This window comes from Pocillopora damicornis, chromosome 13 (assembly GCF_964200805.1).
Source record: "Pocillopora damicornis chromosome 13, jaPocDami1.2, whole genome shotgun sequence".
Classification (NCBI taxonomy): Eukaryota; Metazoa; Cnidaria; class Anthozoa; order Scleractinia; family Pocilloporidae; genus Pocillopora; species Pocillopora damicornis.
In genome coordinates this window covers 12,133,248-12,363,247 of record NC_142682.1, presented here as the reverse complement: position 1 = coordinate 12,363,247, position 230,000 = coordinate 12,133,248, and the positions used below count along the sequence as shown (strand labels likewise).

At 38.4% G+C, this 230,000-nt stretch overlaps 18 protein-coding genes, 1 long non-coding RNA gene, 1 other non-coding gene and 2 pseudogenes across 42 annotated transcripts in view; 11 read left to right on the top strand and 11 right to left on the bottom strand.

The window, feature by feature from the left end:
- LOC149035525 (uncharacterized) overlaps nt 1-168 on the top strand; it is a 5,660-nt gene extending 5,492 nt beyond the window's left edge. Inside the window, exon 7 of the mRNA XM_089191923.1 lies at nt 1-168. This exon is cut by the window's left edge and continues 88 nt beyond it. Within this exon, the coding sequence (XP_089048049.1) occupies nt 1-24 (24 nt within the window). The 3' untranslated portion in view covers nt 25-168.
- The window catches only part of LOC113685469 (neuronal acetylcholine receptor subunit alpha-7), a 27,661-nt gene extending 16,336 nt beyond the window's left edge, over nt 1-11,325 (bottom strand). Inside the window, exons 1-3 of one of the 2 annotated variants that reach the window (XM_027203016.2) lie at nt 10,966-11,325; nt 8,733-8,872; nt 1,747-1,791 (exon numbers count right to left, since the gene is read on the bottom strand). In XM_027203016.2, coding sequence (XP_027058817.2) covers nt 1,747-1,791; nt 8,733-8,872; nt 10,966-11,026 — 246 coding nt within the window. In that variant the 5' untranslated portion in view covers nt 11,027-11,325. Of the gene's footprint in view, nt 1-1,746; nt 1,792-8,732; nt 8,873-10,302; nt 10,436-10,965 lie in introns of those variants that run through there. The other variant, XM_089191921.1, reaches the window with a different exon arrangement.
- On the bottom strand, nt 3,211-5,994 carry LOC113685088 (kelch-like protein 24). The gene has a single exon (XM_027202587.2). It carries the CDS (start codon nt 5,873-5,875, stop codon nt 4,046-4,048), a length of 1,830 nt encoding a protein of 609 aa, XP_027058388.2. The 5' UTR covers nt 5,876-5,994; the 3' UTR covers nt 3,211-4,045.
- Nucleotides 11,326-13,851: 2,526 nt separating the features above from the next.
- Nucleotides 13,852-48,152, top strand: LOC113684397 (voltage-gated inwardly rectifying potassium channel KCNH6). Of its 15 annotated transcripts, XM_089191911.1 has the most exons (10): nt 16,651-16,761; nt 16,853-16,942; nt 25,597-25,732; nt 39,696-39,903; nt 42,039-42,307; nt 43,317-43,713; nt 43,898-44,097; nt 44,632-44,884; nt 45,430-45,632; nt 45,986-48,152. In XM_089191911.1, the coding sequence occupies exons 3-10, from the start codon at nt 25,715-25,717 to the stop codon at nt 46,616-46,618; spliced, it is 2,181 nt and encodes a 726-aa protein (XP_089048037.1). In that variant the 5' UTR covers nt 16,651-16,761; nt 16,853-16,942; nt 25,597-25,714; the 3' UTR covers nt 46,619-48,152. The 15 variants fall into 15 exon arrangements, with proteins under 15 accessions (XP_089048034.1, XP_089048032.1, XP_089048037.1 ...); XM_089191908.1 differs by lacking the exons at nt 16,651-16,761; nt 25,597-25,732 and adding an exon at nt 13,852-14,119; XM_089191906.1 differs by lacking the exon at nt 25,597-25,732 and having other exon boundaries at nt 16,624-16,761.
- A 2,721-nt stretch (nt 48,153-50,873) lies between these two features.
- On the top strand, nt 50,874-72,289 carry LOC113684206 (uncharacterized). The gene is made up of 20 exons (XM_089191884.1): nt 50,874-51,087; nt 53,312-53,525; nt 53,736-53,929; nt 54,783-54,938; nt 55,368-55,514; nt 56,213-56,335; nt 56,879-57,001; nt 57,429-57,569; nt 64,824-64,907; nt 65,304-65,387; nt 65,990-66,061; nt 66,284-66,415; nt 66,955-67,035; nt 67,643-67,771; nt 68,791-68,913; nt 69,011-69,133; nt 69,422-69,535; nt 70,167-70,293; nt 70,466-70,605; nt 71,381-72,289. Exons 1-20 carry the CDS (start codon nt 51,021-51,023, stop codon nt 71,623-71,625), a joined length of 2,619 nt encoding a protein of 872 aa, XP_089048010.1. The 5' UTR covers nt 50,874-51,020; the 3' UTR covers nt 71,626-72,289.
- On the bottom strand, nt 59,174-63,312 carry LOC113684303 (LIM domain only protein 3). Of its 2 annotated transcripts, XM_089191937.1 has the most exons (4): nt 62,975-63,102; nt 61,893-62,072; nt 61,340-61,556; nt 59,174-60,031 (listed from the first exon to the last, which is right to left on the bottom strand). In XM_089191937.1, exons 2-4 carry the CDS (start codon nt 61,960-61,962, stop codon nt 59,800-59,802), a joined length of 519 nt encoding a protein of 172 aa, XP_089048063.1. In that variant the 5' UTR covers nt 61,963-62,072; nt 62,975-63,102; the 3' UTR covers nt 59,174-59,799. The 2 variants fall into 2 exon arrangements, with proteins under 2 accessions (XP_089048063.1, XP_027057489.2); XM_027201688.2 differs by having other exon boundaries at nt 61,893-63,312.
- A 1,144-nt stretch (nt 72,290-73,433) lies between the features above and the next one.
- LOC113684909 (uncharacterized) lies at nt 73,434-89,571 on the bottom strand. The gene is made up of 15 exons (XM_027202363.2): nt 89,315-89,571; nt 86,224-86,300; nt 85,408-85,861; nt 84,282-84,538; nt 83,266-83,430; nt 82,595-82,865; nt 81,006-81,277; nt 79,840-80,288; nt 78,609-78,774; nt 77,340-77,532; nt 76,678-76,716; nt 76,394-76,466; nt 75,742-75,791; nt 74,864-75,103; nt 73,434-73,912 (listed from the first exon to the last, which is right to left on the bottom strand). Exons 1-15 carry the CDS (start codon nt 89,400-89,402, stop codon nt 73,836-73,838), a joined length of 2,871 nt encoding a protein of 956 aa, XP_027058164.2. The 5' UTR covers nt 89,403-89,571; the 3' UTR covers nt 73,434-73,835.
- A 1,931-nt stretch (nt 89,572-91,502) lies between these two features.
- Nucleotides 91,503-96,049, top strand: LOC113684021 (RIB43A-like with coiled-coils protein 2). The gene is made up of 6 exons (XM_027201356.2): nt 91,503-91,756; nt 92,082-92,163; nt 93,064-93,346; nt 93,584-93,992; nt 94,337-94,503; nt 95,042-96,049. Exons 1-6 carry the CDS (start codon nt 91,640-91,642, stop codon nt 95,121-95,123), a joined length of 1,140 nt encoding a protein of 379 aa, XP_027057157.2. The 5' UTR covers nt 91,503-91,639; the 3' UTR covers nt 95,124-96,049.
- On the bottom strand, nt 95,681-104,538 carry LOC113684110 (histone deacetylase 11). The gene is made up of 14 exons (XM_027201476.2): nt 104,353-104,538; nt 102,984-103,132; nt 102,397-102,497; nt 101,989-102,105; nt 101,286-101,328; nt 100,882-100,958; nt 100,335-100,397; nt 99,929-100,025; nt 99,255-99,324; nt 98,761-98,816; nt 98,275-98,327; nt 97,791-97,877; nt 97,531-97,612; nt 95,681-96,728 (listed from the first exon to the last, which is right to left on the bottom strand). Exons 1-14 carry the CDS (start codon nt 104,397-104,399, stop codon nt 96,661-96,663), a joined length of 1,110 nt encoding a protein of 369 aa, XP_027057277.2. The 5' UTR covers nt 104,400-104,538; the 3' UTR covers nt 95,681-96,660.
- A 1,109-nt stretch (nt 104,539-105,647) lies between these two features.
- LOC113683932 (techylectin-5B) lies at nt 105,648-107,062 on the bottom strand. Its single transcript, XM_089191299.1, has 4 exons — nt 107,042-107,062; nt 106,402-106,473; nt 106,093-106,366; nt 105,648-105,991 (listed from the first exon to the last, which is right to left on the bottom strand). The coding sequence occupies exons 1-4, from the start codon at nt 107,060-107,062 to the stop codon at nt 105,732-105,734; spliced, it is 627 nt and encodes a 208-aa protein (XP_089047425.1). The 3' UTR covers nt 105,648-105,731.
- A 65-nt stretch (nt 107,063-107,127) lies between these two features.
- LOC149035524 (uncharacterized) lies at nt 107,128-108,428 on the top strand. The gene is made up of 2 exons (XM_089191298.1): nt 107,128-107,598; nt 107,872-108,428. Exons 1-2 carry the CDS (start codon nt 107,268-107,270, stop codon nt 108,426-108,428), a joined length of 888 nt encoding a protein of 295 aa, XP_089047424.1. The 5' UTR covers nt 107,128-107,267.
- Nucleotides 108,429-110,012: 1,584 nt separating this feature from the next.
- LOC113684816 (ubiquitin-like modifier-activating enzyme 1) lies at nt 110,013-128,221 on the bottom strand. The gene is made up of 35 exons (XM_089191883.1): nt 127,900-128,221; nt 127,702-127,769; nt 126,291-126,376; nt 125,776-125,858; nt 125,077-125,211; nt 124,452-124,558; nt 123,837-123,927; nt 123,208-123,291; nt 122,909-122,957; nt 122,360-122,457; nt 121,789-121,881; nt 120,956-121,009; nt 120,732-120,794; nt 120,185-120,295; nt 119,699-119,800; nt 119,502-119,582; nt 118,920-119,075; nt 118,484-118,580; nt 118,019-118,087; nt 117,690-117,772; nt 117,485-117,598; nt 116,647-116,711; nt 115,940-115,988; nt 115,323-115,469; nt 114,838-114,912; nt 114,357-114,420; nt 113,938-114,009; nt 113,785-113,841; nt 113,144-113,235; nt 112,842-112,934; nt 112,400-112,486; nt 112,205-112,309; nt 111,806-111,907; nt 110,627-110,727; nt 110,013-110,352 (listed from the first exon to the last, which is right to left on the bottom strand). Exons 1-35 carry the CDS (start codon nt 128,017-128,019, stop codon nt 110,217-110,219), a joined length of 3,189 nt encoding a protein of 1,062 aa, XP_089048009.1. The 5' UTR covers nt 128,020-128,221; the 3' UTR covers nt 110,013-110,216.
- Nucleotides 128,222-128,250: 29 nt separating this feature from the next.
- Nucleotides 128,251-137,510, top strand: LOC113685001 (IQ motif and ubiquitin-like domain-containing protein). The gene is made up of 13 exons (XM_027202475.2): nt 128,251-129,237; nt 129,884-130,018; nt 130,106-130,273; nt 131,060-131,289; nt 131,474-131,572; nt 132,147-132,357; nt 132,865-133,040; nt 133,284-133,548; nt 134,008-134,090; nt 134,573-134,673; nt 135,542-135,689; nt 136,377-136,562; nt 137,133-137,510. The coding sequence occupies exons 1-13, from the start codon at nt 128,610-128,612 to the stop codon at nt 137,292-137,294; spliced, it is 2,592 nt and encodes an 863-aa protein (XP_027058276.2). The 5' UTR covers nt 128,251-128,609; the 3' UTR covers nt 137,295-137,510.
- A 10,440-nt stretch (nt 137,511-147,950) lies between these two features.
- Nucleotides 147,951-158,409, top strand: LOC113665755 (protein phosphatase 1J). Its single transcript, XM_027181477.2, has 11 exons — nt 147,951-148,342; nt 149,694-149,820; nt 150,071-150,313; nt 150,768-150,880; nt 152,216-152,300; nt 152,424-152,542; nt 153,353-153,419; nt 154,290-154,397; nt 154,855-154,950; nt 155,727-155,782; nt 156,261-158,409. Exons 1-11 carry the CDS (start codon nt 148,092-148,094, stop codon nt 156,475-156,477), a joined length of 1,482 nt encoding a protein of 493 aa, XP_027037278.2. The 5' UTR covers nt 147,951-148,091; the 3' UTR covers nt 156,478-158,409.
- A 124-nt stretch (nt 158,410-158,533) lies between these two features.
- On the bottom strand, nt 158,534-165,909 carry LOC113665756 (uncharacterized). The gene is made up of 8 exons (XM_027181478.2): nt 165,674-165,909; nt 163,832-164,746; nt 163,098-163,241; nt 162,272-162,459; nt 161,105-161,156; nt 160,646-160,782; nt 160,133-160,222; nt 158,534-159,359 (listed from the first exon to the last, which is right to left on the bottom strand). Exons 1-8 carry the CDS (start codon nt 165,779-165,781, stop codon nt 159,167-159,169), a joined length of 1,827 nt encoding a protein of 608 aa, XP_027037279.2. The 5' UTR covers nt 165,782-165,909; the 3' UTR covers nt 158,534-159,166.
- Trnat-agu (transfer RNA threonine (anticodon AGU)) lies at nt 161,565-161,637 on the top strand. The gene has a single exon. It is a non-coding gene; the product is annotated as a tRNA-Thr (tRNA).
- A 44-nt stretch (nt 165,910-165,953) lies between the features above and the next one.
- On the top strand, nt 165,954-173,610 carry LOC113665762 (traB domain-containing protein). The gene is made up of 10 exons (XM_027181485.2): nt 165,954-166,066; nt 167,687-167,914; nt 168,754-168,950; nt 169,268-169,408; nt 169,931-170,041; nt 170,139-170,189; nt 170,543-170,631; nt 171,414-171,586; nt 172,361-172,469; nt 173,022-173,610. The coding sequence occupies exons 1-10, from the start codon at nt 166,018-166,020 to the stop codon at nt 173,155-173,157; spliced, it is 1,284 nt and encodes a 427-aa protein (XP_027037286.2). The 5' UTR covers nt 165,954-166,017; the 3' UTR covers nt 173,158-173,610.
- Nucleotides 173,611-176,239: 2,629 nt separating this feature from the next.
- Nucleotides 176,240-204,163, top strand: LOC113665763 (fibroblast growth factor receptor). 7 transcript variants are annotated; one of them, XM_089191899.1, is made up of 15 exons: nt 176,240-176,548; nt 191,202-191,579; nt 195,614-195,994; nt 196,375-196,470; nt 196,969-197,112; nt 197,753-197,886; nt 198,023-198,335; nt 198,723-198,833; nt 199,217-199,404; nt 199,828-199,950; nt 200,516-200,583; nt 201,197-201,237; nt 201,701-201,800; nt 202,270-202,369; nt 202,980-204,163. In XM_089191899.1, exons 1-15 carry the CDS (start codon nt 176,473-176,475, stop codon nt 203,058-203,060), a joined length of 2,334 nt encoding a protein of 777 aa, XP_089048025.1. In that variant the 5' UTR covers nt 176,240-176,472; the 3' UTR covers nt 203,061-204,163. The 7 variants fall into 7 exon arrangements, with proteins under 7 accessions (XP_089048025.1, XP_089048026.1, XP_027037288.2 ...); XM_089191900.1 differs by having other exon boundaries at nt 176,349-176,548; nt 197,756-197,886; XM_027181487.2 differs by lacking the exon at nt 176,240-176,548 and having other exon boundaries at nt 190,979-191,579; nt 197,756-197,886.
- LOC149035523 (uncharacterized) lies at nt 180,037-180,803 on the bottom strand. Its single transcript, XR_016182413.1, has 2 exons — nt 180,376-180,803; nt 180,037-180,242 (listed from the first exon to the last, which is right to left on the bottom strand). It is a non-coding gene; the product is annotated as an uncharacterized LOC149035523 (long non-coding RNA).
- Nucleotides 184,665-185,752, bottom strand: LOC149035522 (uncharacterized; annotated as a pseudogene).
- Nucleotides 186,917-190,109, bottom strand: LOC149035521 (uncharacterized; annotated as a pseudogene).
- A 1,657-nt stretch (nt 204,164-205,820) lies between the features above and the next one.
- On the top strand, nt 205,821-217,887 carry LOC113665761 (bone morphogenetic protein 1-like). The gene is made up of 8 exons (XM_089191897.1): nt 205,821-205,952; nt 209,672-209,725; nt 210,871-211,293; nt 211,919-212,308; nt 212,729-213,112; nt 214,874-215,272; nt 216,309-216,716; nt 216,871-217,887. Exons 1-8 carry the CDS (start codon nt 205,931-205,933, stop codon nt 217,233-217,235), a joined length of 2,445 nt encoding a protein of 814 aa, XP_089048023.1. The 5' UTR covers nt 205,821-205,930; the 3' UTR covers nt 217,236-217,887.
- Nucleotides 217,888-230,000: the final 12,113 nt, after the last annotated feature.

The following is a 230,000-nucleotide window of genomic DNA, read 5'->3' as shown; positions in this document are numbered from 1 at the left end:
GATTGTGATTTTGAGAACGAATAGTTTGTTTTTCTGTGTGTTAAAGGAATAGTGTGATTGTACATAAATCACAACTTTTAATCATTGGATTATACCTTTTCGTAAATTAGATTTTCAACTTTCATTCTTCTCATTATTATTAACAATACTATTTTTGAGAAACACAAATGTTAGGTTTTTTAGTTTTTTTTTAATGTATATGTACTACGAAAAAAATAACACGTGACTGAGGAATACTGAAATAAATTAAAAGCTATTTGTAATTGAAGCATGAGATGATTCACGATTTTATGATTCCACCTAGATCACACCTAAGCAATGCAAAAATCTTTAACGCTGAACGTACCCCGTAAGAATACTCGAGAATGGTGAATTTTCCCATTAAGATTGCTCAAAAAAGGCTCGTTAAAGCCCCACAATACGCACCTTCTACTATCAGTACCTTTCCTGCTTCATGCAGTATACATCATATATACGGACTTGTGTAATAATGAATAAGAAATCCTGCAACGACTGTATACGTGCCTTCCACACAAAATCAGTATACCTCATAATTCCTTCCGTATACAACATGTATACTGAAACGAGTACTGGCGTATAAGAAATCCTGCTACAAGTGTATAAGATCCTGCTATTTTCTTGGCATAGCCTGACGTATACTGATCCTTAAACAGTACCTTGTACATCATGACACCTCCTTATAGATCCCGTACACGACTTTGTGTACTGACTGTATAAGACCTACATAAGGGACCGTATTCGGATTATTTCACGCAGATCTCTCCAGGTTGAATCAGAATACTTCTTAGTAAGAGAGTGAAATTGCTCTTTAGAAGCGTACACTGCTAAAATTTTCCATGCAATCATTGGAAAACTCTCCTATTTTATTGCAAACGTTCACTGAGCTTAGCTTCGACAGGCAATTACTGTTCATTTCAGTGATACCACACAAAAGCAATTTTCGAGCCACCCTTCAGTCTTACATAAATGCAAATTAACTCCAAATTAGAAGGGAACAGCTGAAAATACCATTTTATAACATAACTGTTGGGGGAGGTTCTCCCCGCGCTGATTATTGTACCGGTAAACCCACAGAAATCTTAGAATGGCAATATACCGCACACGAAAAATTTGTAACGTACGCGCCTTCGGCTCATGATTTTAAAGCTTTTCTCGTATGCTCCCAAAATCCCCCTTAGGCATTTTTTCAGTAAGCAGAGTGTGGTCTAATACTTTGATAAAAATAATATGAGCTAAAAACTGTAAATAGTTAAAATAAAACATACGATGTACATGAAAAACTTCGAGTAGTTTGCCGCTAGATCGCTTTTCTTTCTTCCGGTCAGATTGGGTTATCTAAATTTATATGATAACAGGAAATATACACGCTTTTTGATTGGCTCTAACCTGTGATCTATTGGACGACAAACACATGGATGACGTCACCATTAAAAACATTTTCTTTTTTTATCCCATAAAACAAATAGATTCCATGTTGCTACAGGTCTGTACAGTAATAAATCAGAGAAGACGTGAAAATGTGGTTAAAACATTAGACACACTCAGCTGTGTCTAGTGCGTTACGTTTTGTTCTTAATACATTTTGACGTCATCTGTGATGTATTACTAAACAGACGCACGGCAACATGGAATCTGTTTGTGAAACAGATCATGATAACTGAATAATTCCATCATTTGTTATTTTTTGAAGGTCTCTTTTAGTGGGATGGCCCTTATTTCTCTTACCTGCCTCACCCATACGTTCGTGGTAATGACTTCGCCTTTTTCATCCTGTAGAAAAAAAAGATAGACACTAGTTCAACAATTTTGGCACGAAATGACCAATTATGAGTGGGACCAAGACTGCTGGATATAAGAAAACTATTACGAATGCCACAGCCAATCCACTATTTCCCAATTTTAACCCCTACGATATCCTTGTACACAACCTCCCATGCCAGCCAACCCAGTGAGAAGACTGGTTTTAAAAGTTGAAAACCCCCCCTCTTGATAATCCAGAGGAAGATTGTTTTAACTGAGTCCTCTATGAGCTCAAGGTAGGAAGTGAGGACTTTCTCTTCTTTAGGATTCCCTTTTCCATAAAGAAAAGGAGAAAAGTTGCTCCTTAAGTAGCTGTTAATCCTTCACACCCTAAAAATGTATGGATATTTCCCATGCTGTTCTCTACTAACTAACATGGAGAGTTTGATAATAAAAGGCTCCTTAATTTGGTGAAACTGGTAAAACCGTAGGGAGAAATTAGGTGCTAGTCATTCTTAGGGGTAACAGGTTAACGGTAACCTCCTTTCCCATCAATCTTTCAGATTTGTAATTTTCTTTGCCCTTAGGTAGGTGCAGATCAGTTCACAGCATACATTTTACAGCCCTTTCCCTCTGATCTGTCCAGGCTGTTGATCTTCATTGAGTCATGGCTTGGTTACACAAGTATCAAAGGAATACCTACAATGTAGTCATAAATGGGTGTATGTTGATGGACCTGTTGCCCCCATAATGTGTTACTATAATAATGACATATACCACTAGTTTTAGTACCATGTGATTACTTAGGGTGGACCACTAGAAACCTAATCAGGTTTGGCTAAGGGGGGGGAAGGTATTTTATTTGATACCAAATTTTGGTATTTTCACTGAGTTAGAACTATTTTTCCTCCATCTTTTGGTAGCTTCTCTTTTGCAATAATGTATAAAAATAGTTTTCCTAATAATTATGAGGAAAAAAAAAGCTTTCTTTAAAAAACATTTTTCCCATCCCCCTTCCCCCCACACACACCCTCACATCATTTTGTTTGTAGTCTGTCTATCCCTGGATGTCAATAAGCTCAACTCATAGCAAATTTTCAAATTACTAATAATTAACTAACAAGGTTTTCTTTTCAGTTTTCAAAACTTAGTAAAAATTGTATCATGTTGAGTAGATATTACTTTTGTTAAGAACTGAGGTCATTGAGCTCATGTTTCTCATAACTGTTCCTTCATCTTTTTTACAAAAAAAAACAACAACAACAATCAAGAGTAGTTGCCATGACCCACCAAAATCCAAGGTTGGGGAAATGGAGAACACCTGACCCAGGTTTGACTGCATAACATGGTGGGTTGGGGTTAGTGTTCCCTTGCTGCCTCTGATTTAACCCCTCTACAAATACCAATACTCAAAGTTCTAAGAAAACTGGACTCAGAGGAAGAATTGTTAGGGAATATGCAACTGCTAACCCCCCGTTATTTTATCCTAAATCACAAAAATAGATATGCTTGATAACAGTTATAAAAATAATGACAATAATAATGATAATGATGACGACAATAGAAATAATTGAGAGTAATCAGTGATAAAGGACTGTGGACAGTCGTGAGCCACACTCGGTAAATAAGTCATACTCATCTGCTCTATGAATGGTAAACTGGATACATTTTAAAGTTTTTAAAGTTACATGTTTATCAGAAATTCATAGTAGTTCAGGCAAGGTTTGTTAAAACATTTACTACTCTAATTTAAGACTATCCATGCTGGCTTATTATCATGTCATTAGAGCCCTTTATTTTGCTTTTTCTAGTAAATTGAAATATAACATAAAAAACATTTCTAAATGAAAGTTTAACCTTTTCACTCACAAGATCAAGTTATTAATTGTCCTTAATGTCTGCCATACCATTCTTTTTTTAATTTGGAGAATTTGGGATGTGATCAACTAATTATCCCTAATTAATATTTTCCTTTATTCTTGTCACTGTCTGCTTGATACCCTTTTAATATTGTAAGGAAAAATTTTTTCTTGATCAACTTATTATACCTAAATGATGTTTTCCTTTATTCTCCTTGATATTCTGTTGATATTGTAATGAGAAATTTTGTCTAGGTCACTCATAGTAGTTAAGGGTTAATGGTTTACAAGCTCAGCCATGGATTTCAATGCTCTAAGAGAGATTTCATATCTCTACTTGGCCATGTAATATCCTCTATGAAACTCTTCCAGAGAGAGACCAACACACTACACTGAATAAAATCTAATTTCTCTCTTTTTCAATTTCAATCTTCTGTCATATGTTTCACAGGAAATTGAATGAGTGAAGCCTGAAGGCAAGAGAGACTTTCAGGCATGGTGCTAACATGGATCCACTTATCTTCTTGGACAATATAACACTCTACACTGTCAAGTTTATATACAGAGTCGTTAGTATCTTCTCCTCCAAACAGATAAACAGCACTTTTCACACTGACTATGCCACATGCAGCACGTGGTACTGTGGGGCTTGAAACCAAGCTCCACTGATTCAAACTTTTGTCAAAGATTTCACAAGTTTCTTCAATTCTTGTAAAGCCCATGTCACTATAACCACCTACAATAATGATTTTTCCATTAGTGATGGCTGCTGCAGCAGAAAATTTTCTTGCATTGTTCATATCTAAAATCTGAGTCCACTGATCATTAGTAGGATTGTAGCACTCAACACTCCTTAAACACACATTATCATCATGACCACCCATTACATAGATGAGCTCCTCAAGGACAACTGCACAGTGTGCAGCTCGAGAAAATGCCATTGGTGACAGAAATTCCCATTGATCAAGGTTACATTTGTACTTCCTAACTTGACGCTTATTATCAGAATCTCCACCAATCAGGTACAGTTCTTCATTAAGGGCAACCAGTGCACTATGTGGATGGAATGGCAGGTTCTTTTCAGTAGAAAACCACTCATTTTGAACAGGATTGAAGCAACATAATGGGATCTCTGAGAAACCTCCAACCACATACAACTGACCACCACATACTGCAGCAGCATGTCGTGTTCGGGGACATGGCATCATAGGTAATTGTAACCACTTCTTTGTAGCAAGAACAAAGCCAAGGGTGGTAGAGGTTGATACTGACCTGTGACCACCAGTAAGAACTACCACTGTCTCCTTAAATTTAAGGCATAATCGAGGCCCTTGTAACAATACATAATCTTGAAAAAGGAAAGCCCTGAGCCACTGAATCAAGATTTTCATACAAGCTGGGTCCTTTATAACCAAGTCCTCTCGATCAATGATCCTTTTAAGACTGTACTTTGACATCGAGGAAGCTCTCACGCATTTCAGGAGCTCTGGTAGTAAGCACTCTCGCGATGCGACTTCGTGCTTAACCCAGATAATCACTGCTTCGTAAACTTCTTCCTCTTTAGAGACAACTATTTCGTCTCGTGAGATCAAGTCCTGTACCCTCTCGAAGTCCAGTGATTTAAAATCATCTGTTTTCACCACAGAGGGAAAATTTTCCATTTTGTAGGAGACTGAGGCCTGCTTCAATAAATCACAGTTAAACTGCCGAGCGAAAGACTCTAGCGCAAGGCAGTTCGTGACGCTGATTGTTCCTTCCAGGAATTTCGAGGCTTTCAATTTTAAACTTGGCAGCATCAAGAAGTCGGCCGCCATAATCAACTCTTGAGCACTCGATGAGTCAGTTTCCGCTTTCCCAGTGTACACAAACTGAATAATTTCATTCATTATGGCACCTGTTACGTTTTTTAGCTCTACGAAGCCGCTATCGTTTTCCCTGAACTCTGAGGTAAACATCGCCCGGAAGTAGGGACTGGCGGCTGTTAAAACACATCGATGAACTGGGAAGTCTTTTCCTTCGGTTTTGATCGTTGTATCGCACAGAATGTTCGATTTCCTGAGCTCGTTGAGGCTTTGAAGCAATTCGCCTTTATACTCTTTATCTAACAGACGCTCCATGCTCGCTGCGGCTTCGTTAGGACAGTGAAGTCTGCGAAGTACGTGAAGTAGTTTACTGGTCACGCCACCTGAGCTTTCACGAGACCAACCTCGTTCCCAGTGTGCTCTCTCTTCCTCTAGGAGGAATGAGGTTGCCATGATACAACGGAACAAAGTCTAAACGAAAGGAACATTCTTTGCAGGTAAGCCAAAATTTGAACAATTGCAGAAGAGAAGCCTGAAAAACTCAGGCTTTAACGAGATTCGAGCCCGTGCCTCCAAGATACTAATTGGGATCCAAAGTAAACAAACTATCAAAACCCTTCCCGTCAAAACGTTTGTCTAAATTTGTATCAACGAAATTAAGAGATCCTCTCAGCTAAGAACACTACTGAAACGAGTAGTTGAAAAATAGAACCTGAAAAAAATTCAGGCCCCTACGGGATTTGAACCCATGACCTCTGCGACACCGGTGCAGCGCTCTTCTAACTGAGCTAACAAGCCAACTGGGTCCAAATAAATGTGTTGGGTCCAAATAAACCATCCAAGTGATGAATGATGATTTTTAGATATATGAAATTCATATATTCTTAATTGATTCCTATTTTTAATTTGATTAATCCTTAAATTAACTGTCATGGGTTCAAATCTGCACGGGCCTGAATATTTTTCAGGTCCTATTTTCAACTACTCGTTTCAGTAGTGTTATTAGCTGCGAGGATCTTTAAATTTCGTTTCTTCACCGCAGTGCGAATATATGAATTTGTATCAGTTAAAGAATGGTCCTTCGGTTAGATAAATGCGCATGCATGCCTAGAAATGTAGATCACTTTTGAGTAGAATGAAAGGTTCGTCATTTCACTGTGGGAAGTTTAGTTACTTAGGCTTACTGTGGGAAAGCCTACTCGACGACGCGATTGAGGTTAACACTTATTCTTCCAAAAAGCACTTCCGGCGTTTATGCGCAGGTGCTGGTTACCTCTAAGTAATCACTCAATCAGCCAATGACCTCTAACTGCTCCCACGGCTCGTTTTTCACATCAGATCGTAAACAATCGAAACAATTCACAGAAGTTAGGGTTTTGGATTAAACCTGTATTTAGTTTTGGTTCGACGACCCCTTCAATATACTCTAAAAAAAATAAATTTTATGATAAAAACTCGCGTGTTTAAGGTGAGGAGAAATTAAAAGAATTACAATAAATCCCGAGCTGTGTTCGTGAGATTGCTCCGTAAGCTTCCAAAAAGTGACGGAATCACTTACTTACAAGAGCGTACTCGTTACTGCGTTACTCCGTTTAAAAACAACCTCATCATAATGGGAAGCCTAAGTGAAGGCCACCGTGGTTTCTTGCTTAAAAAAAAATGATGGATTTACGGCATTTCACTGACATCAATCGATGCAATTAACAATGCGGACGGCACGCCACTAATTACATATCCTCAAGTACATGCTTCTTGACATGATTGTTATTATTACTCAACACACGCCTACATGGACACTGAAGATGGTTTGGCTGACATTTGAAATGGTTTTCACAAACAGAAAGAGTTTGAATTTGTTACAATGCTTAAATGCTGCCCTCGAGAGTTTCTTGATACATTCATTTGCTGACATTCTTTGAAGCATGTCATGTAACTAAGATATGAGCCATTAATTTTAAAGATATAGGTCATTTTAAGTCATGTAAGTGGTTATTTTCAGAGGCATTTGCAATGCTAAATTTATCAACACGGAACTTTCATTTCCATCTTGGATCTTGCGTGTTGAAGTCCTGGCCAAATGAAGAGTTTGGCTGAAGGTCAATTCGTAAATGAGAACTCCATTCACACTGGTTGTTCGATGAAGCCTTTCTTTTTGAGAGCGGTAAGTTTTTAAAACAATTTACCAAAATATGATCCTTACTCTTGAATCTGTTTAGAAGTGATGCAGTGGCATAAAATTATATTGTGCAGCAAAAAAAAGAAACGTTTTCTCGCCCATGTTATCGATAAGAATAGCCTTTCCGATCGAGAAAGTTTCTTCAATTGTTCTCTTTGTTAGACAATTACCGGTAGCTTTGAAAAATCATGCTAGCCGGCTTTAAACTTCCAGTCAAGTTTGGACAAAGGGCTCATTCATTTAACCTCTCTTTAGTAACAATAATTATTTGAAGAGCTCTGAACGTAGGCGTAACGCTGCGTTAGCAAAAAACGCGGGTAAAGAGCACATAATAACAAAAACTGTACAACAAAACAAATCAAAACAAAAAGTAATCCATTCAAAAACAAAAAAAACCGTTGCTTTGCAATGGGTGGCAAATGATCTTTCCAAAGGGCACTTTAGGTCTCGCAAATTCTCGTCAAGTTCACAAATCCGCTTCTTCTGTATTTTATTGATTGTTATTACACACAATCAAATTTCAATGATCTGCAGAAAACGTTTTACGGCCTCTTGCCTCTAAGCTCATGAGCCTTTAGTAGGAAATCGCAATGGCCCTATTGTGGGAAACCGCAGGGCAAACTCATTCTAAATCGAAAGGCTGTTTAGTTTAATCGATTTCACGAGGAGATTTTGTAATCTCGTGGTTTCAGCTGACGCTATATTGACTTTCACCTGAAGAAGTGCAGCCGAGTGCAACCGGTGACTCACCTGAAAATTATAGTGAAAGTTGAAAGACTAGACTGCTTTTCGATTCAGTTTTGTAAAGCCAAACTAATCATAACAGTCAAGATAACATGCACAGCTCTTGTTGTCTCGTAACAGTTCATCACAACTGAGTGAAGATCACGAGAAGCCGATGACAATCCAAATACGAAGGTAAATCATGTAAACCACCACCACTAGCATGGGAAAGCGGGAGTGAGCAATTTCGAACTGTTTCAAGGTTTATATCTGATTGGTTGAGAGAGTGGCGCAATTTTTCTCAGGGAGCACAACGCTGCAAGACTTATTAACGCAAAATCAGATTACTTTGATGCTCATTAGTAAAATATCTCTAAATAGGGGCAAACCACAATAAAACTTTTCACTCACCACTTTCATCAACTGCAGCAGTGCGATGTCTATGAAAATGTGAACCACATCTGTTTCCTTGATCACAGGGCGAGCTTTCTTGTTATAGTCTTTCATAATATTGTTTCGTAGCTTCTCCTCTACGGCGCTTGCACTGCACACTAATAAGAACATTTTGAACCCGTTGATTCACTGATTAATTTTAACCCTTTGATGTTTCTAAGTCTTAATCTTAGGACTAGAACTGATTCCCTGAGCCTTCCCTAATGGCGCTGTCGATCAGTTGTCAATGTAGTGCAAACCTTTAACAACAACACTGACGACACATGTTTTAAACTCACAACTTCAGACGAGAGTAACTCGTTGATTTTTCCACTCCAGGGTGGACATACGAATTCTCCTTACTATGCGCCATACATTTCTTACAATATCAGCTCTAAGAATTTCGAGTTAAATTTAACTTATATTTTAGTTGTTGTTTCTCTTACGTCTCGCCACTTTCTGTTTAAAAGAGTGATTTTAAATCCTTGTAAAACCTTTCCCATCTCTTAAAAAGACGATGGAAAAATTTCATGGGCCCAATTGGCTCCATGGCCTGAATTAACAACGATATCGTGTCAGCGACTCGGTTTCTTTTAGTAAGTTTGCGGAATAGAGCTTTCTGATTCATGGGATGTCCAAGTTGTAAGGAACCAGCGATTAGTGGCAGAATATCCTATTTGCCTTTGGAAACTTAGTTCATTATTGTGTCGTCCTCCTCAACGCTCTTTAAGCGATTGAGTTAAAAAAATATACGTGTCTGCTATGGGTTACTTTTCCTGTGAAATCTTGATCCATCGTCATTGACGCCAGGAGGTCCCGTTGTCCTACTTGTTTGCGATTTCAGGAGGCGAGATAATCTCCTGGTGTGGCTCTAGTTGTTTGCGAACCTTTATGAGCTAAAATCTAGCATTTGATTTTGGGAGGAATACAACCACTTTGAGTGAATTTATAGGGTATATAGATTTGACCGATTTTCGTCAAATTTCGCCAAAACACTCTAGGAATAATGACAAACGGAAGTGTGTCGAGAATCTTTGATATCTGAAATATTTTTCCCGTGGCGTCCATTTACGCAATACGCCTCTCATGTTTTCAGCTACTTCAACTTAAGATGCCGATATCTAAACAACCAATCAGAATATCGAAAAAGCCCGGTACGTTTTTGTTGATTGATGCCTTGTGAATAAGACTGTGCAGCCATTTTGCTCGCGCTGCGGCATCCGATACCCGATAAATTTAATAGAAGAACCTTCGGTCGTTTCACGCCTTACCGGTTCCTGACACTTCCTCAAAAGAAATGTCGCTTAAATTATATTTTTATCGTAAACTGCAGTTGTTAAGCTTTCTTCTGATAGGACACCAGCGAAGGTGGGAATTAACCTTAAAAGCTTCCAAAGGTGACCAGCTGTCAGAACCAATTCAATGTTCTTCTTTCACACTGTCGCAAGGCTAATGCCTGAAACGTCAGCTTTAGAAACTGTTCACGGTGCCGTAATTTAAATTATCAACTTGGTTGATAAAACTACATCATTTGTAAATATTCTCCTACCGACGCAGCATCACATTTTCTTCAGACATTCGTCTGAGTTTAATCTCCGTCCCGGTAGTGAAACCATTATTATAGCCCTTAGCGCACAAAATCTATGTGCATGATACTATCGTTACTATATCATCATTTTGTCACCATAGTCCTCTCTGAATACTGTATTGGTCGCTATCGTTAAGTAAGCGGTTCGCCTCCGCAATTTTTCAGCACCTACGCTTTTTCATTTGTTTCCACTAACCGGAAGCTTGGGACAGGCTGCATGTATCATCGTTATAGAATTTATTTCTTTCCTCCACCCTTTCCTTCCCGATACGCATAAAACTCTAAAATTAGAATCTTAAATATTTGACTGAACGCCACGTGCTTGATCAGTCTGAAAAATCTGAAATTCAGCTTTTCACTTTTTCCTAGAATAAACACAGAAACACCTTTTTAAATCTATATTTTGACTTTCAAAACGTGTTTTGTGACCGGTTATTCTATTTTTTATTATGAGGGAATTTTAAATGTCATGTTGTAAAAAGTCAAACATGAAAATATAACTGTATATTGGTGTCTTATGGTAGCGACGAAAATGTTTCTGGTCTGCTCGTTATAACAAAATTGAAACATGTAAATCTCGCTCTTCCAAGAATGCATACGTAGTTGATTAAAAATTAAACTCACCTGGGTTTTTCAAGGCAAAAGCTATGCAGTGGAAAGTAAAGAGGAATGTAATACCGGTCATCTTGAAAACGTTATTTTTAAGTCACCATCCAATCCTAAAATTATACCAATGTTGTTAATATACTCGATAGAGCTTTGGGGCTCTTCGAGAAATACGTCGTTCTAGTGTAAACCGCATAACAGGTGACCGATGCGATACTTTGGAAAATTCATTTGCTATTCAAATGAGTTAACAAAGGAAACATTGTGGAAGTAAAGAGAAACACAACATCATGACTGCGTTTTATCACAAATTCTGTCTGCAAGATACAAGACATGCTTTTATAGTGGCGTTCGCAAAAGTGGTTCGGGTTCGGGCCCGAAGCCCTGGCCAGGTCACCGTGAGTTGTTTTCTTGACCAGAACACTTCACTCCCACAATGCCTCTCTCTCTCTCTCTCTACCCAGAACTAAAGATTGCACCTGAGAAATCGGGGCTGTTACCTGCAATGGAGGAATACCAGTTGCCACATCCGGGTGCAGTTGTAACCCGAAATACGCCATAGTAATAATAAGACATTCGGCTTACCAGATTTAGTATGTTTTGCTTTGTTACATGCCACTTTCCCCAGTTCTATTCGTCCAAGGCAACGAAATTTCACGTTTTGTTTTTTTTTTCTTACGGTAAGTTTCGCTGGCTTAAACACGAGTTCTGACTAAATGCATAGGTCTGCTTACTGGCCAGCTACAAATGTGTGACTTTGCAGAAGCTAAATTTCAACTATGAAAAAATTGGAACAGTGCACATTAAGTGATGAACGTGTTTTTGAAAGGAGATCTGATCTGTATTCATATAGGCTCTTAAATTTACTTGCAAAACATTTTCGAAGCGTAACTGTGTATTATGTTAAGTTTTGAAGCGTGATTCAGACTTAAGTAGCAGGAACCGAAAAAAACTCAGTAAGTATAATCCTCATAAAACTCTCTAATATCCAGCAACGTTAGTGAGAAAAGCAAATCTGAAACATGAGATTACGTGCAATTTATTTCACTAAACAAAGTTTTGAGGACGGATTGATATCGTTGCCGGGAAATGAAAATGGTAAAAGATGGATACATAATGAAATGGTCTGTCTCGAAATTCCTTCCATGTTAAGGTCCTCTGTCCTATGAGGGGATCGATCAGAGTTCAGGTCATGATGGGATGAAACTGAAACAAAGCAGTGTAACAACAATAACAACGACAACAAAAAATCAGTTAGGTAAAAGCTATTGAAGCATTTGAACAAATTTAAAGAACGTGCCTGAAATAAATACTCATTGATCATCGTAGTCCGCGAGATTCAAAGGAAGGCCAATTCCCTTTCAGGCTGGAGAAGTAAAGATCGCTAAAGAGCTGAATCTTCTCTTACTTTTGTTGAACACAATGTACCACCCCCCTCCCCAACTGTGTGACAACTTGCTCAATTCAAGCAGTTGACCCCTTCTGGCGCTATTTTGCTTCAAAGATGTGAAGTTATCTTCTATCAGGAATGCGAGAACTAATTATGCAAATTGATACATTGACGACACCTTTGTTTGGGTGAAAATTTACTTCTAGACATAATTGCTGGTTTTCCATCATTGTTATATTTTGATTGTATTACGTAAATATATGTTGGAGGCTAATATTATTACAAATAGCAGGTGTACTTCTGTGACCGTCCCCGTATCCCCTTTAAAGGGCACTTCTCATTGATCCCTTCGTGGGGTGGTCGTTGTGGAGAAGTTCGACTGTAATACAACTTGAATTTACTTCGATATCAATTCCGCAAGTGGTTTATTGTTTCGGTTCCAATCACCTGTCCAATGTCAGAGACTACAGAAGATGAAGTAAAACATCATTTACAGAGATGTTTGTCTGCCTTATCTTTATAAGATTCATTTCCCATCATTTATTGCTCTTAACTACTGTGCCTTTTTTTTTAATGACAAACATTGTTTACTACGAGAAAGCAATGTTTAATCATTCTTTTTTAAAAAAGTTCGTTTTGTTGGGGAGTCAGTCATATTTCATCGTAAACACGACATTTGCTGTAATCTATTTTTTATAACTAATTTAAATATCTTTATTATATCTTAGTGTTCTATTTTTAAAATGGCATAACACCTAAAAGTATGCAATAAATCGAGACTAACCTTTGAAACAAAACTTGCTTGTGTTTAGCAGAGACCAGCGACCACTGCGAATACCAAATCTAACAATAAAGGGCATTAACCAGTTAAAATTTAATGTTCTTAAACAATCAGAACTGTCTCCTTTACCATTTGGATACGCTATTTACATGTTCGTGCCTCCATTCTCTGACATTTTATCTCAGTTCTACATGAGTGACGGAAAGAAGACACGATCACAGCATTCCTTTCTTAGTTTATTCGTAGTTAGCGCTCCTTTAAATTCTGAATGAAGGAAAGGCACAAGAAGCAGGACCCCCAGCTATGTATTGGCTTACCATTGTTCGTGTACTTGGACTCAAACAGTAAACTCTTTAGGCAAGCAAAGCCATGATTGTTTTGGGAACATCAACCGCTGTTCAACGCCTGGTTGTTTTAATTTTCTCGCGCAGCAATGAACAAAGGAAATAAAACGCGTAGCCTGTGTCACTCCCACGCTGGGTACCTTGCAATTATAAATTTGGATACGATATTTTACGAATTTCAAATGGTGAAAATTTTACAAAATACTAAACAGAATGTGTGTAAAGCTCATTATGAATTTTTTAATTTATCAATTAGTTAGAATGGAATGCTCGTGGCGCAGCAAAAAACATCTGCTTTGCTCGAGATATTTACCCTTTTGAAAACCAAGCCCGTACGTTGTGGTTAGATAGGATTTAGTAGAAACAAAAATATTTTCATATTTCGAGTTGATAGCTAAAGCGACACCGCCAGTATTTACTCCACTTGGTTCGCAAAATGCTTGCTCCTTCATGGCCTCTTAGTTAAAGATAAGTGATAGACTCGCCAATCGAATGACAAGGATTTGACCGGGTTCAATGTCATTCACATCTAACCACTGAGCATTTCTGAAACACTTTTAAACGAGACTTACATTGGCTTTTTCTGGTCCAAAGTGAGAAGTGAAGCTGTTTTAAGCAGTAATTTGGAAACAGAATTTGTTTGAGATATTGTTCAAGGTGAGTGCCAAATTCAATATTTCCCTGGAATTAGTCGTCTCACCGTTTCAACCGTGCAGCTTCTGTGTTATGACTTATTGGATTTGTTAATAGTGATGTTGGAGTAACTGCGCGCTGAAATGCCGCGGCACTCTTTACCGTTATTCATATCATCACTGATTATGGTGCTTAGAAGATAATACCGAATTCCCACTTAACAAGGATACAAAAACCGCATGTCCATGCCCGGCTGAGTTCTCTTTAACTGTGCGCTTTTTTACGATGAGCCAATGTGAAGTGCCTAAAATGCTGGGGAGATCATGATAGAAAATGAACGTGTTTTTACGGCTCACGTTTCGTCAATCAAAACATTCTATAGTGGATATATTTTAGGCAGGGTCAAACTGAAAGGAACAAATTATCTCAGTTCTATCTTCTACATGGCGAACCCGGTGCCTCTGATACAGCAGTCATTTGGTATTCTTAGACTGATTTTGTGGGCAAAGCTATCATGTCCCTGTTTTCATACAGTTGCAAATTGTACTTGGCTAGCGCGAATTCGAACAAGAGGTAGGAACACCTCTCTAAAGCAGACTATATACATGGCATAAATAATAACGATGAGAGATTTTTTGCATCGCTGCTGCTTCTTTGAACAATGTACTTTGTCACTTGAATTAAATATCATTTTCCTCCGCCTCTGGTCTCCAATCCCCAAATTCTTTCTCCCCTCTCGGCCTCTTTTTACACTGCTTGTGATCCATAAAGTTGGAATTAGTCGCACAATAGCAGCAGAAAAAATTAAGGGGGCACCGTCCTGATCCTTTAACTGACAGTGGTCGGTGAAAATTACAGAAATCCATTTTTACGTTATACCTGACTGAGCGAAATGATAATTCCTTTGGAAGAAGCTGTGTACCCTCACTGCATTCTGTTTCGCTTCTGCTCGATTTTTTAGGGCTGTCGGTGTCTTTTTAATTGCCTCCTAAACATTTCCCAAGTTTTCAGAGTGAGTTACATACAAAATGCTCTACAAAATGCTAGTGAAAGTAATGAATGTTGTGCCAGATAGTTTTATTGATCGCATTTAGTTGCAAGATGTTTCGGGAACTTTCCTCTTTATTGAGGACCTTCTTGATAAAGAACTTAACCCTTTCAGAGCTGAACAAATACCAGATTAGTGCTTCGATTACATATTTTTTTAAGCTTTGCTTGTATCATTCACAGTCTCTCGTGTTTTAATTAACGGATCATTCTATGGAGGATAACACCTGCTGCTGTTAATTTTATTGGTCGAAGCTGTTTCCTTTTTTCTTTCTTTTCTTTTTTTTCCCTTTTATTGGAGTCTTATCTCAGTCTTTTCTAAAAATCGTACAAGGCAAACCACGATCTACGAGAACTCGAAAATTCCATAGCTCCGTCGTCGCAGATCGTTATCAAACAATCCTGGAAGTGTGTTCGCATAGACGTTGGTCCCCAGATAAATTTCTCCCTCTCTTTCACTAAAAGTCTTCCCACTTCTCCAACTTAGCTTGCGTTTTCCGGCCTGGAGAAGGGAGGCAGTAAAAAAGCCTCTTAGTAGGCCAGTTTACGTTATCTTGCATTTCAATCTGCTTCTTATACCAGAGGCCTATTCGAAAGAGGTACATCTCGCTTTAATTTGAGTCGTCTTGGGGTCGTTGAAAATTGACGCAATTTGTTGGGAAATTAAATAGAACAGTTAATCATCAAATCCGAGAGGTTCTGACAGGCAAAGGTTAATAAAAGTAAACACGGTTGGACGAGGATTGAGAAGATTATCTCGCGGATTTCCATACGTAGCAATCTTGAAAACTCAGGCTCAATAATCACGATTTAGCTCCTAATTATTTACAGAACATAGGCTAAGAAACGCTGTATGTGACCGATATGAAAAAATATTGCTTGGAAGAACTCTGCCCAATATTTTTGTTCTTAAGTCTGTAAAGACAACTTATCGAGAAAAATTTGGTTAAAATGTTTCTCAGATGACTCAGCTTGTTGGATTATGTATAGATTTATTCATTCATTATTATTATCAATTCGAAGCAGGTTTTTTTTGTTATTTATTCTCGATATCAACTCAAATCCGGAAATTTTTTAAAAAGAAATAAAAAGAAAAAATTGGTGTTGTCTACAGAACCATTGATAACAATCGGATATGCATTAAATATTTAAAAAATAATGAAGCAGTAAAATCAACAACTCCCGTAATTTAGACGATAAAAACAAATGGTCATCATAATTGAGAGGCGACAAAAACTATCTGGTCGTTAATTGCCAATCTAAATCCAGTCACCGGTGAGACCAAACGCAGAGCTAAGATTTGTGGTTTGTCCTACGACTATTTTGTAAAATTTCGCAAACATCCGGATTTAAATTTATTCTCAAACGTGTTTTCAAAGTTAAAAAAAAAAAAAAAAAAAAAAAAAAAACCTAGATGAATAATCAACAGTAATTTAGAAACTGCTCGACAATTTCCATAGCGAACTCGGTGAAAATAGTTTGTGACGTCAACCGCTGAGCAGATGAGCACAAAGGACACAATTAGAGCACTTAGCTCGTACGGAGTCATTATCCAGCTGCTTTTGTTAAAGAATAATTTATTCAAACGATGCGTAGGGCCATAAATATTGTGGAAACTGGTAATTGAGGCGTAAAGTAACTCGGAAAACTTGTCCTAAACTAACGAAGTTTGCCGATATCTGATAGCTGTCGTTATTTTTTAATACTCAGGGCACTCGTGGATTCGTGTTAGACAGCATGTCACAGAAAAAAGAAGCTTTGGCCGAGTTGTTTAACTGCACGTGGAGACCAGATTTGAAGGTAATGATGATATATTTAGAGTTGAATAATGCAGCTGTGTCCCGTCAAAATCGTAACATGTACACAGAGCACTGCTTTGGTGTTTGGACAGACAATTTTACGCGTAAACAGATCTTGAATGAAAACTTAACAGTCACGCAGGTTGCAAGTCGATCGTAAAATGTAATTTTAAAACTAGCAAACCGTTAATAGTATTCACGTACAGACTACAAACATGTTACTTGTCACAATACTGGCACTCTTTTCTATCAAGTGTTTAGTGTTATTTATGTGATGGAATGCGAAGTTAAAATTCCGCGCTCGTCAGCGCTGCCAACTTGTTGACTGACCTTTCGCGGCTGGTTTGAAATCGTTAAGACTTGAGTCACTAGTTTCTGCGGTGAAAACAAACGTTACGGTGCTTAACGTACTGCTTTAAAGAAGTGATTCGATTTAAGATGGTCTTATTCTCTCATAACACACAGGTAAGCCTTGGAACGCGCTTTTACCGTGTAAAACTAAACCTTGTGCTAATAAGCGCTTTTGTAGTACTGTTTATTTTGGTAAATACTTGTCGCTTCTGATGTCTGTTCTACTTCTCATCTGAGTTTGTATCCTGGCGCTCGTTACTAAATAACACGGCAAATAATTATTCACGCTTCGATGATTTGTTTTCAATTGGATTTTACACATTCGTTTTAAGAACGAACTTTCGCTTCTAAGGGAACTTTCCCTTGACAAGTAGCGTCATAGATTGGCGATCAATTGCCTCGGGAGTTCGAAATATGTTGTTTTTCCTTAGTTTCTGTTTACAAGTATCATCCGATAACCCTCCATGCATAATCGTTAGCGATTGAATTTCTCGTCATCAAAATAACCTAAACAATTTTCAGCTCGATGTTCATTTGCAACCGCGGCCGTCGTTCGCTCTTTGGGAAGAAAGATTGCGAGACCAATGCAGTCACAATTTATCAGAAGTTTGAAAGCTCAAATCCAAGTGAACAGCAAATTGGAACAAATGTGTTCCTGCTTAAACAGGAAATCAATCGTTTATTCTTTTCAAATTGTACTTGCACTTTGTCAGTCTTAAAGTTATGATCTTCTTATCTCTGCAAACCAATGAACCAGTTTGGATTTTGAAACACTGATGATGTCTGCTGTTTCCTTTTATGGAATCTTCGCGATCGTGAATTTTACTGTTTGTACCACATACATGAATGAATAGCGTATTGGGTTAGAAAACTTGAGGTAAAAGGTTTTTGATGTATGTGTGATATAAGAAATCATGTGGCGTGTGAGCGCTACACGACAAGTGAAAAACGAAGTCTTAATTACTTTGCGTGACTCTTCACCTTTTATCTTGTAAGATCTTCGTAATGCGGTGCGGTTAATTTAAGAAAATTACTTATCGGTTGCTGAAGTGAAATGCAATTTCATCATGAGAAGAATATCATAGATGAGCGTCTCCCAAATACATTGTCTTATAAAAATTAGAGAAGAAAATTGAAGGTACAGAGATTTTTTTGGGAGGAGTGCCGGGTGTCGGGGGAAAGGTTTGATAGTCATCTACGATAGCGGGATATGTAAAAGAGAAAGACATTTGTAAGCCGAGCCGGAAGGAAAGTTATTGGATACTGTTTTATAACAGAGAGACAATCAGAAACGGGGTCATCTATTTGATAAGGTCACTTTTGAAACGAGACATGTCGATTTCCTTGGTAGGGTCCTATGTGTATTTAAAAGTGAGGCTGACAAGAAAGACATAAACGGGTGTAATTTATAAGATAGGAAATGTTTATTTTTTAGAGAGAAATTTGATCATTCCTGGCAGATAAATGACGATTTCCAGTGGGAGTCTCCTTTTAAAAGACTTCAGAAAAGAGCCGGTCATTTTGATTAAGTCCAAAGAGTCTTACCCTCAAACTGGAGGGTGCATTATCGATGTTAATTTTAGAGGGAAAGGGTTATTTCAAGGCGATTTCATTATTGAGGAACGCTTATTAGGAAGACATTTATTGCAGTGGCACATTATCAGACATACTTTTTTGTAAATCAATTTGCGTCATGTTTTTCCTTTTAATCCACATAGTCGATAGCCTACAGTAGCAATTTATGAAACCTGATTTATTCCGTAGAAGTATTTTAAGCACCCTATGGTGTTCACAAGCACTACCTATATCTCTCTCTCTCCAAGGAAATAATGATTTTCACTTTGTCTTGATGGTTCTTTATTGAAAAACTACCGTGTATTGTTTAAGTCTCTGTAGGAGACTAAGGAGGCTCTCACGCAATATGAAATGTTTCGTTTTTCTCCCAGATCCTCGCTTTTGAATTGAACTTCATTTAAGAGTCATCTCATCTCAAACTGAAATTTAGGTTTTAAATCTAAAAGTTCAATTGAATTAATTATTTTGAAGAGTACACTTTTGTGGTTAACTTTGCACTTTTTACTCAGTTACAGTTTATCACCTTGGGAGGTGAGGGGGGGGGATTTACCTGATTCCCCCCCCCCTTCCTTCAAAGGATCTGTAACATTCTTGTGATTTCCCGCTCATTGACAATTGATTTTCTATAGTACTCGCTTTTTACCCTATTGGCAACGACTGATAGCTGATTTCAACCTCCGTCCCCACTAAAAATCATATAACCCCTACCCAAAAATCCTGCCTCCCACAGGCGGTGAAAAACGAATAGTCTCCTAGCTCTTTCGATAACTGTATCATTTTGTCTACGGGTCATCACAGAAGTCCTTTAAAAAATTGTTGTTCCAATGCTTATTTCAAAGAATCAACATTATTTGTAAACTTGCTTATAATTGGTGTAGGTTTTTCTATGTTTGTTTCAAGATTATGAAGGAGAGGAATTTTATAGGCGTTCTTTTTGCATGTACCATTCTAGATGGGCAAAAGAAGAGGAGATTTTTTTATTGCTCCTTTTGTTGATCCTCGAAATTCTCTCTAGGAACGCTCTCAGTAGTTTCGTAGCGAGTCTTGTGTGTTTCATGCAGGAGAGAGTGATTTTTGACTCTGTTAAAGGACCTAAGTCTTCAACGAGTACGATGTCCTACTGATAAAATTTGCGTAGACCATTGTCATTTCGGCATGTGATAGCCTTCTCTGTGCCATGGCGACTGTTTGTAAAAACAGCTAATTGGCGAACAGAATTTACCAAAATTTCAACAGCTTATGTCTTCAGTTAGGGCTTACAAATAAACCAAAGATGCCAACCTCTGCTAAAATTTCTGTGAAGCAAATTGCTCTACAGATAGTGGAATTTAGCTTCTTAGGGTGTATATCTGAACAGTTGGATCAAGTACATGAACCTGTTTATGGCTCATATTGCCTGGGCTTATCCCAGATTCGTTTGCACGAAGCGACTAGGAATGTTGCTACTTCTCCAGGTTCCAAGATGGTATACGGGCCATTGAAGGTAACGCGGTCCTAGCAATTCATACATTTCCAAACAGTTTGGTGGTAGTTCATTTTGCATTATGTTACCGGGTAGAGAGGGACATTTCGAAAGTAGTGCATCTTACCCTAAAACAGAACCCATGACACCCTGTGAAGGCCTGATAACACATCTATTAATCTACGAGTCTGTCGTAATAACCATTTCGTCAGCGTCTCCTTCAAATTTTCAAAGTATTGCTTAAGAACTTTCGGTCAAAGCCCATACTGGCAGTCGTGATTAAACGAAAAGTCTTGATTGACTTTAAGTGCACGAAAAGTAATAAAATTGTGAAATATGTAAGACAAAAGAAATATGGACAATGCAGAACACGTTTTTATTGAAACGAAGACACGAAAATAATAAAGATAATCCAAGTTTATTAAAAAGTGGCAGCGTACTCTAAGGGTGTGACATGAAGGCATCATTGAATAATATTCATATATTGTTCCTGTATCACATCGTCAGTATATTAGTAAGTCAATATATCATTTGTAAATAACGAATTAGCATACTTTAAAAGTTCTGCTTGTCATTTGTGAAGTTTATCGCTCCGAAATTTCATTTGATATCGTTTCTATCTCTTTGGATGATTAACTAATTGTGCAGCAAATGAGGTGTTATTGAATCCTATCATGCTCGCTTTTTGTTTAAGGATTGTGTGAGAATAATTGTGGGATTGCATTTAAGGGTTAGCTTGCTCTTTTGTGTCGAGGAATGCGTATTACTTTGCATGTGGTTTGACATCCACAACGACCTTTCGTCCGTTTGGTGGTATGTGCGCCATTTCCGTGGAAGCTGATACGAAGCTGTTTTAAGTTCGTGTTATTTCCTCAGTCTGCCTTTCACTCTTGTGACTTCAAATAACAACTCTTATCTCAGATGAAGCTGTGATTGAATGTGAAAGGCCGATTTGCTTTTGTGCGAATTTACTCACACTTCAAACCTGGTTTATCTCTTAATTGTCAAGAAGAAACAAGACTAGGATTAATGTCAGTGACTTAAATATGAAAAGCCTCAAGATGAAACTGGAACAGATCGATGAATACAAGGTGAGTCAGTGGTCGAGTTAAAGTCGCATTGCAGGAAGAATTGGGAAGTCGCTGTTTGTTGAAAAATTTGGTGATAATAGTTATTGTATTTGCTGACCACTTAAAGGGAGTTTTTACCCTATCGTTTGGTCGCGAAATTTGGAGATCTCGTATTAGATGATTGTAAACTGGGAAATTAGGCCAACTACGACTGTTCTCTCTCGAGCTTGACGAAGTGAGCGAGTGGTTTGTTCATATGGTTATCATCGGTGGCCATACTGTTTAACTCTAAGTGCTTGTTATGTGCAGTGGATCAATCGCCTATCAGTATTAGGTAAGAGTCAACTTCTACCGATATTTTCGAGTTTATAAGAGACTTTTTTTTAATGTTTGCGCCGTTTAAAACCAATGGTATACATGGGCGGTAATCGTTGTTTGGTTTTAGTTGGTTGAATGACATTTAAGCGAAAGAGAATCTGACAGCAGACAGTATAAATTTCTTGACCTCCCATCCATGACAAAATTTTTATCCAAAGATATCAAAAGTGAACTACAACCTTGAAAAATCGCGTTTTCCTCAACAGAATACATTTTTCCTTGAGTGTGTGATCGAATGGTCAGCACTATATCCAAAGATGAAATCAGAATACTCTTTAATGTGGACAATCTGTCTGTATCAGACTCGACAGCGAAGCAATTATTCGATTTGGCAGTCGTGCATGGACAAAAGGTGAAGCGGAAGTTGAATTATCTTAAAATAAGCCTGGTCATAGTAAGAGTGTCACAGAGATCACATGACTATTTCACTGATGTCAGCGGTTTTGGCGAGCTTCGTTTCCGTCGAATATTGTACCTCGCTTCGCTGTCATTTTCAATATCGATGTTGCGAACAGCTGTCGAAAATATTAACTTTCTAAGTATTCGAAAGCTTAGCAGTTGTTTTACGTTTGATTGATGAACTATAGAAAACGGGCTTTATATGGGATCTTTAAAAACCTTAGATCATTGAACTTTACCATCTAATCTTCCAGGCTTGGGATTTGAGTGTTGTCATGTAAGCTCATAGAGAATGACTCAATGTCATCTTTTGTGAGAAAAGCAAAGGGATGTTGCATTTAGCCTTTTTTCTTTTGGATTAAATTAATTCAATTTTGCGCTTTATAATCAAATTTATCATAAGTAGTCAACGCGAAAGTAGCTTGACGCCGAAGGCCAAAGATTTGCCAGATGGGTTTGTGAACCTGGTTGAAGGTCTAGTTCAGTCTTAAGATATCAATAGTACACGTTTCCTAAGGCTTTGATAATTGCTGATTTGTTGTAAAGGGTGGTTTGCTGTGTTATTATTTTGTGGAATTGTTTTAATTCATATTGGGATCTTCGATATTGTTCAGTTTTCATCTTTGATCGAAGTCTACGTGTAGCTGTAGCTCTCAATTATCAGCACATTGGATATTTATTCTTGCGAAAACGTAGGCCTTATTTTTATATCGCGTAATTTGGAGTTGAAAATAATGGGATTGTCAAGGATTTTCCTTTTACCACATGTTACTAAAAACGCTTGCTACTTCCTCCTATGTTGACATAAGCAAAACACAACATAACTTATACGGAAATAATTCTATTACTTAAACCTCTTGGAACAATTTATAGCTCAGATTGTTTTAAAGGATTTTGTTTGTAGCAAAACGCGATACCAAGTTGTTTACGTGTCACGAACGAGCTAGAACGCCTATCAAACTCAGGTGAAAGGGCAGCCCTTTAAGAAATGTGCTTCGCTTCCGAAAAAATTTCTTTCCTCGATTAATGGATGTTTTTTCATTTAGTGCTGGGGTAAGCTTTGTTGATGATACAGTTGATAGAGCCTCACTTTTCAGAGAATATTGGTGTGGGACACCGCTTGTTGCTCCCTCTGTTATAGTTTATGAGGATTGGGAATTACTTTTGATAACAAATCTGTTGGCAACCAAAGACACCTTAATTTGGTGGAAGTATAACACACAACGATAAAATCTTGGTACTTTTGGGCATTCGACCACCTTAAGCTGTAGCCTGACTGATCTGAACCATTAAGTTTAGATAGTAGCCCAAATAAAACGTGTCGTGTATTCAAGTATCTTTATCTTTTAAGGTGCTAATTTATGTGTCACACCGCTGCGATTTCACATTGTTAATGGTGAAATCCAGTTATGCTTCTATCCTTGCCTATTCACTCCAGATGTGAGCTAATGGACGTGTGTTACTTGCCATTGGCGAGAGGAGCCTCATTATGGCTTTGTCTCAATTATTAATGATTTAAATCGCTTTCCAACTACGAGAAGAAGAGGGGAATATTCAATATCATGAAACACTGGTCATTAGTGTTGACGTGTGAATATTGATTCTCCGTGTTTCCTTATGGCTTCACGCGTTCTTCATCAAAGAGAATGTCAGTTAGAATATTCAAGCGGACGTTAACGGAAAATGTACTTCAGGTCAGTGTTGTGTTTCGTCTGTTTACTTGTAACTGAGATATTTTACGTTTGTTACTTTTTGTCTGTGAACAATTTCCTTGGAAGCTACAAACATCTGAATTACCCAGCTTCCTAAGTACCGAATGTACAATTATGAATAGAGCACGCCAAAATAATCTCCCGTGAACACTGAGAAAGCACTTAGGTCAAAGCTTATTAACAACAAATCTCCTTTTATATCAGCAACTTAGATATATTCGCTTTAACTCAATTGAATATTTCTTTATTTTTGGAGACCTTGTCGAAGATGTTGAGCCGCTGCAGCTCAGTTTACGATCCACCTTCAATGATATTTTTTATTTTTAGCGAATCTACACCGGATATGCTGGCAGAATCAAATTACCTAATTTAACTTTGTGACTAGAAAAATTGTTGAATTATTTTAATTTCAATACCAAACGAATGACCAAGGTGAATTCGATCAATATCACTTGTTCTGATAGAGTAAAATTGGTTATACGCTGGGTAAACAATCAGTGTTTTAAAGCCTGAAAAAAAGAAAACATACAAAAGAGTCAAGAAGTGAATTTTGGTTACGCAATCTCAGTCTGTATATAAATCGAAACTTTAGTATGGAAATCCAGTTTAAGTAGATTCGCGTCGTACTGTGTCGATTTGCAGGCTATTGTAACAACGAAGAACTGTTACTGACCAAACCTCAAATCTATTAATGATAAATCGTTAATGATAACTGTGAAGGACTGACGTCACTGTTGTGCACTTTGAATAATTTGTATAGGTAAGCAAATTATTTCGGGTACAACTTTCAGTAAATGAAGACCAAACATATTTTTTTAAACGAGCATCAAAATTGCATGATCCCATAGGGCGAGTGTGAATTTAAGTCTTTGAAAATATTGATAAGTTCACGAGAGGAATCGCGTGATCACCTATTGATACTGCACATGAAAAATAATTGATAAAGATTTTCACAATGCCCCGATGCCTTGACAGAGTGCGGGAATCCCTCACCCAGAAAAAATTAATCAAACCTTGCATAGTATATTGTTCGTTCAAAACAACCATGTTCAATCAAAACTGCAAATTTCTAAATCTTTTTTTTTTTTTTTTTTTCATTTTTTTAAGCTGCGAAGAAGTTCAAAGTGCTACCAAACAGTGTTGTCACTTTATTTGCTTTGATTGTGAATGAACTTTCTTAGGCATTTTGTTGCCTGAAAACTGCATCTCTTCTAGCCAATCAAATTAGGGGATTTGTAGATGTATCATTTTTTTTTGGGGGGGGGGGGGGCAAAATGTTCGAGTTCGTCTTGTGAAATTCGTACCATTGTTTCTAAATTTATTTACGATTCTACTTTTTTATGATGTCAGTCCCATGACGATAGCACTGCATGCAGTTCTCCCTTCACTTTCGTATCACAATATCCCTTTAACTCAACAATTAACAGTGGATTTTATTGCAGAGCTTTATTGATCCCATTCGTTTCGAAAATGAAACTGTTTATAGTGAAGGATCGCAATTGCTGTAATTAATTTTTTAAAGCGTTTTTTTTTTTTTTTTTTTTTTTTTTACTAAGAGACAGGTAACTGAACTTATCACCAACCAATCCACTTTAATGTTCGCTCTCAGTTGAAACGTGTACTGATATGATATCCTGCAACAATTGTCAATAGGTCATGAATAATGAGACTCAGCGGTGTTTTCTTCAACATTTTTGCATGGATGTAGGTCAGGACGAGCTTAACTGCAATATACTTTCCAACGTAAACCCACCGTTATCATCATCATCATCATCATCTTCATCTTCATCAACTTGAGACTATACCAAGGATTTACCACTGTCAACATGTACATCGCCAGAAAGGTAGCCGCTCATTTTGCGACCTTCATTGTATTTGATTCAAAAGTTATTCTAAAGTTATCATTTCTTAGAAACGAGTTCCAAGAGACGCAGAAAGAACAAGCATGAACCATTCTAATATATGCTATTTACGAGTTGAATCGAGGTGTGGTTAAAGAAAGTAACAAATCGATTTATCGGATAAATGATATTGGCTTGGTGAAGCTCCCTGCAACACAAGTGAAAAAACCGAAAAGCTACTTTCAGTGGCTGAACTGTGTTTACCGTTTGTATTAATCTAAATAAGCAAAAGAACTTTTGTTGTTGAATTCTTGTTAACGAGTCACTTTCCACCGCTATTGTCCAACAACAATTTTATGTAATCAGTCATTTTTCTTGGGCTCGTGCTCTTATGCGTCGAAATTCGTTTGTTTTTATTCTTCACACCCACTGGTATAAATATTATCAGTTGGCGAATGTCTCTCGGCAACAACAGTAAGTAGTCTTCGTCAAATGGTGCCATTTACAATTAAGCACCGTGCTTTCAAACACGTTCATGTACAGTATGTTTAGTTAATCGGCGGAAAACATGGTTTTTGGTTGTGTATGGAGACAGCGTTAACTGTTTGCAACATGTACGGTGACTTTATCATGATTTATCCGTTTTCAAGTTAACTCTTTAATTTATTCTAAGCTCTAAAGCGCCAAACGTTGTTTCTCGCCCTCATGCCAAGTCACCTCTGCTTAAAAGTCTCGTTTCTGCGTTGGAGCCATTTTATATAGAAGGAGTAAAATGTAATAAGGTGGCCCTCCTTATAGAAGGATCAGTACGTAAATTCGGAAAAAGCAGTATGAAAGAAAATTGTGATGAAGCATCCAGGTCTCGTCCCTGTTGGAGCTAGAGGGCTCCCGATATAGGAGCTTGGAACTGGGCGAAGAAGCCGAGACACCTGAGCTTCCATATCATTATTACAAAACAATCTTTCTCGGTGTTCTTTGTTGTTAATTAGCAATTGCATATTGTTTATAAAACTCATAAATTAGGAATTTTTAGGAATTACTACGAAATTAATTTGTTGTTTCTTGTTTATATTCCGCCTCGTGTACGGCTCGTTTAGCTACAAAGGAAACTTAAGAAACCGTTTATTTAAGTTTCGGCTGTGAACCGACAAGTGTCATACGGCGTTTAAACAATGAACTGTGATCTGTTTTGCTTTCCCTCTGGGGTCGTTTTGTTCTCGTAACCCTGACATCTTAAAATCGTTGAATGGGAGTGGAGGAGAAAGTTGACAGGTAGAAATGATATATAGTCACTAAAATTGAAGTTCAGTTCTGTGTGCTATTTTTGCATTCGGTATGTTGTTACCATCTTCTCTCAGTGTTTGTTAATCACAATTAACGGACTTCTTCTTTGTATGCTTTGCAATGTTTTTTGGGGTATGAGCAAAGCGTAAAGATGTGCTCGAGGAAAAATTGTTTCTCTGTAATATCGTTGTCTTGGTACTAGTATGACAGGTACGTTTTACAGAGGATATCAATTCGTAAGCCGCCCGGTTTGCTCATCAATCGCTTATCAAGAGTTTTAGCAGTGCAGCCTGCTTGTTTATTCGTGGGCCAACTGGCGTGAATTTTGTGGTTAATTCTTTCGAATTTTCCTTTCCTTATGCACACCCGCGGTGAACGAAAGTTAAAATGTAAATTAGACATTTCATTACTGCTATTTCCTCGGCTTATTGAGTTTTGTTTCTAAAACTGGTAACTTGCTGCCCCAAAGAAAAAGATGTCATAGTCGTCAGCTACCAGATTTACTGTTAAACAAATCACTGTCGTAAAACTCTTAGCGTGGAACACGATGTCGTCTGAATCACTGTTAGTCTACGATACGGATGAAGGCGGAGTTCTTCAGTTGCCACTTCGGGTAGGTTTGTGACCATATTTATCACAAAATTCTTATACTTTGTTATCTCTTGGCTTTTGTATCTCATTGCTGTCAATTGGATAAGGTTTGATATCAGACGCGTTATCAGTATCTTGATCAACAGAAAAATGCATGTCAAAATGAATTCTAATGCGCAAATGATAATGAGGAATTATTTGCATCCAGTCACTAACAACATTTCTGTTTGCCGGTAATTCTGACTAACGTTTGCCTTACGTAACGGGGGAGCTCTTCCACCCTCCAGTTCCTTTTCCTTTTTGTCTTTTTTTTGTTCGCGACCTGCACCATCTTTCAGTGGTAAAGGAACGTTGTAAGACGAAGCGAAAAAGAGACATCGTGTCCACTATTCAAGTTTTTATGTGAATTTTTAACGTAGAAGAATAAAGACGACAGGAAAACAAAGAAAAAAACGGTTCTTTAGCGTCATGAACAAAGATGTAATGATAACGTGAACAGTTTCTGTAACCGTTCCAAGAATGTTTTCATATTGATACGAGCACCTACAATAGTTGGCACGAGTGTCACGCTTGCACGCCTAAAGTTCAGAGGGCCTATTTCTTTACTAACCGGGTACTTCATGTCCTCAGAGTAACATGAAAGGTGAAATTTTTTGAAAGCTCAGTCAACATTCAGTTTAAGCGCTTTCATTGGTAATCAAAATTAAGTCGTGATAGTTACAATCGAGAAAAACCTATGCACAAATTGACTTCTATTGCGTTATAGGATGACCTATTACAACGCTGACTTCAATTTAATACCCAAGAAGTAAAATGTTGTGACATCAGTCTTATCGCTCCGTGACTAAGCGCGAAAGGACAAGGGAAAACTGCTAACCCGTACGGCTTGACATTTGGCCATACTTCGTCACTTCCTCAAGGTTTTTATGACCCTGCTAAACAACAATTTCCGGCTTCCAGTGAAATTAAACTAATTTTGTTCGTGTGCGCAATAAAAAGAATTCCCTCGCCGGTATAGAGTTTTTAAAAGCTTGTTTAAATGTAAATATGCCGACGAGAAGTTTGACTAAACCATATAACGTTGATCATAAGCAATCACCTTCTTCTCTCTGCCCACGCGTTTCACAGCTTTTTTTCGACTTTCTGAGTCGATATTCGTTCAAGAAACACAAATATCAGTTAGTAAAGAATCTTGGGATGAGAGTGATTTTCGGAAAAGTCTTTACTTTCTCCTTGTTTTGAAGGATTTACTTTAATAACTTGAGACACATTTGTTTTCAAGAACTCCTGCAAAGTGCATTTTAGCAAGTTACTTCCTAGCAACGTCTCCCGCGATGTTTTTTATCTTTAACAGCTTGTGTCGGATCGTTACAGGGCGAATAATGCACTGGAGAAACAAAATGCTTTTAATTGTGCGAAAATTTCCCCTCTTTTTTGTTTTTCCCCTTCCCGTATCCGTTTCTAAACGATCAGAATTGTCAGACATTGAGGTTGGGTGCGGAGTTTATCATTACACAGCAAGATGTCCAAACGACACCTTTAGTTATACCAGACCAAAGGATCGACTTGTTTTGATATCAAGGTGATATTTGATGTGTTTCATCAGCCTCAGAAATACCATATGAAGTGTTTTTTTAGTGTCGTTTCTTGTTAAAAAAGAAGTACCAGTATTACAACAACAAAACATAACAACAGCAACGGAAAAAACAACAGCGATTAAAAAAGCAAAATAAACAAAATCATAGCTCAAAGAAGCTCCAGTGTTTTCACCTCGCGAAGTGTATGGGGAGCCATTTGTGCCAATGTTATCAGTCGCAAGCGTTAAAACTCAATCGTTAGTGCTAAAATATCAATCACTAGCGTTAAAACTCAATCGTTAGTGCCAGCAACAAATCGTAATTGTAAATCAATTTAGTGTCCGTTTTAAAATGGTCAATCGTTAGTGCTGAAACTCAATCGGTTGTTTTTTTGCATCAAACGCCATCGTAAGACTCCAATGAAAAGCGCTAATTATAAATCGCTGGTGTTCTGAGGCAGATCGATAGCGCCAAATACCAAGCATAGGCTTTTAGTGGCAAACGATGGTGTAAAACCTTTACGGTTCGTATTATTTTTAAAATACTGCAAGCGTAAAGATGTCAATCGCCAGTGTTGTCACCGATCGTTTGTGATAAGTAAAAAGCGCAACTGCAAAACATCAATCGTTGGTGCTTGTATCGATTTGTTATTGATTCTTACTCGAACTAGTCTCCCGCTTGTCTTGCAAAGATGAATCAAATCTTGGTTTCTTTCTTGCAATCTGATAAGGGACATTGAAGCTCAAAAACATATTTTGAATAGTATTTTTTTAATAAATCCTTGCTAAAAAGTTATTGTAATTCTAAAAACTAATTACAAATTCTGATTAGATGATTTTCTCCACAAAGAACTTATTAAAAACCCAAAAATGATTTGCGATCTAAGATTCATTGTGAAAGCCAGAGATATGTTTGAAATCGCGAAAAATGTGGACAAGTATCCCTGGGATTAATTATTAATCGCTTCAAAATGGGGCAGTGAGCAGAAATATCGCACCTGAATGTTAATTGCACGTTCTCTTTCCCCAAAGGACGTTATTATCTTCTTATGAACAGGATGCATAAATATTTTCAAGAGCGTAATATGGAATTTACGTTCCCCATTCTTTCTTTCTTTCGAATGAGGAATAAATCCTATTAATTTCAAAAATAATATGACGAAAATTAAGCCTGGTTTGTCTGTCATGTAATGATCAAAGGATTAATGACTGAATAAAAAAAGAAAACAAGCACTTTTTTCCAAATCATTCAAAAATGTTTCGGGTATTGTGGACCGAGGACGTACAATAGAGAGTCAGTAAGAGATTTAGTTTAGGAGATATGAAACAAAAATTACATGAAATACTCGTGCGCTTCGCGATTAAGGTAACTTCCCACCTTCAGAGGCCGAAAAATCGATTTTTATTTTATTTGAAAAAACTGAATTCAAACATTCAACCTAACGTTTCCATAAAAAAAATATCTGGAATCTTTAAAAGCACACGGGTTATTTAGAAAAACGTATTTTCAACTAAAAGTTAATATATCAGGAAGGTGTCATAATCTCGGACCTGGTCGAATCCCCTGGGGCTCGATTTTCATGTCATTTTCATCCATCGCGCACTTTACAAAATTTACACGTGGAAGCTCTTTGTTTATGGAAAAATCTGTGCTCGTGGAATAATCAAAAGTGGAAGAAAGTCCTTGGGAAAAAAAAGAAAAAAAAAACATGCCCAAAGAAGAAAAAAAGGGTACCACTCCGTCAAATAAAGAACAAAATTCCTTTGTGAAAGCGACTGGTACCAGGGGAGCTTCACGCTGGCGTTCAGATTTCGAACAATGAAGTCGCCGTCTAACCAAAATTTGCCATACTTGATGTTAAAAATAAGGTTTCCTTTTCTTTATGCAAGTACCAGCCTTGTACAAAGTACAAAGCTGTATGTTGATTCGTCGTCTTGCTCCTCAGCTCGTTTTACGATTTTTCCCTTTTTGCCGCGGGTTTTTTCTTTGCCTTTGGTAACTTTGCTCATCATTGTGTCGTCCTCCTCAACGCTCCACGGAGCGATTGAGATTAAAAAAAAACGTGTCTGCAAGGGGTTTCTTTTCTCGGGCAATCTTGATCCATCGTCATTGACGTTAGGAGGTCCCGTTGTCCTATTGGTTTGCGGTTTCAGGAGGTGAGATAATCTCCTGGCGTGGCGCGAGTTGTTTGCGAACCTTTATGAGCTAAAATCTCGCGTTTGATTTTGGGATAAATACAGCCACTTTGAGTGAATTTATAAGGTATATAGATTAGACCGATTTTCGTCAAATTTCGCCAAAACATCCTAGGAACAATGACAAACGAAAGTGTGTCGAGAAATTTTGATATTTGAAACATTTGTCCCGTGGCGTCCATTTACGCAACGTGACTCGTATATTTTTAGCTACTCCAACTTTAGTTGCCGATATCTACACAACCAATCAGAATACCGAAAAAGCCCGACACATTTTTGTTGATTGATGTCTTGTGAATGAGATTGTGCAGCCATTTTGCTCGCAGCCTGCGATACCCGATAAATTCAATGGAAGAAGCCTCGATCGTTTTACGCCTTACCAGCTCCTGACAATTCCTTAAAAGAGAAGTCGCTAAGTTATATTTTTATCGTAATCGGTATGTATTAAGCTTTCTTCTGATATATAGTTTGCCAGAATTTTAGTGAAACTAGCGCGCGTACGAATTTTTCCCAAAGGACACCCGCGAAGGGAAGTAACCTTAACTAGTGCTTGAAATATTTTGACGGATTTTCAAATTTCACCCGCCTTCTGCTCGTATTCTTGCGAAAACGTAAAAACAGCAGCCTTCCATTAAAAAAAAAAGAAATGCCCCCGCTTTCATGCGATATTTTAACGCTTGTTATTGTGATCATATTCAACCCTAAATTATCATCATTATCATAACTGTTTTGGTATATACCACACGGATAGCAAAAAATTAGTGTAGTTTTCTCGTTATACCGGAAAATGGTCGGAAGTTACATTCTTAACGCGGAATTGTGTCTCTTCGGCTTCTCTGAGGTGAATAGTACTTGCTATTCACCTCAGAACTTGCCAATCAGCGCGCGCGAAAACTAATGTTCACTTGTATGGTATATAGAGGATATCACATGATGGCGATAAGATGCGACTTTTATGTTCGAGTGGCAAGAACAAAAACGTCCACAGGTCTTAAATGAAAAGTATACAGATAGATAAGAGCCATTTTGTTCCCACGGCAAAATTTATTCCGTTAATTTAAGTACATATGATCAAAATAAATATGGCTGATTTAAGCGATCTGCATAAATTCTAGACGTCTGTCACAATGGATCTCTTGTGGGTCGGGTCGTGCAACTGTCTACTTACCACAATATTTTCAGCTGTTCTTGTATTTTTCCCATTTGCCTCGAAAAGCGCACAGTTTGGTCGATGGTAACTACTTTCCACAATCTACAGTCTACAACTAATGAAATCTTGGCCGAGCTTCTTTTAGATTAGGCCCGCTGTATTTGCAACAATTGTCGTTGGCAAAGTGTTTCCTTGATACTAAGTGATTTGTGTTCATTGGCATATACGCAGTTTCAGTAATTTTCCCGTGATGCTTTGTCGTATATTGTTTTTAATATAAATCTTACTGCTTCTTTAACATTATTTAATTATGCTACTTTTAGAGTGTGGTCAGCTTTTCAGCAAAAAATCCATCAATTTAGATAGGCTAATCGACCGCACAAATTTCCCCTGCAATGCGTTTCTAGGTTTTACTTTGTTTTGTTTTAAGTTTACGAAAAGTTCAACATTTGAATCAATCGCATCCAAACAGGAAGTCCGCTTCAAGTTCTCAAAATGAGGCAAGGACATTTGCTTCGAATTATTGGGACTCTCCAGTACTCCCATCTTAATTATATGTGTGGTTTCGTTTATTTGAATAATTCCCAACGTATTAAAGGTTTTTCCTTTTTCAAAGTTTTCTTAAGTGCTGTGGAAAGGAAAAATCCAGTGATAATATTTTGTGTACCCTTGTGGGAGCGAATGAATATTCTACCATGCGTTTTTTTTTTTGTTTTGCAACAAGTTCACATTACGTTTTCAAACGAATGCTTCCCTTAAACCGTTGTGTTGTTGTAATAACATGGTTGTCGTCAATATTTACCAAGGCTAAAATAGTATCGTTGAACGTGTAGGAGAATCGAATAAGTTCTTTTGATCATTTGATATGCAAATTTGTGAACTCTTATAAAGACATGCCTCTAGCATTTTGTTATCGACACCTGTTCGTCCGGAGACATGAATACTTCTATGATAGATCTGGGACTATTAAAAAATAAAATAATACAATTGTTTTGGATTCAGCTTTTGGGCAAGATCGCTTTTGCATCGTCATGTCCACTGAGAGATATCAGTTTCGTCAAGGAATACTCTATTCACAATCAAAGCTTTTTTATACGTGCATATAATGTGAATATCTTGACCAGCAGAGGAGAAAGGGGAAATAAGTGAAAGGTATAATGTAAATCAATTTTTTAATCATGCTTATAATATTGATTCAGTGGAAAACAGAAAAGGGTGTCAATGATTTCCGCTTACCGTCGATTAAATCATTTTATTTTGGTCCAGTACCAAAGCAAAATGTTTTTTCCTCCCTGAAACGCAAAATACACGTTGGAAATACGCGCGACAAGATATTTCAACGTAATAAATTTGTTAGTGCACTAAATATGCATAATGGAAGCGTGTGTAAGAAGTGTAATAAGTTTCATTTTACATCATTACCACGTCTGTAATTTCAGTAGAACCTTTTATTATACACTGGTCAAATGCTATTCATGTATTAGCCCTAGAATGCCAAGATATCTCATGAATCTGCCATCGGTCATGATCAGATTCCGTGTTACCTTAGGTATCAGTTATTTAGAGATGCAGCTTAAAATTAGATGTTTGACGCCGTCTCGTAAACGTGTAGCAACCGCCCTCTTAGTGCGTTGTATAGCACTAATGTCTTCAGGTTAGCCAAGTAATTTTGTATGTACTATTTTCAAGAGGGGAAGTAACTGTATGACGATCACTTCATGCCAAGAATACGAAGAGCGCATTTTTGAGTCTTGTTGATTATTCATTTCATCACTTCAGCACCTCAGTTGAACATATCACGTTTTATTTATCAAAGATTTTTTTAAACATCTTGTGCCCATTAAAGCAGACTATGACAGCGGAATTATTTTTTCTTCATCATACTCGCAAGATGAACGTTGGTTTCAATTTTAAACTCTGTAAAAATATTTTAATCACCCTTCTAAAATTTAATAACTTCATGAGACCAGCTGTTTGTCGAGAGTGTTATGATTGAGTGCGGTTTCATCGCGTTTGTTTTCAAAATTCATCTTCGTTGGGAGTAATGTTTGTCAGCCTTTCGTCCTGAAGACTGGTGCATGTTATTGCAAGAACATTTTTGTGGTTCTAAGTATGGATTTAAAGTTGAGGAGGTGTTTTAGCCTGTACCAAAATTACGATGTTTGTGGAGTAAGAATGACGCTAGATAAGCGCTTAACACTTTTCTCAGAAAAGTTTTTGGAATTAAAAGACGTCTGTCAAAGTAGATGTGACTAAACCGCACAAAAGATTAAGTGGCTCGACCATAAGATTAAAACTCTTAGTGGCTGTGGCGTTTCTTTTTTTAATTTTTTTTTCTTTCTAGGCTTTTTTAGCTCACGTTTTTGGTTGGTTTAATGTGATATCAATATCAAGACAGCACAATAAAAAAGTCGATCGTTGTTAAGGCTTTCAATACTCTGCCCTGATTATAATTTTGAACTTCTCTGCGATGTTCGATTTCCGCTTTTCCGCCGGGTGTTTCTTGCTGTTATTGGCTGCGAGAATAAACCCCTAATTTGATCTTTCCACGCTTTTGTTGTAGGGCACTTAATAAAAAGGAAGCTTTGCGGGGACTGTTTTGATTGGTAGACCCGATTTGCCTAAATATTGTTATTCGTATCCATATGTATTGCGAAAGCTAATAACAGAAAAGAAACCTGTCAAAGGATGAACATAATTGTATTCAATGGCCTTCAGTTCTTCCCTAAGCTTGATAGGGCCTTCTCATTTCTTGCAATAGCCATGATACGTATCTGTTCAAAGATTTTACAGACAATTTATCTCAAATGCGAAAAAAGTTGTAATAATTAAAAACAAAGACCTTTTTGTGAGAAGTTTGTTTTATTTTATTGTGCAAAATTTAGTTAGTTATCATTTCAATCAATTATTTTTTAAGTTTACATTTAGTCAAGATTCAAAATCCGAAGTAATTGGGTAATCTATCTCCTCCATATTTCATAATTGGACGTGCTTAGTTTGTCGTCTGACCTTGCCTTAGATTCACTCTAAAGAACTTGTTTTGGATATGACACTCAAGGGTAAATTGTTTGATTGGAAACATCAAGTTGGTTGATGTTCAATTTCAAGATTCCTTTTGAAAGTCTTTGGATTGTTCATTGTTCTGACAACAAATGCTCGATCCTCCAAGGCTAGTTGGCCAGCATGCCCACTAATGCCTATCAATTAGCTAATATAGAAGCATGTCGTGCTGTATGGTTTATAGTTAGTTGAGCAGAGTTAAAAAAAAAGAGTCGATCAGAGTGAAAGAGAGAGAGAGAGAGAGAGACGGTCGATGAGAATTACGCATAATAAGCAAGAGTGAATCAGAGTCGGTGTTTTGCTTTGAATTCTTATTGGCTACTGATGATATCAACCTTTGTTCTCATTGGTCCTTGTTATAACTGTGGTTTTGGTAATTCGAAGCTCAATTTGAAACCTCACCGCTGTGACGCAGTAATCAGTCTAGGACCGTTTGGAAATGTGTGCAATTTCCATGACGCCAAGGACGTACTGCGGTTAATGAGTTTTTTCTTTTAGTTTCAGTCTAACCAAAAGTTGATAAACCTCATTTAAATTTCGTTCGCTTTTAAGCGTCTTCAGTATGTAATAGCTGAGGTGGGTCAAATGCGTAGTGTCGAATAATCAATTGACAATAGCCAGACAATCAGTTGCGCGAGTAATTGCATTGTATTCAATTTTATCTGTTGATTCTTTCAAACTTCAAGTTATGCGGCTAATATTTAAAAATTAGGGCATGAATTTTACAACTACATCCTCAGAATGGTTATCAAGAAAATTAGACGCCATTCCTGACTAATCAACATTAATATCTGTGATCACGAAAGAGAAGAAATTTATACGAAACTGAATACTTCCTTTGTCCATTTTTTACTCTGGACTAAAACAGTTCTTCTGTGATAAGTATGCACTGCGGTTAGAATTGCACGGCGGCTCCACCCAGCCTCGTAATTAGGTTACATTAGGCTTTGGCATTGACCTTGTCTTCATTAAATTTGAAACAAAAATTATTAATTTTCTTGTAAAGAAAACTATGCCAATTCGTTCATGATAACATGCCAGAGTCCAGAACTGAGCTTCTACCGAGGAGGAAGCTCTCTCTCCGGGGAATTTGCGTCACACTCGAGGAAAGGGGCTCTGTCTGGAAAAAATACATTGAAGTTTATGAGATTTATAACGTAAACTTTAGAAATTTTCTTAGCCTTTTTGTCTCCATTGGGAAACATTTCCTGTCTATCAAAACCGCAATTAGTAAGTTTCTTGTGGAGGGTGACCTCAATGCTTAGAAATTGGCAAAAACACGCACGAAAAGCAATGCTTCCTATCAATAAAGAGAGATACCGTACTTGAATTTTATGAAACTTTCAAAACTTGACGGTTAAACCTTTATAAGTAGACTTCAAAAAGAGTAGAATGTGAGAAAGGGAACGACAAATACGAAACTGTCGTGATAGTTTTTTTATCTTATCAAAATACATTTGAAGAAATCTTTTGTGTTGGTAATCTTCTATTTCGACCACTAAGTATGTGTGTTTGTAGTATTCATAAAGCAGATATCTGTGAGTCATCTCATCTCACTGTGTGGATACTTAAAAAGTTTTTACATCCATTTAATTGACTGGTTTGACAATCGTTAGCATTGTACAAAAAAAAAAAAACTGTAAACTGATAACTTAAACGCCTAAGGCGTTAGGTTTACGATTGAGTATAACCCAAACGTAAGCTTTGCAACTGTAAACATGGTTTCTGGGCTTGTACTGTGGTCAGCATTTCGACTTGCAGGTGTCTAAATTGCTTCTAAAATAGGTTTATTCGTCGACCCAAAGGCTCACAATGTTAGCAATTACTCCCTCGTTCAATTTCTGGCGAGTGAAGGCTGCACGACGTGGAAAAGGAACGGCGGTAGAAGTTTGTCATTTGCTGTGTTAGGCTAAAAAAATAAGCCCAGCTATTTTAAATCTTTACCTTGTGTTGCCCATGCCTTCTTTCCTTCCTTCCAGAAGTTTTATTTCATGTTTGGTAAGAGCTGAAATACTTTTGAAATCTCTTATTATTATCGAAGTCCAAATTTGTTGAGACAAAACTAGGCTATCGAATGCTGTTTTGATGTGTAATTTTAGATACACTTGCTACAATATGATATGGTACACAAGGCAGTAATTCTACTCGCTAGCTCAATGCGTTCATATAATTCATAGCTTTAAGTGCCAAACTTTTATTAAGTTTGTATTTCTTTTGCAGTTCTGTTATGTAGTTGAGCTATATTTTCACTCAGAATGGCTCATGTTTACACGCCACTCAGCCTAAACCAGCCAAACCGTACCTCGTGCACTTCAAGCGCTTTCGATTTCTTATGCACACGAATTGCACTCTACTTGAGAAAATATGGTCTCCAATTTCGTCTTGAAGTTTATTTTATGTTTATCATGGTAATATCACATGCAAATGCTTGGCGCGGGTTGGTTTCTTAATTTCAGAATTGCCCCGAAGTTTAAGTCCAGGCTGTCTAAAGAGATTGCGATAAAAGTTAACGTGATCTTTCGCATAGAAGCTTAACTTATCTTACAAATTGCGCTTCGATAAAAAAAGGATTAAAGGAGAAGAGGAGGTTGATGAAGCACGAACTCGTAGAAACTAGATATTCTTTTGTTTGTTCTCTACAGCACCTGCTACTTTATTCAGTTTATCGCGGTCACATTTAAATAATGGTAAAATATGTCGTCGGTTTTCTCGTTTGTGACAGAATCAAACATCCCCTCCCTTCCCTAAATGAAAGGCTTCAAAATTATGTTACAAATTTTTCATGACCAAATTTTTTGGACTGCGAAATCAGAACGGAAGTCTTCTTCCGCTGTAGATGAATTGCCTATGTATTCTTTGTTTCACTGCCTTGCTGAATCAACTTTACGCAAAAGCGTTGAAAAGATACGAGAAAGAATTAGAATTTTAACTCAGTTTTCTATCAAGTGACATTTTCCTGATCGGTGAAGTAAATTGGTGCTGCAATAGCAAAGTGGAGGTGGCAACAGACGTTAGTACTTCATCAGTTAACTTAACAATGTAAAAAATAAGGCTTTGCGTTGTTAACCTGTCGCTGTTTAAGACATGAGGTTTCCTGATAGTTTATCCTTTTATTCACCTAATCGCGGTCGAAAGTAGACTTTTCTAAGAAAGATGCAAACAGCATTACGTATTAGCGTTGTGTCAGTCAAAATACTCATTTCATGAGTGAAGCACTATATTGTTGAAATTTGACAACTGTCGCTTCAAAAACATGCTAACCTACGTTTTCGCCGGAGGCCCGACCATTTGGTTCGATTCGGCTAGTAGTTAGTTACTTTGGAAAAAAGTGACTTATACTCAGGGGCGTGTATTCTCTTTCCAGTCTCGATTCCAACGCAAAAATATAATTTTACAATCGACTTCGAATGAGAGTTATCAATTATTCAAGCGCTCGCGACAGATGTTGCTTGTTGTCTCACGTCTTGGATACAAAACTTATTATTGCTTCAAACCTTTCCTCCATTGTCTTCATATCTACAGCTCCAACTGTGCCAACATAATATGTGAGATAACATGTTACTTAGTAAGGAAAGCGATGGGTCATCGACAGTTCAATTTTGCCAGGAGATGATGAGGTTAAGCGACCACTGCGTTCAAGGTTTTAGCGACCTGTTTATCACAAACCTCTGAGCCAGTTTGGCGCGTTTGTTGTTAAGATCTTTTTCAGCTCAAAGTGTAAGACTACTTATCACGCGTAGCAACGAGATCGTTTCGTGATGGTAAGCGATAAGGACACTGTAAGAAATGCAAACTTATTTGTTTTGACAAACTTAGAGCTAGATGTACGTGATTAAGAAGCAGGTTATGTGCATATGCTATGTGCATTTATTTCGATAGTTTAGCTTCTATTGTAGCTTACATGCGTGATAATGGTGTCCTCCTCGTGACTAACGCGAATTTTTCGTGGTGTAGCGTGTTTTGCGCCTCTTATCCGGTTTTGCCTCGTCTATACTCTATTTTCATTTCAACAGATTTCTTTGTATTTTTACTGCCACTCCTTATTTCTGTAGATTGGTAACGTTTCACTGGCTCTTTAGTACCTCATTTGATTGTTTTTATTCTTTCAGATCATGGCGGCGTTCAAGAGATGGCGCTCGAAGTACAAACGCTACAAAAACCAAATTCCCGAACAGATGAGGAACAGAATCATCCTACATTATGGACTATTCAAAATAACTTGGGATTGGCTGATTTTGATTTTAGTGCTTTACACTGCTATTGAGGTGCCGTTTGTGTCAGCTTTCATAATAGCGCGGGATGAAGTCGAAAACCATGGTAAGGACGCCCTGACTGGTCAGTCAACACTTTGTTAGTCTATCAACAGTTAATTTGCGTGTGTCTCTATCTTTTCGGAAGTTGTGAAAAACCATTGCAGTGAACTTCATCAAGTGAACTTGCTTCAGGCTGCGACAAGTTTAGCCTGATAAATCTTAAGTAGAGATTTTTTATCTCGCTTCTCAAATTTTAAATTTTGGAATTTTAGTTCTCTGTTATCTTGGCCAAGTTTGTAATTTAGACTTTGGAAGGTTCGAGATTTTGTTTCTGAATCAGCATCAGATAAATTGATGTTTTTTTCCTCCCCATTATTCCCTGAATCCTTCTGGAAGCTCGTTTTATATTTTTAGTGCCCAATTTCGTTCAGCCCACAGGCAAAATGAGCATTACTCAGTAGTTTATATTCTTAGAAACTTTATAGGTGCTGTATTGTGGGTTTTTTTTTTGTTCCAAGCCTAATGGTTCAAGGATGCTTGCATGTTTTCCCAAAAAAAGGGGAAAAAAAAAGGAAAAACGAAAATGCTCGAAGAGGTTTAAAACAAATTTCCTTTCCAAGAGAAGAACTGTTAGAATCATAGTTTTCAATTTGAAATTACATATGATCTGCTAATGATTTGCCAAAAAATGCAAAAGCTTTGCAAATACTTGTAAATATAGTTTCCTAGATCATTAGCCAAAAGGTCTGAGATCACGGGGGATCTCACAGCATGAGAATATGAAATGTTCAGGGCATGATAAAATCTTCATAAAAACTTTCCCGAAGGCCCTTCACATCATATCTGTGTTTTGCATGCTAACACTTAAAACATCTCTTTATGGAGGGCCTTGAGGTTATCTATATTTTTTCAACTGGAGGAAACCTCTTGTGTTTTGTGATAAAACTGCTTTCTCACGTCGAATACACTTTAATCCCGTCACGAATTGGGAGGAGGCGTCAGTTCAATTAGAGATGATCAACGTTTATCACTGTATCAAAAATGCCTGAAATACAATTTTTTATGGACATTTGAAACCGAGTCCATTATACTGTCTTTTTGACGGAAGTATTCTTCAAGCAAACCAGATATTGAAAATGCTCTGCTAAGCTTGTTTTGTATTAAATTTTCAGGACTACCATTTACAAAAGAAGTGAAGATTTTTTTCTTTCGGATTCAATTAACAAGATTATGATCATGCGCGGGAGCAAAATATGCCGCCAACTTCTGCCATATGTAAAGTAAACATAATTTCTCCGAACAATGTGAAAAACTACCGGTAGCCATAAGTTGCCTTGCGATTAGAGTCTAGGGTGTTTTTCATGCTGTTGTGCTAAAGGTAGAGTTTAGAAAAAAGAAGAAATGAAAAAATTAATTTTGGCACGCGCAACATTCTGTATCACACAGAACTTTAGCATTTTAACTACCATAAGACAAATTAGAGTGCAGCTGTTCCCAGCAGTATGTCGATTCTATGGCTAGCTCTCTTTTGTGTCCAAACCTCAATTAGCCAGAACTACCTGAAAGGAAGATCAATAGATAGACTTTTGGCCTTACTTGCATAAACTAGTGTTTATTTAAATTTGCATTTTAAGCGGTCGAAGATAATGAACGTTGTTATAATTATTTCAACTGCTATTTGCAGCCTGAGTGTCTCAGAAAGGGAAATGATACCGAATAGCGCCATAACTCCCTTTACCCTTAACTCTCAAGAGTGATTGGCTGCTAATTTCTCCTCACAGTATCACTCTTGAATCAATTGTAAAGGTCATGAGAATGATAAAAATGGTCACTAAGTTAAGAAATTCCTGATTTTCAAAAAAAACAAAATTCTCTTCTTGTCATTACCGTAAAATATAGAGAGTGGAAAGTGTGAAGAATATAAACGTTAATGTTAGGGTGTAAATGGTTATTACGTTGAGACGCCATGATGATGCTACTTTGACGTTAATTGAGCGACTAATATGTTCATTCCTTCATTCATTTCCTTTGATGTGTTATTTATTTATGTATTAACGTAGGTATTTTTGATACATCAATTGCTATCCAAACTCTTAGGGCAAGGGAGTGTGATAAACTTTGTGCCAAGTAAGACACACTGGTTCAGATCCACACTAACTAAAAACTAATCGCAGTTTTCTTTTTTTTATCGATTCGCAGCTGGTGGATCCTCACTAGATTTTTTCGAGAAGTTAAGACAGAGGTACCCTGAGGCTTATCCACTTCTGTACACTGATCTGATCATAGACTTCCTTTTCATGATCGACATTGTCATGAACTTCCGCACCACATACGTCAAGGAAGGAGAAGTCCTCATCACCAACCCGTGGAAGATCGCGGTTCATTATTTTAAGACTTACTTTGTGGTAGATTTTGTAGCTGCCATCCCTTGGGACTTACTGGCCAGCCTTAACTCTGGGACAGAGGAGGTGAGAACTGACCTGAAACATACCGGTTAACCCCTGTACACCCTTACATCAGTGTGCAGATTCTCCACACCGCTCTCTGTACGTTCCCTATGAAAATTGTGAGGAGAATAGTATATTTGATCATTTAAAACATACTTACCCTGGCGTTTATTCCTTCCTATTCATAACGTTGATATTTGAATCAGTGGCGATTGTGTAAGGAGAAAACGGATGATGGTCACTCTTAGAGGTTAAAGGGTAAAAGTCGCTGTTTTAAGCAATCCACAGACCTCAATATTATTTACAAGTGGATGTTTTAAGTAAAGATATAATTTTCCATTGCTGACTTTACGAGTGTCTTAGACGCTGTTCCTGAAAAGGAAAAATTTAAGATATGGTTAGCACATGGTTTTGCTGATTAGCGGCTGAACGTTGTTTTAATACCGACCCTAACGGCACGTTAATTCACCATTTTAACGAAGGTCGCAGTTTAAGGCGATCAATTGGCCTCACTATCTTTTAACAAGCGAGTTATTTATGTGGTGAGATCATGCACTTCATTGTTAGCATTCATTACACTTTGTTAGGTTGCGGCCAAACCTTTGATTTTTTTAGACGGTTATTAAAATTCTCGTCTTTATTTTAAATCATTTTCGTGCTCCTATAGATTTGGCTTTCCAAATGAAATTCATAAACCCTCACATCCCAACATCAGTATGCATATTCTCCATACTGTACTCTATACGTTTCTTAATATGCTGGCAAGGAGAATTTGTTTAACAATCAAGAGCTTCTTTAGTTGGTGATCATTTCCTTTATTCTCATGACCTCAATGCTTGCTTTAGTAGTGATACTGATGGGGGAAAATTGGTACCAATCCCTTTCAGGGATTAAAGGGTTAACAGTGGACAGTGGTTTTTACTTTAAGAGAGCAAATAGTAGTAGATGCGAACCATTGGTCACAAGCGAATGATATCGTGAAAAGTGTCGACTTTCGATAAAGGTTGATCTGCTCTGTTTTTACTTTCAGAACACTATGTTGTTTAGTCTTCTTAAAACAGCTCGACTATTACGGCTGTTTCGTGCCGCGCGGAAGCTGGATCGAAACTATGAGTACATGACGTCGTTATTGTTCTTGATGATCATGTTTTTTATGCTGGTTGCTCATTGGTTAGCCTGCATTTGGTATGCAATCGGGCAACAAGAGGCAGTGACGTACGACGGCTTGTCCTGGCTAAGTGTTCTGGGTTATCAGTTGGAGAAACCGATCGAGGATGGAGATCCGACCAGCGGTCCCTCTCTTCGATCCAGATATCTGACGTCGCTTTATTACGTCATGACTCTGTGTACAACTGTGGGTTTTGGTAATGTGGCAGCAAATACAGATGGAGAGAGGATTTTCTCGATATGCTGTATGCTTATGGGTGGTAAGTCCGTACGCATTTTAAATTGGTATGGTATTGGCCCCCTCCTAGATGTTCATCGCAATTTGCGATGAGTTTAGTTTCGTGATTTCAACGACATTTGTGTACAGTTATTAGCAAAATCTGCGTCTAAGGATACATGTAATCTTCAGGCAATTTACAGTAATTCGATTTTTTTTGCCCCCAGCTGTGATGCACGCTGCTATATTTGGAAATGTGACGGCCATCATTCACGGCCAGTACTCAAGTAACTTTCGATATCGCAAGGAGTCTCTGCAGATAAACGAATTCATTCGCTATTTTAAGATTAAAAATCCGCTGGCTAGAAGGCTCAGGGATTATTCGCGCCACACTTGGTCTCAAACCAAAGGAACAGACATGGCAAGGGTAAGTATCACGTGTTCATTTTACTTTCATTGCTCTCTTACACGGACACTGTTGTCACCGGTTTCCAGCGCCTGTGAGCGATATCTGTCCGTTGATTCCGGACAATGATAAACTAACGAAAGAAAAACGGCCGAAAGTAGCGTTTTACAGATGAAGATTAGTTTTCAGCACCAAAAGTGATCTAGGATTGCTTTGGTCCAGCTTTGCTTCGGTCTTTGACTGGTTTAGGAAATGCACGCCACTCTCTCTGATCCCAAACTGAGACTAGTTGCAACTCGCAACCCAGTGTCACTCACGATTTCCTGCGCTTCCGTTAGTTGGCCCCTTATCATTGGAACCGTAAGCGAACCAGTTCGTGTTTTCTAATGGGAGGTTGAAGTACTTTGAGTTCATTTTTACGACACTCGATCGAAATGCGACTGATTTAGTTAAGCAGTCTTGTCACACAGGTTACTTTCGTTGAGTGAACCAAATTTAAAAAAAAGCAGTTGGTTTCAAGGGATTTAACGTACTTTTTTTTAACTTATCACGCAGGTCCTTCAAAAGTTTCCGGATGGTCTTCAATACGAAGTTCACCTTCACATGCACCTTACTGTTCTGTCTCACTCATTTCTCTTCCGAGATTTCGAAGATGGCTGCTTGAGAGCGCTTTCGAAGAAGATGCACCGACATCATCACCTTCCTGGCCACCAAATTCTACACGAGGGTGATGATGTCGACTCTGTGCATCTTGTCAGGCGGGGGAAAATCGACATCATGATGTACAGCGAAACACGTGGAAGAATGCGTGAGTCGACAAAAATGTTTCCAGGGAATGGAAGGCTTTATAATCATGTATTGATTTAAGGGGATGAAAATATTTTAGCGTAGGTATCGTTACAGTTGTCTCCTACATTCTTAAGGAGATTGGTGCTGTATTCTATCTTGATAAGATGACAAGATAAGGCGCTAGTGAAGGCAGAAAGCGCTCAGCGGCGCAACATTGATATCCGTGGTAAATAAATATTAAACATTCTTCCTTTTGACTGACTGACTGACTAGATAATTTGATGATTACCAACCGACTAACTACTGTCTGGCCCACTGACTGACTGACTGACCGCCTGACCAACCGATTGATTGATGATTGATTGATTGATTGATTGATTGATTGATTGATTGAGAGATTGCTTTGAAATTTTGATGTTACAAACATAGATATGTTTTTATTGATCTCTTCTGTTGCTGCCCAAAATGAGCAAAAGCGTTTTTGCGGATAAGCATGCAGGTGGCCGTATTAAACAGTTAAGTAACAGTCCTCTAATTCCTTTTTATTTTTTGTCGATGTTAAAGGAGAAGGAGATGCATACGGTGCCAGTTTAAGGCAAATTTCTTCTCGTCCACGGGCTGTAGTGACCTTACGAGCGTCAACATGCGTAGACTGTCATGTGATAAAGCTTAAAGATCTGGCAGACATATTGAGGTCATATCCTAACCTACGCTCTCAGCTACTGAGAATGATGGACGCTGCTGATCAAAATGATCTGTATGATGAGGTGATTTATTTTGTTTTACTCGACTCGGAATTTACTAAATGTATACAACCCGTTCGGCCCCGAGCGTTCCCGGGTGGGGGTGGTTCTGGACCTAATGGACCCTTCCCTTGTATCCGTCACTGGTTATTCCATGAAATTTGCTCTACATATCCCTCACTAGCCAAGCGCGGGGGCCGTACTAACAAAATATCGGCCCGAGGACTTGATGGGAAGTTCGATATCCTCGCAGTAGGTTCTCTACCAAGCGTGGTTAATGGGAAATTTATTACTTAATTGTCGCTAATGATTCGAATAATTTTGAAATATTTCTTAAAACGCAATTTTGATAAGATGACTGGTCTTTTTTCTTACAGGGCGTTGCAAATGAAAATGGTAATGGAGGCGTTTACGAAGCTGGCAAGAATGGGTCAGGGTTGAGGAAATCATCTTGTACGCACAAGAAAAACTCATTGATGGTGGATCACGAATTTGAAATGAAACCAATGCTAGGCGTTCGAAGCAGTAAGTTGCTAGAAAAAAAACCTCCTCACAGTTCGAAAGAGCGGCTCGGCAATGGAGACTTAAACAAGTACAAGAGTATTTCTATAGAAGATAACACCTCCAATGAAACAATTGGGCGTTTTATCAACGTAACGCAGTTAGTTAACATCGAAATGGGATCGCCTGATGATGTAAATGAAAATGTTAGAACTAGTGAAGAAGATGAGGAGGAGGATGAAATTATCAAGAAGGATTTTACAGAGGAAGCTCCACAGCATAAAATAAGTTTAGCGAAGTCGACCTGCTCTGACTGCAAAACTGAGTTTAGGCCTTCGAGAAAAGCGAACTTTGAGGAACGTTTCGAGGAAATGGCTACTAATATGCAGAGACTAGAAAGCAGAGTGGAGGCTCTGATATCTCTTTTAGAGAGAACTGGAAATAGTAATGCACCGCCAGGAGGTTCTAAAGAGGAAACGAAAGGTAATTTTTCTGTGACGTCTGTCTGATTTTGGATTTGTTAGAATCTCGCGACTTCACGAAGTCAAAACGTTTTCCTTCGCCTTTGGAATCGAGTGCTGAATCATTTGTCCAATGGCAAGCTAAGAGAAGAAACTGTTCTTCCCCTACAGAGAATATTGATGGAATTACACAGGCATATCGAAATTACTACGACTACTAAGGGAGCAGTAAATTTCGGCAAACCAAAAAAACTTACACAAAGTACAAGGTAGTTTCTGTACTTTAAGTATGTTCCAAAATAATGCACTTTTTGTGATGCAGGTAAAAGTAACTTCAATAGACAATTGTTTCATGCGAAAAGTCCAGAAGAAAAGTAACACGTAGGCAATATTAGCGTACATGCAAACTTTGAAATTCTGATACGTTTTGTACTGCCTTGAATAGTTTTAGAGATCCTTTCGACTCCAGGACAAACTCGAAAACACGCTCGAGGTCTTAATACAAACTTTTAGGGAAATAATTGAAAAAAAATATTCTATGTCGAGCTTCATTGCGCTCAGTAAGCAGTTTCGGTATCTTGCATTCGCCTCGATGCTATTTTCGCGGAGTTCGTCCAATGATGTTGACGAGCATTCCCGCTAAAACTGTTAACACAAGTTCGTACACACTCACTGTTCCACTTGTGGAAAATCTGTGAACTCACGGTCATTCTCATCTAAGAATCTGATGCTTTCTGTGCCCTTCGATAGTTTTCTATAAAAGGAAAGCAGTAATCAATGTTGAATCAATAATGGCACAGCAACAAATGACCTGCAGGCCTATTGTTTACCAAAGGGTTCTGTCAAGTGCAATGCGGAAAATTTTTACCACAAATTTATCATTTCAAGCAGCAATTTAATTAACTATTTCAAAGAACGCGTTTCTATCCAGAAAATTATCTATCCTCTTCACATTCGTAGAAACTTTCTGAGAATTTTTCAAGTAATTGTCCTTTTTGAAAAAAATGTAACCAAAGGTTTTTGTCCCGTTTGTTTTTATGCTTGAAATAAACAATTAGCGGAACTGAGAACTTAAACAAAAAAACACGTATATGCGAACTTGGTCCAATGAATGGTCAAAATAGCGCAGGTATGTAAAGGATTTGTCTTAATTAAAGAAGTCCTGAGAAAAGAATTACGATGTAATTTGATCACTAACTGTTTCTTTGGCAATTATTAGTTATTGATTATCAGTAATTCATTCAAATTATAACAATAAACTAGTTTTGTAAGCACCCCGTTTTTTCAAAGAATTGTGAAAGAAACTATTCTTTAACCTTTTTCTTCTTGCAAACGATTGCTACCTAACATAACTTCATTGTTTTCTTTTATGATTTCTCACGATCAAAGCTAGTTTTGACGCTCAATTTTAAGCCGTCTTAAAAAACAAAATGCTAATTTGTAGAATGTGTAAATAATAATTTTGTACCATTAGAGCAGTTTTGGAAAACCTGTTGAACAGTAACTATTTATTACCAAAGTCAAGAATTTGTATTACATCAGCTTAATAAAAAAGTAGTCGTTGAATAAAGACTGAGTGGAATAGTCGTGTATTTTTTTTGTGAAATGCCGGGAGTTTTTGAGGGTCCTGTTTCCGGGGCGCTTGAGAGATATTCTCCATTGCAGCCTGGTCTTGTGCCCTCAAAATAGAAGAAGATATCAAAGAATCCACGCAATTTGCGTCCAATTAGGCCAGGTTGAGATGAATTTGTCATTTATTTATTTCTCTTCCTTTCTATCCTTTGGGAATTTACTAAAAAAAAAAAAAGAAAATTGCAGTACAAAACTGTGAGAAACTTGACCAGAGAAAACCATGGTCTTCATCGCCGAGAACGAGGTTCATTTATAAAATTATCGACATTGAAAATGATTTTTAAAACGTCTTGCAGCCCTACCCGCGCTAATTTTAAAAGTAACTCAGTTAGTAAGCTGTCAGACTTCAATTAAAAATTCCCAACAATTGTTTACCAATTGTTTTGGCAATTAATTGAAAGGCACGGGTCTATTGGGATTATTGTCTCTCGATGCTCCGGTTTACATTGAATAGCAGCTACTTGTATCCTTAGGAAGTGATCTACTTGAACAGGAGGATGACAGTAACCATCTATTCATTTTTATCCCCTTCCTTAGAAAGTAAAACCAACGCTTCCCTTTCTCCCCTTTTTTCTACAATCCTGTCGTAGTAAATAAAGACTACATTCTTTTCATTCTGCATTCTACTGGTCCAACCTTTTCTTCACAAGAGAAATAAGATACGTTGATTATTATCATATTTCCTTTGTAAGAAGACGACAGTACATAACGTTCATTTTAATTGCATTCTATTCCATTTAACGCGCTTTGTGTGAAACTAAACAGTTACACATTCTTAATTCTTCATTAGCTGGCTGAACGTGCAAACAACATTCCGTACTGTCTGTGACGTACAGTCGATAATTGGCCGGCTGTATTGTGCATATTCATCATCATTCGCTGTGCTTATATCAATATTTCAGGACGAAATGATGTCCCTATGTTCGTTTTGTCGGCGAAAATGCCAAAAAATTCGGAGGATAAAATGGCATTCGCAAACTTCTATTCACACTTAAAAGATCTTGATCCAAATTCTGGTGCATAAAACCAAATACAGGTGAAGTATATGAAAAACCATTAAAAAAGAAATCTCTTAGCGACTATTGTAAAAGCTGCAAACTATTCCTGATAATATATATCATCAGTAAACGAACACTTGTCAGATAGCTTTGGAAGATTCAAGCTAAAACGTTTTTAGAAGGAAATGAAATCTTTAAAAAAGTGCTCGGCAAGATTTTCGCACAGTCTTACTCTTCATTATGCATATAGTTCTAAGATAAAGAAAACAATGGTGGAAAAGATGATTGGCTTTGAGACCGTGGCTTTATGTTAGAACAGTGTAGGGTTATACGATAATCTTATCGAGTGCTCAATATAAAATCAGGTGAACTATTCCTTTACCAAACTCGTTCCTTAAAAAAAATTTAAATTTAAATCAATTTAATATAAAACATCTTGAGCAAAGAGGAAAAGATGAAAAAAAATTCTTCTATCCTGGTGCGTAAAAATTCACAAATACTTGAATAACAGTGAGACGAAAATATTTTCAAACGTTTTCAACCAGCTAAAGTTCTCTTTGGTAATTGTCCTTACTGTCTGCCATACAATTTCGGAGAATTTGGCATCGGATCAACTAAAACTCTCCTCATCGCGCTTATGAAACCATATCAACGCCCACGCGGTATTTGCTTACATTCATAGTAGATAGTGCCACAGTCATCTCAAAAAGTTGGATCATTTGCCGAAGAATCTCAAGATTTTACAGCTTTCTTTACGAGATAGTTACGCTGCACGTTTGAAGAAAAAGAGATTTCTTTCTCAGTCGAAAGAATCGCTGCAAGAAACAACTAAATTTATTAGCTTCGCAGCACCGTTCGCAAAGAGACCGAAAGTTGTAGTCAGACAGTCCTCTTGGCCCAAGTCTACCTGGTCTTCCAGGAGCGCTTTAACGGGCGGTACGACAAATATTGTGAACAGTTTCTTCTAGAGAAGAGAGGCGATCGGTTTCTGGCGCGGCTTGATATATTGAAGATTTTCCATAGCCAGTTAGTAACAAGGCGGAGACGTCGTTATCTTCCAAAAACATATCTATGGCTTTCTACCGTTCTTCTTCAAATGTCTCTATCCCAAAGGTTGCGCAAACTTGCCTTAAAACCTCGTCGTAAGTCGCTATTGTCCGTAAAGTTGACCATGAAAGCACTTTAGTCAACAGCGTAATCATTAGTATAAAAGAAAACCACCAACTCTAGCAATCAGAATTCACGAAATAAAATAAGGTTAACCAATTAAAGTCATTATATATTTTCTTGCAAAAGAGTTACTTCATAGAACACGCTTCGTGGACGTTCCTTCCCTTCTGTTTCTCCTTGGGAATGGGGGGGGGGGGAGGGGTGAAGGGTACAGCTACACGTAAGCTATGTTCTCGCCATTTGTAACAGTTATCTGCGATCTTTAAGAAGAAAGATTCTGACCTAGAAACGGATTTTTTATATTACACTTTACGAGGTCTATTTCGGCGGGGGTAAGATCATTCTGTTGAATGCGATCACAATAATGATATCTCGGGAGATCAGGGCCGAGAATTTAAAAAAATATTTGGAATTTGGGAGAGGAAGAAGCCTCTGTCATCAATATATCATTTTGACAGAAAAAAGCCTCAAGCTTTTTAACACAACATAATAGCGGCCGTGTTCAATTTCATGACGTCATGATTTTGATGCCTACAAGGCTGAGAAGAGTCACAGGTCAGTAGTTATTTACCTCGAGCCTTGAATTGCTCGATCGCAGTTTGGCAGGCATAGCTGTCTTTACCGACTTGTGTGGAGAGCGAATTTAGAGTATGGCGTTCTCGTCAAAGATTTTACTGCTTGTGGGTATTTCTCTGGCACAGTTTTACATCGTGCAAGGTGAGTTTAGAGGCGTTTTATTTGACAGCAAGTAATGGACGTGATCGAGCTATTTGCGTCTGTTCTAGAAACCAATTATGGATGGTTAATAGACGAAGAGTTAAGTTTATGTTTACGAATGCTAGTCGCTCTTTCTTTGGCAGAAATTCGCGCTTTCTCTTAGACGTAATCAGTAGATTTAAAAGTTGTATGTGTTCAAATACCAGTGCAAAATATAAACCGTACGGAATTTATTTGATACATCAGTTAAATGTCCATGACACCAGTTTGATATAAGGCATATGTAATCCTTCATCTTCCAGTTGTCCAAACTGTGAAGTAAGTTCGATTATTAGCACCTCATAATGAGGACAAAAGCTTCATTCGATCTGCACTCAAACATGTTATCTCCCACTCAAACATGTTATCTCCAACGTCTTGTCCTGCTCTGCTCTATTAAAAGCCATGGGTGTGATAAAAGCCCAGTGTGATAAATAGTCCTATTTCCTGTAAGGCAACTGACAAGATTGTTTGTTTTTTTGGCGATTCCCCAGCTACATCAATCTTCACTGTGCTTATCGTCTAATGACAGCCACTCCTAATTAACCAAAGGTTTCTGTAAAGGTTCCAAAGGCCAGCAGTTCGTGCGTGATGCGAAATTATCTGTACCAAGATCAATTTGTGCGTCAACAGTTCATTTCGTTGTTTTTCAAAGGGAATGTTTCTACCACAGACGGCATGTTGATTCCAGAGCTTCAAGCTTTTAGTGCAAAAGAAATATTATATTAAAAGGGTAGCACCTAACTTTTGAGGTTAAATGCTCAGATTCCTAATCCGACATATATCTTTCCATTTCCACCAATCTTATCAAACTCATTGCAGAGTTAGAACTTGTTAAACATTGCTCCCCGACATCAAAAGGAAAAGGAACTTTAAAACGAATTCAAACTTTGTACTATTGATATTTGAGTACATAGAATAACGCTCAGATGGTCTAGAACAGAGTCCAGTTTGTTTTAAAGCTAGGAAAATATAAAGTTGCGGAAGTCGTAGGGGCTGTTATCAAAAAATCGATTTAATGCGATTTACAAAGTTTTTCCGGTTTGTTTGTATTCTTATTTGTCGTTATTTTTCAATTAGTTTTGAGCAAATCAAATAAACCCTCGTACTTGCAATAGGAGACGTCTGTCACATTGGTAAAATTATTTTGTCGATGTGAGGAGTGTGACAATCATTTCAATCACGCAAACATCAGTTGGAACGCAGATTTATGTCAAGATTTTTCCGCTGACCCCTAAAGTTACCTCAGACATTTTTTTGTGTTTATTTTCCGTCAACTCCCTTCCTCTCCACATTTGTTACTAATCCAATATTTTGCAGCGATTAAGACATCCATCACAGGCCGGCGGTAATCAATAATTTTGTATGAATGATAAGATAAACAATTTGAGAAATGTTTCTAATAGGATTCAAATATTCTTTTTTGTTCAAAACAAGGATGGATAACCATGCGTAGTGGACTCAATTTAATAGAGGTCTCACTAAGTAAACCACAAGGGCAACCAAAGGAGGGCTGTTCTCTCTCTTCCCCTTCGTGTCCGTCACGCATGGTACAACATTTGAGTTTTTTATTCGTTCGCTCTCGTCTGTAATGATCAGCGGTATTTCGTGGATACTAAAGTTTCGTATAACACAGCGGTCAAACGTCTCTGCATAAGCGAACGTTGTAATGACAGGATACCAGTGCTTGAATAGGCTTTGTGTTCGAAAATTCTCTCGAGTCTTCCTCTTCCCTTCTTTTGTTTCCAATAACAGATTTTTATGAACTCGTCAATTTTCTTTCGCACATTTTACGAGACAGCGGTTGTTTGTTATATTTTCCTATGAAATTTCACCGGAACTGATCCCCTCGCGCATGCCTGACGTTCAACCGCTGTTTTTATTCGCATGGGGATCTTGACAGAGCCATATTGAAATTAAATCGACTTCTCTCGGACAGAATATTACATCGTCTTGGTTCCGACGGCTGTCTGTGAGTTCTTTTATTCACCATACCAACTTCCTAAATTCAAATTCGAGATAGGGCTTCTTTGTAATGCCGCGAGGTATGTTCTATTTATTAACGCTTTGCTGGGAGGAATGATAAGTGTAAATGGTTAAATGTATAGTAAAGGAAGAAATTTGAGTTACCAATTTCTTTAGGTGCAACTGACACATAAGCTTTTTCACATTTCCTTTCTGACAGGTCAGAGTTACATGAACTGGGTCGGTCGATGCTGTACTAAAGGTCACCGCAAGGCCTCAAAGAATTATGACCCTTCTTCATGTAATTCGGATGATTTGGACAGGCGACGATTTAATACTAAGTTTGAACGTTGGATTTGTCGGTTGTCTGAAAGGGTATGCTGTATGAAAGAAATACAGAAGAAAAGCTGCCAGAGCGGAATTTTTGAAGCGTTGTAAGTAGTGACAGAAAGGGACGCATTAACTTTAAAAGGAATACAAAGCAGTCAAAGGATAACGATAAAAACGGATTATACGTGAAGACGAGTAACCAAATTATTTAAATATGCAAAAACCATTACCTAGAAGTTTATTAAGAGCTAACAATTTAAGTATTTAAAAGCTTTTTTAAAGCAAAGTCTAGTAATATATCTCATGTTTTTTAGACTCGGGAATTCCTGTGGCAGGTTCATGCCTTTTGTTGGCGGAGATGATTTCCGTGAGTGTTGCGACTGCTGTTCTCTGGGAGTCATGGCCAAAGCGAACAACGATACCACTTGCTCAGCGGAAAGGTTCCCGGCGATGCTGCTATCCAACTCAAGCATTCAATGCATCAAAACATTTAAACAGTGTTGCAAAGGTAAGGTCAATTTCCCGATCATCAGAAGAGCACTTAAGGACGGCAATGTATTTGCCAAAATGTTTGGATGAAATTGCAATTTAGGAAGACCACTGAGACAGGAACGAAACCCCTTATCTATTGATTTGTTCTAACCTACTTCGAAAGGCAATGATGCTGAAATTTGATGCTCAGTTCTACCCGCAGATAATTATGTTCGGACAGAGTAAGGTCCAATTCGACCTGTAATCATCTCTTTCGCGATTATCAGAATCGAACAATGACTAAGCGGGTACTCGATTTGTTACTCACGAGTATAAATATAGAGAGAACTGGACGACATTCAGTCCCGTTACCAATTAAGTCAACTATAACAAACTTTTAGAGATAAAATGCTAACCGCATTAACTTATTCATAAATGAAACGTGACGTTTGAATTTTTTTCCACGAGAAAGTGTGCCCACTGATCTCGATAACAGCGCGCGCAAGTGACGTGTACTGTAAAATTACACGCGCATGAGCCTTGTACTGTCCACTAGTGGCAAAAGTGGGCAGCCCGGCTTCAGGTGTCCTTTCAAGCTCGAGAATTTTGTCATTTTTTATCATTTCCACAGTCTGGATCAGAATACTTAAGACGATTGCATGAACCAGGGATACGCCCTAGAATTCGAAGCCCAGAAAATTTCTATAGCCCCTTTTTCCTCTTCCAACTGAGTCAAGTTACAGATAACTTGGTGAACTCGGTGAGCTAGGCCTTATACTAGGTTCGTATACTGACGCCAATTTCCCTGCGCACTGTTAAGATAAGGATTGGCGATGGTGTCTGTTTATTTATATTAAAGGCTGATGAAAAGGTGAATGTTCCCTCCTCAGGAACGATATCTCTCCCTACGGTCCTTCCAACCGCCAGAAAGCCGAAGTGCTCCGACAATTTCTGTCAACAGGAATGCCAAGATTCACCCACACAAGGGGCACAATGTACCTGTCGAGATGGATACCTCCTGAAACCTGACAAAGTATCTTGTCAAGGCAAGGCCGCAGTCTTATTGAACTTTTATTTGGACTTTGTGTATTCTGTATCCATTCTGCAGGTGAATCTGGCTTTTGTAACTGCTGCAAGCTACACACAGGCTCCAAAAGGAGGGGCGAAAGCTTGTTCAGAACTTGCTTTCGTATTTTCAAAACATACCCATGCCTTATTTGGGCAGTTTACCTGTCATGACCACTTCGCCCCACGTTGACTGATAAACTGGTCAAACTGCGTGACTCATGTTTAGTGCGTGACTCATGTCGGGTGCGTGACTTTTAGTTAGAGAAATAACTTCCAGTGATCGTGTGATCTGAACTTGTGAGTTAGAGTAGTCTTGAGAAAAGAAATTAAATCTTAATGATGCAAGATAAGAACCCCCAAGTTCAAACCACTCACTGAGTATACCAACAACTTTCCTTTTCTTAAAGACATCAACGAGTGTAAGTTAAGAGGTGGTAATACATGCAGTCCTTTAGAACGGTGCATCAACACTCCCGGCAGTTATCGTTGTGAGAAGGGAACAACGGAGGCAGCGTGTAAACTGGGGGAACAACTAGTGGATGGAAGTTGTGTAGGTGAGTGTTATTTTTCTTCTGTGAAACGATAGAAGCTAGTTGTCTCTTCGCAGAGCGTACACTCTCCGAGTAGTATAACGGACTTCGAGCTCACCCTGTCTTGTTTACTTGCTATCTTGTCTATTGTCTAATTTTATGTCAAACGAAACTTGCTGAAGCAGGTTCCTTGGTAGCTGAATTATTTACACAGGTTCTCTGAAGCTCCCCAGAACGGTATTTCAACTCTCTCCAAGATAACACCCTCTAGTTAAAAAGGAACTGTTTCTTTATTCCCATCGAATTTTTTTTCTACATATTATAGATATCTTAGGAGAATTACTATGTTTAACGTGTTTGCCCCCTTCCGCAACTAAAAGATATCAGATATCCCGCAGAGAACAGTGTAATCGTTGGAAAATAACGTGTCGAGCCTCTTTTTTAACTGGGTAATATCGTTTACTTAAGTAACTTGAGAAGCAAACACCGAAGCACGTTCTGCCTTTCGCACCTGTAATGTTAAGAACTTCGTCCAAACTTCTGCCACAATTTTTAGGCGTGCGTGTGAAAAGTTTCGATGTGACGCAGTTTAGACATCATTTTCGACTTCCTGCACATGCGTTTTTGTAAGTCATACACCAATCGTAATACTCACGAGATATCAAACCTACTCAATTGAGATGGAAGTGTTTTTTAACTGTATATTATTCTTTGATGGACAGATATAGACGAATGTGTGCGTGGACTTCATCGCTGTGGAGCACAGCAGACCTGTGTTAACAATGATGGATCTTACGTTTGTACCTGCAGGAATGGTTTCCAAGCTTCTGGGACATCATGCATCGGTCAGTAGTCTTAAATCAAGAAATTATAATTGAAATATGGTGGATGTGCTCAGTAATCCAGGTACTTTTGTTGAACATGGCTATAGGGCGTTCACTGGAAGCCTACTCAATTTGAAGAAGCTTAGTGAAAAACGCAGGGTAGATGAATTTTAACGTGGTATCAGCATTTATTACTATGATTTGTATTTGATGATACGAACTCCCTCAAAACATATCGGTCAGTGATGAAAACTGACCCAATGTAACGCGAACTGAAAGGAGTGACGCGCACGAATAGAAATGAAATAACCACGATGACATGAGGTGACAAACAATTAATGATGTGGCATGTCTGAACATAACCTCATTTGAATTTTTTCTCAAAAAGTGCCTCCATGTTACGCGAAACATTAAACCATATGAAGTGTGACCCAATGAAACTATTACGATTTATGTAAATGACACGGATTAGCCCAAAATGAAAATGGTGATATACTAAAGAAGACTTATCAGCGAGTTCACTCACAGCAATCAGATGTTACATGTTTCTATTAAAATCCATAGACAAGGACGAGTGCAGTACAAGAGAGGCCCGATGCCCTCAGTACTCAAGCTGTGTCAACAATCAAGGGTCTTATCGATGTCAGTGTGAAAAGGGGCGGCAGTTACTCAATAACAAGTGCGAGGGTAAGATGTTCAAGTTGACATTCAGTCCCACGTTTAGCTCCTACTTCCCTTAAATTATTTAATCATTACAAAATCGTCACTTTTACTTGTGTTGTGCCTTACTTCACCCAAAACTATAACTGGGTACCATTAAACAATGAACGAAGCCATTCAAAATGACTAGGGGAGCGGAGCGCGATAACCTTCCATAAAGTCTCGTACCCAGACCTTTCACGGGCAGAGTTAAACGGGAGGTCTGGATACGAAGCTACCTTCCATGGTGCAACATCCTACCAGGGGAAGAAGGTAACCCATGCTATTGGTTTGTTCATCCTCGCTGTTAAGACTGGGATAAGCTTCGTCGGCCATGCATCAGTGCTCGCCTGCGGACTTTAACTCTCCTTTGCACATTTCTATTTCTGACGATAACTTATGTTTATACTTTTAGATATCGATGAATGTTCATCCGGTAAATCTTCCTGTACCCAGGGTACGAGGTGCGAGAACACGGACGGATCTTACAAGTGTACCAGGATCACTGTTGTATGCAGATCAGACCAAGTACTCACTGCTAACGGAACATGCAAACGTAAGCTGTAACTGTTATCATTATTGTAGGTAAACGGTGACCCTTTTGAACAATCAATTAAGAGGCGTTTCATATACCATAACACTCTTACTAGATAATAATATGATGTTGCCAATCTTTGTATACAGGATGTTTTCACATTAATTACATCCTTTTCGAAATCACTGGTGATCTTTGCAAACTGATTGGCTATCATCGGTGCGATTTATTCACGAATCGCACATTTTTTTGCTCCCAATCGCATCCTTTCCCTAACCTTTATTGACAACACATCAACCAATCACATTTCAAGGCTTGTTTGAAGTAACCAATTTAAAAAAATGAAAATGAAAGACAACTTCTGCAACTTTTTACAAACCAGCTTAGCACCGGATTAACATCAAATATTTGATCAGACTTAAACAATGCTTTATTTGAGCGGCTGCATTTTGCGATTCCTAAATAGATGCAATGGAATGGTAATTGAATTTCATTTCGTGCATTTTTCGGTCTGAAATCACACTTGTGATTTCAAATCAAACTCGCCCTGCGCACTCGTTCAATTTTGAAATCACTCGTATGATTTCAGACCTAATAATATACATGGAAAAATTACTCAGTTCTGATTGGTTAAGATAAATGCAGTTTTCAGGTAATTCAGTGCAGAAGAGAGTTAATTCGGTGCAGAAGAGGGTTAATTCAGTGCAAATAAAGAAACAAATCAGACATTCTGATTGGTCAATAATCAAAGAAACTCACAGATAGCCAATCAAATGCGAGCCTTGGATGGCGCAACAAAATTTGAAAATTTGCGAGCGAAACAATGGCCGGCGTTCTAAGTAGGTTTTCTTTCGCCACCGCAGCTTAAAAACAGCTTAAACAACGAAAACACTATAAAAAGCATTGCTTTTTGGTTGTCAGTTTGGGAAAAGTGGTATTTAGAGAAGGGAATTGCCAAGGAAATCGAAAATTACGAGCCGACCCAGCTTAACACTTTGCTCGAGCGATCCAACGCCGAAATTAAAAACAGTCATAGTTAAACCTCGGAAACGACGATTCCATTTCATCGATTTTGATCCTACGCGGCTGTTTTGACCGAACGCACGGTTTAAATAAATTATTTTTTGCACTTGATGCGCGCGCTTTGCTTACATTTAATTATGATAAGCCATCTCGTATTTTTCAATGTATATTATTAACACGTAATCACATGATTTTTCTCGTGCAATTTGGAATAAACAAGCACTTGTTAATTTTTTCAAAGACCACAAATTGCACTCGCCCTACGGGCTCGTGCAATTTTGTTAGTCTTTAAAAAAATTTACTCGTGCTTATTTATTCCAAATTGCACTCGAAATCATGTGATTACCTATACAAATAGCACTCCACTCATATCAATAACCATTAGATATGTCCTGCCAGTCAAGGAGGCATCTGCAGCTTATTTGAGAGCGAATTGGAAAGCGCTATTGAAACTACTTGGAAGGAAGCCTCCTTTCTGTGTTTTTAACCTTTTTTTAAACGCCATATCAGGCGTCGGTGAGAAGAAACAAAACATTTAGCGCCGTAGGAAAACAGGATTAAGAGAGCCAGTCCCCCCAAAAGACATTCTGTACTAATGATCCCAATTTTCATGACATGAATTTATTAAGTTTCCTTTAAAAGTTTTCCAGCATTGTCTCTAATCTGTGGATAAATACTCTTTCTTTGATTATCGTGTTATCATCACTTTTCGTTATTACCCTATTCGGAATTATTTCCATTTGTCTTTCTGAAATATCTATACAAACACCGAAGCGGGTTTTTAGCGCGTAATTTTGAGCTCATTTTCGCGACATTGTCCTCATCAGCTCAAACCTGCAAATACATTTTTTGTGGTTTAACACTTTTTCTTTATGGACTAATAAAAACTTTCTGGTTTAAGCCATCGCGAGAACGCCTATCGAGGCATTGAAACTATTTTTATCATTGTCTTTTAATTTTAAGATTAAAGACGCTACATCATATTTTTTCAATTTCGAAATAATTAGCTTAAATGTTTGAAGTTAATTATTTTCAATCTTCCCCGATCTTCGCAATCATTGTTTATCATCTTTTTGGTATATTCTCACCTCTTAGGTGTTTATTTACAAGGATTATTTTTTAGTCTTCTTCTATGTACACTGAATTTTCTTCATATAACAAAATCGTTCGAAAAACTGTGCTGTAACTGCTTAAAGCAAGGAAAACTCCCTTGCCCAACTCTTGTTTCTTATGCTGTATTTTCTGCAATACTTTCTTCCTCTTTCTCCATTCGGTAGTGATCCCAGCAAAGGACTTTGTTGTTGTAAAAATGGAAGTTTTCTCCAACTCTGAACCTCTGTCTGCAAATCTGACAGGAGAAGCACTCGATGTGATATGCATTTTTCGCGGCCCTCATTACAAATTCGAAGGCTGCTATTGGCTTGTTACATGCAGCGCACACACCGGGGACACCAAACAACCTGTAGGCAGAACAATATCGGTAACTATAATTGTTAATCAGGGCCGAAAGAGTATCCTCTACGTTGTTATTTGACCCACTAGACACAGTATGTTTCAATTTCATGTTAGGGGTGATGAAAACATGTTATGTAGTTGAGAATTCCTGTCACAATATTGAGTTAGTTTAAGGCTGTGCTAAACTGAGTTTTTTTGCAAGGCGACCTTACATTAATACTCAACGGGTATTAAGGGAAAAAAACGAGGAAATGTTGAACCAGCGAAGAACGACTTGAAACACAAGGTTTGAAAACTGTGGCTTCGCGCTCGGTTATGCGACCACAGTTTCTCCGGATGAAGTGACGTGTTTTTTTTGTTTGTTTTGTTTTGTTTTGCTGTTCTTCTCAAAAGAGAACTATATTAATATAAGAACCTTTCTGTTTCAGTTACAAACTGTAGCCCATTCGGCTATCGTTCTCAGTCATCGCTCTTTGTCTCAAAAATTTCACTTAAACACTAACATTTCATATGCTGGTATGAATTCTGATGTCAGAATTTAAGTAGACTTCTTTTCTTCTCTAAAAACGGTTCGGTACCAGCTGAGACAGTTATTGTTTAATTTCTTCTTTTCAATAATCACTCTGTTCCCTAATATGGTAAAGGACATATCTCTAGATCCATATTAAATTTAAGAAGTCCTATCGGTGAGCTGACTCTTGTCTGAACAATGGTTTCAAAACGTGGTCTAAGCCCTTTACATTGCCACACCCCTGTGAGCCAACCGGCTGCGAGTGGAAGCGACCTCATCTTTGATATCTGTTTTAAATAGGAGCAATCAACGTCATTCAATTAAGAACCAGAGTCATCAATGTCCTCGATTCATAGAAGTTAAGTGTTCCGGAATTTTCTCAATCGCTTTGGTTAACCTAGGCTCCATTTAGACTGAGAAAAAATATTTAGGGGAGGCTAATAAAATGCAGTTCGAAAGTTCATCTATTGGCGAGAACAGTCAAAAACAGGTTCAGGAAATAAACCGTTTAGCCACGGTTTGCCAACGCAAAAACTGTATAAAAACTAACCTGATGTTTTAGTGAAAGATTTAGGTGTCTTGGTATTAGAAAATGTTCCTTTTTCTTCATTTCTCTGTTTTTACAGTGCGTGCATCACTAATTTTTATTTGAACTAGTATTCAAGTAACAGTGTTTTGATTAACTTCGTTGGTGGTTGCGAGCGAGACCAAAACATTGCTACCAATTAAATTCATTATAAAACGACGCTGCACTTGGTTACTAGTTAATTTTGAACTTTGAAATGGAATCATCTTTACTGACCTTAAATAGTCTCTCTTGCAGAGAATGAGGTTCGCTTTATTGTAAAGCGTCGATCCAATATCACCAAGTTTGCACTCACAGCAGTTGCATTTTAAACAACCTTCGTGCCAATAAAGTCCCAAAGCTTCCAACAAGTAGCGATCTGTAATTGGCATTTTGCAGCCGCTGCAGAGATGAGCGTTTTGCTCTGTTTTTACAAGGCTCTTGTTCTCCGTGGCTAGGTAGAGATGAAGTGAACAGAATTTTACCAAAATAATTACTCAGGCTACATCAACGTCAAACAGCTAAAAATTTGTATGTTTTTGTATGAGTGAGTGTGGTTTTTTATGCGATTGAGGATTTGTCTTAATTCGTTTTTGTTCATGCCATGCACGGTAAATGATTTTGTGATATGTTCCTCTTCGTCTAATTTGAGACGCCAGTTATTTACGCCGTCGAGCTTAGCATTACCTCGTGTTTTAAACATTTAATTCCTGTTACTCGATTCATTCTGTCATGTGGGATCACGTACAGAACAAACCAGGTAGATATTTGATATAAATTTAGTACATACCCATGATGTCAGGCTGTGTCAAGATTTGTCTTTCCCTTCTCTCGAACGAAAAGTGGTTTTCAACGCGCATACAACGAAGTTAATGTCGACAAGAAGTTTTCAACCAGCGATTTCTTGTAAAACCATTGTCTTCCGGTATGTCATCAACAGTGTTCATTGCTAATGATATCTGGCGGCGACCTAACAAAAACACTGTTATTTCGGCTCGTAATTACCTCTAATGACGCGACTCTTTCTATTGGCCAGAGCAGACCAAATAGAACAGGTATCCATGAGTAGGGAAAAGAAAACCATTGCAATTATCGAACGCGATAAGCAAATTGAAAAATGGAACGGTTAACCAAGCATATATTCCTGTCATTAAAATCGGCCCTGTTTCTTACTTTCAGAGGTTAATCAATATGATGGTAAAAACGAAAAAAATCAGGATATCCACATGGCTTAACGAGACTTTTAAAAGGACGTCTTAGATGCGGTTTTTAAAATCGAAAAAAAAAAAAACAGCACTTGCAGGATTAATCTCTCAAGATAAGAGAATAGACACTAATTGGCCAGCTGTCCGTAGTTTGCATGCAAATTCTTAAAGGTAATTACTATCAAGTTTTGTTTTATATCGCTAATGGCTTCTCTTTTATTTCTACGGAAAACAGTTTCAATTGCAGCAAAAAACTTGTAATTAGCCACTGCTAATTTGCCCAACACCCGGGATTGAAATTTGGCAAACAATTTCTCGATATTTCAGTTTTTGTATACCTTTCTTCCCGGATGAAATTATATCTGGTATTTAATCAAGCATTTTCCCCTTACTCTAGAATTAATATTTGAGAGCTTTAGGGCGGAGAAATTTTTTAGCCTTTACTTGTAATTTAGACAAGAGCGACTTATTAATTGCTCGTTCATTATGAAGAGAATAAAAGGCTTTTTAAGATGAATAAAAGCGAAACTATCCTTCGCCACAAGCTGATTTACACGGGTACCAAAATTAGAACAATGACTTAAAAAAACACCGCAAACAGAAATGGAAAGTTTTACGTTATTTGGCAGAGTTTTTCGTTAATGTTTGCCAAGAAATCAAATATTACCTACTGCACTTTATCTTGATCAATTTCTGATTCCAAAATAGAAGAATATCGAGAAAGAACTTTCCACTTACGAGCTTATCACCCTGTAAAAAGCTTATTTGTATTATAACTGCTTTCCTCTCAGTGTCTCAGTGAATAAATGTAATCATTAATTTATCTACAGCCTCAATCCTTATTTTTTTTTTTCATCCTTGTGGGCAAATATCCTGCTTGAAGTCTGAGATATCTGTGTTCAGTACCCCTCTCGTCAGGTTCAACCTCTTTGCATTAAAACGTGTCCAACTTTATCTGACCCACTAAAAAAATTGTCTTTTGACCAACACGAATTAAGATCGAACAACGTTCGGTCTCTGTTAAATTATGTATTGATACAAGTCTCCGATTTTCATAGCCACTCAAAGATTCATTCAGTTTACGAAAATAAACATCGGCTTTACAAGGAAAGCTGGCGGACTTAAAGCAATATTTTTTTTTATTCAGCCAATTGTGGGTCCTTTTGTACATAAGTCTAACAGAATGAGAGAGAAATTCATTGGTACCTGCAACTCAAATACCAAACCTTTGCGACGTTCACTAGACAGGCGTTACACTGAAATTGAAATGAGTCCTCTAAAAACCGTTACGCCATTTCAAAATCCCTCATAACAACTTGGATCCAAATTTAGCGCAGAAAAAGAATCATGGTTTTTTTAGGGATCTGTGAGCAAAAAATTGACTCAAGAAATGACTGTAAATTGTTTTGACACGCGTGCACAGGACGAAGGATATCAATTTGACCTCGTGACAAAGATTTCAATGTAAGCCATGTAGAAATGACATTAACGCTTTGCTTTCAAGTTACGCCGAACTTGCGCCGCGATGTTCGGTTCACAAAAGCGTTGTAAAATGTTTAAACAGAGCAAAAATAAAAAAGTTTCTAGGCCTAGTTTACTCACGATATAAGCACGTATTTTCAGCTTTGTTGCAATATATTAGGCATCCTGCAGACTCACTTCCTATGTACGGCAAGGAAGAGCAATTTCGACAGAGTTATCTTTATTCTTGATTAACCTCAGTCCTATTACAGATTGTTGCACTGATAACCTCACTGATAACCTCACAGTCTGTAAATGCCTGAATCCAAGGCCGCTTTCCTTATGTTACAATTGAGCTCTCCGTGAAATAAAATATTGCAACAAGAAGAAATGAAATAAAAGACCTGGTTCTGACCGAACTGACTGTAACGCTCCGCAGATGAAGATCCAAGGTGATTTAAATCTTTCTGGCATATGGACATGCGGGAGGGCTCAACTCACACAGCCCTACCTGCAAGGAACGGACTTTTTCACCTCCTGTTTTTATTGCCGGGCAAGAACCAGTCCCTTCAGATCGGCCAGACCTAAAGGACGGTAGCGTCCTGGGATCGGGAAATCACCTTGATATGTACTTAAAGTTCCTTTCTGTCTTTAAATTCTGTTCATTTGAATGAAATAGGAATTCCACTCACAGAATGTGAAGATTAAGTGATGATCATCCATTAGTTTTTATGGCTCAGAGAAAGTCAAAATTAACAGGTGTCCTGAATCATACAATAAGTCAAATGGCATAACTTATGAGATTAATAAACAAAATCAACCCCACTCCCCTCCCCCTTCCTCTCTCCTCTCCATAGAAAATCGGAAAAGGCAAATTCAAACCCTTTTTCGAGGGAGATTCATTCACCGCGATGTTAACCTGCTATTGCATTCTGCCATTTCTATTTGTGTATTGCTTTGTGAAGGGGGGGAAATACCATAATTAACTTCACTATGATCATCAGTCATTTTCCAACGCAACAAGTGTGAGTCTGTATTCCGTTTTTGTCTTTCAGCCAAGGAGCTTTCTTTGTGTGAAAGAGTCCAGTGCGGGAGTGGTTTTGTTTGTAACCCTAATGCCCCAAGGCGGCCTTGTGAAGGTAAGGTCGCGAAAAGGGTCAGACGATTTCAGCCCTTTCCTTGTTGATTAGTCAGGAGAGTTCAGCGTTGTATCAAGATTCCACCCACTGGCTTACAATGATCTTTTTAAATTTTGGTCATCTGTTTGCTGAATAATGGTAGTGTAGAGAAAAATTGAAATTTAGCCTTTTTTGCGTTGAGCCCATTGTCTTTTGAAAACGCTACTCCTCTGCAGTTTTGAGCAACATTCACTGCGAACACAAACGTCGTTATTCATCCCCATTTCCACCTTCCATTTCTCGGCGAAACTCTCCTATTTGCATTTAGAATTTCACGTCACTGCACAATTAGCTGAATGGAAATCAGTCAGAGGTATTTTACCCTGGAAAATGACCTATAATGGCTTTATTTTTTAGATATCGATGAATGTTCACTGTCGCCTCCCAAATGCAAAGCAGGCGAAGTATGTATGAACTATATAGGCTCATACGAGTGTCGAGGTATGGTTAAATAAATTTCTTGTTGGTAAGACTTTCCATTGTGTTTCGCATTTAGCACCCCCTTTTCTTTAAGTGGGAATTACTTGAAAAGCAAATGTGAGTTGAGAACTGAAAGTTTACAAACATTGACGGAGCAGTACGAACGTAGCCACTTTAAAGTCTGCTGTGAAGGTTACTCATCACTCCCTCTGTACTGCATATGGTTTTACGCGCGAGTTTTGCTTTGGCGTTTCACGCGTGAGTTTCACGCGTGAGAAGTGCGCTGATTAGTGATAAATAGAGAAGCAAAGATTTTCTCACTTATGTTGTTTAGCCGAAGACCAAAATAACTTCAGTCATTTTCACATCTAGTGAAACTCCAGCGCTCTACAAAATATAAACTGTTTTCTGTCATTTGTAGTTTGAGTATTTCTCTTACCCAGTGGGAGGAAAATATGTTATTTGCGCATGATCAAAGCCACAAGCCACTCCCTTTCCCTTTTGTCTTCCTTTTTCCCGTGCTCACGCTCAACGATTTTACAGCAGCTCAGTCAATAATCAGAATCCTCTCCGGTTGCTGCAGATTTCGAAGTTTTTAAAAGTTAAATTTTTTTCAATTCCAGATTCCTGCAGAGGTGTCGACTGTGGCAAAGGGTTGAAATGTCAGCCATCTGGGAGGTCGTATAGTTGTACGGGTAAGGAAACATTTGCATCATTAGTTCTGCGCCTTATTACCATGACATAACTCTAAGTGATGGAAAAATAGAAAAATGAGACTTTGTTACGTCTCAGTTAAGCGGCTAGGTTGCTAAGTAAGATCTAATCTGACGGTGGCCGAAGGAAAAAGCATAACCGTCTAACGTTGAGTATTGTATTGGCGAATTCTTAAAAGTTCTCTCTCACTCTCGTTTTATCAGATATTGACGAGTGTGCTACCTTGCCAAGGAGGTGTCCGGGAGATCAGGAAATTTGTGAGAATTACTATGGAGGTTACCGATGCAAATGCCGAGATCGATTTCAGAGAAATTCCCAGACAAGAAGATGCGAGCGTAAGTTTTAATTCTGTTTCATGATGGGGGTTGGTTTGTGACTGCTACTGACTTGCCTCCTGTTATCTTTTTACATATCAACGAGCAAATCACGCGGGAGGTGCGCGCGTTTAGACGGCAGGATATAATGAAAAGGGAATAGGAAGGAGTCAGAAGTCAGTTCCTTGTTTTTCAACCCACTGGTTTTTAAGAGATTTTCACCGCGTCAGCATTGGCTGCGTTTGTTCTTTACTACGCTGATAATATTTGTACATATGACGAAGCTAAATGAATGGCACGACAGCTTGTCTGACTCACGCGCTCAGATATCCTCATTTGAATGAGTCAGGTTGACTCCTGAAGACAAAATTTTCTGATGTAATTTACCTTTCTCCCGGTTTGTTTTTATCGAACTCTGGAGCAAAACCTTTTTCAGCCTTTTAAGAGGATACAAATTTTCCATCTATGATCTAGGGCATGCTGTAACCAGTTTTTTTTTTTTTTACAAGTAGATTTTGAAAATGCATTTTGCTTCTTTGCATCACTATTTTGTCTTACAGGTAGAAATTCTTGTTCGTCGGTTAAGTGTCCTCAGGGATACAAATGTCTGGTGATCGACGATCGCAATTATCGATGTAGAGGTAAAGGGTGATACTGTTAAAATAAATGCCATCTATTTGGTCACATATTACTAAATTTTAGATATTTGCAAATAAAAGACTTATGGCAAAATAAATATGTTCTATTTTATCGCGTTTTACTTGCCTTAATGTAACTGAATGGGAAAGGTTCAACGGGAAACGCGCTTTGGATATCAAAAGATTCCTTTAAAGATGAAAAGTAATCCTCCATTTTGGATTACATCGAAAGGCATTAACAGCGTATTTGATTTCTTAAATTCCAAATGTTTTCATCAACTTGTAAATTTCACGATACTTGAGCTACTGATGAAAAACGTTTCTTAAAAATATTGAAACTCAACGAAAACGGAGTATAGTGGGGCTTATCCTATACAAGATCTTGATATCTTCATGTCTGTCATACTTTTTTATGATTTTTGCTGTAAGAACTGGCAGTTCCATCATACAGTGTTCCCAGAATTATGATTGCCCCTCTACTCATCATCTTTCTACTTGAAATGCACTAATAGTGTATGGAGAAGTTACATAGTTGTCACTTCCGGTGATGGAAAGGGGTTTAACGTCCGAAAGTTAAATTGTTTCGCAGCTGGTGTTTTCAAAATTTCAGACATAAATGAATGCAGTGAGTCACCGCCTGTATGTCTGCCAGGACAAAGATGTGTTAATTACGCTGGTGGCCATTACTGCTCGTGTCGCAATGGATATCGACTGAACAGCATAACCAATAGATGTGAAGGTACGTGCACAGTAGACCCACTCCAGTTATTCCCGAGTTAAGCATATTGTTCATAATCACGCTTTTTACCCTTGATATCGGCCAAACCACCAACTTTTTAGTTTGAGTTTCATCCGTAGTCATTACCTTGCACATTTAGTGGACATTTGCTTTCCTGCTGGTTGCTCTATCGCATGCTGCTGCAAAGAAATGATAAACGTTCAACTACCTGTACTCGCATGTGCACTGCTTACAGAAAATAAAGCGCACACATTTACTACCGAATCTCAGGTTTTCGAGTGACATTTATTAGCTGGAATCAGCCAGCTTCGTTTGTTACGCGACTGCTAAGCTGCTAATTGAAAAGCTGATAGAGCGATTTGCAATCGAGTGTCAAAGTAACCCAGGATGTATTTTTTTTAGCTTATCTATGCTCTGTGAATAAGGAGTTTAAAAATCCACGACGGTGATAGCAACAGGAAAGTCACTAAACAAAAGGTTTAAAGATCAGAACAATGGCTGTGCACGTGCGTTATAAATCTTTGTAAATTTCTTTGCGTTCTTTGCAGTGAAGTTTGAGTTGTCTAGGGTACGTGAACGACGACATCTAATTCTTTAAATTTATATATCTAATTTAACGCGGTGTTCCATATTCAGTTTCGACATAGTTCTGACAGTAAGAAACAAACTAAAAGACTTTAGGGATGGCGAGATTCGTAGGTAAAATATGAGTTCATTTTATAACCGACGTTGTCCACGGCGTCGCCGTCGTCGTTTCCTAAACTCCCTATTGGTGAGAGAGACACGCTCCGCCTTCAGCATTTTCTGACTGTGTCTTGCATCAGTTGTTTCTTGTGAATTATACATTTGTGTTTTCTTTGTTTGTTTGTTGGTTTGTATTGGTAAATAATTTTTTGCGTATGATCAAGCCGTTTAACTAGGCGACACACGCGGTAAGTTTTGACAGATGATGGTAAATTATGGGAATAAGTGGAAAAATACAGTCGTGATTGGTTCTTTCACTTCTCCTCTCCCACCAGATATCGATGAATGCACTGAGAGGAGGTCTGGTTGCACTCAAATCTGTGATAATACACCAGGATCATATGTATGTCGCTGTAGAAGAGGTTTTAGACTGGCGGCCGATAAACGATCGTGCATAGGTAAAGTTAAGTGCAATGACCATAATCAGGAGAGATTCAGAGTAGAAGCTATTCACTGCAAATCCTAAACACGTTTGTTCTCGTTCTCTTTCAATAGATGTGAATGAGTGTCTAAATTCTCCATGTTCCGGTAGAGCTACTTGTAGAAATACATTTGGTTCTTTTGTTTGCCAGTGCAAACGAGGATACGAGCTGCTTGCCGATGGACTGACATGTAGAGGTATTGTTTGAAAATGAATGGAAATTTTTTTATAAAATCGAGCGAAACATCGTGACGCTCAAAACTCACGCTATAACTAACTTCGATCACAATCACTCGACATTCCGCAGAGTACAGTGGGGTGAATTTTTTTGGGCTTTTATCATTTGACAATAACTGCCTTTGATAAGCCTGAGCCAATTCTTATTGGCTCACATACAATTTTTGCGAATCTAATCAGAAGTCTTGAATAAATTACTGAATGAACCATTTGTAATTTCATTTGTTTCACTTTTGATGGTTTACCAGACAGAAACGAATGCAGCAGCGTCACTTGTCCCTACAGATGTGTGAACACCAGAGGAGCATATTACTGTATCTGTCCAAGTGGTTATAGTAACCAGTCCCGCTATTACTGCACAGGTGAGGCGAGCAAAAAGAGAGACTACTGGCTAGATTTTTTTTTAATGAATAAGCATAAATCATAAAATAATTTAAATAGTTCGCGCGCTCTGATTGGCCATAAAACCATTTTACATGAGCGTATGTAAACACGGTTTTCGTTCCTCTTTCATTAGTTATTTTATAAAAGAAATGTAAAATGGTTTCCGTGTTTACATCAAGCTATGTAAACACGGAAACCATTTTACATTTCTTCATTTCAAAACGAGTCGAATACCTCCAGAGCTAATTTAGAGACCAGTCATTTTTCATCGTCGTGAGGGCAAGGGGGGGGGGGGGGGGGCGGGGGGGGCAGAGAAGGAGGGTAGCAATAAAATAACTGAATGTTAATTAAATGCCAGTTGGGATGGTTCATAAAAATATTAAAGAGTTGTATGGGGGGGGGGGGGGAATATCAAGTAAATTTTAAAATGACACAACCGAAATCCTCGAACCCTCCCCAACCCCCCCTCCCCCCTCCACAGGTAGTTTATAATGACCGATCCCTTAGCTAACCCCAAGGTGACTTTCAACGCCGATCGCACGAACTTTAAAAAAAATTGCATCTACAGAATAAAGTCGAATTGCCATTTTCTGCTTTTTTTTTTTAAAGATAATGATGAATGTCAAGCTGGGAAAGACAAGTGTAAAGACGATGAATTTTGTTTCAATACTTACGGCTTTTACCAGTGTATACCAAAATTATCCTGTTCTTCAGATTACGTTCAAGTCTCTGACACGTAAGTACCAAAGGAGATTGCTTTTCACGCTCTGTTAATTACTGTTGACTGGTCGAGATCATACACTTCAAAAAATCGTTTTATAGTTTTCAGCCAATCTTTTTAAGTTTTGAACCTTTTCCATTCGTAAAGCCAATCTCGATCGTCAGATGCTCGTGTTTTCTGTTTTCAGGCGATGTGACAAAAAAAGCTGCAAAAGTGGTGACCGAGCCTGCTTTAATCAAAAGGTTCAGAAGAAGAGCCTATGGACTTTCCGGATGCGTAACAACGAAACTTCGTCAACAATCTTCAACTATCGCATTTTTACTTATGGTAAGGACTCATGGCCCTAAGGAAAACATGGAGCTAGGCCTAGACACTAGTTGCCCAGCAAACTTTTCCGGTATTTTTCACTGAAAAGTCGGATTGTTCCCTAGACCACGAAATTGACAGATGTCTGACATTTTTCTTTTGATAAAGATCGAGTTCAAACAGTTTCCATCTATCTTGGTCCATCTCAGTCTATCTTTATCTGGCAGTATCTGGTCCTAGCAGTCTAAGTGACGCTTATCACATGGTTGCTCAGTTAAGCAAACACCGTCAGTTTTGGGTTTAAAAGCTTGTGCGTACCTACCGAAAAAAAACTGCAAAAACTTTTGTTATTTTCAGAATGTATACTTCAAAAGCTTTACAGTGATAGGTAGTTTTTACGGTTTCTCTTAAAGAAGCGCGCGCGTGGAACGATTTTTCTTAAAAGCACCTTATTCTGTTGACAATAACCTTAAAAAATTTTTCACTTCACCCTTCATTCCTGCCTAGCTTATTTGAGAAAATAAAGTAGGTTTCCTTAGAATTGTATTTGGAACGATTAGAGAGATTGATTGAGTTCAGAGTTTCAATCAACAGGCGTACCTTTTAGTCAGCTAGGCCTCAATGCAGAAATAACTAAAAAGTATGATTGTAATTTTTTTTTTGTGATTACTGCTTCCTATAGGAGGCGTAAAAATTGTACGACATCAGTAGCTACATGAAGTCTTTGACTGTGTATTTTTTCAGGAATATGTTAGCAGTGTCTTTGTTAACGTTTCGATAACTAAATTTTTTACAGGCTACAAAGTTCGACCAATGGTGAAGTTCTATTTTAATCGCGGGAATGAACTGGGGTTTTTCGAAATTCAGACGCAGGATGAAAGCAATGGGGTATCTGCTTCCATCCGAAACAAAGAGGCTATTGAGGGCCGTAGGAGGTTCATCATGGAATTCTATGGAGATGTTATTGATGCTGAGAAGGGCGAACTGGTGTCACGCTTCGAGCACCTGATGTACATTTTCGTGTCACGTTACGATTATTAACCTGCTCCAGTATGTCACGCGAAAAAAAGTCTTGACCGTCTTTTCCCTCAGTTTAAAACTGTGCTAGATAGGTTCGAAGAGATCTGGATACGAATCAATGCGTGCAAGTTGTCATGGGTATGATTGTGTTCGCGTAAAAGTAATAGGCTAAAAAAAACCCTTTCATATGTTTACCTTTGCTAATTTCAAAAGAGTTTTCACGACATAGGAGAATCTGGTACTGAGTATAACTTTGCTGGTTAATTATGTTAAAGGTATGTTTTGTTGTCAAGGTTTCAGGAGTGAAGTTATGTGCGCTTATTTGTCGTTGTTAGATTACATCAATATATATGCGACTTAATTGAACGAAGTTTGTAACTCAGTTATGGGCTTGCAACGTCGTTTTGGCGTAAGATAAGCTCGAAAAGTATCCCTATTACTCGATAACATTTTATTGTATTTCAATAGTTTAGTTTTACCTCAACGTACTCTATATCCTCAAATTTATTGGTCTATGTTGTCAGATTCCGTGTGATTTAGCGAGGGAATCGTAAATGCTTGCGTCAATTTCCCGACCTTAGTTTGAGGATTTCGACAAGACAGGAGTCTGTGGGGAAAAAAGGTCAATCTTTTTCGTCATGCAGTTAAAATAAACTGTGGCTGAAGGTCATGACATTAGATCCAATTGGTCTCACTTTCTCATGTGTACTGAGGTGGGGAGGGGGGGGGGAGCTGGCGTTCTAAAGCCTAAGGCACCGGAAGGTACATGAGTAAAACCGAAGAAACGGTCCTTTCTCAAGACGCGCTTCACTCAAAACCAATTCTCTGGCTAACTACCGATGCTTAACCAAGAGAAACACGACACAACGCGATTTTTGTTGAGTGTTGTGAAACCAAAATAAAAGAAATAACAGCGGCCAGTCAGAGGAAAGGAAAATACCTCTACTGGGGCCGAATATAGAAGCGATCTTCGCAGTAATGAATGCTACTTCTCGTAAGCGAAGCATTGAAATTGTACCCAAAAAATAGGTAAGATATTGTTAATTAGGGAAACGTAAAATGCACTAACTGCAAGGCTATGAAGCTGCAAGTTTAAAACGAAGGCAAGAGATTTACTTAACCAGAAACATCCTGCAGTGTTACTAAATACAAGTAAACGGAGGGCAAGGTTTTCTCTCTCAACAATTTTAAATCACCTGCAAAGCTATGCGATTGTAGCAAAGCAAAACAGAGCTATAACAAACTTTAAAGAACCTGCTAATTCTTGTGCAAAATCCCCAAATTATTCGCATCAGATAGGGGAAGTATGCTCCCGAAACTAGAACATAATTTAATTGTGAGAAATCACAACTTACCGCGTGTCAAGCTGAGATTGTTAAGATACATCCAATCTTTCGAAATTTCTCTGCATAAGATCAAATTATGGACTACACATACCGTTATTTTGAAAGCAAAGGAATAAGACTCGGCCACACACAATTGAAAAAAATGGCATGGTTTCTAGGGGGGAACGGAGTGGGGACAAGACATTTGCTGGTTGGGTCAGCCGTCGTCAACAAAGTATTTAGAGGGGGCTATAGGAAATTGACTGCCAATTAACTGTTCATGAGGGGAGGGGAGGGAAGGGGGTGAAGGGAAACTTAAGAACATTACAGAGCCTCAAGTGGGTATCGAGTAAATTTTATCGTGACGCAATCAAAATCTCCCTACCCCTGTGAAAAATATGTATTTGTCCGACCCTATAAAAAAAATCGTTTTTGAAGATTAAGTAACGCTTAAAATAATTGAACATAGTTCAGACTCTTAAGATATCACTGGAGAGGAGTCAGTTTTGTATAGCTTAAGTAAAAGTTTACTCAACAAGCTGAGCTGACACTGACAATGTATTCTTGCGCAATTTGCTGATGGTTACAAGTGTGATCCTCGTCTACAAAGACTTTTTAAAATACTATTTACATTATAAATTTTCTCACCCGATGCAGTCGAAATCAGGTTTTCTTAAACTTCCATGTGGCACCATTTGCCGTTACTTGAGTGTGAATAAATGAGTCTACCTAAATGGTGTCAAACGTACCGCTAACCGAGTGTGGAAAAGGAAGAGGCGATTTTTCTGTGCAAATACCTCTCAAACAGACAATGATACAGGGCTGGAACGAATATTCTCTACCAAATATTTAATTATCATTTAGATGTCAAGATCTGCAGCTTTTACCAAGAGAAGTAAAGTTGGATTATTTTCCACAGCATTTCCATTGAGCCTTCAACTGCCAGCTGCTACTAACGTTTAACAACACTCCTTTAGCGTTTCCTAAAATATAGAATGAATAAAAGAAAGAGGTTTACTGGAATGAAAAATATAGGGTCCTGTCAATCATCCTGGTGTAGCCCTGGCGGTGTCATTGTGTCATGTTCTTAAAGAAAAAAAAGGGCAAGTTCCTCCTTCCGTCCAAGATGGGCGCTGAAAAGATGTCGGGATGTCAGAACGAAACTATATTGCTATACTGTACCCTACAGTTCACCAGAACCCCATTCTAAAGCAGTGGTAGTTCTCCTGGTCACCTTACCCTTTACACCTTAAGATCAGTACACATCTAACAAGGAGAATTTTGTGATTAAAAATCGAAGAGCTTGTTTAGTTGGTGATAATTTCCTTCATTCTCCTGACCTTAATGTGTGACACAGAGGTGACATTGTAAGGAGAAATCAGATGCTATTCACTCTTTGGGGTCAATGGTTCAATGCTGTAAAAACTCAGATAAACTAAGAAAGGGATGAAAAGTTAATCAACGAATTCATTTAACTAACACGTAAAAGTAAAGGGTTATCCGCATACTGGAGTTTTCCTTGTGGTCAAGTGATGTACTTAAACAACTGAAGATATTGAGACACATAGGCGATTTCTTAGAGGAAATTTTAAGTTCCCTCTTAAGTTAGGAATTGCAGCTGATTAGAATGAGTCCCCTTCTTTAATTAATTCTTCTTGGAACGTCATTTTTTCATAAAGAATATAAATTTGAACAACACGAACACGAAGGTTTCGTCTTCAACATCGACATCGTCATCGTCAACGTGATATGCATCTAATATGCGATATCGTCACATGCTTTGCATGGATGAAGTGCCTTGGGGACACTGCTCATTACTTAGGGGCTTACTGTGCGCAATGGACTCAACTTAAGCTCGGTTTACTCGATCTGGAACCCTTGCCACTGGTGTATTTCAAACTAAAATTTTGCGATTGTGGAAGCACAAATATTACCTCCCCACTTTCCCTTTATGAAGTCAGATTCAGGATCACCAGTGTTGGTATGATTTTCCTCAATGGCCTTCTTCTCCACCAACCCTGAATCTCTCTTAGCGCTCTTCCAAACATCTTCTTCTATTCCGTACCAGGCTCCTTCTTTGCCTCGTTTGCGCATGTACGCTCGGTTGTTGCGCGCAATGCCATACAAGTCGTTTCCAACCTGACCAATGACATATCCCACTTGTTGGTCCATAGCTAGATAGATAAATGGAAAGAAAACAATTTGGACAAAATTAATGAATAGTGCAAGTCAAAAGAACGAGTCAAGGAACCTGGCTTCGCTAAGTTTCTCTTTCAGACAAATAACAAAATATGACATTACCCGTGTAGTAACATTATAAGAAAAAAATAAAAGAGGAAGAAAGAGGAAATAGAGAAAAAGAGAATGGATGCCCCAAGAGGTTTTAATCAAAGCCCCATGCACCACAAAGAGTGGAACCGTATAGTTGCAATTTTAGCGATTCACACACTTCCACTCTAATGGACTAACATCATGATCGAGTAATGCCTACAATCCGGAGTTTCAGTGGTAGCTTAAGAATACCATGACGCCATACTCTCATCCAAGCAGACCCAAAACTAAAACTTGAAGTTGCAACATAGTCTGTCTTGCGTTCTTGCCCTTCAACTTGTCTGCTTGTTTGATCTAAAGTTCCATTGGTTCACTATGATGTTAATTATCCTTTTGATAAGGCTTTTGTTGATCTTGGTCTTTCTTTAATCTTTGGAACAATAAATGGAACAACTCTAAATTCATAACTAAACGACCTCTTAATCTCTCTCTTTCTTTAATAGAACTTTATGTAAAGGAAATTGAAGCGTATCTACTTTACCAGTCCAGGATAAACCTTGGTCGGCTGTTGAGAAGCAACTTGACTGTAACCTAAAGTAGGAAAGGAGATAACTGGAAAGCTCAGACGACTCGTATTGACACGTATGGATTGTATAAAACGGGTTTTTCATGAAGTTTCACCCTGTGAAATAAAAGTTCTCTTCCGGCGAGTAAAACCTGAGAGTCTGTAAGTGTTTTCCTGGTATTTTTTTGTGAAGGGTAGGCACATACAATTTTTGTTTTCATCTGATGGGGTATCAACGGACAAGTGACTTATATTTAGGAATTTTCATAGCGAGAGGATAAATCTTGGAGGAAGAGGCATTTTCACAGGATGTATCGCTTGAGAGGGAAATAATTTAGAGGGCATCATAGCTGTGTTAACGTTTTTTCCACATGCTGACCCAAAAGCTTTCTTAATTGAAAGCTGTGAAATCTGATTTATCTAAAAAAACGGCAATAAAGTAAACGGATTCGGATTAGCTAGTCACAGGATGTCTTTCGATGGCCAGGAGATGTTTAACTAATTAAGTCGATTCTAGTCTGTGGTTGATCAAAAAGAAAAGAAACAGCCTTTTCATCAAGGACAAACTGGAGTTGGACTGAAATCTTAAACTTGTAAAGAAAATGTATTTATAACAGACAACACTGACCTCTCGTTTGATTTCTGGCACACGTATAAGATATCATTAGTTACATCAACAAGAAATCCTCTGGTATAAATCTCTAAAATGGAAAGAGCAAACGATGGTAATTGAACTTACTGGATTGTAATTTAGTCTGAAATCATATGCGTGATTTGAAATCACAAGTATGATCAGACCAAAATCGCACGACACGAAATTCGATAACTACTTAATACATCCGATTTGAAATCGCAAAATTTAGTCGTTCAGATACCGTTTTTTTTATTTTGCGCAAAAGAAAGGAGACGCACCTTCTAGGGCTGGAAGGGTCTGTTCCGGAGAACTTTCACCTGAAAAGAAGAAAACGAAATTTAAACTGACTATCAAATTCGATTGTATCCGTGGAGTGTAAGTGATCACGCAAGCGATAGATTCCATCAGGCGCGGAAATATATATCCTCAGATAATTGATCCTCTGACAAAAGCGAACAGGATTCCGACAGCAAAGGAACTTGTGAGCTTCGTAGAGCAGATATACAGGAAACGTATATGAGCATCTTTTCAAGCTGTATGGAGGCTCTAATGTTTACTATCCGTTGAAGTGCGCAGAAAGCGAAAACAGCCGCTGTCTTTTCAGTGACGACTTTTAGGAAAAATAATTTTGGCCTCGTCTTCTTCAAGAAAAGCGAAACGCACTCTCAAATTTTATCGACTTTTAATGAAAAACTCATTACACTGGACGCAAGCTTTGAATATTAAAAGATATTATTTGGGGAATATTACCCCATATTTCTGTTTCAGTAAGTACATATTCCACGAAGTGAAGTGTTTAAACCATTAAATTTTACATTTTTGACTCGGGTCGCAGGATGTTTTTTAAATCAGAAACACCGAATTGATTAAGAGGAAACCGCGCGTACTAGGTATGGTGAAAATACATGTGAGGTTTTATACCAAGTAGATACTGTCTTACCTGATGATTTGAACTTAAAAGAGACTGGTACGGGTGGAGCACCGTACACCGCCGACAGACTGTAGGGGCTGTATGTCAGCTGTATCGGCGACACAGCGTAATTTTCACCCGGGGGCATTATTCCTTTTGGATCCAGCGTCCCTTGGACTGAGAACGACAGACGGTCCAAGAAATGCAATTTCTTGTCCAGGAACTAGACACAGAGCATGCGAAGCAATCAATGACCTTCAGCATTGGCAGATACTCATTGGGATTACCGGGAAGAAACAGATCGAGGTGCGTTAAAATACGTAGTAATCTATTGGACAGTTTCAAGGCAGAGGGGGGCAGGGATCTGACAGGCGTATATAGATTGTGTTTTATTTGTTTGTCCGTTCGTTCACCTCTAAACTCATTTTCAGGACGAGGCCAAGTCCAAAACCCCTCTTATGAGAACAAGTTTTAACCCGTGGGCAGAATATGAACGTGTAATCTGATCGTCCGGGGGTTGCTTCTGAGAAGCGCCGTTGTCGGTTAAGTGCCTGACACTTTGACAACCTGAGCGAGAGTTATTATAAGAGTCGAGTGAGGAGTTGTCGTTTGTAAAGTATCATAAGTGCGGTTCGTGTAATCTGATTGGTCAGTTTAGCCGTGATACTATTGGCTATAAGACTCAACCTGCGTAAGTCAGTCGTGATTGGTCAGTTTCGATCCCGTCAGTAGTGTCAGGTTATACTGTGGGCTCGCTTGTGGTGCAAATGTCATGAATAAGTCGTTTGTAAAGTGTAACGCAAACGATTTTCCCATAGCATTAACACCACAAGCCTCTCTCGCTCTAGAAGCAGAGGTTTTGCATATCTCGAAAATCTTTTATGTCAGTCCTGTCGATTGTTCGTTCTTTCAGTTAACAAACGACTCCCCTGCTCATTGATTTTTCTTTTCTTTGCAGGCTGGTCGGCTCGCTGTCTCGGTTTTTCAGTGCGCTGGGTTCTTGATTATCTTATTAATTTGGTCCTTCTGTCTGTCTGTTATTCTTTCCATAATTCCGTCCATCTAAGTGTGCGTAGGTCTTTCGTTCGGTTTATCCGTGTATCCGTCGGTCTGCACGTGTGTCTGTTTGTCCGTCCGGCCATCAGTCTGTATATCAGTTCGTTTGTCTGTCTGTCTGTCGGCCGGTCTGTGTCAATCTCTCTGTCTGTTCGTCCGCCTTTCCCTCCACTATTTCGATTTTTTTTCACACTTTTGTGGCATCCTATTTTGTTCAATTATTTTATCTATCTTGCTACTTACGCTAAACTTGGGTCCTTGCTGAGTCTCGATGTAATTAATTCCAGGGTCGTAATTCGCATCGGAATAGGTAACATAAGGTGGCAGCATCCAAAACACATTAACATTTTCTGCATATTGCTGAGAGTCTTCGTGATGAGACACTGTTCCATTGAAATAAACTTTAGAGCTGAAAGGAATTCAGAAATTTTGAATCATATTGTCGATCCATAAGTCTGTTACATTTAAAGTCAGTATGGACTAGGGTTTGATTTTCTCTTCGAAATCACAAAGAGCGTTTGATATAGGTGAAAAGGTAGATTTTCATTTTAGAAGATACAGTATGAGCTAGAAACGAGAACATCTCAAGAATTCATGTGAATAGTCTGAATAGCTTTGACTTTCTTGTTAAGCTAAGTTAGATTTAAAAACTTGCTAACAATAAGAAGCTTGATAAAATTCCCCATAACAATCTTAGAGCTGGGTGGGTCTAAAGATTATGTACACCTTCGTTATCAGATCAACCTGGGCGTAGGTGAACACTTACCTACGAAACAAGTTGAACTTAAATACAGTGTACTTATTGAGTGAGACTGAAGGGCCAGACGAGAAAATATTTTGGTTCGAGGTCATGAGTTACGGCGCCGGACCGAGCGCAGCGATCTGACTCAGTCAAGCAGCATTTCATCTTACAACCACCACTCTTCCTTTCCTCTTTCAGCCCTCATATCGTGGGGCTGCACGAGGGAAGTAGGGCTCTTCTCGGAGGCGTTTGTCCGATTCTTTTCAATAAAAGCGCGCGGGGGACCGTACGGAATATATCTTATCAGACGTTCTGGTATGCAGTATCGCTGAGTATTGTTACGAGTTGTGCCGTTCGGGAACAAAATACAAACAAAGAGTGTAATCACTAAGCAATACTACACACCAAAAATTCTAATAAGTTATTTTATTATCCTCCTGCTTTTTTCTGCCAAGTGATTCCCCTCATTTCTCATAAGGTGGGAAAGCAAAACGGATAGAGAAGTGTAGTGCGCGCAGCCGCCCGGTGAAACAGGTTTTTCTACAGTACAAAATAACCAAATGTATAATATCGCAGTATATGCGTACCTTATGCGCGCATTATTTTTACTCTCCTTTATGCTGTTGGAAAATAAATTTTTAGCGCATTATGCAAGCAACAAGGGACAAAAAGCTACATACTCCATAAAGACGTAAAAAAATTTTTATCTCCGAAATCAGTCATTTTAATTACCTGTTACTCAAAGTGGTCGAATCTTTGCAAGCCAACTTTGAATCTTGCAAAAAGCAAGAAGCTTCAATTTGTAAGATTGGTCTCCTGTCTTGGGGGACGTCAGCAATGAGCGCCACATCACCAATCCACATCATGCGTTTGCCACCCCTCACCCCAACCCCCACCCAGTGCTTGGAGCCATTTGTCACGTTGGCGTGGTCGTTCACAACGATTTCAAACTCAATCTCGATCTTGTTTTCGGGAGCGTCCGAGTCTCCATTAATATTCACGACCTCACCGAAATCAATCGAACCACGATCGTGAAGTTTTGCGTCTCCAACAGTTGATTTGAGGGTTGCCTTTACGCTGCTAAAGTCAATGCCGCTGTTGTTGACGATATTTTTCCCCACACTTTTGACTTCAAGCGAGACCAATGACATGATTGAGGTCCCGTTCACAGGAAGAATGACCTGCAACAGTGAAAGAGATTCGCTTAGCGTTGCAGTAGAGAATTGCGACTGATGAAGTGTGTCTTGGGCCAACAATACCTTGTCATTAGCTTTCCTCAAGCGAAAGAAAATGCTGACTACTTAAGGCTAGAAAGCACGAGCTGGGCTTAATAGGGAGAACCGCTTTTAAACCTAATCTACCCTGTCTCTTACCCGCTCAATAGAGAATTACATATACTTCCTTCCCTTAGTTCCACAAACCAATTTTTTGATACGCTACAGAAACGCGTAAATGTAAGGTAGGTATAACTTTATCCCAGTGGATTTGTGCGTGGTCAAAAATGAATAGTTTATGTGTTTGTTTAATTATGTTTTTGGATGTTCCAGATTCCCTGGTGGATAGAATGCTGTTTAACAGCTATTTTAAAGGTTGTATTTTTTACACCCCATCTGTATCCATTCACGTCGTTAATTAGAAAGAAGGAGAAGCCCGTGTTTCCAAGAAAAAAAAGTAAGAGTGACTTCTGTCAATCACTGAATCCACTCTTGTACAATACAGTCTCCTAATGCTAATATTTAGCACTAACCTGTAACATGAAGAACGTGAATTCTTGTGAGAATCTATTCTTAATCCTCTATTGAATGTGGTCAGAAAGCTGAAGGTCATTGCTTCTTACAAAATTAAGGTGGCAAAGAATTATTCCTCGCATTTACAGCTTTATTTAAGAGTTCATTTACCTCTACTTTCAAAGTGGACTTCATTTTTCGCATCAAGATGCTGAAATTAAATTTGGCGCGGCCACCTATGCGTATCTGATTGGATGAGCCGCTGAGTTTCAATGAGAATCCTGGAACCCCGGCCACGTAAGGCGGGGAAGGCTGGTGACTGGTATTGAGCTTCTCATCTCCTCTCATGTTCTGGTATTTAAGCTGCATGAAAATGTCTAGGGTCTCCAGAGGAGAGATTTTGTCACTGACTTCTAGATCAAGTTTTCCAGTAATCTCCTGGCCTAAAAGATTGGGCGTAATAAGAAAGAACGAAAATCTATCAACACTACAAGTCAAGAACAAATACTATAAGTATGCAAATTCCTTGTTATCATGGGCCGTCATGCGAGGACTGTGTTCACAAGTTGTGGAAAATGGTTGGGTTGAAATATAATTCAAAGACTTGCCAGAAGATAGTCAAATGAAAACTGTTTACAAATCTATAAAATTTATTGTTGAGTTTCATGTTGACGTGTTGCAACAATTCCTCCTTCCAGTAAATTCAATCTTTCGCATACATGAAATAAAACCATCTTAGACTTTTCAACCTCTTTGATATACCCAATGACAACATCAACTCAACTTTCAAACTTAAGAGAAAGCTTGGTTGATATTTGGAATTGATTTCTAGCTTGTCTTCCTCCAAATTAAACTTTCGCAGCGCAAGAGACATGTTAGACAAATATCCTCTTTCAGTAACTAGAGTTACTAAGGTCACGGACAGGTGACTTAAAGACATCTACATTAGATGCAGTTACAACAGAGGTTACCGAATTAAATAAAACAAAAAGATACTCAAAAAGACGCCGTGTCTTTCCAGCCAGAGGTTTAAACACGAGATGGAAAGACTTTTCTTTCTAATTTTCTCCGCCCATCAGAGGGGATTGAAACGTTAATGAAAAACGGTGTAGCAAGCAGTCATACCTAGCAACTTCAAGAGAAGAAACAAGAGAAGCCCACACCATTCTGGCGTATTGTTTTACTGACTGACTGTTCTCAGGTGTGTTCTCTTGAATCGACCGGTGATGTCATACCTCCAACTTGTTTAGCGTCGTTTCTTTAAATTTTCGCTACTTTTCTCAAACCGAAATTATCATTCGCGCTCAATGAAATATAATCATTGTTCAACTGATGCTGACATCATACACTACATCTGAAGAAGAAAACGTTCCCTATCTCTGAAAATTTGCTCAAAATATCGAGAACAATAACAAAGGTCCTCATGATTAGCTGCTTGAAAATATTGTTGACTTGCATGCGTGTTGATCACTTTGCAAGTTTTGAGAACATCGTTCTTCGGTTCCAGACCCCGTCAATTTTCTCCCCTTCCCCCCTCGTCCCCTCAGACTGGTCCTTTAATCCCCTTGAATAAACACTTTCGACAGCCAGTGCTGAATAGTATTATTAAAGTTTTTATCATAGTGAAGGGCTGAAAATTAAACTAACAAGATCTCCGTTTCTAGGCTTGGCTAAATCTGTATATTCTATCAACAAACTGTGGTTCTGAAACATTGTAACAGTCGACTAACCTTAACCTTAGTTTTTTTTTTTTTACATACCTTGTGGAAGATTCGGGACGGAGGATTCATCCGAACGAAAATCATCTTTTATATTCAGGGGTATGTTCGCGTTGCCTGACTCGTTGTAAACACCTTTCAGAATTCTGAGAGTGTTGGAATAGAATGATATTCGCACGTTTTTGGCGTCTTCATAAGACGTGTTTTCCATGTGTTTTACAACCCAGGTAACGGACACTTTGTCTCCGATCAGGTATCGATTGCTGGCAGTGTCGTTGACGGTTGTGAATTCGGCAGTTAACGATGGCTCATGCTGCTCGTTATAAGTTACAAAGGGATAAGAGAAACGCTAGTATTTAAAACTCCTTGAGTTGGTTAGAAAAATATTTATCTTGTATTTTGTCAAAAAAAGTAAAGTAGCCACTCGTCGAGATTAACCCTTCACCGACTAATATCATATATGACAGATAGGGTATATACGGGATATTGTTATATAGCTGGTAGCACCCGTGGGCAAGATGAGGCGAACCCTGTGTTCCGATAGACAAACTGTGCTAATAAGAATCCACTTAAATTTTTGGTCCATAAAAACTCAAAAAAGAGAGAGAGAAAAAAGAACTCTTCCAATACCCAGCCATCTTTACCTCACGCTTGGTCAATAACGCATACATATGACGAACTATTATGAAAAAATGCATTTTGAACTGACACACCTTGTACACAAACAGTGCCTCTTGTCCAACCCACAGCATCTGATATCCACTGCGCATGCCTGCACCTACCCAGTGTTTTGAGTTATTAGCCAGTTTAGGATGATCTTTGATGGTCACATTGAAATCTATGACAATTTTTCTCTCGGACTCATCGTTCCCGGTGACTTTCAGAGAGAAAATAAGTACAGCGAAGTTCAACACAGTTTCAAACGTAATCCTAAGCTACAGTGGTTTTGTTTTAATACGCTTTCCGGCTTGTCGTGAAAAAATATTGTGCTGCCTTCTTAACCAATTAAATGCAAAAGTAGAATCAATTACGACTTTATCATTCAAAATTTCTTCTTCCCCTCCCCGGAGTTCTTATTAGCTCCTTCGGTTTTTTCTCTTGGGTCTGATTAGCCGTTGTGAGTACTTTCATAATGTATATTTCGCCACTCTCGATGACAATTTTCTCTAAACAGAAGTAAGATGTACATAAGCGCTACTTCGAGAAAGATGTTAAAAAAAAAAATACTGTTGGAGCACAAGCTGAAAACGCACGATCGTCACTGGTTTAAAGGTTCAATCGAGGCTTTAGGTAAAAAGTAAGAAAAATTCATCCCTTATTACCTCACTGTTCTCGTGGACCTAATTAGAGTGTGGGAAATCGCGCGTATAGGGAGAGCTTAAACCAATAGTGACATTTAGCACCAGGGTTTTCAGCGGAAACCTCGAACGACAAACCGGTGGAGGTCACGTGATCAAGCCAAGCGGTAGGTTTTCACGTAAGTGATTTAGCTGAACGTTTTTTTATCCTGAATTTGTTTTTATGCCACGCACAAATCAGAAAGTTTTGTAAATTAGTCTTTTTAGAACAAGTTTAGATATATTTTTTAGCGAATGAGTGAAAATAGGACTTCTTGTTGCCATTTGAAAATCAAACACTGCTGTTGTCTGGAAATTCAATATGGCGTAAATTTGCTTGAGGTTGGAGAGGTGTAGCTAAAGCGGTAGAAGCCATAAACGTTTTCACTTACAGTTAAGTTACCAAAATCCAGAACAGCGCGATCGTTGAAAGGTACTTCCTCGCTGGAGTCATACGAAGCTGTAGGGGGCTGAACAATTTGTGCAGGCGCAGTTTTTATGTTGGTTCCCACTCTCTTGACCATCACATTGTGCAGTTCCATGAAAGAGAAGTCGTTGATATTGGTTGTAATCTCAACGAGCAGGGAGAAGTCCAAGTTGGGCATGGTGATGGTCATGCTATAACCTGTCGTGTTGCCCACCCACAAGTCTGCAAGTCATTTCAAAAGAAAATATTACACTTATCTACCTATAGGTCTGTAGGTGATATTGGAGAGATAATTACATTAATTCATGTTCAAGACGAATAAATGGGCAAAACTTTGAGATGTGTTGTGCCACAAATCTGGAGATTCACACCAATGCGGAGTAGTAATTACATTAAATCAATCAGTTAAATGTATCTTATTAAAGATCTGAGGATATGTTTTAAAACAACACCAGAGCAAAATGAAGATCTTTATTTAGGATACACTCGATTGCAAAACTGTTAACAACTATAAAGCATGATCCATGAACAAAGAGACCCTAAGGACTTAGCACAGGTACATAATCAATGCTTTACTTTTTCATTATTCGTGAAAATCTTTTTTCAAGATAATTCTTTTCTTTTTAAAAGTGTGGATGATTTCGATCATTTACCACATGCATCTTGGTTATCATGTACATGTGTACCCATAAAGCGGTTGGGTCCCACTGTTCGTTGCGTATGCTTTTTAGAATCAACGTTTTTATTTGCAACAGAGTTTATGCCTCACAACTTAATGGTGCTCTTTACGTACGCTGATCGGCTGGCTAGGAAGTGATCGGTGATTAACAAGTACTATGCAGTTCCGAACAGCCGTAAAAAAGACAAAATCAAACTTCTTAAGTTTAATTTCTGACTATTTTTCTGTATTTTGACAGAAATAAGCTATTTTTTGGTTTGTTTCTGTGTGGCATGAACCAAAACAATTATTCACCTCAGTGTCGGTGAAAGTTATTCATCTCCACTTCTGTGAATAACTGTTAAATTAAATAGGCCATCTCGCACCGTCAATTCGCGAATCTCTAAGGGAAGTGATAACCAGTGATACTTACACGAATAGTCAATCCTGGACAGCGACACCGTCGGAAAAACAGCATATAGGGTTGGTTGAGAGGAAGCAGGGCCATAGTGGTAATTACTACCACTGCCATCATTACCTGTGACCAACACAGAAAAGTAGAGATTTGCCAAAGGCTGAATCGAGCTTTTAACAGTAGCGTTGAAAGCGACGTACACCGCGGCTGCACTTGCCAGGTCTGCAATCTCGAATGAAATTGCACTTGAATTGTACCCAACTCCGTTGATAGCTCCGACCAGAGAGCCTTGCTCAGGTTCAAGAAACTGGGACCAAAGAACGACTTTAAGTTGCTTTACTAAGTCAGCGGATGCTGATTGGTTGTGAGTCAGATTAAGGGTGAACTGAATCTTGTCGCCAATGTTGTAGTAGGTGATATTATGGACCACCGGGCTTAATTCCACTTTGAGTGACTTGGACACCGTCGAAGGCTGAAAAACAGGAGTGTTGGTAAATGAAAAGTTCATCATTTGTCTCCCGATTTTGATTAATCATTTTTATTTCATAATTTATTTTGAACGTCTTAATTATGGACTATCTCAGTGTAGATCGTTTAACTTGTGCATTTATTGATACTTCCCGATTTTTACTTGATTAATGCCAACTATACTTAGAAGGAACGTTTATTACAAACTTGTATTTGTATCAGTGAACACCTTCTTATTCAAATACATTCCGACGCCATGAGCTAATAGATGTGGCGCAATAGAAATTCTTCGTTATTACTATAGTTACTATCATTATTATTATTATTATTATTGTTATTATTATTGTTAGAATTATTATTATTTACATATGATATGGCCCGTCTGACAATATGATGCATATCTTCATCGCAATCTTCTTCGAAGCCGTTGCTGCAAGCTGCATCTATGAAACAAAAGACTCTGTTGAGTTCATAATTAAAAAATGCTTCTTGACGAAAGAAGAAAAGAGGGGAAAAGAAAAACTAGCTTTTTGATAATGATTTCGTGTGCTGTCCTTGACATCCAATGGAAGCCATAAAGAAAAAAAAGACCTGCACATCTTACAAATGGACATGTCGTTTGCCAAGTATGGACGGATGTCAAACTCTTAGGACTAAATTGTCTGAAGCGCAGATGCGTTTTCACCCTCAATCAGTAGAAAAAACGAAGGTATGGTTTCACTCGCCTGAATTAGCAATTATCAAGGCAGTCCAGTTTTCTACATGGTGAGACATCCACGTGCATGAATATAGAGACCAGTCATTATTCATGTTCTAAGGGGTGGGGGCCGAGAGGGCAGCGGGGCCGGAGGATTTTGAGGGGATCACATTGTTTTCAGAGGGCGAGTAGTCTTCACTAATAAAGTATTTCGGGGGGACCGTAGAAAGTTGACTGCTGATTGACTGCCAGTGAAGAGGATCATGACAATATCAATAAACCTTATGGATGTGATCGGGTAAATTTTATCACAACACAACCAAAATGCTCCTAACACCCCTCCTTGTCCTCCCCCCCCCCCCCCAAGTGAAAAATAATAATGATCGGTCACTAAGTGGGTTCATTCAGAAACGCTTCTTGAATCAAGTTGATTCTTATTTATTAACTCCGTTTCTCCTCTTAATTTGAGATGAAAACCATTATTTGGCAAGCACTACTGAGTCGACGAAAGAAGAATACTTTAACTGAAAGGGTTACTCTTACGTACACTTTGTTTGGCTTACTTCTTACATTTTTATGGCAACCTAAATTGGCAGTCGACCAATAGCCGGGGTAAAGCATCTCTGACACCGTAGAAAAAAATGCAGCGGAAATGTTTTATACTAAAAGTGTTTGTTTGAAATCCTTTTCGGAATTAAAATCAGTTGCCAAACCTTTAAAGATAACTTCTCCTAGGTGAACTGCATCCTCCTTCATCGAGGGACATTTTGTCAAGAGAGCCGATTACGTTTATTCATCTTTGAAACAAAGTTTTGCCAATCGGTGCAGACATTTTCACCTACTGGGTTTATGCTCCCTCAAACGAAGTGAAAATATTTCAAATTTACGCGCGAATTACTGAAAAATCCCCTTTGGAAAAGTTCTCTATAGCAAAAACATATAAGCATGCAAATCTTCGTCCCTGTCTCGTTCATATTGTATTTCAAGCTGAAGCACGGCTGCAACTGGGAAGAATTTCGGTCAGGAATAAATATCCTTTCTTCTTCTTCAAGTTAGAGTCTACAATTTTCATCTGCTAATTAAGAGCAAAGTCTCTCCTTCCCTTTTCACCTTTTAAACAGTTTCTTGTTTCTTCACTTCAGGAAAAAAAGACGCTATTTTCTTTATTCCAAGGTAAAATTAATAATGTCGGCCATCTTCTTGACGAAACGTTGTAGCGGTGCAAGAATAGCCTTTAATCTTGGTCCAAGAATAGTCTTTTTTCAGAGTTTGATTGCACCATGTTCATTGCTCGGCCGACTTCAATTTACTTTTGAATACGGAGGATCCCTAACTACGTCTTTTAGAACTTAACTTGTTTTTATGAAAGCTGCGACAAACCAAATATTTGTGGTGAACAAGTTATATCTGCTAAGCTCAGCTCAGAGAAGATTGGTACAACGTTATATTGAACAAACGTTCTAAACATACTGAACTCTTAACCGTCTTAGTTCATTCAGACGAAGTTCATCACCGATTTTGAAAGAAAACCATTTCAAAGCCTCCCGCTAATACTAACTAAGATAAACGGCACAAAAATATCACACAAAAGATATAGCTTTACAGGAAAAGAAAGTCGCTATGAATCCCGGACATTTTCACGAACGTCTTGAGTGTTGAAGACAGCTTACCAGTTCAAATTATAATAACAATTTTGTAAACTTTACATCGCAAAACCAGTCGCAGTTATGACCTGTCAACAAAGATTTCGGATGATACTGGCTTAGAGAAGAAGAAAATGGCTTTTTCAGTTTATTTCGAGGCCTAACATCATAAAATTATGCAGAGGGAAACTTTTGTGGATATGATATGATTCCGCTTGGAAAAAAACTTAAAATCAACAATTTATTCTTTGTATTATAAAGGAGTTGCAAGGCAGTCCTCTGTTTGTATGAAAATTGCTCCATTATCTTCATAAAGCATGGATGAGATAAAAATCTTAGTATCTTCTGAATCTTTGGATTCAGTTTTAAACTGGCCTTTAGGAACACCGCATAAGCTCAGCGTCTTCGGGCTTCAAATATATTACACATCAGGGGCTCTTCGCCTATCAGTCGTTAATAATGTATAACAACAGAAAATTATACTAAGTCACGGCCGATTATGCAGTATTTTCCCCTCTCTACGGAAATTGAAGCTGTGCGTCGACTAGGAACATCATAAAGTTCGATATAAACTTGTGCTCTTTTAGATGCGGTATTTCATAAGAACAGAAGTAGCGCCTTTCGAAAGCGGGATTCCATGCTGGTCATACATAGAATGTACCCTTTTCTTGTCAGTTAAGAAGTTAAATATTTTTCACACGTAAAACAAAAACATCTGTTGGATTTATAATGGAAATTCAACAAGGTTTCTTCTTGTTTCAGACTTCGGATAACGGAAAATTAAAATTTCATGTTGAATTTAAAAATTTTTCCTGGAGCTCGAGAAACTAGTTAAGATTTGATGCTGAATGTCGACTCCATGAAATATCTTAAACTCGCTTCTGTAATATAACGTTCACCAACGGACCAAGATTTATTACATCGCAATCTTTTTCGCATTTTGTTTGACTATAATTCGTAATTTCTGGATTGTTATAGCAATAAAAACCGGCGTGAAATGGCATCTGCGGCTGTAAAATTTCGATAAATTGCGGTCAAGGATTAATGTAAAATTTCCCTAATGTCCCTCGAGGATTAAGCTTAGATACAAGAACAGAATTATCGCTTTTATACTTACGTGCGATAGGTCTTCCGGCAAAGAATAGAGTTGAAAAACAACAAAAAAGGAGATGAATTCCCCAAAACGAGAAGATACCCGCGTTCATCTTTCAGTTATGCCCTGAGAAAAAGCGCTATCAAACCATGAAGAAATTTTTCTCGAAATGTTCTTTACTTTCACCTGTTCACTGCTCTATCGGACAAATCTTCGCTTGGAGAGATGTCCAAGACTTAGGTTATAAGAAGGCTGTCTTTGGCCTCCTATTGGATGATTCTGACACTTGGCAATTTCTAGAAATTTAAATTTCAAAGGCGAGTCAACAAAAGATATGCAAATCCCTCGGCCGTTCACGCTTGTATAAACAAACTGAAAAAAATTCGGTGATATTTAGCGAATTGTCCGGTTTCATCTCATGGTTTCAAAAGTACAACGGAAAAAATACGGATTATTTTTACAGTAGCTTTGAATGAAACTCGTGAAACGAATTCGAAGTTATACTAATACAGCTGTATAACTAGGCTCGTATCCTAATAAAACCGAAGGTTTTGTTAACAGCTTTAGAGGGTAAATTACACAGCTAAAATTAATTGACCAATGATTGGTTACTAAGGAACGGAATGGTCTGTTTTAAAATGAAACAAAAAAGCTCCCTCCTGTCCTCAAGTTAACTTGGACGCATCGGGTTGCCTCTTAGAGAAAAGTCAAGGATAAATTAATAAATCATTCAATAATCTGACTGTGTAAAGCATTTCGGTTATAAAAAGATCGAAAATCGAATTCTGGTGTTTATCACTTTTTTGGTAAAGAACCATTTAAAGTCCAACTGAGAAAATTCTTTCTTAAAAGTTTTTTTTTTATATTGAATATCGACAAAAGTTTAAGAAAAATTGGCGTCCTACATAGATAATTCATCATGTCAGATTTCTTTTAGGAAAATGAATTGATCGGATGTTTTCATCTGATGAAGAAGAAGAAGAAGCTTGCATATGATGAAATTAACCCACCCTCTCCGGCTAACTAACCTCCCGTATGAAGTTTCCATACAGTTCTTATGCACCTTCCATCTCTCTTTTACCATTGGAAAAATACTCACTACGTAGTGCGACAAAACAAAACAAAAAACTTGCTGTATAAAAAAGCCTCTGTCTGCTAAAAAAACCCGGTTAAAGTTAAGGATCGCAGTTTGGCTTTTAAGTGATGTAGGTTTTCAACCAAAGAAAACTGGGAAACGTTTCAAGGAAAAAATGATAACTCGTAAACTTCTCTTCTCCTTAAGATTTAAATGAAACCCTCTCCCCCAGATTCTCCCTTCGAAAGTCCGCGAAATGTTGATAGCCCCCACACCCCTCCCCCCAACCCTTCCCTATTTGAGAGCATTCCCGTACTCGGACATTAATTTTGTTTCAAAACACCACGAGAGTTATCATGTAGATGAAACAGGGAATGTGGCAAACTTACCGAACTCGAATCTCCTCGGCATCTTGTTCATAAACAGCTGGTGAACACAGATGATTTAGCTCGAAAATGGTTTACTTTGCGGCCTTGTTGACATCTGGAACAAAAAATAAAAAGCTTGAAAATTCGACGACGTAACGTCTTACAATTATTGCTTTTCATGAGTTTACTAGGTCTCAAAAAACCAGCTTCCAAGTATTTCGAATAGACATACTAACACAGACTTTCAAAATAGCAAAATCTCGCTTATCTGGAAAATGTGAGGAGATAGTTTTGCAGCTTGTTTAGCGAGATTCGGCAATCAATAAGAAATACTGCGGGTGGTAATCTTTTAGAGCAGTTTTTAGGCCGTAGGCTAAGGAATGACCGTCACAAGTTGTTTATCTTGAGATCGCAGTAATGGCAAAATACTTCGAGAAACATTTTACAATTCGTCCCGTCTTCGCGACATTTGTTCTCCTTCACCAGTTGATACGTTCAAGCGCTGAAACGGCATCTGAAAGAGACAGTTTTGAGCCCTGATCAAGCGTGCATCTTCTTTCAAGCGTTACTTCCTAAATCTATTCGTGTTTTTTTATACTTTAATTCTTTAAATTTCAAAGTAGGTGCTTTCTGACTTGTTAATTTCTACATTTTCAAAATTTGCCGAATATGTTTCCTACGTGTTGCGGACCTACTTAAAATTTTTTCAAGTTACGGGAGATTAGGGCGAGTATACAGTTTACAATGCATCATGGTATGCAAATGTTTCCTAGCAACCGTGCAAAGCAAAGGAGATGGTTACAAAAGGCAAGCAACAAGGAACTCCCTAATACAGGGAGAAAACATTACGAGAATCGACGTTTTAGCAGGATTGCAGTTTTTTAAAGATCTTAAGAAGGAAGAGAAATGTATAAACTCGACCTTCCCGTAGATATGAAGGAGAGCGCTGCCATAGAGAGGCGACGGAATCGAGAATTGCAGCGCCAAAGTAGGATTTTCAACGCTCGTGTTCGAACCATTGGGGTAAGTGTTTATTTCTTGTAGATGTGGATGGTAACAATGCTGATAATAAGAAAGTGAGGCAAAGAGACAAGTAAAAACGTTGTTTGGATTTTAGTCAAGCAAGAGTAGTGTTTCCTATGACTTTGTTTTCGTATTTGTCTGAATTCTCTTGTTTTTCTGACGGAGAACGCGAAACTGGGTTTAGAAATGAACACCTATTGAAATTGGTCTGATCTGAACCACCTGTAGAACCACATCAGCTAGACTACACACGTATGATTGCTTGTGGGCGTTTTTATACCGTTGAAACATTCTCAAGAATTTTACGTGTTTTTATTACCTTAAGATTGACTTAAATGCACTCAACGAGCAAGTGCAAGATCGTACACGACGCGAAGTTGAAGAGGAGAGGCGACATAATGCGTTCGGTAAGTCTCAATTTCCTGAAATGTCAGACAGTTGTAAACGAAAAACATTCCCTACACATGGCCGCGATCTTTCCTTTTTGTACTGTTAGAGGTAACAATATCAACTATTAGGTTGTCATTATAGCAGGAAGGTTTCTGGCTTAGGTAACTTGGATGGCCGATTACGAATTCGCCAGTAAGCGCGGCAAGTAGACTGGCCCGTTAAATAGCAAAAACTAAATTGGTGCTTCTCAGCCAATCAAACTTTTAATCAGAGTTGATAACTTTTTTCGGACGTTAACGTGGCTATCAGTAAATCAGCGACAGATGAACATACGAAATAGTACCTGTGTTTCTGTAGTTATTTTAGATCATGTGTGCAGTGCAGATAGGCAGGCTAATTTGATAGAAATATCTACCTGTAGTAATGTGCCATCAGGTAGCCTGGGTTTATAAGCATTTCCATCCAAAATCTTTTAACAAGATGACAGGAGATTAAATGGGGTGGGAGCTCAAGGACAGTGACAGCCACTAGTCAAGATGTGTGTTGAAATGTGTTTACCCTTTAACTCACAGTAGTGATTAACATGAAACTTCTCCCAATAATATGCATACTTTATTCAGCAAACAGGTAATGAGAGTATTCAAGCTTATCATGTAGAAACGACTATCTTGATCTAGTACCAAGTTCCCATAACTTATTTACAAGGAAATATGTAGCAGCTACAGGGGAGAGTTAATAGTCAGATCTTGGGAGTTAAAGGGTTAAGGTGTCAACCTACTATCAGGTCATTGAGACATGGGATAACTTCTGGGTGATTGTTGGTTGACTGCTAATTAATATACTGACCAAGGCTACTAATAGTGCACATGATGGATGCTCTACCTTGACTGAAATATTCTTCTTTGTGATGATTACAGCTGCTGACATGACAAGAAATGATAAAATCACTGTCTTGCTTCAGAAGCGTCAGGAACATGACATGCGTGAGTTGAATAAGGCTGTGAATGAATTCCGTCAATCTTACCAGCAGCCATATGATAGACGTGAATTTGACTTGAATGATCCGGATAGTTTGAAGAAAGACAAACCTGCCAGGGTATCTGATGATGACCCTCGTTGTGGGCTGGCATCACTTCAGAAGTTTGTTGGGGAAGATTTGAATGGCAAGGCACGTGAAAAGTTACAGCAAGAACAAGCACGGTAAGGGATAATATTTAAGTAGAGAGGGTTAGTGACTTTTATTTACGTTATATCAAGACTGATGTACATTAAAAGATCAAAACAGACCAGCAAATTTCATAACAGTAAGGCAAGTTGCTCAATGTTACAGAACAATTATGTAGGGTTGTTCAGAAATTTGATGCAATAGTTGTCCTGAATCCTGTGTTTGTGACTCTTTGATAGTTAAAATTTTAATATCCCTTTCTGAATTTATAGGGAATGGATCAAGCAACAAACAAATGAGAAAGATCAAGCTTTGGCAAATCAGAAGTATGCAGACCATCTTTATGATTTAAAGGCAAGAGAAATGGACCAAAGAGCTTGTGAACTTGCCAGTGCTGAAGCAGATTGCAGGCGTGCAATAAATATGGCAACTAAAGATATGAATCAAGCTTTGGCAAGAGAAAGGAAGGCTAAAGAAGATTCAGATAAACAACAGGAACAAGATGACAACTTTACTGAAATATCAAACTCTGTGTTTGGTGACATGTTGACAGAAAATCCTGATGTGGCCCAGAGTGCCTTTGGACCTCACAGGGTGATCACTGATCGCTGGAAGGGTATGAGCCCAGCTCAACTGGCAGAGATAAGACGTATTCAACAAGCGCAGGTGGAGGAGAAGGAGGTTAGTGTGATTTAGTGTACAGGAAACTTTTGATCAACATCCTTGATAAGTTCTTGGAAAATCTTAAAATTTGATTGTCAAACATCAATACTCAAAACTTGAACTTTTAAACTCACTGTGATTGTTGACAATAGCAAATTCAAGTTTTGAGCTGAGATTGTCAATTTACAGTAGGTATTCTTTTGAACAGTAGTTACAAGCATGGTATGGTGTAATTATGGGCTCTCAAAGTCTAAAGATAATTAAAGTAAATTTCAGACTTACAAGGCAACTTTTTTAGACATGTTTGTTCATGACTTATGCTATCATCAGCTTAATGTGTTTATTATTGATGTTGTCTATAGAGACTGAAACAGGAGGAGGAAGAGCAGGCAAAAGAATACAACAGACTGAGGTTGACGCAAGCTAAGGCAGGAATAATAGCAGAACGTGGAATTGAAAGAAAGAAAAAGGAAATCGAAAAGGACCAGGCAGATGAGAACAGAAGACTGGCAGCTGAACAAAGAGCCAAGTAAGTTTTCCAGTAATTCAAAAGTTCAAAGCTATAATACAAATGCAGCCATGGTTACCCCACTTGTACCTTAACTGAGACATTTACTAGTTGTGGGCAAGACTGAAGTTTTTCCACTCGGAGGTTGATCTTGCTATGATTAAACTTTGGTAAAAGGTCCTTATTCTTTAAAACAGAGGTGGTTCTTATGTGTGGATTTGGTGGGAATGGCTGCATGCACATGATGCCTTTGTCCACTTTCCAAAGGCAGGCCACAGCTATTTTTGTTTTTACCTGTTTGGCAAGAACAGTTGCCTGTTTTGGAAAGAAGTATGGGAACTAATATGTGCAGAGCTTACAGCTAATTGCATGTGTTTTGGAGGACCATCTTGGAGAAATAAAGGTCTTTGAAAAGACTAGCTTGCTGCATTTAGTTTTCATCTTAAGTTTACAAGTACAAGTACCAAAAAAAGAAAGATAAAGGCAACAGATGTTGGATAAGAGTTCTCAACAAAGTTGCCTGAAAACTGAGACTTATGTCCTTTGCTTTTCCTTACAGAATGGATTATCTTGACAAAGAAGTTTACACCAATCCCCCTACAGCAGCTTACTTTATGCAGTATAACACAACAAGTAGATGAGGACCTCTCAATACTTTATGAAAAGCTGTAATGATAATGTATAAAAATATTAGGGAAACATGCACTTATTTGTAAACAACTTCTCCAGCTCCACAAAATGGAAATGTTAAGGAGTTTTATGCAGTTGTCAAAATTTTATTGACATTTCAAATGTACTTTATTTCCTTCTAACCTGTCTTGGTTGTACTGTACATTTAGTTTCTAGTAAGTTAAATTCATTTAATAAAGAGAGTCTGTTATGACATATGACACTAATAGAAATGTGATTTGTCCACCACTTATTTAAAGGGTGGTATAAAAAAATTCTTGAGGAACTTCTTAATAGATGTATAGATTCTCCTTGCATATCATCTAGTAATCTTGTGTGAAACAGAGGGAGAAGTAGATAGTGCATCAGAAGCCAGCAGAAGTATTACTCTGCACATTCTTTTACCCCCTTGAGTCCTACGAAACACATATTATTTCTCCTTACAATATCACCCCTTAATCAAACATTAAGGTCATGATCACAAACCAAAGAAGCTCGGAGAGTATTAATGTCTTACCATTAACAACAATTTAAATGAACTTCAGGTCAACTTTATTTTAAACTCAATTTGCATGTCTGAAATTTGAGTTTCATAATCTTGAAACAAATACCTCAAAACAACAACTGAAGCTACTTTGGAAACATTCAATCATGAAACTTCCTCTAACCACAATATCTCCACTAAACTTTTTATGTACACCATTTCATTTAACATATTCACAAAGTGAACAATAATTGGTAATAAATCAACAAAAATAATTTAATAGATTACATTAAGTTAAAAATTTTTGACACCTGAATAGTTTCTAGAAATGACTAGAGGTTAAATCAACACTGTTGATTTGACTAGAATGAGACTTTGAAATATACCTGTAATACAATAAAATTTGTACTCATATTTACATCAAACTTATTATTTAGTCTTAGCACAAAAAGCCCAGTTCAGTGCTACCATGAAAATATCCTGTTTACATCGAAGAGCTTGCTACTGCCTAAACTGTACAGTAACAAATCTCTGCTAAGATTTGTGAACCCAGAACACGGACCTCAAAAATGCGAACGAAAAAAAAAAAAAGGGTCTATTATTTACAGAAGAGACAGAGAAAATGAGTTAGTTAATAGCAAGATATTTATCATTCATATCTCTGGATTCAAATGGAGGGGAAATATTTCATTTCAAATAACCTTTTGAATTTAGCATTGAGGCCATACAATACAATATGGCCTACTAAATTGACTGATCATAGTGCAAATACTAACTGAGATCATGATACAATAATAAATTTAATAAATTTCAATATCAAGTCTAAGGTCTGCCAAAATTTCTCAGGTTTCACAAGTTGATTGTTTCATCTTTAATATCCACCAAAACTTCAGTTGTAAACTTAAAATGTAGGTTAATGTTGAAGTTCCATCATGTTCAATTTTACAAGCTAATACTTCAGCAGAAGTAACATTTCACTATATGTTCACTTAATAATTTGTGGAATGTGAACTTGTAATTCCCAATTACAGATCATTCTGGAAAGTATTGTAGGTTGTTCGACTGTCACTCTTGTTTTTGTTGACCCTTGGCCCTTAGGAGAAATAAAATAAGATCTTTGGTATCAAAACTATTTTATTTTAAGTTTATATCAAGTGCCTCTTTGCCCATGAGATTGTAAGAGCCCAAACTGGAAATAGCTGTTAACCTTTAACCCCTAAGAGTGACCAGCATCTTATTTCTCCTTACAATATCACCCTTGAATCACACATAAAGGTTATGAGAATAAAAGATATGATCACCAACTAGGGAAGCTCTTGATTGTTCGCCAAATTCTCCTAGTCAATGCCTTAAAAAATTTACTGAGAACAGTATGGAGAATATGCACCCTGACCTTATGGTGTAAAGGGTTGAAGGTTGAAATTTCAGATGCTTGCCTGAGCATACAACAAAAATAGAAACCCTTAAGGTAATACACTGTACCTTTGTGATCTTATATCAATACTCTCAACTGAGAATCAAGTCTACCTTTTACACTAACTAAAGGTAACAATTAAAATTTTGAATGAATATCAGAGTTACTGTTCAAAATCTATTTAATAAGTCCAACTTAGAGGCTGAGCTAACTGTGATCTGTGATCCTGCAAGTGCCATTTTTGGGTCAATAACATTTTAATGAATTTCCCTTTACAATATCAATACATTTTCATATAGAAAAGTGGTCACAAATACCAGTAAGGGTTATATCGACTGGGGTCAATTGCTTTATTTAATAACAATTTATGGAAGCTATAATTGTAAGAAGCACATTACACTGTATAGAAAATTAATATTTAAATCTTGGGAGTGAAAGAGATGAAAAATTCATAACTTGCATTTTACTGTGAGAAACATACCCGACTCAGAATAATTGCAGCTTATAAGGCCCTGTTCTTTTAAGTTCAGGATAGAATCTGCAATAATTCTTGCAGTTCTCCTCTGCAATAAAAAAAAGACCACATGATCATTGTTATTAGTCATTTTGCAGTGAATTTCTTTTGACCAACCTTAATCAAACAACAAAATTAAGGACAAATATAATTACAGTTAAATAGTTAGAAAGCTACTTTAACCCTAATAATTTCAATTTCAAGTAGTTATTTATTTCATGACTTGCCTGATATCCTCCAGAGGTCAACATAAAGATTGGAATGTCTCTCTTTCGAGCTTCTTGAAAAACAATTTGATCTCTCTCAATGATTCCCTACAAGGTGAAAATAGTTGTTTTCTAAATTTTTTATATGAAATGTTTACCACTTACAGCGTATCAGCTTTGTATAACTCAGGAGCTAACAGCCAGGGTTTTGCTTCCCACCTCACCCACCCAATAAAGAACAATATAAGAACTGTTTTGGATCATCATATTGAGAAAATGATTTATTGTCCATGCAACTGCACAAAGTTGGATTATAATAAAATGGTTCTTTTGTCCTGTAAAAAAAACCTGTACAACAGGTTGGCTCAATGATAAGAAAAATACACCAAGAGATATTTGTTCCCACTCTGATACATGTAACAATGCACCACATGTATATATTGACCCATTGTTACCATTAATTCTGACTTTCAACAGAACATCTTCAAATTCAACTTTCACATACCTCAGGTGTTATTGCCAAGTTACCAAGAGGATCCCCAATAAGAATATCTGTCCCTGCAAAAGATAGAATCTACATGAACATGTTTTTAAAGAATTTCAAAAAAAGTTTAAAAATGAAATATGCTTTTTTTAACCATTGGTTTTTCTTTTGTGTTCCTAAAAGGCCACCAGCACCCCCCAATTCCCTCACCCCACCCCATTTCCCAGCATGGTCCAGTCCAAAGGTAAAAAGAAATCAACAATAAAGTTAAGTTGGTCTCACACAAAATTCAGAAAAAAATTAACTCCAAATGAGCCCAGAATAATTTTTGCGTAGCTTAGCCTCTTACTGATAACATTAAAAACCAACCCTTCACTTTTTTTCTTGTTAAAATCGGAAGTTCAAAAACTGAATTAACATGAATTAACATATTTTATTATATATTTGCCTGTCTATTCAAGTTGACACTAAACAGTACCTGGTCAGGTATTGCTGCCTTAAGCTCACCTGCATTATATGCTATGACATCAGGATTAAATTCATTTAAAGCTTCTGGTATGTGCCTTGAACAAAGGATTAAAGGTGTGTGATTATTTATGAAGTCATCTATATGTTACAAGAGTGCACTCCACACATATTTAGGCAGACTTTCATACCCCTACAACTGCCACTATTACATGTACTTGAAAAAAGGAATTAAATCTTTTTGATCACAAGGAGGCAAATAAGCCAAAAATTAAGAAGCAGAAGTACAGTCAAGTAGTGTTGGAACCTGTAAGCATGACTAGGTGTGACTAGGCATGATGCACTGATGTAAGCATGCATAGCCTTATGGGCTGTGCAACCTTGTGGTTCTGTTTTTTCTTTGAAAGAAATCCTTGCTTGTGTTGTGTTTTGTAAGTACAGTCCCAAGTTGTAAGATTAAAATGTTCATATTAGAACTTTAAGTGGACCTAAAATACTTTCCAATAAGTTGAATAAATTAAGAATGGTTCCCTTACTTCTTTAACAATGGAATGTATGTCTCATCATCTGTGTGATGTCTTAGCTCCAAATTTTTCTTTATTGCTCCTGTGGAAAAATGATTTGAAATCAACAATTAATACATGCTTCTGCATAGGGTCATCATTTTGAGCAGTTAAAATGATGCACAGAAGTTGCTGAAGGCATAACCCCAGCGCAGCTCTTCCTTCTTGGGTTTTCTTTAAACTTATCATTACCAGTGCTTTCTTCCTCGATAAAAGCATAACTAACCCATAAACAAATTGCTTTAAAGATTATTAGCACATTATTTAACTGTTTTATCAAAAGAAATACCCTCTGCTGCACCTTAACAGGCACACATTATCATTAGACAGAGAAACTATTTAATTAATTGGATTCTCAGAAACATCATTGAATTTGATTACAATGTATGCTAGTTTATTAGCAATGTTGTAATGAAAAATATACCAGTAGTAGCTTTCTCTCTAAACAAACTCTCTATCCCCATCTTCACCTGAATTTTCTATGAGAACAGGACTCCTAACATCCCTACCCCCCAAAGGAATCTTTTTTTTTCAGATACTTGAACATCTAAAGGAATATCCTGTTTTGGAATAATTGTGGTTGTAGACCCAGAGTAATTCCTTTTTTATTTCAGATGTCATCAGTAAATAACTAGACGGTGTCTTACCTTTGACTTTGGTATCCCCAGGGTAAATGTAAGCATTATAGACATCTATGATATACACCTGTTCATCTCCATCAAAATCAGCTTCATGACCATTACCCTGACACAAACAATGATATAAACAATTCAACAACTGGTCATGGGTATTGCCAGAAGCATATAACATACCTCTAATTATAATAAACATAATACCCTGTAACTCTTCCATGACGGCAGCATGATTATTATTCTTTTCTATGCATGCAAGTTAGCCTTCTTGACCTCCCTTGCCAAATTCTTTGAGGAAGTAAATACAAGTTCACTTCTTATCTCTGTTTTCTCAGGCGTCACCATCATAACATATCAAACTTCTTACTTAGAGGAATTCCATTAACTAAGAACTGTTTTTCTCCATAAGATAAAAAAATACCTGATGGGCATCAAGATCAATGATCATGGCTTTATTTATGCTGTCCACATGCTTGAAAAGAAACTAAAACAAACAGAAAAACAACCACTGACAATTAAATCTACATAAATATCAACCATACACATTTATAACCCTTTCACTCCCAGAAGTAATTAACAAATAACATCTCCCTATAGCACCCATGCACTATCCCCAGCAAACAGGTTATAAGAATACTCAAATGTACCAGATAGAAGTTGGTATCTTGATCTAACACCAAATTCTCACAAATTATTTTCAAGGAAATGTGTAGCAGTGAGGAGGGAGAATTAACAATTAGATCTTGAGATTAGTGACCTTAAACGTTCTTAATGATCCTACACAATTTGCACTTGGATGTTATACTCAATCAAGTTTCAGATACATCATGTCATCTCAACACTAAATTTGCATATATATCAAGAAAAAGACAATTACTTAGTTTTAAATAATGGCATATCATAATGGAGCTCCTATACAAGATATTAAATCATAAATTAAATAATTTTTTTTGAGCCAGTTGGATTACCTTGATGGCCAATGTTATATCTGCATAAGCACAAAAGCCTCCTCCACTGGACCCAGAGCAGTGATGGAATCCACCCCCTGAATATATGATAAATAGAAAAAAAACAAATCAAACATACATTTTAACACAAACATCCTCATAACAGATCTAATAATATACATTAAAAAATCATGTGCATCTGATTGGCTGAAAACAAGTACATTTTTCATGTAACACGTGTAAAAATTACAAAGAGCACTTGGTGCCAAAATTTTGTCCATCTTGCCTTTCTGTGATGCGTTTTTCAGGTAAATTATTAACACGTAGTCTTAACACTTGAAATCATGTTGTTAACTATTCAAAAATAAAATGTCACTGCATGTTATTTGGGATTGATGACAAACACAGATAAAAAAGGATCATACCAATATTTATTGCCCAGCCTCTTTCAACAGCGAGTTTGGCTGCCTGGTGGAATAAAAATAGAGATATACATGTGTCTAATCAATTTGAATGACACTAAATGAAAATAAAAAGAATTCAATACTTTGAAATGTTGTGAAATAATAGACCTTGAGAGAATTTAAATGTTAAAATAATATTAATTAAATATGTTTTAGCAGCTATGCAAACAATTTAAAGGTACAGTAAATACTGGTAGTTATAGTCTATCATTTATTTTCGTTCACATGCGATGAGCTTAAAAGCATCATGAGATCCAATATGCCCCAGCTAAAACTAAGGAATATCCTGCAAGTACTGCTATCTAGGATATATTCCCAGTGATATTCCCCTATTTTCAAACCTCTAATCAATAAAAGGGTTTGTTTAAAAATTAATAAGATGAGGGGGCATTTAGCAAGTCAAACTAGAGAGTACAGTAAAGCAAACATCCAACACAGCAAATGGTATGCACATGCATCGCAAAAATACTTAAATTTGATATGATAATATGCTTTTACATTTGTCATTAGACATAACATGTTCTTCAAAGCTCACAGTTTTCCTCGAGCTTTGCTCATAAAAACCATTTGCATCAGATTTGGAACAGACATTGTCTGAGGGCAAATGTCTGTGTGTATTTTTGCACCAAATGGGGGCTATTGTTTATTTATCAACCAAATTTACCAGTATTGATCCTCCCGTCTGAATCCTCATTGGCCTGAGGACTTTACGTTGCACAATAAAGTTTGGCAGAAGAGCAAGGGGAGGCACTTCACATATCATAGCAACACGGGCACTCCACTGTAAGAGATGTATTGACAATTATTTTCTTATCAAAAGTTAACAGCACTAGCAATGTGCTACAGCTTAATATTCCTTAGCCACACACAGAAATTAAAACACTTATTTAGCAAAAATCTAAGCCAGTAGTTGAAAAATAAATCAACTCATACAAGTTACACAAAATGTTTATCAAGTGAATGCTTCCAGGCCACAAGTATTGCACAGATGTCCTTGTGAACTTGTCTATAAATGGGTACATATCATTCATTGTAAGCTCTAAGCCCAAGATGTTTAGATATTCATTCTTACCCTCAGGCTATCTAAATAGCTCTCTGTATGTACAACCAATAGATCATCACTGGTAACTTCCCTAGGTGTCACAACTGTGCTTTCATCAACCATCTTTCCATCTGAAACACAAAATTTACCAACTTGAAATAAGGAGCCTGAGTTTAAATTTACCCACAACCACAACAATTTCAAAAACTTTTCAATAAATCATAGCACAGTCACAAAAAAAAGACATTTGCTAACAAAGTCCAACAATAATGGACAGATGGCTGACAAAATCTTAATTTTTCACCACCCTTTGGTCAACATTTCTTCAATAAGTAAAGAAATTAAGTGAAGGAGAGAGAAAAAAACAGCTTCTTTTTAGCAACAACAAGATTATACTAGTATTTCAAAATCTACAGCAGTAATAAAAATAATAATGGTAAATTTAAAATGTCCAACCTGCATTTCTGTTTTGCCAAATCAAAATGGATCTACTAATAGTTGAATGTATATTATTTGAGGAATTTTGCAGCCTTGCATACAGTAAAACTTGTTAGAAGCAGTTTAATTCAAATCATGGTCGTCTGTGCAAATAAAAAGTACAGGATTCCTCTTCCTACCTTTAAGATATTGAAAAACTTTCCCCCATTTTCCTGAATCAAATGGATGAAGCCTTTCCAGGCCCATAAAACCAATATTATAGTCATCAGAGTACACTATGGGCCATTGATTGGTTTTTGCTTCTACATACAAATGACATTCCTGATCACTATGACAACAAAACAGAAGACAAAAAAAGAGAGTTGACTGTTGATACAGCTCAGTGGGCAATGACATGATCCACAGCTGAATCCAGTTTCTAAAATGGGAAATTCCAACTTTGCCTCTTTAAAATCTTATCAGTCCCTTCTTTGTATCCCTAAAAGTTTTGTTATCCATGTTATTATTTATTTTCTTGCCTTTCAACGTTCTTATCACCTTTTTTTCAGTTTTCATATGGTGTGTTTAACATCACCTAATTGATAATCATGATGTATACAAAATCCTGTTTCCCTGTACATGTAGTAAAACTATTTCTAACTAAATCATAATGCAATGGGTTTCCCTAAAATAAATCCTTAAAAATTTCAGTAACTTGAGGTCACTCATACATGTATCATTTTTTCCTCAGAGCACATGATTGTCCATTCTATCCAAGTAGGTACCCTATCGCCAGGTCAAATCCTTTTCCTTTGGCCACGGTGTCCCCACACCAAAGTTTTGATTGTCTACCACAATAAATTTAACACATTTTATGGGACATGGTATTTTTCTTATAAAGCCCTGAACTTTATTAATAAACAAGGACCCCTACCCCCTTGTAAATAAGATGTTTTGAAACAGTATCAAACAGAGCCAAAGATCCTTGTAGAAAAGAGCTCCCTGGTGTTTCCTAAAATGGCTCCATTTAAATTGAGTCAGGGGAAGAATACAACTCCACTCAAGTTGGCCTACATGAAAGATTCAACTGCATTCAGGAAGAAGTATTAGAAGTCTAAGTAATGTATAACAGACGAAACGACATGAAAGTAGGCTTCTCTGAAATATGTAGTTAGCTTACATCAAAGTCTTCGTTTAATCAAACATATATAAAGCGTTTGGTTTCAACAGCAAAGAAAGTTATGAGCTGATACCTTAGAAAACGAGCGATCTTTTCGATTGATCATCTTACATTGTGAACCTGAAAACAGCTGTCAGTTCGTAGAGAGTTTCATTTACCAGAAGGAACTTGTCTCCACCCATCATGTGATAATGGCACTCGGTACGAGGACTTTTTCGGAAAAAATCTAACTTCAGAGTACGATTTGACTTTCAAGTCAGCTTCACTGCGAGAAGTCGCTTCAACACCCTTCCCGTATATTACAAAATGCTCTCAATTTAAAAACTCATTCATTGGATTCAGAAACTAACTCGATCAAAGCTACCGAAAATGTTCTGTATCATGCTTACCTCGAGCTCTCATGTTCCTCTTTGATGAATTTCTTCAGAACTGACATGTTACTTCTTACTTACCGGTAGAAGTTAAGACTAGAGCATTATGTAAGTAAAAACTCCATGTCGAGGAACTAACTCAAAGCGAAACATTCATATGACTTGGCCCGCCATTTTGGCTTTCCTTGTATCCAGGACCGCGCGACGTACAATTCCGAGTGTTGATTCAAATGGTGCCAGGGCCTTTCCGCACTAGCGGACGAAAGTAGAATTTTGCGACAAAATCAAAGGACAAATTTTATCATGACAAATTTATGTTTCGTCTGCTGCATCGGCATTAAAAATTCGCTTGATCTGTTCATGCGGCCAGCATAGTTGCCAAAGGATTCCACCTCCAATTTACAAGATTTATCCTAAGTCGCTTTAAAATTTTAGAATGCCCGAGTTTTGCAGCAAGAGACAATTTGTGCCTCTCTAGTAAACTGATTTGAGTTAAACTGCACACTTTTCGTAGCTTTTACGACAACTGATCGACAAGGTTATCGCAGTTTTGTTCATTTAATCGATTTTGTCCAGTTTTCACCCAGTGTCGGCGGTTTGTTTGAAGATTTGACCGCTTCGGTCAAAATTTGTCAAGTCGCGACAAAACCATCCGCGCTTGTAAAATTTGATGATGATAGGAAATTTGTCTAAATAACAACTTTTTCGCTAGTGTGGAAAGGCCTTTACTTGTTAGGAGAGCCTGGTGGGGTTTGGGCTTGATAAGGTTAGGTGAGCAGAGGATTTGGGATGTTGGCTGCAGCTCAAGTCTCCCTTTAAAGGTGAGGGGCGAATAAGACCCGATGAAAGCGAGAAAAAAATGCAATGAAAACGGGAAGGGAGGAAGAGACCTGACAAAGACTTTGAAGGGATGTGAAAGGATGTGAAAAACCAGAGAGAAAGAGAGACAGATAAACTTAAAAGAACAAAGTTCAAAGAGAGTAGGAAAGGTCAGAAGGTAATAAACTCATTTGAAGGCGGCGGGGAGAAAAAGAAAGCAACGAGGAACTACGCGAATGAGACCTGAGAAAAGCGAGCGGAAAAAAAGCAAGAAAAACGAGAAGAGAATAAGAGAACTAAGAGAAAAAAAAAACAAAAAAAAAAAGCAGGTGAGAGGATAACGAAAATCAGGGAAAGAAAGAGAAAAAGTTCAAAAATAGAGGGAAAGGTAGAAGGAAATAAGCTTAGCTGAAGGTGGTAGAGATAGAAATAAAGGAAAGAGAGTTTAGATGAAATAAAGAGGAGGAGGATACAAAAACTGCAAGGCAGAGCAGTTTTAATACCATTACATTTTATTAGCATCGTCAGAGTTTACAATGCTTTCAATGTTTTGACAATGTGCTCAGTGTCCTCAGATGTTAAAAAGTTACAGGTCTAATCTTCATTTCAGCTCTCTTGACGGAGTAGTGATCACCCCTCCAGTGATACCACTTCAGAGCTGAAGCAAGTGAGTTTGATCCATGATGATATACACCGTTCAGGTTCGAACGACTACAGTCGTTATACCACCAGGCTCCTTTGAAATGATCTGCGCAGTTTTTGTACCAGTTGTCATTGTCCTGATCTTTGGTTGAAAAGGGGCATCCACGACTCTGATTTAAAGAATCGCCAGCAATTCCTGAGGTAAATTTGACAAACGATGAATATCCTTAAAGAATTCATCCATTCAGTCAAACTACTGTAATCGCGTAGATTCATAAGTTCAATAGATAAGCTTACCTGAGTAAATTCCAAGACTGAGCTTGTACTTTGTTTTCTCACTGGTGACGGCAAAGTAATCGTACGAGGCATACGCTGTCTTTCCTTTAGTGTCTTCCAAATCGACACGAAGCCTAAACTTCGCACTGTTAGTCAAGCGGTTTATCTTGTCCAGTCCCAGCCAAAATTCTCCATTCAGATTACCAAACCCTATCTTGTAGTCGGTCCAGCCAAGGAAGAAATCAACAGAACCGTCTTGTCTCTTCTGGAACACTGTCCACCCCCCACCGGCTGTCTTTTGGTCACAGAACACATCAAAGGCACCTGAGCCATCAGGATCGATTGTATAAACACCGCTGATTCTTTGACCGGATTTGTACAGCTCTGCACAGTTCTTGTAAACTGCGAAAAAAAAATTAAAGAAGGATTATTACAGATTTACAGATTTTTTTCAGGCTTGTTTGCAGATCTTGAAAATAAAATAATGAAAAAGTAAGCCAATTGTCAAAATATGAATTGTATGCAAACACATTGTGCAAATAATCAAGCAATCAAAAATCCTACAAACCGACCGGTCATTGTTTATTGTCTGGGTAGGAGGGTGGAGAGGGGAATTGGAATCACTTAGAGGGAAGGGAGGAGGGCTCAGTGGTTGCTAATAGAGTATAATGAGGGAGGGGGGGGGGGTGACCTAAGATCATTTCGCGTTTCTTTCAGCCCATTCACCTCCTCGTTAAAAAAAAGGAACTTGCTGTTTCTGTAAAGGTCAAACTTTGATCAAATTCTGTTGTATATATTAAGGTGGGACTTAACCTAAAATTTGACTACAAAATGCAATTTTTGTTTTTGGAGAAATCTGAAACTTCAGGCATAGAAGAAAGCCATGACATGAGTTTTTAAGACTAATTTGCTTTATTTTGTTGCCTACGATAAGTTTTCTGCAAGCTAGTAAAAAAATATTTTTGGTTACCATGGCAACGCAACGTAGCATCTTTCAGTCTTGCTCCAATTTGAAGCCCGAAAGTCCATCCAATTCCTAGAATTTCCTCAGTATTTTCAAGAGGAAGCTATATGACCCCTTACATGAAGTATAGCTAGTCGGAGGTGGCGTGGGATTGAAAGCTGGCGTGTTTTCAACTGTGGAGATACTGTGAGAGCGAGATTCGAGTTTTATATCAGCGAAGTTTTTGTCTAAAATGCCAGGAGGGAAGAAGAATACTGTATATAGAAGAAAGCGGAAAGGAAAGCCTTTTACTGGAGTGCAGAGATACGCAAGGAAAGCGAAGAAAATGCCGCGTGCGGATAGAGAAGTCACAAACTCAGCATCGAGTTCCTCGTGTGATGAGGCTCTGTCAGATGCCGAAAGTGCTTCCATCAGTGCTTCGAGACTCAAAATGAGACCAGAAGATTCACCAGATAGTTCATCAAAGATTTCTGATGTAAATGATTTTCAGGGAGAGGGATACAGACTTGTAGACCTCAAGAAATTATATGCCACGTTGTCTGAAGCACATGTGTGCGAGGAAGGTGAGAAAACATAAGTGAACATCTGTTTTACTTTTAACCTTTTCTTTACTGTTCATGTCTCGTAGCATATGCTAGTAACAGTGTGCAGTTTCCATTTTTTTCTCTAAGAATGTTTTTTTACTTCTCTTCAGTACTATCTTTATTGTTTTCATTTATTAAAAATTACAGTTGTAACTGTCTGTTGTGTGGTATGTGGTGAATAAATTTTGTGACTCATATACATGTATGAGAATGCACAAAATAACTTTAGTGTATACTGTTATTATGTTCTAGGGAGTTTAACTCTGAAGGAGAATTCTTCTGGGAGAAATGGGCTAATGGCAGACCTCTCTGTGGAGTGTAGCTCCTGCCTTGAAGCTACACCATTGAAAACATCAGATACAATAACAAAGAAAGGGCAATCTTTTGACGTAAATCGTCGTGCAGTCTATCATTCTCTGGAGACAGGAGGTGGCTATGAAGGGCTAGTAACCTTTTGCAGCATCATGAACATGCCATGTCTATCACTACCTGCTTATTACAGACAAGTAGACACAATACTTGAGGCTTTAGAAGCTGAAGCCAAAGATGAAATGACACAGGCAGGGATAAGAGTTCGCGAGTACATCCTGAAGGAAAGTGGAGATGAAGTCAATGATGATGTAGTCGATGCAGCCGTTTCGTTTGATGGTACATGGGCGAAAAGGGGGTTTACCTCTCTGACTGGAGTTGTTTTTGTTATATCTGTAGACACTGGAGAGGTTCTTGACTATCATGTCCTTTCAAAAGAATGCCGGAAATGTACCATGAAAAGGTCTCAGTGTCAAACTGACGGGGAGTTCGAAGCATGAGCAGATTGAGTTTTTCCACCTTGCAGTCATCGCCATATATATTCTCCACAGTATTGAATGCCTTACTGTCTCCGTCAGAAACCATCCATTTATACCTTATTTTATGCAGTTCCACAGATCTACTCCAAACAACTATGGCACCCTCAGCTTCCATTGCAGGTGAGCTTCCATTAAAATTAATGTCACACTCATTGGAAGCAAGATGCTCAATCTGCCATGCTTCGAACTCCCCGTCAGTTTGACACTGAGACCTTTTCATGGTACATTTCCGGCATTCTTTTGAAAGGACATGATAGTCAAGAACCTCTCCAGTGTCTACAGATATAACAAAAACAACTCCAGTCAGAGAGGTAAACCCCCCTTTTCGCCCATGTACCATCAAACGAAACGGCTGCACCCTCAGCTTCCATTGCAGGTGAGCTTCCATTAATAATTAAAGTTGGCTGGATATAAAAATAAATCCGATCGCGTCTTTGAAGCTTTAGCATGAAATTCCTCTGATCAAAGCACTTGTTTTTATTATTATCACTCTTTTTAGATTGAATTTTAATCTTCCTCCACACGCAGTTAATTTCAGTCAATGAACAATCAGTGCCAAACAAACGTAAAAGCGGACCATAAACTGATAACACAACGTAGTGAAACTCAGAAATCAAAGTTTGTTTTGAGCAAAGAGGGACATCCAAAGGGGAGTATCGAAACCGAATTTTCGCCCATATATACTTATGTTTACAGTCCTTCGAAAACTTGCTGTGTGCACTTGTATTTCTGGACCTCTTCCATGAACAAGACCTCATTAACCTCGAAGAGATCGAAACAAAAAGATTCCCACCCTACAATTTCCCTCAAGTTGAGGGGAAGCCTACCACAGGCTATGCTTCAGCAGTATTTGTAGTATTTCTTTGAGGTGCGTGACACCCTACGGAATGTAACTTAACACCCTCAAAGAGCAGCTGAGAAAGTTATAAGAGGTGACGGCGAACAAAGATAATTCACCCGACCAAGTGGTTGTTAAATTTGCGGTTGACAGTTAGCCCGCAAAAATGTTTTGCAGCAGTTGTTAGTGTTCTGATGTCAGTTCTGCGCACACGGAAGCCTTGAAACGAAAAAAAAAAAAAGGACATCCGACTTGAAAATAATTTTCCTCATCAATACACCATTAGCAACGATCACTCAAACCTGACCGTAGGATTTTACCCATTTTGCTCCCATATTCATCGAACATTCCCAGTTTTATTGCTTAGTTTCCTCGAGTAAAATTCACGCAGCTTTTCTCTGTGGTTGTCTGAATGAGAGAGAGGGAGGCTGAAAAATAAATCCATACAGCTTAGGATTGGCTCTGGACTGGACTAGCTCGAGTCGAGTCTGAATGGATTGAACCCTTTCTTTGACAGATGCGGGAATGCTCCGATGCAGGGTTGGAGGCTACTTGCGTTCATGGCATTTACATTTTTTTTTTAAGTTCACTTCACCGTAGTATTATAATCGAATCCCAGCTCTTCTGTCTGTTATTAACAGAACAAAAACACTCCAGGGTAGGCTCTGACTTCGCCGTTTCGAAGGTATCTTAGGAAACAGCCATCATTACTATTTACGTCGTTTTCTTTATTAAATGAGACTGCTTTCACACATCTGGTGCTAACAAACTCAGCCGGAAAAAGTTTTCAGATCTAGTACAATATTGCTAACGTCGGGCTTCTAGTCTCGTTTGGATACATTTCATCTAATTATCTACTGTTCTTTTTAAGTAGACGACTGGGAACTAGATTTAGGTGTTCAGATGTGAGTCTACCGGAAGCGATAGCGCACATACGGGACTTCGACATCTTCTCCATCTTTATCGTTACAGCACAGCTCGAGCACCAGGGCCTTAACGTGAGGTTTAATTCGCTTCTTGGATACCTTTTCAACCGCTTCAGAAACTCTGTTCACGAGGGAAAACACGCGAGAAAAAATTATGAAAAAGTTTATCAAACTAAACAGTAAAGCGCATATATTGTTTCAGTTACAAAACTGAATTAGGAGATTTCAAAATGTAAATAAAAAACGGAAATGCTGGAATCGTGAAATAGGCTCAGGTGATTACAAGAAAAAAATACTGCGTACTGGTGAGAACCGAATGTTGGCGCACGTCTTAAATGATATTGTAACTTATTTCCACATTAGAAAACAACAAAAGAAAACCAAAGGTGACATACTTAGTTTGTAGTCTTTCCTTCAATTTGGCAGGAGGCATGAAGAACGAGTAAAGCATACAAACGCCTTGTGAAAGCATCGTTACTTCGAGTTGATGCTCGTTCTGTTAAGAGTGAAAAGTAGAAAAACAATTGTTCGTTGATCAATAATGTAAAGATAACACTCATCAACGGACCATCTAGGTGGACAGTCGGTATTCCTATGAATAAAAGCTACCCCATCGACAAACTATTTCAGAATGACAGGGTAATTTAGTGTCATCAACTGAGTTGATAACGTCAATCACTCTGGCGATGGGTTAACGCTCGAAATGTTAGCCTTTAAACTCTTTACGGTGGCCAATTCACGTAATCAATTCAGTTGATCATACCACGTTACCCTGTTATACTCTCCCACCGGCGCAGCACCACAGTTTCTTTAGAAACTTACCCCCTTTATTCACGAATGAACCCTTTTTATTCGAGGGTCTTAAAATTAAAACTAGAGTTATATTGCAAAGGAAAGTACTAGTTATGTCATAATGAACAGAGAGAAAATCAATTTTAACAACATCAAGGGAGGGTAAACTCATGTGACTAAGTTGCAAGTTGGTATCTGATTTGGCGTGGCAGAACTAGCCTGTGGGAAGGCAATTTGACAGCTAGCAAATTGTAGAGGCAGTCACGAAGGCGATGAAACGTACTTTACACTTTACTAGTGCTATTCTCCTTCACAGCCGTTCTATGACATGTCACGTAATACTTCCTTAATAACGCTTCCCAATAAAACGATGAGAACTGGAGACTACATTTGCGCGTGCGCCGTTTCGAACAGTAGTGCCCACTTTTCTGATCTGCGCGCCTACTACGCAAGCAATAGGACAAATGTGTCTCCGATCGGTAAATAAAAACGCGGAACACTTACTGATCAGAGCACGTTGTAAGAGTTTCAGAGCCGAGGGAATATAAAGGTAGAACTAACATAACTACTTTCCACTTATAGTCACATGAATCTGCGCGGAAAATGTTTTTGTTTAAAAGTAAAGTTCACTCTTAACTTTAGCTCAGTAGTTCATAATGAGCCATACACAGCTCTTTGATACCCAAAATACATTGCGAATTTTGAAGGTCGAAAATTGTCCACTGAAAAAAACCAGACAATCAAAACGATGTTTTTGTACAGATGGGTCTTTCAAAATATACCTGGAAGAGGTCAAAAAGTTCCTGCAGGGTCATCTCACTTCCGTCTTCCTTGCGTCCGTTAACCTCAAATCGATCCCAGAGTGTAAACTCGTTTTCGTAATACTGTAAAGATAGAGTGCAAGGCTTAGAACGCTTTTCGAAAAAGCATCGTACCAAAGTAATCACCACGGCCAATAGCAAGAAAGTTAAATAAGAACTCCATGAATCAGTTCACTTGAGAACTTTGACCTCTGTTGGCAGGCGGTAAGGTTTGCTTTCTGTTACGTTTTTGCTCGTTTGTTTGTTTGTTATTTCAGAAGGGTCTTGCGTTAAACTTTCCTAGTTAATTTTTTTTTTAACGTTGAGCCCGCTCAATTTGATGCTGGCGTGCATTGGTCGGAAAAAGTATAGAAGTCTTACCTTGTTTTTCGGTGCAGTGATTGGTTCCGAAAAGCCAAAGAATGGCAAAGCAAGATTGATGAATCCGTTTTTGAAGGTCTCCAGTTTCTTATTTCCCTGAACGATCTAAAATTCCAACAAAAGAAATCAATAAAGTATTTCAATTCTTATCTTGCACCAGGTTAGAGCTCAGGACAGACGAGATCTCTTACTTACCTTGAACAGCTCCAGTGAGACCAGAGCGCTGACCAAGGCAGTTGTAGTAGCAATAGCTGGGATGATCTTACCGGCAATCAACTTACTCTGTGAAGAGGGAACAGAAGGTATGACAATTGACCTTTCCCCGTGAAATGGAGTTTCTGACGCGACGAGACTTTGATACGCCCTGAACCACGATTTTTTATTGTTATCACGGTGAACAATAATTTCCGTAACACTCGTTTTTAACAAATCACATATTAGTGGAAGAAATGTTTACTAAAGATATCATTATTAGAGGTGAAATTCTGTACAAGCGGTATCACGTCTCGGACACGTGTCAAATGGTTAGCGCTAAGGAAAAGAACTTCTAACTCCAAGCAAGTCTGTTGTGATAAAGTTACTTTCTGTGAAACATGATTAGCACCACCCTTTAATCATCGTCACCGTCTGTGTGTACCTTGTGTCTGTCAGCTGGTGGGATTTCGTAGTTAGCTGCTCTCAAGTTGGAGGCTGCCACAATGAAATCCATATGGAAGTTCGTGTCATCATCCTGCAAATGTCAATTTAAAATTGAATCAGGTGACGATTCCAAACACCAATTCGCTTCAAACAGCTTCCTCGTAAACAGCAGAAGAAAGAAGCCGAAGAAGCTTACAGCAACTCTTATTTGGGAGAATAACGGCACTCGTGGAGTTGACAAGTTCTGAATCTCAAGTCGACGAAAGCCGCTTTCAATGATTTCAATAACAAATAACAAACCTTTTCAAAGTCAACAGGATTCATCTTAAAACTTGGCATCTGCTCCTTTACGGCAAGAACTGCAGCTTTTGTCACTTCAAGGATGTCTTGATCTGTGAAGAAGTGATATATGAGCGGATGAATCTTTCAGCCTCCTTTAATTCTTACTTATTGAATTATTTGCGATAGTTGGGCCCAGTTCAGCTTTCAAGCTGGTTTAAATGGGGACCTGAATAGACAATATCAAGACTACACCACAACACCGAGAGCTACGCCCCCCACTCTTTGCGAGAAGTGCTTCGGTTCTTTAACGTCCCCTGTAAACCAAAACGGTGAAAATTCTGGGGATGGGGCCTACGGTTTACCGTCCTTATCCGAGAAGAATAGAATATCTAACCATTTGCGAACATCATAGCAAAGGCAGAATATTCTCCTCAATTATTTTAAGACTATGAGTGTTGATCTAGTGGAGAACTCGACCCTCGACTTTCCACACAACAGTCCGGCGCTCTACAACATGAACTAACCAGGCGTGGTTACCCCATCCCGATCACGACCTATATCGAAAATTCGTCACTTGAAGTAAAAGTTTTCGCAGAAAGAAAGTATATGGTCCCAATAGCAGGGACTCAAAACTTGAAAATAAAACAAAAACAACTCACCAACAGACCCAGAGTTCTCCTGAGCTGCTTCCTCGTCAGTTACCGAAATTTTCACACCTTTCAGAAAGAACACGAGAGGATCACAACAAATCAGGAAAGAAAAATGAACTGACCCAAAAGTTAAAAACAAACCAACCCACCCTGAAAACTAACCTGATTTCGGTTCAAAGGTTGGCACTTTGACCGTCTTAAGAGAATCAAGTACGAGTTTTTGGTCTCGTGAACCTTAAAAAACAAACGAAACGTGTTACTATCAAACGTATAAATTCATAGTTTTGACATACAGTAACTAGACCACCTTGGAGAAGAGAAAAAAAAATGCCACTCAACCTCTAGCCAAACAACGGCAATGACAACAAAATTAAAAATATGAACAACAACAAACAAAAGAACTCTAACTTAAAAAAAGGAACCAAAAACAATGCACGGTAAAGCTAAGCAAGAAACAAATAAAAAGACACACAGGAGACAGAAGAAAGAAGACAATAGGGCGACAGTTTGCAGCGATCGTGTGACTCCCAGAAACGAATTTTCGCGAGCTTCACATGTTTTCGTGAACATAACGAGTTTACCTTTGATTCCAAACATGAATGCTCTCAAGTTCGCCGCAGCCACGACGTAGTCCATGTGTGTTTTCTAAACATTAAAAACAATGGTACGTGTAAACAATTATCGAAGAGCACACAGTTTAGAAGCCTTTTTTCTCTGCCTTTTCGAAGCTCTCTAACTGCAGAGAAAAGAAGTGGTGAAACAAAACGGATATGGAAATCAGTCTTCTCTTCATTCCTCTCTCTCTCTCTCTCTCTCTCTCTCTCTCTCTCTCTCTCTCTCTCTCTCTGTCTCTCTTAGATACTCTCCATTATCCTTGTGAGGATAATTCATTTTTTCTTTTTTCGAGTATTTCAAATCATTTGATCGCCTTACTCCTAAGATTTACTGGGTCTTTATCTATCGCACTCCCAAAAAAAACTTTCCTTAATAAAAATTATTGACTCATTGACACCCTTAAAGACAATATCTTAAAATAAAAAAACAAAATTCCCCTGAACTCACATCACGCGGATCAAATTCCAGTGGATGAGGACATCGCTTGGGACCGGACCAAAATGGTTGTCCTGAACTTGTCAACTGTTATGAAACAAGAACAGGCACATCAAAATGGTTTGGAAACTCAAATGACTGAAACCATTGCTGTGCAACAGTTTGTCTACCCTGACAAACCATCCTTTCGGGTTTTTTTTCCGGGAATGCACTTTAATTTTCATGATGGAAAGAAAAAGACCTGGTCACAGCGATAATATTGGATTATCTGAGGAAGATTCATCGAGTTTTGATCACCAGATTAGATGGGTTTTATCAAACATCCGTTACATCCCTGGATTATTATTATTGGAAAATTCGAGCTTCATAGAATAAATTATTTCAATTGTAATGTTTGATCTTTCCCAGGATTCCAGTTACACAAATATTTAGTCCTACTCAATAAACTTTAAAAGTGCTAAGAGCGAGAAATAAGAAAGATTAAAAACTGTACTTACCTGGTCGGGAGGGAAATTGTACAGGAGTTGTTTGATCGTGTTGACATAATTTTCCTGGAATTGTAACCTGGCCCATCTCACACAGTCTGCAAAGTCAACTGGCCTCTCGCTAACTAAACATTTCTTGATGCTGTCATAGATTTCAGTCTAAGAAATAAATAGGAAACAAAGGGCAAATGAATAACTGAAAACTAAGAAATGGGATTATCGGCCACACACCAACTCTCCGTTCAGGAGGATTAGCAGGTAAGGTGAAGTCAATACTTGAAACACGTGATTCATCCCGGTTGGCAAGGAGTATTACTACTCCCCCCAGATAGGATACCATCCCTCCCCCCACCACCAGAAATTCAGATTTCCCCGACAGCTTACACTCCTGAGTGGAAAAGGGTACTGCAAGCATGAAATGTTTTGCCAAGGAACACAACTCATTAACCCAGCCAAGCCTCGATAGCACGCTGACTGTTAGGACATTGGGATGCGCAGAGGCATACCAGCCGTGTACCATGAAAAGTCAGCGCGTTTACCATCTTTCTCGCTCAATAAATCAAGGTCCTATACTTTTTATTCCTTTTTTTCTTTATCTCAGTGAAGGACAGTGTTCTTTAATAACTCACCGCCTGCATCCCAGGAAGTTTGTCTGTTCTCTCACCAAATTTGGGGTCACTACACATTGAAGATATAAAACAGTAAGTGCCAGGCAGTAGATTGGTGATTATAATAATTCTTATGTAACTATCACACAAATATAAACCCTCTCTCCTCCCTTCCTGGCCATGACCATGAATTGCAGGTGAGATTATAAATTCTCTCTTCTATTTCTCTCTATTTAGTTCTTGTGATTTAAAAAGATCACACATTCGTATAGTTGAAAAGGGATAATGTTTTCACCATACAAAGAGAATAGTTGTATCTGTCGTGGATCGTAAATGTCGATAATTGTGAAAGTGGTTATGTTGAAGAGCAACTTGTTTGAAGAAAGGCCTGAACAACAGCAAAAAGCGAGCAGATTGATCGAGAGTAGTCGAGGGTGGGGCAGGTGTTAGCGAGGGAGGGGAGAGGATAGTCCTAAAAGAGACTGTTGAAGGTGACAATAAATAACGTTTCGAAAACCCGAGCGGAATTTATCAACAGATCGATCAGAAGACTCTGATGATGTTTTCCATTCAAGATTTTTGAGACGTTAGCCACAATAACCAAATTGTTTGAGGGACTTCCCTCTCACGAACGATCAAAATACACAGTCGACACTAATGTTGTCATGTTACAGGATTGCGACCATGAAATTTTCCTGTTCAAGACTTTGGTTGAGTTTGCCTCTCACCTCAAAAACTGGTTGACATTCTCCACTGGAATCGTGAATAGTCCTTCAAACGCATCTCTTGCCCACTGCAAGAAAGAAGTGAAATGAACTTAGACTAAACGAAATGCATCGTACGGCATGAATCACGGGAACTTTATATCAGAACTGTAAAGATGTGAAATAGCCTTAGGCAAAAAAATTGCATCTTTTAAAAGGGATTCAATGAAATGTGGAAATACTTCATTCAACCCTCAAACTCCCAAGGCCGGTTAATTAACAAAGTTTGGCCGCTGTTTAACAAAACCGCGTTCTAAGCCATCTTCAATTTAGTACAATATGAACACTCATTTCTGTGAACAGTGCCAAGAGGGCCGAAACAGTGGAAGAACATCTAATTAAATCAACCCTACTATAGTGAAAGCCTGAAGCCCACTGCTTGCGTAAAACCGCGGTTTGGGTTAGACCTCGCATAAATAACCGGCTCCTACTATCCGCCCTTCATCTCTTTTAATTCTGGCTCAGATATTTAGAATCAAACTAACCGTTACCCCCTCGATGGTATTTTTCTTTCTTCTCGTCTACTTTTTGCTTGAAACCATTTTGACATTTTGAAGGGAAAAATTCATTTCTGGTCCAACTTAGAGTGAAAACGGTAACTCATCGAATAGACCTTATAAAAAAAACTGCTGTCTCAAACATCAATCGTATTACTGTTATTTACTGTAAATTTAAAGAAAGAGTTACAGAGACACTGCTGAAGGAGATCAGTGTTGCTATAACAGTTGAATTAGTGTCAATTTGATATACCAGTAAAATAAGTTTTAGAACATTTGAATCTTTCAAAAGATTCCCAATTTACCTGTAAAGTGTGTTCAATAGCATTTGGAAAATTTTTCAGCGTACAGATAGGAATGGATTTCTCTGGGGGATCTTGAGAAGAGCTGTAAGATTCTGTCACAAATGGCAGCACAACCTAAAAACAAGGACAGGTTGAAGGATTTTCTTGTAAGGGGTAAAAACAATACAAACGAGACCATGAACTCCCTCCGGATCTGATACAGTACCTGAACATTTCCTTTTGTCCCGAGAGTTCCTGATTCCAAGAGTGGTTTGTGGTAGTAAACACATCTCCTGTCCATGTACATTCCTGAACAGAGAATAAAATTTCATCAACCGTACCGTTTATACTTTTTGTTAATAGCTAAAAGTGCTAAGAAAAGCAATTCCATATTTTCTTTATTAAACTGTGGACTTGCATTAAACACCATTACCGGTGTAAGAGAACGAAGTGGAAGATGAATGAGGCAGGCGTTAAAGAAAGCTGCGCTTACCTCTAAGTTGTCAAAATTCACACGAGTTATGTAGAATTAAACGTAAGAGACATGACACTTACTAGCATCAATGTTGTCCAAGGCATTTGCAACACCATCAAGTGCCTCAAAGAAATCGTCATGGTATATTTCTTATACAGTTAAGGAGATAATGTTTTCATAAACGAAATCATCGAAATTCTACAGGCTCACCGTGCAATCATCATAGGAAACTCTGAAAAGCAAATTGTAACCAGTTTTCAGCTGAAAAATTTGGTTCTCGTCTGTTGGCTATACTCTCTTCACTAACTCGTTTCTCTACTTACTTGCATTCCTAGATTGTGCAAGGGTAATTGGAAATGCATATCAGTACTCTTAGTTATCTTCATTGATACCGGGAGATTGTGCCAATTTTGAATTCTTGACTGATACGCAGCCAAGCAGTTGAAGGTAGCTAACAAGGTTTGTATAACATTTTCTGTTGAAAACTGTAGGGACTGACACAAATCCTATAGAATGAAGAATTTACTCAGCAGCATAAAGGATACTTTCTGTTTCGGGTCCAACTCTGTTCTGGTGTGCTGTAATGTTAAGTTCAGGGTTCATCACCTTCACTGCTTTGGCTGCAACTTCTGATTTCATTTTCTGGCCAGAAACAATTTTCAAAAAAATGACAAAATTCGATCTTCAATTAAAACAATACTTTTTTATAAAAAAGTAACATAAAAAAAAATGCGGACATTGGACACTGTTTGAGAAACAGTTGTGACAAAAACTTCCAGCAAATCATGTTTTCCATGTCGACAGTTTGTTGACAATTTTCCATATTCCTGGGCAAGGAAAAGCACTCTAAGAGATACATGCATCACATAATGATTCCTGTCAGGCCTTCATATCTAATCAGATCTAGCGCTCAATACTGATTCACTAGACACAAACTGCCCAAAAGGTAACAAGTTAATGTAACCGAGTGTTAAAGCGTACCTGGACGTCAGCCGGTCTGAACAGGAACTGCCTATTCAGGTTTGATTTCTCAATGGTGTCCATATCTGTGACAAACAAGTGTCCTGAAGCACTGCAAGACAATCCTATCATAGCAAAGTTTTTGAGATGTTCACATCCTATAGCACCAGCTCCAACCTACAAGGAGAAAGGAATGTAAGAAAAGATTTAAAAAGACAAAGATGCATTTTGATTACTGCTAAATTTACATTTAGAGAGATGACAGTTAAGTTTTATCAACACTTCACTGTAACAACCCACTCTCACTTTTAAAGATAATTACCCAATGAATTAAATTACACAAAGATAAATCATTTACTGGGTTTGTGCTCATTTTCAGTATTAAATTTTGAGGACTTTTCAAAGGACTTAGATTGATTTTTCCAGGACTTCAAATTTCACTTGAAACCTTTCCAGGACCTGTAGTCTTTTTCTAGTCTTGGAAAATGTCCAGATAAAATTCCAGGACTTTCCAGGTTTTCCAGGACCCATACAAATTCTGGATTTACTGTACTTAATGAATCACAAATATTTATTTCAGCATAATAATGACTCAACACTTACAATGAAGAACTTCTGATCTGACAACTTCTTTTGGAAGTCACTTCCAAAAACAGCAATCTGACCATCATATCTTGATCCAGTCTAAGGAAAAAATAACATTTACCAAAGCAATAATTAGGTACAATAGTCTCAAGTTAAGGTATTACACCCCTGACCAGTCCATAAATTCTGACTATAATGTATATTGATCAACATACTGGTTGGCATGAAGCTTCAGAAATGTCTCCTTCCTCTGGCAAGCACTCCAGACTGTCAAAGTAGAGTAGCTGAAAGATTGGGTTGAATTTTCCACTGCAAGCCTAAAAAGGGTCAGAGTTCAGAGAGTCACCTCAAGAAGTTGACGAGTTTTACTCAATTTCTATGGCTTATTAATCAATGACAATCAAACTGCACAGAACAAAAAGGGTTGTTCCTTTTTGAAAAGTCCATCACCCTTGTATGACATGTTGGTCTGATCATGAGCATGGCATTATGCTAACGCATCTTCACTGACAATCAGCAGTTCATATGATATTTTCCTGCATTTCAAACTCATCAATAAGTGTTCATATGATCATCACCAAGAAAAAAAAAATGGAAATGAAAGAAAAACTACTTTGCACACTATTCTTGAGTTAAAAAAAATTCAAGAAAAAAAATTCATTTAGACATTTCAAGACAAATATGCCACTGTATTTTTATACCTTCATCACTTCTTGTGCAGTAATTCCTCCAATAACTCCCTGCATAGGACAGATGTCACCTCTGGCATTGTATGCCAACTGTGTCAACAAACCTTCATCAACATCATCCACCTGAATGATACAAAAGAACACAATCCAAGGAGAAAAAAAACAATGAATGAATTGATTGACATAATAATTAAACTTCATGCATATCTAATATAAAATTAGTGAGGTTTAATCACTGAATGATTTCACAACTGATATTATTTAGTAATACAAATACAATTTAGCTAACATTGCTTTCTATTAAGACCGATCATTGGAATCTTACTCTGCAACCCAAAATGAAATTTCCAATTTCCTTTTTCCCACATGCAGTATGATAAAATAAATCAATCCCCTAAGTAATTAATAGTAATAATTTTCACACAATAATTTTGTGCAACTCTGTTTTAAAATAACAGTATTCACAGCTTCATAGCACAGTTATTGATATATGACTTTACTTGATTAATCTAACCTACCAATGGGTAAATCTACCCAAGACGGAAGCAGTATTCCTCACCTGTGAACATATCTTCTCTGAGTTAAGCTTCTTGGCCAGTGCAACAAACTTTTCTGCATCTTCCTTCATTAAAGAAAGGATGGAATTCATGTTTTGGGTTTTACAGCCTTCCAATAACAAAAATAAGTTTTAAAAGATAGAGAGACATTAACAGGGAAATGCAAATGTTGTATACAAATTAGAAAAATTATATACTTACTGCTAATATAGTTATAAATATATACCTTGCTTCTTGGTCTTGGAAGAGTGCCATATTCGTTTCCATATTTGTGCAGGGCCTTGGAAGTAAGATCAAAGTTAAAAAATTCTAGTTAGTTGCATAATCACTTCTTACAAATTAATACTGAGTGTTATAACCTACTACTACACAACCTTTGTTTCAATTCTCTTTCACTGACAAGGATTCTACCTAGCTAAGACTAGGTGTTCATCTGGCATCAGAAAGCCATTTAACCCTTTAGCTCCCATGAGTGACCAAGACAGAATTTCTCCTTACAATATCAATACAATATCAACCAGACAAGTGATGAGAATAAAGAAAACTATCAATTTGAGGATAAATAGTTGATCCAATACTAAATTCTTTGAACTAACATCATAAGAATTGTATGGTTCACAGTAAGGAGAATTACAATTTAGTCTGGGAGTTAAAGGGTTAAATTTAACAGCTACTAGGCAGAATTCTTTGATGGTCAGTGCTATTTTTCACTCAGATATAGGGCTGTTCATCACTACATTCTATTCTAAGATACCTCCATTAAAATAATCCTTTATTCCCTAGGAATGACTGCCATCTAATTTCTCCTAACAGTATTACATGCACATTTACCTCTGAGTCAAGCATTTAGGTCACAAGAATAAATCATTGCTAATCAAAAAAGCTCTTGACTGTTTGACAAAATCTCACTGTAAACACCAAAGGAAATATATAAAGAACAGTGTGGAGAATATACATACTGATGTTAGGGTGGAAAGGGTAAAGTAAATGTAAAGTACTACATCTAACAAAATAAGGAAATGTTAAAAAAAAAAAGGCTACAATCAATAACAAACTCACAACATATCCGAGGTGAAGCTGAGCAGGTCGTTCCATTTTTGCAAAGTCTGTCAGTACAAACTCCGGCTCCATTAGAGACTGTCTAAAGGATTTCTTGTTAAAAAAAAAAGAAAAAAAAAAGAAAAAAAAAGTATCATTCAACACTGAACATGGTCTATTCCCTGCTTTTAAAAATCATTTCAGATCATTTAAAAGATCAAAACAGCTTAAATTTTCTAGGTCTCCAAAGAACCCAATAGAAACACAATAGTAAACAATGAAAAGACAGATAATGACATTACATGTATTGCATACCAGAAATTACACAACACTTTGCAGTTAACAAAGACTGTTAACAATGTCATTAACCCTTTGACTCCCACAAGTGACTCCCACAAGTGACAGAATTTCTCCTTACAATATCAATACCATATCAAGCAGGCAGGTGATTAGAATAGAGAAGAATATCAATCATGGGATTATTAGTTGATCCAATACTAAATTCTCTGAACTAACATCATAAGAATTATATGGCAGATAGTAAGGAGAATTACTAATTAGATCTTGGGAGTGAAAGGGTTAAGATACTCACAAATTTGACTACTTTTGGCATTTTCACTTGGGTGACAATGCCACCACGAACGTAATCTGATAAGCCACTAGTATCACCAATACTAAACGTGTAAGGACCTGAAGGGTAATAAAATGAGTCATCAAATGAATTTTCTTGTGACTTGCAACCACAAGAAATATAAAAATAGAACAGGACTCATTGGTTAACAACTCCATTTGTACACATGAGTGCACAGAGGACTGATACCAATTCAGAGATGCACTCAGATTAGTATAATGAAATAACTATCTACTGTTTGGCATAAGTTTATCATTTTTGCCCCTGTTGTTCGAAGCTTGGATAAGGCTATCCACTGGATAAATCTCTTATCTGGTGGATAATGCAGTATGTTTTGCAATCACTTATCTGCTAAATAGTAATTTATCCATTTGATAGTGTGGGTTATCTGCCCTTTACACAACTGGGATCTGGGGATTATTTGATCAAGTTCCAATTAAATCATCAACTTACTAGGGATTATTTTAGAATTGCACTGAGCTTTCAATTAAAGAAGAAAGAATTTCTCACCTAAAACTTTAATTTTTCTTGGTTCACATTGATTCAATTCAGTCATCCCCTGGAAAAAAAAAAGCACGTGACCATTAAAAAATGTGCACTCTCTACAAGTCCTAGATATGCAGTGTATCTTAAAGATGTTTGTTCAAGGGTAGGTACTGTACAATATGTACCAGAACCCTGACAACTTGACCCTTGTCTTGCATGCTTGTGGTTAGGCTATCGCTTCTCCCTTAAAACTATAAGTAATAAGCCTAACTTGTCAAAGATCTCTTGTAAATTAATGATTCAATGATCTTGTTATCCATTACCTGTACTTCAGAGAATGTGACATAGTCATCAGATTCATATCCATGTCTTTGTTCATCCAAACAAGTCACAACACCATCAGTGTCCTAAAAAATGACATATATATATTAATAAGGGATTTTTTTAATGCATTTACATAATTTAGCTCATGCATTCTGACCCCCCCATGTTATGGTAATCCTGAGGTCTACTGTTGCTAGCCATGAGTAATATTTCCACAACCTCAGCAGAGGCCACCATCAGAGTCAAGTGGAAATTTATTGTCAGTCAAATATACATACACCACTAGCAACAACAGTCCTTCTCAAGACAACTGACCCTCCCTGTCACAATCACACTACAAAATCTCACTGCAAGTTACCCCCAGGTTCAAACCATTTACAGTATTATTCATACCCAACTAAGTTACTTCATCAATGTTCAGTAAATTGACTACTCATGTCTAAGATTTTTATTGTTTGTTAATCAGTTCAACATTGCTCAGATTACTTTTCCAATAGTCTTTAAAAGTGGAAGACCTACATGTAGTAGGGAGAAACTTGATCATGCAATACACTCCTTGAAAGCCAACTCAACAAATCAATGTCCTTGCAGCTCATTTCTTATATTCTTTATGCAGGATTTGTGTTACCTTTGAAACTGAAGAAATCATATTACTAATTGGCTGCTCCCCATTTGTATCCACTACTGTGAAATTCTCACCAAAGTCACAAAAGATTTGACTGAAATAAAAATGGAAAAGAAATTGGCACTTCATCATAACCAAAACAAAATGCAGTTTAAAAATAGTTAAATTATATTTCATATAATTTAAGACTAGGAGCAAATAAATTATGGTCGGTAGAGTTTGTGGGCGTTTGATTCATGTCTCATAGGGGGCTGGATTGCAGGTTGGGCAGGCCAGTTGGGTGGTCTTGCACCTTGGAGTGCAACTGCACTTACAGTCCCCAGGCCCCTCAAGCACCTACACATAGCCTCCATTTGCAACATGGGCATTAATTCTGTTTTACAACCTCCAGTGCTCTATGTTCAATGCATACTTTCTGAAATTTAATTCAGTTATGGTCTATTCCAAATAATCCCACAAAAGTTTATCAGGTTTCCCTGATAGTGTCCTGACACCCCTTTTCTTTCTGAGGCAAAAATAAGTTCTCAGAGCAAAGTACCATGTGTAATGCCTTTAAACATATTATTTACTCTGGGTTAGTTTTCATTGTTACTATTTTGTTAATAACAAGATACTAACCCAAACAATCCTCTTGTGTCAGCAATTATAAACTTAATTCCTCTTGCATGACAAAAGTCTCCAACCCAAAGTTGTTCTTCAAGAGGAGATTGTGTCAGCACTATGACCTAGACAAAAACATCACCTGGTCAGAGCTTTAATTACTGCAGTTAAAAACAGAGTCTTCAAAAGCTAAGAAAACATAATTGTGGCCAAATTGAAGATCTGGACTTGTTTAAAGATTGCAAAATCAAGAGTTCAACTTTATAAAAATTAATAAAAAGCACCATTTGAGAGATTAGTGGTGAGTTCAAGCAGATGTATGAAAATTCAGCAAAGCGCTCATAACAAAAGGGCACAGTGAACCAACTTAAGTGACAATGAACATGTGTTGTCTTACATAATGAAATGATCATTGTAGAATTGTCACACATAATTAATAAGAATAAATTATTTCCTAGAAACAAAACCAACACACAATATGACACTCACAAATGCAACAAATCATGCAAAATCTTAGCAAAGACCTAATTGCATTGGCATACAACAATATCTATGTATCTTAATGCATGCAATTGTATGAAAACCAAATCCTCAATAACTGTATAGGACTGTATATTGGCCTCGCTTTTCATGATGAACAAACCTGAAATTTTCCTAAGAATTCTTCTGTCAGTTGCTCAGTAAAAACAGACATGTTCACGTAGCTGTTGAGTTCTGAAATTCTGCTCAAAGACACTTCCGCTCTATTCTTGCCAATGTCCTCAGCTTGAAGAAAGAACTTCATTGCACCATAGGAAAAACACACACCAATCAATTGAATAATACTTTTAAATCTTTGTCTTCAGAGTGTGTTAAGATTGACAGCTGTTATGCTGTCAAGTAATTTTATTGGATATTACAAAAAAGAATTTTTCCACAAATTCTGCTCACAGTTTTCTATCAGTTTTTTCTCAGTTTTTCATGTTATGTTGTATTGTCTTATGGTTAAGGCTAAGTTAGCACTTGAGTCAAGTAGCCAATCTAGCCAGAGCTTTTTCCAGTTTCCATAGCATGAAGCAACTTGGAACATTACTACTCCCTCCTGGATGGGGAAGCCACTCCATCACAAGGTTAACCCCTGACTTCCCTGCAATTTTTGCTGGTACCCAATTATACTCCTGAGTGGAGGAAAGGCAATGTGAGAATAAAGTATTTTGCCCAAGAAAAAAAAAACACAATGACTTGTTAAGTCTTGAACCCAGGCCTCTGGATGAGCAGTCTAGCACATTAAGCTCTTAGCCACCATGTACCGCAAGGATGATTAATCAGTAAATGTTAGAGGTAAGATAAGAGGGTTTTTTACCTGAGAAGACAAGTCTGACATTTCCACATTCCCTGAATCATGAAGAGTAACTGACTTCACACCACCCAGTACAACATTCTTAGCTGCAGATAACCAAATGGAAAAAATCACTGCTAATAACAATATATCACTTAAATGTACTTATGCTGTCAGTTAAGGTTCATATATTTCCTTGTGATGAAATTTTTCAGACCAGTTTTTTTTTTTTTACTCTGCTATATTTATAAAATCGTAACATGAAACAAAAGAACAAGACACTCACACCTGATTTGAAAAATTCAAACAAAGTTTAAATTTGAACCATAACACTTAACTGTATTTACTTTATTGTACATTTAAATCTATCATAACAGTTAAAACAAAATTCTGCCGCAGTTTGGCTCACTAGACAGTTCACCATTAACCCAATACCATTAAATGAGATTGCAATATTCTGGAATGGCACATCAATGCTAACATCATATATTTGCATAGGGTTTCAACACATCAGGACTGCGACATAATGAAAATCTTACCTATTTCCACTCCAAGACCTTTAAGACCTGAGATAAGAATATTGGAAGTGGCCATCTTTTTCATGGCTTCATGGCCAAGAACATATCTGAAAAAAAGGCCTAGTCAACTGATTGATTCCAAGCCTTGTAAGTGGTAGATATATATCCTCTAGAGTGAGAAAACCATTGTCCCAAGGTCTTGACAATGATGTTACCTCTCTAACTCATGACCAGCCAATATAATCACACCAGCTTCTGTTAATCAGTTCTCTTTAATTTTTCACTGACTTACCTTTATATGCCCATTTTTGCTTAAACCAGACTATGTCTTAAGTATTAAGTATGAGTTAAGTATTAAGCGGGGATAATTTTTTTGAAACCTGTGGTGCTATGTTGGTAGGAGGTATAACAATTTGTACAAGATAATATGGTTTTATCACCTTTGTTGATGATGAAAATTGGCCACCATAAAAAGGTTTTTAAAGCTGAGGTTTTGAGCATTAGCCCTTTATCTCAGTGATTCCCTCTGACAAAAGAAAAACCCTTGAAACGTCAGTTTTAGAAACCTTTTACATGGCCCACACTGAATTTTCAACTAAGTTGACAGAACCAAATCATCTTTTAACCCTTTAACTCCCATGAATGACCAAGACAGAATTTCTCCTTGCATTATCAATACCATATCAACCAGATAAGTGATGAGAGTAAAGAAAATATCAATTTGGGGATAATTAATTGATTCAATACTAAATTCTCTGAACTAACGTTATAAGAAGTGTATGGTTGACAGTAAGGAGAACGACAAATTTGATCTGGGAGTTTAAAGGTTAACCAAGTAAACTGGGAATGAGAAAGGGTTACAAAGACTGGGACATGCTAGATGATGACAAGATGCTTTGTCAAGTTGAGAGGACCAGGAGCAGTGGTCATCTACAAAGATTGTAACAATGAAATGAGTTGAACTGCCTTGTTTGAGAAGCATTGCACAGAACAAAGGAATCAGCTTTGTTGTCTCGTGCGCGATAACCTGGGCTTAATGGTTGTAATTTACACACATCGCTCACACTATGAAGTGAAAGGTTCTAAACTTCCTGATTCTTAGGATACCAGGAGGCAAGGTTACACGCATATCACGCTGATTAACAAATAGTGAACGTGGAAGCACACATGCATCAATTCCAAAAAAATTTAATCAAGTCACATGCTCAAAATTAAGTCTAATTTTTTTAACAATAATTTCAAGGCATCAAGAACTAAAATGACCAACAAAGGCACAGTGGCTGAGAAATTGGGAGAGGTACAGTTAGCACGTACGCGTACAGTTAAAGGAATTAGCAACATCGAGATCTGCTTTTCCTGTGTGGAATTAGCCATATCATCAGAAGGATGGTGTATTCAAACGTGGAAGCACAGACTAGAGGTTCATACTCACAGTTGACGGGAGTAAAGTCCTTCATCGATCTGCATTTGCCCATCCATATTCTCGTCTGACCTTGAGGTCTGCAAGTTAATTGAAACTGAAGTCATTCCGGGCAAAAAACACTCATAGCGCCTTTAAACACTGTGCACGCGGATCTCAGCGAAAACCGAAAAATGCAGATAAAAAAGTTTGGACTAAACTATAAACCACCTGATCTCCTGAGTGATTTTCGTGAGACACAGAGTTTGTTTCACCGTCCGAATTTGAAATTTTCCTTCTTTTCGCTGCTGGAGGCGTTGGGACCGTCTCCTGATCACAATTTGATGACATCTACTGCACTCATCAAACTAAATGGCAGTTCTTTCGTTATTGTTTTCTAGTCTTGTGACGTGTAGCTTTTTATGTTCTATTTTCACTTTAGTACAAGCCGAAAAATACTGGATAAGTTCGCCAAGAAACTGACGTTTTCCAACGTGACTCACCCGAAATTGAAAGAATAGCCCTTACTTTGTAGCCAGGCCTTAAGTAAGCTGTGGGACCACGCCATATTTTGAAGCTAATAACTTATTTGGCGACCATAGCGCTGACAAGGAGCCAAAATGACCCTGGGCTCGAGATTGGAAAATGATGTCACAAGAAAATGGCCTTTCTCGCGTTCTCTAAATATCTTCGTCTCCCTTTTTTTTTTATAAGAAAAATCTTATGCTTTCTGAAAGGGAAAATCTGTATTAAATCGTCTTTGAACGGTACATTTATCAGACCTCAAAATTTGAGCGGACCTTTTATTGAGACCACGATCCTCAAAGCCAGCTGTTTCTATGGAAACAGCACCTAAGAAACAGCAGAGAAGAAACTTCATAGCAAACAGGGAGATTGAATGTTGATACTAACAAACATAATAAGGCCTCTTAAGTCTTGAAATGTCTGCCCAAGAAGAAATTGGAGAGACCCAAGGTACTAATGATGGTAACAATGAAGGACAGAAGCCGCAAGAAGGTGAGCCACCGGGTGAAATCGCAGAAGAACCAACACAGGTCCTCGACCAAGATGGCGCGGGCGATGATATTAGTGTAGATCCTGCACAAGCCACTAACACGGTTAAAGAAGGTGATAATGAGATCGGAAAAGGTGATGAAAAAGAAGAGAAAGTTAAAGCCGTTGATACAAACGATGATCCTACAGATGCAAATCAAACGGAAGGAATGAAGGAAACTCCTGTTGAGGAAAAAACTGAAGAAAATAGTCGCAAAATGGAGGAAACTCCTATGTCTGTCGTTATTTCGGAACCGGATAAAGACGTGCAAACTCAAGAATCGAATGCTCAAACAGAAGGAAGGGAATCGCCTGTGGGTGACGCGGATGTTTCTTCTGCTAGCCCTGGAAAAGTGGAGGACAAAGTTGTCGAAACGAAATCGGAGAGTGAATCACCATTGGTTGCCCCACCGACTTCAAAAGCTGACAGGTCTGTAGACAGTGAAACACCCATGAAAGATACCAGAGACCAATTAGAATCCGGAGGAATAGCCAGGGATGGCTTCAGTGCAAATGGTTAGTGACTGTTTATTTATAATATTTAAACTTTTTACAAGGGGACACGGGACAGTTTGAGTAATTATTGCATATACTGAGCAGTATAGTGCCAGTAGTAAATGTATATGTACTGTAACAGTTTTTGGTGGAAAGGTGGCAGATGTATGGTTGTAACCATTAGTGATTTGTCTTTAAAGATTGGTGAGAGTGCTTTTTCTCTGACAAAGGGATAAGACAGGAAAGGCCAGCTCTAGAAACTTGTAGGGCTTGGCATTTCACAAGACCAACTCAGTTGAAAAAATCAAGTCATCTTGTAATACACTTTTACCCCCCCCCCCCCTCCAACCCTCAAGTGACACATTACCAAAATCTCTTTAGAAACTTAACCCCTGTATTCATTGGTAAGATCGGTGTACTTGTGATTAAATATAATTTGTATTCCTGGGCAGTTTGATAGTAAAAGCTGGTTTTGGGAAGGAGTGGTTTGACTCTTCTGACATCCATCAATATTATTTTACAGTACTATTATTAATTCATTTTTTAGAATAAAAATCATGGGCTTTCTTATGCTACATATTGTAAGTGTATGGATGTGTATCATGCAGCAATATTGAGCATGATTAAATAGCCAGAATTATAATATTTTTCATGTTTATTTTTTCAGTGAAGTTCCTCATTATGCCAGAGGGCCATGTACAGAGCATGACTTGTTCATTAAAGCAGTCCTTCTTAGAGTTACGAAACCATTTTGCATCAGAATTTAGCCAGCCACCACAGGCAATACTGATGATATTTGATGGTAAGTTACATTATTTTGGTTCTAAGTCCATGCAGCAATGGACCTTAATACTCCAACTGATTTACTATCCTACTAATTTACTTCAAGGCAAAATGGTGGAAGATCACACTGTGCTCTCAGATCTGGGTGTCCAAGCTGGGCAGACAGTGGAGGTGGAAATTCAGTCATCAGACCCTATCAATACACCTTTGCAGTACAAACAGTCATCACCAATGTACAAACTACCTGACAAAATTAATGTCAGGGTGGAAGTGGGTAAGTTTGCTAGCATTTTTTGTTCTGTTGATGATGTAAACTAAAGTTGTAATATCTTACTATGTACAGTACATAAAGTACATACTTAGGCTCAGGAAGAATATACCTTATAAAAGTCAAACTCTTTCATGTTGTTCTATGTAAAATGATTGATTTTCCTTTACCCTTGGACCCCATAAGAATGACCAGCATCTAATTCCTCTTTACAATATCACCCCTACATTAAACTTTAAGGTCACAAGAAAATAGGAAAATTTAAGAAAATAAATGACACTTTTTAAAAACATGTTTCAACAGTTCTTCTGTCATCTTCAGTTCAGATTCATAAAAAGTACAAAGTTGAATTTAAATTATTTAACAAAATGCTGATTGGACAAAACAAATGATAGTAACAAAACAATGGATGCATTTACAAGGAAAGTTTTTAATTAAAATCATGATGATAAAGTTGATGATTAAGTGTAGGTTGCTCCATTGAATGTGGATAGCTGCTTTGATTTTGTGTTGGAAAGTCATGGCAGTGTATTCTTAGAAGCTCAAACACTCATCAGAACATAGAGTGATTACCTTTGACAGGGTTTCCATATACTTGAGACTTTATTAACATCTAGGCACTTTCTTATTATTGATATTTTTTACACACCCCCCTATTTATTTAATACAGTACAGTTCTTTTTTTTGTGCAACAGGCAAAAAACATTCAAAGATCTTGTGTGCGCGTTGGCCATCTATCTCTGAGGTGTACTGTATTTCATTGACCTTCTGTGTTTTTTCCTTTTTTTTCAGGTGGAAAGGAGGTTGAGCTTGTGGTTCATATTGTCCAAGAGAACAGGAAAAAACCATTCTTGGGAGGCTACAGACACAGACTGACAGGGACAGAGTTCCACAATGCAGCTGCACAAACTTTACCCAAGATCCGTGTGCCTTCATCTGTTGAGAAGTTTCATCGAGACACACAAACATACAAATTGAGAAACAGACTTCAGCAGACCACAAATACAACATCCACACAAATGGTAACATTCTCGGAAATCTTTACTTTGGAAGTACATCTATCAATTATAATGCTTCAGTCTGTTGTCTTCTGCATGTAGACTCTTCTACAGCTGTGGGTTTAAATGTGTCAGACAACAATTTAGTATCAACTGGGATTCAGGTTTGTGGAATGAGTATTAACACAATTTCTCCTTCTTATCTTAGACCAAGGATGGCTGTTATGTATCAAATGTTACAGATAAAATACTGATTCCTGGGAAATATGAAACAGCTGACCAATACCACGGGAAGATATTAAAGAAAGTATGTAAATGAGCGCACATTACATTAAGAAATGATTCCCCTGTTTGCAGTCATATCTCTTGAGTTAAAGACAAACATACTTTTTTTTCTACTTAATCTTCTGCAGGGACATTTTCATAACTTGATTAAAAAAATAGAGAACTATTAACTCTTTAAAAACTAAGGAATAATTATCACAATCCTCTAAGAGCTTAACAGGATACTTTTTGTTGTTGTTGTTGTTGTTTAGCTTTTGAAAGTTAAAGATAGTTTGGTATTTCACCACTGTCAGAAATGACTTTTCCTTAGTTGGTGATCATACCAACAGAGAGTATTATCTGGGTTTTAGGGATCAGATCTCTGTCTAAATTTCCATGGCCAGAGCTCTTACCTTATTCTGAAGAGCAGAAAATTCTCCTGATACTTTGCACTATTCTATCACTTCTGCATTTCTTTATGCATTTAATTGTGCCATTTATCTAACAAGTTTCAGAATACCCTATTACTCATCATCTTCCCAGTAAATTGCATTATTTTATAACCATGCAACATGAATCTTGATCAAGGTTGACCTAAGTTTGCTTTTGATTTCCAGGTCATTGTCCTTCAAACTTATTGGAGGAGATGGCTGGCCAAGAATTATGTTCAGCGGTTAAGAGAAGATCGCTTGAGACGTATGGAGTGGGAAAGACAAGAGGAGCTCAGAAAACAGAAAGAAAGAGCTGAACGAATTAAGCGAGAGTGGGAAAGGAGAATGAATCCTAAGACTAAAGAAGACTTTGATCTCCTATATGCTCATTTGGAAAGTGAGTATATTTTTACACGTAACTGAGACAAGCTAGGTCATGGTTCTTTTTTAAGAGCATCTCAGTTCAAAATCGTTATGGTGAATAAGTAAAACCAAAATATTTCTTGCTATTCATGAAGGCGAAAAGGGAATGACAGAAAGGGAAAAAATAATAAAGACACGAACAAACCAGAGAAAAAAAGAAAATCGGAAGAAAAGATATGAGGGAATTCTTTAAGATAGTAGAAAACGTATTTCCAAAGTAACCAAGAAACGGAAAAATTAAAAAACTAAATACCTCAGCTCCCTTTTCTTGTATAGGATTATCCTTACCTGTGAGTTTACCTTTATTCTGTCTTGACTTTCTGAGAGAGAAAATTCGAGTCGTGAAAAGAGAAATGAAACTCTGCAATCTTGCACAATTAAAACAGCTTAGAGTGGTGCTTACAGCTGAGTCAGGTAATTCTTGGAAGTTTATGTTACTTTTATTGTGGGGTTGAAACACGGAAATGTTTTATTTGTTTAGAATGGCGTAATGAAGAGATGGCGTTGATAGATGAGTTGTACTCAGGTCCAGAGAGGAAAGCAGCTCTTGTAGGACTTTTGGAACAAGAAGCCTACCTTATTGCCTCCATTGATCGGCATAAACTGGTTGCTGATGAAGAAAACAACGACAAAAGGATCAAGAACTTCTTGAACAAGGTTTGTCGAAGTTTGTGCCTCATTACTGCTTTCAAGTCCAGGGCGATCTGATAGTGTTAATCGATGATTCAACATCGTGGCCCGGTTTTCTGTTGCTTTGGTCCTCTGTTGACTTAATGCCAAACTGAACGAACTAAACTGAGCCAATATGCACTGGAAACATTTGAACACAGGACAACCCACCGTGATTTTTTCTTAAATCAACCATGCCGAAAATAACAGCTTGGTTTTTTGTCGTAACAGGCTGCTGCCCCCAAAAAGTGGAAAGCTTTCGACGGTAAAGTTACTGAAATGGACACACCATACACCATCCGCGCTCAAGAGTTACGGGACATTTACAGCACGCTGAGCATGAAGTACCTCACCCAAGATGAGAGATTGGACGTACTGCTGACCCTCAAACACACTGTAAAGGAGCATGACTGCAAACTGACACAAGAGATAATTGAACTGATCGATAGAGAAGCAGATTTGCTGATGCGAGGAGTCAAGGAATCAAATTTAGAAGGTAGATACATGTAGGCTAAATAATGTTGGTTTTGATTATGAGGTAAGTTAGAATATTGCTAATCCCTTGGATGGAATGGTACTGCATGTACTTGTAGCATATTCCATTGTGGACACCTCAAGCATTTCTTGAAAAGTTCCCGAAAGTTTCCTATAGATAGTAGTTATTAATAATCCAGGGTGGAATAATGCACTGAGAGTACAGTAATTTGTCCTTTCAAGAACACGGTATGGTAACCCTGCCACAATTTGATCGCAGAATTTTCGATGCAGAGACTTTAAAAAAAAGAGAAAACTTCACTCCTAAGTGCCTGTACTTCCGTTAACAACTTTCACCAGTGAAGCGCGAGCAAGGCGTGGCAGTATTGTTAATGTTTTTGAAAATTTCATCAGTTTGTTTCTCACGTTTCTTGTATAATATTTTCTTGATTGTGCGAATTTGAACCTTTATCTTTTACAGGTTTACGCAAGAGAATATTAACCCTTTTTCTTCAGTACTGCAAAACGCCTCTCTTTAACCCAGAAGCGGCCCGACTGATCAAGGTATGTGATTGAAAAGCTTTTTTTTCCCATAAAGCTCAGTACCAGTTTTCTAGGATGATTCACAACGACAATCACAACGAAGACCAAACTAAACGCAAATCTTCTTCGAGTTCATTAAATTGAAAAAAAAGGCCTTAAAATTCTTCGCTCTCAAAATGTGTCAAACAGGAAGCGCAGGGAGGTGCTGGTTGTAGCCAATTCTCGATTTATTTTTGCAAAGCTTTCTGTAATTTCACTAAATGCAGTGTAATTAATTAATTAGTTATCCTTTTAGTTGAAACTGAACTGTTTAACTTTCATAAACTTGGTATTGATTTTTTTCGCTATTAGCCCACAGGACATCGCTTTTGTTCTTGTTTGTTAGCCTGGTTTGTACGGCTGTTTGGAACCAAAATAATGTTATTAGATAGCTTATAGTATCCAAGATACATTTTTTGGCCTTGATTAGTTTATTGACCCGTTGTTGTTCTGTTTGTTCTCAGGTTCCGCAAGATCCTGCTGTGTTACGGAAAAATATCTACTTCTGCCCAAGCTGCAATTCGTATTTACCTTCCACCGAGTTTCAGCTGTCGTCAAATTCCAAGTAAGGCCATTATGTCTCTGTCGCTTATATACAATTTGATTAATTTCTAATTGAGTGTCGAAACATATCTAGAGTTACACAAGTTTTGCCTTTGTAAGGCTTTGGGAATGACTCCAAAAACAAACTTGCTCCAATTTTTAAACCTTAAACCCCTAAGAGTGACCAGCATCTAAGTTCTCCTTACATTTTCACCCCTGAAAAGCTCATCAAGGTCACAGGAATAAATGAAATGATCACCAACTAAAGAAGCTCTTGATTGTTAAACAAATTCTCCCTTCAGCATTTAAGAAAATGTATAGGAAACAGTATGGAGAATATGCACACTGATGTTAGGGTGTAAAGGGTTCAATCGATCAGATAAATACAGAAGTAAAACTAATCGTGTCTTGCTGACTTTTGGGTATTTATTGGAAGGGAAGGGTGGTGAAAAAAAGTTTGATTTTTTTAATTCTCTAGCGTTTATTTACCTCTTGTTCTTCTTCCTTTATTGCTCAACTTCTTTCTGTAAATAACACTTATGGGAAATCTTTTATAATGAATAAACAATAACACCAGGAGGTATATTCTCCTTCTCTTTGCGAGAAGTGCGTGGGTTCTTTAATGTCTCCTGCAAATCAGTGTAGAGAAGATGTAGGAGACATACTGACAGAGCCTACAGTTTATCATCCCTATCCAAAAAGAGTAGAATATCCTTTCATTTGCAGATGTCATTGCAAAAGCAGCACATTATCCTCAGTTATTTTAAGACGCTGAGTGTTGGTCCGGTCTGGGGCTTGAACTCTTGATGCAAGCGAGGTTTACAGATATTGTATCATCACGTCACCATTATGTGAACTAACCGGTAAATCCACCTTTTTTCGGTACATAGGGTTGTCGGAAGGTGTAGAAAGTGCACGAAACTTGATAACGACGCCAGGCTCAGACACGAGTTGTCACAATATCGAATCATGCTGAAGGATCTCAGACGTTCTGAGGAAAACGTTGGAGACGGCTCTAAGATCGCCTACCTGCTGCAGGTATAGAAAACTTTCAACTTACCGCGTATGATAACAGTTTCAACGTGAGAAATTCATAACCACATGTAGGTAACCGCAAACAGCAAGAATTGGACTCGCTTTCTGCCTTTCATCCGTCTTTGCTGCGTTTCTTTTTTAGTTCACATAAAAAACGAAACGAGTTTTGCAGGCTTCGAACGCCTGTTTTCTTAGAGTCTTAATGAGGCTAACCGTTTGGCCCGTTTAAGACGGCAAAAAAAAACAATTTAGCCGTTAGGCATAAAATTGACAAATTTAAGCATTAGTCATAAAAAAACGATAACCGTAAAAAAATTTCTTTTAATCGTAACGGAAGGAAATTAACCGTTAGCCATAAAAGCCATTGCCCCATTAAGACCCACTTTTTCTACCTGGATCCAATTTTTCTTTCTTTCGCATTGCCACATTCCCGCCTAATCTCGCAAAGCTTTTTACAGACTAGGACCTACGTTTTGCTCTATTATCAATTCACTGTCTCTATCATATTATCAAGGGATATGTGGATCCACTTTCTTTGTTAGTCAACTTGAGTTATGTTACGAGACTTGACTCGTGAAGCCGAAAGTTTGAAGAACTTGCCTGTTTATGGTCTTCATAGTGCTAGTTACAGATTTCTCGATGTAATCCCAAAAGAGAATAACGCTTCTTGTCTATATTCTTTTTCCTCAGGAGCCCGACCTTCGCTATTTAGTAGAGAACATTTGGAACAGTCAGAGCGTGTTGAGCGCTCATGAAGATCTGTTTGACTTAGTGCTAGTTCGGTGGAAAAAATACGAGGAATGGTCACCATGGAACTGTATTTTACTCACGAAAGAAGAGGCTTCAGCTCATGCGAAACTTGAAAACGTCACTGAGGTAGTACATGCTATTGTTATTTTACTGCTGTTTTTTTACTGTCGTTCCTGTTATGATTTAGTTAAGCAAAGAAATGGTTCACGCAGGTGGATTGCAAATTTAGCAATTGCAGAAAGGAAGCTTAAAAAAAATGTAAGGCTTTGACCAGATTCGAACCTATGATCGTAGTTTCCATGGACTTTTTAGATCCCCATGCCAGATTCACGCAGATGCGTGCACTCTTATCAGCCAGTCAGATGCAAAACCACTACCAACTGGTATTCAGCGTTTCTCGTGAATGATGCTTCACAGAAAAACTGTCGCGGTCTCTTGTTAGGGAAAACTTGTCGGGGTAGAAATTTCTTTCAACTCTTCTTAATTTCTTTTCCTAACGCCAGCAAATTTTAAGGTAAATTTTTTGTGACAGTTTCCCTTTTTTTTTGAAAACTGATATGTCGATTTTTGGAGAAGGAGATAATCTGAGGTGTCAGCAGTCCTGGGGAGTGGGTGTTGATATTGATTTCTCTTAATAAATTCACTTTTCTGGAAGTTTTAGCTCTCTCATAGTAACTTTGTATTTCTCGTTTACAGGCTTACGGCCGAATGTTTATCGGCAAGATTCTTCACAAGCATGTCCTTGCAAGGAACTACTTTTCACGTCTACCTGGAATGGCTGAACATATGAAGAAAATTTCTGGACAGAACAGAGGAACTGGGAATAATGGATTGAGGGCAGCTTCACTGAAAGCTTGACTGTAGTGGATGAACTTACCTACCCGGATGTTCGTTGCCTTAAAATTTTAATTGCAGAAAAGTTTTAACTCTACTTCCCTTGGATGGGAAATTTTAGGTTTATAAAGGAATGTTTTTCACTGTTGTGAATAGATTATATATTTTTTGTTTTTTTCTCGGGAAATGTAATAAAGTCTTCTCATTGCTGTGTTGTACATAGACAGTTAGAAACATTAACAATGTCAAACTTTACTTGTCAGCACTTTTCCTGCCACTCTTTAGCGGTTCATCGCAGTAGCCTTTGTTGCCTCAGTGTTAGCGTCTGCGGGAAACCAAGGGAAATTTTTTATTTGAATGATTTTCATATTGAGTGGCTAAAGGCGGATCTGGAAGAATTGTAAGGCGACGTTTTTCGCACTGTGACTAAACTTTTGCAAGGAGGCATCACGTGGCTTGCGAGAAAAGAAACTCGTCACACGAGGGCCTGCTTCGATGGACTCATTTCAGACGTCACGGACCAACAACTTAGCTTGGTTCCAACAGAAGTTTATTCTAGTTTGAGTCTAAGTCTGACATCAACTGTGGCGCATTCACCACTGTAAACCCGGATGTAATCTCAACATAGTCATCCATGTATTCACCACACAGTGGTGAATACAATTAAGCTAACTTACGAACGCGATTTCAGCTGCACACTGACTTCCCAGAGAACTGCAATTTCCAGGAAAGGTCGTTACTAAAAATCACTATTTGACGATGATCAACTCGGGGGGCCGATGTACAAGTGTACAAAGTTGGTAATTGAAAGCAACTACTGTTGGCTTTTGTATCTTTAAAATTCTAAAAAGAAAGATTCTCAAGCGAATTGAGAACAGCTAAAATATTGAAAAAACTAACAAATAAATGTGTTTCAGAAACACACGTCAAAATCACTTAGTTTTCCCGTAACAGTCTTTCCATTTCCATAAGGGTCGAAATTTACGGATTATATATTTAACGACCCGTGATATTTATTAAATTTTAAGTAATCGACGATAGGAAAAGTTACCAATATTAGCCGGAAAAAGGTTATACATTGGGTAATACCTAACAACTTCTGTTTCAAAAAGCTAGAAAGTGTATGACGGAGTTTTCCTCCACTAAATCTGCTATAAGAACTCTAATAATGTAAATACATTCAGTTTTTAAAACCCTTGATAAAAACGAACATTGACAGAATTTTTAAAATAGTATAATACCGTGTAAAATAATTGTTGTAAATGATTAATTGTAATCAGTAATCTCTTTTGAGAGCTAATTTTGAAGTCCTTCTAATTCAGTGTCACTGATTAAAGCTTATTAAAACAAGCGTGCTTCACTGCTGTGGTCTAACTTACGTGCAATTTTTTGAAAAAGGCAAAATCATACTGCAAAATTAATCAAAAATCATGTCTAAGTTCGATCAGCCTAAAAATTTACCCTTCATCGATAATGCTATTACAACTGAACCCTACAGATGAGAGTGGTGCATATTCCACGCAACCTCGGCAACCTTTGCTTGCTTTACGTCAAGAACAGATTCTGTGGCGTTAGTGCTCATAATCATCGCTAATGTAAGAAAATTAAAATTAATTTATAACAGAACGTAATTAAGCCTTACTCGTTTTGGCCGATTTACACGGTGCAATTTTTGCTAACACGCAAGTAACTGCTGAAAAATGTTGAATAGAAAGCAGCGAAACCTAGAAAAAATGCATGTTATGACCGCGAACAAAAATTGTGCCATGTAGACCAGCATTTAAATAAATAATTAGGGAAACCCAAGGTCTGGTCAGAGAAGGCCAGCCCTTGGGTTTCCTTGTCTTGTCATTGCTTTTGAGCGTAGCTTCTCCGTTTGGTTCATCCTAATCAGAGCAGTTTTCATCGAGTGTCGAAGAAAAACAAAACCAAAGTAATGCCAGCGACCAATCAGAACAAAGTTTACATCATCATTAGCCAATGAGAACTCAAAACGAAAACAAGCAAACTGCTTGAAGCGCGGGAAAACGCGAATGACCGCGTTGCGAAAGTTTTCAGTTTTGCAACTGATTGGTTAATCCGGTATTTTGGACCAATCACGAAGAAAAATCAAGCAAAACCCTAAGCAATCTCTGCTCACTTTCGATACTAAATTGAAAATTGCTTTATTGACCCCTTGGAAAAAGAGGTAACAACTCCGCATCGGCCAATTAAGATAATAGAGAAAGGAATAACCGACCGTTTTTTCAGCCAATAAATCAATCATAACTGCGCACGATCGAGTAATTGTTTCCTTTTTTCACCTCCTTAAGAAGTAAGAAGCCACATGGCATGGGGAGGCATCAGCTACTTGCTCATTCAACATGGAAATTGTATCGAGACACTCACCCTGTTTGTGCATATCCGTTCATTGCAGTTACAGTAATAGCTGCATTCCTTCCCTGCAGCTTTGCACTCACATAATCCAGCGCCCCTACTATGGACGCACTTTTTTCTTCCGTGACAGGGGCAACCAGCTCCCCGAGCTCCCTAGGAATAGAATAAACGCAGTGAGTCGTGCTAAAGGAGCGCCTTTTTGTCTGACACTACAAACGCTAAGCTCGTGAAACAACAATCACCGTCCAATATTCAGATAACCATTACTCCCAATAGCTCTCCATAAGTAATTCATCGATAAACTAGAGGAGCACACTTTGAATTTTTTCCTAAAAGCTTTGAAGTCTCACTTGCCCCCTTCTTTTTAAACAAAATCCATCTTTATCTGAGAAAGGAAGCGACAGACTCGAAAAAAAGTTCAGAGTCCGAGCGAAAAGCCTTTATCTTTGGGAATGTAAGCTAATGTGTGGGCAGCGCATAATTTTGAATTGGAATAAACATTGCTCGCTGAGCTTGGTGGGTCGATCATGTCAAGACAAGTGTAAAAAAATAGCTTATCATAATTGCTAGTGACTTTGCAGTCCGCGTTTTGGGCACCGCGAGGAGGTATTGATTTTCAATGAGGATACCTGCGAGACCGGTAATCTTTATAATTTTATAACCGCAAAATCTTCTGGTGTTGGTGTTGGTAGGTAACCACCGGGTTCAGATTGGGATGAATAAATTATTACGAGGATATTCTACCACAAAATGAATGGCCTTTAATTCAGGTGATCCTCGGTAGACCATCTGGGCCGAGATTCCAGGTTGTATGAATGAGTAATGAAGTGGTATTACCTTTTCCGGAGTACGGTAATAATCGTAAGAAGAGGCAGTGTGTCCACCATATTCGTCAGCGGTACGATAATAATCTACTGGCGTCTTTTGTCTAATCGGCTCTTCGTGCTTGTATGCTGTAGAGTATCGCATTTCTTCGAGCTGTTCGAGCTGTATGCGCCAAGAAAAACAATTAATTTAATTTTGAAAAAACATTCAGGTTACCCAACAGGAATCGAATCTCAAACCTCCTGACTCGGAGTTCCAACACTCTACCGATGAGCCACAGACTCATTGCGTTCATATATAACAGCCGTCTTGCACACTGTTAGGATGAGCTGTGTCAAAGCCTATTTTTCCTTTCCTTGAGAACTTCATTCCTCTATTTCATTACTAAGCCGAAAATTCATCATCTTTCATATTCTAATTACACAAAAGTATTTCGTCATTGCTGATTTTAGCAGTATCCAGGTCGGGTGTCATACAAGAGTCCTAACCAAGAAACAACTCTCCGTATTTCAATTTCCTTCTCTAAATGATAAAAATAATAGAAAAAAAACTTCAGTGACCCCTTTACCAAAATAAGTTTCCTTTCAAACAACTTTGAACGAGGTTGATGAACAATGGGTTTTAATTACTCAGGTCTGACCTCAGTCAAGATGGCAGTGATTCCTGTTTTTTCTGATTGGTAATTGGTAAAATTGGTAATTTTGCATGTTGTTATCAACTGAATAGGAAAGAATTGTAACTGCTCGCGATCGAGTAATTATTTCCTTTTTTTCATCTCTATAGGGAGCCACATGGCAAAGGGAGGCATCAGCTACTTGCTCATTCAAAATGGAAATTGTATCGAGACACTCACCCTGTTTGTGCATATCTGTTCATCGCAGTTAGAGTAATCGCTGCATTCCTTCCCAGCAGCTCTGCACTTACATAATCCGGCGCCCCTACTGTGGGCAAAGCTGGCGTCAAATCCCAGGTGTTTGCAAAGCGTTTAACATGCAGTTACAAGAAGCATATCTTGCAAAAAAACATTCAAACTGCTCAGACGTTCGCGGTTTGACAATACAAAAAGCTTTCGACCTTACCTCATCTGTTTAATGCTCGCATCTAGGGCTGCTACCCTTTCTTCTGGGTCTCTGTACCGTCCAGTGATATTCGTCTATTATATTAAAACACCCATTATCTTGGAGAGCTCTAAAATCGTGACAAATACGTGGATCACCGTCTGTAATCTTTGCACTAGACGACATAGGCAATGTTTATAGTTGAGAAGTGATTTGGAATCAGGCCACAAGCCTCTAAAAGTTATTTTCAAGAAGCCGCTGCATCGCGCTCCAAAGAGGCTTCTGCGCATGCTCAATGTGAGTTCAGTTGTGCAACGTCAGCCTTGGCTATAGGAAGGGATCCACCATGTATCTGACCGACACCCCAAGTCAGGCTTATTTACCCTACGATGAAAGCCAGAAAGTCGCTTCAGAGATTGAGAGCATCAACATGACACAGCACATCCGTTTGAAGCCGAATATCCTTTAAGAAATTAAAGATTACACGCAGAAGGATAGCAACTTCCTGGAGGTGATTAAAGTCATCAAGGCTAATTAGCCTGAAACTAAAGGGGAGTTGTCTCATCTGATGTTGCCTTTCTTTGACGTTCGTGATGAGTTGAGCGTCTACGGTGGCATGGTCATTAGAGGAGAAAGAGTAGACGTCCCTAAGTCGCTTCGTCGAGATATGTTGCATCGTCTCCATTGGGCTCATAGTGTGGTTGTAAGCATCCTTTCGCTAGCTAAAGGAAGCATATACTGGCCAGGAATGAGCGGTAAAATCAAGCAGTTAATCGAAATGTGTGATGTCTGCAGGGCGTTTGGCCGGAAGCAGCCCAAGGAGACTCTCATTCCTCATTAAATGCCCGACCGACCATGGGCGAAAGTCGGAGTTGACTTGTTCACTTACAGGGGTTGGAACTATCTGATTTGTAGATCAATACTTAGCATATGATTCACACCATCCTCAATCAGTAAAACGCGGTGTTGTTAAGTGCCTTTACGAGCGCGCCAAACGCCTCGTAACAAAACCCTCCGTTATCACTGAGGAGAAAAAACATCTGTCATCTGTTCTGATTTCTAATGGTTATCCTTCCTCTCTCTTGCAGAAACTTACCAAGACCGGAAAACCAAACAACATTGCCAAACCCGCCAACGAGTTCAAAGCCGACAAACGTACATAGTGATGCGAAGTGGATGCGAGCAATGAGCATGCAATGACATTGGGCAAATATATATCAAAGCACTTAATGTATGGTCCCTCGGGAGACAAGTTAGTTTTGTTTTCCCGAGAGTCTTGATGTTTCCGGAGTCGAAGTCAAAACTAAAGACAAAAAACAAAACTAACTGTTTCCCTCGGGACCATGTATTAAGTGTATATTGTTTGCTAGTAGCCTCGTTTTAACGTCAACTTAAGCGAGGCTATTAGGTGGTCTTGGTTTCTTGGGTGTGCGATTTTCTCTGTAACTAAACAGTCCCTTCGGGGTTCGGCAAAATACCACGCAATTCTAAAATATCCACGCGGATTAAGAATAAAAGTCTATATAACCAGGATAACAATGAATTATTAATAACTCCATTAAATAGACAGAAAATACTGTAATTTTTCACTCACATTTACGGCTTTTATATCACTATAGTGTTTGCTTGGGTTCTTACGAGGAACATCTTCATTTTTATTATCAGGCTTCCCTATTCCTGATAGCTTCGTTATAAACTCTATACTACGCCCCTCTGGGTCGTCTAATTGACGCATTCCTGAGCACTTTCGGAGACAGTGATTAGTATAATGCAGCTCTCTTGACTTTTGATTTTAGCCTATCAATGGCTGATATGTGATTGGTTTAAAAGATTAAAGAAACTGAAATGAGCAGGAGCAGATTAAAGAGGGCAATTGTTCAACCATCATGATATACCAGAAGTTCAAACTGACAACATTCATGATGAAAACACATTGAAGCGTTGCCAACCAAGTTTTTGACTGACTTATTTATATTAAACTTTCAGTTTTCTTAATTTCTTAACCAATGGAATCTCGATTCTGGTAGGAAAGCTCTGCAATCACAACTTGTTTGAATGAAAACGTAGACACGCGACTCGATTCCTTCAGATCTATTATTCGGGTTCTCAGCGCCCTTCTTTTATGCAGGCTAATGGATTCTGGATTTAATAATTCTCATGAACTAATACAGCAAATGAATCAAGGTGAACAATGATGTTGCACAAAAAGGGGTAGACCTGGTTTGCGAACCTTGATGCAGCGAGAAGTGATACAGACAGTATGAAAATGATGAAATATTACCCTATACTGTTAGGAATGATTTCCTAGCCGTTCCAAACCTAACAATTTTTCTTTAGTCCATGCAATCTCACAACTCGTACAGAAGTGTAACGAGCGACATAGTTTATAGTCACATGTGGCTCGATCTATTTGAATTGCTGTGGCTTCAAGAAAAGCCGCAATGTGAATTGAGAAAAAGAATGTTATCACATCTCCTTGGTAAAAGATGAATAACATGAGAGTAAGTATAGCTTAGAATGCTAGAATGACAAAATCAGTTCATTTGAACCGCCTGTCGTTTTTTCTGAAAAGAAACCAACTAAAGTTACACGTGAACTGTAAGGTTAGTTGATATTTATCTTAGGTAGCCGACTACCGAGAGTACGCATCGCGACAGCTGTAAGTGTAAGTGACGTATAAAAAAACCACTCAGCCCTTTCAAATTCGATTTAAAGCGCGGCCGTTTTGAAGAAGAGTAAAAACTCGGAGGGTTCCTGATTTGATAAAATCCCAGCCTTAGGCATTTGTAGATTATTGTCTGATATCTATTGATGATTATTATGACAAAGTTATCATCAACTATATCTCTCTAGCTGACGTACGTCACCAGAGCATGGCCTGCTTGTGACTCGATAAAAACAAACGGATCATAAGGAAAACGACTCAAGGATAAACTGAGTAAAATTCAGCATAACATGGAGATAATTTATCGACTTCTCATAGAATTTATCCTTGAATATAATTCAAAATAACTGTCTATATCGCTGCTCAAGCGAGTCTTTATTTGCCTTACCAGGTATCAAGGTTGATAGATTGTTTTTTCCCAACCTCCCACATGAATTCAAACAATAATATTGGTACAGGATTATCTGTTGGTCTTGGTGCCGAAGGAAAACCTGATAATGCCTTGAATAAACTCATAGAGTAACATCATGAAGACGGCTTTTTATCACTTGAACTTGACAAATTGTTTCTTGTTACGTGTTTAAAATTGTTCCAGTTATATGTTGCTGTAATATTTGGCCAAGACTATTTGTGCATGGACATTGTGTTAACGATTTACTGTTATCTTCCTTAAGACATGCATTGTTTCTCCAAAGAAAATAGGCTTAGCATACCGCTCCTTAGGTTATTTCGAATTCGGTAATTTAGTGTTAACTAAATTATCTGTTATACTCTCCCGCCGACGCAGTACCACAGTTTCTTTAGAAACATACCCCCTTTATTTCGAATAAGACCCGCTAAGTTTCTTTGAGGCATTTCTCTGGACTCTTATTTCTGGACATCTACTAACAAAGTAGAGTTGTATCCGGAAATCTATTAGAAATGTAGTTCTCAGAAGTTGCGGTTTTTTCCACTTCGGTCAGTTCAAAAGTAAAACCCAAACTTTTCTTTAAGATTTACATATACAAACATTGAGTAACACAAAAATTTAAATTACAGTCTACACATATTTCCCTTTGCAGATCATTTGTTTCTACTGTTCTCTTTGAGGTGCACATTCTTTGCTTTTGATGAAAATGGTCAAGATTAAGTTTATAAATATGGTTTCGACAGTGGTGCTGCTCATAAAGATTATATGAATATGAAAGCGATCTTCGGATTTGATTTTCGGATTTGAACACATGAACTCTGCAATACCGGTACACTGCTTTACTAACTGAGCTAACAAGTCAACTGGGAGCTGGTCCGGCGTTATTTTTGGTACGTAATAAACCCGTGAAAAGTCACAGTCATCCACAGTTCGGGCCATAACCATTTCTGGATGTCGGTTTCGAGCTTTGCGGTTGGGTGAGATCAAAATCACAACAAAGCAAATTTGGTCGAGAGGTGCTGGAAACAAGAAGAAGCTGTTTTTTTTTTTGTGGCGGCTATGTTGTAATGCGGTAGTACGCCGAAACAAAATTCGCTAATAAGGACTGGACGTAAGATACCATTAAAAATATTCGTTTATTTCAAACATTCAACATGTATGTCCTCGACATTCTCGCATTCTGGAAGAGTACAGCGGATTCTTTCCAGCACAAATTCTTTATAACGCTGTGGTCCTTCCACTAAGACCGTCGCAGGAATAAAAGCTCCTCCGCCAGCCTGTTTGTATCTGGAGAACTTCTGGGTAGAACTCGGCCTCGATGTTACTGTCGGTTCTCCGTTGATTTCCCTATTTTGGGTTACATGAAACCCAATTAAATAAGGTGGAACGAGAGAGAGGTATGAGGTCGCGGAATCGGGACAATTTCATTTCTCCCCAGTATAGGTCGAGGAAAGACAATATCTTGCTTCTCTCCGATTTTTAAATAGACATGTATCAATTTCAGTCCATCAAGCCTTTACAAAAAAGTAACAGTAAAGCAAGAAAACAGTAACTTACCCTTCAATTCCTAGTTATTTTGCCACATCGGAGCAAACCATGCAGCTGAATGTTTAGGAAGTACTGAACCCTGCCGATCTGCTGCCCTTTGACATCTTCTAAAGTGTATGTCTTTCTCTGCGATTTGCTCAAAATCTGGACTTCTTATAGAGCCTCTGGAATGCGTTCCATTTCTCGTGGAAGAAGACAAGCCAGTGCATGCGGGTCATCGTCTTCACTTTGAATAACAAGCGGTGTTCGACGTGGAGCTTTGATCTTGAAATTATGATACCCGGAAAATAAACGCCAATAGACACATGAGTGGGATAAAATAAAAGCAAGTAGTCACAATCTATTTAAAGACGAATAGACATGATCGAATTCAATGCAAGAGAATCATACAAGGTATTTTGCGCGCTATTGATCGATTCGCGGGAGAATCTAGGTCTCAGAACACTACAAATTCGGTCCTACAGCTTTTGGTCAGTAATACTGTATCCTTTACACTTACCCTTTGATTTGAATACCCTGTATAGAAATTTTGTTTAGGTTATCACTGCAAAATATGAAAGCACGAGCGGTGTTTCTAAACGAGTTTCACAATTACAGACAAGTCCCTCGTGGTTGTGGACGAAAATTTCACTCTCCGGCATCAGTTCGTGTAGTTAAACTCCAACCTTTGTTTCCAGAATGCTGTCAATAGAGACACTTCGGCAAGGCTTTCCACCAATGCGATCATGATTTCTTTATTTTCATCTCCATACCTCTCTTATCGCACATGATCCACAGTCTGTTCACAGTCATTTGTAATGATCATAGTCAAACTGTTGTCCTAGTGAAGTTGGCCAGGTGAGGTAGGCATCGAAAGGAAAAGGTTTGCATGTAAGGATCCTTTTTACTGAGGATTTGGGCAATGATACGCCAACCATGGTAACAACGTCCCTATAATTCTCAGTTCTCTTCAGAATTCTTCGTCATAATTAAGTCCTCCGCAGGATTCTTCCAACCATTGTCAATCCCCCTCAAAATACTTTTCATTACTCCAGTTTTCAACGGGAATTCTCCCCACAACCCTAGTTCACCACCTCCCCAAATATCGTTGTCCCCTTAAAAGTGTCCTGCGTCATTCCAGTCTTAACCTTTCCCGATTGTGCTCGGCATCTTTTGAGCAACTTTTTGCATTTCTAGCAACATCGAGCTATTTTTACCTATCTGAGGAATTTTTGAGCAAAATGTAGGTTTAGAGCACATCATGGATCAAGCACGATAAAGTCAACGATTTCATAACAAAATTTCGATTTATGTAAATTTCTTGAATGTTTCCCAGGCCTATTATCTAATATTAGAACGGATAGTCGGCTAAAGTGATGCGCAAAAATGGCTGTCTTTGTTAATTTCCTTCCATGAACGGGAGTAATTGGTTAGAAGCCGCCTTTAGTTGCGTTCAACTCTTAAAAGGTAAGAACAAAAAATATGGCTTTTAATTAACGTTTATGTCAGTAAAAACACCAAGAAACTTAGGAGCAACTTTTTAAATTCAGGTAGCAACTTTTTTGAATTTTTCAATCTGTTAGCAACTTTTAGCATTCAAGTGAGCAACTCTCTAGGATTTTTACGAGCACAATAGCGGATTTTGCGTGAGTGACGCCGGTTTTTTACATAGATTTTATTTGAAAATTTTGCGCAGGAAATTTGCGCGCAGCTGGCTTATAATGATCTATTTGCGGATGCTCAACGTTTGACCGCTGAATAAGTTTTAGGGCTCAGTTTATTCTAACGAATGATAAAGCGTTTCGTGATCGACCTGCATCGGCTTGCCCTGTACCAATGGAACGGCGCGGTTCCGCTTTTTCTGACCAGCGGTTTTTCCGCCAAATAAGCTCCTTCGGCAAATCCATCTTTTATTTTCTTTCCTGAAGAAGAGCCCTAAATGTCCAGTTAAGGATCCAACTATGAGCTTACATGGCATCAAACGAATGCTAAACATTAACCCGGCCAGTGCGCTTGCCTACTTTACCAACGTGAACTCGGACAGGCGCTTAGGCTTTCGTGTATATGATGATATGTTGGAAGAAAAGTACAAGTATCGAAGGCCTGAATTTCTCCAACTGAACGAAGAATCTGAACAAGCGGCATCCGATCATGATTCAAGAGCGATTCTTATGCCACACAGGGAACTTCCCTTGAATGCAGGATATGCCGAGTAAGTGATCTAATCGTAATTCAACGGCCGTATCCGTTGTTAGTTACCTAGTTTACTTAATATTGTATTCCTTCTATACTTAGCGAAGGCTCCATATCCATTAACTTCCTGCTCTCACTATAACCTCGTAGGGAGCTTCTTTTTTCTCCTTTCTTTTCCTCTTGCGTTGGAAGTAAAAACCCTCGATTTATATCAATAAAAATTAACCTTTACTCATTGAGTTTTGACTGGATTCTGTCGCGAGTCGATCTTAGTTTCTTATGTCCACAAGCGGTGCGAGGTTAATTATGAATGAGTAAGACTTGTTTTAGTGCCCTGTTCGACTCAATTCTTAATATTTCGCACCTCAGCAAACCTCCTTTAACAGGACTGTGTCTTATCGCCATGATTTGAAGGTAGCTTGGTATCGATTTTATTCCAGATAGTTACTTTCTTTATTTTTCTAATCTGTTTTTGGATTTAAGGGTATAATGGCGATATTTGCCCTGATAAAGCAATTCAGTGATCTCAATGGGACACCTTTTTTTTCGTTATTTGTGGTGCTGGAGCGAGGATTTTTAAATTTTGGTGCGTCAGCATATGTATATATACTTCCTGTTGACTTGAAAATGAAATTATGACACAGAATAGCTTGTTGTTTAAATTTATTAGCTAAAAATTTAGAGTTAAAGATAATAAATATACAATGAGTTTAAAGTTTTAGATAATAACTACACGATGTTCAAAAACCTCTTGTGTTTGAGATAATGAAATAATAATTAAGCAATTTGTCTGCTCAATTCTGCAGTCAGTGTTAGCTGTTGATTCTGTTGTGGACTTGAATGCCATTTCTGGAAGGTGCTGCTTGCCTCTTCATCCTTTAAGAATGCTGTCTGTTATGCATCAAAACCAAATAGGGATTAAAAGTGAAGATACAGAGACAAACATAATTATACCTGTCTGAAAAAAAAATTACAATTGTAAATAGGACCGTGGTTTGCATAACAGAGTTTTAAAGTTGATGTTTTGAGTGTCAGCCCTTTGTCTGAGCAAAAGACGATTTTGCTATTATACTTTCCCACAGATGCAGTACTACAGTTTCTTTAGAAACTTATTCCCTTCATTCATTTATGTGGTTTGCATAGTTTTCGGTGTAATTAATTCTTTGAAAAAATTTCACAAAGATAAAAAAATTATGAATTGCAAAATATTTTTCACTTCCATGTATGACCAATAATTATTTTTGTCCTACTATATCTGTAATGAGATCATGGGAGTGAGGGGATTTTTCTCATAAATGTTATCAAATTTTCATATCAAGCCACATTAACAAGTTGATTTTAATGAATAAATACATAAAAATATTCTTTAGGGCAATAAATGCTGGTAAAACGCCACATAAAAATGAAGATCAATCGGTGGCTGGAATGTTCTGCTTAAATGTCAGCAAGTTGACCCAGGAATCAGATGGTGATGGAAGTCCAACCCATGTTACACAGGTATGCATGTCTGTATGGTCCAACCTTAAATTTCATCATTTCCAGTTATATTCATTAAACTATATCATTCCAAGAATGAGTTTTTAATTCAATGGTGTCTTTAAAAAATCCCATTAGTACATGTAAATGCATGTAACTTGACATCTGGTTGGAACTGATAGCTTGAAATTTAACTTATGCATTTTGATTTTGTTAAGTGGATAAAAGTTGTTTAATAGGTACCAGAAATGATAATGTTTTCAATTTTCAGACCAAGATCCCTTACGCATATTTTGGTGTATTTGACGGCCATGCTGGATGTGGAGCAGCTCTGATGGCTGTCAATAACCTTCATGTCCATATAATGGAGAAGTTGCATGGAGTAAAGGAATTGTTGGCTTATGAAAATGATGAAAAACTTGCTGCAGCAGAGGAATTATCTGAAGCTGTTATCTCTTCAGTGACAATTGATAGTCTTGTGATTGGAGTCTTAGAAGAGGCCTTCTTTGAAATGGTGAGTTTAGAGGCATCTGGTGACATTTACATATCCTGTGAACAAGTTCTCTTATGCAGTAGGACTAAAAGAAATGGTGAGCTCAAATGAATTTTTAAGGGGCAAACTGAGTGTGAAACACCATTTGCAGCTTGCTTCTATTGCACCTGCTGTTTCTTTTCATCTAAACCCAACATGGAGCCATCATGTGATTAGGAGAAAAGTTTTTTAACCTGGGAAGAGTCAATCCTTTGCTTTGAAGATCAACAACAAACCTGGGTGTTACTGGTCTGTCTCAGTTACTGGGTTTGTGGAGACAAGCATTAAAGTGGCACCACTGTTATGGTAAAAATCAAGGGCAGGGGGTACTAGAAATATAAATAACCCTCCTGCAGGTTTTTGCTCACCCATAATCCATTCCTCAATAAAGATAAACACTTAGAATTTATTATTATGAATTAATGAATTTTAACAGGATGAACAAATTCGAAGAGAGAAAGTCACCTACAGGATTGATGGAGGCTGCGCATCAATTGTTGCCCTGTTTCTTGGAGAGAAGTTATATGTCGCTAATGCAGGGGACTGCAGGTAGTCTCTTTAATCTTAGGCCAAGGGTAGATATTCATGGTTTGAACAAATTTGTTAAGGTCACTGTCTTTGACTGGCGTGTACTCATGTTATAACCACTTACAGCAGAGATCAGGACATGTGAGCCTATTCCAGGCTTCAATTATTATAATGGAGCAAAATTGCAAACAGGGTGATAGGAGCAGAGGAGTGAAAAAGCAAAAGAGGTTTGGGTTGGATCAGGTAAAAGAATCCAAAGCAAACTTCCCTTGTTTTTTTGCTCCTTTGCTACTTTAGTGCTGTTTACTATTGTGCTTCATTTTACTAACCCTTTACTCCTGAGATCTCATTCGTAATTCTCCTTACTGTCTGCCAAATGATTCTCATAATGTTAGTTTGGAGAATTTAGTATTAGATCAATTAGTTATCCCATAATTGATATTTTTCTTAATTCTCATCACTTGTCAACAGATATTGTATAGATATAGTAAGGAGAAATTCTGTCTTGGTCACTCATGGGAGTCAAAGGGCCAACTGAACACCTGGAACAGGTTAAGGGCATTAAAGGCTATTTTCACATAATACCAAATAAATTTTCTTCCTCTTAAAAATTTCATGCCATGGGTATTTCATTCACACAGAATCTCCCTTGCCATACAATACTTTAGACACCTAGCCATTCAAATATTTGAAATCTAAAATTGCATACAAAGTAGTCCAAATTTTGATGTGTGCAGAGTAACCAAATGGATTACCCAAATTTTAAAGAAGCAGAGGTTTGGTTGCATGGATGTGTAGCTAAGTGAGAGGATGCCATTTTGATTTTGTAAAGTGATGCTTAGCACATGCACCTGATGGATACTTCTTTTTTAACAATGCAAAAAAAACCTTCTGTTACTCTGTGCTCTATAATTGGTTCTTGCGATCACAGCAGAGGTAAGGACACATTGGCAAATCAAAAACAGAAAAGTATTACTTGCTGTTGTTAAGGTTTGTGTAACTTTCCTGAACCCTCCCAACCCCCTTCAATGTGTAAATGAGGCCATGAAAAAAAAGGAAAAAAGGGCTCTTACTACTTTGGTGTATTTGCTTTAACCCTTTACACCCTAACATCAGTATGCATATTCTCGATACTGTTATCTACACATTTTGTAAGGTCCTGACAAGGAGAATTTGTTTCATAATCAAGAGCTTATTCAGTTGGTGATCATTTTATTTATTCTCCTGACCTTAATGGTTAATTCAGGAGTGATATTGTCAGGAGAAATTATATGCTAGTCACTCTCAGGGGTGAAAGGGTCAATATATTTTAATTTTATTTTGTTTGTTTTGTTTCTGTTTTAATGATTTCATCAGAGCAATCCTAGTCCACAAGGGCAAAGTTATTCCTCTTTCATATGACTTCACACCTGAGACAGAGAGACAAAGACTTCAGTTACTTGTAAGTTGTGAAAAATTAGTGAACCAAAAAATATATTACACTTGTTTGTTACCTAACAAATTAGTAACATTCATGAAACATTTCAGCGTGATTTTGCTTATGAATGCTTTTGTTCTCTGATAGGCTTATCAGAAACCCCAGCTTTTAGGAAGTGACTTTGGCCGGCTTGAATTTCAGCAGAGGGCCAGGAAAAAACATATTGGTCAGAAGTTGCTTTATAGGGATCGACATATGACAGGATGGTTTGTTTTTCTTCTTCTTCTTCTTCTTTTTTTTTTTTTTTTTTTTCATTTTTGTGCTTCTGCAAATTTTGTGTTGCTGCCAAATCACACAGTATATCATCTGGAGGTTACAGTCAGTGTGCAAAAAAAGCGCTGCCCTATAACAAATCTTTGCCATTCACCTTCTTCATCCATTGTCTCCACTGCAGTTGACTGTTTGCTTCCACAGATCTGTCATATTTTCTAGAGGCTGTACCCCCATGTTTTGTTTGGGTCATTGAAAAGTTCTTAAATAATTGTTTACTGTGCGTGGGGGAAGGGGGGGAGGTGTGGGGGGCTGTGGGGGGCCAGGCCAGGGCTAACGGGGGGAGATGGGGGGTGAATAAGACAATGAGGAATGAGAACTGGAAAGGTTGGCGGATAATTAGACGGATTGCAAATGAAGAACTTGGAATATATTACGCTTGTTAGAAGATGAACAGATTAGGAGTTGGTTCCGTTGGTGTGCCCCACATAACTAGGGTTGACCCCTGATGGCCGCCTGTGTTCAATTCCCTAATGGGGCACCGAAGGAAGAACTCGGTGGCAGGATTTTAATTCTTAGGACTCAGGACTCAGTTGTTCGATTAGCGCTAACCCGGGGTTGAGTTTTAATATAGGTTTCTAAATTTTACACTATCCCTGGGTTATCTTAACCCAGCTTTGAACAACCCGGCCTTACAGAACGTTATCGGTAGTTCACTAAGAATCTGACCAGGAAGTAGTTAGAGAGACTTAATAACCTCTTACAAGTTGTGACTCTGATACTCTGACACCTCTGCATTTCAACAGGGCTCTTAAGACGGTGACCGAGGAGGACACAAGAAAATTTCCAATGATTAATGGTGAAGGAAAGAAGGTATTGTCAAGACCCATTCTATTTATTTTGTATTTTCGTTTCTGTTTCTATTCAATCAGAACGTACTGTATGTCATACGATCGTCACGTCAAAAAAGTGAAACTTTGTTTATACAATTAGAAGGAGGTCAATTGGAGGTCATCTTGCTAATATTGTATTCCGTCCTTTGATTGAAACGGCCCATATGCGCATGTGCTCATCACAACACCGTAATGCTTTCATCCTACTTTTGCTTGCGGCAAAATGCACTCTAAGTGGTGGTAAGACCTTTTTAGCCTTGAACGGTTTCTAATCATGCACAAGCGAAGGAACTACCTCTCTTGAGATGTGTCTAAGCAGGAAGCGCTTGAGAAAAGTGTGCGCGAGTTTCAAAGGACGCGCGTGCAAAAAAAAAAACAAAAACAAAAAACGCACGTTCTTGAATCACGAGCAAGGCTTGAAACTATTCTACTTCGATTACCTTTAATAATTGCGCTCTGTTCTTACTTCAGAGCCTGCCACGCACGATATGTAACAAGTGATTCTCCAAATTAATTTTCATGTGTAGTTCAAAGGAACAGCGTTTTAACGGATCAGGTTCTTCATGGTGGAAGAACTAGCCTGTGTGCAGGCCCTCGTTTTTAGTGCTGCAGGACGCGTGTTTCTCTGCCCGCGGAAAGAGACGATCTGGCGATCTGGGGAGAGGTTTACCGAGCTAGATCTCATGCTGACCCCTCAAGCTCGCGTTGCTCAAGGCCTCTTATTTTTGCGCGAACGAGGAAACGCTCGTGCTGAAGTACTACTGATCAGGGCCTGCTTGCAAGTAATGGAAGAACCCACCAATTTACTAGTCGTATTGTTAAGAAGCAGTATGATTTGTTTGTTTACCAGGCCCGCCTTTTGGACACCATAGGAACAACTCGTGGGTTTGGAGATCATGATTTGAGAGTGGCTTTCTGTAGCCTTCCTATTAAACCTTTTCTCACTCCACAACCAGAGGTAAGCGTTTTGCGGCTACTGATATACCTTAACTGATACTGGAGTCATCAAATAGGAGCTGTAGTAACAGACATGAGAGTTATTATTGTAACAGTGTTATGAAACGAAGTTTGCAAAATAAACTCTAATTCGTTCCTGTACCGCAATCCTTTTGGTCAGCGAAGATGTAAGCGGAAATATCATAACTGGCTGTCAAAATCAAAAAATCTGGCCAAAAGGGTTGGGGCTCGGGAGGCGTGATCGAAGATAAGCACTATGGTTAGACATTTTGGTGTGAAGGATCGAAATTACTAGCGAACCCTCTATTGCTTGGATGTGTTGTTGTTAGATAAGGAGATGGCGGTATTTGATAAACTCGACGGTCATCGAGAAATCTCATTTATGCCGCATTCTGGCTTAATCGTGGAAAGGAAAACCCCTTTACCGCTACATGTGTCTGTTTTCGTACTCCTCACAGGTTCGGAAGTTTGACTTGTCTAGCTGTAAGCTCACAGAGGATGATGTTGTGATAATGGCTTCCGACGGACTCTGGGAGAGATTATCCAGTGAAAAGGTAATGAAACTCGTACTTTATTTTTTTTATTAAAGAAAAAGTTGACTTGTTGCGCAAATTCAAATGATTGTGCTTTCAAAAGCGGGTCATTAAGCCTGTCATTTTTGTTCCTCTTATCCATCAGTTATGTGCAAAAAGCTCTCTGTCGAAATTACTGTGTATATTTATTCTGTTTATTTATTCTACCGAACCCTCTCATATCGATCTATATTCATATCACTTTTACTTCTCTGTAGTCCACTGGTACATTCCATCATTTACCTCCTCTTCGACGCTGCACAGTCTCCACTCAATTCTTGACCTCACTACTAACTCCTCCCCCATTTTATTTCCCACGCTAGTCCACACTTCACTTTAAGCTTCCCCATTTCTTTCCAAGGTTATTCCTCACTTTAAGTTCCTCCACACTCTCCATCCCGTGCACCCTCTATTTCCTTCCTCTTTACTTCTCACCCCAGTCTCGAGTGCACTCTCTACCCTACTTCTCATTTCATATCCCACCTAATGGCTCACTACCCCTTTTGGCTTCTCCCTATAGTTCACTCCTTGCACGCAACCCCCTTGCTTTTAATTCCACTTCAACCCAAATGGCTCAATGTATATTCACCCTCCACTTTCCGCTCTGTTCATCACCACTATCAAACTTAAACCATTCCCCCCGTCACCTCACAACAGTACCCATTCATTTCAAACCACCCGCAAACTTGTGGGGGAACTTTTCATCACGTATTCGGCATGAAGCCCAAAACCTCTTATAACACTTTACTTTTTTTCAGGCTGCGGCAATGGTAATGGATACGTTTTCCAAAATTCCAAAAGACGACAAAAGAAGGTAAAGTATGCATCAATACTTTAACATAGCTAAGCAGCGCTTTCTTCCATTTCAAGATAGTAAATTTTGTCGACCTTTGCACCTTGACATTAATATGCATATTCTGCACACTGTTCTCTATACTATTCCTAAGGTGCTGACAAGGAGAATTTGTTTAACAATCAAGAGCTTCTTCAGTTGTTGATCATTTCCTTTAATCTCGTGACTTTAATGTGTGTTTCGGGGAGGGGGGGAGGGGGATATTATAAGGAGAAATTGGATGCTTGTCACTCTTAAGAATTAAGAGTTAAGAATTGTGCCTTGTGTCGATAGCGCAGATTTGTTCCAAGTTTCTTTTATTCTGATGATTAGCCGATAATGGCCCTGCTTTCGGAAAACGACTTGCGTCTCGGAAATGAAACCCACGGACAAAAATGCGGTAATTTGCTATCGTCAAATGGAGGCCATTCTTTCTTTGACGTCCACTTTTTTTCTCCAGGTACGTCATGGCAGCCCAGGCCCTTGTTGGGGATGCGCGAGGCACTCTGAATGAAAAAGGTTGGAGAAGAACCAATGGCGAGTTAGCCTCGTACGATGATATATCGACGTTTGTGATTCCCCTTAGTGAGTGCAGCAACGAAATGGCTAAATTCACAGTAGAGTACGATACACCGACTGGGAAACCAACGCACTCAATTGACAATGAAGACGATTAAAGCACTTTCCAGACTGTTTAATAGAAACTAGAACGGTTTTTCCGCATGGATGATTTCACCTTGTCGGTGAAAAGTTAAGGCGGATTGAGTAATAACACCAATTATATTGGTCACTTAACCGAGGTGGACTGATGACAACGTGGTTCACTCTGCCCGTGTGTGAGCGCGGTATAAGTTAGTAAAACTTGCCTGTTTACGATTAAATCATTAGGGGCGCTATTGAAGTAATAGGTAGTGCAAATAATTAATTAGGTAGCATAATGTTTAACACATTTAAGTAAGATATACGCAAAATACCGTCGTATCCATGGGGAATTAGTACCATTTTTGGAAAAAATATTACAGGAACATTTATTTTTCGTTAGTAATGTCTGGAAGAGCGAATTTAGCAGTTAACTGGTAAATGTTCCCAGGTTAGATATTGTTTTTGGGGTTTTAACCACCAGGACGTATCGATAAATTATTAGTTGTGCCACTTAAGCCTCATTTATGTCAGTTTAGGTACCCGGGACAACCCATCCTTAAGTAAAAGATTTTTAACGACAGTTACTATTGAAATGGACCCTTCTTGAAAATGTCCGCAGAAAATGAAAATCATCAAATACATACAAACGTATACAAATATACTTACCTTCAGCTACATGACCACCTTTTATTTGGTCATTTTGCTTCTGAAGTCTCATCCAGCTGTTATTTCAGCTGGCGAAATATTGTTAATTTTAAGAGAATGAAGGACATTTTGATTGGCTCGGAGTTCATGCCTCACCCAGGGTCATATACAAGCGTATGCAAGTATAAAATATTTCAGATCCTCATTTCTATGAAGATATGGGTAGTGTTAGTGCGAGGTTTGGACATTACACTTTGGAGCTGTGGGGAATATTCACCATTATGATACATTTAAGATTCAATTTCGGCTGAACGCCATTTTCGAGAAGGGTTTATTGAACGGCTGCCCCGTTCTTCATCGGGAAGACCGGGTTACAAAATCAATCTTTGAGTTCGTTTGTACTGGCTGACTGTTGGAGGTAATCAGGGTTAACCACGTTCTAAATCGAGACCAGCGGACACCTGAATCGCCTTTCGGAGTACCTCCACTTCCAGCCCCCTAGTTCTTAATCAGGGGAGACATACGCAACGCGGACTGTGCCGTCAGGCGGAAAATCGCGGGATGTCGGTGGAAGCGTCGCCCTCCCGCTATTTCACTTTTATCCACCTACAGTGACCGCGAAACAGGTTACCCAGTCTCTTTTTTGTTATTTTTCTCATTATTGATGTGGAATAAGGTGGCTCGTGGAGGGTACTTTGTAAAGGGGGATTGTCTTAGCTGCTGAAGGGCAGACAAGTGGGACCTCAGAGTCCCGTACGGTCACGAATGACAACATTTTACTCGCGCATTTAAATTTACTTTGACCAACGTATGTATCGAGGATAATCAAAATTGTCAGGTAGTTAGGTTGTTATAAAGATAATGGGATCACTATCGATTTACAGCTAGTTTAAGGTAATAACGTTGGGGTAATTTCAAAAGATTCAGTTTACAAAGAATATTTCGGAGGTCTTCCACACCTGACCTTAATTCCTTTTGCAAGTAGGTGTTCTTCTGTAATTTTGTATAGGATTTGCGGCCAAGTATAAATGAGGCGTCTTCAGAAAAATTCAGGTTGGGAAATTGGGGTTTGTACTATCCTTTCGGAATCCTTTAACAACATTTACACCGAAATCAATCATTCAACAGTTTCTACCCGCACGTGTCTAAGTTCAACTTTAAAACATTATGTAATACCACGATTGTACGCAACTCGTGTTTAGGACTCTTGATAGAGTCATCATTAGTGAGCTTTACGCCAACGCGTACTTAATTTAAAATTGTCGTGTACGCGTTAATTATTTGATTCTTCTGCAACGAAATAAACAAACACAAGTAAGTTGTTTCCTTTGTTCCGTAATCTTTCTGGACCGTCGTTCTACATTGAGCAAGGGCTTAGGAACTGCAGTTACGGAGCTGAAAAGTGGAAACGTCGACAGCTTTTCCCATAAATGTCACCATAAAATAACGTAAAACTTGAGAAATTTTTAATTTCTGTTAAAATTCATTGCATAGCTTTTGACTCTAGAAATTTTTTTCGTATGGTCTTTGTCCAATACGTACATCTTTTTATCTGGCACTCTCAGGTAACACAAATCTTTTTCACTTCGCAGTTTACTCTTAGACGGAACTGTTTCTTTTAATGTTGAAAAATACACGGCGCTGTCGAGCGATAATTAAGCATTTAATTTATGGAGCGAGTGGATATTTGATAATTTCCTCCCACTGAACAAGGATCTTACGTGCCAAGGATTTCCAACCGTCTTGATCTATCCTCTGGAATGTGCTTGTATGTAGCAAATTTTAATCATCCTGTGGTTGATTCTTATTATTAACTCTTTATCTCCCAGAAATGATTAACATGAAAATTCTCCCTATAATATCCATACACTATTCAGCAAACAGGTAATGAGAATATTCAAACTTATCAGGTAGAAGCCGCTATCTTGATCTAGCACCAAGTTCTCATAACTAATTTACAAGGAAATGTAAAGCAGCTAGAGGGGAGAATTAACAATCAGATCTTGGGAGTTAAAGGGTTAACGAACTGTAGTATGAAAACCCAAACCATGGCTATGAAAGTGCTATTTTCCTTCACCCTCACGGCAGAGCCATCATATCCAGCAGTGAGTTAATCTTCGTATTTAGCCATGTCACTTGTTGGGGTATTAATCCCTCAAGCCAGTCTCTCGGCAGTTCAGAATATCCAAATTTACAGCCTAACAAGGCCCCAGCCACAACTGCGTTACACGTAGCATGTCCTCCCTGCATCACAAGTTCCGTTATCGCTGTCCTGTTAATAAGCAATCAGCGTCCTTTCAAAATAGTAATAATTTTGATACTTATAACGCGCATATATTCATTTCATATGCTGAGAGAAACAAATATTCCAAATAAACAGAAAGTGTTAGAAAATCCCAACTGGCAGGAGGCAGACCATTAGGCTATTTAGACAGCGCATACGAGGAGCTGAACAAGGGGAGACTGAGAACAAATCCGGTGAGTAGGAGGGTGGAGGACTTGAACCCAGAACCACCAGATTACAAGTCCAGCGCCCTAACCATTCGGCCACGCCGCTTCTATCGTCACCTCCTCCTTTCACTCTCTGAAGGGAGAAGAATTTCAAACGGGAAAGAAGAAAAAAATCTGTGGCACATTGTTTGATTTCACATAGCCTGAAGAGCTGGCGTATTTTTGTTTTTTTGAGGTTTTACAAGCAAACAGAGGTTTGATAATTATATCTTCGGAGGTCTTCAAAGATATAACCGATAAGAGGGTCATTAATACTCTATCAAACACTAAAGTGCGGTAACTACATCTCCAACAAAACCCTGGCAACGCAGGACCAAATAGATAAGTATTTCCGCTTTTGGCTATGACGTTGTAAATGTTTTTTTGTTTTTTTTTTCAGGCTCCAAACTTCTCCTCCCTGTATATTATCCAAAAGATAGATAGATAGATAGATAGATAGATAGATAGATAGATAGATAGATATATATATTTTGGATAATACTCAGGGAGGAGAAGAAATGGGTCATTGGTAAATGATCAGGCGTATGCGCTTACTTGTAATCTTTCATTGATCTGAGTGCCACCAAACCAGCTCCTAAAGGCTTCAAAGTGTAATCCGTCATCCGAGGCTCACAAAACTCAACGCTGAAACGAAACACTCCTTGATTAGATTTAAGAGCAATTTCCGGCGAAAGTAATCCAGAATTGCTTTACTTTGCTCTGTGCTGCGTTCAAAAAAACTTGCACAATGCTCTTGACCAATCAAATGGAAAACTAAACCCAATCACGACGATGGTCGCTGGCAGTTTAGGTCGGTATTACTTTGGGTTCCCATTGGCTCTTAAAGGTATTTTACTTTTTCTGATTGGACGTTGTGATTACCATACCTTGGGTTTACAACACTCCATCGAAAAGCACTCTTACAATAACAACAAAAACAATGTTGATGATTATTATGACGAAAATCGACCATAAACCATTCCTTGATTTAATTAAAAAAAAAAAAACATTATAAAAAAAAATTATAAAAAAACGTTATAAAAATTGGCCAAAGAAAAGCTGACTTACTCCTGCCAGGTCTGGCAATTAAAATAATGATGAAAATCCTTTTGATGAAAGGGTTCTACCAAGTAAACCTTTCCCTGCTCTTTCGATTTCTCAAGTAATTCTTCAAGAGAAGACTTGCTTGTTAATTCATGTTGCCCCTTGCAATAAAAATTATAACAAAGCACAATAAATATTTTAACACTTTGCAAATTTATCCTCAGTCTATAAATATATTTATATTAGCTGTTGTATTTAAGGCCACAGCACCAATAGAGGAATCCTAAGTAAACTCCAGGAATCAATGGCACAAATGAAAAAAAACAAACAAAACAAAACAGTATGCCTCTTATGAGAACAAAATTTTCTGAGGAAAAAGGTTGCTTTCTGAACATCCCCTTCTAAAATATTTTTCTAACATTTGTCCTCAGATTGTTTGCAATAATCAAGTCTTTGTCAAAGACACAAAGTAAAAAAATATACCTGTAATATCAATGCAATGATAATGCATACAGCAACACAGCTTGCAATACACCTGAGAATTCAAAGTGCAAGTAAATAAATAAAGATTGAACAAAAAAATATTGGAAGAGCCATTAGATTGGCAATATTGTTACAATCCTATCCATGCTTTAGTCCAAGGCATTAGACAGAGGATAATGTTAGAAAAGGTAATAAGCAATGATTGTCTGTGAATATGTGAAAGTCATATATTTGAACTGCAGATAAAGACATGAATATGAAAGCGATCTTTGCAGTTAGGAACACTTCTTAAGCAGTAGTGAAAAGAAGGCCTTCTTCTTCTTCTTCCTTAACTGTGAAGATCGCTTTCATATTCACGTCTTTATCCGCAGTTCACATATATGACTTTCATATCTTCACAGCTGTTTATTCACCACTTCACAGGTTTATTTGGAACCAACACAGTGGCCAGCTCCCAGTTGGCTTGTTAGCTCAGTTGGTAGAGCACTGCACCAGTATTGCAGAGGTCATGGGTTCAAATCCCGTACAGGCCTGAATTTTTTTCAGGCCTTCTTTTCACTACTGCTTAAGTAGAAAGATTGCTTTCATATTCAAGCAATGATTGTATAAATCAATATACAGTAGACAGTTTGTTACAGCAGTTGAACACATGATCTATTGGCATTTTATTGCAATAGCAATGTGGGTTTCAGGCAACAATGTGCATCCAAGTGATGAGAGATACCAATTGGGAGCAAACTGGGAAATGATCAGAATTCTTTCCTAACCCCTTTCACCCTTCAACTCCCATGAGTGACCAAGACAGAATTTCTCCTTACAATATCAATAAAATATCAAGCAGACAAGAGATGAGAATAAAGAAAAGTATCAATTAGGGGATTATAAGTTGATCGAATACCAAATTCTCCAAACTTACATGATGAGAATTGTATGGCAGACATTAAGGAGAATTTATTTTACAAAATAATGGGGGTAAAAGAGTTAACGGCTTTCCCCACCTTTTCCAAGCCTCACTAAGTGCTCTTGGTTTCCTTTAGATTCTTCCAATGGTCAATAATGTACACTTGGAAGCATGAACTTTATAAAGTCTCTCATCAAATTTTGACTTTCTCTTTTCCTATCACCACCTACAACTTTTCAATAAATACAATCCATAGAGCTTCTTACCTGGGATCACAATGAGTAGCCTTGCAAATTCTGACTGCATTTGTTGCAACTTCATTTAAGTTGTGAAAGTGAGCAATACCCAGAGCTGCCACTCTCATTACTGCTCCATTAGATGGTGATTCAAACTTGTTTGCCACTGATCTCGCAGCAGCATGGGGATCACTCATAAACTGTGGTTCACAAACAACCTGGAAGGATATTTAAAGGAGTTATGTCACAATTTGTCCATCTTGTTAAAACCTTTATCATTTTCAAATGTTCTAGTTTCATTTAAGTTTTTCTCACAGATAAGGTGTAACTTTTTTACCAAATGCGAAGTACATGTATCTTTATAAGGGTTTTAGTCTACCCTTATTGATAAAAGCAATACTCATTTACATTGGAAATATTGTTCTGCTATAATAACTTTAAATTTTATAAAGTGCAACTTGAGGGACTTTAAGAATTTTATCACAGGATAAGAGGAAATGGTTTCTAAAAGGAAGAATACAAACATACCTGTACAGTAATTTTTGACTGGATTTTTTTCAGATATTAAGTAAATTATAGTTAATCAGTTCATAAAAGATTTGAGAGGTTATTGATTTCCCTCTCATCTCAAGACTTCTGAACAGACCTCAGCAAAGATCTATGAAAGCTGGCAACTGATTCTAAATTAATATTATTGGATCTAACAGGATAAGAATAACTCACCCAGATAGACATTACTCTCACTGTTGGGAGAAGGCCAAAAGAGAAAAGAAAATCATGTTCTTTGTCAAAGGGAACCCCTAATTTAGTAATGAAGGAGTTACTAGTCATACTGTATTGCAAATACATCTCTTACCTTAGCAATAACTCCCCTGACCCCTCTACCGACAGTATCTCCCAGTTCAGGAAAGCCGTATTTACACCAGGTAAGAAGGCTCTTGGCAAACTCCAGTTCATCAACAACACCAGCCCAATGAAGGATGTTCTCAAGGATCAAAACCTTTACATTTGAGATAGCAAAAGTAGATAAAAGGTACATGTAAATAGGACTAAATCAAATGGCTGTTTGTTTTCAACACTTTCATCTATCTAATCATTTTACATGTAAACAACACCTTCAATTGTCCTCACACTACATTTATATTTGAAAGTGACCTAACCAGCCATCTAAACCTTTACCACTTGTGTGCCCAGGTGTATTTCCAAGTTGAAATAACTAGTATGTATGTGGCATTGCAGAGGGGGCTTGGGGCAAAGGTAACACATAAATCCAGTGACAAGGCTTCATGTCTCTTCACTGTCAAAAAGGTCAAACCCAGGTTTTTGACAGACTTAATTCAGAGTAATTTGGTTTTATCAACTGAGTTTAATTCTTAGTCTTGTATTACCCCCACTGATGCAGCACTTCAGTTTCTTTAAAAAACTTATCCCCTTTTTCTATGCAAGAAAAGAGAAATATTCTACTTTCCTTTGATTCAAACTCATCATTTTACTTTATCATATACAAAACCTTGAGAGGACACATGTGCAAGGAGGACCTGTTTGCATAGCATATTTTAAAACTTAAACTATCTAAATAGCACGACTCACAGTCTGGTCAAATGAGTCAGTCCAGTCTCCTTTCTGCCATTTACTTCTGTGTCTGTCTTTGACCATGTGCTCCCAGGATAATGAATCCTTATCATAATGAAACTGGCACTCATCAGGCATCATAAATTCTGTGCACAATCCCACAGCATCACCGATGGCTGCTCCATACAGACAACCAACAATCTTATCCACAAGTTCATCGGGCGGAAGGTAATGTGCATTTACTGGTGGTCTCAGAGGTGTCTTAATGCGGCTTGTAGCATTTGTATTTGTTTGTGTTTGGACATATTGTGTTCTTGCTGTGTGAGGGTTTGATGGTGCAAGGACGAAAACATCACCCCTAACACGTGGAAATTCATTGCTTTTTCCTAAGAGTTTTTCTTCTGGTTCTTTTGGATTTTGATTGCGTAAATATGCCAAAACTGATTCAGAGCCTTTATTACAAATTTTCTGTGGTGGACATTTACACTTGTTGAAGATTGCCAGGATCAGTTTGAGAGATTTGGATTTTCCCAATGTTAATGGTAGTGCATCAAGTTCATTGTAACTGACATTTAAACTTTGAAGTGACTCCATACTTCCAAGATTTTGTGGTAAGCATTTCAACTGATTGTGTGATAAATCAACTTTCTGAAGTCTTGCAAGATAACAAAATGATTCTGGCAGTTCTTGTAACCTATTGTTATTTAACAGTAATGTCTTCAAGTGGAACAGGTAGCCAAAGGAATCTGGTAAATAAGAGAGGCGATTGTGGCTTAAATCAACAAATGACAGATGAGGCAAGTAGATGGCAAATTCAGATGGTATGTAGGTGAAACAGTTGAATGATGCATCAAACTTCTCATAGAATGACACACTGCTCAACAACTCCAATGGAAATTCAACCAGTGCATCATGACTATCTTCCTTTAAATGCTGGATGAAAAGACAAGCAAACAAAAAATTTATAAAGAGCTATTATAATAACTTTGATATGCAGCATCTATACTTTCCTTTCATTTCCAAGCTCTAAAATGTAGACATCACTAGTTTCACCTAATATCTTAAATTAGGTTAAAGGCTATGAGCTCTAAGGTCCATTATTCACTGCCTGATCGAGCTTTAATCCCAGTTTCTGGAACATTAATTAAATTAACCTAATTGCTACTTTCCCTATAGAAAGAGTGAAAGTCCCAAGGTATCTGCAACCAATTACGTTTTCAGATACCCAGAGTTTGCTGGTACTCATCTATAATCCTTGGTAATATTGCTCAGGGCTTGGAATTTTCCTTTTTTCTCCACAAAATTCCAGCCACAAATTCAGCGATCGTTTCTTCATTTCTATCGGCGATAAATAAAAAACGGAGGGTTGATTCAAATAGGGAGTAAATTTGCATGAATGAATGGTCAACCAATTTGCAAAAACTTTGAAGTACATGTTTTTTCTTCATACCTCAGACAAAATAACTTTCTTACGATTTGATATTGCGCTCCACAAGTAATTCACCTCGAAAATTTTCGCTGGAGAGGTTATTCTACCGTGACCGCAAAGAGCTCAGTCGAGTAGGCTGATGACAAGTAACCAAAGAAGCTTATTCCATAATCGCATGACCTTTCAAAGCCGCCATAATTTTCACGCTATTGAATGCCTTTTTGACTCTCAAGTATGTTGATACAATTAATACCGTTAGACTTTAAATTTAATGACTAAACAACATAACATAAACACAACTTAACCATAGAGAACTTAAGAATCAATACTCATTGAAAGAAGGAGATCAGTCTTTAAGAACAACCGATCATCCAACCAAACGAGGCGATTTTCCATATAGTTTCATAACTTACGCTCCCAATTATGGTTACCTGTTGATATTCCTCATATGCTAGTGATCGACTTATATTGAGCTCTCGAGGACTCAAACCTTGAAGTTGACCCACGTTGACTTTAGAGCTAGATTCTATGTTTCCCATTAAATTATGAATTGACCCCTGTGTCTTATTTCGGCGAATTTTCTACGTTTCTATGAAATGATTAGGTATTCCTCAGTTGAAGCATACTTGGTACGAACCGCTGAGACTCTTGAAATCTTCATACTAACAGAGCTTTTGATTGGATAAAAGATGCTTTGGCACACGACTCCTTAATAAAACACCAATGGGTGATCGCCTTACATAACGTCTTTTTAGTCAGTGATTCATCAACAAAAATGGCTGACACAGGTGATGGAGATCAAAGAATATCAAGTGAAATAGACGGTACGTATTCGAAATTTAGCGGTGAATTGTGATTCGGCAGAAACTAGAGTGACTTTTTACCTAAATGAAACAAGTTGATTCCAGAAAAGTTAAAATTTCAAAATGTTCTTTTGTTGTTTCATGTTTCAATTAATGTAGTTTTCGTAATTTAGGATTTCAGCCCACTCTCAGGTAACTTTCAGGATGTTAGACTTATATCTGTGGCAGGTATTTCTCTCGGTCGTCATCGTTCTAAGAAATATAAAGGAATTGCAATTTTTTTCACGATTGATTTGGACTAGATATGATTTACTTTAAAACTTTCCTTTGTATCTTTTCGATGTAAGCTCACGAAATAATTGATGTCGACGTAGCTTCCCAGAATTTTGAACTACCAAAATATGTTTGATAATAACAATAACAATGAGGCTTTTGATAAAAATAAGTTAGCTTGAAATAAAACCTTAATTTTGATTTTTAAACTAATTATGTACTAACTCCCCCAAACTAAAATTCAGCTCGTTTTGAAGGCTTATTAACTGTAGCTAATATTTTAGTGTTAGCTAGGATATAACAAGGGGTTGCCTGGTTGCTATGGATGCATGTATATTTTGCAATTAAAGATTGTTTTGATCAAGGCATATGAGTCTCATAAGGCCTTAAAATGGTGAACAACAGTCAAAATAGGAGACGTATTTGGTTTCTGTGAAATGAACAAAAAAGTACTAGTATTTGATGCACACTGTACCTAGATCTTATGGTGGTCCAGTGCATGTTATTCTTCTTCAACACATTGTCAGGTACCCTTGAAAATCCTGCTCAAATAATTAGTTACACTCCAAGTTGGAGCAAGGTACTTTTAAGTGTTGATCCCCCTTAGCAACCCCCCTGGGTATTTAAACTTGTGAAGACTGGCTCATGAAAATTTCCCCCCCCCCCACTCCCCCAGGCTAAAATTTTATGCAAACGCTCCACTCAAGCACAATTTTTTATTCACAATTCTTTATGTGATCAACGAATGTTGTAGAATTTAGTAAAGTCACATTTTAGTTTTTGGTGTGTTATTTTGCATCTTTTTATGATGGGAAACTATTCTTTTTAAGCAACTCCTTCATGAAAGCACGCTCTTTGCCTTTAAACTATTCCTTAAAAATCAAAACATGTATTATGCTGTCAAGACTTGACACTTTCAGTTCAAATTCCCCACCTCACCCAAGCAAGATTCAAATTCTCTACCTTTCAAGCAGGGATAACAGTCAAATGTCCATGGGTCACCTCGAAGGAGGGGGAGGGGGTGTATTGGTGCACTTTAGCAAAGGTTCCTGCCAACACAATATAATGACTCAGAAAATTGGTCTTGAACACAGATGGTTCTCTCAGAGTCAAATGAACAAACCATTGACTCAAAGTGCTTGCCCTTTTAACAAAGTTTTGCAAACATTACCCCTGAATTAACTAATTTTTTTTCACATGTGCTACTAAAGAGAAAGATGTTTATGGTCTTGTCATGAGCGATCATGGAGAGACCAAAAACATCCTTCTCTGTCTTTACCAAGCTCAAAACTTACCATCTCCCCTATTCTATGTACTAAATAAATATAGTTCCAAAAACATTATTTCTCATTTGAATAAACATTTCAGAACAAAAACCAGAAAGTAGCCAAGAGGTAGAGAGTGAAGAGAGTGACAATCTTAATTTTGAAGATGCAAGGGAAGGAGGAAATGATGAAAGCTTTGGTGACAGTGATGAGGTTGAGGATGAACAGCTCATGGTGATAGAGACTCCAGAAGGATTGACCCTTGTAGAACCAACAGATAATTCATCTTTTTATATTGTTCAGGAACACGAAGGACATGAAACCCCTCTAGGTACATTTAACATTCATGGTGTGATCCAAGTTTTTCAGCGGTTGCAAATCTTTCCATTTTAGATTTGATTTTGTTCTGTCTTAAAACCTCCAAAATTTTGAAACAGTGGTAAGCAAAACATTTTGAAGCATGCAAAGATTTGTACCATGGTTTTTAATAATGCTTTGAAGAGTGATCTTCTTTTTAGGACTTCATCTCGCATGCCTTTCACAAAAAAATTATTGGGTAAAAGTCACCTATTTGTTAACATACCTTTTCAGCATCAGTGAATAAATCCAACATTAGAAATATGTTTAAAAAATATATAGAGGATTATTGTTTATTAGTAAATTTATGATACTTTATTTCAGTTGATATTTGTGAACAAAATATTTAAAAAGCTGTTAAACTAAGTCTTGGAAATACATTTGTACATTAGTATGCTCTTCAAACTTCCTATTTTCACTGGAGTGAATATTCTCTTGTTCTCATGTGAAGAAGCACTTTGTGTTGATTAGCCTACTTTCACTAGCTGGACCATTAGAACAACCAAATTTAGCATACATATGTTAAATATATGAACTAGAAGGGAAAGTAATTTTGAAACAAAGGCTTTTCTTTTCTATCCACAAGAGGATGAGAGATGCAATAACTCTGTATGTAACTTATGTGAGGCTCTTGTAATCCAGAGATGGATTGACAAATCTTGAACTGTGAAGAAGGAGGAATGTTGAAATCTTATTTAGGGCAATTTAAATACATGATTTCAGACTTGCTGTAAGGAATCTGTAGCATAGGTTAAAGGACTTTTTCTTTCACTTTGTTCTTGAAAATTCATTTTGGTTTCTTCTTCATGATAGGAATGCCTCCTGAGCCTGAAATCCCCCAGGATGTTAGTATATCTGAAGAACTCCTAATGAACATCCAAAGGTTGAGAAGAAGCTCAAGCCCAGAGCTCCCTGATACAGTAACCAAGCTTGAAACTCCTGAGGGCTGCAAAGTTTATCTTGTTGGAACTGCTCACTTTAGTAAGGAAAGCCAAGATGATGTGGCAAAGGTAAATACCAAATGACTTACCTCTGTCAGCAACAGTTTTATTGACACCTCTCTCCGAACATAGCAGTTGATTTACTGAGTCAGTAGAAGCTTGTCTGGTGACACCTCACTACTGTGGATTCCCAGTTTAAATGAAAGATTGCTGAATTTCTTCAGTGTAAAAATTATAACTGACTGAAACAAACTTCCACCATTGAAAACAGATTATCACATCCACAGTTTTGCTGATACTTCCTTACCAAAATTATTTTACTATAACACAACTCAAATTAACAGTGTTTAATGGCCAAAAATGTGACAATGATTACTTTGTTGCAGACTATTCAAGCTGTCCAGCCTGACATAGTGCTAGTTGAACTTTGCAAAAGTCGAGTCGACATTCTTAAATATGATGAAGAATTTCTACTCAGGGAAGCAAAGAATATTGACTTGCAAAAGCTGAGACTTGCTATTAAACATGTAAGTACAATTTGTGATGCCTTTATTGATCACAAGAACCACTGCACACCACAATGTAGATGTGCTGTAACTGGTTGTAGGTTTGTGTGTAATTGTAGGGCTGGGGTGGAAAAGAGGTAACTAGGATGTTAGAAAGCTAAATATACATTCTCACAGAGATAATAAAAATATATGTTTACTTTTACCACGATTGCATCTTCATAATGGGAATTAACCTGAGTGGAGTGCAATTTGGTCTGATGGCAAGGATTACCAGAAATGTCAAAATGGATGTATTACACATTAGAGAAGAGAAGGGCATGTGTGGTTAGCTAATCATGGTGAAGATTTTCTCTGTTTTCTCAGTCTCAGAGCCAGGATTTTGGCTAGGTCATAGCAAGATTCTAATCTGAGGGACAAATGTCTTTATATTCTGCACTTTGATATTTTTTAGTTGCTTTGTACATAAAGACATGGTTAACTTTTTCAATTGAGGAATTGTGCACATGATCTCTTCATAACTTGGATTTCTTTTGCTGGTAGAGTGGGGTAATAGCTGGCGTGATGCAAGTTCTCTTACTTAGTGTGTCAGCACACATAACCAAGCAGCTTGGAATGGCCCCAGGTGGAGAGTTTAGAGAAGCTTACAGAGAGGTGAGATAAAAATCTTTTACATGACTGGAGTGAATGGAATATTGTGCTTGTAATTGTGGTCTGAAAGAGTTATATTGTATCTTATTTTATTTTGCAGGCTAGGAAGATACCAGAATGTCAAATTCATTTAGGAGATCGTCCCATTCAGGTACAGCATACATTTACTTTTCTCATGTTCTTGCACATGCTTTGTCAAGCCTTAATTTTTTTCAGTCTCTCTTTCCTTGCCTGTAGCTTCACAGATCTTGAAGAAATTGTAAATTTACTAAACAAAGGGTTTTTCTTTATCAGTGGGTTTCCTTATCTGCTGTTGTTGTGGAGAAGGGTGACAAGGTTAATGTTAGTGTACAATGTAGTGTATTGTATTACAACATTATTATTATTATTATTATTGTTATTATCATTATTATTATAGTTGCACTTAGAGTATGATTAGACCATATTAATGTTGATAGCGCACTTCGAAACTGCCATATTAATGGTACCCATCTGTCTCTTCAGGTGACACTTTCTAGAGCAATGGCTGCATTGAGTATATGGCAAAAAATGAAATTAGCCTGGCATCTTATGATGACTAAAGATCCCATTAGGTATGTGCTGTTCACTTGTGTATGTAGATCTTAAATATTAGATATGGACTGTGTTAGATAAGAGACTGATTGTGACCTTATTTTGATATACCTCAGTAAGGCCTACCCTATCAGGGTAGCTTTTTGTAAGATTCTGCAGGATCTCGATCCTGATCCTATGAGTTCTGTGCAAAATCTATCCACAGAAAATTAACTAAGCCTTTTTAAAATAACACTGGAGCACACATGTTACTGGTATGTCTTGTAGGATGGAGATGCAGTGGTCTTGATCATGAGGTTAATGTGCCAACTTGTTTTGACTTTAATCTCACTTTGCCTCTTCAGCAAAGATAGTAAATCAAACAAATCTAGATTTGGATTTACATTCTTCTTCCTCACCCATTTCAGATCATGCAATGATTTATTCTGGAGGTTGTATCTGTTCTGTTTTTTAACATAATCCCATGTGCTCAGCTACATGTACGAATTTCACCACTGTAGGAACTAAACCCATCAAAGGAATCATTATCATATGATCTCAATTGAGTGTCATTATGGATGTTGGAATGGGAAGGGTAACCTGCAGTGATACAGTGTCCTGTCCAGAGAGGGCACAGGTTGCAACTCTCTCTCTGCTATTGCTCTCATTGCGACAATTTTAGAGGTGTCAGGCCTTATGTTGACAGCATTGATAAACACTGAGAACCAAATCAATGAGTACAATATCTGTTATTGTGTCCGTGTTGCTCACTTTTTTTGCTGAGCATGGGTTTGGTTGAATGTTCTGCCTTTTTACTTTACAGCGCAGAGGATGTAGAGAGATGTAAACAAAAGGACCTTCTAGCTGAAATGTTGGCTGAGATGACAGGAGATTTTCCCACGTTGTATAAAGTTTTTGTTTCTGAAAGAGATCAATACCTGGCGAGATCACTAAGATTATCCGCCATGCCCATTGAAATCCACAATGCCGATGGAGGTAACTGACGAGTTTATTAGCAATATATCATCGCTGTGAAATTATGAGATTGCTTAAATTTTTCCGTTTTGTGGTTTTTTATACTTCAGCTTGTTTCATATTTAATTGTTTTGATCTGCTTCCGATCTCCGCACACACCTCTGGTTGATCATGCAGCATTCTGGATATGAAAAATTAAATATAACTTTCATCATTTAGCCATCCCTCATACAAATTATTTTTGCACAAGTTACAATATAACATAGGGACAAATTTATTATGTGCTATTACCTTTTGTTGTAAGCTTGTCCCCCGCGATGTTATGATTGTACGCGAAAATTTCACCGTGTGAATCCAGCTCGGAAAAGTTGCCGTAGTTTGAGTGGGTGCAAAACCTAATTTTTACTTTAGAGGTACCACAATATATCAACTCAGTAGGTTCTAAAAACGTGGGAAAAAAAACATCAGAAATCGACAGGGAACTTTGATGGTTAGGAATGGATAAAATTTAAAATGACTGCAAATGCCAAACTCATGATGCTCAAACATTGCATCTCGAGGCATTCAAAGTGAAGGTAGAGATCTTTGCCTGTCCAGGATATGTTCATGTGCCTCGGCTAAAAACAAGGTCCTGCGGATTACAGGGTTCCTCTGCTCTGTGTTTCCACTTGAGAAATACTTACATGTACCAGCATGTGCGTCCCTTAATGAAGACCCATGTCAGTACTAAGTGTTTCTTTTTTTGTTGTTCTTTGTTCCAAAAACTCGACTCATTACTTTCTTGTGCTGTTGCAGAGCCTCAAGGAGTCGTCCCCAGTGTTGTGGTGGGTGTGGTCGGAATAGGACACGTGGATGGAATTACTGATAATTGGGAAAAGGACATTGACGTGAAAGAACTATTAAGGTAAGCTTTTGGTTTTAATTTCTTTGGTTAGAATATCGTTTCGTTTTCAAAAGCATGTCCGATAAGCGTATGTAACATTCCCGGTCTGCAATGTCCCTCACACCGGGTGCAGTTTTATTGGAGTTTTAAGAGGGTTCAACTAGCACTAGTGATACCCGAGGTTTAATCCTTCCATGTAATAAATGATTAAAATGATATTTAGAAACTCTTAATAGTGGCCAGTTTACATTTACTTATTAACTCAGTTGATAAAACCAAAGTATTAAAGGAGAGTCGAGTTTTTGTGTCTAGTGTCATTGTCACTCAGTTGTGGCTTCTCAGACTATAACCTTTTCTTCTCCCTCCATCGTCTACATCACTTCCTGTATGACGGGAAATGTGAATGCAGTGCGTATCATTCGGTTAAGCTTAGTTGGTACGTTTCCTTCAAACCTCGAGTAACTTGAGCGATCAGAGGCTCGAGAGCGCAAAATGTGGGCTGGTTTGCAGCACACAAGCTTATCCAACTTGGGAATAGTAAACGCAATGAAATGTTTGTTTCACTTCTTTCAGAATTCCAGAAGCAAGCAGAGCAAGTAGGCTTATACGCCTTTCATTGAAAGCCTTTGTAGGGATTTTCCTCGCTTGGGGAGTTTACAAACTTGGAAAGTACACACGAATAGGCTCGTATATTCCATTCTTAAACTGAATAATAATCACGGACTTGTCAAATTGGTTTTGGTAATATGAGCGAATATGGCCTCGAAATTAGTGAATATTTAAATGTATTTATTCCTTCCCAAGATAGGAAAGGGGATTGTAAAGTGAAGGACTGAAACTGTGTTAATCTTGAAAGGGTGAATTTTCACATTTCCTCGCAAGAATACAGCCAGTATTTGAACAAAATCTAAAATCTGATGAGCATTGTCCTCACCACCTGAACGAGAAGGAATTGAATGCTTTGAATCGATAAGAAGTATGTTACATCAAGGCTTTTGGAGGAAATTTAGAGTAGAACTTTTACAAGTAAATTTTAACATATCTCACTTTTATCGTCATTGATTACAGAAATTAAGAGATAGACTGAGTTGTGCTGCTATTAAATTATTTTACTGTGACATACATTGGTTTTTAAAGAACATTATAGCACCCTTTAAAAAGATTTTGATTTATTAATATTGTCGAGTATTTGTTTGTGACCAGTACACGTGTCCAATGACATATCTTACGATTGCATGGATTGCGTGCTCGAGTACACAGTGTTATTATTCTGCACTGTGTATCACGTGATGACTTTTAGACAGGCACTCACGTGATGTCTTTTAGACAGGCGCAGCTATTTAAGCCTAGTAGTGAGAATGAAGCTCCCTCCACCCTGAGTCAGATGAATTTGAAATGCAACTTAACTTGTCTACTCTGGAAAACGAACAAATTATTTCCCGTCCACACTACAAGGATCACAAGTTACAGAAACATTTAAATGCACCTTTGAGCATGCTAGCAGTCAGGCTTGATGATCAACGGCGGGCTGGTAAGTATGCTCACCTTCCTCCGATCGAAGAGCGGACGCGAGAAACAGAAAAAACATCTAGCCTAGCGTTTAAAGAAGACCTAATTAGTTCGCCATAGAATTTAAGAAGCTTTGACGTTTAGTTTTACGTAAAGATCTTTTTTTTTCGGCCGTCCAGTCTGAAACGTCAGGGTGGCGTTTTCAAATTTATCCTCATGGGAAGCGTTTTTGAAAAGCTCTGTTTTCAGTGAACGCGTTGACCGGGTGGTTTGTGCGGGTGGTAAAATACTAGAAGCTGATGCTTTTGTTGCGCTAATTCACCTTCATATAATTTTTTGGTAATTTGGTGATAAGGAACACGCGCACTTTGTTGGCACATATGGCGAAATCTGGTACTAGAGACAATCAAATGAAAGAAAATTGAAGCACATTTCCTGGTTTGCATTCTAACGGGTCAGTTGAAAAGAAATATTTCGCAGCGCACAAAACAAGAACAAGAATAGCGCAGACTATCATTGAACTTGCACGTGGTCAGCACGCGACCCGATCCCGTTGACCAATCAGGGTCGTTTAGTACTGTTTTCATAGTTGTCAGGGCGTGTTCTGCGCTCGTTTGACGTCACAGTGTCCTCAGTTTATGAAACCGGCGCGCGGAAGGTGGATGCGTCATTTCTCTGTTGCAATTGCCTGCGAAAGTTTGCCAAAAATTTCCGTGAAATGTAAAATTGAATAAGAATGGGATGTGCTTTGAGCATCTAGAAGAAGACAAATATCATACTCCAAGTGGATCAATGCTTTGAACAAAATTCGTCAAAAAAAAGCGCGCTTTTGCGTCACGACTTGTTCAACAAAGCGACAACCAAGGTTTTTTTCCGAAAATGTGTTAGTAGCCTTTATAACGTTAAACACGTGCAGCACATGCATCAAAATTTTGAGTCAATTGAGTCAGCTGATGTAAGAAGGCGAGTGAAGAGCTGAGACCGGTTTACCTTTATGATAAAAATTTATGGAGTGAGGCTAGTGCGATCACCTTTTTTTCTGTTTAGTACTTCTTATCCATAAGTTAAGTTATAGCTATTCCTTCCCTTTAGATAGCTCACATTAGAACAAATCGCATAATTCCGTATGTCGGTTAATATTGATCAGTCTTGCCGATTTTACATGGACGATCAGGCGATCTTTTGAGGGAGTCAAAACCTTAAACAGTAATAAATTTGCTCTACTCTGTGTTACAGCGGAGTATTGAAAATGATGAAAAAAGTGAGAAGATGCTAATTCAGGTACTTAACAAGACATTTTTATTTTAAGGAATTGTAGAGATGTAAAGACAGTATCTTCCAATTTGTTTGCCGGTTGAGGCATTTCGGTGCAACAGGCACTCCTTCAAGTTGTCGTCCAATATCACTACATTTAATTTTTTGTTTGATGAGAACGTGTACTTTTGGGGCTGAGGCTGAACTTTCTTCTTTTATTTACTTATCTTTTCCTTTTTTTTTTTTTTTTTTTTTTTTTTTTTCTATTTGCACCTAAAAACGTTCTTAATAAGCCTCTAAAGTGGTGCGGTATAGTATTACATTAGATTAAACTTCGGCTAGAAACTGAGTTGGTCTTCAGTACATCGTGCGATAACGGAAACTGCATTGTTAACTATAGAAAATGTCCCTAAGAATTTAAGTTTAAACTATTAGACTACAGTTTAACATTTCTTCTATTATTTATACTTCGCACAAAAACAAATGAGCGAAATAAACTAAAGACGCTCTTAACTGACTCACAGCAGGGTTTGTTCTTAAAAATTTTTGGTTAATCTTGGCCTGAACGTTCTCTTAAAAAAGGTTCTTTAAAAAAAAGAAATGATATAAGAAGAGTGTACATTGCCCACCGAGGTAGCACACATCATTTTCTGGCCTTTCCACTCTCGATTTGTTGTCCACACCTTCGTCAGCTTCTATTTTACTATTGTTTTCAGCCCGCGCTCTAGTATACGTCTGGATTGAAGCCATTTAGTGGAAATAATCTGCAACGACCTCCGAAATGTGCATACGGAAAATAACAGGTTGCACGTGTCCTCACGCGCTAAACAATCAATGATTAGTTAACCAAATGTTACCACAAATTAAACAAAAGAAAGTGAAACTTTTAAGCTAGTTTTAAATTCAAGCGACTCCGGTTACTTCTGAGAGTAATTTGATTCAGGTACTATTTTTAAAATCGATCACATCGCCGTTGTTAATCTGTACTGTTTATTTCTATCAATCAAAAACAGCCAGTAGCTGCGTACGTCAGTTCCGGAACGAAATTGTTGTAGAAGGGAACCAAAAGCCTTTACTCAAGGACTTTGATATATGTAAATGATTTGATGTATTTGAATATGCAACCGATGACAAAAGAAACTGTCAAAGCCCTATTTAGACATGATTTGGACTGTCAAATATTAATTTTGCTTTCGATTTCGCAAATCAAGTTAATGATCGACTGAGTTTACGACGCCGTTTGAAGGAGTAACTTTGCAAGATGGCAACAGATTTACGAACCTTGATCATTGGTGGTCTTTTTCTCTGTCTTGGCGCACAAGTACATGGGAACGATGGTAAGATAAATACTCTGAGTTTCGACTGGGTTAATGTTATACTATTTGCTGCTTTCATATGGATTCGGCTTTCCGGTATGGGAGTAAAGCATGTATGTTGGATGATTGGAGCAGCGAGAGTTACTTAGTGTTGCCTTACTGTCTAAGGGCCTTTCTAAATTATTTTGATCAGTTTTCACAATCTCTGGGATAGTCATACCAGTTTTTACACGTTTTATGATACGTAAACCTTTTAGCCTACTGTCGGAAATAGTAGACAATCATTTCGTTTGATGCGTTTCACTAAGAGACCGGAAAGACGTGAAGCGGTGATTATGATCTTTGTTTTGCCAAGGAAAAAGGTCGTCTTGTATGTTCAGCTCGTTGGTTGACCTGCAGATGTAATCGCTGAGATTTGGGTTTTCTAGAATAAGTGGTGATTTAAAAGGAAACGTTTGCTGGTGCGTTTTCGACACCTGCCGCGCCTAAATTTAAGACCGTTCCGTTATTACGGAGCTAAAATAATATTGCTGATTGCTCAATTGTTAGTCTCTTCAAGCGCATATAATAAGCCATTAACAGGGTAATTTAGGCAGTGTTCACACTTGGTGCCCGAGCACCGTGCCCGGGTTCTATTCTACGCCGGGCACCAATGTGAACACACCTTTTTTCCTGGTAATTGTGAACATATCTTCAGACTGGGTACCGTGTGTCTGAACACAGCACCATTTTGTGCCGGTGCCCGGGTACTAGTGCCCGGGCACCAAGTGTGAACACTGCCTTAGTGTCATTAACTGAGTTAAAAACGTAAATTGGCCACTTTAAACAGTATAAAGGCTGACGTTTCGAGAGTTAGCCCTCCGTCAATCGCTCTGATAACACTTCTTAGAGGATGGCAAGGGGTTTTAATTTTGCGTGACGCGCGATGGCCCCAAAATTTGCAGGGTGACGCGTGATTGAACTCAAACTAGACCCTGTGAGCAGGGTAACTGGGATACCTGGATGGTACTGGATCCGTGGGATCAAGTGTAGTGATACTACACGTGTCGGACTAGTATACTGAAATAGTGAGCTCAACTCTGGCCAAGGGCATACACCTGTCTCAAAACATAGGCATGCTATGCATGCAAGAGTTATTTTTTGTAGGGTGGGTGGATTACTTGAAACATTGAAAGTGGTCTACATTCTTACAAAAGGAAAGAAGATTATTAACGCGGGAAAGAATGAAAATGTCGAATTACCTCACACACAGGTATTTTGTGGTAGATTGTGTGTTGTGCTAATAAATGTAACCAAAAATAAACTGTATTGGTGCCACGGATACCTGTTAGTACAAAATGTAGACAGCAGACTGCAGACCAGATACAAAATATAGACTGCAGAGTGGATACAAAATGCAGACTGAGAATCTGAAGAGTTTTTACGTCTGGTATATAATAACATGTCATCTTACAGCTTACCGAGCGTCACGCGATCGCTTTTCCGCGATCAGCCTTCACGATTATTTGCACTATTGTGGAAAATTCCTGGCCCATTTCTTGGCGAAAATCGACCGTAATATAATTTCAAGCCTTCAACATAGTTGGTTGGTGTGATGTCTGTACAGATTTTACCAATGTAATAAAAGTAGATGACGTGAATAATAGTGATGGTAAAGCAAGCTTAAAACGGCAATAATCGCCTGAAACTACAACGGATACACAGGGTATGAGTAATTTTTATTGATTTTACGAGAAAAATCTTCATATTTCGAAATATTTATCGTTGTAAATTGACCATATTTCGTTCCCTATACTATTCCTTATAACGTGTTCAAATTTTCAACGGTTCCCAGCATAATTATTCCTGAGTCACACAACGCGTGACGCGTTCGTGAATTAATCTTTGGCTCTTTCTCGAGACGTGACCTTGGGTTGCCTGTGACAAGACAATTGCGTAAACAATACTTAACATAATAACATTATACACAAAAAACACGGGATTTTGGATCATGTATTTATTAGATTCAGATTTCAGATTTTAGATTTTGCTTTTTACGACGAGTTGACGTTTTCAACTAAGACATTGGCATACTTAGCATACAAGACATACAAGGCATACTGTCGGGGACTGGGGCACATATTACGTAATTATGTAACCCGTGACAACGGAAGCACGTGCTTATTATTGAGAGCCTGCCCCCTTTTTAGTTGTTAATTCGAATCTATTGAATAGGAGTTAGATTGACCGTGATTGTGCGAAGACCTAGTGAATCTTGCGATTATTAAACACGTTAACATCAAATTTGTGACTTGTCTTGGATACTGTCTCCAGCGGCTGGAGGAGTCCAGCAAAATACAAGGCATTCAATGCTTTCATGGCTTTCAAGCGTTCGCGATTCAGTCCGTTCCAAAATTACCGCTCAATAACATCTTTTTGTGTGGATTGGCCGCGAATAATACGACTTGTGTATGCGTCTATAAGTATTTTGAGCGTTTGCGCCATAATGCTCCAGATGATCGTAATTTAAACACGTTGAAATACAAAACGACTGACAAAAGAGTTTTATGGGCAAAAATCTCGTGCTCGTCATGTGACCCGGCCCTGTCCGTGCATGACAACGTCAATCATCATCAAGATAACATGCGTGATCAGCATGTGAACACCTCATTGGATCACAGTTAGTTGTCATGGTGTTGAGGGCCCAATGACCTCTAGGTACTATTGCGCAATTTTTCCATTTTGTGGCGGAGGAAAAAAAAAAACCAAGACCCTGTGAGCAGGGTAACTGGGATACCTGGATGGTACTGGATCCTTGGAATCAAGTGTAGTGATACTACGCGTGTCGGACTAGTATACTGAAATAGTGCGCTCAAGTCTGGCCAAGGGCATACACCTATTTTAAAACATAGGCATGCTATGCATGCAAGAGTTACTTTTTTGTAGGGTGGGTGGATTACTTGAAACATTGTGAGTGATGTCTACATTCTTACAAAAGGAGAGAAGAATATTAATGTGGGAAAGAACGAAAATGTCGAATTACCTCACTCACAGGTATTTTGTGGTAGATTATGTGTGTTTTGTAAATAAATGTAACCAAAAATAAACTGTATTGGTGCCACGGATACCTGTTAGCGCAAAATGCAGACAGCAGACTGCAGCCCGGATACAAAATATAGACTGCAGACTGCAGAGTGGGTACAAAATGCAGACTAAAAATCTGAAGAGTTTTTACACTGGTATATAATAACATGTCATCTTACAGCTTACCGAGCGTCACGCAATCGCTATTCTGCGATCCGCCTTCACGATTATTTGCACTATTGTCGAATATTCCTGGCCCATTTCTTGATGAAAATCGATCGCAATATTATTTCAAGCCTTCAATATAGTCTTCTTACTTTGCGCGCGAGTTGGTTGGTGTGATGTCTGTACAGATTTTACCAACGTAATAAAAGTAGATGACGTGAATAACAGTGATGGTTAAGCAAGCTTTAAACGGCAGAAATCGCCAGAAAATACAGCGGATACACAGGGTATGAGTAAGTTTTATTGATATTACAAGAAAAATGTTCATATTTGGAAATATGTATCGTTGTAAATCGACCATACTTCGTTCCCTATACTATTCCTTATAACGTGCAGTTCCTCTCGTAACTTAACACCGAGTCACACAACGCGTGACGCGTTCATGAATTAATCGTTGGCTTTTTCTCGAGACGTGAGCTTGGGCCGCCTGTGACAAGACAATTGCGTAAACAATATTTAACATAATAACATTATACACAAAAAAACACAGGGTTTTGGATCACATATTTATTAAAAAAGAATATCCATACAACTACAATGAAAACAAACATAAGATTCACCTTTTTTGATCGTGAAATTAATACCATTCGTACTGTTATCGTAGCTACGTTCCTTGCCATCAAGTGAATCCAACATGTCGTCTTTCTTCACAAGCAGTTTGCACCATTATAGTTATGTTCTTCAGTCTCACGGTAGTAGTGTTGTTCAATAGATTGCATAGAGTATATGCAGTTTGGTTTCAGATTTCAGATTTTGCTTTTTACAACAAGTGAACGTTTTTCAACCAAGACATTGGCATACTTAGCATACAAGGTATTCAAGGCTTTTATGGCTTTCAAGCGTTCGCGACTCAATCCGTTCCAAAATTACCGCTCAATAACATCTTTCAGTGTGGATTAGCCGCGATTAATACGACTTGTACATGCGTCTGTAAGTATTTTGCGCGTTTGCGCCATAATGCTCCAGGAGACTGCAATCCAAATACATTAAAATACAAAATAACCGACCAGAGTTTTATACGCAAAATCTCGTGATTCGTCATGTGACCCGGCCCTGTCCTTGCATGACAACGTCAATCATCATCAAGATAACACGCGTGATCAGCATGTGAACACCTTCATTGGATCACAGTTAGTTGTCATGGTGTTGAGGGATAACACGCGTGATCAGCATGTGAACACCTTCATTGGATCACAGTTAGTTGTCATGGTGTTGAGGGATGACACGCGTGATCAGCATGTGAACACCTCATTAGATCACAGTTAGTTGTCATGGTGTTGAGGGCCCAATGACCTCTGGGTACTATTGCGCAATTTTTCCATTTTGTGGCGGAGGAAAAAAAAAACTAGACCCTGTGAGCAGGGTAACTGGGATACCTGGATGGTACTGGATCCTTGGAATCAAGTGTAGTGATACTACGGGTGTCGGATTAGTATACTGAAATAGTGAGCTCAAGTCTGGCTAAGGGCATACACCTATTTCAAAACATAGGCATGCTATGCATGCAAGAGTTATTTTTTGTAGGGTGGGTGAATTACTTGTGGTCTACATTCTTACAAAAGGAGAGAAGAGTATTAACGTGGAAAAGAACGAAAATGTCAAATTACCTCACACACAGGTATTTTGTGGTAGATTATGTGTGTTGTGCGAATAAATGTAGCCAAAAATAAACTGCATTGGTGCCACAGATACCTATTAGTACAAAATGCAGACAGCAGATCGGATACAAAATATAGACTGCAGACTGCAGAGTGGGTACAAAATGCAGACTGAGAATCTGAAGATCTTTTACGTCTGGTAAATAATAACATGTCATCTTACAGCTTACCGAGCGTCACGCAATCGCTTTTCCTCGATCAGTCTTCACGATTATTTGCACTATTGTGGAAAATTCCTGGCCCATTTCTTGATGAAAATCGATCGTAATATAATTTCAAGCCTTCAATATAGTCTTCATACTTTGTGCGCGAGTTGGTTTGTGTGATGTCTGTACAGATTTTACCAACGTAATAAAAGTAGATGATGTGAATAACATTGATGGTAAAGCAAGCTTAAAACGGCAGAAATCACCAGAAACTACAACGGATACACAGTTCGCGACTCAATCCGGTCCAAAATTACCGCTCAATAACATCTTTTAGTGTGGATTGGCGGAGAACAATACGACTTGTGTATGCGTCTGTAAGTATTTCGAGCGTTTGCGCTATAATGCTGTAGGTGATCATAATCCAAACACGTTGAAATATAAAACGACCGACAAAAGAGTTTTCTAAGCAAAAATCTCGTGTTCGTCATGTGACCCGGACCTGTCCGTGCATGACAACGTCAATCATCATCAAGATAACACGTGATCAGCATGTGAACACCTTTACCCTCATTGGATCACAGTTAGTTGTCATGGTGTTGAGGGCCCAATGACCACTGGGTACTATTGCGCAATTTTTCCATTTTGTGGCGGAGGAAAAAAAAAAAAAACTAGACCCTGTGAGCAGGGTAACTGGGATACCTGGATGGTACTGGATCCTTGGAATCAAGTGTAGTGATACTACGGGTGTCGGATTAGTATACTGAAATAGTGAGCTCAAGTCTGGCTAAGGGCATACACCTATTTGAAAACATAGGCATGCTATGCATGCAAGAGTTATTTTTTGTAGGGTGGGTGGATTACTGGTGGTCTACATTCTTACAAAAGGAAAGAAGAGTATTAACGTGGAAAAGAACGAAAATGTCAAATTACCTCACACACAGGTATTTTGTGGTAGATTATGTGTGTTGTGCGAATAAATGTAACCAAAAATAAACTGTATTGGTGCCACAGATACCTGTTAGTACAAAATGCAGTCAGCAGACCGGATACAAAATATAGACTGGAGACTGCAGAGTGGGTACAAAATGCAGACTGAGAATCTGAAGAGTTTTTACGTCTGGTAAATAATAACATGTCATCTTACAGCTTACCGAGCGTCACGCAATCGCTTTTCCTCGATCAGCCTTCACGATTATTTGCACTATTGTGGAAAATTCCTGGCCCATTTCTTGATGAAAATCGACCGTAATATAATTTCAAGCCTTCAATATACTCTTCTTACTTTGTGCACGAGTTGGTTTGTGTGATGTCTGTACAGATTTTACCAACGTAACAAAAGTAGATGATGTGAATAACAGTGATGGTAAAGCAAGCTTAAAACGGCAGAAATCGCCAGAAACTACAACGGATACACAGTTCGCGACTCAATCCGGTCCAAAATTACCGCTCAATAACATCTTTTAGTGTGGATTGGCGGAGAACAATACGACTTGTGTATGCGTCTGTAAGAATTTCGAGCGTTTGCGCTATAATGCTTCAGGTGATCGTAATCAGAACACGTTGAAATACAAAACGACCGACAAAAGAGTTTTCTAAGCAAAAATCTCGTGTTCGTCATGTGACCCGGACCTGTCCGTGCATGACAACGTCAATCATCATCAAGATAACACGTGATCAGCATGTGAACACCTTCACCCTCATTGGATCACAGTTAGTTGTCATGGTGTTGAGGGCGCAATGACCACTGGGTACTATTGCGCAATATTTCCATTTTGTGGCGGAGGGAAAAAAAAAGACAAAAAAACAAAGGCATTTTATGACTGGGCTACCACAGGTATCCCAGTAAAAAGACGACAAAAAAACAAAGGCATTTTATGACTGGGCTACCACAGGTATCCCAGTAAAAAAAAAAGACCACAAAAAAACAAAGGCATTTTATGACTGGGCTACCACAGGTATCCCAGTAATTATCCGCGTGACGCGGGACCGGACATAACAACTTGATGGGTGAGGAAACCAATCATTCAAAGTAAATAGAGTCTTAACAAAGGTCAATAAACCGTGGCAGCAGTGACAATGTTTCCTAGTCTTTTCTGTCCTTTGCTTAACTTTCGCTTGACCTTTCATGTCTTTAATCTTCGTGGTAAGTCCAAACAATCGTGACACAGTATGCATAAGTTACTATAGTTAACATTTGCATAAGGACTATGATCTTCAGTGTTCTTTTTGTCGACCGCCTGGCTGTGGTGGTGTGCCAGATCGTATCCAAATCCATCGAAGGAAAGATCTGAAAGAATGTCGGCCAAATCGACACAAACGGCTGAAACGGTTAATGACATCAGAGTTTTGGTGTCATTTTATGCCGCCGGAGAGGATGGTAATGTAATCAGTGAGCCAGTACATAAGGAGAGATTTTGTGTACCAGTTAGTACAAGTTCCAAGGTCGTCTCAAAGACCTAAACGAATTCAAAAGTCACGTTATATCTGTTACCGACATGAAGACAGTTGCCAAGCAGAAGTGGTTGGGCAAAGCTTTGACATAAATATTGCCCCGTGTATCAAAAAATAGTAAAGGTGGTGTAGACGTCTACTCAATTCGTACGCAAGACTCTTGGGGCCACGAGTGGCCGCAAATTGTAAGGTAGCTAATTTGGCAATAGCCTATGTGTACCCGTACCTTTCCCCCCATGGTAAAACGGAAACCTAGATGTGGAGGGCACGGCTACATTAGCAAAGTTCGTACCGGTTCTCGCAAGATAACTAATGGGTCATATATGAGTTCAAACTACGAAACCATTGTTAAAATTATGACTACTGACTTATTAAACAACAAACTATGACGACTATGATGCCCAGATGAACACCTCAGATGTTGAATTGAAGAAGACAGAAAAATCTTCGTTAACAGAACTTCGAAGAGTTCCGCGTAGAAAGTACTGCCAATGAACTCTGTGGCGGGCCTTTGGCTACAGGTTAGCCTGAGTCAGGTTAGCTTAAAGGCTTATTTCGGGTTAGCAAATTAAACTAGAACTTTCCTTTTGAAATTGATTTACAGACTTAAATGTGATCTAAAGTACAAAAGCTTATATGTCAATCAGTGTTCAAAGTCACGTAATTCTCATTCATCTTTAACGAGAAATTCTCCGCCCCAATAAGGGCGTAGTTCTTATCTTCATGGATCGTAACCCTCTGCAGGGTGGATGACAGCGATCTTGGTAACTGGATGGTTATATTCTCCTGTGGCTGTTTTCACTCTGATGTTGCGCACTCGTCCATCCGACCCGGGGTACACGTTGATTATTCGGCCGACAGCCAATTTGACCCGGAAAGTGTTGCTATCGGCCACGGTTACGACATTGTCTACCCGCACATTGCGCTTTTCTACGTGCCACTTTTTCCTCGGTGCTAGTGAGTGAAATACATCTCTCCTCCAACGCTTCCAGGAAGAGTCGACTATCCTCTGTACAAACTCTAGTCGTCGTCGTCGTGGATTCTTTGTGTCGTTGAAAGGACCTTGAGGTACTTCCGATGTCGCGCGTCCTAGCAGTAAATCTTTGGGACATAGATAGGCACCATCACCTGGATCATTAAGAATGCGACCAGTGGGATGCTGGCTTACTAGGTTTTCGACCTCAAACAGGCAGGCGTACAATTCGAACGGTGTCAGGATTAACTCACCGATCGATTTCTTCAGTGCTATCTTGACGCTCTTGATAAGCGCTTCAGCGCATCTATTCTGGTGCGGAGCAGCTGGGCCGGGTAGTAAATACCCACTGAATTCTTTTCTCTGCGCAGAACTCACGGAGCTGATTAAAATCTAAATTATCGATCATTTCACGCAGTTCTTTAGCTGTACCAACCATCTGCAACCCGTTATCGCTCGTCATCACCGCTAGGTAGCCTCTGATAGAGAAGAATCTGTGCAGTACCTGCATAAAATCCATTATGGAGCAGTCCACCGCCAGCTCTAGGTGAACAGCTCTGGTGTTTAAGCAGGTTAATATAACTCCGTGTTGTTCGGTGTTCTTGTTTCGCCCTATCTTGACATTGTAAGGACCAAAGTAGTCATGAGCAGTGTTGTAGAACAGCGGGGTATGCGGTGATAGGCGAAGTAAAGGGAGATCTGCCATCCGTTGCGTCTCTGCCTTGTGCGCTATTTTTCGACAAAATACACACTTGGACTTCACATACTAGCCCAGTCAGCTTGTTCGCCTTGAGGATCCAGTACTTCCTGCTTGTCTTTGCTGTTGTGGTTGCTACTCCAGTATGCCCATACATGTGCATGCTGCTTGTTATCAGCAGGGATATTCTGTGTTCGTTTGGAAGGAGTATGTGGTGTTTCTCTTCGTAGGACACTATGGCTTCGTCGATTCTGCCCCCAGCTTTGATTATTCCTTTGTCATCAATGAAGGGACTGAGAGACTTAAATTTACCTTACTCTAACCGACCGTGCAGGGTTTCCTGTGCTTGCTTGATCCAGAAAGTCTCCGCCCCTTGCAGCTCTTCGGGTTTTAGGGGTCCTTTTTTTCCCTCTTGTGCGTTTCTTCTCAGTCGAATTTTCTCTGCTAGCCAGCGTATTCTTGCTGTTACGCGAATCAGTTTCCTCCAGCTGGAGAAGGTAGACGGATCAATTATATCTTTGACTTTCACAGTTGAGACCGTTGCCACTATCTGGCGACGCTCCATGTCTTCATCCGGAGTTGGTAGGGAAGTCATCTGGTTCGGCCACACGCTTTTTTTGTAGACGTAGCAACGCTGGGCCATTAATCCACCTTTCATTTAGTGCATTCACATGGATCCCTTGCGACAGGTCGTCGGCCATGTTGTCTTCACTTGGGATATACATCCACTGACTTGGATCTGAGTTACTCTGAATTTCCCCAACCCTTGCAGACATGAACGGCCTGAAATTGCGAGACGGGCTTTGGATCCAGGCCAAGGTGATTGTGATGTCGGTGAAGAACTTTACATCTCCAAACTGCACCCTAGACTCCTTTTGAATGACGTTTGCCAGGCGACCTGCTAGAACGGCTGCCTGTAGTTTTAAGCGTGGGATGGTGACCTCCTTCAAAGGTGCTACTCGTGACTTTGCTGCTATGAATTTTATTGTAAAGGCGTCGTAATCCTTTCTATGACGTATGTACACGCTCCAAATGCATCTTGCGACGCGTCTGCGAAGACACACAACGTTGGTGGATCCACGGCATTGTCGGCGGATAAACTTCTCCCGTAGGACACGTTGTCCAGCTCTTTCATCTCTTGAAACAGAGAATCCAGTCCCAGTTGCCACAGCAGTTGCACACCGATTTTCGCTCTGATTATAAACGCGGCAGCGAAACCAATAGGATCGTAGATCCAAGCATCTTGACTTAGGATCATCCTCTTCGTCATCTTTACTGGTACATGACTCGGTCTATCTACTAGCCTCAGGCCTTCTCTATCTCACTGTTATCTTTCTCTGTAAGCTTCTTGTTGGAGATCCAACCCTTGACGGTAAACCCTCCAGTCTTCAAGACCTTGTCTATGTCTTCCGTTAATTTCCGAGCTTCTTGAAGAGTGTCCACTGAGTCGCAGATGTCATCCATGTAAGTATTGTTTGTAAGTACTTCAGCTGCTTCTGGGTAATCTCCCTTGTTGCCTTGAGCAGTTTTTCGAAATACTATTTGCGCCATGGCGGGTGCAGGCTTGTCCCCAACAGTGAGAACTTTTTTGATATACACGTCGGGAGCTCTGTTGGTTTCCAGGTTTCTCCACAAAGACCGGTGGACATGCTGATCTCTCTCGGGGATTAGTATCCTGTGGTACATTTTGGAGATGTCTTCCATTACCGCAATTTCTTTCTCTCGGAATCTCAAAACAACTCCAAACATGCCATTTAGGAGATCAGGGCCTTTCTTCCAATAATCATTAAGTGTATGTCCTTGATACACAGAGGACGAATTAAAAACGATTCGGACTGGTATGCTCTCTTTGTCTGGCCTTAGCGTTGCGTAGTGTGGAATGTAGTGAACAGGGCCTTGATACGCCTCCTCTTCTTTCTTCGACAGTTTCCGTGAGAAGTTCATCTTTTCAAAGCCCGTAATCTAACAAGAAACATAGATTGTTGCTATTAACTACTCATTAATTTTTATTGCAATTTTTAGTTCAATTTTATGTGTTCCGGGCCCGCAGTAAGCTGTTACGGAGTCCCTGCTTGTATTGTATACCATTTACTTTTTTTTTTTGATATATATATATATATATATATATATATATATATATATATATATATATATATATATATTTAATATTAAATTGGCGAAGCTAATGAAATAAAATAAAATTTTCCATTTCCTCCATTTGGTTACAGTAGGCTCCCCCTTGTTCAGGATTCTTCTTAAGTCGCCGCTATGTCGATTCTAGCCGCTTCATTACCAGCGCTTTGTTATCCGGTAGCAGATTAGGATCCTTTCTCCATGGGTATGGGATCATCCTCTAGTTGTTGACCTTCATGCATGACTTTTCTATCAGTTCAGATTCCTCTTGTTCGCTCTCCGTCAACTTGTTCGCATGGCAGATACAAGGTTTCACCTCCACTCTCATAGCTTCCGTCTCCCAGAAGCTAGACAAATCTACTGGTAAGGCAAACTTTACGTGTAATATGCGGGTCACATCAGAAGTTTCTTCTGGCTTTCCTCCAAACACTTCTCATCCGAGTGGGAAACTACAGGCTAGCAGATGATCAACTTGTCTCGTTTCACCGGCATGGAAATGTGTGTGATCAATACCGATAAGAAGGTCGACCTGTCTTTTGTCACGGCGAAATTTCGTATTCTGTGGACCAACAAGGTCCGATATTTGTGAAGTCTTGACTGCGGTGATCTCGTCGTGATGGTAGGAATTCTGATTGCCTTTACTGTGAATCTCTTATCGTTATCGATTGAAGCTAGCTGAACTTTGTACTCTTTCGTCTTTATCGTTTCTTCCTCTCCACCAACTTTAGTGATGGTTACAGATGTATCCTTCCTGTTTAGACCAAGAGTCTCCGTAGTTTCCATCTGCGCGCCTGAATCTAGTAGGACATTTCCAAGTTTGAAGAGACTGTTTGCGCTGATGATATTCGCAGAGAGGACTGATAAGGTAGCTTCCTTTGTATTGATTGCCATAGCGACACCAATCTTGATAGCACTGGTCCTGTGAAGTAGCTGGTGATGGTTGTGTGGACACTGCGTTCTGTTCTCTATTTTTGTACACCGTCGGATTCGGCTACAATTATCCATTCTGTGGTCCCTTCTAGCCCTTTTCAGACAGCTGAAACACACGTGGTTAGCTTTGGCGATCTTGATACGTCCATCGATGCTGAGGGCTGCAAATTTCTGACACTGGTCGGACCAGTGTGTTGAGGTTTTGCACAACCAACATTTGTACCAGGGTAGCTGATCATTGTCATCGCCATAAGCTCTTAAGTGGCTGATAGTACGCTGGTTGTGTATACCAACTCTGATCGGGGATCAGTCATCCAGATCATCAACGCATGTAGTGTAGCGGGTTTCTTTTCCTTCTCAAGATCTACGGCCCAGACTTTTCGATCGTCGGCACACATCTTCTGCTCCATGATGGACAACATATGGCTATTATCCATATCACTTGGCAGGTCAACTTCCTTTAATGCGTTATAACATCGCTTCACGAGATGTACCTGGTCGCAAAACCGCGCATCTTACCCCACATGTAGTGCTTTAGATTGGACAATATCTTGTGTGATAGTGTCTGACACGAATCACGGATCCCCATAAATGGAGTCTAAGTACTCCCAGGCGGCAACGTAATCGGTTCCAATTCCCTTTATGAGCTCGAATGGCTTATCTCTTAAACACGTGCGAAGCAGCGTGACTGCATCTCTAGGTTAATAATTGGCCTCAATCATGTGTTTGATGTCGGAACGGAAGATCGCATAAACTCGTACATTCCCGGAAAAAATAGGCAGCTTTGGTTTTTCGAGCTTGAAAGTACAGGCAGCGTAATCGGACTTCGCTGTATTGACAACAAATGGTGTTCCGGTGGTTTGAACTACTGATTCAATATTGTTTAATGCCAGATTTTGCACGTCATTAGCAGTCTGGGCACTGTTAATTACATCTACTAGACCACTTGCGGAGTTGGCACTTATTGCAGAGTGAACGGCGTTGACCACAGGAAGGGCTTGGTTTACCGATTGCATATTTGAAATTCCATCATTTCCATGCACCCCAATGCTCGAAACCTCCTCTTTTCCACTAGTTGAAGCCCCATTCTCGTCTGCATCCTCCGAATTTGATTGCTCTGCACTACCAATAAACATTTTCGCGTCTAATTCTATTCTCATAAAGATTTCCTGGCATTCGTCCAGCTACTGCTCTTCCGTTTGGTATTCTTTATCGTTCTCTATAAACTTTGTATACTCGTCGTGTTTTTCCACTAAACTTTCATGTATTCATGGAACTTAGCTAAAGATTGTCTTTCTTCATCTGGAGGTCTATGGTTTTCCATTGCATGAACCAACGCCTTTTTTGGCGGCTCGTAGAAATTGAATGAAATGTTCCGCGTTAAAAGTATTGCCGATGAATTCTGTGGCGGGCTGTTGGCTACAGGTTAGCCTGATTCAGCTAGGTTAGCTTAACGGCTTGTTTCAGGTTAGCAAATTAAACTAGACCTTTCCCTTTGGAATTGATTTGCTGACTGAAGTGTGATCTAAAGTACAAAAGCTTAAATGTCAATCAATTTTCTAAATCACGTGATTCTCATTCATCTTTGACGAAGCACGAAGGTGAGACAAATAGCAAGCTATTGGATGAGGAGAATATTCAAAGAGGCAATTTGAATAGTAAATACGTAAGCTTAACTCTTGTGTTAAAAATCCTGATCTTTGATTTGTTTTTTTGTGTTCTATACTTGTAAAGTACGATCTGATATCGCGATACGAAGCCCGAGTAAACGCTCTCGCAGCGTCTAGTTTCAAGTAAGTCGTCTTTATTTGTCGAACAAAAAGCAATATGACAAGTGAAACGCAATTCGTTCCAGGATAAAATCGTTGGATACAATATAATTTTCAATAATACATCCGATAGGTTGAAATCTTACAGTACTAGCTTAGCGTACTTACTCCTTTTTACGTGACGCGTGATTGGTTAAAAAATTACCCGTGATGCGTGATTTGATAGAAAAATTCAGCGTGATGTGTGATTGGAACCCCCCCTTTGCCACCCTCTTCTAAAAGCAAATATCAGAGAGTGCATTCAAATGCGTCCTCAGAGGACGAGCGATGCTCGAAAGCCGAACGAGAATACTTCTATCTTCAAATAGTGCAATTTTCAAATGAGAATCGGAAGTAATCCGAAATTGATTTGGGTTTGCTTTCCTACGCTGTGATAAGTTGATTAAATAAAAATGAAACCAAAGAAGACTTGGACACTCGCATTTTCAGCGCTTTAGACAGTGTGCTTGTTTTTAATTTGCATTCTCACTGGCTCTTTTTGATGTTTTCCCTTTATCTGATTGGCTGGTGTGATGACTTTGGTTTTGATATTGCGACACCCGGTCGAAATGTGCTCAATCTTGCAGAATGTTCCAATTACAGTTTTCTCAATGAGTCAAACAGGGCACAAACGTTTTACAGAGGAAAAAGATCCCTGTGTGACAGAGCTTTACCCACTGGCTGGTACAGATTTGGAGGAGAGGCTGGACAACAAATGCCAGAGTCTTGTGTGGACTTAAGACACTGTGGTACGATTGCGCCGGGATGGCTCAACGGAACACACCCCTTGGTGGGGGATGGGGCTGTTGAAAGGAAGGTGTGTTTTCATGCACCAAGCGGGAACTGCTGTAAATTGTCTACAGATGTCCTTGTCCGAAATTGTGGAGGGTTTTATGTTTACAAGCTTAAGAAAACACCCCAGTGTGACCTGCGTTACTGTGGCAACGGATCATACTCAGAGCAAGGTAATTTCGTGAATTTCATGATTGCAAGTTTGGCTAATACAAATTAGACCCCAGATTCCGCAAATCGTGAAGGCGAATGGTGCATGTGATACTTTTAACTTCTGGGTACAAGAAATCTTTTTATGTAATTCTTGGCTTAGTCCTCCTCCAGTGATCGTAAGTTGAGCAGTCGGCCACAGCTGAAAAGCTGGTAACAGTCACTGTTTGCAATTTCACCCTCTGGAACGAGATGGGAGGCGTAGATGGAACCCCCACCCCAGATTTTGTTATGATCACAGCAAGAATTTGAGAACATCTTACCATAAATGAATGGTCTGTTATGAATCTGCAAGTTGAGAGGAAAATCGATTCTTATGCAAATTTAAGTGCGTTAGTCTGTAACTTTCGAACTTTAGTCGGCCACTTCATTCCTTCGATTTGGCTGAAATTTGGCATGAAGTCTTAATTTATGATCCTAATCACGAAATGGATGTTAAAAAGTTCCAGTTATTTTTGCTTGCCAAAAAAACGGGAAAGTGCACTTGGTCTGCCCATACTTGCCCGCCAATATGGCAGATCGAAGGTGATTTTTTTAACTCAGCTCGAGTCCTATCGTAAAGATTTCTCAAAATCTCGTGATATCCGTGAAACGATCTTCCCTTTCCCTTAACATTTATTTAAAAAAACATGGCAAATGTCTGGTTTAACAATATATGATCCCAACGTTCTAAGGTCACTTTATGCCGCCTTTAACAGTGAGTGGAAAAATTGACCCCAACTTAGTAACCGAATACCTCCAGTGTTATCTCGATCCAGGGGTTACCGTTTACTCCGAACAACGTTTGTTCATAGATGAGCAGATTTCATAAACAAAAAAATGGGGGAAATGAAACGGTCCAGGAAAAAAATTATCAACCCGTACTGACCTGGCTATGTTTGGGACCTGGTCCTAAAAGCTCTTAAATCAATTTACGATAAGAAGAAAACGGTTAAAGTACATTTATCGTCCGGAAAGTTTCCTAAAAGTATGGAAATATCTTTTGATTTAACATAAACGTGATGATGTTCGAGCGAAATTGTTGTAATGGTATGATTTTAGTAACTAATTGAATTTAGACAAGCCACGCGCAGTTATGCTCAGAGTTTAATTCGCTTACCGTTTTGAGAACAAAGGATTTTGTGAAAGAAACATTCTTGTCAATTGTTATACACTATTGGTGGTAGCAGTTGGTCATTTATTTGAATTAAATCGCTGCAAACTTAAGATTAATGATACAGTACTTACATGTCGCACAGCCGGTTTCGTGGAGGATATGCAAATTTATCATGTTTTCCAACAGGAGTCAGTGTATCATTTCCTCAAGTTCGCAGCATAAGAAAAACCCCAACCTTTGATAAGTCCATTGGAGTAATTTTCATTTATATCAAAAGTAAGCCTTAAATACCAACGTAATACACTCTGGCAGTGGCCACACACACGAAACGGAATGTGGTTTGAGATAGACATCAACTTGAACTCGTGAGAATGCACAAGCATCAAGTTTATTCTTGAGTCTAAAAGTGGAAATTTATTGCTTTACTTGAGGATCCTGTTTAGATAAGGTTAGTGGTTTTCTATCATTTTATTCTCCTTCATATTTCTTTGACAATTTTGCCCACAACAAGTACAAAAATTGAGATTTGTTTTGATTTTGTAGCGAACACTGAGATGTTGGTTTCAATGAGGTAAAATATTGGAAAAGTTCTCGTTTTTGACAGAAAGCCAAACTTATTATGTCAGTGATTAACGTCCCTTTTTACTTCAGTTTACTTTCCAGTTCTTTCCATGAAGAGAATGCTCCAGAATAATGTTAGTCAAGAGCGGTTTCTCGAGGCTTGCTGAGGATAGTTTCGGACATACCATGCAGTCGAGTGAGTGCATATCCCTTTCACGATGTACTCGAGACATAAAGCCTCATTTATGGGGCTTACACGTTGTTGATGCGTCTTTGAGAAGTGAAATTCAATTACTGTGGGCTAGAGTAGGTACCGAGACAGATTTTATGCTCATGCATCGATGAATTCGAAACTTCAACTTCCCTCCCCCGTGGAAATTGAACTCTTGAAAATTAGTTCTTCAAATTCCAACCTCAGGGGCCAGAATTATGTTCATATGGCCTACACAAGTTAATTTTTTTTTAAAAAGGAAAACTCGGGGAACTCACGGGTATTTTACTTTCGTCCGTGCCTGGGGAATGGGAAATTTGAACCTTACGTGGCTTGGGTTGGGAATTTGAACCGGAAATGTCAGGTCTTTCTAGGGGGTTAAAGAAGTAATGGTCTGCAAGGTCTAGAGTTTTAAGAGCTCGGTAAATGAGTAGAAAGTCACGGATTTGAATTTGTTTTGTCGATTTGACAAGCTTTTTAAAAGCGATTTGTCTAAAAGATATCGATTCTGAATATTTTTTCGGATTTGCAAAATACTTTTGGATTGTCCCTTTTCGGCTTCCTTACCTCTCTCATTGCCATCAAAAAATAAATGAAATATGCTTTCTTAGGACTTGGGTCTTAACTTCCGTTTTCGCTACAACCGACAGTTCAGTGATGAACAAGGATTCAATTCGAATTCATAGTTTCGTTTTTCATATAGATTCGGTGTAAAGCTTGTTTAAAGCCATCGAAAGAGGTTTTTAAAAAAATCCTTCACGAACAGCCTCTCGAAGCAAAATAGATCTTAGAGCAAACTCAATTAGCGATGACGCGCGCATTCCAACGAGGTGACGTTTACTTCAAACAACACTCAATTTATGTCTGAGTCCTTAATGAGGGCGCTTTATGTGTGCATTTTGCGCTCACCGTTAATTAAAAAAAATTTGCATGGAAGTATCCTGAAAGGTTGGGTTTCCTTTATACTGATATGACAATTGAAACATACGAAAAACCAAATTAAGACCTATTCAAAAACATGATGTAATTTACGTAACATCTAACGAAGGATATCTAAACTGTTGGCGTGACCAGGAGGATCAACTACAAATGTAACCTAAAGGCTCAGATTTTGAGCAAGTCACCATTCACCACCAAATAAACTAGGTTGGAATTCACAAGAATCTTTTCTTTTCGAAATTTTCGTTCTCAAAACGGTAAGCGAAATCAAACCTTCCGAGTGTTAAAACTGGATCGATTGTTTATATTTATTGGGTGACCAAATATTTATCCCATTGCAACAATGTCGCCCAGACATATTTACTTTTTCCCAAAATCAACAGATATTAGGAAACTTCTGGAATTTGCTTTCATTCTGGACGAAATAAGTACTTGGACTTTATTTCTGACTGGTAAGCTGATTCCAAGCTGGTCCCAAACATAGCTAAGTCATCATAGATTAATAACTTTTCTCCTTTGACCTTTAAATTTACCCCATTTTTTTATTAATGGGATCAATTCATCCATAAACAAATATTGTTTCAAATAAATGGCAACTTTTGGATCGAGGTAACATTGGAGATATCAGACTAACAAGTTGGGTAAATATTTTACTGTTCAAGACGGTGCAAAACGACCTTCGAACGTTGACATAACCTGTAATCAAAATATGTCATTTCCCACGTTTTTTTCCATAAATCTTATGAAAAAGGGTAGACCTTTTATTTATAAAAAAAAAGAAATCTTTACGACAGGACTGGAGTCGAAGTTATAAGAATACCTTCTATACGCCATGTTAGCGGGCAAGTACGGGCGGACTTGGTCGGCTTTATCGATTTTTTGCCAAGAAAAAACAACTGGAACTTTTTAATACCCATTTCGTGGTTAGGATCCTAAAATTAGCCTTCATGCCAAATTTCAGCCAAATTGGTAAGGTTACGTGGCCGCGATTTTTTTTTAAAGTTCGAAAGTTACAGACTATTGCTCTTTATAAACTGCTCAGTTGGGGCCGTTATATCACTCTGTATAGGACAATTTCTTTTTCTAGGAAAAAATAATATTTGCTGACTTTCAGGAGGACCTTATGATAAGCGTGCTAAAAATAATTTTCCACTTAACGCCATTTTCTCAAACTTCGCTTTCCCTCAAAGAATGTTCCACTTACAAGTTGCTGAACGAATCTAACAGAGCGGAAACATACAACCCGACTTCATTCATTCACCTTTGTGACAGAACACTTTTTGGCTGGTACAGATTCAGCGGAGAGGCTGGTTTTAAAATGGCTGAACATTGTGTCAGCAAAGGTCGTTGTGGTACTTTTGCACCTGGTTGGCTCAGTGGGACCCATCCTACTTTAGCTGAAGGTGCTGTTGAACGTAAAGTGTGTTTCCATTGGTCTGCTTGGAGGCGTTTTTGCTGTTCGTTTTCAACATTCATCAAAGTTCGCAATTGTGGAAAGTTTTACGTTTACAAATTAAGGCCGCCACCTGTTTGTTCATTGCGCTATTGTGGCAATGGGTTATTTAAAAAAGGTGAGAAATTCTCAAATATAAAAATTCATGCTATATTGATACAACTGTTAATTTTGTTTTAACTATCTCAATTATTTAAAACTTAATGCACTGCATGAAATTGTGAAATCCATATGGTCGACCAGGGTTTCTTATCAGCCTCAATATGCTACGTTCATGTTTGAACAACTTCGGTGTTCAGGTTTTCGAACCTTTCATGATCTTTAAACAGCACTTTTCACATTGGATTCTTGAAATACGACGAGGATCGGTTGCGCTCTTTGCGCCCAAAATCTGATTAACAAATCATGAGATTCCATGGTGCCGCTCGTCCGTTCAGAGTAAGAAAGAGTCACACTAAAATGACCTTGACTTTGTAAGTATTCCCTCTTTTATTTTAGAGTTAACAACAGAACCAGTAACGTCGCATAGGAGTGTGGACAATCAAGTTTCACATACTATGTCTTCCCCAACACAAGCTGGGAGAATGACCACAGGTATGCACTCACTTTTCTTGTGAAATGCTCTGGGAAGATGAACTGTAACGCTGTTGATTCTGCGGCTCAATTTTAAGGGCTTTTATTTCATTTTAGTTTTTTGTTCTACGAGTTTGGTAAAATGAGTCTGCTCAAATTCCTTCTTTTTAATGCTTCTGACCACCATGGTGAGTAGTAGAGGAAAGAGAGAGTGGAAGTGATCAGAGTGGAATGGAGACTGGACCTGATCTGAAATTGTAAACAGGCTGTTCATTATATGCACAATTTTGTATTGCCTGGTTGGTGGAATTTAGCACTATAAACATGTAGAAAATAAATGTAGTACCTTTCTTTCGCATGCGTTCTTCAGCTGCATTTATGCCCCGTCTGTAAGATTGAACAACATATACCACAATTATTAACGATCATGAGGCTCGAGCGTATTTTCATATTTATATAAAAAATTAGCTAAAACTGTACACACGTCTTTATCATATTTTCTTGCTGATTCTTTTTTAGCATCGACAACCGTTCTATCAGAGGAAAACAAAAGCACCAAATCGAATACAGGACAAGTCTTGACAAGATCTTGGCCGACAACTAACTTTTCTCAGTCCACGTTGTTTACACAAAAATTACCATCAACTAAAAGACCTTTCGTAGGTAAAGCACCGTACTGGCCGGGATGAGATTTTCTTAGTCTGAATAGGGAAACCTGATAAATTGCATGCTGCGGGTTACCTGCGATAGACAAGCACTACATCCAGGATCTGAGTTCTAGTGTTAGTCTTAGTAGCTTTGTGAACAAGAAACCGTGACAAGCTCTGGTCCATAGGCCACAGGGCAGATGTGGTCCATAGGCCACAGGGCAGATGTCGTCCATAGACCACATGTCAGGTGTTCAAACTCAGTTTAATATTAATAATATTTAACAAAATTTGGTGAGCGAAAATTTAGAGTATTGAACGGCTTATCTCCTAAACTTCACCCTCATCGATTGATTTTAAAAGCATAGTTTTTGGACAACAAAAATTTGTCTTTGTTTGCGGCGTTCACAACTGTCTTTATTCTTTTTTTACTTTGTTTCCTTATCCTCTTTTGACTCACTCGCTTTCGTCTTTGTCCATTTATGTACATGTATTTAACAATATTTATGTTTCGCGTAAAAAATCAATAAACTCCCGTAAGGCACCGTGAGGTTAACCCTAGATGAATATGATGGGCATGGTTGTTTTTCTCCATGGAGTTCAAATCACTGAAAACCCCGCCATTAATCATTCATGTTTTTTTTTTTACGTCATAGAAGAATCAACCTCCAGAATTCCTTTCAAAATAATCTGGGGACTAGTCGGTGCACTTGCATTAGCCACACTAGTTACGATTATTGTTATTTTTGCAAAACAAATCAGACGGAAGAGAAAAGAGAATGTCAACAAGGTATATTAACAAATTATAATTTATTTGCTTTGCTTTCTCTACTGATTTTAAAGTGGTAATTTTTTGTTTTCATGAAATGAAAACTGACTTGATTGACGTTTTGGAAAGTTATCCTTCGATTCTCTTTTATTTCTAGGGGAAGATCGGTGAAAATGATATTCACATGGTTGAAGTTACGACGGACATAATCAACCATTTAAGAGGTCTAGGCCGGCAATTTTCCACAGGACAGCTGGATACACCCCGCGCGGTCGTAGACGATGTATTGGTAGTTGATAATGAGACATATCTAAAGCAAATGGGAATTGACAGGAACTGGGAAATTCCTCGAGAAAGACTGGAAATAACGGAAGAAAAACTTGGTGGAGGGGAGTTTGGAGTCGTAAAAAAGGGAAGCTATATCAGGAGAGATGGTCAGAAACTGCCCGTTGCTGTTAAAATGTTGAAAGGTTAGACATAATCAAAAGTTATATTCGTTCTCTCCTTTTTTCTCGCAGAACCAAACAAAGCTTTAAGACTTTTTGACGACTTTTTGTTGACTTTTTGATGACTTTTTGTTATTTAAGAACCCATGGTGGGTACGATTAAAACCTTCGGTATAAGATCTTTGCGCATTATCATTCACGGCCTGTACAATTAGTTGCGTGTTTTGGACACATGCCCCTAAGAGACCGATTTTTCTAACACAGTGCAGTCTATTCGTCGCAATGAAACTTTTCTGCTGGTTAACCATGTTGAATAGCCTGTACTGAGGAAAAAAAGCAAACTCTTCGTGAATTTTCGATGCACTGAAATTTTGCTTTTTTTTGCTTTTTTTAAAAAATTTTTTTTAACAGATAACACAGATGAAAAGCAGCGCATTGGTCTGATCCATGAGTTAGAAATTCTTAGGAAAGTTGGTCGCCATTCAAACATAGTGAGCCTCGTTGGGGCCTGCTCATTTGAAGGTAACACGCGAAAATAAAGCTTTACAGGCAAGAACAATTTTGTTGAATTTATATAGGGGTCATTTACCATATTGCCTGCCTGTCAGTAAGCTTACTTCAGCTATGAATGCAAAGATTTGAATTTTATGGCAGTGACTTATCAGATATAATTGTGTTTCCCTGCAGAAACGACCGAGTGTGGTCGGGAAAATTAATATACGTTAAGAAAAGTCAGATGCATGAAAATCTGTTTGACTTTTAGTTAAGTTACAAGTAAACCGAGTTTCTTTTAATTAATAGAAATAATTGAACGAAGGAATAAATATGTGTGGTGGGTATGCCAATTGAGCATAAACATTATTGATACATACATTTGTCGATGGCGCTTTTATTTCTGTCCTTAGAACCTTTGTGTGTGGTTGTTGAGTTTGTACCTGGTGGAAGTCTTGATCAGATATTGCGTGACAGTCGAATTCCTGTCGGGGCATTAGATACAAATTATGTCAACGTTTGGTCGAAACTGTCCGAGAGGGAACTGTTAAAAATTGCTTCAGATGTTTCAAATGGAATGCGCCATTTAGAAAGCAAACTGGTGAGTAATAATTTGTTGTGTGTACTCTTCTCGACTGACCTTGAAATTCAGCTGCAGTTAAGAGAATATTTCGTACAAACGTGAGTTCGTAAAAATTTACGGCCTTTTCGTTTTTGTGCGACGGTGGTGTAAAGGAAATTAAAAAGGCACTCACCTTCGGATTTTAACCATTAAGCTACAATGGTCTTTGCACGGCGACAAGGTGCAAGAATACCTTTTTCCCTCACTACGTTCGTCCAAATGAAAAACATTTTCCTTCTAATTCGGACAGAAGATAAACAAACAGAGACATAAAGAAACTACAGTAAATACAAGTTAGGTGGCTTTACTGAGCTTCTTGGACTCTCTTTTCATTTTCGGAGAAAGAGGAAACATACGAATGTTTTAACTAACCTGTGCGTCTTTCATTTGTTATGGGTTCAGTGCGTTCATAGAGACTTGGCTGCTCGAAACGTTTTGATCGGTGAGGGACTGATAGCAAAGGTGGCAGATTTTGGAATGTCACGTGACATTTCTCAAGATGGAGTTTACATTAAGTGCACCGAGGTACATAAACGTCTGTTGAGGCCAATCCTCAGCAAGGGAACAATTTTATTTTCCTAAGTCCGTTCCATTCCATTTTTGTAATTTATACTCCCAGCATGCTTAGTGAGCGCGTCTCAGTGTCGTCGTGTAGCGAGAAAGAAACCATGTGCTTTGTAACGCGCTAGTCGCCGGGTGTTTCTCATCGTATGGTGAGTCTTAGGAGCTCGTGTATTTCCAAATCCCGTTCCAACAGTGATTAAGTGTTTGTTTTGTAGGTTTTTACTTGCGAGGTGAATGCTTGTTAGCCAAAGATGAGACTCCAATTCCGATCCTGTTGTGTTGTTAAGAAAATATGCTGAGTGTGCAACTCTCGATTATTAAACCTTGTGTTCAAGAACCCTTGTCTTGTGAAGGCGCGTTCTTTGTCCCCTGGACAACGTCTATGTCACTTTTTTCAATTTCTTTTAAACTTTTTATTTGCAAGTCCATGAAAAAAGAAAAAAACAATAATTTACAGTCTTGTTTTTTTCAAAAATGGATATACCGGGGTTACACCTTACTTGTATTCTCAACTGCAAAATTACAGGGCAAAATCCCGTGGCTATGGATGTCTTTGGAGAGTTTTAGGGGAATCTACACCACGATGTCTGATGTGTGAGTAGCGGCCTATTTTATAACTAGCCATACCGTTCATACCGTAAAAATAAATCGTTTTCCGAGGAAAATGCTAAACAGGTACGAGAAAGTCGAGTCGTCATCAGTAACGCTCATTCACATTTGGTTTTTGGTGTCTCTGGATGTCTTGCTCTTATTTTTATTATTGATCAGAACACGATAGATTTGTCAGAATCAAATCAAAGTGTTCACGGTTTTCCAACACTCTGTCTTGTATAAGGACTATGATAGGTTTCGATCACCTTCATCAGGTTCAAAAGAAAGTGTTTTTACATCAGCGGTGAAATAAACAGACAAAAAAACAAAAATAACATAACCAAATGACACTATACCAGGCAACTGCACCATTAGCCCTGCCAATAACTATATTGACCTGTACGATACACAATGTTAGTGATTGTATTCTTAGCCTTTAACTTGTTCTACCATAACAATGCTAAAGCAGTTAGACGATTGATCATAGTTTTAAGTACGAAAGCGCAGGCGTGCATGATTATAAAAAGCACGAACGATTAAACGAACTTAGTCCGGCTAAAAGACGTTAATTTGTAACGCTGGAATCTAAAATACAGTATTGTGTGTTTTTTTCCAGCTGGTCATTTGGTGTCGTTCTCTGGGAAATCGTCACCTTGGGTGAGTGGAAACGTAAAAGTAGCATCCTGCCTCTTTCCTGACCGTAGTCTTGCTCGAATGCCTAAAAACCTTAATGGCACATTGATATGAAAGCAGAATCATGCTAAGATGGTTTCTTTTATACCAGGCAACAGAAGACACTTCGAAAACAAAATTAAACATAAGTCATACGTATTAGACGATGTAGATTTGACTGAATTGCCCGTAGAGATTCTACTAACCTTGGACCTTCCGATTACGTGTTCGATTACTGTTCTAACTGCTCTGCATGGCCACGGCTACAGCTCGTTGGCATCTTAGGTCACAGTATAGATTCAGTTGAAATGCCAGTATTAAACGTCAGCATGATGCTCCGATCAGTAACGTCGATCGCACCCTTTGAAGAGAGATTTGGAAAATGTGTGCCTGGTCATTGAACAGAAATGGATTTTACCCTTTATTAACGATGAATTTTCTTCTACAGGTGAGCAACCTTACATCGGAATTACAGGCATTGTACAACTTTGTAGCTTGCTACAGGATGGAACGAGACTTGAGAAACCACCTCACTGCTCTAAACAACTGTAAGTTATTTAATTAATAGGGGAGGTTTTAGGTTCCAAGCATTGTAGCTGCAGGCTTTGTACCATGACTGGGGGTTGTTTTTGTAACTAACGTGCCCCAGGTTTTGTCCTGTGTTTGACAAAGAGCCTCAAGAAGTGATTATTTATGCTGCAAGTCAAAGCTACAAAGAATGTTCTCTTTTTTTACATAACAATTAAAAACGGGCAGATTTCAAGGCTGGTAACATGAAAATGGAATGAAGCACTTTAATATCCTATTGGTTGTTCGATCATTTAAATCTTCTTAAACCAAGCGCTTTGTTATTGCCTATTATCTCTAGTTTTTGAAGTGTCGCCTAAGGCCTGTTGTTAGAAACAATTTTAGGCTTTTAGGTGTTAGAAACCTATGCAACCTTTTTCATGTTTAGTCATAAGAGGTGACATGTTACTTCAATACGCAACCCCTCTACTTTCATTGCGTCCTCTTTAGGTATGACATTATGCTAGAGTGCTGGCAAGAGAAACCAAAAGATCGCCCAACTTTTAAAGAACTCCATTCGAAACTTCACTCGATCTTGTACGAGACCACGGTATGGATAAATTACAAGTAAAAAACTCTAGAGCTGGCATTATAGTCGACCAAGAACCAACACCAATGTTATCGCAACCATTAATAGAATAAGACAGACATCATAAGTAGCCAATGAGAACCCTTACATTTATTGCAAAAAGATATATATCGGCGAAACAGGAAGACGAATTGGTGACCCATCCCGAGAGCACCTCCGTGACGTAGAGGGGAATGACAAAGACGCATCCAAACCAGTCGCTAGACATTTTAATCCCCCTAATCACTCTAAGTGGCATATGTTATGCCCAGTCTGTAGCTTTTCCTCACATTTAGGCAGTTAGGAAAGCCACAAAACTCTAAAATAAAAATTTATCAGCACTCCTGATCCCCACCAAGAGATTACGAACCGGCGGTTTACAATCCCTTTTCCCCACGGATTTTTTTCCCCACGAACTGAAATTATTTTGATAAGTTACTCGGCAATTAAAGCTAACACTGTAAGCTGAGTCATCCGGCCGGTTAAGACTTCTACAGAATGAATAAAGGAGGAGTTTACTTTGTGTTACTTATTAAATAACTCAGGAAAGCCGCGTGATATATGGTGATATATTGATTTCTTTTTACCGCAGGTTACGTACATAAACATTTCCTATTCAGGGGGAAGAGGAGATCACGCTGATTTTCAAGAGCTCTCTGACAGCAATAGATGATCTTAGCAGCGAAGGTCATAGACAGCGGAGCAGCGTCCCCCACACGTTTAGGTCCAGAAATTATCGCCCGCGTCACAGGATAAAACTGGCTTTGTAAAGTTCTCTGTCCTATGATCTTCTTAAAGTGTAGTAGTTAGTGCACTCTTCCACTTCATAAATTTTCCGATTTGCAAATTCATTTGAAATTTGCACGTAAAACCGAAGCAACTGATTCAACGAAAATGACTTTCATTATAGGGTGATGACACTGATTTAATCACTTATTGAACTCTAGGCCACTCTTCCATTTCAATTTTCCCGAAAATATCTTTTTTTTTTCTCCTTCCGAGAAAATATAAACGCTTGTTTGGTGACTGTTTTCGAAAACACAATACGAAACTCTGAGGTCTCATTATCTAAACAAAGTTTAGTCGTTGGTTATAAAAACTGCATCCTGAACGATCCTCAATTTAGCTGAACCTTTTATCGGAACATTCAATATTGTGAACAGCGTTAAGAGGGCCGAAAGCTATTTAATAGTGGAAGAAAATTTATTTAATTAAATAGGCCCTCTTATAAAGCCTGAAGCCCACTGATTGCGTGGTTTGGGTTAGACCTCGTGTAAATAACGGGCTCACTTCAGGCCTCTTTTCCCTGTAAAGGGAAAAGAGGTCTGAAGTAAAATGCTCTCGTTTCAAAGAAAAAATATTTTCCTCAAAGCTTCCATAATATTCAGATCACACCCATTGAGATATTTCTGCGAGGAAAAGTTTGATTTAAACTACGTGCCGGTGACCGCGTCGGTAATCATTTTGGGATGTTTATATGGGCTCCTGGAAAAATAGGATCAAGGATTTACGGATCTATGGATTGCCGGATCAAGGATCAAGCATCAAGGATCAAGGATCAGTTCAAAATAAATCAAATAAATTAAATAAATTAATAGGCATGACTGATTGCTAGGCTTGAGTCGATTGTGCCAGCATAATTTTTAGCATAATTTGACAAAACGAGCATAATTTTTACCTTTTTTCAAAGAAAAGCACTGCCGGCATAATCTGCATTTTTATTTCCACGATGTGAACAATTTTCGTAATTTTTTATTGAATATACTTCTTTTAACTGAATTATGTTTCTAGAATGTTGTTGCTAATAATGAATTGCGCCTACGGTGAATTCACTGCGGTCGTTCTAACGTTTGTTGGTTTTAGGCCCTTCTCGTGCGACTCGCTAGCGAGTTGACTGGGATCCAAGATAAAAGATGGCGTCCACCTCGTCGAACACTTTTAGTTCTTCAGGCAACGTCTCATTAATTAACTCCTCTTTCAACGATTCGCAAGACCATGCTCTAGGAGATTATGTTCGGGCTTGTGTTATGCTTCAGTGCAATAAACGCTGATAAGCGTATTACTCTGCATCCTTGCTTTGACTTAAGAAGCTCCATTGATTGAAAAATGATGAGCAGCATGTTTATCGATTCTGAGGAACAAATGCAGGGGAAACATGCAACGATACAATGTTTGATAATTGGTTCATTAAAATAATGGGCTGCAGTTACCAGATAAGTAATCAGTTGCTGTTTGTTTTGTGTTTACCCCGGTGCTCTGCCTTTATTTTGCTTAAAAATCAAGTAGCATAATTTTGATGCCAGGAGCATAATTTAGAGAAACGAGCATAACTCGGGCTTAAATTTCGTAAATTTTGAGCATAATATGCCAGTTTTACGAGCACAATCGACTCAAGCCTGCGGGAGAAGGGCTAGAAAAACAACACCTGTCTGTCAACAGAGAGAGATCTTGACTGCGTCACGTAGATGAGCAATCAACCATGCCTATTAACTTATTTAACTCATTTGATTCATTTTGAACCGATCCTTGATCCTTGGTCTGGTGATCCTTGATCCTTGATCCGGTGATCCTTGATCCGGTGATCCAGTGATACTTGATCCAGTTTTTCCAGTCAGTTAGACCACCCGAAGAAATCACTGATTTTGAGTTTTTCTGAAACAACCTGGAACTCGACCTACTGATCTCCTCGTGTTTCTCATGTCTTGTTTCATTCCACCGAAGAGCAACGGCTGGGTAAAAACAATTTCCATTTCCGCTGACAACGACTTCTCTCCTTTGATGACGTAATTTGTTCATCGAAAACTTTAACTAGTACGAAAACAGGCTGTACACGCATCAATACAACAATAAGATTGTTATGAGTTATTTCTCAAAGGTTTAAAGTTAATTCTGTGGTATTTCGAGACCATTGCTCGAAGTCAATTTCATAATAAACCTTACGCAAGGTGAGGTTAATAGGTAGATTTTATCGGATATTTCATGGTTTATAACACAAACCCGTACCCCTCCCTCGTATCCACATTACCCGAATCCATTTATGATAAAATGGCGGCGAAAAGCGATGATCTCTAACCTCTCGTGTATTTTTACGTGGAAAAACTTTGCGTAAACACAAGGATTCGACTACTGACAACTCTTTCATCGCTGAACTACGAAAAATGTCAAACAATTCAAGAGTTTGTCGAAGATGAGAAACGCTTGGCAAACCTTACCGTGGGCCTGCCACAAGCCTCAAGGAAAAACAAGCCGACGCATGGGTTATGTCCCATTCCACGATTAGTCCTTTAACCTTGCTGAAAATTTCTAGAGTTCTTAAATTATTTTGAACTAAATGAACCTTGAACTAGATAGACGACTCGGTTGAACGCCTATGTCAGTCGCTATTATTTTGTGGTGGGGGGGGGGGGGAAGGATATCTTCGCTCACCTCGCTCATCCCCCCACGGGATGGATTGAAGCCTGTGAGGATTTGTGACAAACATTCTGCTCTGTTCGCCCGGAACCTCGTTCAGACTCTAAATAACTTGTTTTCCACCGGAAGATCATGCGCCTCGTGGAAATATTAGGTAATTTTTTTTTATTTGTTTCCTGTTAAGACTTATATTTTTATTCCATCATACATTGTGATAATTTTTAGCGAGAACTATTTCGTGACATGAGGTTTTAGAATTTGACTTTCAGACGAATACAACTTATGTACTTACTCATGTATTCACAACTGTACGCCTTCGTTTACGAGGGTGACCGGTCGTTTCGCCAACGGTAGTTTCGCAAACGTCTGTGCTCAATTCGCAAACGTGTAGAAGTCAGTTCGCGAACGTTTAGAAGTCAGTTCGCAAACGCTTTAAACATTACATGTCAAACTGGGATTAATGAGTTATATGATTCAGAATACTACATAACTGACACGTTGTATGCGTAAATTATTGGATGTGAAATCTCAGCGCTTATTTCTCGCTAAAGTATATTTCATAGTCAAATGGACAGTTTTTATCCCGTGTCTTGAGAGTGAGTGGACCTTCCCTTAAAGAGCAAAGCTTCCTGATAGAACACAACAACAGTAAGTCCTGTTTCATAACGGTAGATTGATTTGCGGATTACAGCTACTGTACATGCAAAACACAAACGCTGTGATAGAGCAAAATCAACCACAAGACTGTATGACTTATGCTGGAGAGTTAGTCTGTAAGCTCAAACGTTGATATCTCACATCTACAAAGTGTGTGAACTGACTTCTTCCCATATAAATGTTTAAAACGTTTGCAAACTGACTTCTAAACGTTTGCGAACTGACATCCACAAGTTTGTGAACTGACCAGAGACGTTGGCGAAACGGCCGTTGGCGAAACGGCCGTTGGCGAAACGAATCGTTTGCGAAACGACCGACACTCGTCTACGAGAATGAGTCGCCGTATAGGTCTTGTTTAATATCAAAGAAAACGATGTTGATCATTTCACGTGAGCTGCATTTTCAGATCTTCATTAATGAAATTCAAATTTTCTAGCTTTTCGAATATTCGAAAGGCTAGAAAATTTAAATTTAGATATTGAAAACCATCGTTCATCGCATGCAACATAAGAAAACAGAACAGCATCATCTTAGTACACAGTTTAGGCTTTTGGCTTGCATTAAAGAAGACAGGGAATAAAATTTTCGACAGATCAGTTTAAGTACACTATAATGGTTTATTACAATGCTTAGCATGTGGAGTGTTCAGCTGAGAATGCAAATTTAATTTGACACTCTCAGCAGCTAGTTCATGTATTTCAAGGTCCAATATCCAGTGCTCTCAAGTACCCACTCATTATAATAGTAATGCATTTTTAGTCCATTTTCCTATACTACTTTCACCTGATTGATTAATTATTCCTAAGTTGCTCTTAATTTAACAAATAGATTCCAAGTTGCCCTTTGTCTGTTCAGTAACAGATCACAGATGATGTCAAAATGTGGTAAGATCAAAAAAGTGGCACATGAAGCGCAGCCGAGTGTGTCACTAATTTTCTTACCACATCTTGACATCTGCTGTGATCTAGCTATTACTGAAAAGACGCATGGTAACTTAGAATCTTTGTTTTATATAACAAAGAATTAAAAAAAGTTTTAATGATGATGTCATCTATATGTCTGTCCTCCAATAGATCATAGGTGAGAATCAATCAGAAGGTGTGCATAACTGAGCTTATTATGTAATAATTTGTAGAATGTCAGTGTTCCATTATGGTTAAACAGCTGATGCTTTAATGACACCTGTTGTAACACGTTACATAAAAAATCTTCATAAGCACAGTGTTTTGGAAATCATTTACCTATGTCACTTAAGACTGTTCCCAACTTTCATTCTTGACAGTTCTACTATGAATTACTAATTATGTGATTTCCTTTTAAAGTCAAACCTGTATTATTATCAATATATGCGGCCAAATAGAAAATCGGCCTCTTCAAAACACACGCTCAGCGGGCCGCAAAAGACTGACAGCGGGCTGCTAATGCATTATCAGCCCTACAGCTGATTGGTTCTTGCTTCATCATCCGATGGATTTTAACCAATTAGAGTAAGCCTAGTGTTGACGCGGGAAAACCATTCATTTGTGAAACTCCGGTTTTGAACTGCAGTTTTTTCAGTCGTCGAATCGTCTTCGAGCGAAAACTGAGGTAATGGAAGAAATTAGCAGTCAAAACTCAGATTTGGAGCTAGAAGATTTGGACAAATTAGAAGCAAAAGGTCAAGCGGAAAATACAAAGAGAGCCACTTCGTGGGGGATCAAAAAATTCGAGAAATGGTGCAACAAATGAAAGCTGAAAGTTGACTTCAATTGTGTAACACCGGTTGAGCTAAATGAATTACTGCGGAAATTCTATGCTGAAGTTAAATCGGAAAAAGGCCAACCACTAACACCAAGTACTCTAACTGGTATTCGAGCTGTGAAGTGACTTTGAATTCATCATTCACTTAGCTTGTATTATTAAAACTCGCATTCTTGATATCATTTGGCCTTGTTTATTGATAATAATGATAATGACATGACTTTTTTCGGGAATATTGTTTATTTGCGCCCTTGTAGTGTCATTTTGCGCTCGGGCCGCAAATGACACTACGCGGGCACAAATAAACAATATTCCCTCAAAAAGTCATGTTATTCCCTTATTAGCAGTCACCCCCAGGGTATGGCATGGTGATCACTTCCTGCAAGCTGACCATTTTATACAGGTTCTACAGAATAGGGGTATTGTAAAAAACATCATTTTATGACACATGTGACTATTTGATGTATGAAACTTGCTCACAAATACTACTGGCGTTGATTTCTGGAGATAAACATGGACAAAATATACTGGAAAGCTTTTTCTTAGTTTTATTTGATTGGTTCTGGTTTAAGGGAACATCCAGCCAAGCAGCTAGGACTCAGTTAAGGGTGATTATGATTGCTTAATAGAAGTGACTGTTTAACCCTTTAACTCCCAAGATCTCATTAGTAATTCTCCTTGCTGTCTGGTCTGCTTTACAATTCTTATGATGTCAATTTGGAGAATTTGATATTGGATCAACTAATAATCCCCTGATTTATATTTTATTTCATTCTGATCACTTCTATGCTTGATATTGTACAGATGTAAGGGGAAATTCTCTCTTAGTCACTCATGGGAGGTAGAGAGTTATTAGAGGTGAAAATTGAGGTGTTTTAGGGAAAAGAATTCTGGGACTTTGACTACCGACCACTTAATATTGGGTGACTGCTTAATACAGTGCTGCTTTATTCAGGTTCAACTGTATGCATAGTATTTACAAGTATATGACTGATAAGCCTGTTTAGTTTATAACCCTACTGTATGGCCAACTCCATTTTATACCCTACTTTTGTGCATAAACAAAATAATAATAATTATGTTATTTCCTTATTTTGCAAATAAATTTTATTGACCATCCCATTATCATGACTTAACTTTGTTGGGAACAAGATGCAATTTCCTTGGCAACAAGAGCTCTATGATCAGAGTTCTGATGTTTGTTGGTTTTTTATTTAAAAAAAATTGAGAGTTAGGAGTGTCAGCTATATATGCCCTTGTGTCCATGCTACTTAGGCAGACTCTGTTATCAAATGAATCCTCTTTAAAATAAATAACAAATACTTAGTCTGGTAAATGGGTAAAAATGAAACAAAAACTTGATTGCATTTAATGTGTTCATACAGTGTATGTTCTATATTAGTAGCCAATCTAATTGCAGAGTTGTTCTTTAGTTGCTGCTGATTAAAAGTGCATTTCTATTTCATACCTATTCAGGTCTGTTCTTGTTATCATGGGCAGCAATCAAGACTACATTTGCACAAAATACTAGTAAGTGACATTAATTAAATTCATTTGATTGTTGCATTTACTAGTAAAGCTGTGATGAATAAGTGGAACTCTGGTATCAGCACTATAGGATACATATCAGTCCATGAATAAAGGGGATAAGTTTCTAAAGAAACTGTGGTGCTGGGTTGGTGGGAGAGTTTAACATGGTATCATCTGAGTTGATAACATAAATTGGCCATGGTAAAGAGTTTGAAAGCTGACATTTTGATTGTTACCCATTCCTCGAAGTGAAGGGCTAACACCCTGATGGAGGGCTAATGCTCAAAACATCAGTTTTGAAACTCTTTATGGTGTTCAATTTATGTTATCAACCCCACTAATAATACTTATTACCTTACATATCAGTCAGTGCCTGAGTATCTTCATATTAAAAACAGAGAATAAATGATAAGAATAGTAATGAATATAATGGAATATAAGAGAGTGTTTAATTCAAGATTTGTTTATAGCTCACTGGTTCTGTAAGGATGCCCTCTTCTTTACATTCTAACCTCTTATTAGATGTAAGAGGAATAAGATAAAAACAGAAATCTGCTAGTCTTTCTAGAACAAAGGTTAGGAGCTCTAGACCTATTTTAATGACCAGCAACTGGTCTGCTGAGGCCTGAGTTTGTGTAGGTTTGTTAGTGCTATTTTGTAACTTCTTTGGTTGTGCAGGAGGCAGTAGGTCTTTTGGGTTTATTAAATAAACCCAAAAGACAAATTTTGTCCAGGGTTGCCTGTTCTTTAATTTTCACTGTGATAGTATGGTCATATTTACTGTTGAGTCTGTCGAATGAAAAATTACTATGATAGAGTTTTTGTACCATCCTGTTAGGTTTTTCAGTTTTTCAGTTTTGCCCCAAGCTTCTTAAAGTCATTTTGTGATATGGATTGCAAGCATTGAATTTCAAAAGTATTGGAGATGTATGCTTGAATGGGGAAGGAAGAAACTGATATTATTAATTTTTTCTTCAAGGGATGATATAGAAACTTGTTGGTATGTAAAGGTACTGTATGGGTCCCATATGCCTGAGTTGAAAAGACCTTAAATACACAAAATCTCAAGTGGATCTAATTTAAAAGGACAAAACACATTATAAAGATAAAGTTCTTTACAGGAAATGTGCATGATCTCTTCACAGCTGCAAGTCCCAACAACACATGTTTGCCAGGGAACACTAACAACAACAACCTCAAATTAAGTGGCCTTAATGGAACGTTTGAGAGTCCAAGAGATCCTTATCACTTTCAATATTACCCAGAAATGAGCTGTGATTGGTTCATTACTGTACCAGAAGGGAACATTGTAAAACTCAGCTTTGATCTATTTGATATGGATTATGTGGCTGGTGGTTCGCCTTTATGGTATTGCTATGGTGATTATGTAGAGGTACTTGAAGGGAACAGAAGTGATAGTAAGGGTAGTGGAAAGTTGTGTGGTCTGACAAATCCAGGGATAATCCGCTCGAGAAGTCGGTACATGCTGGTGCGATTCAGATCAGATTTCTCCTCCTCCTCTTATCACAAAGGGTTTAAGGCTACTTTCACTGCAGAGAATAAACTCAGTAAGTCAACAAGTGTGCAACCGTGGAAATTAAGCCATTGTGGATGAAGGAGGCCAGTTTTTTTGGTTTTTTTTTATATCAAGATCAAAATATTGAGTCAAGAATTTTTCTTCTCAAAGCACCTTATTTTTTTCTTAAACGAGATCTTTTTCTTAAGGGAAAATTCCTTTTATTTGCCCTACTTTCATGCTGATGTTCGGGTGGTTTTCTCCTCTCTCTAGAGAGATTTCACCACCGTAGCGGAAGCCCTCATTAGAACCAAGTAAAGAATTGTTGTCTGTTGAGTTTCATAAGTCTGGTTCTTGTGAACTGATTGATCGATTTTGCCGTGGTCTTATTGGCTGTAAGACTCAAATTGCGTAAGGCTGATATGATTGGTCAGTTTCGTTCTATAAGTAATATTAGGTCGTTCTGTTGAGTTTGTTTGTGGTGTAGTCCTTGACATTTGGCGAGTGATTCTGTTCTAAGTTAGTGAACCAGCTTTCCAGAGACTTTCATTCATTGGGTTACAGCATTGCACTCTGAAACGTCAGTTAGTATTATCAACAATGGTCCCTCTCAGGACTTCTCTCGCCCAGAGTGTTACTCCTGGGTTCAAACCATTCGTTGTATTTGTACTTTTTAGTTTGTCCTTACTACGGTGAAGCACTTACTGCTTCTGTATCAGATGAGAAGACACTGACGAGTCCAGGCTATCCACTTTTGGCTCCTGCCAGTTTGTTGCCATGGAGGTGCAGATGGATACTTAAAGCACCAGATGATCTTTCCACTGGTGGAGCATACGTATTGAAAGTTACATTTGATTACTTCAATCTGCAAAAATATTATGATAAACTCACTTTTCATGATGGTATCAATTCAACATCAAAGCGTCTTGGAAAATCATATACCGGAACGGTCCATCCTGATGTGATTTATTCCACAGGACGCTACATGTTTGTTGATTTTTCTGTGGAAGAAAAATATTCATTGGAAGCAGGCAGTTTTAGTTTAAAGTTTTCAGCCGTGGTCAGAGGTAACGTTATTTGGGCATTCTTGGGTTTACTCCGAAACTCAGTTGGCCTAAGGGGCTTAGAAACGGGATTGTTTAAGTTTACCTTTTGCATAAGTTTGCGGAGTTTGTCTTTCCGGGATTTGACTGTTGAAGCCTTACAGGTGTTGAAAATGTACTGCAGGGATTAGGGGGAAGTCTGATGGCATTATTCATAAAATCAAGATCAGTGAAAAGGGTCACTTTTCTATGTCTTGCATATTTTGGTGAAGAAGAAAAAATATATTATAGAAGCAGTCAGCTCTTTATCAATTGTTTCTTGGAGGGGAGCACCAAAGACCTCTAACAGAATAAAGAAGGGTGAGGTTGATAAATATCAACAAGGATTCCAAATAAATGTCTGAGATCGAGCTGCAACGTTGTTATTGTTGCATTCATTTGCAGAGGAAGCCTTTGGAGTATGCCAATCGTCAGAAGGGAATGTTGAGCGTATTCGCCTCACTGGTTCCTCTGGTACCCTCTTCTCCCCATTCTATCCTACTCCTTATCCGAAAAATGTCACCTGTATTTGGGTGATTTCCGCTCCTGCTAACAAAAGAGTGGAGCTAACATTTGATAAATTTGATCTTAATCGGGAGGACAACGTGCGAATACTTGATGGGCGTAAGTCGTCGAGTGAAGAGGTAGCTGTTTACCACGGATACAACTTGTTTAGTAGTGAGTCAGCGGTGTATTCGAGTGGGAGGTACATGCGGATAAAGTTTCATTCTAGTCTGGCCTCTTGGTATAGTACTGGATTTAAAGCACATTTTGAAACTGTGGATCCGCGTAAGTACATTATGATTTTATTTATCAACAGGCCAATGATTTTTAAGAGTAAAGCTTTTTCGTTAGCTTGTTCAATGTATTTAATTTGTTGTGAAAAAGTAAGAGCAAAGTTGGATTTATCGCTGATCCTCGCTTGCCTGGTGCTTAGGTGCGCCTTCCACATCAACTTTGGGTTTAAATAGGTAAGTTCAGAGTCAGCTATCATTGGAAAATGAAAGGGAAAAGGCTTGAAGTACCACTGATCATGACATCTCCAACACTTTGTGTTCCTAAAGACTCTTTTGCTCGAATTGCAAACTAGCACGGTAAGGTGTTATGGATAGTGACTAGAAAAATACGTTTCTAGAAATTTCTAGAATGCCTAGTCACGCTTACACGCATATATGACCTTTCTACTGTCATACCATGGAACTTTCGAGAACAATATATTAGGTTATGTAGTTATGATGTAAGACTTCCAAAACAGTTGTGTTGCAAGCTTTGGAAATGTCCTAGAATACCCTGTAAATGTATCTAAGGACTCAGTCGTTCAGTAGTAGTAGTAGTTGTTCTCGTTGGGAGTGCCCGACTGTCTGGAAAGCTATACCGAGAGGGAGAGAGAGCTACTGTGGAAGATTATTCATTTCAAGAAGACTTAGAGGCAGCAGTGCGTGTGTGTCAGTGGTAAAATAAGATATAGTGCATAGTATATAGTCCATAGTGGGCTCAAGTAAATCTTTTGAAAGATAATTATTGTACTGCCCACAGGAGTCCCTACTTAGTACGAACCATTACACATTGTTTAATAAGGTAGCTGAGTTTGTAGGGGTATAGAACCTTTCTTTCAGTTAAATTTTATAATTTTATATAAATTTTTTTTTAAGCTTGGTTGCTTCGAAGTTTTCTAGTATACCTGAATTTAGTCCATCGCCCTGGACCAAGACTGCTTCCAGAGTATCTTTGTATTCCCTTTTTTACTTTGAATTTATCAAATATGTGCTGATTAACTTGAATCGCTGACGACGCTGTACCACTTTGTCAAAAAAATGATATTTCGTTATCACCTTTGTGTCGCCAGTCGGGCCCTAGTATTCATATGAGTATGTTAAAGCTCAAAAGAGTTTAAACTCTGTAGAGAGCCTGTCAAACAAATTACGGTGAGATCGCACCATGGTTAGATCGCTCTTAGTTAGATCACTCCACTCGAAAGTTAGATCACTCCACTCGAAAGTTAGATCGCTCCATCAAATAACTTACTTCGCTCCCAACATAAGTTACTTCGCTTCATATAGAAAACTAAGGTAAGGGTAGCAAAACTAAGCTATCTAAATTGATAATTCATTAAATGACGTGTATATCTTACTTAACAATCGATTAATATCGCTCGCGCGCGCTTGAAATAAATCCGAGCTACGCAGAAAGAACAAATAAAGATTCATGTAACGGCTTCACGAAGTGTAACCACGATCATTTATTCCATCATCGCTATACATCTAGCCACCTATATATATATATATATATATATAGGTGGCTAATCGGAAGGACAGAGTGAATACAATGTACTCGAATCGTCGCAAGACACATCATCACCTATGAACTTTAAAGATCATTGCTTAGTAATACCTCACATTACAACATGGAGCTAAGTACCTAATGTTGATAGCGAAGTAACTTATTTAATGGAGCGATCTAACTTTTTGTTGGAGCGATCTAACCGGATACCTGCCAAACACATCCCTGAAAAATGGTGGGTTAAATTGTGTGATACATCTTTCTTCCCAGCCGGAAGTTCCGAGCAGAGATGTTTTCCGGGCAACATTTACAACAACAACCTGAAATTATCTGGTTACAGTGGAACTCTTCAAAGCCCAGAGGGAGGAGAAGGGTATCTCTCTCACTCCAGCTGTAATTGGCTCATAACTGTACCAGAAGGGTATTTTGTGAAACTCAGCTTTGACACCTTTCAAATGCGTCATGATGGAGGATGTAATGCAGATTATGTAGAAGTTGTCGATGGAAACTACATCGACGGTAAGAGCGAAGGAAAAATGTGTGGTTCCGGTACCCCCGATAACATCTCCTCTACCGGTCGTTACATGATGGTTCTTTTCAGGTCTGGTCCAATCAGATCATCTTTCAGGGGATTCAAAGCAACATTTACAGCGCTTCATGAACCAACAAGTAAGTGAAAGCATTCCTATTTCTTCGTTTTCGGGGAAGTCGGTGTCTCCCCTTAAACACCTTGCCACTCATTGGTAACATCCCTCATTTCCAGTCAGCTAAAGAAATTTTGTCTCAAGACATTTTACAATTGGGTCGTAGAGAAGGCAATTTCAAGGCAAACATGAAAAGCGTCCTTCATCACGACTGATTTGTCAGGGTGTTGTTTGACAATACCTCAGAGGTTATCAGCACGAGTGAAACAGAGTGAATAAAACAAAACTGTTATGTACTTCCCCATCAAAATAAAGTATTTTACATACGTACTTACTTTCTTTTTTACTGACTGACTAACCGACTGACAGACGGACAGATAGACAGACATACATGTAAATCCGACGTACTCGTGAAAGGGTTTGTCGAGGAGAGAAGAACGACCTATCTGGGTACGACAGCAGGATAGGCGTGGATCGAGTTTCCTGATTGCAAGACCAAAGTACATTTAGTCACAAAAGCAAATCAGAAACAACGTAAAAGTAAAAATACTTTGTCAACGATATATTCTTGTGTAAACGACCTCAAACTTGGGCATTACTTTTGCATCTGATTGGTTTAGATAAAGGCGCCATATTCCTTGACCAATAGCAGGGCAAAATGAGGGAAGACCGATGAAATTTGGAGATATTTTTGTGACCATTGAATTTGGTTGTGATTTTTTATGCTATGTAACTTCTGAGTGATAACTTAAAAGTCAGGTAGAGTGAGCGATAACTGACGCAATTTCAACTGGTTTCGAACTTATGATGATCTTCACGTAAGGCATTCACAACTTGTTAAATCATGTTCTAAAAATGGTGTCTCATTTTGTCAAGCATGGCTTTCCGATGTCTTTTAGCCGCCATCATGCCATAAACATTTACATTTTCTTGTCAGATTTTGATAGGCTCGGTGGAACAACCGCACCTGAATCTCTCCGTAGCCAACTCCCCACTCCTTACCCCTTGGGATCACCTCAAGGAATTTCTTAAAGATTGTTTTCCCTTATTTGACTCCGTAGCGAAAACTAAAGCTGTAAATTCCTACGAGTTGTGTTACTCGGATAATGACCACAACCAGGATTTGAAGTTGACCGGATCAGAAGGGGTTCTAGAGAGTCCGTTGACTTATTACCCACCGGGTTTATTTTGTGAGTGGCTCATCACTGTACCCGAGGGACAACGCGTTGAACTCATATTCGAGAGATTTCAGTTGGATCCTGGTTGCAGAGATTATGTAGAAGTTGAAGATGGATTGCCATTTTCTGGCACATATTTGGGAAGATACTGTGGAACTACAATTCCCGAAAACGTTCGTTCAAGTCACCGTAATCGTTATATGCGGGTTCAGTTCTACTCTGACCCGGATTATGCGGGTAGAAAACCACACAGAGGGTTCAAAGCCACCTTCAAGGCCGTATCAAGTTCAGGTTGTCTACCTTTGTTTTAAAAATTAGAGGTTGAATTTTTTGTAGTACATCCCATGCACCATCAACACGACTATCTTTGCAAAGCCTCGTGGAAACGATCCCTAGCTTCAGATAACTCTGCTTGTTTGACTTTTGTCTCTCTCTTTCTCTTTAGAGTCTTCTGCTTTGATGACAGCCATTATTGTAACTGTAATAGTGTTTGTTGCACTGATTTCCCTTTTCGTTTGCTTGGCTAAACGAAGTAGAAAGCGAAACAGAGAGGCAGCGGAGAGAATTGCAATGGCTCCAGTATCACGCCGTACTCGGTCTCATCCAGTTGACACCACAACCCCTCAAGTAAGTTACGCTCCAGTTTCAACAAACGCAGATATGCCACCCCCAGATTATCCATACCCATTAGAATCGCCACCACCCTACCCTGGTAAGGAACAGATTCCACAGTTTCCACCTCCAGGACAGTCGTATCCATGGCAGCAAAGTACACCGGCTGAAGAATCCGTTACCCATGAGAATTCGTGACGTTTCTTTGACGATTTTAACCCTGTTTTGCGCTCGCCAGATTGTCTATCCCTTCGATTTCTCCGTCAGTCCTGATCGGCGAATTAAAACCTCCAATTGAGACAATAGAGTTGGTTCGTCAGGTTATATCATCTAATTAAAAAAGTAGTTGTAGAGACTTTGGTTATTATGAATTAAAGAGGAAAAATGCGAAACTTACCAAACGGATGAAGAGAAAATAGATTCTAGTTGAAGTACATAGTGCATAGTGGTATTATTTTCAATCTGTTACAGAAGTAAAGAGAAACACAAGGGGCCGGTTATTTACACGAGGTTTGACCCAAACCGCTGTTTTATGCAATCAGAGGGCCTTACGTAATCTCTATAGGAGGGTTGTTTTAAGAAATAGATGCTCTTCACTGTTACCTTTCGGCCCTCTCGACGCTGGTCACAAATCGAATGTGCAGATAAAAGATTCAGCTTAATCCAAGATAGTTTAGAACGCGGTTTTGTTAAACCTCAGCTAAACATTGTTTAAATAACCGGCCCGAAGAGTTGTAACCACCAGCTTCCTTCACTGTTTCCAATGCAAATATTCGGGTATAACGAGTTCCTTAGTAAGAAAAAGACATATTCTTGTTCATACACAATAAAAACTGGCGATGAATAGAAAGACGTTTCGACCTCTCCGTTTTCCTTTATCAGGGTCTATTAAAATATGACAAGTTATTTTTATGAAAAACTGTCGTGTAAATATAATGGTATTAAAAACGGATGTGAATACAAAAAGCATTAAGGTGTGTTAAAATTGCATAATTACAACTAATCAAAATATTTATAAGGTACAAGAAAAGTAAAAAATTATTTCCCGGTGCTTGAGCCACACTGTTTGTTTAGCGGTGGTTAAAAAGCATTTCAAAAATAAGACAGTCAAGTTTGTTATCGCACTTTCTTAAAATGTTAAAACTTCGCGTGATGTTACCCGGTTCCATGCCACGTCGTTTACTATGCTGGTCTCCAATCGCCGACACTTTATGTTTCTTAATGATTTGGCATGAGTATTCGACGAAGCCAGCATCATATGCATCACACAGGTCACACCAACCTATCGCTGACTCACAAGGGGTGGCATGGAAAAAGTTTTCCTTAAAATGGAAAAGTACGCAGATGGATGAAAGTATGAATGTACGGTTGGGAATTGTTTTCAACAGCGCCCGTTAAAAATATTTAAAATAAGCTAATAACGGCTCGGTGCTCGTCGGCAACTATTTCTGACTATTTCCAGACCTCTTCTCGGTTGCGCCACCCGGAAAAACTTAAGCAATCCACCATCCTTCATTTTATTTATTTAAAGATATTAGATGCATCTCGTGCTCAAGCGACTGAGAAGTAAGAAGTTCCCAGAATCGTGTTTACCCTACCTACAAGGAACACTGAGAAGTCAGCAAACTCGGAAAGAAGACGACTTGCAGATCTCAGTTGCTAGATGAGTACCGAAATCAGCCCGGTTTAGACAAGTCAAAAGATAAAGAACGAGATCAGATTGAAGGAAGAGGAACCGCTCCTTGTGTGTCATTAATCTGTTTTCTTTTTTCATGTGTGATCTGTATGATGCACTTTATGTCGAATACACATGACAGCACTTAAATCAACGCATTGAGAATCACAAACGGGATCGGCGATCGGAGGCCATCTCATAAAGGACCATGACATGGAACCGGACAACATCGCACAGAGTTTGAACATTCTAAGAAATTGCCAAAACAAACTTCAGTGTCTTATATTTGAAATGCTTTTTATCAAAAAAAAACTGAAACCACTGCTAAACAAACAATGTGACTCAATCCGTGCGAAGTTATCATTTTAGACTATTCTTTAAACTTAAAGAGCCGGTTATTGAATGACACGAAGTTTTAGCCAAACGGCGGTTTTACGTGAGCAGTGGGCCTTAAATATTCACCAGAGGAGAATTGTTTTCATTAAATAAATATACTTCTACCGCTAGCTTTCGGCCCTCACCTAAAAGAATCAGCCTATTTCAAGACAGTTCAGATTGCGGTTTTGTCAAACAATGGCAAAGATTTCAATCGTTTGCAATTAATATACGATTTAACACATAGTTATGCTTGTTACGCTCTTACTCGTTTTAAAACTATTAGACTTTCCTGCTAATTTTTTTTATAATTTTTAGTAATGTTTTACTTTGAATTTTCTTAAGTTTGACGAAAGAGAGGGAGAATGGCATCTTTGTTGTAATTGAAAAAGTGAAATGTGCAAAATATAGCTTCAATCTAACCTATAATCAAGAAAGTGATAAAACTCTCTCTTTGAAATACATTCACTTCCCTTTTGTGGTCGTTTTATGCGTTTGTTTGTTTGTTTATTTGTTTGTTTGTTTTTTTTGCAATCCTTAAAGATCATGCGCCCATGCTCAGTTTGTTTTTCCAGCTGGAGGAAACATCCCTGGGCATCCATCTATTTTTTAAAACTTGTTTACCCATTTCATACTACGTTAGCATATGGCTAAATGAATAAATCCAGTATTTACTGTAAAGAAGCCAGGGGCATGGTTTTTCGAAAAACCAGTGTGGTAAATTTATGAATTATTCTTGAAGTTTATTTTGTTTACAGTTACAGTTTTTTTATAATTTGGCGATTCATATCTTAAAGAGAACAACTTTTGTCTAGAAAATAGCAACATTAGTAATTGTATCCAGGCAATAGCGGCATTAACCTCTTAGTATCATTAACAAACCATCCAAAGCCCCGGTGTATGACAAATTATTAACCCTGGTTAATCCACAAAATTACAATGTTGTGCGTCCAAGTTATGTTTTTTTTTGTTTCGATCTTACACTTTTACGCGTATGTGACAATGTTTTATCGTTTGGTCGGGGCTGTAATGAACCTGCTCCAAGCAAATTCTCGCTTTGAAAGATCTTGACACGTCTCAACACAAAAAAGCAATACAAACCTAGATTATTTTACTTTTAACCAGTCAATAAAGTTGAAGTTCTCACTGTATCGAGCACATCGCCCAGAATGCTATTGTCTTTCGCGACATGTACTTGCAGTGCCCATTTAACCAGCGGGCAGCATAATAATTTGCATATCCTGAACTAGTCGGTTGTGATTGGTCAGCAGGTAAAGCTTTGGGAATACATGAGTCTCTTTGCAGATTTCAGCTGCTGTCAATCAAACGGTTGGATGCGTAAAGTAAATCCCAAGGTGACATGAAGTGAACAATAGCAATAATTAACAATAGCCACGCTCTTAACAAAGCGTTTAGCAAATTCGTTTGCAGCGAATTCTTATATGGACTGACAGACTCCCGTTGTTCAAAATGTTATCGGAATTATAAAAATTAGTATCATGAAAATAGAAAATAGAAAAAAGAAAAATTTAGAAAAAAAGTATCATGAAGAATCTACTTCGTTAAAATCGCTTCAATGGGTAGAGAAAAATATGAGCGATGCTTCCGACAACCGGCTTGTGAGTGCGACGATCGTCGAGATAGAACTAGAGTCTATCTTGCGACAATAATAGGAGTGTGGTTTCCATAGGATAGTAACGATTGCTGAATATTTCTGCAGCGATCTCAGCGATCATATCTTAAAAGCTTTTACAGTTTTTTAAGCATTGTCTAGTTACCACCTCAATTTCAATACTAATTAGGCGGCGTGTGCGCGATTATTTGCGGAGGCGGAGCTTAACATACCTTGATATTAAAATAGGTCACTTGTATTCTCGTGGGGGTCTCCAAAGGACAAATTTGGATAGAACACTACGATGCTTAGCAAACGTTTTCGAAATTCGCGTTTTGCGACTACTTCCAAAGTTTGGAATCCCTTGAAAATTTCTATGACGCTTTCTAGAATGTCAAATAAAAAAACCATATGGTAAAAGAGAAATCTAGCAATTGAGTGAAGATAAATTACGCCTGAAAGTGCGCTGAGATCGACTTCTCATACAAGCAGGATGCTAACATAGTCAATTTTCAAGGCAAATTTGCGACCTCTTCTGAAAGCGCAAGAACAAAGTGAGAATGATGCACTATTCAATTGAACTTTCTTCTTTAAAAGCCATATGGTAAAAGAAGCATTTGAAAAGTAGTTTATCCGTAAACGAAGAGAACGTAAGCCTTCCTCGACATTTTCAGCCCTTTTCCTTTATTGTTTGACAATCATTTTCTAATTAGCTTTTAAATTTAGCGCCAGCGTCTCAATGAAAGTCCTGGATATGTCGCTGAATTCTGGGCGATGAATATGAGTTTGCTTCACGTGAATCGCACATTGTACTCCTCCCCCCCCCCCCCCTACCCACTACCACCTATTCTCACCTCTCACCCCCTGAGTTACACCCCCGGAAAAGAGTGTGAAGAGTTGCCAGTAATCGGATCCTTGTGTTTGCGCAAATATTCTGGGATCGCCACAAGGCAAACATTGCAACTCGCTGGAAAGATGTATGTGAAAGGTTGGTTCGACGTCCAAAACAACAATTTTGAAGAGAGATTATTACTTTTTATCCGAAATGGATCTGGGTGATGTTGATACAAGGGAAGTGTAAGTTTTTGTTTCAACAACCGTGAAATATGATTAGTTAAGTCTACCGATTAACTTTTCTCCATGCCCAAGTTTTATTGTGAAATTGATGTCGCGTAATGGTCTCGAAATTTAGAAATATTAGCTATAAAATCGCCACAAAATAACTCAACGAAACCTTTTCCTCCTGGCTTGGTAATATAAAAGAGTGCTACAACTGCTCCCGGTCTTGCTCACCGCCTTATTTAAACTAATGGACAAATCATAGCCCTTTACAATATCGATAATGTACTCTCCTGTATGATTATGGAGAAAGGCAAAGACTTGCTAATGGCATATTGAGTCGGGTAAAAAAATCAGTGGTTCGTCGGTTTTTTTTATAGTCTTTATAAGAGAGACAAAAGAACTCCACCTACTGGGGTAATGACAGAAAAACTAGCAAATTCTTCAGCCGATCGCACTTCATTAGAATGCATATACAGCTATTTCAATTTACGTTGTCGGATCAAAGCTTCAAGGGTACGGGACAAGACCGAAAGGCGGTATGGGTAGATTAGAATTAATTTTAGGCTTTCGGGGTTGTCGGCGCGAGATGGACATGGAGGCTGAAAATACAATTAGTATTGCCTTGCGCGTCATTAAGATCCCATATTCCCCTTCGGTCTTGTCTTGTAGGCTTGAGGCTTTGATCCGACAGCGTAAATTGAAATAGCTGTATAAAAGATACAACTAAATTCATGAAAGGTACAAACAAACGCACGATTCAACACGAGGACTCCTGAAATATTTAATAATTCTAAAAAACAAAGATAACTACAATTTATATGATTCGTGACGACATTCCGATCATACTTGAGGCGTGGTGTTACAATATGAAAGTTACAAAGTGAAACAGAAACTAAAGTAAGACAGAAATCTACAATTAGAAATCGGAGACAGGGAAGAAAAATACAATTAATATAAAGCTATTGTACCTGAAGGGTGGATCCTCGAACATGAAATAAAGTTAAATCAAAATGACTTACGCGTGTCAAATAGCGAAATAACGAATATAAATACGTTATGTAGTAAAATGCGTGCGCGTTTGATTGGAAGTCTTTACCTATTTCAATCATCGAAGAATCAGTGCAAATAAAATATAAATCAATTAAGATATCATTCAAAGCAATGAAGTTCAAAGAAAAAAAAAGTTCCACAAATATACCACAAGCTGAGGGCATGAACATTGTAGCCCCCCCCCCCTCCCCACTCACCCTTTACTGAGAGAGCACCTAGACTTGAACTCTTTCAAATTCAACGAACAAAATTTCAAACTTACGGAAACGCCATGGTTACCAAAAAGGCATTAGCTTTCACAAACATCTACAAGGCTAGACATAATCTCTCCCCTGCACACCAACAGAAATGTCGTCAACCAGTTCACTGAACAAACTTAACCAATTAAAAACGATCCAACAATCAAATTTACAGCTTATTCTGTTTCAGAACCTACTTTCGTAGACATAACTGTCTATAGGGATGAAAGATTCAACAGGGAGTCAGAAGAAAAAGAACCCTCTTCAAACCAACAGAGACATTCCAGTACACGTTCTACACAACGTGTCATTCTCTGGAGCAAATGGCTTCGATGATAGTGGAGCGTTACGACTCCTCAGGACTAATTCTCCAAAACAAAAATTCGTTCAAAACAAACCTGGCAGAGAGAGGCAGAGAGAAGCCTTCTGAAAAACGTATTTGACTACACTCTCAGAAGTGAAGTTTTAAGGACGTAAACGGGCTCTCTTCCAGGAAAAACATTAGTACAATCGAGTCTTGCCCAATTATCCGACATATTCCAACAGTTCGTAGCCTTAAAGAAACCCTTATGAGCAAGTGTCTTTTAATACAGCAACGGCCATTGCTAAGAGAAATCTTCAAGGAACCGATAATATAATACATAACGGGACGTTCACTCGAAGAAATAGTTGTGAGAGCAAAATTATAACATACAATGGAGCCGTGTGTGTCTATCAACACGAGAAAACTGGAGGTATTACGGAGTAATTGAAGTCAGTCAACCCCAGTTTACACAGGAGCATTAATTAAGCCGTTTATAAAACGAATAAATATATTTTCAATATCTCTCAGGTCGTGTGACTCGTACCTTGAGCTAAATTATGATCCCGACCATACCCTATCCCGCCTTCGAAACGGAGCATATCTCGGTCTCGCCTTCTTATTTTCATCCCGCATCTCACCTTTGAAATTTCTCATATCCCAAATCCTGCCTCGATTTTAAGCGTTATCCCACATACCGCCAAATCTATGTTGGGACCCTCTGGATTGCGATTTCTTCATTGGATGGCGTTATCCGCCGCCCTGTGAACTACTGATCACAGTTGTTGAGACACCGTGAAGCGAGAAAATTATTCCTTAAGAACAAGAAGGCGTGTAAGGATTTCTGGAAATTTCTGTTAGTATTTTGATCTTATGATATAATTTCCAGTGTTTCAGTGTCTTAGTAAAGGAATTTGAGATGAAGTGGTTACGACTCATCGCTTCTTAAACTGAATCAAAGATCATGCTTATAAGTGCACACTTCCGAAGGCCAGGTCTTCGAAATTTAATGATGCAATCACGGGATATAGGAAAATGCTTCTTAATTCTGCCTTTTTAAAAGATTTCAAATGAAAAGGTCATTTCTACTTGTGAACTTTTTGCTTTGCGTCTGTCAATATATTAGCTTCTACAGCCGCTTTAGTTTGGTTTGTACAATTTAATTTTTAGATGAGGTCTTTGCATGAGACAGAATTATTAAGAAAATATCTTATTTCTGTACTGTCTCTTACAAGATTCAGTGCCGGATTATGGATCCTTTTGGCTTGTGCTGTTGGTTGCTAAATGTTTTTGGTTTGTATTTCCTCAAGCTACTGAGTGACTGGAAACTGAACATTATTCTGATATTGCAGATCACTAACACAGAGGAGATAAAACTTTGTCTTCATGAGGCCAATGCGCGAGCAGAGATGGTTATATAACAAAAAACTCTCATCACTTAGCATGCTCAGGGGCAGATCGCATGTACAACAAGTAATCTTGCTCAATATTACGGTGGAAAAAGGGAGTAAGGATGTTGTTTTGGTAAGAGGGGTGGCCTCCCACTGCTGTGGCCCAGGTTCAATTCCTGGACTCGGTGTCACATGTGGGTTAAGCTTGTTGTTTGCTATGGTCCTTGCTCCACAGTTCTTTCTCCGAATCCTCCAGTTTTCCTCCCTCCACAAAAACAAACATTCCAAATTCCCATTCTACCTGCAAGCAATGAACAAAGGAAAACCACCTTGTGGTTTACTACAAGCAGTCCGTCCTTTTCGGCGAAGTCCGTTATGCGGATAAGAAAAGAAATCAATGAAAAAAAATTGACCATAGCGTGCTGCGGTAGTTGTAATTTTGACTTCATTGCACAGTGCTCAAACCGTAGTCCTCGGCACATCAAGTCAAAATTAGAGCTCCTTCGGCGAGCTAACGTCAATTTTTTTTTTCGCTAAGTTTTTTTACTACAGTGATGAGAATTTGATGTGGAAGTCGTTTTCTTTTCTCTTTTCTGGTTGTATGTTAAAAGTTCCTTCATTTTAAGGTCAGAGGCAAGCTTGATGCCAACAGCCTTGCTGTCGTGGATTACCAAACTAGACCCTGTGAGCATGGTAACTGGGATACCTGGATGGTACTGGATCCTTGGAATCAAGTGTAGTGATACTACGGGTGTCGGATTAGTATACTGAAATAGTGAGCTCAAGTCTGGCCAAGGGCATACACCTATTTCAAAACATAGGCATGCTATGTATGCAAGAGTTATTTTTTGTAGGGTGGGTGGATTACTTGAAACATTGTATTGTAAGAGGTCTACATTCTTACAAAAGGAAAGTAGAGTATTAACGTGGAAAAGAACGAAAATGTCGAATTACCTCACACACAGGTATTTTGTGGTAGACTATGTGTGTTGTGCGAATAAATGTAACCAAAAATAAACTGTATTGGTGCCACAGATACTTGTTAGTACAAAATGCAGACAGCAGACCGGATACAAAATATAGACTGGAGACTGCAGAGTGGGTACAAAATGCAGACTGAGAATCTGAAGAGTTTTTACGTCTGGTAAATAATAACATGTCATCTTACAGCTTACCGAGCGTCACGCAATCGCTTTTCCTCGATCAGCCTTCACGAGTATTTGCACTATTGTGGAAAATTCCTGGCCCATTTCTTGATGAAAATCGATCGTTATATAATTTGAAGCCTTCAATATACTCTTCTTACTTACTCGCGCGCGAGTTGGTTTGTGTGATGTCTGTACAGATTTTACCAACGTAATAAAAGTAGATGATGTGAATAACAGTGATGGTAAAGCAAGCTTAAAACAGCAGAAATCACCAGAAACTACAACGGATACACAGTTCGCGACTCAATCCGGTTCAAAATTACCGCTCAATAACATCTTTTAGTGTGGATTGGCCGCGAACAATACGACTTGTGTATGCGTCTGTAAGTATTTCGAGCGTTTGCGCTTTAATGCTTCAGGTGATCGTAGTCCAAACACGTTGAAATACAAAACGATCGACAAAAGAGTTTTCTAAGCAAAAATCTCGTGTGAGTCATGTGACCCGGACCTGTCGAATTAAAATTTTCTAGTATCTCGATATACGGTATTGTTAAGGAATTAAAGCACATGTGTTTTTTAGACGACGAGGGCAGGCTGAAGTTTCGAGTTCTTTTCCCTGACGCTTGTTTAAGAGCTTGGTCTGTACTGTTCAGTTTAAAATGCTATAGGCAGAGCTCTCCAGTTTTAACGTTGATATGGAAGCACGTCAGTAATATCCGAATTCTCCTTTTAGTCGTTCTTTTTGTCAGCAAAAAGATCTGTGCTGAAGTTCCATCAGTTTTAAGGATAGTATGGAATGTTCTGTAAAGAATCAATTGAAGAAAAGAGAAAAAGATCTGTCTTTGTACAATACGTTGAGAGAATATCATTAGCATTTAGAAATGTTGCGGATAGCTTTATCGTGTACTTCTTGTGGGATTTGCAGGAGGTGGTCGCTACAGAACAGCTGTCAGAAAGATGGCGACTGATCTCCCGCATGTGCGAGAGAATTGCAAACGTTCAGAGGTGATTAGGTGTTGGGTGTTAGGAACCGTCTGGTTTTCTAGTAAGATGAGTTGATAATTTCAACTCGTTGTTTGCACAAGTCCAGCCCAGCGAAAACGATGTTTTCATTTCAACTACCTTTTTATTCTAGAAGGCTTGTGTGCTTCACAAACCTGTGAAGGTTTGCTTTATCTGACATGTCATAAGGTGGTCAAAGTTTTATTACTGAATTGCCCATTTTATCCTCTGCTAAGTCCAATCAGTCATTCGGGTGGGAAGACAGGAAAACTTTCTGATAGACAAATGAATAAAGGGGGTAAGTTTCTAAAGAAGCTGTGGCGCTGCGTCGGTGGGAGAGTATAGCAGGTAATTTAGTGTTAACAACTGAGTTGAAAACGTAAATTGGCCACCGTAAAGAGTTAAAAGGCTGACGTTTCGAGCGTTTCTTGTCGCTCTGACGAAGGGCTAACGCTTGAAACGTCAGCCTTTTAACTCTTTACGATGGCCAATTTACATTTTTAATTCAGTTAGTAACACTAAACTGTCTGTTAGACGGTCAGTCACGTTGGATGACAGGTTAGCAGGCGGTAGGTCGTTAGACAGACAGACAGACAGTTGGACAGACAGGCAGACAGACGAACACAGACAGACAGGCAGGTAGACAGACTCACACAGAAAATGAATATCTGGTTAAAAAAAACTGAAAAAAACAGCGCAGAGATGTAATAAACTTAGCTCTCTAATATAGTTTTCTCGGTTTCCTTGCGTTGTCTCTGTAGTTGGCAGATAACGTCAGAAAATGGGCGAAGGATAAAGCCGACCTACAGGTGACTATTTTTCCTTTTAGGAGCAACAGTGTTGGCACATTTTTTTTTTCAGTTTAAGAATTCTTTTGGTCCACCAAGTCCTAGTTCTCTGTATCTAACAATATTTCCAGTTACCTATCTATTTTCTTTCCGAGGTGTACATTGTTTTAAAATTACTATGGATAGTATCAGTTTTGCCGATGTTCCTTCCAAAATGGAAAGGAGAAGTCAGTGATGATGTGTTGTTTGAGTGGCTTTGTGTTTCATTTACGCAGATGAAATTAAACGAAAGTCAAGTCGCTCAGAGAACAGGATACAAAAATTCGTCCACTTCTGTAGATATTCTGGACTGGGTTTGTATTAGTTTCCTTCTTCTTTTTCTCCAAGTAACTTTTGTAAGACTTCAAACTAAGTGGTTGCAGATATAAGAGAAAAACTTGTGTCTGAATGCTGTCTCAGTATTGTTGTGAGTGACCGTGATAGTGCTATCTCACACATATTCATCTTCTTGATCTCAGCTGGGACATGAGAGCCCACTTTCTATCCTGTCCTTTGTTCTGTCTTAACTAAGTGGCAATACACAAGAAATTTGTTTCCTTGAAGATCGGCTTGAAGATCTGAATATTTATTTTCCTGACTAAACCATGCATTCTTTGTCGAGTATTCCTCGGAATTTGTTTTTATGTCTAGATAGTAATCCCCGACTTGATTAGAGTGCTTTTCAATTGAGTGTCGTAAATCCAAAACCAAAGCAAGAAGAACTACCAATCAGAATCAAAGAAACTATCACAAAGAGGAGCCAATGAGTGCTCGAGGTAAAAACAAGTAAACTGCCCGAAGAGCGGGAAAACACCAGTCACCAAGTTGAGATTGGTATTAGTTTTGCATCTGATTGATAGGATAGCACAAGTGTTCTTGACCAATCACAGAGCGAAGTAAAGCAAAACCAAAAGTAATCTCGGATGTCTTTCGACTCTCAATTGAAAATTGCTCTGTAACTCGACCGTCATCAGTTATTTGTTAAACCTCTGTGATGTTAATTTGCACAATTATAGGAATAGGAGGTTAGTTGAGCTGTCTTTACGTGAGGCGATACGAATTGTTTTGTCAAGAATTTTTTGGGACTCACCGAAAATTCTTTAAATCCAAGAAATGGCGGGTTAGAAGTTTAATACATTTACGATCTGTACTTCACGACAGTTCTCTAAAAACAACCGATTCACCATCATGGAAGTCGGGAATAATCATCGTAGCGGGGAATGTTTCATAAAACTGAATTTCTAAAATTCGCTTATTGAAAGTTCTTTCAGGCTCTGAAGAATGTTGACACGACGTCAGTTCTGAAATATTATGATTGATGTCATGGTTATAGTTTCTTCCTTATAACTCATTAAGTTATTTTCTACAAAGTGTTCAAATGTGTTCGATAAAAAAGAAAATCTGATGAAGCAAGTAATTATTCCATCAACTAAAGAATTGGATGGGGTTGAGAATACGAAGTAAGGATTAGAAAAATACATATATTTATTATTATTATTATCATTATTTTAATTATCACTATTATTATTATTAGTAGTAGTAGTAGTAGTTGTTGTGCAATTTTTTTCCATCTGTGTGGACAGCCGTTGTCGTTGACTGCAATGATTTGTTCATTTAGGCTGTACCATTTCCGATTAAACTTATCCATTCGTGTTTCGTGTATCTACTAAGTCTGGTTAACTAGGGTTAACAGACAGTTTCTTAATTGTCCAAGCCATTGATCTTTCATTTTACCAAAGGCGCATGGTTTATATATCTTTCTTTTATTTACAGTCTCGTACACTTCATGCTCTTCATATCCTCCGCATCAAGTAGATAGCGCAGTAAGTTTTGCTAACACATCCGCTGGATAGTGTGATGCGCCCTTTGAACAACTGAGCTCTGAATAATTTACAACTAGACCCTGTGAGCAGGGTAACTGGGATACCTGGATGGTACTGGATCCTTGGAATCAAGTGTAGTGATACTACGGGTGTCGCACTAGTATACTGAAATAGTGCACTCAAGTCTGGCCAAGGCCATACACCTATTTCAAAACATAGGCATGCTATGCGTGCAAGAGTTACTTTTTGTAGGGTGGGTGGATTACTTGAAACATTGAGAGTGATGTCTACATTCTTACAAAAGGAGAGAAGAATGTTAATGTGGGAAAGAACGAAAATGTCGAATTACCTCACTCACAGGTATTTTGTGGTAGACTATGTGTGTTGTGCGAATAAATGTAACCAAAAATAAACTGTATTGGTGCCACGGATACCTGTTAGTACAAAATGCAGACAGC

Excerpts from the sequence above, each read along its gene's own strand:
- LOC113665756 (XM_027181478.2), bottom strand. The coding sequence starts at position 165,781 with ATGGGAAACATAGAATCTAGCTCTAAAGTCAACGTGGGTCAACTTCAA. Across the intron at positions 163,242-163,831 it reads CTGACTCATTTGACCAGACT|GTTTTGATCCTTGAGAACAT; the intron begins GTGAGTCGTGCT and ends TCAAATGTAAAG. Across the intron at positions 162,460-163,097 it reads TCAGGGGAGTTATTGCTAAG|GTTGTTTGTGAACCACAGTT; the intron begins GTAAGAGATGTA and ends ATATCCTTCCAG.
- LOC113684303 (XM_027201688.2), bottom strand. The coding sequence starts at position 61,962 with ATGCGCGTTGAAAACCACTTTTCGTTCGAGAGAAGGGAAAGACAAATC. Across the intron at positions 61,557-61,892 it reads GACACAGCCTGACATCATGG|CCACGGAGAACAAGAGCCTT; the intron begins GTATGTACTAAA and ends ATCTCTACCTAG. Across the intron at positions 60,032-61,339 it reads TGCAAGAGAGACTATTTAAG|GTTGTTTGGTGTCCCCGGTG; the intron begins GTCAGTAAAGAT and ends TTCTGCCTACAG.
- LOC113665762 (XM_027181485.2), top strand. The coding sequence starts at position 166,018 with ATGGCTGACACAGGTGATGGAGATCAAAGAATATCAAGTGAAATAGAC. Across the intron at positions 166,067-167,686 it reads AATATCAAGTGAAATAGACG|AACAAAAACCAGAAAGTAGC; the intron begins GTACGTATTCGA and ends TAAACATTTCAG. Across the intron at positions 171,587-172,360 it reads AATCCACAATGCCGATGGAG|AGCCTCAAGGAGTCGTCCCC; the intron begins GTAACTGACGAG and ends GTGCTGTTGCAG.
- LOC113684021 (XM_027201356.2), top strand. The coding sequence starts at position 91,640 with ATGTATAAACTCGACCTTCCCGTAGATATGAAGGAGAGCGCTGCCATA. Across the intron at positions 92,164-93,063 it reads GAGGCGACATAATGCGTTCG|CTGCTGACATGACAAGAAAT; the intron begins GTAAGTCTCAAT and ends TGATGATTACAG. Across the intron at positions 93,347-93,583 it reads TTACAGCAAGAACAAGCACG|GGAATGGATCAAGCAACAAA; the intron begins GTAAGGGATAAT and ends CTGAATTTATAG.
- LOC113665761 (XM_089191897.1), top strand. The coding sequence starts at position 205,931 with ATGCGCCTCGTGGAAATATTAG. Across the intron at positions 215,273-216,308 it reads AGCGCTTCATGAACCAACAA|CGAAAACTAAAGCTGTAAAT; the intron begins GTAAGTGAAAGC and ends TTGACTCCGTAG. Across the intron at positions 216,717-216,870 it reads CAAGGCCGTATCAAGTTCAG|AGTCTTCTGCTTTGATGACA; the intron begins GTTGTCTACCTT and ends CTTTCTCTTTAG.
- LOC113684397 (XM_089191904.1), top strand. The coding sequence starts at position 22,013 with ATGGTCAGCACTATATCCAAAGATGAAATCAGAATACTCTTTAATGTG. Across the intron at positions 44,098-44,631 it reads AAGGAACAGACATGGCAAGG|GTCCTTCAAAAGTTTCCGGA; the intron begins GTAAGTATCACG and ends CTTATCACGCAG. Across the intron at positions 45,633-45,985 it reads AAAATGATCTGTATGATGAG|GGCGTTGCAAATGAAAATGG; the intron begins GTGATTTATTTT and ends TTTTTCTTACAG.
- LOC113684206 (XM_089191884.1), top strand. The coding sequence starts at position 51,021 with ATGGCGTTCTCGTCAAAGATTTTACTGCTTGTGGGTATTTCTCTGGCA. Across the intron at positions 54,939-55,367 it reads TGACAAAGTATCTTGTCAAG|ACATCAACGAGTGTAAGTTA; the intron begins GCAAGGCCGCAG and ends CTTTTCTTAAAG. Across the intron at positions 65,388-65,989 it reads AGGCTCATACGAGTGTCGAG|ATTCCTGCAGAGGTGTCGAC; the intron begins GTATGGTTAAAT and ends TTTCAATTCCAG.
- LOC113685001 (XM_027202475.2), top strand. The coding sequence starts at position 128,610 with ATGTCTGCCCAAGAAGAAATTGGAGAGACCCAAGGTACTAATGATGGT. Across the intron at positions 130,274-131,059 it reads TAATGTCAGGGTGGAAGTGG|GTGGAAAGGAGGTTGAGCTT; the intron begins GTAAGTTTGCTA and ends CTTTTTTTTCAG. Across the intron at positions 134,674-135,541 it reads CAGCTGTCGTCAAATTCCAA|GGTTGTCGGAAGGTGTAGAA; the intron begins GTAAGGCCATTA and ends TTCGGTACATAG.
- LOC113685088 (XM_027202587.2), bottom strand. The coding sequence starts at position 5,875 with ATGGCAACCTCATTCCTCCTAGAGGAAGAGAGAGCACACTGGGAACGA.
- LOC149035524 (XM_089191298.1), top strand. The coding sequence starts at position 107,268 with ATGCCAGGAGGGAAGAAGAATACTGTATATAGAAGAAAGCGGAAAGGA. Across the intron at positions 107,599-107,871 it reads AGCACATGTGTGCGAGGAAG|GGAGTTTAACTCTGAAGGAG; the intron begins GTGAGAAAACAT and ends ATTATGTTCTAG.
- LOC113665763 (XM_027181486.2), top strand. The coding sequence starts at position 191,117 with ATGTTTTCCCTTTATCTGATTGGCTGGTGTGATGACTTTGGTTTTGAT. Across the intron at positions 197,887-198,022 it reads GAAAAGAGAATGTCAACAAG|GGGAAGATCGGTGAAAATGA; the intron begins GTATATTAACAA and ends TTTTATTTCTAG. Across the intron at positions 199,405-199,827 it reads GCCATTTAGAAAGCAAACTG|TGCGTTCATAGAGACTTGGC; the intron begins GTGAGTAATAAT and ends TTATGGGTTCAG.
- LOC113683932 (XM_089191299.1), bottom strand. The coding sequence starts at position 107,062 with ATGCTACGTTGCGTTGCCATG. Across the intron at positions 106,367-106,401 it reads TTATACAATCGATCCTGATG|ACAGCCGGTGGGGGGTGGAC; the intron begins GCTCAGGTGCCT and ends TGTGACCAAAAG. Across the intron at positions 105,992-106,092 it reads CAGTCTTGGAATTTACTCAG|GAATTGCTGGCGATTCTTTA; the intron begins GTAAGCTTATCT and ends AATTTACCTCAG.
- LOC113684816 (XM_089191883.1), bottom strand. The coding sequence starts at position 128,019 with ATGTCATCAAATTGTGATCAGGAGACGGTCCCAACGCCTCCAGCAGCG. Across the intron at positions 116,712-117,484 it reads CTATTGAACACACTTTACAG|TGGGCAAGAGATGCGTTTGA; the intron begins GTAAATTGGGAA and ends TCTTTCTTGCAG. Across the intron at positions 114,421-114,837 it reads TGGAATTTGATCCGCGTGAT|AAAACACACATGGACTACGT; the intron begins GTGAGTTCAGGG and ends TTTAATGTTTAG.
- LOC113684909 (XM_027202363.2), bottom strand. The coding sequence starts at position 89,402 with ATGAACGCGGGTATCTTCTCGTTTTGGGGAATTCATCTCCTTTTTTGT. Across the intron at positions 84,539-85,407 it reads GTCCAGGATTGACTATTCGT|ACTTGTGGGTGGGCAACACG; the intron begins GTAAGTATCACT and ends AATGACTTGCAG. Across the intron at positions 75,792-76,393 it reads TGCCAGAAATCAAACGAGAG|GTTACAGTCAAGTTGCTTCT; the intron begins GTCAGTGTTGTC and ends TTCCTACTTTAG.
- LOC113665755 (XM_027181477.2), top strand. The coding sequence starts at position 148,092 with ATGAGCTTACATGGCATCAAACGAATGCTAAACATTAACCCGGCCAGT. Across the intron at positions 152,301-152,423 it reads GACAAAGACTTCAGTTACTT|GCTTATCAGAAACCCCAGCT; the intron begins GTAAGTTGTGAA and ends GTTCTCTGATAG. Across the intron at positions 154,951-155,726 it reads AGAGATTATCCAGTGAAAAG|GCTGCGGCAATGGTAATGGA; the intron begins GTAATGAAACTC and ends ACTTTTTTTCAG.
- LOC113684110 (XM_027201476.2), bottom strand. The coding sequence starts at position 104,399 with ATGTCAGTTCTGAAGAAATTCATCAAAGAGGAACATGAGAGCTCGAG. Across the intron at positions 101,329-101,988 it reads AGACGGGAGGATCAATACTG|GCAGCCAAACTCGCTGTTGA; the intron begins GTAAATTTGGTT and ends TTATTCCACCAG. Across the intron at positions 100,398-100,881 it reads ATATAACATTGGCCATCAAG|TTTCTTTTCAAGCATGTGGA; the intron begins GTAATCCAACTG and ends TGTTTGTTTTAG.